The 243,793-nt window shown below is 39.4% G+C and overlaps 1 protein-coding gene across 5 annotated transcripts; it reads right to left on the bottom strand.

Annotated features, from left to right (window-relative positions):
• Positions 1 to 562: 562 nt before the first annotated feature.
• On the bottom strand, positions 563 to 138,040 carry FAR2 (fatty acyl-CoA reductase 2). 5 transcript variants are annotated; one of them, XM_047740139.1, is made up of 13 exons: positions 137,678 to 138,039; positions 92,607 to 92,740; positions 46,742 to 46,970; positions 30,603 to 30,778; positions 26,801 to 26,980; positions 17,849 to 18,026; positions 16,480 to 16,524; positions 13,725 to 13,843; positions 12,793 to 12,860; positions 10,564 to 10,735; positions 6,053 to 6,182; positions 2,951 to 3,078; positions 563 to 2,022 (listed from the first exon to the last, which is right to left on the bottom strand). In XM_047740139.1, exons 3-13 carry the CDS (start codon positions 46,928 to 46,930, stop codon positions 1,860 to 1,862), a joined length of 1,548 nt encoding a protein of 515 aa, XP_047596095.1. In that variant the 5' UTR covers positions 46,931 to 46,970; positions 92,607 to 92,740; positions 137,678 to 138,039; the 3' UTR covers positions 563 to 1,859. The 5 variants fall into 5 exon arrangements, with proteins under 5 accessions (XP_047596095.1, XP_047596093.1, XP_047596094.1 ...); XM_047740137.1 differs by lacking the exon at positions 92,607 to 92,740 and having other exon boundaries at positions 137,678 to 138,038; XM_047740138.1 differs by lacking the exons at positions 92,607 to 92,740; positions 137,678 to 138,039 and adding an exon at positions 79,496 to 79,676.
• Between the last annotated feature and the right edge of the window lie 105,753 nt (positions 138,041 to 243,793).

The raw sequence follows: 243,793 nt of genomic DNA, 5'->3' as shown, positions 1-243,793 counted from the left end.
GTTAAAGATACACTAGACGAGGAAAACATTTTTTTAATTCAAACTTTCATTTAATCAAAAGTCAAAATGAATACTTGATCAGTGGAATTTATGGAATTGGTGAAACAAAAGATAGTAAATTCTTAGAATAGTTGTGTTTTATCTCATCTCATTGACTTATAACTTGATTTCTTTTTATCATATCTATAGTTTACATCTCAGTGTAGTCAGAAGTATCATCTAGACCTCTCAAATTAAAGATCACCAAGTGCTTTGTTTCAGAGCTGGGTTGTGTGCCCTGGAAGGGAGTTCCCAGACCTTTAGATGAGATTCGAAAAGATACTGCCCAGAAGAGTTCCTCCCCAAATGCCCTTTATGGTGTTCAGAAAAATCTCAAGTAATACTGGACTAGAAGCTGCCCTTCAAGCCTTATGCACTACAACTACGTGCACATGCTTTCTGAGTATTACCAATTAATCTGGAAAGTGAGTATACATATAACTGCCTTCCTTGCCAGTTTATGCTCGTGTAATTTTCTAGTGGTTGTGGGTTTTTATTTTAGTTGCTGAGGCCCCAAATACTATATTTGAAGAATATTCCATATTTTTAACATGAAATGCTGCAATCCAACATACATTGATTTCTCAAATGCAAGGAAAGTCAGGATAACAGTTATATTATTAATATAGGGATTTGAGAATAAATAGTTTTTACTAATTCATTGTATTATACATAAAATATTTTTAAATAAAACAACACTTACTCTCTAAAGTGACAGTCTGTTAGTGAAGTCTCTTCTGCTATACGTTGCACAGTTAGCATTGTGTAACTGGAATGATCAAGATACTAGCAAGTCCTGGTGGTCACAGAAGGGTAATCTTCCCCACTTCCCAGAAAAAGACTTAAACTAACATTTTCGTTTATATTTAAAATTTTGCCTTCCTCACTGGCAAAGATCAGGGGACTGAATTTTTGTGGGTTTTTTGTTTTGTTTTGTTTTTTTAAGATTCTAGCCTAGGATGTTCCATCAGTCACTCTCGCTCTGAGGGCTGAGCAAAATAAATATAAGAGGTTTGGTGACTTCGGTGAACAGAAGGGAAACTCCTGAGAGAAGGTTATCAGGAAAATGGGTGACTCAAAAGATTTAGAAATAAAAGTTGTCAGATTCAAATTATGAGAACTAATTTTACTTACAAGCATAATCGGTACCAATGCAACTATGCTTGAGCTCTCCTTCTATACATAATTATTTACACCTAATTTTTTTTTTTGTTTTTTAGATTTCAGAAATAGTTGAGGGAAGTGCTAGATGTGAATCCACTTTTCCAATTCTCCCAGCCTTCAACAGGTCTTCATGGTATAACAGGAAAAGGACACTGAGATTTCAGTAGAGAATTCTCTTTTACAGTATTTCTGAGGTTGCAAAGATCATTCTTCCTCAACTTAATCTTGAATTTAATCCTTTATACTGGGTACCCCAGAATGATTCCAAGGTTAGAACTGCCTTTCTTTAGCCTATTTCAGCTTATATCATGTGTTCTTCCATGTTCATTGAGTCAAAAATTAGTCCTCTGAAGAGAAAAAACCCTAAATACGGACAGATAAATGTACTTTGGTGTTTTATATTCAAGGGCACAGAATGGAGTATTAGGAAGCAATCTGGAGATAATTTTTCCTAAGATACGGATGATTATAGGCTAGGATATGACTTTCCTTCTCTCACAGAAATAAAATATATAGGTAAGAAACAGGTGAAGACAACACTTTGACAGGTAATGAACTTGGGCATATTCTTTGTTACTTCCTAATCTTGAGAACCACAGTTTGCTGTTTTAGAGGTATCCAAAAGGTTCCAGATAAAAGGAGCTTGCCAAATGTTCTTACACCTTAAGCGTGCTGAGTGCCCTAAAGTAGGAGAGGAACTTATAACAGAAGCTCACAATGAAGAACCAGACATTCCGAGCCATCTGAGATCTTGCAATGAGAAGGCGCCATGCGATGAGGAAGAGGGCAGTGTTAAAGAGGTAGTGAATATTTCGGAGCCTGGGGGACAAACATATAGAACCAAAGTTAAAACAGCACCAAAGACCCAAATGTGTTATCTGAAGCCTAAGTGTATTGTTTCTGGTTGTGACCAGCAAATTGTTAGGTGCCCACAGGTATGTGGCATGACCTTATGACCTTTTGATTTTTATAGCTCTTACTCCACAACATGCCTTCTGAATAATCAGATTTCCATAGTATTCCCCTGACTAGTTTTTCCCATACCTCTCCCTACTTGAACCAATCTTACAAACATGACTAACATAATCTTTCTTAAATATACTTTGATCATATCACAAATCTTCACTGGTTCTTGTTCAGTAGAAGGTAAGTTCTAAAGTTCCCAGCCTGCTTCAAGGTTCCTCTGTTTGCAATTTATTTTTCCAAGCTTATAATCTCTGCATTAAAAGCCCTTTACTTCTACGAGAATTAAATCAGACTGTTCTGGTTCTTTGTCCCTTTTGTGGAATAAGGACTGAAAGGAATTTAAGGCAGTTTAAGGACTTCAAGAATGGTTGAGTGATTTGCTCATGTTAAAGAGCACAGTCAAGTTATCTGCTTTTTGGTATTCTTTATATCACATTATGACAGGATGTGGTAGAAGAAACAGAAACTTGGATTCAAATCTGGTTCCTCTACTTCCCATGTCTTACCATGGACAAGTTACTTAACCTTCTTTGAGTCTAAATAGTTGATTAAAAAAAAAGAAAAATGGGATAACAAAATAACATCTCCCTCATACAGGTGTGGTGATAACTAGCTGAAACAGTGTATTACAAGGGGAGAATATACAAGGAAGGACCTGTAATGTAGTAAATGCTTGGGAAATGTTAATTCCTCCTCTCCCCTGCTCAAATTTCATGTCTGGTATAAAACCAGGTATTTGTGGTAAGTGCTTAATAAATATTAACTGACTGATTATGCTTACCTTTTCAAATGTTGTTTTGCTTCTGGGATCCCAGCCATATCCTCTTTCAGTAAGTACTTCTTAACTCCTAAAACATAATTTTCAATGTATTCCAACCAGTTCAACTGGCGCACATCAAAGTTGAATACCTGAAAGGCAAGATGAGATTATGGGTTGCCAGATTTTCACTGCTGGAGACAATCACCTTGTCTTTTTTGATGAAGCTTCTTTTACATAAATGAGTGACGTTTGGTTTGAAAGACTTAGGTTGGACCCCTCCAAAGGAGATTATTAGAGCTGTTACTTCAAAGGCACTGACTATATGGGTTACCATTTACACAAATATTTAAGCATAGATCAAGCACAAATATTTAACTTTTGGGAAGTCTTGTGAGGGAAATTTAAAGGAACTGGCATTAATCTGGTGAAAGCTAATTTCTTTTCAAGTAAATGGAGGTTAATTATTTTTAAAAGTGTTGGAATAACTTTGGTTAGGGAACAAAACAAATAGTGCTTTTCTTTCCCATTCTTGAATTTTGGTGGTGTTCCCTTGGCCTACCATCCTTTCCTACTTCATTTTGCAGATTAAGGTAAACTGTGGATAAGCAAAGCCTTAAGGAAAAGTTTAGCAGAATTTATATTCTGTATTTGTTTTAGAGGTGTTATCCACTATGTGTGCTGTTAAATGAAGCCCTTCAAAAACATTTAGAGCTAAGTGGTATGAGTGAAGTGCTTGCTTCTCTTGGAACACTAGTGCATTTCCTCCTCTTGGACACAGAATGCCATGGAACTATATTTTTCCCTTTCACTTCGCCACCAGAAGGTTCAGAAACAAAGTCCCTGCTTAACTGCACTGACTTGGATAAGATCTCGTAGACTACACATGGATGGACATTCTATTTTTCTTATCCTTGAGTTCATGTTTTAAAATTTTCCCTAGTTTGGCATTTTATTTCTATTTTGTTCTTTAATTATATATGCTTACTGCAAGTTTTCCCAAATCTTTGTGAAATAATATCGAGTATTAACAAATAGATGAGATTAACAAGTTCGAGAGAGCTTCATAGACTTGTCCAACAGCTGAAATGCTTTCCAAAGGTAATTTTTTTATTACTTTGGATATGTTTGTTTTCAATAGTAGCACTAAATATAACTTACTCATCTGTATAAATAGAGGCTTTTATTTTATACTATTTCACATTTCTAAGTTAGATTTCAATGAAGCCCTAAAGTTTAGAATTCTCCTCCCATAGGGTGAGTCAAACTCAATTCTAAACTGGAGTTTGGCAATTATATCCAATTATTCAGGACTATTACCTTTGCTAAGATGTTTTGAAAGCATATGTTAAATCCATAGCAGATTTGGTTTTTTCCACAAAATTTTTGGTTATTTTAGGTTAAAATAGTAATATGTCAAAAAAATGGAACTCTAAGCTTATTACCTTTTGAATTATTTAGATGGATCTATTCCATGGAGAGAATGCAATAAAAATAAGCCTACCTAAAACTTGAAGCTAATTTTACACATAATTTATGGTAGCTTTTTTTTTTTTTAATAAGCTAATTTGATCATTAGCTCTACATTTCAAACACGTGCTTAGAATAATCTTTGTCTATACAAGGTACATAAACATTTCTGAAAATAGCTCTAGTTCATGTCCGGTTTAGAGAGGGTCAGCAATTATCTCAGTTAAAACATCCCTCTAGGGGCGCCTGGGTGGCTCAGTGGGTTAAACCCTCTGCCTTCGGCTCAGGTCATGATCTCGGCTTGGGATCGAGCCCCACGTCGGGCTCTCTGCTCAGCAGGGAGCCTGCTTCCCTCTCTCTCTCTGCCTGCCTCTCTGTCTACCTGTGATCTCTGTCAAATAAATAAATAAAATCTTTAAAAGAAAAAAATCCCTCTAAATGTCACCTGGTGTATTTACTGTAACACAGTGTTTGATTTGCAAGTAACTCTTAGGTTCCACGACCCAAAGTAATTCTAGAGCTTGGATTTGAACATGTTATATGAGTTTGGAATGTAGGAAGTAAATCCCTTAGCTGGCAAGTGAGGCGAGCTATGGCCTTCTAATGTTTCCCTCTCAGTGTGACTTGGTCTCTTCTGCATGCTGCCAAGTACTAGGTAACTCAAGAAACGCTTTTCTGGGGACTCCTGGTGGGCTCAGTCAATTAAGTGACTGCCTTTGGCTCAGGTCATGATCTCAGGGTCCTGGGATTGATCCCATGTTGGGCTCCCTGCTCATTAGGGACTCTGTTTCTCTTTCTCCCTCTGCTATTCCTCCTGCTTGTGCTTTCTCTCTCAAATGAATAAATAAAATCTTTTAAAAGTGCTTTTTTCTTTAAAAAATTAGATAATGTCAAGAGTTAAAACTTTAAAGTTTAATTGAAAACTAAGGCTTTGCTCAGGGAACACATGACTTCTTGAGAAGAAAAATGCTAGGAACATGTACAAAGTATGAAAGATTTCTATGTTTGTGAATTTCAGAATATGGAAAGATCTCAGGACTTAATGTCTGCAACTGCCAAGGAGCTAATGGAAGGAAAGAAATGGCACCGGTGCTAAGCAATTAGAGTGAAGGCATGTCTTGAGAGATACTTGGATTGTTGAAGACAGGTCATTGGAGAGAGAGGCTGTCTGGGTGTCAGTGTGCTAGAGAGGGAGAGAGGTCTTAGTGGGATGCACATGTGAGGAGGGTTTAGCTTTAAAAAGAAGGAAAGAACTGTAGCTTTGGAGATGCAGAACGATTTTAACAAGAAGGATGGATGCATTTATGAGTAGTAAAATTATGATTTTTTTTTTCATCCAAGTCCTATGTTGTGAGATTAGGGAAAATATAGAGGTTTGTTGAAAACCGCCTCCAAAGGCAAACAGGGATTGAAGCAAAGTATGTGAAATGTGACTGCAGGATAGCAGTGAGGATCTAACCAGTCAAGAACCCAGGTCTCTTATCTACATTAACTTATATCCTGTAGTTATATCAATAGCATGGATTGGTTTTCTTAGCCAAAAAAAAAAAAAAAAATTCTGTGTATATAACTAAAACTTGGTCAGATTTCCAGGTCAAATAATTCTAAGTTGCAAATGAGCAAGATTTTCCTGTTGGTTGCCAGCACTCTACTTACTCTCTGGTCTTCAGGACTCAGCTCAGACATCAGCATTTCCGTATTGTATGTGCTCCATTCCCAACTCCGGTTGACAAAATATTCCAGCATGGAAACTGTTCTTAAAAGCCGATTCATGACCTTTGTCATCCTGGGGTAAAGAGATATCAGCAAATACCAGCACACCACTGCTGGCTGATTTCCTGTTACTACTTTATAGGATGAGTGACAAATTACTTTTCAAAAACTATAAAAAATTTCCCTCTTTCCCCCACTTCCTCATTAAAACACGTATTCTTTTTTCTCTGTCCACATTAACTGTTGAATGAAGGAATATTGAATCTAAGGGAGTTTGATTAGTCATTTTACTACCATCGAACTCCTCCTCTTCCTCTCTACTACCTTCTCTTTTTTCTCAAGAGTAGCAAATATTTTGGGGCACCAGGGTGGCTCAGTTGGTTAAGTGACTGCCTTCAGCTCAGGTCATGATCCTGGAATCCTGGGATTGAGTCCTGCATTGGGCTCTCTGTTCAGCAGGGAGTCTGCTTTTCCTTCTGACCCTCTCCCCTCTTGTGCTCACTCTCCCTCTCTCTCAAGTAAATAAAATCTTAAAAAAAAAAAAAAAACCCCAAAATTAGCAAACATTTTAAAAGTGCAGCCTGATACCGGAAAAGAACTTACTAGGTGATAACCCCACTGTCTGGCACCGTGCTGATGCTTCAAAAAATTATTGTCTCACCTAGTTCTCATTGCATCTCTGCTAAGTAGCTTTGTATCTACATTTTATGAATGGGCAAAGTGAGCTTAAGATAGATTAAGTGGCCGTGATAATACAGGCATCAAAAGGAAAATTCCAACCCACTTTTGACCGACCTAAAAAAGCCTCTGCTTTTGTAATCTCACCACTCTTGTGTCCCATTTCTTCTGATGGCTGGCATCTTCCTGCCCTGTGGTCAGGACAGGGACCAGCTCCGCTGTGTGAACTTGCCAGATTTACAATTTATGGAAAACTTTCATATTTGATGCTCTTATTTGATCCTCACAGGTAGTAAAGATCTGTACTCTTCATCTTATAGAAGGATTAACAGGTTCAAGGCCATACAGCAAATGCAGCAACCTAGATCTTCTGGCTACGAATCACTTTAGCCCATAGAACATTTACCTTAGGCCAGGTTAGCAGTAGTGATTACTGTAGTTGACCCAATAATGACTTGTGATGCTATTTTGGGAATTTGGTCTTATTTCTGGTCAAATCCTAATACCCATTTACCTAATGTCTTCTGTGGGACTTTTCATTGTATCATGAGAAATTCCTAGGCAGAAGGTATACTCATTATTCCCTGATACAAGCATCGTAAGAGGGTTCCATTTGGCTATTATCATCTTACTTTTTGCTGTCGACAATGTATCTCCCTTCCTCCTCTCCAAGTTCACATATTTAGACCTATTCTCACCAATGATAGTATATGGAGAAGACTTTGGGAGGTGATTAGTGCCCTTCATAAAAGAAACCCCGGGGGGGGTGCCTGGGTGGCTCAGTGGGTTAAAGCCTCTGCCTTCAGCTCAGGTCATGATCCCAGGGTCCTGAGATCGAGCCCCATATCGGGCTCTCTGCTCAGCAGGGAGCCTGCTTCCCTTCCTCTCTCTCTGCTTGCCTCTCTGCCTACTTGTGATCTCTCTCTGTCAAAAAAAAAAAAAAAAAGAAACCCCAGGGGCGCCTGGGTGGCTCAGTGGGTTAAAGCCTCTGCCTTCGGCTCAGGTCATGATCCCAGCGTCCTGGTATTGAGTCCCTGCATCGGGCTCTCTGCTCAGCAGGGAACCTGCTTCCTCCTCTCTCTGCTTGCCTCTCTGCCTGCTTGTGATCTCCATCTGTCAAATAAATAAAAAGAAACCCCAGAAATCTCTCACCCTTTCCAGTATGTGAGGACACAGACGGCTGTCTAGGAACTGGGAAGCAGGTCTTTAGCAGATGCCGAATCTACCAGCACTGTGATCTTAGACCGCCCAGCTGCAACTATGAGAAATCCGCTTCTGTTGTTTATAACCCACCCAATCTATGATAGTCTGCTATAGCAGCCCAAATGGGTAATGGCAATCTTTTTCCCTTCTACAACTCTGTCGTCATTGATGTGATTTCAATAAATTTATTTTAAATTTTTAAAATAAGCATTGTAGAATGATATCCTATGTACAGGAATATATCAGCATAATAGTATTTTTTCTTAGAATATATTTATGACTTTCAGGCACAGAAGGTATTCTTAACACAAGCCATAAAGGACTTTTTTCCTTTATTCATTTTATCACATAAAAACGTAGAACTACTTTATTTTTTAAGCTTTTTTCTCTTTTTTTTTTATAATGAGAGAGAGGATGTATAAGCAGGGAGAATGGCAGGCAGAGAGAGAAGTAGGCCCTGCTGAGCAAGGAGCCTGACATGGGACTCGATCCCAGGACTCTGGGATCATGGCCTGAGATGAAGACAGATGCTTAACCTATTGTGCCACCCAGTCATCCCTAAAACTTTAGTAATAACAGTGATTACTATATTCTATGCCCTGTTACATAAAACCTCATAAAATAGGTATGATTACTATCCCTTTTTACAGGTGAGGCAGTTCGGTATTACAGACAGTAATTTAGGGCTCACATGGCCCTTGACTTGGTGAAGCCAGGATTTAAATGTGTAAGTCGGACTCTAAACTCCATGCTCTTAAGACCTACATTGTATGTAGTCCTCTTGTATTAGAAAAAGATTCATTCATAAAGCTATGAGATAAGAAATTGAGTTGGAGAAAATACATTATATATTTATGCACATAAATGAGTTTCTATAAATTAATATGGTCAATCCAATGGAAAAATAGGTGAGAAGCAGAGGCAGACAACTCACAGAGGAGAAACCTTGAATGTCCAATGAAAAAATGAAAGCCCAGCCCCTCCAGCAATTGGGAAGGCAAATCAAAGTAACAAAGAGATGCCATTCATTGCCATTAGTCTGACAATTCAAAACACTTTTTTTTTTTTTTTTTTGGTCAGCTACTGATGAGGGTAATTAAAAACACATTTTTACCCTTCTGTGCTGATGTGCAAATTGACAGAGGCTTCCTTTAGGGCAAACTAGGTAGTGACAAAATCCAGATCGCCTCCACCCCAGACCCAGTGGTACATTCTAAAAAAATGTAGGTGCACTGATATTCATTACCCCACCATAACAGGAAAAAACAAAACTAGGCAGAAGGACTTAGATTTTCAAGGAACATTAGTGGAAAAAAGTTGGAAAATATGTAGGCTTGAATTACACGCACACATACACACACCTCAAAGCAAAACTATATATATGTCTATATATGGTTGTAAATGCATAGAAGATTACACCCAAACGTACTTGGGAAGGGAAAGAGTCTAAAAGGATTCTAGCATTTTTTGCATTGATTTCTAGCATTTTTGCCGTAAAAATTTTTGACTCCCTTTCATCTTTTTTCTTTTCTACTTGCAGAACTTTGCTCTTTATCCAGGTCTTCTTCCAACCCTGATAAATTTTAAAGACTTCCCTGTTTCTGCCTATAATGTTTGGTATTCCTTCTTTTCCCACTTTTATTTAATAAGCCCCATACAAATATTTACAGTGTCTCCTTTTCATCTTGTTCAAGAAGAACCTGATGATTACTGAGTTATGAGCTCTAAATAAGGTCTCTGAAAATTTGGATAAATTTAACATTGCCTAAGCTTTAGCCATTTGCACTACTAATAAGGATGGAAATTAAACATACTGAGAGACTGCCTCCATAAAGAGACTAGCATGGAAAGCAATGCTATTCATGCTTCCCACGCTTGCTCGCAGGGATTGCATTTGGTAATTATAATAATGATGGCTCTTCAGACAAATGCAAAATTCAAGGGAGACAGAAAGAAAGGGCTAGGTCCTAAGTCTCACAGCTAGGTGGCGACAGAGCGGCCTCAGCGACAGCACATTTCATTCTACCTTGTTCCCTTTAATTTCTTTACTTGCCTCTAGATGGCAGTAACTCTAGTTCAGGTTTCTCCAGATCGCTCCTCTTTTCCACTTCTACACTACTTTAAATTCTTCCCTTAGCTTCTATTTCCTATTTGTAAAATTGTTGTTAGGAGTACATCCTCTCTGGATTGTTGTGCGAATGAAAACGAGATCATCCCACGTTATCGTGTGCATGCGTGTGTGTGTGTGTGTGTGTGTGTTACCATCATTGCACAATTTTAAGATTACCTAACAGTTTAGAAAACCCCAGATTTACAGTCTCCTTTGCTTTGCTTTTTGGATGACTACTTGCTGAATTGACCAAGTTTCTCAACATTTACCTTCCTTTATTATGATAGAGGATTTTTAAGGTAGGGGTCCCTTTGGGACTTCTCATTACTACTGCTTCAGTTGGCCCTAAATTTATACACGATTCAGTTGTCATCTTCAACCCCCAGATGAAAGGAGGGCTGTACTCTGGGGCCTAAATCTTCCATGCAATAACACTCTTAAAGCCACTGACTTGGCTTCTCACCTGGGCTTCCTTCCTGTGAGCCGCAGAAAGAAGTCATAGATGATGGCAGGGGCCCGGTGGCTGACAGCATTCCAGTACTGGCTTATGATGAGGTTGGTTGTGAAGTCTGCATGTGGCCTCCTAAAAGCTCTCTCAAATGGGGCTTTTTCAAAGGTTGCCAAGACTTGGATTCCTGGAGAAGAAAACAGAGTACTAAGTCTAGAAGCATATAAGCCCACTGTAGTGGAGGGCATTTGCAATGGGTCAAAATGATAAAGACTAGTGATTGCTGTGAAGAGTCTAGAATCAATCTCTGAGAACAATATTAAGATATTTATGTGAGGCAAGAGGTCACCTACAAAATCAAATAATGAGAATGGGTTACAAAGTGGGTCCTTTTCCTGAAACCTTTATCTAAAACAACTTCTTGAGGGAAATAGTTTCAATCAATACAGTGAAGTATTGTTCAGAAAAACATAAATCCATCATTTGATTCCCAGGTTATCTAGTTTATTCCGAAAGCTCCAAGACAGAGCCAGAAGGCCTTATTTCCTAGGTAGGATCATTGGTTGTAGAACCATCAGGAAAGTTTCTTCATATTTTACTTAAACTTTTAAAAGGGTTAAAGTTTCATAAATGTTTAAGTGAAAAAGAGCATATCAAGGCAGGATTCCCTTGTGCTGGTTCATTTATATACCCATCTTTTACTTCTTTATTATTTCTGCTTCTCTGGGGATACCCCAGACTTCACTGTCCATTCACTTTTATCTCCAGATTTTTTTTTTCCACAATTTTTTTTTTAATGATTAAGTAGATAAAACGTAGATAAAAGTTAAAAGACTCTGATGTATATTTGTAAAATAATTCTTTTCAAAAGATATTAATTCCAATTAAATATTGATTTTACCAATGTAAAATTTTCAAAGAATATACCCAAGTTCATTATTCAATTATGATAACGATATCAGTTATCATGGTAATAATATTATTATCCTCCTTAAAGTGTGTTACTTGGAAATCTGTATAAAAAATATATACCTTGTACAGAAGAGATTCTCAAGAAACATCTGATCCAGGAATCTGGACTCTTTTTCCTTCCAGAATGGGTACTGCACAGAGACCTGTCCTCTACTCATATTTGAGGTACCAGACCTCCACATGAATGTGAATAGATCTCTTCCTCTCTTGGGGTCTCATATATAAAATAAAGCAAGGCCACTAGATTATTTCTAAGATTACTTTCAACTATGATACCGTATACTTTGATAAATGGAAAATAAGCGGTTTCAGCACGGAAGAAGACTTGAACTCCATCAGAAATGGAGTTTACATGTAGCATCTTTTTATTGACAAGCTTAACATAACTTGTTTGCTTCTATTAATGCCTCTTTTTATGAGTGATAAAAAATACCTTAATACCTTAATCCTGTTACTGAGGTAGAGGAGATGTATTTTTAATTCCAAATGTTTTCAGAATTACTCAGATATATGATCTAAAGAGCTTTGGTGCCAGTAGATATTTCATTTTTTTCTGAAATAACTTTACAAAAAGAATAGCATAGGAGAGTGCTCTGAAATGAAAATCAGATTCTAACAAATTAAGTACATGTGATTTTTTTCTATATCTAGTATCTAAATAAGACGAGGATCTAAAATTTTCAGATATTTGCAGAAAATCAACTAAATTGACGGAGTACAACATTGATTAGCTAATTTTCTATTAATGCAGGGTTAATTACTTCCATTCAATAAGATACTTTCAAGGTGACACTTATGGCTCGCTGTATAAATCAGTGAAGAGTACTATTGACTCAGTAACCTACATCTACTTGTTATTGATGATCCCACAGTCTCGATGGTGTACAGGGGACAAGGGATGTGGGCGTGGGAGCAGCACCCGCCTCAGCAGGAGGGGCATTTCCTCGCTGATGCTACTTACTTACAAGTGCTGACTTTCACTCGGTTTTATGTATTTTAAAAAATCTTCAGAGCCAATGGACCCCTTATTGCTTGCAATCATGTACATTATTCCCGTTGACCCCTTCTTTGATATTCCACAGCACATTCTAGTTAACTCTTACACATTGATAATTACTAATTCTTTTATCTTGTACTTATTTTTTTATCTTTTTCTCCCATTAGACTCAAAGCTCCAAGACAGATTTTGCCACATTTTTTCCCTGTGGTAGACACTACTACTGTGTGGGCAGATGCTAATAGTTATGTAGTTATATCTCTACAGGCACTTACCCATTTTGCCCCAATTACAAGGATTGAGGTTACCAGATGTACAGTGGTAGATTAATGTTGACTTAGGTCTGGAAAATGAAATAAAAATTAAATAAATACAACAAAATGGAGGACAAATGAAAGAAAGATAAGGAAAAACATGTAGGCAAGGATGTTTCAATAATTCCCATAACCAGGGCAACACTTCCATCTTTTGTTCCTTCTTTGGGTAAAAATGCAAAATGGAAGAAGACGAGGAATGTGTGTATTTGTGCGTGTGCGTGTGAAAGAGATCTCAAATAAGTTGATGTATTTAGGGAGCAGATGGAGGTACCATGACAATGAGAAAGCAGATAATATCAGTAACTTCTGGACATGTTTATTGGGCAAAATATCGGCTATGTTTTCTTCTAAGTCCAGTTAAGGCCTGTTGTATTGGAAAAAATCTAAATGGCTGACTTCAAATAAAAATTTATTTCTGTTTACCATTTACTATAAGAGTTAAATATACAAACAACCTTTTTTTTTTTTTCTTCCCCCTGTACTTGAAAACAGCCCCTCCCATGGTGATCTGAACTTTTGGCATGTAGCAGGAAATGAGCAGTTGTATAAAATATAAAAGATGCCCTTATTTCACCCACTTTTATCTCCTTTGCCTTAAAAAGGGGAGCTGTATTTTAGACTACTGAATAGAAAGAAAAGTCTTTTGGGGTTATAAGAATTTTATGGTTAAGCAGTTTAGAGTTTGCTACTTTATCCAAAATATGAAGCAGTATTTATAAAATATTTCCATGCATATGTGATGGCATATTTGGAACTATGTAAAATATTGAGACTGATCCTTTCTGACATTTGGGGTCTACTACAATCAAACACACATATTTTGAAACTAAGCCTAACATATTCACCCTCCTCCTCATCAAATGTTTGAAAGCCGGCTTCCACATGCGCACCTGTGAACGGCTGTGTACCATCCCACAGCCAAAGTGAGATTGACGACTATATCAACGGGAATTAAATCTGCCACAGCCATCGGAGTAGCTCTTATGGACCGAAGAAACCCTTTCCCAGCCTGCATAGGAAAAAGAACAGTAAGTACTGAACCAAGTTTTAAGTAACAGCTGGGACTAATACAAAATTAATGCTGCTAGTTAACAACAGTTAACACTGACTCAGGGCTTACAGGTTATCATGCTAAGGCTGACTTCTCTCAGCCTATCCAACCCACCCCCACAACCAACCCCTGGCCAAGTCCATCTCAAATGCCAATTTCCATAGAGGTCCTCAGATTCCTTTAGGAGTGGAGTTCCTCCAATTTGTGAGAGGTTAGTATGTTCAGCTGATGAACAAACACCAAGAACAGTTTTTCACATTTAAAAATTAATTCATAAGATATCTTAAGAACTAAGGTTTCCCAGATTTTCCATTAATATTAGTTTACCATTTTATTTATTTATTTAACCTAAAGAGAGAGAGAGAGACAAAGAGAACAAATGGGGAGGAGAGGCAGAGAGAGAATCAGGCTTTCTGCTGAACAGGGAGTCCAGACAAGGCTCAATCTCAGGACCTGAGCCAAAGGCACACACTTAACTGAGTCATCCAGGCACCCTTCAGTTTAGCATTTTTTTTTTTAAGATTTTATTTATTTGACAGAGAGAGATCACAAGTAGGCAGAGAGGCAGGAAGAGAGAGAGGGAGAAGCAGGCTCCCCACCAAGCAGAGAGCCCGATGCGGGGCTCAATCCAGGACCCTGAGATCATGACCTGAGCCAGAGGCAGAGGCTTAACCCACTGAGCCACCCAGGCGCCCCCAGTTTAGCATTTCTTAAGTGATGCCATTTTCTGCTAGTTCTCACTAACTTACAAACAACAGTAGATCCTAAAAGCCTAAGAAACATTTTAAAAAGTTAATAGGCTTCTACCATTCCATAAATACTCTTTATTACTTAAGGAAAGGCCACCATTTTTTGCTCAGTATCTTTGTTCACTTCAAAGATGTTATATAAATGTAAGAATTGGGAATTATTCACATTAATAAATAAGTCATACCAATAAATATATAGGTTAATAGTCCTGTTCACTGACTTTATGAAGTTATTGATACCCTGCATATTTCCAGCATTGATTTGCAGTGGTTAGCACTTTCCTATATTCCTAATCTCTATTTTCTTGTGACTGATTCCCCTTCCTTTTTATGTAAGAAATCAGTCTGAAAGATTTTAGAAAATCTACATCCATGTGCAGCTTTGTAAATAATATAATAAACCTCACTCTAGGATCATGTAAAAATAATTATGTTCTAAGTTACCAAATGTTCACCCCAACTAAGATTTTAAGATGAAAGAGTTGGAACGCCTGGCTGGCTCAGTCAGTTAAGCATCTGCCTTCGGCTCAGGTCATGATCCCAGAGTCCTGGGATCAAGTCCTACAGAGGGCTCTCTGCTCAGCGGGGAGCCTGCTTCTCCTTCTCCCTCTGTCTGCTGCTCCCCTTGCTTGTGCTCTCTCTTCTCCCCACTCCCACCATCAAATAAATAAAATACTTTTTAAAATGAAAAAAATGAAAGAGTTGAAGACAGGTGGAGAAACAAAAAGAGAGGGGCTGCTAGAAAGAAATCAGAAGTCTGCTGCTGTCTTTGACAAATAGTCATAATTCACTCTTCTGTTTGTATATTAGTTCACGTGGGACCTAGCTCGGAAGCACGGCATTTCTAATAAGATTTACACTCAGGGGGGCGCCTGGGTGGCTCAGTGGGTTAAAGCCTCTGCCTTCGGCTTGGGTCATGATCCTGGGGTCCTGGGATCGAGCCCCGCATCGGGCTTTCTGCTCAGCGGGAGGCCTGCTTCTCCCTCTCTCTCTCTCTCTGCCTGCCTCTCTACCTACTTGTGATTTCTGTCTGTCAAATAAATAAATAAAATCTTTAAAAAAAAAAAAGATTTACACTCAGGGAGAGAAGTGAATTCCTATTCATCATCCTAAAGAGCAGAGAGGCGGTTCAGGTCCTATAGTGCTTCCTCCTGAACTGTGAGCTGCGGCACACCTCCCATCACCTAGATCAGCCTTTACTGCAGGGACCTAGAGGCACCACTGATGTTTCTCCTTGTTTGGGAGAGGAGTACTGGTGAAAAGCATTTTCTCTATTCATTCATTTTTATAGGAGAAAAATTTGCTCTAATTGGTGGTTCTCTTTCTTGTATCTGTTGAGGACTATTATTGATGTATTTTTATTATACATAAAATTTCTATCCATACACATTAACTCTCTTTTTTTCATACACATTAACTCTTGAATGCATATTATAATGAAGAATAATCTTTGAGAATGTGATTTTTGTTGCCTCCCCAATTTACTGTATTAATTCAAGCTATTAATAAATAGCGAAAAGGAGGAAACACTCCCCTCTTGTGGTAATTAAAGGGAAATGCAGACATGGTCCTTGATGCTCAGACTTTCCAAAAATAAAACTCCTCAAGAGTAACTGATGATATCACAGTGCTTCTGCTTTCCTGATAATAAAATCTACAAATAATAAAAGTAATTTCATCCTGCCTCTATTTCCCAACCAACAGAATTGAGATTAAGTGGCTTCAATTGTAGTTACTAAAGTAACACTTATGGATTTGGATCAATAAAGCTAAACCAACGCTAGGCATTTTATTACCATTCCTCCACTACCTGCCAAGGAGTTATTTCTACATTATTATACGTACCGCAATAATGAGCCCACTAGGTCCATTTAGGTTATCAACCCAGCCCTAAAAGAAAAAGATCTCTATTAGTTACACATGTCAGAAAATCATTATACGTCTATGCAATGTCTGCAGTCTGATTTTAGTAAGTTTCAAACAAGAGCACTGAGATCCCAGCTGATAGAATGGTCTCATCCAATATATCTAAGATCACAAACAAAGATCGCTAGCAAAGCACTGGATATTTCTGCACTTGTGCAAGAATGAAAATTCTGCCAGCATCTTTTTTTTTATAGGAGGGAGGAGTCATGGGGAGTTTCAGTTTGTTTTATGACATCTTAGAGGTTAAACTAAACATTGACTTAATATCATAACTTGCTAACCAAGTCACTAGCCATCACTTTTCTTCACCTCAGGCCTGATTTTAACTCTCCAGGGGAACACTACATATCAAACATGATTTGTAGGAATGATCCATTTCTGGAAAATCTGAAAAGTCGAGCATCCATACTCTATTTGCATTAGCTTGCTCAGAGATGTTCATGGGAAGACTATGTTATGGAGCTGTTGGAGGAAAAACGTCTTCTTGAGCTTGTCTCCTAAGCCCTAAGCAAGTCAGTTGACCTTATTATGTCTGTTTCTTCATCCATAAAAGTTAAATTTGTGTTTAAATAGGAGAGGAGGGAGAATAGAGAAGAGAAAAGACCTAATATTTATTCAACTAGGGACCAGGCACTACACTAAATACTCCTTGTACATGGTCTCATTTGATTGGCTCTCCACATGTGGGTCCAGTATTGGGCTAAAATAGCATGAGCCCAGGTTTATAGATGAGACTGCTCAAAAGCCTGAATTTTCAGTAAGTCATAGAGCTCAATTTTTTTTGGCCCTAAAGCTTCACAGAATTGCTTCAAAAAAGATAGTATAATTCGGTGTACATTCAAAAGGATACAGCAATACACAGATGCAAAAATTAATTATTCCTAAACTGAGAACCTTCTGCGAACTTTGTGGTTCTTAATTACCCTGACAGTTATAAAACTACCAAAATGGCCACCAAGAACATTCTGGTATATTTAAACTATAGTGGGGAAGCTAAGAACTAAAACTATCTGCTACAACAATTTTCAGACTCCAGTGAATGAGAGGCTAATGTAAGACCTCCATCCAACTCTGGAACAGACAGTAGAACCTCCAGAAGAACCTCATGTTGGATAAATCCCGAACCAAATGTGAAATTTTGTCCTAATATAATGGGTTCAGATTTGATTTGCTGCACTCAGCTCTACGTTCTGAGGAGAGAGAGAGAGAAGGACATCTTCGGAAAGTAACTGGGTGAGAAGGATGATGGTTTGGAAGCAAAGCAAGGAATCCAGACAAGTGGACTTACCGGGAAAGGCTCCTGCCAGGTTGCTCCCACAATGGAGGGCCTTATGATGGCGATGTTTAGGTTCCCGCTCTCCTGCTGCACCACCATCTCACCCAAGGCCTTGGTATACGTGTACGTATTGGGCCGGTCACCGATCAGCTTGGGGGTGATCTCATCAATAATAGCATCATCTAACCACCTGTGGGTAGTCGGAGTCAAAAAGAATTCTAGTAACATATGTTAGACAATAGACAGGAAGAAAGAGAGGGAGGGAAGGAGGGAGGGAGGAACCCCCAAACAAAACACAATCAAACAAGACTTCCCCTTTCTCACTCGAGTTCTGGAATTCAGAACAGTCATAGGATACCAAGGCTGAGTGGGCACCCGTCCAAACCCCGAGTGCTGAATGAGCTCTTGGCTCTGCACCATGAGGCCCGCTCTCACCAGTTGAGTCCAGCTTCCTCCCACCTAGACTGATAAATTCAACAGCCATGCAATCTACTACTTTATTATGCACGATCTCTAATTATCCTCAATTATTTCCTCTTCAACTGGCTCAGGAGTACACCCATGAGGACACTTGTGGGTGCCAGCCGTGCCTGTAGCATGCCATGTGCTGTGTTCGTGGAGCTTAGAGGCTCCCACCCCAGGCTTCCCAGGGTTCTGGGATGAGCCCCTGTTCATCCGGGGTTGTCCTGTTCACACCTAGTGCACCAATCTTGCAACCTTTCGCTTTTTACTTTTAAAATTCCATTCAGTGCCTCAACAAATAAAAGCAATGACATTTGGCAGAGCTACTATCTGTTTTAGCAAATCTATGGAATACATTTTGAAGCTATATTTACAGTCATAGTAATAGCTCGGTAATTTTTTCCAGAGATTTCCCTTGAATTCTGAGATTCTCTAGTAGCTATTAATAGTCTGTCAGGAGGCATGATTATACTACTCTGAAGCAGCTCTAATAGTGACTGGTGAACACCTCTCCTTACAAAAGGACATGTATCATGAGAAACTGAGTTACCATGACAGCCGCCTAATCTCTTTTTTAAAGATGTCAGCACCCTTTTGATAATCCCAAAGTCTATCTGCCCTTCTCAAAGAAAGCAATAAAATCGTCGATTAAATATTTAATGTTTCTTTTAGTTGACAGACCTATTTGGTTAACCATTTGTTACAATATAATTTTTCAAAAACCAGGCTACCTAAATATGTTAGTGTGATTTTTATAATTGATGGGCTTGGTACATTTATTCCTACCTTAGAGGGCTGAGCTCAGTCATACTATTTTGATTATAGAAAAATCTTAGCTGTTATTGCTTTGTCCCCATGATAAATTATTGGACATTTACAATGTGCTTATGCCAATACTTATTCAGAGACACAACCCTCAGTTTTGAGAACACTCATTTGATGTTGGAGTGGGACATGAGCACTGTCTATAACGTTTCGGTTTTCCTTGCTTTGCTGCTATTAGTGCTGAGTGTTTTTCTAGATACTCAAACACCGTTTGATTTAAATTGAATAGGGAAAAAAGGTCAAGAAGGTCCTAGAACAAAATAACTCCACATAGTTAGAAAAATGGAAGATTTTCTAATTATATGGCCCCCTGAGGTTAGGGATAGAGCATGTGGGATAATGTAGGCACCTCTCCATTTCATGATGATGTTCACCATTGCCTCATTTTATCTGATGGTCCACAGTGGATTAACTGACCTAAGACCATTTTCTTTCACAAGCAAACACACACAGATTGCAAAAACCAGGTCAGGAGAAATACAGCCTGATCAGGCTGTGAAGAAACAAATTCTAAGAATACATGAGAACATAAATAACCAGGCACTAAGCTGATACGTCACAGGGCTGGGTCATTGATGTTGGTGTGCATGGAAAGGGAGTTGGCCTATCTTAGAAAATGTTGGTTTCAGGGCACCTGGGTGGCTCAGTTGTTTGAGCATCTGACTTTTGGTGTCAGCTCAGGTCATGATCTCAGGGTCAGAAGATGAGCCCCAGGTTGGGATCCACAGTCAGCAAAGAGTTTGCTTAAGGCTCTCTCTACCCCCAGCTTATGCGCACACTCTCTCTAAAATAAATACATTTTTTTTTTAAAGAAAATCCTGGTTTCATAGATTACTAAGAACACAGCTGTAAAAGAAGTTGTTGTGCTCTGTGAATGGTTTGCCTCTTATATTTGTGGCTCTGTCTGTATCCCACTGAATTAGCTTCTTGATTCCTCAGTTTTTACTGGTGAAAAGTGGCAATTATAGCTGTTCTAATTTTCAAGTTATCATGAGAACAAACAGGAATTTTCACAACTGCACTTAAAGCTCTTTGATAAAGCCAAATGAGCCAATAAACCGAAGGAATTTTTGATGTTTGGTAAAAGAACCAAGGGGCATGTATCTACAAATGTAACAGTTAGTTTTAAATTATCTTTTCTGATGCAGGCAAACAGCCCTTGGCCCATCTCATCCAGCCACTTCCTGGGTTCAAAGAGGACGTTGGTATAAGAAGCACATGCACCCGCTGGTTAAGCGGTGATACCCTTTACAAGACCTATATTCAGTTCATGCTCTTCTTTACAAAAGTCTGATTGGCTATTTGTTCTCATTTTTTTTTGATGAACATTTTTAAAAAATGTATTCATTCGAGGAAGAGAGAGAGAGAGTATACGAGCAGGGGGACAGGCAGAGGGAGAGAAGCAGGCTCTCGGCTGAGCAGGGAGCCCAATGCCAGGTTCAATCCCAGGACCCTGGTATCATGCCCTGAACTGAAGGCTGACACTTACCTGACTGAGCCACCCAGGTGCCCCTTCTCAGCTTGTTTTTAAAACAGTGAAGTTGGCATGGAAAAAGACATTCTATAAATAAAAGTACATTTCTAAAATTAACCAAATGCTCTTCAGGGTACCTGAGATGTTTTGAACCCATAGGTCCCAGATTCTAAACTTCTACTTACATTGCTTCCAAAGAAGCAAAAAGTTAGTGAGGATTTCAGAAAGCAAAGTACACACCGTTTCCTGTAAATATTACTATCTTTTTGGGGGGGGGGGCGGGGCTTGAAACCCACTGCATCAACCTAGTATCATTAATGATTTCATAATTTAGGTACTTCCTAAATGAAATAGTAGGAGGAATATCAATGTTCCCTCCTAGTTTCCTTAGGCAACAGGGAGGGCAAGACCAGTGGTATTTCGGGAGAAGTTTTCCACGGAGCAAGTGCTGGACACACGGTCACGGTCATGTTTGCGCTCTCCGTCTCTTGTCTGAATTAGGTTCTTCCCTGATTCTTGCAGGGATCCTGCCGTAAGTTCACGTGTCCGTTTCCCCATTTTATGGTGAGTCCCAGAGAGCAGGGATTAGGTTTCTTCTCTCTGTGTCCGATCACTTTACCCGCCCAGGCACCTACTCCCTGATTCAGTCCTGAAGGGCTCTCCCACACCACAGTCTTGACTGGCTGGTTTGTGTTCTGAATAACACTTTGGGAAGCTGAGATGGACATTGACAGGAGAGCCTGGAGGAACTGAGGAGCGGGTGGGGCTGGAAGGAATCTGGGGAAGGAAGGAAGGAAGGAAGGAAAGAAGGAAGGAAGGAAGGAAAGAAGGAAGGAAGGAGGAAAGAAGGAGGAAGGGAGGAAGGAGGAAGAAGGAGGAAGGAAGAAAGAAGGAAAGAAGGAGGAAGGGAGGAAGGAGGAAGGAAAGAAGGAAGGAGGAAGGGAAGAAGGAAGGGAAGAAGGAAGAAGGAAGGAGGAAGGGAGGAGGAAGGGAGGAAGGAGGAAGAAGGAGGAAGGAAGAAAGAAGGAAAGAAGGAGGAAGGGAGCAAGGAGGAAGGAAAGAAGGAAGGAGGAAGGAAAGAAGGAAGGAGGAAGGGAGGAAGGAAAGAAGGAAGGAGGAAGGGAAGAAGGAAGAAGGAAGGGAGGGGATGTGTTTTTGGAGAATGAAGCAAAACTGGAAGTTAAAATATCAAGCTGGTAGTGATGTCAAGTGTTGAGAAGCTGAAAGACTACATGTTGACTAATTTCAACATGGCAGAGTTGGCTTCAGAGCAAATTTACACTTTTTACTGGGGTCAAGGGTATTCCTGTGCCTAGTGCTGGCAGTGAGCTGGCCTCTGCATTCCCCCCTTAACTACTACTGAACACCTATTCTGGCCTCCAGTGGCCTGATAAATATGAAAATTATTCAATCTATCTAGGAAGCAGTCTAACCCAGCTCTGATTTGTATTTAAAACCAGATAACACTAAAAGTACACAGAATTTTCTGTTTTTTGTTTTTTGTTTTTTTTTTGTTTTTTTTTGTCTGCTGCTTAGATGCCATCTTAAGCCTATACAATTTTGACAGTAAATGGACAAAATCAAAATGAGTGTTTTCCTTTCCCCTGGAGTAGATACACTGTCTTAGTGTTAACAATGTGTTCTTCAGCACCCAGACAAGACTACTTTCCAACATCTGACTTCCTTTCATATTTCTGTCATAGCTGACTGCTGCCCACGTTTGATCAAAAACACCTTTTTCACATGGCAGATTAACTGTGCTTCTGGAGGCCAGGTAGCTTCAAGAGCATGATTTTTAGTAGGTACAAATCTTTCAGGGAATTTTCATCGAGGAAAGCCTCTAGGAATGGGGTTGGGGGGTGGCAAGCAAGGAGAGTGGGAAGGCTGGGGTGAGTGGGTGACTGGAATATGAATGGACCTCGTGTCAAATGAGAGACATTACATGAAAAAGCACTTTGAGGCAGTTTTCCCCAAACTTGCCTGTTCATCAGTAAGACTTATGTGGGGCCTATGACAAAAGTTCAGCTCCCTGGGCATCATCTTAGAACCTCTAAACCAGTCTTCAGGGGCGACAGCTTGATAACCTTGATTTGTAACCAGTGGAGTGGTGCTTGTTATGGTCAGGCAAACTGAGGAATCACCAATTTCAAAAGACGCCACCCCACAAATGTTAGCCTTGAACAAATTAGGATTAGCTCTGAGAGAGGCATCACTTCTTGGAGTAAACCTTTCAGTAGACTTGAACTTTAAAGGATTTCAATCCTGGACACTAGAGATGGAATCTGAGGGTTGATTAGAAGGTATGTGCAAGCCCACATGCAAAGCAGTGGCCACGTCCCATTCAGTCTCCTGTCCCCGAACACAGAGGTGTTTTTTGGTATCTGTTGTCACTCCCCAGTTCTTAGTCTCACCCCACAACATGGCAGGTCACAGCTGCCCCTGCCTCTGATGACTGCCCAGGCATATCTACCCCCTTCCCTCGTGACCGTACTAACATTCCTAAAGCCTGCTTTCATCCAAGTATTTTTTTGATGAAAACAAAATGGAAGCACCAACCAATCAAAACCACCCCCCCTACACACACATGCGTGACCCTCCTGCCGTGGATCCCTATTGCCTCTAGAATTAAATACAGTCCTCCCCATGGCATTCAAAACTCTCAGGACAGCCCCACCCCACTTCCCTACAAATAACAACTGTGCTGCCCCGGTAGATGGATGGCCATACCCCCAGCATGCCTCCAGCCTTCCTGCTCCCCTGGCTGTGCCTAGTCTGTGCCCCCACCTCACCTGCCACACCGTGCCTCCTCTCCCAAGTCCGTGTGCTGTGCCTGTCTCCACAGGGCCTTTCCACTGCCACCACCAACTCCATCTAACTTTTGCTACCATGCTCCATGTATAATGCTACCCTGGCCTGTTTTGTGTTTTACTGGGAGCTCCTTGAGAACACAGTCTCTATTTTAAGAAAGCACCTTTTAATCTCTCATACAGTCAAGTGTGAGGGAGTACCGAAAAGGGCCACGTGATCGAATCATGGGGCCACGGAGAAAAATGGTATCCCTGTAACTTACTAGGTGGGATAATTCCGAAGGCTTCCTCAGTCTTTTGGAGCTTCTGTTCCTTTATTAGCCCAGTAGCAGCAACACATACCACCAGCCCGACAATATTACGGTATGGAACCGGTGTCTGCGAAAGTGTCTTTACTCACAATAATTGCTCAGTGATGAATCAGAGCTGCCCTTCCCTTCTTAATGCGTACTTACTAGATTGATTTAAGGATGCTAACTAAAGCAGTAAATATTTATGGATCCATTTTTCTAGTTTTGGGCTATAGTTATTTCCAGTTTTTATATAGGTAACAAAAATCTTTTCCTTCTGTCTCTCCTAAGAGGAGTTAACTTGGCCTGAAAAAGAGGGAAAACAGCAATCTTTCCCAGTCGGTTATGTGCACTTTAAAAAATAAACATTCTACTTGAGCCATTATTCCGGAAAACTGGAATTTCATTGGTAGTCCCTCATCCATTTATGCATAGGAGCTCCTAAAGGTAAAACCCCCCCAACTGCAGAAGCCAGAAATAAGAAGACAGGGAGATGGGGAAGAATGGTGACATAATTCCATGATAAAATGCCTGCGATAATTGGGACGAGGACATGCACAGCGGACATGTGCAGGTGTGAGAGCTGGAAAGGTCTGTTTTTTTAATGCTGATTCATGGCCACAATTGTGATACCAATAAGAAGCATTAACTCCTAATTGGGTCTGGCCTCAGTTCAAAGGCTTCCAGAGGAGAGCTCTGATGTCAGAGTAGGAATTAACCAGGGAAGCAGAGGTGGAGATAGTTTCTAGAAACAGAACTGTCATAAGCCAAGGCAGAGCGGCATGAGGGAGAGGAGTAATGACTTCAGTGTGACCATAGCACAAACGTAAGGGGAGGGTTGGCAGAGATAAGGCTGGACAGGTGGTCCTGAATATAAAATTCTGAATTAATAAATTGTGGTTATGACTTTTCCTTGTTTTAAAAAAAGAAGAAAACCTTGGTTTCTTAATTATATGCAAAATGTGTTCTATTGAGACAAAATTTATTTCATTTTTACTTCTGTTTGGCTGTATATTTTTCAGAATAATTATATTCCTTGGGGAGCAGTAAATGAGAGACGTGAATTTTGTACAAATGCCATTTCGGTTTGATCATCAATCATGTAGCTATCCCTGGCTTTCACCAGGGGACATGGAGTGGGCGAGGATGGCAAGCGCTGGGCACCTGAAGAGAAACCAACTCCTCTTCTGGGAGGTGAGTTTATTCTTCTTGGAGACCTGGGGATCCTGAGGGGACACAGTCTGGGAGGAGGAAGTGCTGCGGAGGACTGGGAGAAGCCCCTCGCTGGGGCTGAACTGAAGCTTCAACTCCTGTCTCCTTTCTTTGGCAGTCTCTGCAAGAGACTCTGTCCTGCCTCACATTGTATTGTCATGTACCAGCTGTGAGACGGGTCAACAGTGGAGGAAGGCTCTGGGATCTCAGCAGAGTCTGCACTCAAACAGCTCTGCCCCTTTCCTGGGCACAGCAAATATGTACACACCACATGGACCAAGAGAGAGCACTGTGAGAGGGCAGCTCACCGAAAACAAATCGATTCCACCCAAAAACACTCTGAGGCCTTCCACATCCACTCTCCTGTACCGACTTGGGGCATCAGAGCCTCTTTTCTCCAACTCTCCTGACAAGCTCTGCGCTTGGAAGGTCCCTTTGCACGACTTAAGCAAGTCACCACTTATGAGCAACGTGAGGTAAACTCCAGGTCCTTTGGATGACTTTCATTCTTCTTTGTCCCGGATATTTTTAAATGACAGGTAAAAATATCTATTCTCAGGACTGTAGGAGATAAAAATGTTTGCCCTGAAGGGAGTGAACTCTTGATTTAGCTAAGCTTCATTTTAAAGAGTCTATCTTAAATAGAGATACAGTATTACATGAAATTAAAATCTGACAAATTTCATGGTGAAGTAGTCTATTTTCTCAGCCGGAATACCTTTTTGCAGTTGTTGTTGTTTTTGTTTTGTTTTTTTCTAAACAAGATAAACTTGTTAAATTGAACAGAAGAATGAAGACCCAGAAAACGAAAACACTTGTTCTGAGACCAGGGCCTGTCCTAAGAACAAAGTGGTTCCTGTTAGTAGGAGGGAAGAGAAAGATGCTACAGTTATTTTTTCTCCACAACAAGACAATAAGGAAAGCATATCTCAGCCTCCTAGACCAAGAGACTTGCATTTTCTGCCAGACCTGGGAGGATTTCCGCTTACCTAGGAGTTCTTCTTCTTATTATTATTAATTTTTTAAAGATGTTATTCATTTATTTGACAGAGAGATAGGAGAACTCAAGTAGGCAGAGTGGCAGGCAGAGGGAGAGGGAGAAGCAGACTCTCTGCCAAGCAGGGAGCCCGACCGGGGCTCCATCCCAGGACCCCAGGGATCATGACCTGAGCCGAAGGCAGACGCTCAACCGACTGAGCCACCCAGACGTCCCACATCTGAGTTCTTCTTTATTAACCTTTGGATCAGCTGCCATTAAACACTGCCAAGCACAACAACTGCTTTCTATCACTCATCATCACTACAAGATGAGCACTGTTATCACCCCCATTTCACAAATGAAGGAACTGAGGCACAGAGAGGCCAAGGAACTCACTCAAGGTCACACAGACAGGAAGCTGCAGAAGCCAGGTCGGACTGACACTGAAGGCTTGTTTCTTCGCTTTTACACTGTACACTCTACTTCCTTCAGTGACCACGCTGAGTTCAGTACGGAGTGACAGAAACATTCCCATGTGCCCATTACAATCCTAAACTATTTCACAAAACTCTTCTGTGGCATTTTTTTTGTTGTTATGTTCAGTTAGCCACCATATAGTACACCATCAGTTTCTGATGTCACGTTCATCCAGTGCTCATCACCACTCGTGCCCTCCTTGATACCTACTGCCCTGTGGCATTTATCGATGCCCGTCCTTCCCCATCATCAAGCACTGTACTCCCCATGCTAGGATGAAGGGAACAGCAGGGATCAGACAGCGAAAGCTAAGCACCTTTGCAGAGCACGTTGCTTCACAAGTGTTTTGCTCTGTTACCTCATTAATGGATGACTACAAAGAATCAAAGAGAACCACGGTCTGCCCACCTCCTGACCCCCTGATGTGACCCAACTTACTCCATGGAGTCGATGATTTTTTTTGGCTCCACAGGGCATGGGTAGATGACCTCATCGATGTGCTTCAGGTTACAATTTGAAAAGGCAGTGGAGATATGTATGAAGGCTTCAAGCTTTGGCATCTGACTGGCCATGAGCAAGAGCTGCTGGGTGGCAGTGACATTAAGTTGCACGGCGTGTCTGCGGGAGGTAAAGCAGAAGAAGTACCATGAGGCAACTCGGTGTCCTGCTTTGCTAGAACGTCACCTCCTCCAATAACGGGCACATATGTCTCATTTCTGTGGCTGCACCAAAGGCCCAGGAAGAAGAGCACAGACCATAGCTACACAGTTGTGTGATGCCTGGAATGTGTTATAGTTGATGCCATGTTCTGTGCACATAAATCCTAGTCGCTGAAGCATTGTTCGTATTGCATTTAGAGATAGCTTGGTTCTAAATCAACTGGAAGGAAAAAAAAATCACAATCTTCTGGATGTATAAAGGGGTTTCTTAAGCAGCCACTAAAAATATAAAGACACACAAATTGAGCATCTAACTCAAGAAGCTGTAAAAATTCAAATGAATTGTAGGAGAGTAGCAGCGGATAGAGAATGAGAAATAGAAATTTCTATTGCAGGGGTACCTGGGTGGATCAGTGGGTTAAGCCTCTGCCTTCGGTGCAGGTCCTGATCTCAGGGTCCTGGGATCAAGCCCCACATCGTGCTCTCTGCTCAGCAGGGAGCCTGCTTCCCACCCCCTCCCCCATCTCTGCCTACTTCTCTGCCTACTTGTGATTCCTGTCAAATAAATAAATTTTAAAAATCTTAAAAAACAATAAAAAAGAAAGAAATTTCTATTGCAAAGGTCCAGGTCAGACCTAAAAATCAATGTGAAAATCCCAAATTTTTGCTAATAGAATACCAAGTTATATAAGTATAATACGAGATGACAATGAAATGGTTCATGCTAGAAACACAAGGTTTATACAATATCAGGAACCCTATTAATCTAAAAAAGATAATAAAAAAGAGAAAAACTAAATGATCCTCTATATGTATTTTGAAAACTTTAAAATGATGTTCAGTATCCATTTCCAATTTAATTTTTAAAAAATCATTAAAAGAAGAATAAATGATTAAAATACATCCCTTTCCCTTTGCTAGCCTGTATCATGTTTAATGGTGAAAAGTTAGGAGCACTGCTTTTAAAGTCAGGGCCGAGGGGTTCCTGGGTGGCTCAGTCGATTAAGCATCTGCCTTCAACTCAAGTCATGATCTCGAGGTCCTGGGATCAAGCCCTGCGTTGGACTCCCCGCTAGGCAGAGAGCCTGCTTCTCCCTCTCCCTCTGCCTGCTGATCTGCCTACTTGTGCATTCTATCTCTCTCTGTCAAATAAATAAATAAAATCTTAAAAAAAAAAGTCAGGGCCAAGAAGAATGGCTGCAATTACTACTACTACTTAATATTGCTCTGAACTTCCACCTGGTAATTAGAGAGGAAAACATAAGGAATTAGCAGATGTAACAGTTGTAAAGGCAGTCACAAAAATCCCTATCAGATTACATAATTGTGTATCTGGGAAACAAACAAAAGAGCTAAAAAAAAAAAAACCAAAATGAAAAAACCTATCCTGGGACATGCAATGATTCATTCAGTAAAGTGTCCATTTATAAAAGTTATGTTAAAGGAAAAAACTGGAGAATACGGTGGAAGAAAGGCACATATTCAAAACTGAACATTTAAAAAATATATCCGGTTAAGAAAAAAGGTACAGACTATATACAAAAATAAAACTTCATTAAGGGTTATAGAAAAATTGAATAAACAATATATTGTTCTTAGATAGGAAGAGCCAATGTTTTAAATATGTGGTTTTTCTAAAGTAGTTGACATGTTCATATTCAGTAATCCTAATCAAATTCCCAACTTTTTAAGAAGCTGGAAAAATTATCTTAAGCAGATGAGAATAGTCAGGAAAATTCTATAAAAAGAGAATGATGTGTGTAACTTGCCTAATAAAGTAAAAAATTACTGTAATAAAATACTGTGGTGTTGGGAGAGAAAGCCTAAGTAATGGAACAAAAATAAAGAGTCCAACATTGGAAATTCAGTATATTATAAGAGCTTCATTAAATAAAGAGTAAAAACAAATCATTTAATAAATGCTTCTTAAGAAGTAGCCATCTGTTAGAAATTTTTCAAAAGCTACTCTATATTTACACCCACATTACTTTCCTTTTTATAGAATTTTCCTATTTCTCTTTATAGGCCAAAATAACTCTAAATGGGTCAGAGATGTAAAGGAGAAAATTAAGCAATAAAAATTGTAGAAGAAATTATGAATAATGCATAAATAATAAAAATAGTTGAGGACAAATGATAAAGTATTTTGAGCTTTGTAAAAGACCAAAAATCAATATGTTAACTATTCCAACAAGTCTTAAAATTGACAAGAAAAAAATGTTTCAGTAGAAAAATAGGCAAAGAACACGAATAGGCATTTCACAAAAGAATAAGATGCCAATACTATGCAGCCATCAAAAGAAATGAAATCTTGCCATTTGCGATGACGTGGATGGAACTAGAGGGTATCATGCTTAGCGAAATAAGTCAATCGGAGAAAGACAACTATCATATGATCTCCCTGATATGAGGAAGTTGAGAGGCAACGTAGGGGATTTGGGGGGTAGGAAAAGAATAAATGAAACAAGATGGGATGGGGAGGGAGACAAACCATAAGAGACTCTTAATCTCACAAAACAAACTGAGGGTTGCTGGGGGAGGGGGGTCGGGAGAGGGTGGTGGGGATATGGACATTGGGCAGGATGTGTGCTGTGGTGAGTGCTGTGAAGTGTGTAAACCTGGCGATTCACAGACCTGTACCCCTGGGTATACAGGTATACATATAAATACATTATATGTTTATTTAAAAAAAAAAAAGAATAAGATGCCAATCAGCATTTCCACGCCCTCAACTTTTCTCATTGTCAACAAAACCAAAATCAAAATACGGATTGGCATTTCCATTATATTGCCAACATTAAAAGTAAAGAACGATAACACAGTATGCCTGTGGATGTCAGAAATGAGCATTCATGTGCACTGGGACAGCGGAAATCAATACTGCCCATGTGGAAAGCAACGTAGTATTATATGTCAAAATGTAAACCATTTCTAACCTGGGCACATCTGGTACATCTCTAACAATTTTACTTCTGGACATTTACCCAAAGTAAAGCACACAATGGTATAAAAAAAATTGCAAGCACAGAGATGTTCACTGAAGCATTGTTTATAATACTGAAAAATTCGAACAGTCCAAAAATATCCACCAATATAGAATTGGTGGAGTATACTATAGACACATAAAGTGGAATGTCATACAGTCATTTGAAATTATAAAGAATATCTATTCACAATGAAAGATATCCAAAGATATAACCGAGCAAGTTGCTAAAAAATTATCAGTATGATGCCATTTTTTGGTGAAGTTGAACATAAGTCTATTTTATTATGGATGTGTAAAGAAAAGCTGGAATGGAAGCTCTCTATGATATTAAGTGGTAGTCTCCGGGTGGCGAGATTTTTGGAGTTTGACTCCTTTTAATTTTTTTTTCATAGAGAATATACCTTTAAAAAAATTTTTTTTAATTTAAATTCAATTTAGTTAACATGGAGCATCTTATTAGTTTCAGGGGTAGAATTTAGTGATTCATCGCTTGCGTACATCTTTTTTTGAACAGAAACCGCAAGGAAACTGACATGCATGTGTACATGCACACACGTGCACCTGTGTGCGCCATGAGCAGGAAGTGGGCATGTACCTCAGATGATCATCGAAACGCACGGTGGCCGCACAGTGGAAGATAATGTTTGTACAGGAGAGAAGCTCTTGCATGTCCTCCTTGCTGATAGCAAAGTCATTCTGATTGAGGTCCGCATAGATAGCTCTGATCTTCTCATGCACGTTTGGACAAACTTCTTTGACTTTTTGAAAGAGCTAAAACATAAATAGAAATCAATATGCAGACAGCGTCATCACCATCACATTGCTCTTTTGTTGACGTGTCACATCGCAATTCTCAAAAACTGGTTTTATCTGTAATACCACTCAAAGAAGGCATTTACTCAAGAGCCATTTGTTTCACCTCTTGCAATTTGGTCAGCTTGGTATAATTTCCACTCCTCTTAATTTGATACACATTCAAAAAAGTCAGTTCTAATAACCAGGAAGGAGTGTATTTTGAGCCTTTCCTGCAGGGTTGAAAGTATGACAGTGAGTCGTCCATACCCTGCCCCTCCTCTTTTCCCCATGTTTATACATGGAGATTGTTTCCATTTTTGGCTGGGAAACATGGCTTTCAGTGCAAAATTACCAGCCTTTGCAAATTACCAGCAAAATCACCAGCCTTTACAAGGGAGGTCTCATGGATACAAGTTTGAAACAACCTAGTTAACTGGCCCAGAGGAATAGTAGTAGGTCTTAGCCGCACAAACATAATTAGAAAATAACAAATTCAGTGAATCTGTAATGGGTAAAACAAATACAACTTTTATATAATCTCATTCCAATATCGATGGCAGTTATTGTCTAGTAAGAGAATTACATGAGCTCATGTGCGTTTTATGGGATATTAATTGATTTCTTAATATTCTAATTTCTTTATAAAGGAGAAGGAAAGAGCCCTGGCAGTTTTAGCTTTTATTACACTTGTTCAGATGGAACAGTCTCTACTTTCCCCTCCACACACAAGTGTGTGTGGAGGGGAAAGTAGATTCAACTGGTATCTTCCATTTTCTCAAAGAATGTAATTAAAAAAAAAATGTTCTTGGTTTCAACCTGTTGTGACAAAAGGAAATTCTACTGTAGTATTGGCATGGGCTAATAGCAGTGAGGAAAAATAAGGCTAAATGTTTAGGAAGGCTAGGAGCGGAGAAAATTAGTCTGTGGTTTTAATCATAGTAGAGTAGCCGAGGCTAGTCCCTTCACCCCTTCTGCCCCCGAAGACAGTTTGCATGTCTTCCTTTATCCTGAATAGCAGGCTTCTTCCCTCCACTGGAGATCTACCCTAGGCTCTTTTATTGGCTGATAAGAAATCGATCTAAGGTAGTAAGAGAAATCATGTCTCATCTGAATCGGGCAAGACCATGTTCAGAGGCCCTTGTGGGAATCCAGTGAAGATGATCAGAGAAGGAGGTCAAGTCCACATATTGACCTGGTGAGCTACTACACTTCTGCCTTTGAGCTACCATTTTTTTTTCTCTGCAGGAACAGCCTTGCAGTAGCGTGGAACTAGAGTTCTGAAAAGCGTTTGGAGGTTAGATCAACCCTCAAAGGTTTTGTGACATTTGGGACTGATGCGGTGGATCCAGTGTCTGAGGGACATTCTCAACAAAGGTCATTCTGGCTCTTCCAGAAAGATATTTAGCAGCTTTTGTAATCTGGATGAATCATGAGCAACCTAAATACTGGTTTTCACCATCAAAGCTTTTCCTTCTCATAGTCTATGTTAGTCATGTGACAAATTGGATCTTTTTTGGATAAATTTATCTAAAATTTGCACAATTTCCCCCGTTTTTAATAATTTGATTTGTAGAAGGTTCTGTTTTGAGTCTGCATGACAGATTTTATTCACAAGAAATTTATTTCGGGTTCTGTGGAGTCTTTGACTTTGACCTGTGATGATTTCTGGCTACATTAGAGTAGTAAGTGGAAAATGACTTCAGTGTCCATCCTTCCAGCAATGGAGTTCCTCCCACATGATGTAAGCTACCGTACAGATTTTCTTTTGCCTTTGGTTTTTACAACTTTAAAAGGCAGAGAATCCCATTACACCATATTTTTTTTTTTTTAAGATTTTATTTATTTATTTGACAGAGAGATCACAAGCAGGCAGAGAGGCAGGCAGAGAGAGAGGAGGAAGCAGGCTCCCTGCTGAGCAGAGAGCCCGATGCGGGGCTCGATCCCAGGACTCTGAGATCATGACCTGAGCCGAAGGCAGCGGCTTAACCCACTGAGCCACCCAGGCGCCCCCCCATTACACCATATTATACTTCCAGCCCACCTATGCAAATGTGATCAATGGAGATAATTACCAATTCAGGAAATAGTGTTCTGAGCTATATTCTATTTATTGATTATATTTTCCAATGACAGGGCATAGCCGAGTGCACATGGTATAATTCTTTTTAAAGTTTAAGTTTTCTAATCCAGATGGGATTTATTATGGTCAACTGAAATAAATTGGAGAATTGGTTGCAGCAATTCAAACCACAGGGCTAAGTGAGGGTCACATTTTACTATGCTATCTATGCCCACTAATATGACTTGCCTCATGGGGCATCTCACCGTTTTGCTCCAGCCTCTAACAAAATAATACCTCTTAAATGTTGCCACATCCTAAATAGACCACTGAGATTATAGCCAACCATCATCCAATAGGTCAGTGCTTTTCAAAGTGTTACCCACCAAGTGAATTGGATCGGAATCACTAAGATGCACATTAAAAGTGTGTATTTCCAGCCCTTGGCCCCACCCACTAAAGAAGAAATGACTGGGGAACACCCAGGAGTTTGCATTTCACATGAGGTTCCCTGGTTGTTTTTAACTGGTCCCAAGATAAGAACTTCTCCAGCTGGAGTGTTAAGGTGGATTAATTGTTCATGAACAATAGTGTTTGGCTCATTTCTCTTTACAGGACATCAGTGGTTTTCAAACTGTGTAGGCGTAAGAAAGATCTAGGAACCAATTAAAGATGACTTCCTTACTCTATCCTCCGCGACCTTGACTCAGTAGGTTTGGCAAGTAACCCCGGCACTTGTACGTCTTAACCAGCTCAACGGATAGGTTTGCCAGTCCGGGTACCATACTTGGTGAAAGAAATATAATTTAAAAAAACTTGGTGAAACATTAATTTGGAAAATTAATGTTCATTTTTAAAGTCAGGGCTTAAATGTCCCCCTCTGGTTGGTAAACTCCTTGGTTCTTGTTTACCATTTTATGCTGGACAGCACCCAGTTCATTGAAAAGACTCAAATGTTGCTTGTTACACTGAAATTAATTACTGTAAGAACAGTGATAGAACCAGGAGTTGGGAGCTTGATTCCTGAAATTGTTTCCTGGCTCTTTTGTGTTGGTGGGATAAAAGACAGCAGATAACTACCACAGTTAGAAGAAACAAAGTGTCCCCTTGGGTCTCTGCATGATTGCAAATGGAAGCCAAAAAGGCTCAGAGCAGAACCTTTGCTTTTGTAATAATGACACAACCAAAGGACAGAAGAAATGCTGCAAATGAGTCCTCCGTGGACACCAGCTCTCAGAAAAGTCCCTTTGCTGATGTGAGACATTCATTAAGGGTAAGAAGAAAACAGATGGAACAGACATGAGTGAAGAAAAAATATATAATTTCAAAAATGTCATTGAAGGCCTACCAATAAAGAACTTGATATAGTTATTTTAGATTCTAAGAGTTCATCATATTCCTTTTCATATAGTCTTTATGTAACGGCATCGGACTGAGAAGGTCAAGAGTACAGTAGCTACTGCCATCAATGAAGACCCAAGGAGGGACTGCTGTGTTCCCATTTCCTGAAACCCTGTTCTTGACAGAGGCAGGATGCTTATCTGTGGTCACTGAAAGATCACAGCTAAGAGGCTCTCTAAACATTTCAAACTTGGGGTGCCTGGGTGGCTCAGTCAGTTAAGCGCCCGACTCTTGATTTCAGCTCAGGTCATGATGTTAGGGTGGTGAGATTGAGCCCTTGAGCCCTGTTTAAGGTTCTCTCTCTCCCTCTCCCTATGCCCCTCCTCCTCCTCACTTTCTCTGTCTCTCTCAAGTAAGTAAATAAATTAAAAAAAAAATATTTCAAACTGGTAACAATACTATACATTTCTCTTGCGAAGTCTAGGACTGGTCTATTGATTTGACATTACACAGCAAGGATTTCTCTCTCGTAATTTGTTTTAAACACAAGAGATCACTCCATATATGGTAATAGTTAATGATAGCCCAGACACAGGAGAGAAACTTTACATATCCTAAGTGAGAAAATTCAGCAGAAAGAAGACCAGGAAGAGAAATTTTCTGGATTCAATAAACTCCTTGGGTATGACTTTTGTAGCCAGACACTATGATTGCGGTTTTATTAGAAGCAGGAATTGGGCAAGGGGTTGGGGGTGTGACATTTATATTATGCTTTTGAAACAACGTAGAGGTCCTGAACTTGGATTTCTACAATTAACTTGTTATCCACATGACCTCACTTTGTTTTTTTGTTTTTTTTTTTAAAGATTTTGTTCTTATTTGAGAGAGAGAGCATGCCCACGTGAGCATGAGCAGGGCGAGGGGCAGAGAGAGAGGGAGAAACTGACTCTGCCAAGCAGGGAGCTTGGCACAGGACCCTGGGGTCATAACCTGAGCTGAAGGCAGACACTTAGCAGACCAAGCCACCCACATGACCTCACTTTGGAAATACCCACAGAAGGTTCAGCCCCCACAGACAGACCAGTGAAAGTTGTTGTTTTGTTTTAATTTACTTGGGAGAGAGAGCAAACCCAGGACCCCGGGTTCATGACCTGAGCCAAAGGCAGACACTTAACAGACTGAGCCACCCAGGTGCTCCAAAGTCATTGTATATTTAATAATCTTGAGAGTCTTTGATCTTTAATATATTGAGTTCCTCTCTTTAAATATAACTACATTCTCTAGTTCCAGTAGCCCATCAAAGTTTGCCTCATATTTTTAATTGGGAAACAGAAGGTAAGTTCTCTTAAGCTAAAGGGCGATCTCTGTGGAGTACCAGGTGTCCTACAGCAGAACAGAACCTGTAACATTTGTCGGAGAAATTCGGGAGTGCCGAGTGAAAGCAAATGAACAGATTCTGCAAGGAATTAGCAAGGTAGATGCATAATCTAAGTTGAGAACCATTATATATCAAGTCAGTGCAAGTAAATTAAGGCAGAAACTATCATATCCAATATAAAGATTCATGAAAATTTACAAAATGTTAAGGTTTTCTCATTCCCTAGTAACTCTCATAAGCTAGAAAGGATTAACCTAGTTTTTATTACTTCAGAGAGGACCATTTCTATAGGACCATAAAGCAGTTGGGGTAGAAGTGTGATTATCGAACTTTGGCATGTAGAAGGGTAAACTAGAAAGTTATTAAAAACAAACAAACAAACAAACAAACAAACAAACAAAAACCCAGATGTCCTGACCCTGTGGAAGGTTCTGAGTGGAAGCTTGGGCATCTGTACCTAGAACAAGCTCTCCAGTGAGCCTGATACACACTATGTGAGAGCCACTGAGAAAGATCTCAGGCTCTTTGGAGTCAGGGAGGCCCAGGTTTGAATCCCGATTCTGCTGTTTATTAGCTGTGTGACTGGGGCAAGTTACTCACCTCTAGGGACTTTGGTATTTTCATTTGCATATTTATCTAAAACGCTAATCGCTAAACTATCTTATTCTGTGTTCTCTGAGAACTCATGTTTCAGCACATAATCTGCTATTCCTAAAAACAATTTTGCATTAAAAAGTCTTAGAACACTTTGCATAAAAATCTGTAACAATCACTACACGGTGCTCAGCTCACTGTCTTGCTGTTTTGTGCCCCCAACGTCATTTTCACGGAGTTCTTAGAAACTAAGCTCCTGGGGCCCAAAAGGAGCGAGGGTGGCCAGGAAGATGGAAACCAATCTGGAGATGACTCCCAACTCTCTAGCAGAATTGATGGCATCCCTGCATTATCCACGGGAAAGGATGGGAAAGGCCATGGTCCTAGCCCAGAAGCGGCCATCATCTTCCCTTTCTAAGGAGGTGGTCATTTTCACTGGCAAACATACCACCTGGCGAGCAGGGCACAAGAATCAGAGCTTACAGGACGTGGTTTCTCAGGGGAGGCCATGCAAGGTGGTGGGGACAGCGTGAGCTTTAGAGGTAAGAGAAGTACCTGTAAATTCCTTGTCACTTCCTCGGCATTTCCTTGGAGAGGCAACAACTTTCCTGGATGAGTTTCTCCTCTGTGAGGTAGCAAGCGTGCATAGCACAGAGTTTTGTGAGGGTGAATAGACTAATGAAAGTCAGATGCCTAGCAGAGTGCCTGCTGCTTAGTATGTTGTAGAGCACAGGAAAACTCGGTATACACAGCAGTGCTCAGTTTGCAAAAGCTGCTCAGACAGCTGTGTGTTCGTGTGTGTGTGTGTGTGTGTGTGTGTGCGCGCGCGCGCATTTGTTGGGTCATCGGGGTTTCTGATGATACCACGTGATGCAGCTATCTCTGCAAATTGTCTTTCAGAGTCAGGCTGAATCCTGTGGTGCGGTGACTTTTTGAGTGAAAGGAGTGTAGGCAATTTGAAGCTTTTAAGAAAAAGACTTGATGTGACTGGAAGAAATTGAAAAGGAAGGCAAGAAGCCGGGTGTGTGAAATCATGCCATTGATCGAATTACCTAGTAAATTGTATTGTAAAAGAAAATAAGAGATTGAGAAATAAATTGCTTCTATTTCTGGGATTGTTATTATATCCCCAGGACTAAATCAATTTCTGTCTTTTCCTTTCTTTCTTTCTTTCTCTTTCTTTCTTTCTTTTTTCTTTTAAGAGAAAGAAAATGGCCCACAGTGGGGAGGCTTAACAGGCTTCAACTAATCTGAGTTGAAAACCTGTCAAACTGAAGGCCAGCTACACTCGCTTAAAAGTGTGTTTGTTAATCATGGGGAAATGTAAATTCCGGCAAGATGATATCTTCCTAGTTGTCCTGAGTTCATAGAAGCCTCTTGTTTTTTGTGGCCTAGCTTCTTAGGAAAAATTAAAAAATAGTAATGGAGCAAAACTGGCTTTGGGAATTTAAAATACAAACTTCTGTTTCTAATTGCCTTTGCCTTCTGTACAGACTTAACAGAATCATCAACATCAATCAGAATTTCATTTTGGAAGTTGGTTGGTAATAAGCAGCTCTTTTACACCGTAGCCTTGAACCAAACAGGGAAATGCTTTTCTCCTTATGAAAAACTCTTTGAAAATTAACCAGGAACTTGTACGGAAAATGAAATGAACATTTCTGTTGGATGCTTCTTAGTACTCAACAACGTCAGACTGCTGACCTTCCCTTTGCAGGTGTTATTTGGTTCAAAGTTCATCTAAGTGCCTTAATTTTCTTCTCAGGGATTAATTTATCTAATGTCTTCTAGAAATTACTACACAGAGACAGCCTTGAGAAAGGAGTCAATAAAGTATTTCATAAAATGTTACTATCTTCTGTTGTCTTAAACCTGATTACTTCTGTGAACTGATAGCCCAGTGTGTGACCCGGCATGATTCATTAACCACCGCTCTCCAGGATATTTCAAAGTTGATTTATCTCCTGGACAAATGAGAGTTTGAGTAATTCGCATTTTTCCAGAAAAGTTAACTTGAAGTATCCAGCACAACCTGCCAAGCTCTGTCTTTGTTTATAAATCCATTTCCTGGTGACATCATACAAGATACTCCCACCCTGGAAACCTTGAATTTTGCCTGGTCTTCTCAGATGATTAATTCTAAATCCAGCCTAATCTCACTGTAACGCTTCCCTTATTTGATTACTATAGTTCAGTAGAAGCCACCCAACCTTTTTCAGGATTCTCTCAATAAAACATTTTTTAGATACTGATTTCTCAATTACTCTTATTAACAACCTCACTCTTCATATAATTTCAAGGACCTGGTGTTTTCTTTTTCAAATATGGATACTGTCTCCTTGATGTTTTCTTAAACAGTTGTTAAAAATAGATGACGACCAATTTAACATACTAAATGGGTATAAATGGGACATGGTTGTTGGAAAAAGAAACACAGCTTTAAGACACTAAAGAACCTCTCAACATTTCTTTGAACTTGACAGCTGAATGATTTATTGGCAACTCATTATCTGTTGTCGTGGGGAACAGCCATATCTTGTTAAGCAAGGCCATATGCAATATAGCAAAATAGATAAAGCATCGGTCACTTTCTCTAAAATTTTCTTGCTACAATGAAAAGCTGGTTGATGCATAATGAAATGAACACATTCTTCATAAGTAAGAGATTATGCAGCCAGCTCAGGGGCCCCAGGGACCCACAAGTTGAATAGCATGGACCTGGCATGAGCATGTTGACATTTTGGCACATGAAATCTTATTTTCCTTGAAGTTTCTCAGATTTTAGGAAAGATACTAGAAGATTAAGAATCATGTTGAATACCTGGAATCATATTTCTAATAAAAATAGAGCTAAATTATTTGATTTTGATAATCAGTTTCAAAACTCAAAATCAACTGGACTTATATCTGAGGACATAGTTTTGGAAATTCATGATTGCTTTGCTGCCTTATTTATTTACTTTAGAAAAAGTGGGTTTTTCTTCCCTCACTCTACTCATGAAACGTTCATTGTCACTATATTTTCAAAACTTTGGAAAAGATTAAGATTACTGCTCTTGGGGCGCCTGGGTGGCTCAGTGGGTTAAGCCTCTGCCTTCCGCTCAGGTCATGATCTCAGGGTCCTGGGATCGAGCCCCGCATTGGGCTCTCTGCTCAGCAGGGAGCCTGCTTCCCTTCCCCTCTCTCTTTGCCTGCCTCTCTGCCTACTGGTGATCTCTGTCTGTCAAATAACTAAATAAAATCTTTAAGAAAAAAAAAAAAGAAGAAGATTACTGCTCTTATTTTTTCACTACAAAAGAGGGCACCTTTTTTCTCACCATAAAAATAAACATTATAATTATAATTTGAAAACTTGGAAGTGCCAAAAAAAAAAAAATCAATAAAATTAATTCAAGATCCTAGCAGCATTTAAAGACATTAGTTGAGATTATACTGAATGTGGTTTTGTATTTTTTTTGCACTGAATATAAGTATTTTCTCATGTCATTTAATAGTTTATAAAATATGAGCTTTAATGTCCTTATACTAGTTTAACACATGTATTATCGCTTATTTTAATCTCTCCTATATTATACAATATTCAGATTGGTTCCAGGTTTTGCTACCATAAATACTACTACAATAAGGTATCTGTACAATATTCGTGTGTCTCTGGTTGTTTTCTTACAGTGCTTGCTTAATTATCTTTGTGAGGAAGTCCTCAAGAATCTGTCATTAATTCAGATATCTTTCCCTCTATTGATAAGTTCCTTTAAGGCCCTGAAAATACTTAGGAAACTTACTTATATATGAGAAAACTGATCTGTTCTGATTCTCAAGCCCCAGTTCCCTGTGGCCCAATGATTTAAAAGAACCTTTTTTTCCAAAGCATCTCCCACTTAATTGTCTCCCTCTGAAAGCACGGAAACAGGAAGCCCGGGAGTGAGAGGGGGTAGCTGTCCATACCGTGAAAGGAAAGGAATGAATCAGATGCTTAAATTTTGATAGATACAACAGATGTTCTCTTGACCATATTTCCTGGGCACTTAGTGGGAATCAAGGCAAACTGATAACATTTTACTTTATCATGTTTTAAAGAAATACTTCTAAGCCTCACACACCTGCTATGATTAAGCTACCTTTAAGAACACTGAATTACTTTAAAATGGGTTAGAAGTCACACATTACTATGTGTGACTGAAGAGAAATATTGCTTAAAGGTGACACTGGGCCCTACTTAGGAATAAGGTATGGCTGCATGTCAGTCACTTTGCCTACATCAAAATAAAGTTAAATGACAAAATCTAAACTGGGTCTTGATTCGTTGATATTTAATAAATATCTGCAGAATTAGAGGCTTACTGGAAGTAATACTAACCCAGACAGAAAGTAACACTAATCCAGACAGAAAATAATACTAATCCTGACAGTAACACTAACCCAGACAGGAAACCAGAAGCGAGAGTGGCCAGATAATGGAAGTAAGGCTTGGCCTGGGCCCAGATAAGGTCACTGGAAAACTGGAACTCACTAAACTTCTTCATTCAACAAATTTGGTTCATGACCGGTGGTTTGATTGAGTGGACAGTGGTAACACATGTCCAAATTTGGTGGAGTGGACAGTGGTAACACATGAGAGTAATGACAATGGAAAGGTCTTAGATTTAAAAGTGAAAGGGAAAACACTGGGGTACTAAATGTATTATTGGTTTTGGCCAACCGAATACACTTGAGAAAATGGTGTATTATCTGCCAAACCTAAGACTCTCTTACTCTCACTGGATCTGACATTAGGGGAGCATAAACGCAGACAGAATTACTAGGAAATCAAAGTTTTATGGGTGTATTCTCTGAAGTAGAACCCTGTCTTGGAAAGTCGATTGTGGCAGCCCACATATTTGGAATAATCGACTTGTAACTTTCTCCCCAAATTCTAACTGAATAGAGGAACATTAGAATTCATATGGAATTGTCTCACATTTTAAAAAAAGAGGTTACAGGGGTGCCTGGGTAGCTCAGTGGGTTAAAGCCTCTGCCTTCGGTTTGGGTCATGATCCCAGGGTCCTGAGATTGAGCCCTGTATCGGGCTCTCTGCTCAGCGGGGAGCCTGCTTCCTCCTCTCTCTTTGCCTGCCTGTCTGCCTACTTCTGATTTCTGTCTGTCAAATAAATAAAAAAATAAATCTAAAAAAAAAAAGAGGTTACAAAAATGTTAAACTACATTATTTTGCTTTTAGGTAGAAGCCCAAGATCTGTCCATTCTTTGTGCCTCTATCCAACGACATAAGTCAAACATTTATGAAAGAATAATGAATGCCTTTGCTACAAAATCAGAAATAGCTAGAAATATAAGACATTTCCATATTTTAATCTCTTGAGCATTTCGATGCTGTAGTAATTATTTCCTATTAAAACTGCGAATCTCGGGGTGCCTGGGTGGCTCAGTGGGTTAAAGCCTCTGCCTTCGGCTCAGATCATGATCCCATGGTCCTGGGATCAAGCCCCACATCGGGCTCTCTGCTCAGCGGGGAGCCTGCTTCCTCCTCTCTCTCTCTCTGCCTGCTTCTCTGCCTACTTGTGATCTCTGTCAGATAAATAAATATTTAAAAAAATTAAAAACAAAAAACAAAAAACTGCAAATCTCCAATAGTTTCACTATAAACAGTAAAATCTTCTTTAGGGAGAGGACAGACTTTTAATTAAAGAAAGAAAAATACTTTTATTCTGAAGGTGAATTTAGGAGACTGTGTGAAGAAAGGCTTAGCAGAGGGTGGGTATGTGAGCCTGAGCATTTACAGAAGGCTCCCTGTATGCTGGACCCCAAACTGTTGGGAGTATCTTGAAAGATATAAAGAAAAGGTTTAAAAATGGCACCAGGAAGGTACCTATGGGGAAAGAAATGGAGAGTCCTAAGCATTCAGGGATTTGCCAAAAGGCTGCTGGTTGGTTTTTGTTGGTTTTGAGTTACAATCAAGCTCTATTTTAGTTATCTCTGCATTGGAGATGACCAATCAATGGCTATTTGGGATTAGTCAAAGTAAAACACTGATTACTTTGTGTTTTACATTAACAAAACCCATAAAGAAATACTATTTTGCTTTTTTAACCCAAATGTGAGCTTTGGTCTCTCTGTACCTTAATTGAGTTACGACTGATTATTATACTCCCAATGCAAGATCCTTCCCAAGATCATTCAGAATTCCCCAGTAGCTAATTTTTCAAGGTTGCCTCTGTTGTTTTTTCTCTAGCTCAGTGATGTATTAAGATTATTTTACAAACAGATATTTTGTCCACCATGTTTAGGTATTCAATATCAGGAGACATTTTTCTGATCCTCTATTCCAAGAGTTGGCAGGCAGATTTCTTCCTAACATCTATTCTTTTGTGTCTTGATAAGTCATTCAGATGTTCTCCCTTCTCCATGTAGTCTCTGTGCCGCAGGAGAAGATGGTCTTACCCCAGCCCCAGGGAAAGACTTATTGATCTAAGTGTCTGTTATCCTCTGTCCAACAGTTAGCTTAGATCTGGAGTTTCTGACTAATTCAGTAGATGGCATACCTTATGCCACAGGGGTTGGTCCAGAAATGGACATGTAACCTAACCCAGGCTGATGACATCTAAGGGGAAATTTGTTGAGGGTTTCCAAAAAAGAGGTTTCATCCATTCTCAGAGAGAGCTTCAGGGAGTCAGCCTCTATTTATCCAGTGGCTGCAATAATGTTATCAAAACAAAACAAAACAAAAAGCCAACCATCTTATCGTAACTGGGAGGAAGCCAGAACAAAATGACAGAGCCAAGGATTCATGGACCAGTGCAGCCACCACTCCGGGGCAACAGCTCATCACCACGCTCTTGGAGTTTTCCACTGTGCAATCAGCATGTTATCCTTTGTCTTACAAGTCAGTTTCAATCGAGTTTTGTTTTGTTTTGTTTTGTTTTGTTTTGTTTTTCCCAAAGGAAAGTTACCTAACTAACACAATTGTCTGTAGTCTTCCGGGATCTGGTCTCAGGATCCCTTTCTAGTTCTTAAAAACTCAATTGTTTGGGGCTAAGGAAGTCACCCAGAGGTTCGCAAATACACCAAACCTGTCACCTGTTTGCAAGTGTGGTTTCTTTCTGCTCAGACTGCTCTTTGGTCTCCTCTCCCAGGAGAACTCGTGCTGCACTTCAAGCCTGTTTTATGGGACTATCTCTGTCACTTTTTTTTTTTTTTTAATCTCATTTTTATCTTCGTATCCTCAGTGCCCAGCATACATTTGACACCCAAGTAAGCACTTCAGTAAGTGTGGGATTGGTAGAAATGATGGGCTGAAAGGAAATCTGGAGCACGGTATGCTCTTCCTACACAGCACCCTCGATCATCTAGATGGATGATGTCTGAAACCCTCCGCGATGACAGGAGTGCTCTGTACCTGCCCTGTGCACTGAGGCAGCCAGCAGCATGTGGGGGCCACTGAGCCCGGGAATACGGCTGGTGTGCCTGAAAAACTGCATTTTCAAGTTCATTATTATCTTTCGCTGCATTTAAATAACCACATGCTCTAAGGAAGAAAAGTAAGATAATCTGGAAAGTTTTCTGTTTGTTTTGTTTACCATTCCAAAGTCCTCCGTTCACATGGTTTCAAAACATAATCTGAAGGTCTGTCTGTATTTTGAATATTTAGGTTCACGAGGATTTTGAGCAGTAATACCTTGTGTATCACAGAGAGTCAGAAACTAAGGACTGCGCTACCCTGATCTCCAACCAGCTTCATGGGCAGCGATCAGCACCGTGTCTCCACGGTCCCAGGCCAGCATTCATGATTTGTGTAGTGGAAGATTTTCAGTTTTGGAGGACCCCGAAATAAGGCACATCCTTTTTTTCTTCCCATGGAATATCTTTTTGTAGATATCAAGTTCCATATTGTGCCAAGATAGTGGGTATTTGTCTAACCAAAGACTAGATAGGCTCTAGACAGAATCTGCTTTTTTTTTTTTTAGCAATAAACCTTTCTGTTACAAATGACAACACGGAATGGAGGTTGATGTTGCCTTAAAAAGTCATTAGACATAGTGTGCAACCTTCTCAAAATTCTTCAGGTGTCCAAGGCACTCAAGGAATAAAAGTACTAGAAAAAAGGGCAAAAAAAGAACTCACAAAAGGGCCACGCAGACATGGTGTTTAACCACAGATATTAAGTTTTTCAGCCATATAAGGCACAACAGATTTCCTTCCTCCCATAATTCTTTCAGGGAAAATTTACAGAGAAAAGAAATCTATAGAATAAACTCTGATTAGCCTAACAGTAAAATGTGAGGCTACAGGAGATCACGGTTAAAGCCAGACCACACCTAATGACATCAGATTTGGATGTGAATCCAGAAAGACTTGAGTGGATGGAAAGAGAGAAAGAGAGGTGGATAGACAAGACAGACACTCCTGAGTGAGCAAGGTAGTAGGACCCCATTTTATAAGTAATGAAACTAAGCCTCAGTAAAGTATGTGTCTTGCCCCCGGTCCCACAGCTAATAACGGGTCCGGCTGAGATTCAAACCCAGATCAGTCTGCCTTGAAGCCCACACTCTGTAGGGACCATCCGATAATGACCGTTCCCGGAGGAGACGGATACTGCTGGTCTGGAGACTGCAGATTGAGAACCACTATTTACAAAGGTCAACAGCAAGAGTGGAAACAGGTGTAGAGATTTCCCAAGCCAGCCTTACGGAGAAGTTATAATAGTTAAAACTTCCAAAACAAAAGCAATGTTGCTATGTCATTGAAAAGAACAGTAGGTAAAGCTTGTGCTGACCACAAGACTCCCTGCCACAATTTTATCTAGAAATCTATAAGCTGTCTACAAAGCTAAACACATCTGCTGTGTGATAAAAACAAAATCTGTTAGCGATACGCAACTGAGTGAAGCTGTCCGAAGAGGGATCTGAGAGTTTATTCTAGATTTCGGCTTGGTGCCACTTAGCCTTTTGGTCTTATTAAGAGCTACTAGTTACCATGTGGGGTTACCCTGCTAGCATAGGGTAGAAGCAAGTGTACTGGTTCAGGGGCCAATCTAAAGTCTGCCACTCTCATTTACGAGCCTGGGTGACCTCTAGAAGTTAACACTTCAGGTCTTGCTCTTTCCATCTATAAGATGAAAACTGAAGATACGAATCATTCTTTCTTCACAAGGCTGTTGCAAAAGTCAACGAGGTAAGGCACAAAAAAGCCTCTGAATAGGGTCTGCTTGTCCTGAGCACTCCGCAGCACTCAGCTACTGTTATTTTCCCACTGCGGTGTCAGGCCACGTGACACAGGACAAGCTTTCCCGATTCTCTTGCTTATCGCTTGTACCCAAATTGCATCCAGGTGCCTGCAGGTAGATGTGGTCAGTGGGGCTGCTGGGTGTCCATAGTGTGCTGGGCTAGCGGATACAGCTCTGTTAGATGGGAGCCTTCCTACACACGGGAAAGGAGACTTTGTAAAAAAACAAAATCAAAAACAACCAACCAAAGAAACCTTATTTAAATTTTCCTTTTGTCAACCCTAAATGCCCAAGTATATTCCATACAGAACTCTAAACCAGACATGTGTCTTTTTTTATTCAGCTCCCGTGGCAACCCTGGGAGGTCTCTGTGGTTGTTCCTATGTCAAACACTGCAAACTGGAACATATAAGGTAAAGTGGCAGTGAATTGAGATGCCAGAATTTGAGCTCAGACATGCTTGAGACCAAAGCCAATACTACCTTCAAATTTGTAAAACATGGGAGGATATGCATAATCCTTTTTTAAAGAGTGAGAGGGTTTGATACCCAAATGGTCATTTATACATATATTTCATTTTACATGTCTTCCCCTTAAAGGAACCTATAGCAACAGAAATACCAAGCTCCCCAGATCAAGTGTAGAACACCTAAACCTTGTGGAGTTTGGGCAACAGGAAGTATTATCACACGGCTACTTACTAATTGTATCTTGTATACTAATTGTATCAGATAGAAAAGAACAGAATATCCAAAAATGGGGGGTGGTGCTGGAACTACCATGAATTTGGAAGAAAGGTTGGGGCACCTGTGTGGCTCAGTCAGTCAGGTGTCTGCCTTTGGCTCAAGTCATTGTCCCCGTGTCCTGGGACCAAGCCCTGCACTGTGCTCTTTGCTTAGCGGGGAGTCTGCCTCTCCCTCTCCCTCTGCCCCTGCTTGGGCGAGCATCCTCTCTCAAAGAAAGAAGTAAATCTTTTAAAAGAGAAGAAGAGGAAGAAGAAGGAGAAGGAGAAGAAGGAAGAGGAGGAGGAGAAAGGTTGGAAAGGGTTCCGTTGAACGGTGATGGATCTTGAGCCTGAAGAGTCCACTCTGGGGGTTTTAGCATTTTGATTCTTCCTCAGTAACTTCCAGAACACAGAGTATCTGCTCACCTGCCCTGGACAGGGCCTAGGCACTCCTCCTTCTTTTACAGGACAAAAATCACAGATTGCTATGAGCTGTGGGTTGCCATCTTGTCCTGTCTCCTCTCCTCTACCTGCCCGGGCATCCTGACCCCCACCTGCAGGTCTGTGGCAGTCAGGAAACATTATAGTGAGTCATTCTGTCCCAAGGCTCTTCCCCTATGGCATACCTGACTATTTAGGATCTGGAAAACCCTCTGCTGCGTTGTCTGGCCAGCCTTGGGTCTCACAAGGATGTAAATGACTTTCAGGTCGGGACTGGTGCGAAATAGCTTCTCCATCAACACTTTGCCCATGAAGCCTGTGGCCCCAGTAATGAGAATGGACTTGCCACTATAGAAAGCTGCAATCATGGACATGATTCTTCTCTTGGTCTTTTATAGCTCTGGAAAGAGGTTCCTGAAAAGGAAGAGGAATAACAAAACATTACATTCTCAGAAGTTCTAAAATGCAGTCAATTTTAAAATGTTTCTGGCACTTCCAGGAGTTCTGGATGCAGAAAAAGGTCAGAGTGAGAGCATCATACTTTACTGACAACACGATTCATTTCAATCAATATTTACTGAGCCCGCTTTTCATGCCAGATTTTATGCCAGGAATTGCAGGCGAAAAAAAAAAAAGAAAAAGAAAAAGAAAGAAAAAGAAAAAAAAAAAAAGACATGGTTCCTGCTCTCAAGAGATTGCTCATAGACTAACAGAGGAGATAGACGTCTAAATAGATCACCGAATATAATACGTGAGTGCTAAAACAAAGGGATTGCAGACGCAGGGTGGACAGCAGGATTTAGAAATTTCAGAAAGGGGGGCGCCTGGGTGGCTCAGTGGGTTAAAGCCTCTGCCTTCGGCTCAGGTCATGATCCCAGGGTCCTGGGATGGAGCCCCGCATCGGGCTCTCTCCTCAGCGGGAAGCCTGCTTCTCCCTCTCTCTCTCTGCCTGCCTCTCTGCCTACTTGTGATTTCTGTCTGTCAAATAAATAAATAAAATCTTTAAAAAAAAAAAAAAAATTTCAGAAAGGGCCACCCGTCTGCCCGGATGGGTGAAGGTGAGGTAAACTGTGAAGGGAGGGCAGGGGCGGTGGGGGAAGGTGTTTCCAGCCCAGAGAGCAAGAGCAAAGGTGCAAGGTGTGGCAGGTCATGTTGCCTGGAGGAAACAGAAGGTCGTCAGTGAGATGGGAACATCAGTGATAAGGCTAGGAGTGGCCCCATAACCCGAGAAAACAAAGTTTAGAACAGCCATCACATTCTTTTTCAATTATGATATAATTAGTACTTCAGTTGCAGTTTCCTTTAGAAAAAATATTGGAGCAAATAACTTCTGGTTTCACTTGAATTCACAGGCCCTGGCCTACCCAGCCATTTCCAAGTAAATACATTTTTCTCTTCCTTGGGCTGAAAAGGGGTCTAGGGCCACCCTTTCCCCATGTGTTCCTCTCAGGGCTGAAACACTGCAAAAGACAAAGGAAAGAGAAAGTTGAACAAGCGAGGCCAGGACCGGAGGCTTTGTTAAGCTCCAAAATACCACCAGGTGACTGTAGGGGCTCCATCCATTTAAGGCCGTTGCCAGGAGCAGAGAGAAAGAGCAGATCTGGGAGTGGGAAGCCAGGTGCGGCCTTTAGGTCCTGGGCCTCCCAGAAAAGTCACCACGTGCTATTGACATGTCACGTTAAATATCTGTCTCTAAGCTTGGGTTCAGAAGGGTCCATGGGAAGCAGCGGTGGAGAGCTTTGAATGAAACAGTGCAGTGGGCTGGGTGCAGACTTCCTTTCTGTCATAATAGGTCCCATGAGACTGCTGGATGGCAGTGGGTAGATTGTGCAGAACACAACTCCAGGGACCGGCCCTGACATCAGAGCACACGAAGAAGAAGAAAAAAAACTATGAGAGTTAGCACCCTGCCTGGTCACCTCCAGTGAAGGTTCCCCTGCCAGTAACTCCTTAGAACTCCTTATCTCCTCAACAGTCATAATTTACAGATCGTAATAATAGTCATAATTTAGACTGTAAGGATCTTGAGGCTGGTCTTGGGCAGAACTCTTTGCCTTTGAAGGATTCATTCACCCATGAACTTACTCAACAAATAATTTTGAGACCCTGCCCTGACGGACTGTGCTGAGTTCTGAAGATAAGCAGACAAATGAGGCAAACAGATCTTTGTGCTCCTCTGGCAGAAGAGGCCGGCAATACAAAGGTTGGTAAATACGTAAACGAGATGACAGACTGTACAGATGCAAATAAAATAAGGATCAATGACAGAAATCACATCCAATCATCAACCCTATTCAGTTTAGGAAATCTGGATTTCAAATCATGTTCGTTATATCCACTGAGTTACTATTTAAACCCTTTTATTGGGGCGGTTGTGTGGTTAGGTCGATTTAACATCTGACTCTTGTTTCAGCTCAGGTCATGATCTCAGGGTTGTGAGATGGAGCCCCATGTTGGGCCCCAGGCTCAGTGGAGAGACTGCTCGAAGAGTCTCTCCCTCCACCCCTCCCCCCACTTATGTGCTCTCTCTCTCACTCTAAAGTAAATAAATCTTAAAAAAAAAAAAACCTTTATTGAAGGTTGATGTGAAAAATATTACTTTGAAGAACACTTTTGGATCTTGTGCAAAACAGCAACTAATCATAGTTTTTTTCCACCATGTTACAAAATGTTACTCATATTGCAATCTACCCAATCACTTTCTAAAGATTTTATCCCTTGGGAAAAGTACTGAAGAGTCTTGCCTTGCCTGCCTGGAAGCTCAGAAAAGTGGGGAAGACAGTTCGACATCCTAGTTGAGCACACAGGTTCTAAGCAAGACTATCTGAAATCCAATCCAAGTTCCGCCACTTATTAGCACTGTGACCTCAGGCACATTATTATTCTCTCTGTGCTGTAGCTTGCTCATTAGTAAATGCGGATAACAAAAGTATCCACATAATAATGCTGTGGTAAGAATTATATGACTCCGTATATTACTAAAACTCTTAGTAATCAACACAGCATTTGACTGGCACAAAAAATACACACATAGGTCAAGAGAGTAGATCAGAGAGCCCAGAAATAAACCACGCTTATATGACCAATTAATCTACAATAAAGGAGGCAAGAGCATACAATGAGGAAAAGACACTCTACTGATTAAGTGGTGTTGGGAAAACTGGACAGCTACATGCAAAAGAATGAAACTGGACCACTTTCTTACACCATACACAAAAATAAACTCAACATGGATTAAAGACCTAAATCTGAGACCTGAAACCATTAACTCCTAGAAGAAAACACTGGTGATAATGTCTTTGCCATCAGCCACTGAAACATTTTTCTTGATGTATCTCCTCAGACAAGGGAAACAAATGCAAAAATAAACTACTGAAACCACACCAAAATAAAAAGCTTTTGCACAGCAAAGGAAACCATCAAAACAAAACAACAAAGCAGCCTACTAAATGGGAGAAGATATTTGCAAATGATATATCCAGTAAGAGATTAATATCCAAAATATATATAGAGAACTCATACTAGTAAACACTAAAAAAACGCCAAATAATCTGAATAAAAATGTGCCAAGGATCTGAATAGACATTTTTCCAAAGAGGACATATAAATGTCTAACAGACATATGAAAAGATGCTCAACATCACTCATCATCAGGGAAATGCAAATCAAAACCACAGTGAGTTTTCACCTTAACACTTGTCAGAATGGGTAGAATCAAAAAGACAAAAAATAACAAGAGTCGGTGAGGATATGGAAAATGGAACTCTTGTACACTTCTGGTGGGAATGCAATTTGGTGCCACTCCTGTGGAAAATAGTATAAAGATTTCTCAGAAAATAAAAAATGGAATTACCATATGATCCAGCAATTCCACTACTAGGTATTTACCCAAAGAAAACAAAAACACTCATTTGTAAAGATATATGTACCCCTATGTTTATTGAAACATTATTTATAATAGCCAAGATATGGAAGTAACCTAAGTGTCCATCAATAGGTGGATGGATAAAGAAGATGTGGCATATGGAATATTACTCAGATATAAAAAAAGAATGAAATCTTGCCATTTGCAACAATATGGATGGGTCTAGAAGGTATAATGCTAAGTGAAATATGTCAGACAAAGCCAAATACTATATGATTTCACTCAAAGCAAACAAAGAAAAAAGAGACAATCAAAAAAACCAGACACTTAAATACAGAAAACAAACTGATGGTTGCAGGAGGGCAGGTGGGTGGGGGGATGGGCAAAATAGATAAAGGGGATTGAGGGTACGCTTATCATGATAAGCACTGAGCAACGTAAGAGTTGCATCTGAAACTAACAGAACACTGTATGTTAATCATTTATCAATTAAAAAAGAAAACTCTTAGAAATATTCATTACCCATACTATATACTCAATAAGTATTAGCTGTTAATATAGTCACTGGTTATACATTTTTCCTCTTAATAGTTCCTGGTTTTTCCTTTTGACATTTATTTTAAGTGCTCTGTCTTATGCATTTTATACACCCTCTTTTGGAAATAGGAGGTGATTTACAACTCAGTCATCACGCCAAGTAAACTGCTTTCCCCAAATGCAACTCTACTTGATGATGAACCTTGCCAGTTCCTTTTCCTGTACCATACCATATAAATAAGCATGGTTGGCAGGAAAATACAGAAGAGAAACTGAGTTTGGATAAGGTTATTTCTCAACCTCACTTGTTCTAAAGATGTCAGATGCTTGTTTTGCACTCTTTTTTTATTTTCTTCAAAGATTTTACCCATTTGACATAGAGAGAGACAGTGAGAGAGGGAACACAAGCAGGGGAAGTGGGAGAGGGACAAGCAGGCCTTCCACAGAGCGGGGAGCCGATGCGGGCGATTCTAGGACCCTGGGATCATGACCCAAGCTGAAGGCAGAGGCTTAACTGACTGAGCTGCCCAGGCACCCCTTGTTTTGCACTCTCCTATGCTTTAGTGGAGTCATATTTTCTAGAATGCAAACATAATGTTCAGGTATTTTGATCCCAGATACAGTTTTGTAACCTGTGATAAAAAATTTTAGGAAGCAGGTAATGTATTTCTAATGAGCCCATTTCTCGTGGGATGAAGACTTGATGTGTCCTCAAAGAATTGAATTTGCCTGCTCAGTGGGGAGTCCAGATACTTCTCAAGCAAAACAAAGCCATGGCAGAGTACACGGAGTTCTCGGATAGGAAAACAAAACAAACCAGCATTCTGTGGCCCTCATTATCTGTCAGGAGCAGGTGGCGGAAGAGTGTGGCCAAGGCTCTAAGCAAGGCAAGTGATTCTGAAAAATGTCTAGAATTCCTCATCCTCAGATCAAAGCTGTATCAGAGGGGCGCCTGGGTGGCTCAGTGGGTTAAGCCTCTGCCTTCAGCCCAGGTCATGATCTCAGGGTCCTGGGATCGAGCCCCGCATTGGGCTCTCTGCTCAGCAGGGAGCCTGCTTCCTCCTCTCTCTCTCCGCCTGCTGCTCTGCCTACTTGTGATCTCTCTCCCTCTGTCAAATAAATAAATTTAAAAAAAAAATCTTAAAAAAAAAAAAAAAGCTGTATCAGAGATGTTTCTTCTACTTCTTGCCTCCACTCTCCATAGGTGGCTTAGTTCCTGGCCGCAGAAACTCTTATATAAAATTTGGCTTCCTGGGTGCCTGTGTGACTCAGTTGGTTAAGGGTCTGCCTTCAGCTCAGGTCATGATCCCAGGGTCCTGGGATCGAGTCCCTCATTGGGTTCTCTGTTCAGCAGGCAGTCTCTCTCTCACTCTCTGTCAAATAAATAAATAAAATCTTAAAAATAAATGGCTCTCTGAATTCTGTTCCATATATTAAACTTGCAAGGTCCAGGAATTACTAACCCTGAACACAATTCATTAAAATAATTCAGCTAATTATTTTAAAAATTATAGTAAACTCACATTCAGTAATGGACGATACAAACTCTAGAAGGAGGAATATGTTTAGGACCAGCTGACTGGTCATGGTTTGCCTTTCATATCTTCGGACTGCCAGTGCAGAGAGCAAAGGACAATTTGCTGTTCCTCGTGCTCATGATATGGCTTGTGAGAAGCCTAAGCCACTTTGAAAATTTCCAGAATCATCCTGTATAAAGTAGGATATATGATGCTTGAATGAAAAAGGAGGGGGTCTATGAAAGTCAGCCAGTACATTTTTTTTATGAAGTTTTTTTTTAAATTTTATCTATTTGACAGAGAGAGATCACAAGTAGGCAGAGAGGCAGGCAGAGAGAGAGGAGGAAGCAGGCTCCCTGCCGAGCAGAGAGCCCAAAGCAGGACTCAATCCCAGGACCCTGAGATCATGACCTGAGCCGAAGGCAGAGGCTTAACCCACTTAGCCACCCAGGCACCTCTAGCTAGTGCATTTTTATTGAATGTCTACTATGCACCAGATACTGTCTGGACACTGGGAACAGTAGTGCATAGGCTGTAGGCAGCAACTTAAGATTCTTCCTTTCTTTTCTGAAGCATTTTTTTTCCTTTTAAGATCATTCCTCATGGTCATGAGTAGAAATAGCTGGTTTTTACTCTTCTTTTGGTAGTAAAATGAAGCTGTTCTTGTTTCTAGAGGACAGATGTTAAAATACTGAATCATGATTGTTGTGCCAAATTATACATTTTTTGCAGTTTTCAGCATATGGAAATTTTTCTTTGAGTAGTTCTTCTGAAAAACAAAAAATTGAGATTCAAATACTTAAGGGAGATAGGTTTACGGTATTTTTTGATAGCTTTTCAGAGAAAAACATTTAAAAAAAAAGAAACAAGGGGCTCTGCCCCTCGGGAAACTTACTTAACCAGGGTTTCTTGGTCTTGGTTCTATCAATATTTTGGGAGGGATAAATCTTGGTGGAGAGGCGGCGGGGGTCGGGGTTGGGGCACTGTCCAGTACAATGCAAAGTGTTAAGCTGTATCCCTGGCCTCGACTCACTAGACGGTAGTAATATCCCTCTTCCCCGGTCAGGTGTGACAATCCAAAATGTCTAGAATTTGCTAAATATGTTCTTGGGAAAAATTGCCTCTTCTTCAGAGAAACATTGTTCTTGGACCTTCTTCAGTGCTCATTTTATAATGTTCAGCACACCACATTAAAATGTCAAGATTCAAGGCTTAAATTTCGGCTTGTGAAACTAGGTACTAGATATGATAGATATGATAGGTACTACCTATGCTTAATCCTTCATAGGTACGTACATTTACCAAGCAAATTACATGGGTGGCATATCCTGATTGTGCTCAATGTGGAGATGAAGGGAGACTTCTTCAGAGAAAGATGTCCCACTTTTTATTTAACCAAATTTCTTTTGGTCTCTGTGCTTTAAGTTAGACTATGAACCCCACCTTCCACACAGACTGAGCCTCTCAATTTTATCCATCAAAATCGATTACAGGCAAATTTAGGAAAGAATGGCAATTGGACAAGCATGAGAGATCAGCTGAGGAATAACCAATAGTATTATTGCTGTATATTAATAATTCAATGGATAATTGAGCCAATATCATCTATATGTAATTCTGTGCCTTTTTTCTGAAGATTCAAAGATGCTGTGCGTTAAGAGATAAGTTACATTGGCAAATGGAGTGTTGGTTGGCAATGGACACAGTAATATGGGCTGATCTATTGAAGAAAACTGATGCTATTTTGGAAAATTCAGCAAATGAAAGTTGTTCTGCTTCATCAAAATTGAACAGTTGAAATTCTTTCAATAAGTGTGCTGAATTAATTGCATAAATGCATTTATAAAATATTATTCAATGCATAAAAGGAGACCACAAACTTGTGAAAACATAATGTCCATTAAAAATCCCTATGGGAGGGACGCCTGGGTGGCTCAGTTGGTTGGACGACTGCCTTCGGCTCAGGTCATGGTCCCGGAGTCCCGGGATCGAGTCCCGCATTGGGCTCCCAGCTCCATGGGGAGTCTGCTTCTCCCTCTGACCTTCTCCTCACTCATGCTCTCTCTCACTGTCTCTCTCTCAAATAAATAAAATCTTTAAAAAAAAAAAAATCCCTATGGGAAAGACTGGGGTGGGGGGGTATGAAATAAATGATGGTAGCTGTACGACTGAGTGACAGGATTCAAGGGAAAGAGCCTTATTTCATGTCTATAATTTCTTTCCATGATTTAAAAGGTAATATAGTAATACATTACAAAAGAAGTTCTCAGAAAGTAATGGCTGCCAATATTTTTATAGTCTCTTCTTTTGCTGTGGGTACTGAAAGTACAAAGACATAAAACAAACCTTAGTTTAAAATGTATTTAAATTGTTTATAAAAGTGTGGCTCAACTGACATTACACAATGTTGTGGACTGAATTATGTCCCTTCCAAATGCATATGTTGAAACCCTACCCCCTCAGGTAATGGTATTTGGATATGAGGCCTTTGGGTTACAGGATGTCATCCAGGTAGGGCGCAAATCTGACAGGACTGGTGTCCTAATAAGGAGAGACACCAGAGAAAAGTCTCTCCTCAAACAGGCATGGAGGAGAGGCTATTTGAGTATGGAGAGAGAAGGCAGTTGTCTACTATGCCAAGAAGAGAGCTCCCACCAGAAACTGAATTTGCTGGCACCTTAATCATGGACTTGGAGCCTCCAAAACTGTAAGAAATAAATGGAAGTTAAAGCAACCCAGTCTGCAATATTTTATTATAGCAGCTTGAGTAGACTAATGCACACACAAATACACATGAACAGAGACATGAACATTTCTGGATGAGTAAATAACTTGACAATATTTCTTAATTCGGGAGTAAACCTGTGTCATTTTCCCATCTTTGCAGATAAGGGTAGGATATTGATTCTTGCCATTCACATGTTTGTGAAAATATGGACAGGCCTTTGACAATAAACTACAGAGACCTCATTAATCCAAGCTTTAAAAATCTGTGTATAAGTCACATATCTCTTTGTCAGGCACTTAATGAAAAAAAGTTTTCATCAGAGAGTTCTTTTTTATTTAGCTTTAGTTTCCAAATTATACAATTCAGCAATAAACTTAGATACCTTTCTGTGTGGGTTTGTTACACAAAGTCTTTCTGTGAGAACTTTTAAGTTCTTGATGGGGGAATACTGACCCTCAGGGGTATTGTAGGCAACTCTTGGTGGTGGGGGGGGGGGTGCACAGCTCTCACTAATCAGATTAGCAATGGCCCTAATCAAGAAAAACCAATTTGGAAAGAGTTCTGGGCAGGGGTAAGGACAGCCCAGGGCTTTAGGAACACAAAATTTACTAATTACTTCAACATACCTAATAACAGTCTTCTTAGTTTCCTTTTGCTTAGCTCATTAGTAAGTCTTCAAAAAAAAAAAAAAAAAAAACCCTCCAAATCTAACAAAAATTAAAAAGGAGGGGTCCCTGGGTGGCTCAGTTGGTTGAGCGTCCAACTCTTGCTTTCGGCTCAGGTCAGGATCTCAGGGTAGTAAGATCCAGCCCCCTGTCTGGCTCTGTGCTTAGTGGGGAGTCTGCTTGAGAATCTCTCTCCCTCTGCTCTTCCCCCTACTCGCACACACTCTCTCTCTCAAATAAACAAATCTTTAAAAAAATGAAAAAGGAAAAGATACAAGCTAAATTCATCATTTCACTGTAATTGATTAAATAGATATGCAGTCTGCCTACTATGAGCAACACTTGATGTTAGATGTGGATCATTAATATGTAAATATTTTCACTAAATAGTAAGGCATTATGAAAATACATGATACCATTGTTAGGATTACAGGTTAAGTCAAACAACAGGCAGCATGTGAAGATCCTAAAATGGTATCAAGAGAATTACAATTAAATGAAAATATTGATGTTTCTTATTTTGACTTGATGAATTATAAATTGGGTCATGGCATAAATAAAAGAATGGTTGATTTATTAACACAATGACCAAAGAAACCCAACTGAATGGATAGTCAGCTAACCTACATTTTCCATGCTCCACTTAGAACTAAAGATGATTTTTTTTAAGATGACATGACCTAGAATATCTATCATCTACCATCTATCTATCTACCTACCTATGAGACAGAGGGAGAGAAAGAGAGATAGAAAGGGAGGAGAGAAAAAGAGGGGGAGAGAGGGAAAGGGACAGAGATGGGGCAGAGAGAAGGAGTGGGGGAGAGAGGAAGATGGGGAGAGATTTAAGAAATTGGCTTGTGAGGTCACGGAGGCTTGGTAAATCCAAAATCTGCAGGCTGGAGACTCAAGCAGAGCTGTAGTTTAAGATTAAATGCAGAATTTTTGGTGGGGGGAGGTCAGTGTTAGTTCCCTTAAGGCCTTCAACTAATTGGATAAGGCCCACTCACATTATGGAGGATAATCTGCTTTACCGAAAGTCCACTGATTTACATGTTAATCTCATTCAAATAACACTTTCACAGAAACATCCAGAATAATGTTTGACTGATATCTAGGACTGTAGCCTAGCCTCGTTGACATATAAAAATAAACATCATTAGCCCACTCTTGTCAACTTGGTGCCCATGCACAACTTTTCAAAACCATAATTTCCAAATAAAGATAATAACAAACTCATACTTCTGCCCCACATTATACAACTATCCTGGCATACAAGTAAAACATACTAACCCTTTCCCCAGAAAAGGATGTAAAGTTTTGGGGTAATGTTTACTCTTCTTCTATTACTTAATAGATTACTTAAATATTGTATTTTGTATCCTCTTTGGCCTCCGCAAGCACATCAGCTGACTATGATTCTTTACCTGGTGGGGTAAAGGGTCTGGTCATCAGGAGCCCTCCCTGAACTGGGTAATTTTAGTTTTCCATTGACCTTAATCACTGGACATGGTAATACTCAGAGATGCCCTGAGGGATCTTCTGTATTTCAGACATACTCTTCTTTATCTCCATTGTGAAGTAGCAGTCCAATTTCCCCTTGGTAGTCCGGATCAGTTACCCCAGCCCACACAGAGACACCCCCCTCTTTGCCTGTTGATTCAGAAACATGAGGAGTGCAAAGTGGTCAGGCCGCCATCTTAACTTCCAGTTAGTTAGAATCAGTGCTGTGTTTCCGGGTGGAACCATTCTTCTCTTTGGAACTGAGATCTCTAGGCCAGCAGAACATAGTGTCATGGGGAGAGGGAGCACTTTTTTGCAACTGGGCCACCTGGGTAATAATGAGTGGTGACACTCTCCTTTCTACCCCTGAACTCTTAGACTCATGAATCTGGGGTATGGGAGAAAATAGCACCATCTACTGGATGCTGATCCACAGCATATACAGCCTTCTGGACATGCTTGCCTCAGTCCTTCAAGGTTGTGCCACCCAGCTGGCACTATACACAAGTCTCCTACAAGTAACTGTACCCTTCTATTAAACCAGCTGCTTTGGGATAGTAGAGAACATGGTAAGGCCAGTGAATTCTATGAGCATGAGCCCATTGCCACATTTCATGTGCTTTGAAGTGAGTTCATTGATCAAAAGCAATGCTGTGCAGAATACCATGATGGTGAAGAGGGATTCTAGAAATCCACTCATGGTAGTTTTGGTAAAAGCACTACTTGTAGGGAAGGCAAATCCACATCCTCTACTTCAGTAAGAACAAAACTCTGACCCACGATAGAAGTACTATCTGCCTCTAGGTAGCTGGCTTATACCCTAAGGACTCCGTGTTGGTCTCTGATGCTGGGAAATTGGGCATTCACCAGGGTATTTGTAGACAAGTAGGCCTTGGTGAGCCAAAGTCCATGTTCTGAGCCCAACCTTTATCCCTACCTCTATGACCACTTGGTTTATGAGCTATCAGTGCATAATAGGGGTAGTTGGGTATTCATAGAATAGGTCATCCTCTCCTATCCACTTAATTATTAAAATATTCCTTTGCTGAGGTAACTCTTTGGTAAACATTATGTGGTACACAAGTATCTTCATGTCTTTGCCCATTCCATATACCCCTTCCCTAGACTCACTTGTCATCAATTTTCCAATCATGTTCTTTCAAAATCCCTGACCACCCAGTCAAACCACTGGCCACAGGCCATAAATCAGTATACAGTTGCACATCGGGCCATTTCTCCTTGCAAGCAAAGTGAATAACCAGGTGCATTGCTTGACATTCTGTTCACTGAAAGGTCTTCCCTTCTACCACTGTCCTTCAGAGGATGTCCCAGAGAGAAGCAGTTGTTCATCCCTACATATCATCTCTTCTGTCAACAGATTATAGGGGCTTCCTCATGAGGCCACAGATGCAGGCTAAGGGAGAAAAGGTAGTGTAGTACCAGTGGGGACAATAGGCATTTGGGCCACTTTGTATAAATTACTGGTGTCTTGAGGGCTTTTTTGGGTCTGATCAGATATATACATTATGCCAGCAATGTAATGGGTCAAAATGATATCTTATGGAAGGGCAAGGTGATCAAGATTCCTGCAAATTGAATTCTGGCAGAGACCTGCAGAGCTGCTAGACCCCTGAGGTAGAACGGTGAAGGTGTCTTGCTGGCTCTGCCCCATGAAAGCAAACTGCTTCTCGTAGTCTTTATCAATAAGGATGGAGAAAAAAGCATTTGCCAGATCAACAGCCACATACCAGGCACCATTTTTCTCAAGGAATGAAATCACATCTGTTAGAGCAGCTGCAATCAGAGTCCCCACTACATTAAGCTTATGACAATCCACTGTTATTCTACAAAATCCATTTGTCCTCTGCACAAGCCAAATAGGCAGGTTGAATGAGAATATGGTGAGAATCACCACCTCTGCATCTTTCAAGAGAAACAGAATGTGAGCAGAGTGGAGGGGAGGAGCAGAGGGAGACAGAGAGAATCTAAAGCAGGCTCCACATCCAGCAGAGAGAGCAATGTAGAGCTCCATCTCACCACCCTGAGATCATGATCAAAACTAAAATCAAGAGTCAGACACTTACCTGACTGAGCCACCCAGGTGCCCCTCAATTATGCCTTTTTGAACTGAGGAAATGACAACAGAATGGGTTCAGACACCTACTGAGCCCACTGTGAGATGGTTCTAACCTAAAACTCCACTGATCACCTAACCTCCATAAACTCCTGTTTTGACCAATGGACCACAGAGACATTTTGGGTTTCCTAGAATTAGTGTCAGTTAAGAGCCAGTGTTTAGTAATCCCTGAAAGCTCTCATTATTTTCTTTTTCCCCAAGGTACAGTTACCCTGGTTAAAGATTGCAGGTCCCTTTGGGGATGGCTGGGAAAAAGATTAATGGAGTAAATTTTTAGCAATGTTCAGGAGTTTCAAGGGGACTTGGCTTCCCCTTTATTCGGTCTATAAACTGGCTCATATCTGGGGATTGATGAAGGGGGTCATAACTCTGTTTTTATGATTCAAGTTAAATTTTGTTCAGTTGACCTAGAACTTTTCTGCTTATACAAATTAAGCAAAAATTTGGTGGGCTTCCCAAATATTTCACTTTGAGGAACACCATCATCAACCAGTCAATGACCTAGCTCTCTACAAGTCAGAATATTCTGATTTCTACTTTATCCTGCTGTCCATTATGGAACCATGACCACCTTGACTTTGGCATTCGAGGGTCATCATTTAGCTCCTGCCACACCAGGATCCTCACTGCATTCAGGTTTCCCAATTTAATGACAGCAGTTCCCACTGTAAGTTCTGGCATACAGAGAAGAATGATCACTGAGCTCCTCAGGGATGCTGGGGCTCCCCTCACAAATTTATTTCTGTGGCCCAGCCAAATTAACACATAAAATGAACCATCACAACCATTACATTTTCTCCTAACACATTCACCATATGCAGGACTTCTGTCGCAAATTTTAATGAACAGAATCCTTGCTTGATGGCTTGGTGGTTGAACATAAAATACATATTGACAGGAAGGAAGTTTTAGTTATTTGGAATTATTTCTTTTCTCTGTTTTTCAACCAAATTATTCATTATTGGTAAATTTTTTTTTACCTCTAAACAGACTCAGCTTAAGTAACAACAATGAAAAATTATGCGAGGTATGATACAGGCACAGTGAGAAGAACACTGGTTTAGGAATTAGCATCAGAGCGGATTTTCTTTCTAGATTTTCTAATTGGTCATGTGACTCGGAATCTTGAATCTTGGCAGTTCTAGGACTCAACTTTCTCTTCTGTCAAATAATATTCTATCTATTTCAGAGCCATCTTAATAATCAAATAAAGTAATAAACAAATGAGATTATTACTCCAAGTGTCTCCTGACCAGAACAGAATGATGTTGCTCTTGCTCTGTATGTTACATGCTATACTCTTAATGCTACCCTGACCCTGAGTCCAAATACCTCATGCTTCTTTATTAATAGATGTTAGGATACATCTTGTCACCTTAATTAGATAGTAAAACACTTGACACAGATGTATGTATACATAGTACTGTGCCATGAAAAATCAATGAATGAATGACTCAGAACTGAAGGGGTGATTCATTTAATCAATGAATAAAAAATCAGGGGGTGGTTCACAAAGCCTCGTGGGTATTTGAATCATCTGGAAAGCTTACTAAAATGGCCCTTTTACCAGACCCCAGGTTCTGAGATTCTGATGGAGGAAGTCAGAGGTAGGGCCCAAGTAGAAGGATTTTAATGACTAGTCCACAGTTTCAGATGTCAGGAGGAAGAGAGATGCGGGTGTAGGGAATTTAACTAAGTGTGTTCTGGGATTCCAGATCATATTTTGTACCTTAGCCTTTATCTTTAATGTAAGCCTATGTTGTCCCTCTGAATCATTTTTTCCCTTAAAACAGTACATAAAATAACTTGCTAACTTGAGAATTCTTATTTCTAATGAGAGTGGGAGGGGGCGAACACAGAATGCTGCGGAGCGTGGCTACTGTCTAGCCAGGGCCTTTGTCTGAACTTAGTCTGCGCTCCTGCTTGAGCTAAGGTAATTTTGATGAGAGACTTTCTATACATTTACTACCAGATCTGAGTTCACAGGTGTAACCCATAATGACACATATATCGTAAGAGGTGGGATGGGGACACATCTTTTCAAATAAATAACCAAACCTTTATTTATTTATTTGACAGAGAGAGAGAGAAAGAAGCAGGCTCCCTGCTGAGCAGAGAGCCCAATGCAGGGCTCGATCCCAGGACCCTGAGATCACGACCTGAGCTGAAAGCAGAGGTTTAACCCACTGAGCCACCCAGGTGCCCCATTAACCAAACCTTTAAAACATTATTTTTTCCTCTGTGTTCTGGCTTCAATTAAAAGTTGAAACAAATAACTATTTAAAGGAATTTTAAAATTATAGTTCAATTATACGCACAGATAGTAGAATAGCATACCAATGATAAATTAACATATTGCATTACCCCAGCGGGAGAAGGTTATATATCAAGGGGTCCTAATTTCCTAATAAGACACAGTCTGCCACTTATATGGGTTGAAAGACTTATTCAGACTCATTCAAATAGAGTTTTGAAATGAGGCTGGAGATTCCTATCTCTCAGTCCAGACAACCATATCTCAACCTGTGTATTGAACCAAGGAAACAACATGGAAACAAAATGGTTGGAATATATAAAAACCTTTGACAGCAAGACCTGATTAAATGGAGATCAACTGAACGTCATGAGCTCAATCCATCAAAAAGACAACTGATTCATAGAATAACATGAGAAATGGCTGCAAAACCATAACACAAATTATTGTTTGCTCCCAAATATCATAATAGTATACGTGACCGTTTTACAAACATGTAAGTTAGCAATATTTGCTACTGTCAATGGTTAGATGTGGTACTTATTAACTGTATCCATCCAAAGAAAAGACACAGCACTAGTCACTTCATATAGTGAGATTCCAGGAGTTTAGTCATTGCCACATACCAACTAATTATTCTTGAACCACATGGGAAATTATATTTTTTAAAAAGGTTAATATGAAGGTCAGTTAATTATATATGAATCCATATGATGAACTGGAAATCCTTATTTTCTGATGGAATTTACGGATCATAACCTATGCCAATAAATTGACAGTCTCTCAGGGAATATCTGAATAAATATAAATATACTATTTGGAAATATGCAGTTAGGCCTTTATAGGAGATTAATTCTGAATTAAGGCTGATGCTTTCCCTTTCCCGTTCTCTCCATAGGCTCTTACTCTGCATCAGAAGTGCAGCAAGGCACAAACAGCACCCACTCTTCTCTGATAATGTACAATGTCTACTACTAAACTCATCAAAAATTTCAGACATTAGTCTGCAAAATGAAGGTTCTTAGAGGTCTGAAAAAATTACTTCATGTCCATATGAAACTGTGGGTAGTGGCTACACAAGTCTAGAAGAAAAAGAACAGGTTTGGTACACCAAAGTGCAAGCCATCAGAAAGTCGCTGTCCATCAGAGCGGCATGGAGGACAAGGTCCTTGGCCTAATTGTTTAATATCACTTTCACAGGTGAGAGAAGCACTCCGTTCTCTCCTCCAGTTACTATGCTATTTAAATGGATACAGACTCCATTGTACACTCTCTTTGACAATGTTCATGACTGCGTGCTCGCCAATCCAATCACCTACGTTTCACATCCTTTTTACAGTCTTACTGGAATATTAAACCCACTCTCTGTTCATTTTACTGTGGGCAGGGCTAGAATATCTTTCATGTTATTAAAGCTGCAATTTCACAATTTGAATTCTGCTAACTAGTTCTAAATCTGAGCCATTATTTCAAAACTTATAAGCCAATGCAATTTATTGCTTCATATCTACAGCGAACACCTATGTCTCTTGCTCAGTCAAAAACAAATTTCGATTCCCTGGTTTCTGTTTCTACGTACCCCACCCCAAGTTCTACAAAGGATGTGGGGTGAATGAGAGGGAAGGTCTGAGAATCCCCGAGTCTGAATTCCTGCCTACCTTCTAAGGGCCTGCCTCTATGTAATGTTCTATCTTGAATATCCGTGTACACGAGTTCTCTGCTGTACAAGAGTTGAAGTCCTTTAAGGACAGAGACCTTAATCATCATTTTGTGCCTCACACATTATCACTGAACGCAAAAGTTCTGCTGGACCCCATCTCCAGCTGCACGCGTGTTCATCACTGAGCTCACCTCCTAACCCTGAGCTCTTCCAGGGCAGGAATGGTAGGCTCACTTGTTATCCCTGCAGCTGAGAAACTCTACAAGGCCAATCAATGTTACATAAGGGACTGAATGGATGAACGGATGTGTGAGGATGAAGGGCACACGAGATGCTAAGCCATGTCTCAGGTCTCTGAACTCCTTGTCCCCGGGGACTCGACCGTACAAAAGGCAAGAAGCTCTGCCTGTCAGGTTGACTTGTATGGTCTCTAAAAACCTGTGTGAACCAACTGGCTTGGGATTAGTTCTGTGAAGTCATTTGCATAACTGTAACATTTTTAAAGTTCAAATTTGGTACCACTTCACATGGGTGCTAATAAGAAGTTACTTTGAATCATCTTTCCTGTTCATTGAACAGTGCTTTAAAATTCCATTTAATGTGTTCATTTCCAGAATTCAGCATTGGGGGGGGGGTGTGGCCAAAATACTCACTCTTGACTCTATCATTATAAATTCTGTGAGTGATCATTCGATTATATTTAGTTCAATCCTATTTTAGGAGTTCTGGTGAAAAAAAAGAATATACAGAAATATCTAAATTACGTAGAAAGTAGCAGACAAGGTGATACCTCTTATTTTCACAGTAGCTACTTGATGTAAGTTGGGAAATTCACCCATTCATTCACTTATTCATTCACTTATTCATTCAACTGCTGGTTGAAAGTACGTACTATGTTGCAGGCATTATACTAGGTGTTAAAGACCTTCTAACACCTGCAATGGTTTTAAGCTCATTTGTATCCCCAGAATATGTCCTAAAACTCAGATGAATTTAGAGACCCATTAGGAACCTGGAGTTTCTTTAGGGCTTGGACAGTTCCCAGAAGTGAAATAAATGGGATGGACAATTTCAGATTCTGCTAATGAATTCACAGGCAATTCGCCTTCAACTGATACACCATTTCAACCCTGACATAGTTCCCCAGGGAAGGGCCTACTTACACCAGCACATGCTGGCTTCCCCCACATCCACCCAGTTCTGATCCAAACTCCGGCACGGATACCATGAAAAATGCACTGAAGGGTAGTGGTTCCAAATGTCTGTGGAGACTATACTTCTATTTATTGGGCGAGTGTTGTGTGGTCATGCTGTGATGATGCTTTTCATGGGTGCAGCTGTAAGACCGACTAAACCAATGGGCAACGGCCAGAGCTTGTATCAGAATAGAGCTTTGACCTACAACCTGCCGCACCCGCCAATGAACCCAAACCCTTATCTACAATAAATGCCCTAGAAAGCCAACCTGCTATACATCAGATTTGCAGGAAGTCAGATTGCTATCTCTAGTAACCATCCACCCAGCTAAACTCTAACCTCTGGGATGGCTGGTCCAAAACAGCCAGGACATGATGAATAACTGGCCACTTCTCTAATGTTTGTCCCTGTTTCCAACTTAGCATCAACCAGCAAAAGCCAAATACGTGTCACTAGCCAATCCCACAGGATGCCCTGCTTCTTAGGAGCCCACCTACAGCTTCTCTGTGCCAACAGCTCCCAATCAGGGGGCACCTAAAGCCTTCCCTCCTTCCACCAGGAAGCTTTCCAGCTCCTTCACCTGCTTCTGAGTCTTGCCAAAATGCAAGGGCTGGTGCCTTTCAGACTCCTTTGCTCCAACAAGCTCAGAATAAATAGCCTGTGAGTGTTCTCATTTGGTTAGTCTTCCTTTATTTCCACACAACCATTATACTCATTTTGCAGATAAGGGAAGTTAGAGATTCCCTTTGGAATGGAGCTGTCCAAGTGGCAGAGCAAAGTACTGAACCTGATCTCACTAATTCCAAAGTGATTCTATTCGCTGTTACTCAAATGTCGAAAAGATGAGAAAAGCTTCTCCTCCACTGTCCTCTGCTAAACTTAATTTGTACTTTTGGAGTCCTTTTATTTTTTCTTCAAAGAAAGTGATCCAAGTTTAATGAGTATCAGTCTACTGGCCTGGTAGTTAAACACGTAAGTTCAATTCAGATGCAGAGTTTAAGGAGATATCCGGGGTTGAAATGGTGTCCCTAAGTCCAAATTTCATTACCATGATTTGAATATATGAACAGGTCTAGAGCCCAGTGGGTGGAGAGAGAGAAGTTGTTTGTGGGGGGAAAGGTCCTCTGACTGTGCTGTCACCCATCCTTGGGACCACAGAGCGGCCACCTCGGTGCATCTGACTGACTGAGGGCAATTACCGAATATGAACCACTGTGTAACTTTAAAAGCGTTTAAAAATAAGAGGCTAGCTCTCGAATGCATCATTTTAGCACGTGTGTAATTATCAGTTTAGAGTACTGGGCAAACATCCTAGTAAAATGGTGTTTGAGAGCAAGAGAAACAGTTGATTAATGATAATACAGTTCTAAGGAGAGGAAGTTTCCCTTTTAGTCACTACCTTTTGTCATTTTAAGCCACCTAGTTCTAACGGAGTAAAGGTTCCAAGGTTAAGTAAGGTCTCAAACTCACACAGACTTTCCTCTCCAGTGCACAGAAATCCCTCAAGTTCTGTGTCTGAATCTGTGTGAATCCTTTTGTGCAACATGAAATGTTCTGTATTGCCACCGAGGCACAAAGATATCCCGAGGCAAGTCCATGCTGGGCCTTCCGACCCAGAAGGCCAAGAACAGAAGCAGACCCCCCCCCCACTCCCACCGCATTCGCCATGCTTCTCTGTCACTGAGTACACTGACTTCAGAGATTTCTCTGTGGGCTGGAGAGGGAGGGGAGTTTTCTCCGGACTCTGAGCAAGAGCACACGTCCTAGGGCAGTCGGCCACACCCAACGACTTTGCCCTCAGGGAAATCAACCCACTCCCTGGGGCTAAAGTAATCCTCAGGGATGAAAGGCAGGAAGGCACGACAGCTGCCACTGGCCTGCTGCTGGAATTTGCAATAAGAAAGAGGAGACACTTGCCTTTTATTTCAAATGGTAACCCAGGGAAGGAAAGAAATGATTTTACAAATCATACTTTTTTTTTCTTTGAGAAGTAATTCGGAATATAACATTAGAGCAAACCTTGGGAATATTATCAGGTTGTGATGAAGTCTGCAGAAACCTGAAATGTGAAAATAAAAAAAAATAAATAAAAGGATTGAGCTGGAGAGACAAGGGGGTGGGGAACAACAATCTTTTTTTCCCTGAAGAGGACAGAAACTGAGGAGTATATAAACACAAATAAGAACCACAGTTTTGCAGATTATCTAGGTAAGACAAATCTAAAATTTGCAGAAATTTCTCCTTCATGTCCTTGAGAATGTATTTTTGGATTTCTGTCAAATATACAGTAAAAAAAAAAATCACAGTACTACTAGAGGAAGAAAAAAGAAATGGGGAGATGCATTTTAGCATGTTTACATACGTACATAAACATCACATAGTATATCTGTACACATGTACATAAGCTTTATAAATGTAATACATACATAACTTGATCTTTCTTCAGTACAAATTCAAAATGGCATTTTCAAAACTAGCCTTTAAAAATTCAATGAGATTCCTAGCACTTCAGAGAAAGTACACGCTTGTCTGTGAATAATGACATAGTTCAGTTACCCTTTCCAATGACATAGGATCTCCCTCCTGTCATCAAAAAACCATGTCTGGAATTGGTGTTGGCCTAGATGTTCTTAGAAGCTTTTTTTTTTTTTTTTTAAGATTTTATTTATTTATTTCAGAGAGAGGGAGAGCGAGAGCACAAGCAGGGGGAAGGGCAGAAGAAGCAGGCTTCTCAATGAGCAAGGAGCCCAATGCAGGGCTCCACCCCAGGACCTGAGATCATGACCTGAGATCATGAGCTGAGCCAAAGGCAGATGCTTACCCGACTGAGTCACCCAGGCAACCCTCTCAGAAACATTTTTAAAAGATAATAGTCTTTTCTCAATAAAAGCTTATAAAGAAAAGGAAAAATAATGCTAATAAATTACACATAGAGAATTCTAATTCAGAGGAAAGAGAAAGGCAGGAAACTTCTAGGGAGATCAATTTTTTTCCAGAAAAGTATAGGCAAGTTTAGTCATGAGAACCATCACCTCTCACCCACTCTATGAAAGAGAGAGAGAGAGAAGAGGAGGAGGGAGGGCGGGGGAGGGGGAGAAGGGAGCAAGAGCAAGACGAATTCCAGAGGGGAGAGAAGAGGCCTGAGTATGATGGTGGGAGAAGGAAAGAGAACTGAACAAAATCTGTCCTTCTGTCCTGTACACAATGAGGCATGAACAGTTAAATGAAAAAAAAAACAAAAAAACAAAAAAACCCCAAACCATTTTGTGCTATAATCTCTCTCTGTTACCCTATAACCTTAGAAGAGTCTGCTATTCATTTAGTGGAACCCTCTGGGGAAAGTGTCTGGAAGGAGCATCGAGCACTTGTGGTGAGGAAGTAGCAGAGACGTGAAGCAGCCTGTGGGGCAGGAAGTCAGAATGAGAAGCGAGCAGGAGAATGTCAGCCGGTCTGCCAGCATTCCTCGGGAATTTGGGTGCAAATTCTGATTTCACAGAACATGGAAAGGGGCTCTAATCTACGTTATTTGCATACTAAAGGAAAGGTGAACTCCAACCAGACACCTGGAATAAAAATACCTGAAAAGGTACTTTGTGTAAGCAATGGTAAATCCAGTGATTCCCTGTTGGAGGATGGAGTTAGAAGAATATGAACATTTGTCTTCTTGATCTTGGAAGGACAATTTTGGAAGTTCTTCGAATAATGGAAAAGATAAGGCTAGAAAACTAGGGCAGGAGACACCATCTCAAATATAGGATAAAAGTAACACTGGGATTAATACCAAGATGACTGAATAATCATTGAGAAGAACTAACATACTGAATAAATAATTCTTAAATTATCTTTTTGTTTAACACAAAAAGCTAACTGTCCCTCTTTCATAGAAATAATAAATGAAATATTCAAAATGCAACAGCAAAACTTTATGTCATCCAAAAGCAAGTCAAGGGAGATATATTATAATTATCTATTTGAAAGAATTTCATGACCTCAGCTCACAAGTATAAAAGATTTGAAAATCTTACATTATAAGTATATATTGTTGAAGGATAATATTTCTGACTTTGCTTTTTGAAAAGTTATGATATTTTTGGTGATGATGATGACTTTGGTAGACAACTTTGTATTAGCCTGCCAGCATCTCTTTCTGCTTCAACTAGTCAAAACCTCCTTTTGGGGTAGCACCTCTCTCCCCACCGTGAGCAGTCCTTATGAGGTTGTTACTCAAGATATTCTGTCCCACTTAGCCAAAGTGTAGGTTTTTAACTTTGCATAAAGGAACACAACATTAAAAAAAATACATACGTATTAATATCCAAAAATTGATACCTAGAATAAATATAAAATATATAAACATAAAAACATAAAAATATATGGAGTTGATTCATCTAGTGGTGGCATGTTGACTAGTGAATTAGTAGTTGTCTTCTTAATACCAAAGGTAAGTCTCTGATAGCTCTTAGGAAATGGAAAAGGGCTTCTTGCCCATTCTAAGGCTGGGTTTTCAGCCATTCCTTTCATTGTGTGACTACTTCATTTACTTTCAGTAACTTATTTGTTTACATCGCTCTGGTAGGCAGAATTCTAAAATGACACCACTCCCCCTCCCCCTATGACCACGCCCTATATACTGTATAATCCCCTCCCCTTGGGAACAGGCAGGACTTGTAATTTGCTTCTAACCAACAGAATATGGCAAAGGTGATTTGCTCTCTCACTCCCATGATTATGTTACCTCATATGGCAAAAGTGAAGGGACTTTAGACATGTAATTGAGGTCCTTAACCAACTGATCTACTCATATGAGTGACTGTCTTCATAAGAGAGAGATCTTTCTCCTGGGTTTGAAGAAAAAGCTTTCCTGAATTCTAAAACTGCATGGAAACTGTGAGATATGAATTACGTGTTGTTTTAAACTGGTAAATTATGGGTAATTTGTTACATAATGGAAGACTAATCCAGTTGCCCTTGCTCGTTTCTATTTTTTTTTCTTTCAAGATTTTACCTGTTTATTTGAGAGCAAGCATGCAAGAGCAGGATGAGGGGCAGAGGGAGAAGTTGACTGCCCACTGAACAGGGAGCCCGAGGAGGGGCTCCATCTTGGGACTCCAGGATCATGATCCAAGCCGAAGGCAGAAACCTACCAACTTGTTGCTTTCAACCAAAGAATTCAGACTGATAAAGTGCTGGTTCACTTTAAAAATTCCTTGGTTGAAATCTGTGAAGCATATTTTAATCAAAAAACAACAAAACTGCTTCTATTTCTCTTAGGATTAAATGTCACAAAATATGCTGTCTTCTATGTACCTGCAGTTTTAGCATGAGTAAAGCAGTCCTTCTCTCATTATGACCAGCTAAACCAGCTTTATCAAACTTTTTTTTTTTTGTCTCCAGATCTCCTTATACTCCTAAACATTCCTGAGTATCCCAAAGAGCTTCTATGTTGTTATATTCACCAATATTCAGCATATTTGAAAATAAAACTAAGACATTTAAAAAATATTTACTTATCATATAAAACAATGGCAACAACCTATTAAATGCTAACAGAAATAATGTATTTTTTTGAAAATGACTATATTTTCCATAATGAAAAAAATCTACATTGAGAGGATTGGCACCGTTTTTACATTTTTGTAAAACTCTTTAATATATGCCTTAGCAACTAGCTTTTCATATGTTTCTGTATCCAATCTGTTGCTATTGTTTTGGTTGGATATATGAAGAAAATCTGGCCTCACACAGATATATAATTGGAAAAGGGAAGAGTACTTTAAAATCCTTTCCAAATAATTGTGGATTTTTTTTTATATTATACTAGAAACTTGGCAAATTGTCGTTTCTTAAAGTTTAGTACAATGGGGAGTCTAAAACCCTGTGAATGTTTCATATTGTTACTTTAAGATCTATTAGTCTACCTCAATATTTAGATGGATCTTTTACTCATATGCATAATTTTACAACATTATGCATTGGTCACTTGGAAAATAATTCAGAGTTATGCAGATGTTCCAAATGTTGACACATTTCATTATATAATACCAAAAAATCATATTGGTTAATATCATCACCAATCACATCAGAGAAGTTTTTAAGTATTGGGAAGTTATCAAATTCATAGTGACTGACACAAATCTTCCAAAACTCTAATCTTTATTTGAAGGCTCAAAGTTTGTCATTGTGAAAAATACAGCCAATTATTTACCCAAGTGACAGGTTTACTTAGTTTATTTTGATGAAATGTCTGCCAAATACCCAAATCTGAATAACCATAGTTTGCCCGTGAGTCATTCTTGCAGTTAAATGGTGTTCTGTGAAACGGTCAGTTGGTTCAGTTCTCAACCCCGTCACACAGATGCTTTTCTTTCTTTTTTTTTTTTTTAAGGTTATTATTTATTTGACAGACGGAAATCACAAGTAGGCAGAGAGGCAGGCAGAGAGAGAGGAAGGGAAGCAGGCTCCCCGCTGAGCGGAGAGCCCAACATGGGGCTCAATCCCAGGACCCTGAGATCATGACCTGAGCCAAAGGCAGAGACTTTAACCCACTGAGCCACCCAGGCACCCCCAAGTGCTTTTCTTTGAGACAACCAGCCTTTGGGATGAAGCAGAAGTTCTTTATATGTACTTTTCATGTCATCACATGAAATATTAAAGACACGTAAGCAAGGGTTGAAATACAACTATTTTAACTGCTTCTTCAAGGACATTCTTAAATGAAACTGGTGATTTTTTAAGCTGTGAGAGCCTGATAATCAAGGATACAATGACTATTAGTATAAGTTGGGTCACTGCCTTGATCCGTGCTTGTTTTACCCCTCATCACTTTTGCAACATTAGTGCAAAATGTCAACACAGTAAAAAGGGCAGATAACATCTTAATATTTTTATGAAAGTAGGTTTGATCCTGTGGATTCCTGAAAGTATCCTAGAGACACAGAGATCTGCAGACCACATTTTTTTTTTTTTTTTAAAGTAGGCTCTATGGTCAGCATAAAGCCCAGTGTGGGGATTGAACTCTTGACCCTGAGACCACGACCTGAGCCAAGATCAAGGGTCAGATATTTAACTGACTGAGCCACCCAGGTGTCCCACTGTAGACTACACTTTGAGAACAACTGATCTAAACTATTATGTGAGGCCCTACTCCAACCATTTTTGCACTTAGCTCAAGGTGGATTTAATAATACTTTTCAGTTTGGGTTTTCTTAGAAGTCTTTGGGTATTTTCAAGTGGAAAAGAATTACTGGTAATATTCATGAGCACAGAAGTCCTTAACTTTAACTTATTACACAAATGTATTAAAACAAGGCAGGAAGAAGAACTTCTTTATATTTCAGATTGGGTTAGTAATTAGCAAGGGTCAGAAATACATTCTGATCATGATCAACCTAACTAGCTTTAACTAAAATGTATCAGCAGTTTAACATGGTTGATATTCTGTTGCTCTGGTTCTCCTATTTCAGAGGTGTGGACATTTTGAATTTGTTGTTCCCCAAACCAGAAAGGAAGGCACAAAGTTACCAAAGGATCCAGCAGTTCCTTTTTTCTTAGCTGTGTCCTGAGTCCCTCTCTGGTTCAGAGTATAATTCAGCATGTCAAAAGGTTACAGAAAATTCTTTCTGAATGTTAAAGTTTTAGTAAAAAAGCACCTCTGGTCTACCAGCCATGTGTCCCAATAGACTGACTGAATCCAAAAAAGAAGATTTCCTGTTTTGAAGTTCAACCTAGAATTCACTGGAATTATTGGATAAGCAACATAGTATTGACTAGCAGCCCTTTATTTCTTGACAAAAATATAACTCTTGTCTCATTTGCTCCCATCACATACCACATTTTTCCCGCCCTAGAGCGGGGTATAGTACCTTCTATCGATGATGCTTTGTGCATTGTCAATGCCCAGGAACACCTGGTACATGGGCCAGGGTGCATTCAGAAAAGGTAACGTGTGGTGACAGATTCTGGTATGGCTTCCAGGTTTATTCTAAGAGAAGAAAAGCCCAACCACTAGTAAATGTATATTGACTACAGATTTACCAGACCCAGACTCCACAGTTTACCTCTTATTTGACCACACGCTTCAAGACCTCTTACAGGAAGTGGCTCAGCATAGTCAATTTTCCGATGAATGACTTGTGGAAAAGTACTGAGAGATGCACAAAGGTACATTTCCACAACACACAAAGCTCCTAAACTTGCATTCCCAGCATGTACTACAGGGAAAATATGATGAGATTTTTGAACTTGCACTGAAAAAATTCCAACCACTGCTTATTCTGTCATCCTGACTCAGAATCTTTATTTTCATCCTAGTCTATTAATCTTACCCAGCTTCTTTATGATCATCTTTCCTACTGCCTAAATACTATAAAGCGTGGATGGAGAGAGGCCCCCAAAAGAGAAGAGAGAAATGCAAATGCAGTGCAAACCGAGTTCACAAGTTAACTTTTGACAAGAGAAGAGACATTGATTAATTTGGTGCAAATAGTGATAAACACATGCAGGTACATGGCGGGCAAGGGGCGAAAAGAAGGAAGATGATGAACTGTGCAGTTTCTCCTTGAGAGGATAAACTGACAAGTTCCTATCTCGAGGCTTCTATTTTCTTTGGAAAGGGGAAAAGAAGTCAGGTGCTGAGAACAGCATGGGAGATTACAGGGTGGAGGGCTTGAGGGGGACAGTGAAGGAGCGAAGGAGCTATTGTGAACGCTATAAGAGGAAGATGAGGGCAGGCAGAAGGATTGCTGAGCAAGACTGAGGGCCTAGTCAAAATTGGAGACACTAAAATCAGTCCACACACATGTGCAATTTTTTGCAGCTGAGCTTGGTGGTACATGAATTGGTACAATGAGGCTGGATGTGGGAGTCTTTCCAGGATTTGGATTCTGGAGGAGAAGTATGGAAGGTAGCTAGAAAACTGAGTGTATGATTAAGAAAATAGTTTAGGAGAATGATTAAAAATTATATAGTCTAGGTCAGTTAGGAGTGAAAATAAAGCTATGGTGGGGCTAGGACTGATCAACTGGGAGAAAATGGAGGGGGGATGGTCAAGGATAGGTATAGTGAAGATAGCACTGAAGGCTACAACTTTTCAGGGACAGATTGTTTTTGGAGAGAGTTGCCAGAATTCAGGATTCCAGAGTTGAAGCAGCTGTGGATGACAAGGTTCATGCTGTGGCCATGGGAATAAATGTCCCTGAGGAGTTAACCTGAAGAACATTGGAAATGAATAGGCCAAGGACATTGGAGGGGGATGGGTATAATTTTGGGGTCATCCACATTGATGTATCAGAATCTGGAGTGAGGAGGGAGATGGGGAGATGCCAAAGCTATGAAAGAGTATGAAGGAATAACTGTGATGTTGACAGATGGCAGAGGTACTAGGTAGAACACTAATCAGATGGTATGGCCTACAGAAAAGATGTCTGAAGAGACAGTGCTTAGGCCATAAGAGGATGCTGAACATTCTCCTGATCTTAGGAAGGAGAGAATGAACTACTTGAGATTGTCCCTAAAGGATATTCAAATTACACTTAAAGTAAGCAAGTAAAAGATGTAGAGATGATGGAAAGAGTACGAAGAAAGGATGTAGTAGGGAGAAAAAAAAAAAAAAACAGGAGAAGGGAAGAAAGCACAAAGGAATATGGCTATGAGAATGTGGAGGAGGACAGATGACTAGGGAGGTTTGAAATTTGGATATTGGCCAGGGTGGAAGGATGAGACCAGCCTGAAACTGGTTTAGGGTCAGTGCAGAAGTCTGGAGTGCTGGAAACTTGAGGACATGCACAGGCTGAGTCCTTTGCTCTAGTTTTGGAGGAGAAAGTTCAGGAAAGGCTGTCTTTAAAGAAGTCTTAGCCTAGAACTGCAAACTATTAGTTCATTCCTGGGGTTCTCCCTTTGTACTGGAAACAAAAACACTCTTTAAGGAGTTTCACACTAAGTGGTTACAGATGCCAATCAGGATATCTACACTTCAGGGAAGATTTGGATTTTTTATGAGAATATGAGGGGAAAAAATTGGACTAATCACTCCAAAAATAATCAATTGTATAGCAAGTTTCTCAAATAGGGTTTTTGGGAGTACCTGAATTAAAAATAATAACTTGTTCAACATTTAAACCTTTAAAGTAAATGAAGCCCTAAAAGAGGAGGTACCATTTTTCAGAAGAGAAAACGGAGACAACGCTTGAATATTTTATAATAAAAAACCTGGTGATTTTTTTGTTTCTTTGGAAACAAAACAATCTATATCAAAGGTCGGACTATTAGGATATTTTGCTGAGGAAAAGGTAGATTATGTTAGTAAAGGTAGTAAGGCTTAAAAAACCCACTCTTTAGCTTTACTAACCTAATCTACCTTATGACCCTGCAATTGCACTGCTGGGTATTTACCCCAAAGATACAGATGTAGTGAAAAGAAGGGCCATCTGTACCCCAATGTTCATAGCAGCAATGGCCACAGTCGCCAAACTGTAGAAAGATCCAAGATGCCCTTCAACAGACAAATGGATAAAGAAGATATGGTCCATATATACAATGGAGAATTATGCCTCCATCAGAAAGGATGAATACCCAACTTTTGAATCAACGTGGATGGGACTAGAGGAGATTATCCTGAATGAACTAAGTCAAGCAGAGAGAGTCAATTATCATATGGTTTCACTTACTTGTGGAGCATGAGAAAACACGGAGGACGTGGGGAGATGGAGAAAAGTGAGTTGGGGGAAATCGGAGGGGGAGACAAACCATGAGAGACTGTGGACTCTGAGAAACACACTGAGGGTTTTGGAGGGGAAGGGAGTAGGGGTATGGGTGAGCCTGGTGGTGGGTACTAAGGAGGGCACATATTGCATGGAGCACTGGGTGTGATGCATAAACAATGAATCTTGGAACACTGAAAAAAAAATAATTTAAATTAAAAAAAAAACCCCACTCTTTAAGAGAAAACAACATGAAGTAAATTATATTGGTCTTAGCAAAGTACCAGTGCAATATATACAGTTTGTGGCCATTATTCTGTCCTGCTGTTAAGTCTGGAATGGGGCAGGTATTAATTGTCCTGGAAAACAAAATGCAACGTAAAAATTCTTAGGAAAAACATGCTTTTACCCTGCAGTCAAAATAATGTTGCTTTTTAGATATTTCCTTGGCTGACACTATAGTTTCTTATTTCATAGCATTCTTGAAAAATTGATGGCTTAAAAAAGTAATCTGCCCGGATGTAATCACTTAGAGACGGTTAATCGTAATATCCCCCAGATAAAAGGCAAATGGCAAGAAGGAAGATGTGGAAAGCTTTGGGTCAAATTCTGTAAACACACAGAGTATCTGCTCAATAGAGAGGCAAACTGTGAAAGAAAAGGAACCTGCTTCTTATGTGTAATTTAAAATTGCCCATTCATTGTTCATTAACCCTAAGAAAGATAAAAGGGGAAAATTCATGTCAGCTGTCAGGAGTTACATAGATAATAGGAAACCACTTTATCAGGGATAATGGATGAGCCATATCTGATTGTATTGACAGTTGTTTTATATAGCTTCATTGTGATGTTTCTATTTTCTTTAAATTCCCTTCTCAAAGTTTCCTAACAGGTTCTTTTAAATATTGCCAGTCAAAATGCCTTGAACAACAGGTTTCCATGGCTCTTAGCCACCAACGAGCCAAATCTGTTGACAAACACCAGAAGTCAGAAATCTAACAATTACAGCACTAGGGTACCCTGCAGAGATCAGGGCACCTCTGTACTCTAAGGGAATCTCCCATTCTTTACCAGGACAGAAAAAATTACCTCTTTTTAAAGAAGAATAGTGACATCTGCTTTGAATTTTATGTTTGAACATATTTTTTCAAGCTCTAAGTAAGACAAAAACATTAATTGTGTTCTATGTTCTTTCAAATATACTGCCTCACCAGGCTTTCGTATGGTGCTTCCCCAGGGTATTTCCACCATTGCCCCAATTTAGTTCTAAAAGAATGTAGTAGTCTCCAACATCATTACTCAAAATATCTGGTCAGTGGGATTCAGAGGCTCCACACTAACTCCAGGCCAGGATGAGACTAGAACTAAAACGATTTCAAAGTGGAATGAAAAACAGTGTGAAAACTGGATATATATCCAAACCCTTTGAGGAGAGGGGTAGAAGATACAGGCCTACTCTACAATCATCAAAATGATTTGAGATGTAATCGAATTTTATTTTAAAAGAAACTCACCATCATAAATAGGTTTGTGTTTCCAAAATAGTTTGGAAAAAGGACTTAAGGGTTCAAGCTTCTCCAGAGGAGAATTTACATATGAACTTTTCCTAATTAACTCCTTACAGTTACTTTAGCGACAAAGATCTTGCTCCGGTATTTCGTGAGCCTTTACTATTAGAAGTGAAAAGAGCAAGTGTTTAAAACTCAAGGCAATTTTCAGATCGTGTGCTATTAAATTGGTAGAAGGAGCAAGTATAGAGGCTTGACTATGGGTTTGGGGAACAAGATCTCTAATTTTCCTTTCTCTCAATTTCTTTGCTCTGAGTCAACTTAATTCATGGAGGAAACGCAGTAAAACCAGAACGATATCTGACTTCTGTTAAAATAATTAAAAACAAGAGGCCATTAGACTGAGGTGGCTTTAATGCCTTCCTATCCTACACAAGCACACAAAACCTAAGCCTATAATGCCTCAAAGTTAAGAAATTGAAACCTAAGGACAACTAATCACAAAAGACCAACTCGGCTTTTCCATATAATGCAACCATATAAGCTAGAGCTAATTAATTTCCTGGCTTTGGTTCTGGTTTAGCACTGCCCAGTTCTAAGTGATTTTTGCTCAGATAAACTCTTATTTAATATGCTTCCGTTCATCTCTTAACACTTCAAAGGGCAAATAGCGTCCAACAAAATAAATAAAATGATCACTAATATTTATGCAGCACTTACCATGGTACGGACAAATATCCCATGGGTAATACATTTATTTTCTCATATAATCCTTGCAATAAGTCCAGGAGGTAACAAATGGCAACTCTCAGCCCAGAAGCTTAAGGAACTTGTGCAAGTTGACACAGTTGTGTCTGACTGTTGAAGGAGGAGGAGTGGGAATCTGAACCCGGGAACCCTGTCTCCAAAGCCTGTTTCCTTCTACAGGAAGCCGGTAACATGACCTTGGCTCAGTCTTATCTAGGGTAGAGAGCATGCACATTCTCCTCCATGTGGTATTAGTTTGGAAATCAGGCAAGTTGCAATCATTTTGGGCACCGATATAAGGGGAGGCCTGAGGTGCTCAAAGGTGTACTAACTGACAATGTTGAGCAAAACTGGTCCAGGCAGAGTATCATTCCCGTCATTGGCTGCTTAATTCCAAATTTCCACATCAACATTTGTCCAATATTCCACATCAACAATAGTCTTATTGGGCTTTAACCCACTGAGCCACCCAAGAGCCCCAACAATGGTCTTACTGGGTAGCCAGAAAGGCCTGTGACCTACATGAGTTCTGATCCTTCCGTGAGACATCCTCCCCTCCCCCACTAACATTATTATTCTACAGCATTCCAAAAGCCCCTTCATCTAATTTTCCCACCAGGAAAATTAGATGCTAATTGTTTAGACCACGATGTATCTAGAGGTATCCTGTAACTGTAAACTTTGATCCATAATAATAATAACATCAGTAGCTAAGACACTTCATATCAAGCCTTCTACTAAGGGCCTTACAAGTAGTATCTCATTTAACCCCATGATAATTCTGTGAGGCAGACATGATTATTACGGATGAGAGAGCTGAGGCTCAAAAAAGGTAAGTAACTTGCCTGAGAGATTTTACTTATAAAGTTAACTAATTACTTGTTATTTCACATTATTTTTATATCCCTTTGCTCAAAAAAGAATACAAAGCAATTCACTCACTTGCTGACCCTTCTGTTAATTTATATAACCACACGTCTTTCATACAAGGACATTAATTCCACTTTGCAATTTCAATATACTATTAATAACTTTTAAAAACACCATTTTGGTCTAATAAATCACTACTTTGGGATGTATATGATTTGACTATGTTCTATGGAGAAGCCAGCTGAAGCAAAAAAGGAGGTGAAGTGTTTATAGAATGAAGGCCCCATTCCAATTCAATCCAATTCCAATTTCATACCAATGAGAATAGAACAGGCAGCCTTCTGCACTTTGGGGTTGATTATTTAAGCCCCCCACCAATACCCCACATCAATTGTTAGGCATGAGCTGGAATGAATAACCTCTGCTCTGAGTATGAAAATTAAATTCTGTTTTTTAATTGACTTTTCCAGGCAAATTTAATAAAATGATCAAATACAATTGAAATATCGAATTCTTCCCCAGAGCTCTCAAGTTTCTTTCTGCTATAATCCATGTTTGAGTCCCACATGAAAACCCTTAGCCTCTAAATCTGCACCATATGTGCCAAAGTAACACTCGGTCATGCACATACTCAGGGTAGAACTGAGTTTTAGAGACTGGGAACAACTGTCTCCATCCCTTCCCCATATACCCATCCCCACCCCCAGCCCCACAGAAAGGTCAGCCATTCATGTCATGGAGTTGCAGTAAAAAACCACTTTTTTTTCTTCATCCAAACATCTAAGTAACTTGCAACAATCATTTGGCTTGTACCTCACGGCCCAAAGTAAACCAAGAAATCATTTTTAACCAACATAGAACATTGCAGACTCATTGATTCTACTTCACAGGAAATTAGTCATTGATTTCTTAGGATAAATGAGTTCTGGTGAGCTACAGGGGAAACCAAGCCAAAGTGAAAATGAGGTCTCTCACTCCAACACTCATTTAGCTTGTCACTCCTACTATTAGCTTTAGCAACATCTGGGACTTCATTCATTGCTTATTTTTCTCTTACCTTCTTGTCCTATTTCTCTCACTTCTGATTTCCCCAGGACCAGATGAAGATATGAATAAGAGCCAAGCAGGAAATATGGCCGAAAAATTTAAACCAGGTCTGAAGAGCTATGGAAGGGGCTCCCAGAATATCTCACAACCAGCAGCCTTTCGTGCAAGGAGCTTTAGGAGCTCAGGAAGAAAGGCTCACTGCACTATTATATCCTTGTGCCTGAGGCCCAGCTCACCGCAAGCTGGTATTGGAAGGTTCTGTGGGCTGGGCTTCCACGCACACCTGCAACCGCCTGTGTGTTGTGAAATGCAGACGATGCCTTCTGTCCTAAAAGGTTGCCACTGCAGGCCTTGTAAGCCAGAGTTTGAGAAACCTAACCTTTGACAATCAGATCTCTTTGTAATCTCTTTGACAATCAGAAACTGAACATCATCTTGTAATTCATTTAATCACTATTCATCTGGAAAAAGAAAAAAAGGCTATTAATGACTTCTTATGTATTAAGCACTGTGATAGTAGTAGAAGCAGAGGGCATTGATATGAAGAAGGCTACAAAAGCTATGGACTTCTATAAATACATGTCCGTTCACTTCCCCCTCACCCATCTCCCAGTTTTACGAGTTTGCTTGGGGATATGGAGAGAAAGGGGTTTTATAGAGGCAGGAATGCACAGTGGTTCAGAGTAGCATCTCAAGGTCATGAAGTTTAAGTTCCAATCACAACCCTCATATATTTCAATTCAGTAACTTTGGACCAGTTTTGTAACTGCTATGTGCTTCAGTTTCCCTGTCTGTAATCCTGGGATGATAAGAATAACAGTACTTCCCTCAGAAGGTTATAGCAAGGTTTAAAAGAATTAATTTACAGAGATTTCAGGAGAGAGCCTGGCAAATAGCACAATGTAATTATTACAAATACTCCCATCATCCTCTCTGGCTGATCAGATTTCCTACATTTCATTTGGAACAAATTGTCAGTGTGTGTACAGTTCTTTTTCTTTCTTCTTCTTCTTCTTTTTTAAGACTTTGAGAGAGGGGAAGGAGAAGTAGATTTCCCACTGAGCAGGGGACCCCATGCAGGACTCAATCCCAGGAACCTGAGACTATGACCTGAGCTGAAGGCAGACGCTTAACGGACTGAGCCACCCAGGAACCCCACAGTGTGTACAGTTCTACTAAAAGATTTTGTTCTGATGAGGACAGTTGGTGTCACTCTAAACTAGCATTATGAATGTGTGTGTATAGTTCTTTTTCTTTTTTTAAGACTTTATTTACTTGAGAGCAGGAGAAGGAGAAGCAGACTTCCCACTGAGCAGCATGATGAATGACGATGGCACTTATTTTCAAGAGCGACTACGGTACCTCTAGCATTCTAAATTAGGCCTTATTAGTGGGTGAATCTAAACTCAGATGTGTTATGGTGACAAAGAATCCCTACTTAACCAAACTTTAGTCAGACTCCTCTGAGCCTTCTTCTCGACCAGGTCTTGATCTTGACGTGCTGAACCCAGTTTTAGCAGAAAATCCTGCCGGGCCAGTTTATGAAGAATCCTCCCCGCTCTCGGTCCAATCAAACTCTTCTTCCTCCACCTTTGATTTCCAACCAAGTTTGATTTCTAATCCACCCCCACTTACTATCTAAATAAGTTCCTCATTAAGTTGCCATCCTCTCCCTCCTGCTGTCTACAGGCTAGAAATCCCCACTCACTCCAATTTATGTGCGGAGTTGAGTTCAATATCCCTTTCCAACAGCAACGGTCTTGGGTCCTATCCCAATGGTCTTGCATACAGTCTTCCTTACCATTTTCCAGAAGTGCTAGGATAATTTATCTTTAACAATGGAAATAAGAAAATATGACTATTATTGAAATATGATTCAATCTCTACTCAACATACACCAATGGGAAAAATATTAAATAGACTGGAAGAGTTTGTGATGCTTAGAGACAGACTGCCTTATGATAGTAGCATGATGAAGGTGAAGAGGGGCAGATTATGAAAACAAGTATAGAAACTTAGATTACTTCCCAGGAATCAACTGTAGATGTTTTTCCCATCTAAAATAAAAGATAATTACTTGTGTTAACCCTCAAACTGATTTTCTGATACTGCTGGTAGTAAGTTATAACATTTTAAGGCACACAGCAGCATGCCTGATGGCAGGATTAAACTGGGGGAAAAACTGGCTGCAAGTTAGATCATTTACCAAGAAATAAAATGTCAAAAATAATTTGATACTTTAGAAAGAAAAAATAAATTTAACAGATGGGATTTAAAATGATTAAATTTGAGCTCAAGTTGAATATACTCTGAAGAGAGGAAGGAATTGAAAAGTAGTTATGATAGTTGTATTTTTCTATGTGAACACAGTTTTCAAAATATATTAGTCTTCAGAAATCTTAAATTGGAGATGAGGGGACGCCTGGGTGGCTCAGTTGGTTGGGCGGCTGCCTTCGGCTCGGGTCGTGGTGCCAGCGTCCTGGGATCGAGTCCCGCGTCGGGCTCCTTGCTTGGCGGGGAGCCTGCTTCTCCCTCTGCCTCTGCCTGCCATTCTGTCCGCCTGTGCTCGCTCTCTCTCCCTCTCTCTCTGACAGGTGAATAAAATTTAAAAAAAAAAAAAAAAAAAAAAAAGAGCCCCAAAGCTTGCTGCACTTGACCCTGTAGCAGTAAGGTGACCATAAGGACCAGTGTTAGGTGGTTTGAGTTCACCTGAATGCTTACAAAGAAAAAAAACACAGGCTCAAGTCCATTAACTGTGGGCTAAAAAAATTAAAAAAATTGGAGATGAGAAAGAGGTGAGAAGAAATATTGATGAGCAGAGAAAATAATGCATACTTACAGTAGTCATCATAAATGATATTTTACGTTCCTAGAGGTAAATCACAATTTTCCTGAAGTACTTATAAATAGTAAAAAGTTTGATTTTAAGTCCAAATTTTAGATTTCTCCATCTTTCAAAGCCATCTATTAGATCAGCCACTCATTTATGAGACTAAATTCTACCTCCCTTTAGAATTACTGCAAATTAAAAATCTTTCCCTAATACTCAAAAAAATTTACCCCTAGGATTCCTATCACTGTCGCTTCATGGGAAGAAACCAGTCGAAACCTCCCCCTGTATTCCCAGAAAAAGGTTTGATACTGTAATTTATCTATCTTTCATTAGCAAGAAAAAACTAATAGAGAAGGGGCTGCATGATGAAAGTGAGTGAGGCCTTTAAGGAAAAACTGCCAAGGCCAGAGTCCATTAAGAATTCACCTTGATGTGGTCCATAAATGCAATGGAAAATTCCTCAGCTGTCACAAAGGAGGAGTACCCACCATTTGCATCAACATGGATGGAACTGGAGGGAATTAGGCTAAGTGAAATAAGTTAACCAGAGGGGGCACCTGGGTGGCTCAGTGGGTTAAGCCTCTGCCTTCAGCTCAGGTCATGATCTCAGGGGCCTGGGATCGAGCCCCGCATCGGGCTCTCTGCTCGGCAGTGAGCCTGCTTCCTCCTCTCTCTGCCTGCCTCTCTGCCTACTTGTGATATCTCTCTCTGCCAAAAAAAAAAAAAAAATCTTTAAAAAAAAAAAAAAGTTAACCAGAGAAAGACGATCATCTTACAGTTTCACTCATATGTGGACCATAAGGAATAGCGTGTAGGATCATAGGGGAAAGAAGGGAAAGCTGAATGGGGAGAAATCAGAGACAGAGATGAACCATCAGAGACTATGGACTCCAGAATACAAACTGAGGGTTTCAGAGGGGAGGGATGGGGGGGGGGGTGCGGTACCCAGGTGATGGGTATTGAGGAGGGCACATGCTGTGATGAGCACTGGGTGTTACATGCAACTAATGAATCACTGAACACTACACCAAAAACTAATAATGTATCATACAGTGGCTAACTGAACATAATAATAATAAAAACAAAGAATTCACCTTGAAGGTCAATGAAAAGCTCAGGTTCTAGCCCTGCTCTGTTCCTAATTAGCACTATAACTTACTGAGCTCAGTTTGCTCACGTGTAATGTGTACGGATGGTGATTTCTAAGTACCCCACTAGCTCTAAAACTCTTGATTTATAATGAGTAAGCACCATAGTAAGAGATTTGGTCCCAAACATTTCAGACTTCTAGGTTTCTAAATCTAGCTTGAATGCTTCTTTTATTCATTCAATTTTTCAATCCCCCCAAAAGAAGAAAAAAGTTGTCTGCATCTAAATTATAAAAAAACGCTAAGGCTTTTCGAGAAAGGGAAACAAATGATGCCATTATTCATCCCCAAAGTACTTTGAAAATGAGATGATATATGCACTATAAATATAATCATTTGCAAAATTGCTTATATTATGCAAATCATTTTTAAGGACTTAAATTGATCTAAATTTTAATTGTTCTTCCTTTTTTTTTTCTTTCTACCTAGTTGCAATGTAATATTGTAAATTATTTTCAAGAAAAGATTTTCTCATACCCATGGTGTGAGGTAATTTATTGAACATGTAGGTATTGTTCTAGGTGCTGAAGCATGCAGCGAACTACAAAGACCCTGTTCTCATGAAGCATACCTTCCATCAGAATTGTCCTGTTTAATAGTATTCATGATTGGAGAAAAGTATGAAGAAGAAAATAAATACCACCTATGTTAGAATGTTTGAGGTCCCATTTTTTTCAAGCATTTTTTTTTTCCAAGAAAGATTGCAGCAATTTGCAGTCCCAATTACCATGTAGTTTTTATGTCACAAACACTTATTTAGAGTTTATTACGGGCCAGGTCCTGTTCCAAGTGATTTTATAATATTAAGCCATGTAATTCTCATAGAAGCCCTAGGTAATAATAGTCCCTACCTCAGATACAGGATTTTAAGTTGGTAGATTTTTATTTTCAACATTTTAAAGATATCATTCCATTATCTTCTGACTTCTATTGTTGCAGAAAAGTCAGTCCTTGTTCTTACTGTAGTTTTCCTGAACGTAACTCCCCGCCCCCCTTCCAGCTACTTTTAAGATTTTTCTCTTTATCTTTGTTTTATAGCATTTTCTAGGTGTCTAATTTTTTTTAAATTGAGTTCCTTCTTGGTGATCTGGCAACAAGTGAGGGCTGGACACAAATTTGGGGTCATGCGCATATGGAACAGAGTATAAATAGATAACTTTATCGAGTGACAGCAAAAGACGAAACAAGAGAAGATATAGCATCCTGAGTAACCCTAAGTATAAAGATGAAAAATGGGCCAGAGAAAGAGCAGCGACAGGAGTAAAATAGAAACCAAGAGTAGAGGTCACAATCATGAAGAGGACCTATCAAGGATAGTAGTGAGCAGTGGTAAATGGAATAGGCAAGAATAAAGACTGGAAATGGGTCACCGGATGTAGCAATTTTTTTTTTTTTTCTCTAGAGAACACATTTGTTTTGTTTTTAGGGCAGAGGTAGAAGTAGAAGCCAGATTTTTATGTATTTGCCTTACACTGTTTCAGATTCAGACTCATATATATATATATATATATTTTTTTTTTTCTTTTAGAAAGAGAGATCACAAGTAGGCAGAGAGGCAGGCAGAGAGATAGGGGGAAGCAGGCTCTCTGCTGAGCAGAGAGCCCGATGTGGGGCTTGATCCCAGGACCCTAAGATCATGACCTGAGCTGAAGGCAGAGGCTTAACCCACTGAGCCACCCAGGTGCCCCTTCAGACTCATATATTTTTATTTTATCTTGAATGTATATTTAAGAGAGAATAAAATTTTTCTGAATATACCTTGGGAATTTCTAGCTACCATTTTTAAAAAGTGGTTAGCCAAATATTACTACTACAAACAAAGGACATGTCAACCACAGATATGGATATATTTTCTATTCAGGTCAAGTGAAGTCTTGTTGATAGGTCCTCAGAGTTCTGGTAGAGCCAGGGCACCCTCCCAACAAATAGAAGGATGATTTGGGAAGGACTGTATTGGCCAGTAAATTATATCCTTGACATTTTCTCTCCCTTCCTGGTGTCCACTTGTTTTCATTATCATACCTCCAAGGCTTCCCCCAATATCACTTAGGTTTTTTGTCCTTTACTATTTCCCAAGACCTGACAAGGCTGGTCCCATGCTCTCTAATTTTCTATTTCCTCTAATAGACTTTTGTCCTCATTCATCATTGCATTGCTTCTAGTAGGGGGAAATACTGAAAATAAATACCTGGCAATAGGAAAATCAAGAAGTTAGCTTAGCCATGTAATGAAATACTATGAGGTTATTTTTAGACATACTTAATAATATGGAAAAAAGTCAATATACTAAGTGAAAAATATGTCTGATCTGCATTCTGGTTCATAAAATAAGGATATACTTGCAGAAATAATATTTGCAGCTGGATTTACCTGAAAATAACAAATGACCATGAGCAAAATGTTAAGTAGTTTGGGCTAGGGAGTCCCACATTATTCCAAAATAGACAACGATTTAAACAATATGCTGTAGTACTGGGCTACCAAAGAGCTGTATATGAGTCACTCTTAATTTCTATGTTAAGTGATTTATAGAGAATGTCATATCCCACTGCAAAGTTTGACTTCTCCATTAGATTAAAAAAAAAAAAATCACACTGGCATCTTTCCTTAGTTTAGTAGCTCTTCCGACAAAGACAAAATGGGAGCCTATTGAGTCGGTGTTCATTACCATTTATGGGCTGTACTCTTAGTTAATTAATGTGGTTTCATTTTATGCCACTAAAATAAAACCTCTGGAACATCTGTTTTAATGTTGTTTTAGAATTTCTGATTTAGATGGAAAACTGAAGATATATTCACGTTTCATTTAAAAAAGAAAAAGATAACACAAAACATTTCCTTATTAAGAGGACTATAATTAAATTAATTTGATAACAAGGCGACTAAGACAGCCAAAGCATTTCAAGTAGAGAATTCAAGCTATTCACAATATTACTTGTGAAAAATTACTTATTTAAAAAAAGAACCTGAAACATTGATTTTTCCTGTATATAGAAGGTTTGTGTCTCTATCAAGACACTGTCAGACTTCGTTTTCCTCTAATTCATATAGTGTTTTATGAATATATCCCATCGGCCCTTTAATATCCCTGAGGGTCAAGGAGAAGAATTTTCTTCATTTAACACATAGAAAATCTAGCACAAGAGATCGACTCAATTATTTTAGAAGATTGAATAATTCATTGGGAAAATGGAAATAGAATGTAACTCACACTCTTTTCTCCTTTACATAAAAGTTATAGTTTTGGCTTGTTATATACATATAGGCACAAAACTGATCTCATAAGTCACCACATTATAATTATAACTACTAACAAAGTACTCAACACAGCCTTTTTTTTATTAGTGTCAAAATCCTGATATGTAGTCATCTACAAATATGCATATACATACGCATACATAATCTACTAAATTCATACACATACACTCTGTATTATATTAGCATCATTTTATAGATGGAGAGAACAGAGGGCTTAAATACCATTCCGGGATATAAAGCAAGTCTTAGCTGAAAAACAAATACAAGTCAAGTATTTGAATGGCTATCTTTCTCAATGCTATTGTGTGTGTGCAGTGTGCAGAAGAAACAATTTGTAAACAGAAGGAAGATCTTTGCTGTCTGGATGATATGTGATGAATGGTAGGATTCTTGATTGGCTAGACAGTATTTATTCTCTGCCTGAATTTAACAAAACAAAGTACAATCAGTAAGTTTCTCTCCTTTGAATTAAGAAAAAAACACTGGGCAAGTTCAGGGGAATGTATGGTTTTGTATTAGTCCATCTGTGTGTCTATCATTCATTCATTCATTCATTCATTCATTTGATGACGTGTCAACTCCTATTTTCTGCCAGGCCACTTATGGTACTTGATGATCAGATCAGAGCTTATCATTATGCAGCTTATGTAGTGGGAAAGATGATTAAGGAATTTTAGTTAATTTCAGTGCAATATTACTGAACACAGAGATGATCCAACCCCAATGAATGTGATCTTAGGTTGCATTTAAGAACAGTACCTAGGGGGCGTCTGGGTGGCTCAGTCAGTTACAAATTGGAGTATTGACTTCCACTCAGGTCATGATCTCAGAATTGTGAGATGGAGTCCCGCAACAGGCTCTGGGCTAGGCATGCTTGCCTCAGATTCTTCCTCCCTCTCTCCCTCTGTCCCACCCCCCTCTCTAAAATGAAAAACAACAACAACAACAAAAAACCCAGCATCTAGAATAATAGTGTATTTAATTCTAATCTGCACTATTTAGATTATAACCAGAGTTTGGATGTTCCATTCTAAAAACCATATGACAAACTGGAACACATTTCATGAAGCTGAACATAAAGGTTAAAACACTAAAAACTGTGTCATATGTGCAATAGTTGAAAGAACTCAAGGGCAAGTTTAGGGAACAAATTACTTATAGAGGACATGATAGCTGTCAAACATCGAAAGGACTGATGCATAAAAAGAATTACATCTGTTCTTTCTTGTTTTAAGAAACTAAATGATAATAAATGGCTGAAAGCTGTGGATAGGTATAGTTCAGTTTTTATAAAAGAAATCATATTTTAATCATCAGACATGCTAAAGATAGAGTGGTTTGCCTCAGGAGTTAGATGTATCCAAGCAGAGGCTGAAAAACTACTTTGCTGGTATGCTGCTGAAGAGCCATAATTACCCGATGGATGGCTGACCCAGGTGACCTTATTATTCCTTCCAAACGTGAAAGTCTATTAATCCAAGAAGCAAATTAGGGTGTATCAGGACAACAATTTCTTTAGTGTTTCAAAGTGTTTGATTCTATCCAAAGACTTACTTTCTGAATGATCTCAATCAATGTTGCCATTCAGAGAAAGAGCTTAAATTTATTCTATGCTCTGGTTTATACTATCTTGTTGCGTTCCTTGTGACTCACTGAATTAGTTACCTAGGGCTGTTATTAACCAAGTACTGTGGACTGGTTGGCTTAGCACAACAGAAATTGATTGTCTCATAGTCCTGGAGGCCACAAGTCCAAAATCAAGGTATCGGCAAGGCCATGCTCCCCCTCAAGATGCTGGGCTAGGGTCTGTTCCAGGCCTCTCTCCTAGCTTCTGGTAGAGACTTGGCTGGTGACAGCATAGTTCCAATCTTCATGTGGTTTTTCTCCTTGTATGTTTGTCTCTGTTTCCAAATTTCCCGCTTTTTTTTTTATAAGATTTTATTTATTTATTTGAGAGAGCCTGAGTGTGGGGGGGGAGAGGGAGGAGGGAGAGAGAAGAGGAGGGAGAGAATCTCAAGCAGACTCCACACGGAGCATGAGCCCCATGTAGGGCTCAGTCCCATGACCCTGAGACCAGGACCAGAGGCAAGACCGAGAGTCAGACACTTTAACCAACTGAGCCACCCAGCTGCCCCCAGATTTCCCTCTCTTTTTAAGGACAGCAGTCATGTTGGATTATGTTGGGTTATGGGCCCACCCCTTTTCAGTATGACCTCCTCTTAACTAATTACATCTGCAATAACCTTATTTCCAAATATAGTCATATTCCAAGGCACTGGGTTAGGACTTCAACATGTGAATTTTGGAGGGACAAAATTCAGCTCACAATGCTTACACAGCACCATCTTTCACAAACTAACTTCCTAAAGCTATGATTAAGGAAGCTCCAAAGGAGTTGACCATCAGGTAAGTCACCATTACAGCTAGGAGTCCCTTGATTGTGATGGCCCAGCCAGTGCAATCGCCATGGAACCAGGGCCAGCCACATATTAGACACGTCACTTACCTCCTCTGTATACAGTTTTCTCTACAAGTTGCTATTATACACTTACATGACAGAATTTTTGTCAGTGAAACACAATGATGTGCATGAACTTTGTAAATGTAAAGCACTTTGTAGAAGTCTGAGAAAGAGGCTAGGAGGAGCTTATCTAACTTTGCCTGGGTTGTTTAAAAATATCAGTAAGAAGAATGTGACTCAACAGAACCCAGATGAAAGATTAGCCCCATGTGTGCAGTCTGGTAAATGAAAACTTATATATGTGCATATATATATATATATGTGTGTGTGTGTGTGTGTGTGTGTGTGTGTGTGTGTGTGTGTATGTATATGTATATATATGTGTATATATATATTTACTACTTTCAAGTATATATATATACACACACACATACATATATATACACACACACACATATATATATATATACTTGAAAGTAGTAAATCACTTTCCCTCCCCATATAAATGACACCACTTTTATAAGAGTAAAATTCAAAAAAATCTGGGCTAGCCAGCACACTCCTCTGACAATTTAGGATCAAAACAAACATTTAGTAAAAAATCCAAGAAGCTGTGGAAGACTTAACCATTCCTATTGCCATCACTAAAGCATCCAGACTTGAACATTTTTTATTTGTATAACTAATAAAGTCAAACTACTGCCAACTGGAGAGCTGGCCAATCATGACCGTAAGCTCTACCTGACCACAAGCGCCCCTGGCATGAGGTAGCACAGGAGTCTAGGCTCGGAAATCAGTCCTGGGCTCCACTTATAAGTACCCGACTTTGGACAACTTTTTGAGGTTCTGTCTCCTTGTCTGTCTTATAGAAACACTTATCAGCTGTCTCACCCACAATAACAACTGCTATGATACTGGTGAGCTGAAGCAAGGGAAATATGTAAGAAATAAGAAGAAATTCAGTGGCTTATCAAGGTCACACAATGAGTGTCTATGAGTGAGTGTGGAGGGGACAGGGCTGAGTTTGAAATCAGCTCATTTGATTTTGAGCCCATTGTACTTTTGCTTACGTGTGTGTTTGTGTGTGTCCTTTCTTAGAGCTGAAAAGTCTTAATACAGTTTTTAACTGAGGGCAGGGAGGCTATTTCAATGCAAGACTGAATCCACTATTCACTTCCACCCAACCTGTCTAGGGCCTAACTTCCGGTTTTCTACCCGTAGGACTGACTGGAATTCAGCAGCAGGGAGGACTTCTTTCCAGAGTCTGAAGTGGCGAAATCACCGCTCCCACAGCGGATCCAAATGGCCTTCAGGAACCATGAAGACATACTTGTTCTAAAGGAAGGCCTCACTGTCTGAGCTGCACACGTTCAGCTCTACATGACCCGGAGCCCCGCAAGCTCATCTGACCGTAAAATCAATACACTGATGACTGACCTAACCCACCCCATCCATCAAACAAATGAACAAACAAACAAAAAGAAAAAGGTAGTGAGAGAAGACTTTAGAGGCACACACGTGTAAAGACAAAAGCAGTTCTAAAGGCAAAAATCTTTGCAGAAAGCACCGATTCCAGAGGAAAACATCTTTTCATTAAACTCTTAAACGTTCTCCAATGTTTCCAATGTTCCTTTTTAATTAGAAACATGATCTTTGGGGGATGCCTGGGTGGCTCAGTGGGTTAAGCTGCTGCCTTCGGCTCAGGTCATGATCCCAGGTCCTGGGTTCGAGCCCCGCATCGGGCTTTCTGCTCAGCAGGGAGCCTGCTTCCTCCCCTCTCTCTCTCTGCCTGCCTCTCTGCCTACTTGTGATTTCTCTCTGTCAAATAAATAAATAAAAATCTTAAAAAAAAAAAAGAAACATGATCTTTGGACTCTTCCAGTGGAATTGCTCTTTGATTGTCTCCTTTTTTGCCTGTGCAGGGCTCTGACCTTAGCTCAGGCCCAAATTACCTGCTGGCTGGATTTTTACAACAGTCACCTAACTGGTCTGCCTGTTCACCCTGCTTTCCCTTGCAGAGTACTCTGTTCATCTTCTCTAGATTAATCCACCTAGTGCTCCTAGTGCAGATTGCTTTTCCCACATTAGGTCCTATTATTTTCTTGCATTTGCCACTGGAACATCCTCCCGTGATTTCGTTCCTGTTCCTCCCACTACTTGGAAATTAAATTCCCCTCATTAGTCCAATCTCATGTTTAAGATAAACACGCCAGTGCACACGATCATTTCCTTTTCAAAATGTGGACTGCAGCTGTTGTAAGTATCTCTCATTTTGGTAGTATTTATTCTCTAATTGGCTCATGTTTTATAATTTTGTTTCCAGAGTGATACCCGCCAAAAAAACCCCCTTTTGTTTTTCTTCTCTTGTGCAATCAGCTCCAGACCCGAGTTCTCAATAACGACCTCCTAAGAGCTGAAGATCAGACAACTGCATTTCTTCCTAGGCAAGTAACCATAATAAACCTTTTGGTAAAATCTGATTGTAGAAGTGTAAATGAAGAAGAAAACGAGTGTGAAACTTGTCTAGCCACATGTCACATCCTGTCAAGAAAGGCTATGCAGAAAAATTAAAAGAACATGCTTTGACTCTTGGCCTCTGATAAGGCCTATTTGTCCTGTTTCAGTGGACCGAGTGGCAGGCTCAAGTCCCTGTGTTACTGACATTTGGGCCCAAAACTGCTCTGTCTGGTCTGTAGCTGCTCAGTAATGAGTTGATGAGTGTGAACAGATGGCAGAAAGCAAAGCGTTCCGTGGAGTTCACCAGAAGTGTCCAGAGTCTTCAAACCCAATTTAGAGGAAGAAGCACAGGAAGAGGACTTCAGTTGCTTTCAAACTGTGGTGGGTTGTTTGTCCCCACCACTCCCTGCCCCGGCCCCCCAGGTTGGGTTACTGCTTAACGCTCTTGCTCAGCCAGGAAATGCTAAGGTTCTAGCTCAGTAGGGAGGAAATACATCTGATGCTAAAACACAGACTTACTTGAAAAAGTCTTTGTAAGTTATTATATGAATAAGCAGAGTCTGATGGGTAATGTGCTGCGTTCCAGTTTTAAATTCAATGCAGTGGTGTGGAATCTACCTCCTTTGAGATCTGACAGACTTTTATCTGCAAAGGATCTTAAGAAAGGCCCGCTGCAAGCTCCATTTCCTTCTAGTCGGGTGGACGTCAGAAAAATTACCCATCTGTCCATCCTTCCCTCCATCTATCCAACCTCTCTCAGCCCAGTATCTGCAGTAACAGGATAGGAATTTTACTCAGGCCTACCCTTCAAACAAGGAAAAAGAGAAAGAGACAGAGAGACAGCAAAATCAAGGGAGCAAGCAGATCGAAGCCATGGTGCAAGCATCCGTGAGATTCAGGAAGTACCAGCGCCGAGTCCCCTCATCCTAGGCAAAGGGAGGAGAGCTTTATCTGTGATACTTACCCTACAGGAGATACCAGCTTTGCTGTCTCAGTGGTCCCCCCTTCTGGCTATCACTCAAGGGAGTTCTTCTACACAAGTGGTTGTACTTTGGCATGAATCTCCACACACCCCCAGTAACAGTGGGAATCCTGTATCTGAGAAAATGAGGTAAAGTATTAACATGTGTCTACACTTAATTTCTGTCAGACATAGGCTTTCAAGCAGGGGGTGGAAGTGGGAAGTGAGGAGTTATGAGCTAGAGAGGAATTCTGATATCCTTCTCCAGCTGTAAAAATCAGGTGTTATGGCTAAATATACCCCATGATTCCGACCCAAATATGTTTCCAAAATTCCTTGGCCTGGCACACGAGGTTATTCAAAAATCAGATGAAATCTGACTTTTCTGCCTTCTTGCTTTTTCTCCTCCTACACTCACTTTTTACTGTGCCCAAACAAGCTTTATTTCTTTAAACTTCTTTTCCTTCTCATGGCACCCCCACTCCTCTTTTCTGCCTGTGCAAGCATTTTTGGCATTCCTTAAGCCTCCCCAGATGGCCCTCCTGTCCAGGGAGGGTTGAGAACTGCTGGCCTATCCAAGGCCCAAATCAGATCCTGCTTTATCCATGATACCTGCCTGGGTTCTTCTGGGATCCAGGCCTGTCTGCCAATCCCACCTCAGCCACACTTTAGGTCAGTCCTCTGGCCTATGATAAGGGATTTCCTGTCATTTCACGTCATGGGTTATTAGCACTTTCACTGTTCTTTCCCTTCCTTAAATGTCTGTGTATCTTCATCCCCCAATTAGAGGTGGAAACAGAGTTGAATCCCGCTGTGACTTCCATTTAGTGAGGAGTCAATAAGTATTTTTGATTGCCTGAAAGGGGTCAAAGGGACTGAAGCAGAGTCAAACACGATTTTATCCATGACATCCTGAGCTTAGTGGGAAAGACGCACACCCCACAGGGTTGTGGGTATAGCTGTCAGGGTCTGCGTCCTTGTGTCAAGTTGAATACAAGCCAAGGTCTAGGAAATTTGGCAGTTTCTCAATCAGTCTCAAATTGGACGAGGCAAGAATCTGTGTTAGGTAAACCTGGGTGTCACTTCTAGTATGTACCTTAGTTATTCTGAGTCCTGAACTCTGTAGGAACATTGCAACAATCTGAGAGAGTTCAAGTGAAGTATGAATGTCACTGTCATCCGAGACTCAAAACCTGATGAAAGATAAGTGCTAGGTCCCACTGTAAACAAAGGTGAGAATTGCCAGATCTTTTGGCGATTTGCACCCCATTCTCCAGAAAAAAAGGCAGACAAACCAGTGGTGCAAGACCATTCTAATTGGATGAGCATGTGTTCTCGTGCAAACCACTTGGAGCGGAGCCAAGTATTAGAGAGTATATCTGAGGGAAGTACCGTTTAAGAAAGGGCATCTTTGTTATACTTCTACTTCTGGGAAATGTAATCATTAAAGACACAGTCTCTAGGCTCTCATCAGGGCAGAAGAAATTGATTAAAAAAAAAAATCTTTTCATAATGGACAGCTGGTAGCCACAAGTCAGAAAAAATAAAATACAGTCTTCTTTAAAGACAAATGAAAGTAAAAATCAATAATCTCTAGACCACGAACTCCCTGCTTGTACCTTCCTTCGACGCTCAGCTACAGGACATAGTAGCTATATCCTAGAGAATGAGACTTCTGAGAATGCCACTGGTCTCTGAGAACCTTTCAAGCTCTAAGGCTGCCTTTGTTCTTCCCTTTGTGTGAAATTCTTTGAGTTTGGCCAGTACCATGATTTCATTCATATTTAAAAGATCATCTGTAGCTTTTTCTCCATTTCACTGGTCTCTGTTTCTTCACAGCCTGCCCTGCACTGACTGTTCTTTTGCTACATACTTACCAAAACAGCAAGAGCTCAAATATCACATAGGTTCTTTCTCTCTTTTCTCCTTCCTTCCTTCCTCCCTCCCTTTCTTTCTTCTTTCTCCTTCCTTTCTTCCTCCCTCCCTCTCCCTCCCTCCCTTTCTCTTTCTTTCTTTCCCTTTCCCCCTTCCTCCCTTCCCTCCTTCCTTCCTTTCCTCCCTCCCTTTTCCCATTTAATCACTCAACAAACACTGTGAAATGGAAATTTTGTGCTTTCAGATTAGCAGAACAGAGTCGGAGAGCAAAGGTTTGTATAACATATTGGTACACTGAAAATTTCCAGGCCTGTTCTTTGCTGAGACCAGAGAAAATAAACATTTTATTCCTGTTTGACAGATCTTTCTCTCTACAACCCCCGAAAATCTCTGTAATGATTCAGGTGTGGTAGGGACCTGATGAACAATATTTTCTGAACACAGTAAAATGCATGAACTTCTGCTACATGCCCACTCACAGGTACATGGGGTGATGTTTATAGACTGAAAGGAATGAATGAATACTTCCAAATGAGAGGTTTCACTATATAACAATAATTCGCTGGAAAGCCTCAAAGGTGTCCATGAAAGCAACAATGTAATACTTAACAATATTACAAAGAATCATCAGGTGATTCTGTCAAGAAAAATAGACTTTGTCCAAGCCTGTGGCAGCTGTGTAGGTACATGTCAGGGCCTTTGTATAGGCTGCCCCTCTGTGGGGAACACATTTCACAAAGTTAGTTTCTGCTCTATCTATCAGGCTTCAGATTAAATGCCACAAACCCAGAGAAGCCCTCCTGAACTCCCTATGTATAGTAAATGAGTCTTTGTCCTTGCTTCTCTCAGATTCATATTAATTTCCTTCATAAAAGGAATGTATGGCATTTTAAATTGTGTTATCTTGTATGTACTTTTGGCAGCCATTCCATGAGAACATCGGGTCAACAAAGAAAGGGTCCATGTCTCCATAGTCTTTCCAGTGCCAGCCTAGTGCTGACTTAGCGCAGACCCTTAAGAAAAAAGCTAATGATTTGTACTTATATGAAGAACAAATTTAGTTCTTCTTAAGACACAGATCTGTTTCTCATTTGCTGCTATGCCCAAGACACAAGTTGCTGTAAGTTGACTGTGGTATTTGTCCAGTTACGGATTATGAAATCAGGTTGGGTCTTAGCCATCTGGATCCTACTGAAAGATTACATTTTACCTCTGACCTATGGTCTGTCTAACTCAAAGTCTTCTTCTGGTTGTAAGGTGTTGGTGGTGATCAAGGCCCCACCCGTTTACAGCCTTCATTCCTGCACTAACACACACATACACACATAGTTTTCATGTAGACCAAACAAGATTGTGGGAAATAGTCTTTAGTAACCTCAGAGATGGATGGCCATACAACTGCCATGACTTTCAAGATTTCCTTGACGCCCAAGTAAAAGTATGTAGACCCCTCCCACTAATTTATACTGGGAGCTTCACTCTTGAGGGTTCTCCAGTGGGAACCTAAGGACCAAGGAAACCTCTCTATTAATTCTCTGCAAAGAAGGGTAGATGTGCAGCATGAATTGCTTTCCTGCAAAAATGATAACGGAAAAATAATTACATGATGGTGGGAGAGTTACTATATTATCATTTATTTTTCTGTGGCTTAAGGAGAAGAGTCCTTGCTTGTTAGAATGTCACACAAAACAAAGACCACAGGTTTAAGTCAAAACTTTAGCAAAATTAAAGTTTAGAAAGTGCTTCTCTTCTCTGTAGAATATGATACATCAAGTATCTGTTCTTTCTTCAGAAGTCATCTGTAAAATGAATTACAAAATCACTTGTATTACCTTGTCTCCATGAATTTTCAGGTTTGAATGGACAATTTAACCAGAAGAGCTTCATCTTCTGGAAAAATATTACTGCGATTTCTTTCTTGTTTCTCAGACTTTTCATGAAGATATAGGTAGAATGGATTTGGGACTATTGTTTTACTAGAATGTTACTTGAATGCCAGAATCTGTTTTTTGTTGGTAAGGAAATGAATGAATCTCTCAGTGAGTTCTTAAAAGAGTGTGAGTACCTGACTACCAACATGTTCATCATTTAAATAAATATTCATTTGATAATATGAATAGTTCCTTGAAAGGTCTAGAAGGTTCTGCCATTATCTTTTGAGTATACCCCAAGACACATCTGTATTTTACTTGGAGAAATAAAAATGTAATCATTGTATGGGGATTTCCGCGAGCCACTAAACAGTAGACTTTGGACCAGATAGGTGTGACTTTGCATTTTGATTCTACCACTTGTCCTCTCTTAACCTTATTTTCCTCATTTGTAAAATGGCAATGATAACATAGGATTAGTGGAGATTAGTTAAGATAATGAGCACAAAATATTTAGAATACTTATAGATGCTGATTGGAAATATGTTATTATTAGATCACATAAAAAACAAGCAAAAAGGAGCATCTAGGTGGCTCAGTCAGTTAAGCATCTGCCTTCGGATCAGATCATGATCCTGGAGTCCTAGGATTGAACCCCACATTGGGCTCCTTGCTCGGCTGGGCGCCTGCTTCTCCTTCTCCCTGCTTGTGCTCTCTAATAAATAACATCTTTAAAAAGAGCAAAAAAAACCCCACAATTCTATGTAGAATAACATAATTTGTGAATTCTTGCTGACAGACTAACTTATTTCCTCAAACTAATCATCAGCAATGGAGAACCAACAGGAATAATCAACACTATTTTGGAGTCATGCTGTCCCAACAGAACTTTCTATGATAGGGAAATGTTCTATAACTGTGCTGTCCAATATGGTAGCCACTATAGCTATATGTGGCTACTGTACCCCTGAAATGTGGCTGTTATAGCTCAAGAATGGAGTTTTAGTGTAATTTAAAATAATTAAATTTCAATTTTACATATCTGGATGTGGCTACTGTACTGGACAGTGCTGTTCCAGTGAACTAAGGAGCTCAGGTTAGACCTATATATATCAAAGTCAGCATTCACAATTAAGAAGATGAATGACAGCATTATACATGTAACTTATGACTCACCAATTTATCTTATCACAAATCTCACTGTAATACATATTAGAAAGTAAAGTTCTTTTCTTGATGAGTCTACTTCTTGACCTCTCTTTACACCCTTCACTCCTACGTTAGATGAAGAAGGCAGAAATCTCATTTGAGTTAAGAGGGGCCAGCTGATTTGATAGGACTGTCTAAAATGGGGCTGATAAAATTTTCCTTATCCAAAAAGATGAGAGTGAATATTAGGAAGACCCCACTCTCCCTTTTATCCCTTGTTCAGAAGGTATCTGTATTCAAATATAAATGTATGCTCACACGCACATCTGAAGGGCCATTGATGTCTCTAAGAATTGTGACTGAACTGATACGTTTTTTAAAGCCCTATCAGGAAACCGGGTGTGCTGGGTCAGTGGGTGATATATATAACCAAAGGAATGAGGGGACAGCAAAATGTATCAAGATGCAAAATAGGAGAGAAAGCTCTTAAAGCAAAAGTAAGATGGAAAGATAATGGGTAGAGAGTCAAATGGTAATAAGGGCGGAAGCGGAACTGCCACTGGGGTCAAAGCACCTGCCAGCGGCAGGAGAAGGAGAACATCCCAACTTCGGGCAGGGAGGAACCCCGAGCTGAGCTCCAGTCTGAGACCGCTTCCCCTAAGACCAACTGGCAATTTGTGGACAACTTTCAGACCCCATTTCTCTGACTCTGTGGATGGGGTGGTGTTGACCTTTCTTCTGCCTTGAGGAACTCTGTTCCTATAGTTTCTAGTACCACTGATGTCTTCTTATATGCTTGGTGGTGGCTTCATGATCCTCACAACTGACATTTTACTGCTCGGCTCCACAGGGCACCATACACAATGTAGACCTCATAAATGTGTCAACAGATGACAACAACTCTGGATGAAGGCGGTAAAACTGTTCTCTAATTCACACAAAGGCATCCTGTGGCCTAGACGTTCCCTAATTTGGCCCCAAGGAAGGCAATAATACTTCCCTTAGGTGCCACCCTGGGCCCTTTGTTGTTTTGTTTTGTTTTCTTTCTTTCTTAGATTTTATTTATTTAAGAGAGAGCAAGAGTGAGAGCACTAGCTGGGGGATAGGCAGAGTGAGAGCAGACTCCCCACTGAGCAGGGAGCCCAGTGGGGGACTCAATCCCAGGACCCTGGGATCATGACCTGAGCTGAAAGCAGGTGCTTAACCAACTGAGCCACCCAGGCGCCCATCTTTGTTGTTTTCATTTTTAATTAGCTACTGATAACCTCCTTCATACACATTGTTTCAACCACCACTTACATGCCATCTATATGGCTCTTGCATCACTCTATTACCCAAAGCCCAGATTTCTCTCCTGAGCCCTAGATTCATATCTAATTGGGTCTTAAACAGTTCTATTCCGATGTTTCAGTGTCATCAAAAACACAACATATTAAAAGAATTGATCCCCAATCCCAATTAACACCACCACCATCCACCTAGTAACTCAAGCCAGCATGTGAGAAGTATCTCTATCTCACTCACTCCCCACATAACTTCAATTTATGAATCCTGGAGATTCTGCCACTATTAACCCCTTCTGTGTACATGCCTGTTACCTCCTTACTGCAGCTGCTTGGGACCTCTCCACACTCCCCTCTAGTAGCCGCCATCTTTCCTTCAATGTGGTCCATTCCACCCCCCACATAGCTTCCAGTGGGATCTTTCTAAATTGCATATATTATTATGTCATCTCTTGCTAAAGCTACTTCAGTTTTCATGCCTTGTTAATATGAGTCACAATAAAGTCTGAATTTCCAATGGTGGCATACAACAAGGCATACATGAGCTGGTCCCTGCGTGTTTTTCCATTTTCAACCTCTACCTCTTTAAATATATGCCTGAGCTTGAGCCACGTGCACTACATTTGGCTTTTTTATTAGACATAGGGTAATCCCTCAGACTGGTCAGTGACTCTTCCTAGAACTCTAGTGGTATTTACCAGGGCACATTGCAAGAGTTTCCAAATCTGCCTTTCTCTTTAGACTTTAAGTACCTTGAGAACAGGAATATGGTTTTATCTTTACATCTCTAGCACCTGCCTACCATCTTCTACTTTAGGATAAATGTTTGGCAAGTAGATGGATGAATGCATAGGTCAAAGAGAAAGAAAGGAGAGGAAATTAATGAACTTGAAACACTTCTGGAATTTCAGGAAAAGTAAGGAGTGTGAAGAGCTGGGGTAGGAAAGAAAATAGTGACTGTGATGCAGAAAGTATCTTTAGATTAAAAAATCACGCTGCTTTTTCTACCTTCATAGATGGAAGTGCAGTATTGAGAGCATCACTGTTTCATGGAGACACCTAACGTTTTTATGCTTCAGTTTTTTAAAATTTTAATTTACAAAAGGGAAAGCATTCAAAGGATTAATACTCTAAAGTCTTTGTCCTTTATGACAAAGTTGTGGATATTAATGATAAACCTTAAAAGCCTCAAAATATTTCAATGTAAAAGAATAATGGGAGAGGATATAAATTGCCTTTATATAAAATTATTTCAAAATGGTAAGAACAAAAAGAAACTCTCCAGGAATATGTTCCCTTTCCCTTCTATTCTTTTGTTGTTGTTAAAAAAAAAAAGTTTGTTATTTTGAAAGTACACAGCTGTTCACAGCTATAAATGAGTTGGCAATGTCACATCTATTTGAAGTACATTTAATGTCACCATTAAGCTATATTAGCAATTATTTCGTGTATGTACAGACAAGGGAGATGAATTTTGGTTCATAAAAATTGTCTTGCATTAAGTCTGAGATTTTGTTTTGTTTTGAATTGAAATATCTGGGGTATGTCTGTTTGGTGGGCTGCCACTATTAACAGAGCCTGTGACAGAGGACAACAATTCCCAAATGAACACCTGTAGAGTTTTCCAAGACAACAACTCTCCATTTCATTAGTTTGGGTATCATTAAACTACAAGGCTGGAAGCTGCATTTCATAGTTTCAAAATAGGCATTTTGAAAATACAGTTATTAAAAAAAACCAACTCAGCTCTTTATGCCAGAGGGGGGGTGGGTGGGGGATGGGTGAAACAGGTAAAGAGCATCAAGAGTGCACTTGTTGTGATGAGCACCAGGTGACGTATAGAACTGCTGAATCACTGCATTGCACACCTGAAACCAACAACACTATAGGTGAAACTAGAATTTTAAAAATTAAAAAGAGGGGCACCCAGATGGCTCAGGTGGTTAAGTGGCTGCCTTCCGCTCGGGTCATGAGTCCAGGGTCCTGGGATCGAGCCCCGCACTGGGCTCCCTGCTCAGCGGAGAGCCTGCTTCTCTCTCTCCCCCTCTCCCTGCCGCTCTGCTTACTTGTGCTCCCTCTCTAGCTCTCTGTCAAATTAATTAATTAAAAAGAAGCTTTTTGTTTTAAAAGCTTACAGAGTCCATGTTTTCTTTCATTTGCATCTTCCTCTACAGCGTCAGACATTCGGGAGGTGCTCAGTGAATACTTCAGCAAATCATTGACTCCTGGCCTCAGTTCACTCATCAGTGAATGAGACTAAGAACCGCATCATAGCGTTGTTGGAGAATTGAGTAAGATAGTGCTTTGCGCTCTGGCTGGTACACGGTAACCATTCAATCCAAGACTGTTAGTACTGCTTGTGTATCTGATCCTTGTAAGCCCGGTTACAGGGTCTTTGGATCTTCAACATGTTCACAGAAATGCAAAACTACACATTTTATATTCAGTTTCAAAAATGGGTTAAGAGTTCAGGAACAAAATACAAAGACAGGTTTAGAGACACACGGGAAACTGTAAATGAATATAGCCAGGCTACTAAGAGAAACGGCTCCAGCAAGGGACAAATGGCTTATGAAATAAGTTCTTGCTCTTTGGAATGATTTTTATTTGTCACAAAGCATGAAGTTATTACTGAATAACATGATGTACATTATAGGTCAAATGCAGATGTTGCTTCATCTGAATTTTCTCTCCACCAAGGACTTTCAGAAATTCTTCCTGAGGCCTAAGACTCCAAACAGATCAAGAACCATTGCTTTAAAAATAACAAGACAGGAAACAATGAATGCTGGCGAGGATGCAGAGAAAGGGGAACTCTCTTACACTGTTGATGGGAATGAGAGTTTGTGCAGCCACTCTGGAAATAGTGTGGGGGATCCTCAAAGAGTTAAAAATAGAGCTACCCTACAACCCAAAAATTGCACTACTAAGTATGTGTCCCAAAGACACAGATGTAGCAAAACAAATGCACCCCAATGTTCATAGCAGCAATGTCCACAAGTTAAAATATGGAAAGAGCTCAGATGTCCATCAACAGAGGAGTGGATAAAGAAGATGTGACTCATATGTACGATGGAATATTACTCAGCTATCAGAAAGGATGAATAGCTACTGCTTACATCAGCATGGATAGAACTGGGGGAGATTACGCTGAGTGAAAATAGTCAATCGGAGAAAGACAATTATTATATGGTTTCACTCATATGTGGAATATAAGAAATAGGGCAGAGAATCATTAGGAAAGGGAAGAAAAACTGAATGGGAAGAAATCAGAAAGGGAGACAAACCATGAGAGACTCTTAAATCTAGGAAACAAACTGAGGGTTCCTGAAGGGGAGGGGGCGGGGGGGATGGGTGTAACTGGGTGATAGGTATTATGGAGGGCACATGATGTGATGAGTACTGGTGTTATATGCAACCAATAAATTATTGAACACTACATCTGAAACTAATGATGTACTCTATATTGGCTAGTTGAATTTAAATTTTAAAAAGATTTAAAAAAAGGACCACTGCTCTAGACTATTATAGTCACATGACCTATTTCATTTCTTACACACAGATTTTAAAATACATTTTTAAAAGAAAACCCTTTAGAAGAGGGGTTTCTCTGATTCTGCCTTGTTTCTGCAGATATAAGTGTACACTGCATCTTTTCTAGTTTTGAGTATATGCTTTTGTTCTCTTCTCAGTGGAGGTACAGAACAGTTGGTGACTATCATTTAGAATTGATCTCAATGTTGTTGCTTTACTCTGCGTGCATTAAATAGTTGTAGGAATTTTCTCTGCTGTCACCAAGATTCCACAATATACATCTTCTTTTCATTTCAAATGATGATACGGGAGAATAAGGTCAGCATTCCTGAAGTAACGTGCAAGGTGAGCCTTCAGAAACAATAGAAGGAAAATTCACTATCACCCAGTTTAGGAAAAAAAAAAAAAGTGGTTGGAGGTGGTGACAGTACAATTTCTCAGAATATTGTGAATTATAATAATGCAATTATGCCCACAACACATGAGCTTTGCCAATCTGAAGAAATCACCAAAAAGGATACGTTAATTCACTGGCTAAAAAGCAGGAAAGACTGGGTCAGAGAATCTCCTGAATTCTTTAATAACAAAGAATGTGTTCACCAAAATCTCATGAATAGAAGTAAGGAACAAGAATTTAGATTTTTCTCCCCCAACAGTGGTAAAAAGATAGAGACATAAAAACCTGATGTACTGGAAGCCCAGGGGGCTTCAGCTTAGGCTTCTCTGTATGAAGCATTTAAAGCATATTCACTGCATGTTGCACTAATTATGGTGTTGTTGTTGTTGTTGTTGTTGGTTTTAGATTCTATTTATTTATTTAAGAGAGAGAGAGAGTACAGAGGGAAAGTGAGAGGGAGAAGCAGACACCCCGCTGGGCAGGGAGCCCAACGTGGGGCTCGATCCCAGGACCCCAAGATCATGATCTGAGCTGAAGGCAGCCACTTAATCCACTGAGCCACCCAGGTGCCCTGCACTAATTCTAGGTTAACTAAATAATCTTTTTCTTAAAGTCTGAGGACACAATGTAATAAAGAATCTCTCTCCATTATTTGATGTTTGATTATGGGTACTTTTCAAAACTTACCCCGCCCTCTACCCATTCTGCCTCAGATCTGGGCAAGCTGGTAAGAAAGCTCAAGTGCTTTGCCACCAGCAGTAAGTTCAAACCATGCACTAAAACCCTCACTCCAGCTCCAGCCCCTAACTACCATGAAAACTCAGAGCCGGTCTCTCTCCTTTAACAGTTCTTTCAAGCTATTTTCAGACCAACTTGAGAGGCCTGTCCTGTTCTCCCCAGAAAGCTTCATTCTGGGAATAAAAGACCTTTTCATAGGTGGGGGGTGTGTGGGTGGGAGGGAGGGTGTGTGTGTGTGTGTGTGTGTGTGTGTGTGTAGCATCATGGGTTTGGAAATCCAAACCACATTTTGGGTCGTGGTCCATCCCCACTCTCTGGAATGGCCACAACACCCAGTCACCATGATACCGGATAGAGGGTCCCTTTCAATGAGGACATAATCATCTTAGTACTAATCTGAGGAAGAAATCTGCCTCCAAGAAAAACCTAAAAACATCAATTTCTTATGAGTTCGTATACTGGGAATCCGTTCCATTAAACCTAATCAGTGCTAACATGATGCCCAGACTAAATGTCAAAAACTGAGAAGTTGCAGACTCGTCTTGGGAATGGTAACACCTCCAATGGACCATTCATACATCTTCTCTTTTTGCTTTCATCTATCATATGGAAGCACAACTGTAAGAAGCATGATGTGTAAGAACTAATACACACTCCTTGTGAAGGAACAGTTCTACTTTATGGGAGGGAGACTAGAATGCCTGCAGTGGGCAGTAGTTAACTTAACCGGAGCAGGCAAGAGAAAATAGATGTGCTAAGCTTTTGTATTACAACCCAGGAGAGCCTGGCTCTGTAACACTGTCCATTAAAAAATCCTTTACTGTGCTTTAAAAGGTAACACATGGTGAGCTTCTGAGCTGCTGCTGTAAATACTAAGGTTCAAATGCAGCAGTATTTTATGCCCATTGTTATCAAATTAAAAAAAATTCTTGATATCTGCAAAGTAGATACTAATTTACAGGTTTACACATACAAATGAGAAGAGAGTGCCACTGAAGGAACCAAGGACTTCTTTCAACTCTCCCTTGTTTTATATTCCATTTTCATTTTTATTTCATGTTGACCAGACTCTTATGTGGCATTGTTATAAAAGCTGATGTTCAATAAGTGAGCCTCTCTCTTTAGATTTAGATATATTAGTTGACTTTGGTATTTCATGCACAAGGGCCATATTTTATGGAACCTTTGAGCTATCTGAAAAATGCGTAACAAATATTTTTTGCTGAACTAGAAATTTGCAAAAACAAGGGTTTGTTTGTTTTTTTTTTTTTTAAAGATTTTATTTATTTGACAGAATACAAGTAGGCAGAGAGGCAGGCAGAGAAAGAGAGGAGGAAGCAGGCTCCCCACCGAGCAGAGAGCCCAATGAGGGGCTTGATCCCAGGACCCTGGACCTGAGCCGAAGGCAGAAGCTTTAACCCACTGAGCCACCCAGGTGCCCCACAAGGGTGGTTTTTAAAGAACTCTAGGACTTAGGAGTTATCCAGAATTCCCAAGTTTCAAACATTGGCTCCACCACTGTGTGACTGTGGAAAGTTCGTTCACCTCAGCTATCTACGAAGAATGTTGTAAGGGTTAAATGAGATTTCATAGGTAAGTATCCATCCCAGTACCGGGCACATGGGAAGTGCTTAATAAATGCTAACTGCTTTTATCTCTGAGTTAGTCTGGTCCTTTGGGTTTTGGTACTTCTGAAATGCTATAGGTCTCCGGGAGCCTTATCATTCATAGTTACTCAGAACATTCAAATTGGCATACCCAGAAAGGACAGTTTCTTTGGTTTAATTTGTGGAAATACACTAGCAAAACAACCAGGAAGAATTACTACCTGGTAGTTGGTGTGTTGACTCACCCATTTTTTAATTTGATGTAAAGAACAAGCAGAAAGAATTATTGATTGTTATATATTTCTCATTCATGGATCCTTATGGGGGCCTCAGCTTTTCTGCTCATGCTTTCTGACAAGCCACAGGAAATCTACATGCTTACAGGACAGAAGCAATGTTCTCATCAAACAACACAAAGGACCAGGCAACTGCCTTTCTGATAGAGTCCACTATTTACTTTGAAGGAGTTGTCTCTCTAGGGGAATTCATTACCTAGCCTCAGAAAGCACTGTCGCAAACTGATTTTACAGAAGGAAACTCTGATGCTAGCAGAGGGTAAGATTCTGAAAAAAAAAAAAAAAATAAATAAAATAAATAAAAATCGAGCTTTCTGCTTTATTCCTCCCAATAATTTTTTTCTAGTTAATTTCTGTGAGCCTGAAACAAAGTCACTTATAAACACAAGGAAATGCAAGAGCCTGTTGGTACAATGTTATGGTTGAACATGTAAATGTATCAAAGGTCAAGTTTCAGTTACAGTTCCTATAGTAATGGTAACTTGGCCACTCACCACTTCAACAGTAACAACCTGAGTATCCATAGCTGGAGAAAACATTTCTGCTGCAGCTCTGAGACTTTCCAGTCACTGAAAAGTTTGCGTTATTATGTTGCATTTGTTTTTGCTGGGTTTACTCATATCCATATTTCATAAGCATCACATTTAGGTTCTACTACTGAAAACTCTTCCTTTTCTTTTAAAAATTATGTTAATGACCATACAGTACATCATTAGTTTTTGATGTAGTGGTCCATGGTTGATTGTTTGTGTATAACACCCTGTGCTCCAAGCAATCCATGCCTTCCTTAATACCCATCAGCGGGCTCACCTATCCTCCCAACACCCTCCCTCCATAACTCTCAGCTTGTTTCCTGGAGTCCATAGTCTCTCGTGGTTCGTCTCCAGCTCTGATCTCCCCCCTGCCCCTTCACATTTTCCTTTTCCTTCTCCTACTGTCCTCCATGCTATTCCTTATGTTCCACAAATAAGTGAAACCATATGATTATTGACTTTCTGAAAGCTCTTCAAATTGGTCCTGCTCTTTAAGTGGCGATGGGTTCAGCCATATGTATCTTGCAATTGCCCCTTTTAGCCAATAGCATTTTAATGTGTCCTTAACTTTAATGGAGAAACACTTATGATAAATCCTCTTTGGTAAACTGGAAGCCTTTTGTACACTGAGATGTAAGTCAGAAAATTTAGGAATATTCACCATGCAGCAAATGGACTCAAAGTGGAAAATATATAAAAATTAAGGACCGAAAGACAGGAAGTGATGTATACAAAGCTGAGCGTGGTTTTATGGGAGCTATGGGAAAAAACCCAATAATATAAACATTGGATAGAGTTCACTTTAAAAGCAGAGGTACAAATGATTTTTAAATGCGTGTAGCAGGAAAACTAGAAAGACAATAAATATATTTTCATATTCAGACAAGAATTAGTGACCTCTGAACTTTGTATTCAAAGTTCAGTAAACAACTCAGCATGATGCCAGAATCATAATAGGGGACCAAATAGCCAGTCTATACAGTCAAAGCGAAGTGGATGATTCTAGAACTAGAACAAGGGTCAAGAGACCATAGTCCATGGGCCAAATATAGTATGAAGTCTGTTTTTGTAAGTAAATAAAACCCCAATACCTTTAAATATTGTCTAGGGTTGCTTTCATGCTAGAGTGACAGGCAGATGGAATAGTTATGACAGAAACCACTGGGTTGGCAAAACCTAAAATATTTACGATCTGAACCTTTATAGAAAATTCAGCCAAAAAGCTTAAATAAAAGCAGACATAGATCCATTGCCTGGAATATAAACTCTCTATGTTCACTGAGAAATGGACAATTAAAAAAAATATACACACAAAAAACTTGGACTAGAAATGATCACTTATTTTTGTTTGCTTTTAGGCCACAGAGTTTCCAAATTCCAACTATAATGTGGATAAGTTATTCCCTTAAAAATTTTCAGAAAAAAAATTTTCAAAAAAGTTGATATGATTTTCCTCTATCTAGTAATCTAAGCCACAGATGTATAGGTTCAATGCATTTTAAAATCTATATCTTACTGGATTTAAAGTTCAAATGTCCTATACTTGAAATCCAAATATTAGAAAGCATATTTGTGTTTTTTACTTTAGGAATATTCTTACTTAAAGTCAAGTAGAGATAAAACATTCACAAAAAATAATTATATGCCACCCAAGCAAAATGTTTATCATTTAATAATCAAGCTTTAGAGAAATGAGGAAGAAGGGACAAAATGGCTATATCCAATATAGCATGAAAGAATGCCAGAAGGAACTTAGTGATACATTAAATTCATTTTGTTGAAAAAAATGAGTAAGAAATAGTTGCACTAGCTGAAGGAAACGTGGTAATACTTTTGGAAGTTTCAGCAAGAGAAATTCAGGCAAAATACTATAAAAAACAAAGCCACAAGGACAACTAAGCTGTGTAAAATTATGACAAGAAATCTGGAAACTTGTGTTCAGGTAATATCCTGAATAATGAAAGCAATTATGGCAAATGGCAAAGGACTGCATATTTTTCAGAAAAAAAGTCAAGCCTGGAATTATAAAATGGTCAATTTAGCTTCATACCTTAAAACAAACAAACAAACAAAAAAACCCAAGTGACTCATCAAGAAATCAATTTTCAACTGCTTACAAGATTCAGAAGATACAAATACAGAATAATAACCAACACACTTGTGGCTTTCTGAAAAACACTTTAGTCAGACCAATCTCATTTCTTTCTATGTTACAGTGACAGGGATAGTTGACGGGAGTCAACTGAGGTCTTCCACTCAGCTGCTTATGATATGCATCTTGTACGAAAGACAAAGATGGTGTAGAAAAAGACACAGACTCTCCTAGAACTGCAAGGTGGGAGCTACCAGATACAGATGAGCTCAAATTGAGAGGTGCTTTTTTTTTTTTTTTGAAGATTTAGGCAAAAAACAAAACAAAAAAACACAAGGAAAAAAAATCCATATATATATAGTTATGATTTTATAGTGTGATTTTATAAAACTCCCTTTTTTGTCTTAGTTTTATAAAAATTACTTTTTTAATATATGAATCCAGTGTCTAATGACAGGGCTGCAGTATAAAACCATTTTTAGTGTTTATCCCATATAATTTTCTAAAATAATTATGTCTATTCATCTAGTGTTCTAGCACTTAGCACTTGCTGTGTTTTATTTCTTCATTTGTATACATGTCCAGGGCTTCAAGCAGGATCATAAGCTAGGGCAGGAACTATTTCTTATACAAACTTTCTCTCCCATAACATATGAATAATAGATAGCAGTGAAGTAAAGGGATCCAGCAGTCAGGATAACTTTCTAGATTGAGTTAGAATCTGGTGTTATTCAATATTTTCAGCAGTGACAATGGTAGTAGAATAAATCATCCATTTGAAACTTAACCATATGGTACTTTGTGCAGTAAAAAAATTTCATAGAGTTAAACTTGATTATCCAATGTAAGCAGAATTATTTGAGGACAGAGAATTTTGTCTTAATGTGGTAATAATAATATTCAGATAGCATTTGAAAATAACTTTTGATACCACATACACTTTATAATTTAAGACCTGAAGGATCCTACAAAGGAGATATTATCATCTGAGCTTAAGGAGATTGACAACGTGATGAGAGAAGTGTCAGAATTTGAATCTAGAACTTGAATTCAGGTCATCTGACACTGGACTGATGGTTTCTGTGTCACTTTATAGCACTGTAATGTCCCCTCCTTTGTATCTGTCCCACTTTGGGTTCCCACAGAAATTGACCCCAACAGAAGGATTTGGGTGGAAACTTGGGGAGGTGCAGAGAACATCTGAAGGGGAATAGAGATGTGATATAGGGACGGGAAAGCATCCACTAAGGGATGACAGCAAGCCAGTTACCACTACATGCAAATAGGCCTCAATTTCTCAAGAGAACACTGGAAATGGCATAAAACCCAACTGTTATGTGCTGATGTGTATCTTCTCAAAATTCCTATGTTGAAACTTTAACCCCCAGTACCTCAGAATATGATTATATTTGGAGATAGGGTCTTGAAAGAGGTGATGAAGCTAAAATGAGGGCATTAGGCTCTAACCCAATGTGACTCAGGTCTCTATAAGAAGAGAAAATGTGGACAAAGATACACCAGCAATGTGCACACACAGAGGAAAGACCACATGAGTAGCAATGAGAAGATGACCATCTTCAAGCCAAGGAGGGAGGCCTCATAGAAATCAGACCTGCCAAAACCTTGATCTTCAACTTTTAGCCCCCAGAACTGTAAGAAAATAGATGTCTGTTGTTTAGGCTAAGGCTACACAAGCTGTGGTGTTTTGTTAATGACAACAATAGCAAACCAACATACCATGCCTCAGAATTTTCCCTCTCAAGCAGTGAAGAAGCTGGTGTAGCTGTATTTGAGTTTACCCTCTATATTCGTGGCTCTTCTGGACACATGGTCTCCTTGTCAAGCTTAAGCCTCTGGTTGGGACCCTGACCTGGATCGTCCTCACCCGTCTTCCTGTCCGCCGCCCCCCCCCCCCCCCCGCCACCCACCCTTGTTCTGTTCTGTTCCAGTACTGCTCCCAGCTATGCACAGTCAGCAACACATCTACATCCAACTGAATAAGACATTTAAGGATAGCCCTTCCCAGCAAGGACTCAGGTGGACGGATGTTTTGGTAACCGCATCAGCATTCAAAAGAGTCAGCAGAGCTGGCTGGAACGAAGGGAATAGAATGGATTTTAATAGCAAACACACAGGGAATTAAAACCATTTCAGAGAGATAAGAGCCATCAGTTACAGCCAAAGATTTAGAATTCAGACTGAATCCCAAAGCAGAGTATAACACAATAATGTAACACTAGTGTCATTATTGCAAGTAAAGAGCACATGGCTGACACAGAACAAATGAGGGATGGGTGCGAATACACATTTTAATTCATTGCGCCAATAGTGCTTGATGATATGAAGTTATTATCCATCTAGAGAACAAGAGGACAGCATGCTGGAAGAAATTAATTTTTCCATTAGGCATCTGGGTAACAATTATATCTAGTTTGGAATCCTATGAAATGATGTGTGAAATGGAAGTACTGAAAAGAGGCAAGAAATGAATAATCAAGATGGTTTAAAAAAACCTTTGAGGTGGGATGCCTGGGTGGCTCAGCTGGTTGGACGACTGCCTTCGGCTCAGGTCATGGTCCCGGAGTCCCGGGATTGAGTCCTGCATCGGGCTCCCGGCTCCATGGGGAGTCTGCTTCTCCCTCTGACCTTCTCCTCGCTCATGCTCTCTCTCACTGTCTCTCTCTCAAATAAATAAATAAAATCTTAAAAAAAAAAAAAAAAAAAAAAAACCTTTGAGGAAAAGCTTATGAACGTTGGAGAATGAAGACCAGCAACACTCCTGGGAGTTTTTGAAGTGGTGCCTGCTGCATTCACGTCAGCTGTTATCTATCCCTACTGAGAATTTAAAAGAAAAGAAATGAATTTTAAAAGTTGAGGGAGAGATTTAACTGAGCCTCACAAACTTTGAGGGTCAGAGCAAAATTCTAGAAAATGCCACAAAAGTTTAAAAAAAAACAAAACACCTCTCTCTAGGGGCCTTTAAGAACAAAGGTGAAGATCAAGCTTTACAATGGCTCTTGGGAACAAATAATTCCAAAGAAGAACAGTTCTTGGACTCTTGAGTAGTATTTAAGAATTCAGTGACAATTTAACTTGCCTACAACTTCTTTATTTAAAGCCTGACCTAATCTCTCCCAGAACTGCAGATTCAAATTTATTTCTGTGGCCTGGATAGACATTATCCTGGTAGAGTTATGTAAGGTCCTTTTATGGAGGAGGGAGATAAACCTCTCAGAGATTTTCTACCTTTGTGTCAAAAAGTTTTTTTTTTTTTAATTGGGGTACAATTCATATAAGATAAAGTAAGCCATTTTAATGTGTACAATTCAGTAGCATTCAATACATCACAATGGAACAAAACCATCACCTTTACCAAGTTCCAAATCTGTGTTGATATTTGCAATTAGGACAATCTCTAGTACACTTTCCTGTCAGGTTTCCTAGTAAAATAATGATGTAGTACAGAGACTGGAAATCTGAAGGGTTCCATTAAATTTTCATTTGGCATTAAAACAGCCACTTAGTACATGAGTGATACATGTTTATGCTTGCTAAATGATAATAAGTTAGGGTGCTATTCACCACCAATGTAAAATTCCAACTAGAGAGTGCCCTAGGGAACAAATCCTCTCTCTTCAATTTAGCTTCTAAAAAAGCATAAACATGTTATATTCCAAAAGGTACCTTTCAAATAAATTTTGATTACTGTTAGAGAAAATTCAATCTTTAATGGGTAATTTTGTACATAAGCTTCAAGAAAACTAATCTAAAAGTTTATCCTTCAATGTTTACCAGTTATTATAGGATATATTTGAAAAATGGTAAGCATAATGACAAGATAAACATTAGTCATTAAGTCAATAAAAAAATGCAATTATATATTTTATGGAGAAGTACATAAGAATTAATGAACATGTAATGGTAATGAAACTAAATATAACGGGCCTTGACTATGCAAAAATATATATGTTTGCAAAAGATAGTGAAAGGAGCGGTCTTCTGACCTCCCACCAAAAACGTAGGAAGAGGATATATCACAAGCTGCTATTCTTCCCGCACGTATAAGGATTAATGAATGAGAAAGCCAATGGTCTCTCAGTAAATCCTAGATTTTCTAGTCTTTCATATTTTGTGTGATTTTTATAGGCAGATGATAGCTAACTAGCTAACTTGTAATAAACCCATTGAATAATATATATGACCTTAAGAAAAGACACATGATTTAAAGAGAGGAAATATTCCACAAATCAAGTATTTCTCCCCGGGAAGTCATCCGTGGAGTCTGAAAATACTATTTGAAGATAATGAAGTCTCTGGTTAAACTGTATATATGCACTCTGGTTACAACAATTTTGCAATTAGTTTAATAAGAGTCCATTTAGTAGGGTCATGAGTGAATGGATAAATTTAAACGGAGGAACTCCCTGAAGGGCAAGAATGTAGAGTGAAGGACTTCCTGGAGATAGAATAATTTGGGGGGCTGGGTCCTTTGCAGTATGAGGGCACTGGAAAGCCATCTTGAAAGAAGCAAAGAAGAGCTCAGAGGTACTCTGAACCCCCTCGAATGTCTTTATGAGCTAGGGTACAATTGGTGGTACTAGGCTCTCACAGAGAAGCCTACTTAACCTTTATTTAGCCCTTATTACTAGGTAAAACATTTAGGATATTATGAATAACATTTCCTATATTCCTTTTTTTGGATCAAGAAAACTGATATCTATAGTGTCACATAAGGATTCTCTCACTAGTTCAGCAACAGTGAATTTGCCTTTAGGTGAGCTATACCCATCACACCTTCTGCTGCTAATACTGAATCTTTGAAGGAAGTTTTCTTGTTTGGTTCTTCTGAAGCTGGATGATTTCACTTTTTCTTGACTGATCTTGTAAACTACTTAACTATTTCAAAGCACCTCTTAAAGAGAATTTTCCATTGCAAATATGAGATAATCTCTTTAATATTTAATATTACTAAATAATATTAATAATATTTACTATTATTACTCTTAAGGGGGTGCCTGGGTGACTCAGTCTGTTAAGTACCAACTCTTGATTTTGGCTCTGGTCATAATCTTAGGGTCCTGGGATTGAGCCCCATGTAGGGCTCCACACTCAGTGAAGAGTCTGCTTCAGGATTCTCTCCTTCTGCGCCTCCCCACTTCAAATAAATAAATAATCCTTTAAAAAAATATTATTACTCCTCAGCCCACCTACTTCGAAAAGCATATTTTCCATTAGCCCTTTTTCTCTTCTCGGCAGTAGACATAGCAGAGTTTTAAATTTTATGTGGACAATGGCCTATTTCATTCCCATCAACAAGCTCCCACTGCAAACCTTCATAATTGACCGATATAACTACAGTCTATAACTGATTAATGGACTCAGATGACAGATCACCCAAATAGAGGAGACAGAAGGGCCAGGCTGGGTTTGGTTCTCTCTGAGTCTCAGTTTTCCTCTTGTAACAGGCGAATATATGGCTGAACTGTAGCCTTACCCCAAAATCAAATGTTGAATTCCTAATCCCCAGTACCTCAGAATGTGGCCACACTTGGAAACACGGTCTTTACAAAGGTAACTAAGTTAAAATAAGGTCATTAGGGTAGGCTCTAATATGACTGGTGTCCTTAAAAAAGAGGGAGTTTAGATACAAATGCATTCAGAGTGAAGACAGGGAGAGAAGGCAATCTATGAGACTGTCTGTCTCATAGACCGGTCTGTGCTACTTTCTATGACAGCCCTGGCAAATTCATAGAGTTGAAGTGATGTCTGAAAATTCAGTAAGCATATAAAGCAAGGGATACCTTGCCTATAAGGAAAGATAAGATTTCAGAAGTCCAATGTGCTATCCATCTGCAACAGAGCCAAGACAATCTTTCAATAAGTTGTCCAGCATAGGATTTCTCTAGCTTTTTTATCTTATATTCCAAGAAGCAATATGAAAGAACCTGGGCCTCACCATGCTGGGAAAACAAAGCTGTCCTCCCTTTTTATTCTAAGAGAAATATTTATTTTTCCTTTATGTAAGTTTTAAGAACACGAGAGAGTGGCAGTATTAGGAATCCATTTTATTGAGAATTTTTTTCCATAGTTGTTTTTACTGTTGTCATTTTTTATACTAGACCTGCATCTACTTAGACCACTAGTTCTGAGGGCCATTAATTTTACGCTGACCACCAGATGAAAATTACTGGTTTAGTCTCCATGTAGCAGACCACGAGCAACTGTCTTATTGGAGATGTTACTGATTGTATTTTGAGACTTTGGAAGCAAGGTGTAGATTATCCACTGTTTTTATGTCACCACTGTTTTTACGTCATAGTACCAGCATAGATAAATTCAATTTTTCTTCCTTCTTTTTTCATGCTTCTTGTTCAAAAAGGCAATCCATCTTCTGGACAGAAATATAACTACTGAATATTTCAGGCTTACATTACAATTGTTATTTAGTTGTAAGGTTGATGATTACCTGTCCTCTTGGGGAAATCTTGGGACTTATCGGTAAAATGAAGATAGTGATATCTTCTAGATCCCAAAGCCAATGCCCAGTTGAGGTTCTGTCTGGCTGTGAGGTCTATGAATGTGTGAAGTTGATGACAGTTCAGCTGCTGTGTCATAGTAATGCCATTTCCATGCTTTTTCAACCCAATGCATTTTAATTATTTGTAAATACCTCCTTACTCATCCAATTATAGGAGAAAAACCCAAGGATAGCCCTTTCTATGCTAGCCAGAGAAAATGTGGTCATATCGCAATTCTTGTCTGGAGAAATGTCCCTGTGATGGTGAACAGAGTTTCTGGCATCGTTCTCAATGGCCTCTTTATTCTATCCACATTTTTCCATTGAAACATTTGTATAATGATATGTTCTAGTAAAAGCATAATTAGAAGAAAAAATCTCTAATCAAGACTGCCGCCAAGAGTTGTCTGCTTTGCCAATGAGGGGAAATTTATGCCACAGATTCTCCACCAATATTGCTACCCTGGATTCAGTGCAGCCAGAAAAGACTGGAATAAGACTGATGAAGTTTGCTCTAATGTCTGAATGTCCGGATGCCCTCTGAGGGCACAGCAATGTCATCTCTAAGTGATTTAGCTCTGGTCATTGTTGCATCACCATAAACATCTTCAGGCTCTCACCCAGGATTATTTAAAGTTAAATGCACTTCAGAAAGGTCTAGATAAGGTTGGCCATTGCTTCATGTTATGATGTAAGCACTGTGTGAAGGTCTGTTTTGCTTAACTATGATCACAAAGGGTGGGATATCAACACAGCTACAGGAAATTCACCGGTAGTTGGTTAAAGAATAATTTCACCGACTGTTTCTGTCTTCCCTACCACCAAATCTACCACTTTTTCTCCGAAAAGGGATTTAGGTGATTAATGTACCATTCCCTTTTTATCATTGGCTATGACACCATTGTGGGGAAAAGTCCATGTGAACACAGAGGCTATGAGAGAATCAAAACAGCCTAGATGATTCCACGCTGGATTAGAGATCTAGGGTAAAGATGACAAACCCACATTTGGTGCATATCATATCTGGAGTACCGTTTCTTCAGTCTTCGTCATACACAATTACACAGTTCGGAGTTTCTGTTCAGTTATCATAATTGCTACTACAAGAGTGACATTTTGAGCCATACTTATTATTTAGTTCTTCTCTAGGTTTTCAACTGCTTCATCTAAACTTCATTCCCTTCAAACAGAAATGAGGTTTTTTTTTTTTCCTTTAAAGAGCTCATTCTCTTCTAGATTGAAGAAAATAATGCAAACCAAATAAAAATGTTCATAATATTGTCTCTGCCACTAGCAAATCACTTGTCTGCTTTTGCTGTTTTCATCTAAACTCAGCTGGCATTGCGAGGACTCTATGTCACAGAGCTTGGTGGCAGGCCAGTGGCCATGATGACACGATGCACACCCCAGTGGTAAAATGACTGAGAAAAACAAACACCACCTTGCTTTAGTAGCAAGGATTACCTTTGGCAATTACTGAAGAACAAAGAGCTTTTATCTATTAGGAATTAAATTTTCTCTCTCAACAAAGTTGCTTAACATTTCCCTAAAATTTTTCATTAGAGGCAAGGGCAGTTTAGGGAGTTTGAAATTAAAATTTGACAATGGTCATACAAAGTGGCCTCCTATGTTTAATGCTTTTGAAAACTTATTAGGCACACAGTCTTCTAAAAGTGAAGGGGCGCAATATTTAAACGTTTGGTTCTTTTAAGGTTCATAAACTAAGGTCACCTAGTTTTTGCCCTTGATATTCAATTCTAGTATTTTGTTTTATATTTCAATTTTTACTCTAACATTTTTATGAGATGAATTCTAAATTATTATTACTTATAGTTTGCATTACATTCTCTTCATTTCTTTCTGAGACTGTTCTTCAGAAATGAGCTCAGGCAGCATGTGGACATGCCCCAGAGGGCCTACTCCATCAGCAAATATGCCACCCTCTACCCTCCACAATGAAGTGACTAGGAATACTTTCAGGGTAACCTGACATTTGCTAACAGTAAAAGATCCCACCATCCCCTCCTAGAATCATAAATCTCACTAATTTCTGTCAATCGAAGTGAGGGTTCATCCCATTGCATGCTCTCCTTTCATGGAACAAGAACCAAAGTTCAACAACTCCCAGTTGGCTTCTGGTTTCAATCCAGGATAAACTGTAAAGAAAGGCTTCCTCTGACATCTGTGTTTAATCCTCCCTGACACATCAAGAACTCACCTTCAGGTACTGTCTGGTCTCCTGAGTATAAACACTACTTGTGTTTCATCTATGAGGATATAGGTATTTCTTTTGACTCTATTTTTTTTATTTTTGATGTACCATTTCTCCAAGAATTTCACATCAGCAACTGATAATCAGATTTTTTTTTTCATGGTCCCCAGTACTATCCTTACAGTTCTCATTTTCAACACGAGGCTTCACAGTGCTCTAATACCATCTCCAGTCATTAGTCAAGTTCACATACTCATCCAAAGCAAGCATTCTTCTTAAGTAAGGTGAACTATCAACATGGAAGAAGAAAGTGACAAAATAAAACACCCAGTTGTCAGAATAATTCATGAACTCTTTTTTGAGTCCAGTACTTATAAGACAACGATGGACAGATTACTTGGTTAGAACAGCAAGAGTAAATTACCTCCGTGAAAAGTTTGACCATAGAAGGAAAAGTGATACAGGGTGGCAGGGGAGCGAAAGGAGAACAGAAGGACAAAAAATAAAGTTATGTGTGGAAACTTCATTTGTTGGTGAAATAGGATGTTTGAGCAACATCTGAGTCTCAGAGGAATTAGGCAGGAATTAGGAGAGAATGAGAATAAGTGGAACTGAGGCTTCAGAAAAGTTAAGAGGGAACACAATTGGCTGGCTCAGTTGGAGGAACGTGCAATTTTTGATCTCCTGGTCATGAGTTCGAGCCCCATGCTCGGGTGTAGAGATTGCCTTAAAAATTTGTGTTTAAATAAATAAATAAGAAGAAAAGAGGTAAGAATGGGTGGGGAGGTACATGAATTTGGAGGTTGGAGCAGAACTTGAGATAGATCTTTGGTAACTTCTCTTTTCTCTAATGACCATGAGCCAAGGTCATCTTTTGTCCATTCAAAGTACTGCAAATAAAGGAAGGTACTCCTGGAAAGGAGTAACTGTTTGTAACCACTGCTTTAGATAGGAAAGAAAATAGAACAGAAAGCAGTAAAGAAGCTAAAAGCAGCAGTTAAGTTCTGCTGAGTTAAAGATGAATTTGCCCTATCCCTATTTCACACAAATACCTGCTTTTCTCCAGCAACAGCTGACTGCCTGTGGTTGGAGCAGGGAAAATGGTCTGTTGGCAAGATCCAAATTTGTGGGCATGAACAATGAATTGAGGAGGAAACAAATGGAAAAAGTAGGTGGTAGAGGAAGCTGAAAACGGAGTAAAGTCATGGACCTAGGCTGCGCAGGGAAAAAAGGAAGCCAGGAGAAAGCTAAGGTACTATGAGTGAGTGAGTGAGAGAGAGAGAGAGAGAGAGAGAGCGTGCGCGCGCGTGTGTGTGTGTGTGTGTGTGTGTGTGTAGCAGGGAGGAGGCAAAAAATGACCGAGGTCTTCCTGTATTAGAATCAGAGCTTTGGTGGAAAAAGGAAAGTAAGAGAGCTGGAAGGAAAGAATGTTGCTCTCCATATGTGCCCATGTGTGAACCATTAGATTTAGATATAGCAGTCTGGAACAATACCGAAGTCCCAAAGATGAGTCTTGGAAGTAGGTTTCTAAAAATATGGGGTTTGGGGCGCCTGGGTGGCTCAGTGGGTTAAAGCCTCTGCCTTCAGCTCAGGTCATGATCCCAGGGTCCTGGGATCGAGCCCCGCATCGGGCTCTCTGCTCGGCGGGGAGCCTGCTTCCTCCTCTCTCTCTGTCTGCATCTCTGCCTACTTGTGATCTCTGTGTGTCAAATAAATAAATAAAATCTTAAAAAAAAAAAAAAGAAGTTGGAAAGGAATAGACACACGTGAGTTACAGATTTGACAAATACCAGATAAGGATTTGGAGGTGAAAGGTACAAGATCAGGGGCTGACAAAAGTTGCAAAAGAGGAGAGGCTTTCCTTTGGTGAGAATGTAGAGTTCTGTATGAGCAACATGGAAATGTGGGACAATACTTGGGCCACCTCGCAGAGGTTCTGAGGGTCACCTGAAGTAATTGATGTAGAAGCCTTCCAAGGAGTGTAAAATAGAACTCAAATGGAAAGAGTTACTATTGTTATTATTTACTGTCATTATTTGTGTACAAAATTATACATACAGACATCAGAACCTGCACACACACAGCACTACAAAATTGCTAGTCTTATATGCTATCAATCCTACTTTACTATTAACAGTTGCAACTCGCGTCAGATCTTACACTTTATCTTAACAGTTTTTGAAGCATTTCATGTGCACATTTTAATATTTTTTCACAACCATCTGGGAGGTAAATAGTGTAGGTGTTATTACCCAGAGAGGTAGGAACTGAGGAACTGAGATATGGAGTGATTTGGCTAAGGCCAATTCCAGTGCCAGAGCCAAGACTTAAATTTTGATCAAATAAACAGTAGTCTCTTAACTCCTATTGTGAGTGGGAAAAAAAAAACAAACACAAAACTTTTCACCAGGTGTTCATTTGGTTCCTGCTTTTCCTATATAACAACATCTAGAACACAGAAACACCTGATAACTCTCAGTTCTATTTTTTTTCCTCAACCACTCTATATTAGAATATTAGAACTTTAGGAACTCAAAGATACTGAATTTGCAAGGAGACGATCCTCAACAGCCAATTTCCTCTCCAAGGCTTCAAATATTTACCTACTAGCACAATTATTCTATAAATGGTCTCTTGGGGATAAAGACAAATCCATAATTCTGTTCTGAGAAACTGCCAATCAAAAATGAATACAGAATCATTTCTCGTTGATTTTCAGGAAAATCTGATGATACGCAATACAAGCATGTCCACTACATCCAACCAATGGAAGTGTTTCAACACCAAAAGCATTCCTCAGACTCGCTCTCAAAATAATTTTTTCATTTTTAAGTAAGCTCGATGGCCAATGTGGGACCTGAACTCATGACCCTGAGATGAAGAGCTGTGTGTTCTCCCGACTGAACCAGCCAAGCACCCTTCAAAATAGATTTTTAGTAGGAAGTGTCTCTCTTGACTAGAGTTATGCTTCAGTGATGACTGTATTTTTACGTTAATGCTTGCCTAATGACTATATTTTTTTAAAGATTTTATTTACTTATTTGACAGAGAGAGAAAGAGATCACAAGTAGGCAGAGGGGCAGGCAGAGAGAAAGAGAGGGAAGCAGGCCCCCCGCTGAGCAGAGAGCCCAATGTGGGGCTCAACCCCAGGACCCTGAGATCATGACCTGAGTCAAAGGCAGAGACTTAGGCCACTGAGCCACCCAGGTGCCCCAACCCTAATGACTATATTTTAAACAGGGCGGGCCTTATTTGCTTCATCTGTAAACTGCAATCCCCAGGACTGATACGAAATAGTGTTATAAAGTGGCTACCTAGCACAGTAGCTTGACTCGTCAAAGATTCAGTAAACAGTAGAAGTGATTTTAATCAGCCATTATTTCTTAACCTGCATTTCGTCATTTGAGTATTTCCATCCTTTGTGTGAATACACCATTCATCATGCTGACACCAACAAAAGGGAATAGATCATGACAACCCTGAGTCCGAGAGCACAGTCTAATTGAGGAGGTGTTCACAAGCTAATTGCTTCACAAATGAAGTGGGTAGGGAAGGATCTACTTAAAGACACAAAAATCTCAACACAAAGAGAAGACATTTGGTAAATTCCCCAACATTAATAGTAAGAACATCTGTCCTTCAAAAAACACCAAAAAGAATGTAAAAAGATAAGTCATAAACCAGGACATAGATCAACCCAATAATGTGAATCATGCTTAATATATGGGTGACACTGGACAATAGCCAGTAAACGATTTTGTAAGATTCTGTACTAGTACCACTTTTACTCAGGAAAGGCATGTTCTAGTTTTCTTTTTGCTACTTATCTAACATCTCTCTGCATCTCCATTCACGTTCTGTTGGATCCTCTTTATAGAGACCCACTAATACCCGGCAAAAGTCATGCAGTCAGAGCGTGGCTCCCCGGCAGTCTCTGCCTCATGCCCGCTCCCCAGTTCATGGCTTATGGTTGGCTGGGCTCCTTTTACCCCCCTCTCAGGTCTTTCCTCTTCTGGCTCTCCTACCCAGATTGCTCCTGGGTGTCCCCCCGCTTCTCACCCTCCGTGCAGGACCAGCATGATGTCTGGAATGCAGAGGGCCCTCAGATGGTGCAGGGCTGGAACCTACGCTACAAGAGGGAGATGGACCCTAGGCCCATGGATGCCAAGGACTGGGCTGGGGAGGGTTGGTGGGGTTTGGAGGAGAAAAGAAGAGGGAGAGGAAGGTAGCCTCAACCTGGGAACTTTGGTGTTAAATTTCCTTATGGAGTAGAAACCAAGGAAAGTGCTGGAAACAAGCAAAATGGCAGTGGGTTCCCTCAAGGAAGGTGCACACAATCGTATCTTATGGATGAGTGGCCTAACCAAGGCCTCATGACTGCCTAAACATATACTCGGGAAAGAGACATACACAGCCATACCACACACACTGCCTAATTGTCCCGGCCCAATGAAACTTGGCGTGGGAGATTATGGACCAGACAAAGAGCACTAATAATAAAGAAAATACTTCTGTTACCTTATTCTGTTCAGCACGGTCTCTTGCAGGTGACACACACAAACTCATTTATGTCTCAGTACAGCCCCTTAGGAAGTATCTATTATAGGTTGAACCACATGGAATTGCCAAAACTCAACCATTTTGACCTACAAATGGCAACAGTGCTTGGTGCAGCCTGCATTTTGTCTGCATTTTATAGATGAAGGAACTTAGATGTAGAGCACTTAAGTAACATGCTAGAAAGTGTCAAACTTTCAGGCCAGGCAACCAGGCTCCTGTTTCTGTGGTTGTTATTAACTCCTGAAATACACTGCCTCTCCACCACACTGAATTAAAATTTCTCCTAAAAATTCTCTCCACGAATTGGTGCCCAATCATTCCCAGTCTCTACACACCAATCTGTTCATGACATGCCTACTTCTTTTGAAATGCTATCACTGCTCACCCAGTCTGGAAAACTCAGAATCAAAATTTTATTTATTTTTTTCATTTCTAGTCCACAAGAATAAAGAATATGTATTGAGTCTCTGTCAGCAGGAGCTGCAAAATCATAGGCCACGAGAGCTGAAAGGGACCATACAGATAATCTAGTCATGTTCTAAGGCAGACATAGTCACTGAGTGCTCAGACCAGGATCAGATGAGAGTCTATATTCCACAGTTCTGGTCTTTTCTTTCTCTGTCTCAGCTTTCACATTGGATTCATGCTATAGATAATACCTCTTTGTTTCTCCAGAGATTCACAACCCATTTTAACTTTCTAACTGTTGCACAGGACAATAACTGGGCTCACCAAACACTCCCTCTGTATCAACAGTCTTCCAGATGGTTCACATGCATTAATTCAGGCATCAGTGCAAGAACTCAATGGTATGTTCTATTATAAACCCTGTTTTACAAATTGGAGACTAAAGCACAGATCAAGCCATTTGTCTCAGATCACTAAGCTTGTGGACTAGCGCCAGAGGTCATGCCATACACATTTGTAGACAAGACGCTGTGGCCATAAAGCTTCATCCTGCCCTACCCTTCACTGGGCAAGGCTTAGTCTTAAATCCTTTGGGAAGCATTCCCAATTCTCCCCCGACTCTGGGCTGAGTTGAACGTCTCATCTGCCCAAACCTCAGATCCCCTGTTCATAACACATCGTATATAATTGATGACTTATTGGTCTTTCTCCACTGGATTGCAAACATCCTGAGGACAGTGACTGTGTTTTACTGTTCGTAATATTCACAGGACTTGACAGAATACATAATAGTAATCACCACATAAATATTTGTTGAATGAACACATAGAAGAATGGATGGCCACCTAATTAATCTTCTTTCCTTCAATTTTTCATTATTCTAGGTCTCTTGTATCTTGACGTGAGTTTGGGTAACCAGTAAGACATTTAATGTGTAAGTTCAATGAAGACAGGTGAGCCCTTTGTTATCTGCCTTAATAACTAAAGATAAGCCTTTTGACTTTTTGTTCCTTAAACTCTTGGGTTATAAACTTGTCATTCTACTAATATAGTAGTTTTTCCCATCCATATCTCAGATATAAATTTGTTTTAAATCTTATACTTTGACTTTTGAGTGTGAAATAAACAAATTTATGTTATTTTACCTAGCCCGTTACACCAGAAATTAGGTCCAAATAAGCAGGTCAAATACTTTGACCTTAACACAGGTTAAATAAATATTTATTTTTAAATAAATACTTATTTATTACCTTAACACAGGTTAAATAAATACTTTGACCTTAACAGGTTCTCAAATATTCATAGTCATATGGGCTTCAGATGTCATCACAGCGAGACTTTTTTTTAAATATTTTTATTTATTTATTTGACAGACAGAGATCACAAGTAGGCAGAGAGACAGGCAGAGAGAGAGGAGGAAGCAAGCTCCCTGCTGAGCAGAGAGCCCAGAGCTCAATCCCAGGACCCTGGGATTTTGACCTGAGCCAAAGGCAGAGGCTTTAACCCACTGAGCCACCCAGGTGCCTGAGGGAGATGTGTTTTAAATGATTTTATACTTAAATGTGTTCATTCTAACTGAGGTGTCCAAACTGCTACTGTGTCCTCTGATTTGCAACGGTACTCCGAATTCTAACAAATAGTGCTGAGTCAATTGGACATCCAATTGGAAAATGCATTATTTCTCTATGTCATATAAAAATTAATCCCAGATGGATACCAGAGCTTAGTACAAAAGGTAAAACAATAAAGCCTTTAGAAGAGAGCATCTTTCTGATCTGTGGGTGGACAAAAAGCACTAACTATATAAGAATAATACTAGTATATTGGACTCTATTAAGAAGCAGGGTTCATCAAAAGTAAAAAAATTAAGAGACTAAGAAAGGAAACCTCAGTCAGAAGACATTCGTAATACGTGTATCCAACAAAGGAATTATATATCTAAAATATATAAAGTATATGCACACCTAATTAAGAAAAAGACAGAAAAATGAGTGGGCAAGGACTTAGGTACTTCTCAAGAGAAGAAATCCAAATGGCCAATAAGTATACAAAAAAGATTTGCAGTCTTGTCAGTCACCAAAGAAAGACAAACAAATCCACAATGCCAGACAATTACTCTCCCACAAAAATGGCTAAAATGAAAAGGACAAAAAACAAGCAGTGTTGAGGGCACCTGGATGATGTGGTCAGTTAAGTGTCTGACTCTTGGTTTTAGCTCAGATCATGATTCAGGGATGATCTCAGAGTCCTGAGATGAAGCCCCACTTTGGGCTCCACACTCAGCATGTAATCTTTTTTTTTTTCAAGATTTCATTTGTTTATTTGACAGAGAGAGAGAGAGAGAGAGAGATCACAAGTAGGCACAGAGAGGCAGGCAGAGAGAGAGGGAGAAGCAGACTCCCTGCTGAGCAGAGAACCTGACGTGGGGCTCAATCCCAGAACCCTGGGATCATGACCCAAGCCGAAGACAGAGGTTTAACCCACTGATCCACCCAGGTGCCCCCAGCATGGAATCTTCTTGAGATTCTCTCCCTCTCCTTCTGCCACTCCTTCTCATGCTCTCTCTCTCAATAAATAAATCTTAAAAAAAAAAAAAAAGAAGTGTTGATAAGGATCTGGAACAATGGGGTCTCTGACTATTGCCCCTGGGAGTATAAAGTGCACAGTCACTTGGGAGAATTCTTTGGCGTATTTCATTAACATGCTCTACGTAAAGCAGTTCCATGCCTAGGTATACCTTCTGGAAATGCATATACACATTCAACAAAAGACATTCGTGAGAGTGTTTCCACTCTGTAGTGGAAACTACATGTGTGTTCATCAATTGTGGAGCAAAAAAATTAAATGTGTATAGCCACGGTATGGAGCGCCACACAAAAATGAGAATGAAAAATCTACAAATTCACATAATTTGGGTGAATCTCAGAGATACAATGTTGAGTGAAGAAGCCAGACACAGAAGAATGAGTACTATAGGACTTCTTTTATGTAACTCCAAAAACTGGCAAAGCTAATCTATAACTTAGAAGTCAGGAGTCTAGTGGTTAGTTTGGGGAGGTGGAGTAAAAGGACTGCATGGGAGCATCAAGAGGGTGTATGGATGCCCGTGATGTTTTGTTCTTCTGATCTGGAAGCTGGAATCTGAGAGATGCTTGAGAGTCTTAACCTTATATTGATGACATATTTACTTTTCCACATGTAAGGTATAAAAATAATAAAAATTACATGGAGAAGAAAGTCTTGGTGAAGGGCAATAACCATTACTTATGTTCATTATCACTTCATACATAAAAATGCATATTGGTTTGTTTTTTTTTTTAGTAACATAGAATGGATTTGTAAATTGTTTCATTACCATATTCCATTGTGTAAGTAAGAGTCCAGTGTCAGTTTCCTGAGTATTAGGGATTGAACTGGGTACTCTCCAGACTCATAAATTGAAGTCCTAAATCACTAATATCTCGAATGTGATTTTACTTGGAAATAGGGTTGTTGTAGATGTAACTAAGTCAAAGTGAAGTGTTACTGGAGTAGGGTGGGTCCCTACTCCAGTATGCTTGGTGTCCTTGTAAAAGAGGAAATTTGGACACAGTTATGCATGTACAGAGGGGAGATGAGGACCCAGGGAGAAGACAGCTATACAAGCCAACAGAAGAGGCCTGGAACAGCTCCCTCCCTCACAGCCTTCAGAGGGAACCAACTCTGCTGACATCTTGATCTTGGATCTTGAATTTCTAGACTCCAGATTTGTGAGACAATACACTTCTTTTATTTAAACCATTCAGTTTGTGGTAATTAGTTACAGCAACCCAAGCGAACTAATACGCTGGGAAAACCAAAAGGGGAAGCAACGTGCCTCTGGATACCCAGCCAGATAACAGGAAGGGACGGTGGGGTTAAAGGCTCTTCTGCAATAGGGACACCTGCTGCCCACTCCACCACTACTTCAACTAGCAGCTCACCCACTTGGTAAGGCTGCTCTAGGGAAGGAAGAATAATGGAAGGCGTTATGCAAGGGAATGATCCTTTTCCTATTTTGAAGCAATGTAATGCTTGGAGTCATGGGATGCACTGAAGATGGAACGTGAGCACCTAAGCCTCCCAAACAGTTCTGGAGACCCTGGCAAGAATCCTCAGAGAGGATTTTTCTGACCTGGCAGTGGCCTGGGTCTGGAGTACTTTCAAGAGGTAAAATGGTCCCCCGGATTATTCCTAAAGCAGTGGTTCCAATCACGCTTTAGTCAGGACCTCTTAGAGAATCTGTTGAAAGCCAAAAGTCCCTTCATCAGATAAATGCCCATATTCATCCAGATTTAAGAGTATACGTAAAGATTTTTAAGGCAGGGGATTTTTTTTATCTCTCTTCTAGAAATAAAGATGGATGGCTACAGATAATGGCTAAAGACAATTTCACCTGTCATCTCAGAGGAAGTTAGCAACTACTTGTCCTCTGCCAAGACTCAAAGGTATCATTCTGGAAACTTTGTAACTTTCCCCCATGGGTTGGTTTTTCTCTTCCCCTATCTTTTCTTCTGCAGTGACTAGCAGTTAATTACTTAAAATGCAAAGAGAACGTATGTCTCTCTTCAGGGGCACAAAGGAAAGGGGAGGCCTGAGGATGGAACTCAGTCCACAGCCTGGTTTGGGGAAAGAGGGAATAACAGTGAGGAGAGAAGCACAGACTGATCAGTGCTCACCTGTGGTGAACAATGAAGAACATCATTTCCTTGGAGAAAATTCTCATTCTCTTCCCTGTGGAATTTCTAGTGTTTCATTTCAACTCCATTTGCCAGCATAATTAAGTTGACATTACCTGTGCAGGACTATGAGAAGCTAAGTTATTGACTGGGGCTGGTTTGGAGGGTGAAGAGGGGGAAATAAAAACATGCAAGTATTTTATATTTTACACTGAAGATCTTTACTGCGAAGATCACAAACCCCAAAGCTACAACTGGTTAAACATTGCTCAAAGAGTAGGAGGCACTCAAGTGTAAAGGCGGATCCTACAATTTGCTCATCATCATATTTGCAGAGCTAGGCATCTGCCTGGCACATGGCAGACACTCCAAAAATCATGTGAATAAATGAATGAATGAATGAATGAAGGCATAAATGAGTGAAATGGTCATGGGATTTGCAGTTCATAAGATTTGGATACTAGTGTACATTCATTCATCCATTAAGTAGATGTGTGACAGGTCACTCTGTCTTTGGGACTGGCTTTCCATTTCTACAAAATGCGGGTCCTGGACTCCATATAGAGAAGGTGCTCAGACAATCTACACTTAGAATATGAGTATTAGTTAATTATTAGTAGTAATTATTAATTAGCTAATAAGTTAACTAATGAGTATTCGTTAACAGTTAAGGCAAAGCTATCTGAAGTGCCCACTCTGTATGGTAGATAAGATGGGGTGGTATGTGCTGGACATATAGTCTAAGAGTTTGCAGAAATCTAATTTGGGAAAGCTTTGCTCTGTCCTTCGGAAAGTGAGACCTACATTTACCTAATGTGAGGTCCTGTGATCTGTAATGCACTCAGTGGCACTTGCGTAGCTATTGCTGCAGGCAGGACTGGACCAAAATAGTAGGAGGAAAAATGAGAGGCAATGTCAGAATTCTGCTAGGGAGAGGGTTTTGACAAGTACAACTGCTCATTTGGATGAGAGAAGTTAACCCTTTCAGACCATCAGAGATTCCCACCACCTCGAGAACAGTCTCAGGAGTGGACCTCAAGGTTCTCCAAGTCTTTCGGTAAGGGAACGAGTCCCATCGTTTAGCTCATCTGCTCATCTTCAGGGCACATACGTCCTGAAGGTCTTGCATAAACACAATACAACTGAAACACGATTCAATTCGGAATGAAACAACAGCTATGCTGTAAAAGAAATAAAAAATATACAGACTGACCGGAAATTGATTTCATTAATACTTATTTGGTTTACATTTGGGTTTTGTGTGAAATTAAGGGGATAATTTCTCTTACATTTTCGATAAATGGCTCTAGTTTTATTCAATGACTATTGTCCATCTTAAAGATGATTTTCTTATTGGGGAAAAAAACCTATGCTGTTACTATCCACACATCTTTTAATATTAAATGTCCTTTCTTGAAAATAATTAGCAAAACCTCCAATACATACACACATACTGAATTGTTATACACAGCTTCTTTTGGTTAGTTTATCAAATTCTCCCAGCAGATTCCTCCAGGTTCTGGGCAGTGTTGTGCTTTGGCAGATCTAACTCCACTAGAAGGACTTAAATAGTTTCAAAGGTATTGGGACCAGACACAGAATTTAACGGGCTTCCTAATTTCCATCTATCCTGACCTCACGGATACCAGGGTTTGTGTGATCTTTATGAGATATATCCTCTCACTGACCTGTGATAAATAAAGCATTGTTTTCTTTTTTCTTTTTTAATGATCTAAAATGTACAGTGTTTTCACAATGACTTTTTCTCATTTCTTGGTTCAGGAAATATGAATCTTGCCTCCTGCAGTCATCCTGTTATTCACCAACAAATATTACTGACCCAACAACTCCTCAGCTGAGGTAGAAGAACACAGAGAGGGTGGGAGAGGCCACGGTCTTGTTTTCTCCACACAGATTCATAGGGAAGTCTTTGCTTTCCCTTCCTTGCCTCAAATGGGTGCCTCAGTGGTTTGAGGCCATGTCTGGAGGAGCCTAGGATGTTAAAATACCTCAAAAACAACAACAAAAAATAGTATGTCCAAAAGCCACAGGGACCACATGTTGTGAATGACAGCTTGGAAATGCTTTTGCTGGACTACAGACGTTAAGGATACAAACTTATCTAGGACTTTTAAAATAAACCATGATGAAAACAATACACATGTGCTATTCTTAGTGTTTGATAATTATACTGAGAACAATTTTTTCACTGTCTATTTAATCACATTGTTGACTACACAAAGAAATATATAATATTCTTTGCATTGGTATAGGTGTTAAAGTTAAAAAAATAAAGCCTACGGAATTGAGATGTTATCTGAAATCAATTTTTTTTTTTTAAAGGTAAGCCTCTGAGTTAGCCATTAAAAAAAATTTCTTGCTCAGTGTGCCTGGGAGGAGCCCATATTTCATACTGTTTGATGCCCACTGAATACACTGACCTGGAAGGATTTCATGATAACGGTAATAAACCCAAGCACCAGCCTTCAAGTATCCTATCTTCTGGTTCTTTTTTTTTTTAAGATTTATTTATTTATTTATTTGACAGACAGAGATCACAAGTAGGCAGAGAGGCAGGCAGAGAGAGAGGAAGGGAAGCAGGCTCCTTGCTAAGCAGAGAGCCCAATGCAGGGCTCGATCCCATAACCCTGAGATCATGACCTGAGCCCAAGGCAGAGGCTTTTAACCCCCTGAGCCACCCAGGAACCCCCAATCTTCTGGTTCTAAGTCCCATGGAAAATACCTGGATCAATTGTTCCCACATTTTGTATCTGAACTGTGCGGGTTATGTATGAAGCCCCAGGGGATTGTCGTGCCAAAAATCCTGATTCAGTAAGTATAGGGTGGGGACAATAAAATGTATATTTCTGTTACCCCTAAACTAAGACTATCATCCTGAAACCATCAATATCCATAAAACCAGCACATAAATAATAGATTTGCCTCATTGTTGAAATAAAAATTGAAGGTGATACTCTATAGTAAATTTGTGCTCAGAGGTAGTAGAGTTCAACAGAGGTAATTACCCTCCCTACTTCTTGGGGCTGTCACTATGTGTATCTGAGTGCCCATCCTGTATACAGGAGTTCAAATGTTTGAGTAACTCTCAAAAGTGACTACCTTCCACACTATCTTCTGCTTCTCATACTGGCATGTAACGTTAGTTACCATAGTCAGACAACAAATAGCATTGCCAATAATAATGGAGCTTCTAGGAAGTCAATTTACAATTTATAGACTGAATGTATGAGTCTCCCCAAAAGTTATATGTTGAAATCTACTCCCCAGTGTGATGGTTTGGAGATAGGACCTCTAGGAGATAATGATGTTGTGAGGGTGGAACGCTTATGAATCGATTAGTACCCATATATAAGGGACTCCAGAGAACTCCCTTGTTTGGAATATGGAGTATGGAGATTTCTTATAAAATTAAAAATGGAAATACCATACGATGCAGTAATTCCACTCCTGAGTACATACCCAAAGAAAATGAAAACACTGATTAAAAAAGATACATATACCTCCTATGTTTATTGCAGCATTATTTACAATAACCAAGATACAGAAGCAACCCAAGCACCCATTGATACATGAATGGCTAAATAAGGGGTGTGTGTGTGTGTGTGTGTGTGTGTGTGTGTGTGTCTACAATGGAATATTACTCAACCATGAAAAAGAATGAAATCTTGCCATTTGCAACAACATGCATAGATCTAGAGGACATCATGCCAAGTGAAATAAGTCAGGCAAAGAAAAACAAATACCATATGATTTCACTTATATGTGGAATCTAAGAAGCAAAAACAACAATCAGAAATAGGTTCATAAATACAGAGAACAAACTGGTGGTTGTCAAAGGGGAGGAAGTTGGGGGATGGGCAAAGTAGAGGAAAGGGATTCAGAGGTACAAACTTCCAGTTATACAATACATAAGTCACAGGCCTGAAAAGTATAGCACAGGGAATATAGTCATTACTGTAATAATGTATGGTGACAGATGGTAACTACATTAATTATGGTGAACACTGTGTAATGTATAGAACTGTAGAATCACTAAGTCATACACCTGAAACTAATATAACATTGCATGTCAACTATACTTCAATAATAACATTTTTTTTTTTAAAGAGAGAGACTCCAGAGAACTCCCTCGCCCCTTCCACCATGTGAGGTTACAATGAAAAGATGGACACTTGCAAACAATGGAATAGGATAGGGAGCCCCGAAATAAACCCGTGTTTGTATGGTTAATTGATCTATGACAAGAGAGGCAAGAACATACAATGGGGAAAAGATTTGATAAATGATATTGGGAAGACTGACCAGCTACATGCATAAGAATGGAACTGAAGCACTTTCTTACACCATACCCAAAAATAATCTCAAAATGGATTAAACATCTCTTATCCTGAAACCATAAAACTCCTAGAAGAAAAATAGGCCTCAGCCTCAGCAACATCTATGAGCCCAGGAAGTGGGCTCTCCCAGCCACCCTAACTGTTAGAAATAAATTTCTGTTTTTATAAACCACCCAGTCTATGGTACTTTGTTATGGTAGCCTGAATGAACTAAGACTACCCCTTAATATGGAAAACAAATGAAAAACAAATCTATTAAAATTATGGCCAGTGAATTTAATGTCTAGAGCAAGGGTAGGCATTTTCTGTAAAGGGCCAGATGCATTAGGCTTTGCCGGTTACAACTACTCACTGGGTAGAACACACAAGTTCATATATAATGTGATGAATAGATAGAATAATGATCCTGGCTGTTTTCCAAAAAAGCTTTTTTTTTTTTTTTTAAAAGATTCATTTAATTTATTGACAGAAGGATCACGAGCAGGCAGAGAGGCAGGCAGCAGAGAGAGAGGAGGAAGTAGGCTCCCTGCTGAGCAGAGAGCCCAATGTGGGGCTGGATCCCAGGACCCTGGGTCCATGACCTGAGCTGAAGGCAGAGGCTTTAACCCACTGAGCCACCCAGGTGCCCCTCCAATAAAGCTTTATTTATGGACACTGAAATTTGTTTTTCATATAATTGGCTTGTGCTACAGAACATTATTCTTCTCTTGATTTTTTTTTTCAACCATTGAAAGATATAAAAACCATTCTTAGTTCAAGGGATATATAAAAAACAGGCAGGGGCCAGATTGGCCCTTAGGCCATAGTTTGCCCACCCCTGGGCTAGAGCACAAGATCAGAGTCCATAGCTATATGAACTTTCTTCTTCTCTACTGTTCTTTTGGTTGCATTGTTCTTTGGTCATAGATTGCATTCCTGCCTCCAACCCACCCCCATGCAAATACACTAGGGTCCTGGAAAGAAGATATATGAAATTCATTGCAAAATCATTGCTCCTACAGACACCCTGTGCATTCACATTGTGTTGCCCTGTAAGAGATACATTACGAACATCAAATAAGGCCCAGACCTACCATGGAACAAGATAGTCTTGTGAAGTCTTCCCCACTGACTATGCTTATGGCTCCTCATGTGTAAATCTAGACTTGACAGAATGGACCTCAGGGAGGGCCTGCCTGTAGCCTTGCCATGAACATAGAAATCAAACAACAACAGCAAAACACAAATAAAAACTTATTATTCATCAGACTGTGGGTCTTGCTTATGAATATCTCTTTATCTCTTATCCATATAGCAAAATAGGTTCATCATGAATTTAAAGCCTATTAACAGAGTCAGTTCTGATCTCCTGTTTCCTTCCAGCTAAGTAGCATGAAAGGGATGAGAGAAGCTGATGGATAATAGAGAGCTGTCAACGTTAAAAGGTTTACTCTATTAATATAGGGCAACATTTCCCAAAGCGTGGTATGCTGAATGCTGACTGTTAGATGTTCTGCCAAAAAAAGCATTTCAAGGTCAAATAAGTTTAGGAAGTGTGTCATAAAATATCCCTTCTTTCTTGATTCTTAGCATGCATTTGTAAATTAAAGGCTCTGAGGATTTTTGCAATAAAACTGCTTACCTAGGTTAAGTCAAGTGTTTCTCAAACTTTCTTAGGAAACCTTTTTTTTTTTTTCCTTTCCTTCACTTAACTGTTATTCGTATGCCAAAACACTAATGATCCAGATGACATTTTGGGAAACACTGATATAAACAAGAGGAAAAAATGGAAAGGTTTTAAGTAGGGAAGTGAATTATGTTTTAGAACCAACCACTTTGGTAAGGAGCAGACCTTTCTTTCCTAATTTTTGTCATTTTTAGGAAATGACCCTATATTATAGTCATGTGCTCAAGCCAGCAAATACAGCCACATTTGTTAACTTTTTAAGAAGTGATAAAATACGTGATGGTTTAAAAATAACCCTAACAGTACACATGATGGTGTGAAAAGCAAATGATGGTGTGTTGCCACTCTCTCACCTCTACACCAATAGTCTGGTATATTCTCCAGACATACTAGGCAGGGTTACCAGCTTCCATTTCATTTTTTGTTTTTTGTAGCAACTTTAAATCATAGGCATGAGTCTACTGCTTTGGATTATAAACTTTCAGCAGTATCTACCAAAACAATTCATTCTTACACTTCTTTTGGCCTCATATACCTCTTATATCAAATCTATCAACAAGTTCTAGCAATTCTACTTTCAAAATACATGTCAAGTCTGTCCACCTCTCTCCACCCTCCCTGTCCGAACAGTCACTGGCACTCTGCCCTAACTGGTCTTCCTTCTTGTAACCCTTTATCCTTCTTGTCTTTTGCTCTTATTGCATCCATAAAGAGTTCCTCAAAACATAAATTAATGGTCCTTGGCTTCAAAGTCCTCAATGGCTTCCCATCAAAATAAAATTCAGAATCTTTTTCAAGATCTGTGAGGTTTTGCATGATCAGGGTCCTGCCTACTTTCCCACACTCATGTCCAGCCTCTCAGCCATCTCCTCACCAAACTCTAGCCGCATGTGCTTCCTCTCTGACCCCTGAATATTTCCAGCCTTCTCCTCTCCTTACAGCTTTCCCATCTGCTACTTCCTCTACCCAGATTGCTTTTTCTTACTTTTTTCCCAAGCTAAGCCCTATTCTTATTTCAAATATCAATTTAAATCTTTCATTGTCCGAGAGACCTTCCCAAAACACCAAATCTGAACCAGTTCCCATTGTTTTGTTTTGAAGATTTATTTGAGAGAAATAGAGCATGCACATGAGCAGGGAGGAGGTGCAGAGGGAGAGAGAGAGAGAGAGAGTCTCAAGCAGACCCCCTGCTGAGCTGGGAGCCTGATGAGGGACTCAATCCCACAACCCTGCAATCATGACCTGAACGGAAATCAAGAGTTGGATGATAACCAACGGAGCCACACAGGCACCTCTCCTGCTTTGCCCTTTTTTTTTTTTTTAATTGCACCCTGTTCTTCATTCTACTTCCAACAATTTGTTATTACATGTTTATTTTTTAAATGTCCATAAGTTCCACAAGATGGGGAACGTATCTGCTTTATTCAGCACTAACTGTGGAAAAATTGGCACTGTGTCTGGTCACAGAAGAGACTTAATTATTATTTTTACATGAATGAAGCTCACCATTGGAAAGTTCTCTGATAGTTTTATCTGCTGCCTTTTCCTTACATGAAAACTTAGCACCACCCAGATTTTTGTTTTTTGCACACTGATCACCCAGAAGATGCATGCGTTCACCTCTGTGGGGAGCAGGGCTCTAAGGGACGTCTCCTGTAGCTGTCCTCTTAAGCTTCACTAGCCATCTCAATTTATTCTCTTCTTGGGAACTCACTGTACTTATATTCTGTACCATTCATTTGGTGTGTACTCTTATATTGCCTTGTAACAACTCATCTACTATTGTTAATGAACACCTTATCTTTACAGCTTGTCTGACCAATGATGTCATAAGTCTGTCGAGTACAGGACCTGGTACTTCACAACCAAAAGTACACAGCATGCCTCCACAGAGTTGTACATAGTTGTACGAAAGGAGTCTCTGTCCGGCACCTGTAGTGCCCCCATTTTAACACTTAAGTCTGGGGATTTGACTCATTTTCTTTCACTGCTTTCTTCCCCAACATTTTGGAGTGTGTTGCCGTCATACTGGAAATGAAAGCTGGGATAAAGAGTAGTTAAGGGAGGAGAGTGGGGGACAGAGAACTTGCCTGAAGTTTCTCATCTCCTCCTCTAGTGTTGAAAGAGGTAAAGACAACTTGGTAAAGGACTGGGCATCCTTTATACTGCTAGGGATCTCCTAGAATATTTAGAAGAAAGACTTGCTCAAGACTTGGAAATATGGATTTTTAGAACTTACGTGAAACAAGAAAATTTCAGTCATTAACTCAGTCTCTTATCACTTGATTTTTGGATGAATTAGACCCAAACACCCATCTAATTAAGGAAGTATCTCTGGGACCCAAGAAGTTAGTCTGTCTTTTACTTGCCAATTCCAATGTTGTCCAAATAACGGTTGTTAAGGAATATTTAAAATGCTGAATACCTTAGCTACTTTTTGCTTTATTTTCTTCCTCACCAAAATACAAGGGTTATTATGAAAGTTCTGCCACCAACCTTCCTCAAGCTACTTCTGAAACATGGAACAGGAAAGTTAAGCCTATAACAGTATTATATTTGTTAGCATAGAACTGTTCAAGGAATGTAGACGTTTTCACAATGATCTGTCTACCTAGTGTATCTTCACAACAACCTTTTAAGGTGAACAGAGTAGTAGACATTGTTATCTTGAATCAGTCAATAAGGAAACTGAGCATGAGAAAGAGGGCCTTAATGATATAGGCACCAAGTGGCTAACTTCCAGGTTTGTGTTGGAGAAGTCACCTAAAATGTAGGATCACTATTATCACAACCCCGTTATTCAGTAAGTTCTAGAACAGGATTGTTAACCTGGGGTCAGGCCTGGCTACAGAATTTGCGGCATCTAGTATAAAATGAACACTTGGAGCTCCTTCTTTGCAAATTATTGAGAGCTGACAATGACAGCAGAACTTTAAACCAAGTGCGGGGGCCTTCAAAGTTCAGAGTCCCGTGTGACTGCACAGTTTGCGTTTCTGTGAGGCTGGCCCTGCCCAGGGCCTCCACACATCTAACATTTGGTTTGGTATCAGGGAGGCTGTGAACTCTGAAAATGTAGGCAGAATTTTTTCTTAATGTGCATGTGTTTGTGTTTCATATCCCATAGCTTTTTTTTTTTTTTTCAGATTCTTAATGTGGTCTGTTAACAAAATAAAGCATGAAGAATGCCTCTTCAAGAGTAAAAAATGTTCTCACGGAGCCCACAATGCCAGGAACGAGCATGCTGGCTCCCGTGCATGATCTTTCTGGAGACTGAGCTTGTGAACGAGTGGGTTTTCATGACTGCATGCGAGTAAATGCAAAAACCAAAGAATTCTTAAGACTGCCCAGATGTTGCCAGAAATACACTCAAAATGCATCTTCAGATGACAGGGAAGCAAATGGTGAGATGTTCACGATGACCATATATTCCTTATAAACCCCAACGGGATACCCAAATATGAGCTCTTTTGTTGAATTTTACCCCCTTAAAGAAAGCTTCTCCCTCTTCTGTAATTAGATATCACATTCCCTCCTTCAGACAAAGGAGAAATACCTCACTGCAAGATTTACCAACTTGTAGTGTAGGAGTCAGGTAGGAATTTGTTTAAAAAGCAGGTGCAGAAAATGCCCTCAGAAATGGAAAGGGTCCGGGGTGCCTGGGTGGCTCAGTGGGTTAAAGCCTCTGCCTTCGGCTCAGGTCATGATCCCAGGGTCCTGGGATCGAGCCCCGCATCGGGCTCTCTGCTCACCAGGGAGCCTGCTTCCCTTCCTCTCTCTCTCTGCCTTTCTCTCTGCCTGCCTCTCTGCCTATTTGTGATCTCTGTCTGTCAAATAAATAAATAAAATCTTAAAAAAAAAAAGAAAGAAAGAAAGAAATGGAAAGGGTCCTCTGAAGACCAGCATTCCGAGAAACACTACAGGTGAAATACTTCAACACCCGAGTCGGCTGGTAAAACCTCATAGCCATCTCCTGGAAGTCTCACACACAACTATCCCTAAATGTGCGCGGTGCCAAAAGCCTGGTCTTGCCAATTAGAGTGGTTGCCTTAAAATTTTACTTAGTCTCTTTGCCCTTTCAGACTAAATAGGCTTGCTTCTCAGCCAGATCTCCAGCTCATATAAATGGGGGTAGGGAGATGAGTAACTGAAACCAGAGGGTAATTCTCAAATCTCCTTTCTCCCAGTGTCAAACTTCTCATGATGCACTTCGAACAAGTAGAAAAGTACGATTAACCCGAGCTTCTTGTTCACCCTGCTGTCCCTGCTCTGTCCTTGCTCATGGTACACTGGGGGCACTCCACATGATTCAACCAGCCGCCAAAGCTCCTGCAGACCCATCCCTCCAGGACCTGGTTGCTCGCACTAGGTACCTAATCCATCCAAGAGTAAGCGTTCATTAATTCTACCCATCCCGCAAGATGAAACAGGAGGCTGGCAGGTGAGTAGTAGTTGAGAGTAGCTTTCCTCTGGTTTCTAAGATTAAGTTGGCTATTAATCCTTTTAATTGAATGGAATTGCCCCCTCGGGCAATCTTCCTCTCCCCGGGTGTACGCAGCCTTCCTACAAGCCATCTACTCGAATTGGAGTCTGTTGGTACCTGCTCCCCGGCTCTTCCCAGCACGCCCAGGCCACAGGGAGAGGTGGCAAACTTCCGACAGCCGCAGACCCCACCCGGGCCGGCCCTGCGCCCTTCAGCGGGGGATGGGGCCTGCGCGAGGCCGGGCTGGGAGAGGGAGTGGGAGGGTCCCGGCGCGCGGCCGGGCGCGGGGCTCGGGGCGAGCGAGCACGCGCCGCGGGGCCGGAAAGCGCGCCGGCTCTCTCCCGCGCAGGGAGGGCCGCGGACCCGGCGCCGCTCCACACGTGGCCCGGAATCGCCGCGCTCACTTCAGGAATAGCCCCAGGGCCTCAGGTAGCGGCCGCCAGACCCGGCCCGGCGCCTACCTCCCTCCATCCTGGCTGCCCCGAGCGACTCGCGCGTTAACCCTCTCGCGCCCGGCGCGGCCCGCCGCCTCTGCCACCCCCAGCGCGCACCACCTCGGCGAGCAGTGCAGGCGCCCAGAGCGCGGGCCGACGGCTGGGGGTGGGGGGCGACCGCAGGAGGACTGAGCCTTCCAAACCGCTTCCCTCCCGCCTCCTGGCCGAGCCCACCCTCCCTCGGGGTCCGCGGGGACCCGCCCCTCCCGCGCACCCGCCGAGCCTGCCTGCCTCCCCGGCCGCCCCCGCCCCGCGTGGCCTCCGAGGCGTGGGCTCGGTGAGCTCTGGGCTGCGGCCCCCGGAATACCTGCTCCTCCGGCGCGGGTGGGGTTCAACTGGTGGTCCCGTGAACCCCACTCCTTCCCCGAGGCTCCGGCAAGTACTCCAGCCGCAGGGAAAAGCGCTCGCGGCTTTAGGCTCCCAAACGTGACACTCTATATATCCGGCTCCGAGACTGGGTGTGGGGAGGGAGGAAACCACCCTCCCTCCGACCTTCCCCGTCGCCGCCGCGGCCTCGGCGTGGGGCGCAGTGGCGGCGGCAGCCTCAGCCCGCGGCGGGAGGAGGGTGCGGGGCTGGCGAGGGCCCTTAACAGGCCGCGGGGCGACCGCACGGTGCGCGCAGGCCCGCCCGGCGGCTTCCATTCATTGAGCACCCAGCACAGATGCTCGCTATTACTCCCGGGCTTTTTTTTTTTTTTTTTTTTTTTTTCCTTCCCATTTCTTTTTCCTTTCTGTCTTTTTTTTTTTTTTTTTTTTTTTTTTTGTTAAGCTGGGCAAGGGGAAAGGGAACTAGAAAGGCGCCCCTCTCTGGTCTGAGAAAGAAAAGCTCCCACACCTTGAGAGAGAAAGGAGGAAAGTGGGGGGTTGGTGCGGGAAGAGAGAGGCAGAAAGTCTAAGGTTCTGGTCTGAATGCTTGGAGGACACACTTTCCCCCCACCCACCCTAACAGAAAATAAAGCCTCAAAATCCGAGTTCGCTAAGCTTGTAGGTACCACACACCCTGTGGGAGGGATGCTCTTGTATCTGCTCCACTCTGCGGAGGCGCCCTGCAATGACCGGCCAGCGCAACGTCCTTTTTAAAATCCGGGGGGGTGGGGGCACGCTCTACTTAGACCCAGGGTTTGGAGGGCAGACCTGAGGCGTTGTCTGGCCGCGGGGTGGAAGTGGGCAGCTGGTGAGAAGACTAGAAAGGACCAGAGGTGCGCGCTGCAGAAACAGCAGCGCTTGGACAGATTAAAAAGAAAAGGAAAAAATAATAATAAGACGTTTTGCTTCTTAGCCTGGTAGCTCTTTTGCAGATTTGGTTTGGTCATTGTTAATATTTAAACGGAAAAACTGGATCCGTCGTGAGGGAAGACTTGTAGAGGGCGGACAGGCGGGGGGTGCAGCCGTCCTAGTCCTCAGCTCGGGAAGTGCTGAATGAGGGCCAACGCCCAACCTATTTCCTAGAACAAGGTGGAAGATAAATTCCCAAAAAATACGGTGTGTTAAGATAAAACAAAATGAACATTGCCCTAGAAGCTGTCTTCACGGTCCTCATTACAACAATTGACATACAGATAAATAAAATTTAATTCATGAAGGATGGAGATAATGAAATGAGCTTTTTTTTTTTTTTTTTTTTTTTTTTTTTTTTTTCTTTGCATTAAGAAGAATTCATGCCCATCTTGAATTCTCTCCTATGGGGCTCTCTTTGGTTAAATGTAGCAAGCAAAGTGTAGCCTAAAGGCACTGTGGCTAATTTCCTCTGGTGACTGTCCAAAAGCAAGAGAAGGAGAGGAAAAGTTAGGACCAAGTAAATATACTTTTTTTTGTTACCCCTTCCCCCACTGAAGAATAAATCGGAATGTATTCTCAAAACGTGTATGACAGTACTTGAAATGATACTGTCAAATGTTGGTGAGACTATGTTGTAATTCCTCATCACACTGGATAGAAGGTAAATTTTTACAGCTCTTCGGAAAGCAATTTATTAACACATTTCCAAGGCATAAAATGTTCACTCAAAAATGCTTACTGTTCTGAACCTTTTGATGAAGAATTCCCATTTTTTAGAATATATCCAAAGGAAATCACCCAAAAAAGGGAAATGCCTTATGGACGAAGTTACAGGTTTATTATAACATTATTTATAAGGTAGAAAATAAACATGCTTTCAGTGGAATGTTGGCAACTAAAATGCAACATTATTGTAGATTACAAAATTGTAATTGGATTATCACCTTTTAAAATGACATTTACATATAGATAATGTATTGGTCTGCTAGTGCTGTCATATTGAATGAAGTACACAGACCGAGTGGCTGAAACAACAGAAATTTATTGTCTTATAGTTCTGGAGGCTAGAAGTCTGAGAACAAGTGTCTGCAGGATTCTTCCTTCTGCGGGCTGTGAGAAGAATGTTTCAGGCCTCCTACCTAGCTTCTGGCGGTATGCTGGTAATTTTTGGCTTCTCTTGGCTTATAGAAATATAATCTTTGCCTTCATGTTCACACAGTGTTCTCCCGGATGCCCAAATTTCCCCTTTTCATAAGGACAACAGTCATTCTGGATTAGGGCTCATCCTAATGACCTCTTTTTTTTTTTTTAAAGATTTTATTTATTTATTTATTTGACAGAGAGAGATCACAAGTAGATGGAGAGGCAGGCAGAGAGAGAGAGAGGGAAGCAGGCTTCTCGCTGAGCAGAGAGCCCGATGCGGGACTCGATCCCAGGACCCTGAGATCATGACCTGAGCCGAAGGCAGCAGCTTAACCCACTGAGCCACCCAGGCGCCCCCTAATGACCTCTTCTGAGCTTAATTTATTACGCCTGCAACAACCTATTCCCAAATAAGGTCACTCTGAGGTAACGAGGGTCAGGACTTCAACATATAATAGGGGAGGTGGGTGGAGAAGGGCAGGGTTCAACCCAAAACAGGTAAAAATAAAAACAGGCAGTGTAATAGGTTGAATGGTGACTTCAAAAATGTATGTATGTCCCTGGAGCCCATGAGTGTTACCTTATTTGGAAGAAAGGGTCTCTGCATATGTAATAAAGATCTTGAGAGTAATTCATCATGATTATCCAGGTGGGCCCTAAACCCAATGTTAAGTGCCTTTATAAAAGAAAGAAAGGAGGATTTCAGACCCCTACATACTGGAAAAGAGATGTGGAGACAAGGCAGAGATTGGAGTGATGAGACAAACACCAATAGCAATAGCAACAACAACAACAACAACAAAACAAAGAAATGAAGGAATGCTGACAGCCACCAGAAGATAAAAGATAGATGGAAGGATTCCTCTCTAGGACCTCCACAGGGAGCATGGTCCGCACCTTGATTTTGGATTTCTAGCTCCAGACCTGTGAGATAGTTAATTCTTTAACAGTTTAAGCCACCCAGTAATTTATTACAGCAGCACAAGGAAATGAGTAGGAGAAATTTGTCTGTGGTGGAATTTCACATACTTTTTTGTTTTTTCTTGAAAAAGAGATAATACAGACCACGACCTTTCTGAGACAATATTTTAATAAAGTTATCTTAAAATTCTCATTCACTTTTGAAGGGGTAGGCAGGGGACATGCTAAAGATTTCACTGTCTTGCCAAATCAACTCTCCAAGACGCTCAAGTGCAGTGAAAACAACAAAGTGTTCTGATTATGTAAAATGTGTCCTGTTGTTCTGGATCCCCACACACGTACATGGTCAGCTCCTGCTAATACAGAGTCAGCTCTATGTTGGTCTGATTAGAGGGCAGGCTTCAGGGTTTTATCTCAAAACCATCGTTGTTCATGGTCAATGTTGAGAAATAGGCTATTACGACTGACCTCTCCTTTCAAAAAGTCTTTTCTCCCTCACTATTGCTCAGGAACTTACCATTTTGTTCAAACCCCATAAAGTTTCTTTATAAATCTGCCTGGAAGTCTTTATGTAATATGCAAAATACTTCCAGCCTGTGCCAGACCCAAAGTAATATGTCAGATCATTCTAATGACACCGTAAAGTGGGAAGTTGTGAGTAAAGCCAGTCTTACAAAAGAATGCTCTTTCTTTAAACACAAACGGTTTCTGTTGACTGATAGCATTAAGGAAACAGAGGTTTGATTTTCATCTTCAGTAGAATCATAGAAATATAGTATTCTGGAACTAGAAAGCTAGTCCTTGAGTCCCACTATCTTACTTTAGCATGGTAAAGCCTGGATTTCATGTTTTGTCTTTGGACACTGCATTAGTTTTCTGTTGCTGTATAGCCATTTATCATAAACTCAGTGCTTTAAAACAATACCCATTAACTATGCGGAAGTTTTGTAGGTCAGTCATCCAGACCTGAAGTCACTGGGTTCTTTGCTTAAGGTTTCACAATGCTGAGAGCCCCATGTCAGCCTGGGCTTTGATCTCTCCTCTGTGGCTTGGGGTCTTCTTCCAAACTTCTCATTGTTTGCTGGCAGGATTTAGTTCCTTGTAGCTACAGGTCTGGATGTCCCATGTTTTTACTGGCTGTTGGCCAGGGTTTGCTTCCAGCTCTTAGAGGCCATCTTCTAGTCCTAACCATGTACACTCTCATAGTACTTTTGTTTGCTTCTTTAAGGCCAGAAGAAGAAAATATTTCTCTCTTCACATCTCTGACCCTTTTAAAAGCTGCAATTATGTGAGGCCCACCTGGGATAGCCTCTCTTTGGATTAACTCAAAGTCAGCTGACTTGGGGCCTTCACTTTGCAGTCCCAAGAGTGAAACCCATCATAAACACAGTCCCACCTGTTTAAGGGGGTGGGGCTATACAGAGCATGTAAGCTAGACTGTGTGATTCTGGAGGTCTTTCAAAATCCTGCTACTCTCAGGGTGCCTGGGTGGCTCAGTGGGTTAAGGCTGCCTTCAGCTCAGGTCATGATCTCGGGGTTCTGGGATCGAGCCCCACATTGGGCTCTTTGCTCAGCAGGGAGCCTGTTTCCCACCCCTGCCTGCTTCTCTGCCTACTTGTGATCTCTGTCAAATAAATAAAATCTTAAAAAAAATAAATCCTGCTACTCTCACTCACTCACTTAGGTGGTAGGTGGCAGTGTCAGCACTAACAGAGTATTGTTTCCTACTCTACTGAGGAGTTTCTCTGGCATAAAGAAAATGGTTTTTTATTATCTGTACCTTTTATGAAGCAGCTAGATATGGATCTTACCAATTTTTCTTATCTTCTCTTTCCTATATAGATATATAGGTCTTTAAAAACTATATAATACCTTTATCGATAACTAAAAGCATAACAGGTGTGGGCTAGTATTTCCTGATTCCAAGTATAGTATACTCTGAGCTGATGGTTTCTTAAATCTTGGGTCATAAACATCAAGAATCTTTCAAGAATGTTCTTGGGGTGCCTGGGTGGTTCAGTGGGTTAAGCCTCTGCCTTTGGCTCAGGTCATGATCCCAGGGTCCTGGGATCGAGCCCCACATCGGGCTCTCTGCTCAGCAGGGAGCCTGCTTCCCCCTCTCTCTGTCTGTTGCTCTGCCTACTTGTGGTCTCTGTCAAATGAATTAAATAAAATATTAAAAAAAAAGAATGCTCTTGAGAATCCTATTATGAGAACGCAAAAGGATTATAGCTGAAAAATTAAAGCCATGTTATCTCTAATGACTATTACACAGACATTAAAAAGAATAAATTAAAGCTAGGTCAGTTGAATCGTACTAATTTCCAAGACGTTTGGTTTGTGAAGAAAGTAACATGCTGAAAAACATGTGTGATATGATCACATTCCTGTTAAACCAATATCAAATAACTTTGACTATGTACTTGTGTACATAGACATATAGGTCTCTGAAAGCAATGAGAAAAACATAGAAGGATACATGTGAGGTTGTTAACATGTTACTGTGGCTTTTAAAAGGCACTAATGCTTGTGGAGAAAGTTAGAAAGGAGCATAAGACAGATGGACAAAGAAAAAGACTAAAATGTAAATTAAGGTATCATATGATCCCACTCATGCATTTATTTAAATACATTTTTCAAATTTTTTAGTTCAAGAAGAATCCCCTGAGTTGTCATTCCATCCTAACAAGTCAAAAAGCTGAACAAACTGAAAAGTAAACAACCCTTCTTAGATTTGTCAGAGAAATGAAATCACAGGGCAGACAGCTACCACTGAAATTGGAGAAACAGACAAGAGGATATAAAAAGTAACTGACAGGAGTAGAAACGAATGAGAGGAAACCTCCAAGTCACCAGTGTCCAGTAAGAAAATCTGAACCATAACTGATGAATTGCTGGAGACTTAGTGTGGACAACTCTAAATTAAAAACTCCAGGGGGCCCACTAATGGAATGGAAGGGTGGCACACTTTTTTGTGTTTTACTTCCTCTACCAGATCTTCACAGTGACTACTGGACAAAAATTTCCTGGCACTTCCAGCAGGAGGAGGGGAAAAGGAATCACCTGAAATACACCAGAACATTCTGTTCTTAACAAGGCTTACCCTCACCAGAAACTATTATTTCACAGCCTCACCTGTTGGGGTTTTATTGAGCCTAACTTAACTGTTGGAATTACCCAACTCCAGCCCCTCCAGCTCTCTTATCCCATTTAAGCGGGGAGGGGAAGGGACTGAGAAGCACTTGTGAAGTTCACAGCCTAGGGGCACAGTTTCACCTAAAGACTGAGATATAACCATAGAAATATAGAAGGCTTCCCTTCTCCACACTTTTATCATTACATTACTAAATGTCTATTTACTGCTGTTCCTCTTACCCAGTGCTCATGCCCAACTTTCAACAAAAAGTTACACGGCATACTAAAGGCAAAAAAACACAGTTTGAAGACACTGAAAAAGCATCAGAACCAGAGTCAAATACAGCAAGAATGTTGGGATTATCAGACCAGGAATTTAAAAACAAAAATAAAAACAAAACTTATGATTAAAATAAAGCCAAGGGCTTTATTAATTTTTTCTAAGTGTTCATTTTATTTCAAGAAATCTCTACACCCAACATGGGGCTTAAACTCCACGAACCTGAGATCAAGAGTTGCATGTTCTTCCAAATGAGCCAGCCAGGTGCCCCCAAATGCTAAGGGCTTTAACGGAAAAAGCAGACAACTTGCAAGAAAAGATGGATAATATAAACAAAGAGGTAGACAATTTAAGAAAGAAACAAAAACAAGTGGACTCTGAGAAACAAACTGATTGTTTTGGAGGGGAGGGGGGTGAGGGGTTGGGTGAGCCCGGTGGTGGGCATTATGGAGGACACATATTGCATGGAGCCCTGGGTGTGGTGCATAAACAATGAATTCTGGAACACTGAAAAGAAATAAAATTAAAAAAAAAAAAAAAGAAACAAAAACAAATGCTAGAGAGCAAAAACATTGAAACAGAAATGAAGTCCTTTGATGGGCTCATAAACAGATGAGACATGGCTGAGGAAAGAATCTCTGAGGATTTGACAATAGAAACTTCCAAAGCTGAAGAGCAAGGAAAAAAAAAAAAAAAAAGACAGGAAAAAAGAACAGAGTATCAAAGGACTGTGGGACAACTACTTAAAGGTGTAACATATGTATAATGGAAATACCAGAAGGAGAAGAGAAAAAGGAACAAAACAATCTTTGAAGCATTCATGATAGAGAATTTCCCCCAAATTAGTGTTAGAACCCAAACCACAGATCCAGAAGGCTCAGAAAACACTAAGTAGGATAAAGGTTTGATAATAAACAAACACCAACCAAACAACAACAACAACAACAACAAAACACACAACTACAATTGGGCATTTCATATTTAAATTTCAGAAAATCACAGGTAAAGAAAGAAATCTTGAAAGAAGTCAGAGGAAAAAACGCCTTAGCTGTAGAGGAATAGCAATAAGAATTACATCCTACTTCTAAGAAAACATGCGAGCAAGAAGAAAGTAGAGTGAAATAATTAAAGTGTTGAGAAAAAAACAAAACAAAACAAAAAACCCCACCAATCTAGAATTCTATGCCGTGTAAAATTATCCTTCAAAAGCAAAAGAGAAATACAGACTTCCCCAGACAAAGAAAATTGAGGCAACTTTCCACCAGTAGAACTGCCTTGGAAGAAATGTTAAAAGAAGTACTTTAGAGAGAAGGAAAAAGATTTAGGTCAGAAATTCAGATCTATATAGAGAAAGGAAGAGTGTTGGTAAATGAATACATGAGAATAAAATAAAATCTTTTATTTTTCTTATTCATCATTGATCCAACAGCTAATGGTTTTTCAAAATAATAATAGCAACACTGTATTTGATTATATGTGTTTATTCATATATATATATATGTTTGTGGATATGTGAAATGAATGATAGCAATGACAGAGCAAAGAGATAGGAAGGAGGAACTGGGACTGCTATGTTATTATAGGGTACTCACACTACCCATAAAGCTAGACAGTGTTATTTGAAAGTGAACTTGATTAGTTATAAATGTTTATTGCAAACTCTTGGGCAATTGCTTAAAAAAAAGTAAAAAAGAAAGTCTAATTATTATGCTAAGAAGTCAGAGAAAATTAAATCATTTTCCAATAAATACTCAATTAAAACCACAAAAGGTGAAACAAATGCTGAAGATAGAAAGAGGAACAAAGAACAAGAGCAGTGAATAGAAAACAGGCACAAGTATGGGAGATACTAGCCCAACTATACTAATAATCACCTTGAAAATCAATGCTCTAAATACCCAATTAAAAATTGTCAGAACAGATCAAAACACCAGCCCCAATTATATGTTAGTCTACAGGAAATCCACTTTAAATATAAAGATACATAGAGATTTAAAGTAAAGGGATGAAGAAAGATAGTCCATGCTAACTCTAAATAAAAGAAAGCAGGAGTAGCTATATTTATTTCAAAACAACAGACTTCAGAGCAATGAAAGTTACTAGAGATAGAGAGGAGTATTAGTTAATGATAATGTTGTGAATCCTCCAAGAAGACATAATAATCTAAAAATATAGTATTAAAATACATGAGCTTAAACCTGATAGTACTGGTAGGAGAAATTGATCAATGCTCTTACAGTTGGAGACCTTCACACTCCTTTATCAGAAATGGGCAGAATCAGCAGTCAGAAAATCAGTAAAGACATAGTGTAATTCAATAACACCATCAATCAATTGGATACAGTCGACATCTATAGACTACTTTATCCAACAGCCACAGAATTTACATTCTTCTCAAGCTCACATGGAACATTCTCCACAAGAGGCTACATTCTGAGCCGCAAAACACAATTTAACAGATTTAAAAGAATAGAAACCATACAATGTCTGCTCTCATACCGCATTATAGTTAAACTAGAAATCAATAACAAAAAGATAGCTGGGAAATTCTAAAATACTTGGAAATTGAAAAACACATTTCTAAATAACACACAGGTCAAAGAAGAAATCTCAAGACATATTAAAACTCATTTTGAACTAAATGAAAATGAAAATGAAGCTTATCAAAATTTGTGGGATATGGTGAAAACAGTGCTTAGAGGGAAATTTATAGCGTTGAATTTGTAGTTTTAGGATATAAGAAAGATCTAACATCAACAATGTAAGCTTACACTTTAGGAAAATTTTTTTAAAAAGCAAATTATACCTAAATTAAACAGAAGAAAAGAAATGATAAAAAAATTAGGGCACAAATCAATAAAATTGCAAACAAGAAATCAATAGAGAACATCAAAAATTCTTTTTCTACTAAGAAAATTTTTCTACTAAGTAAGAAAAGAAGAGAGAAGACATGAATTACTAACATTGGAAATGAAAGAAGGTAAATCACTGTAGATCCCATGGGTATATAAAGGATAATAAAGGAGTATTATGAACAACTCTATGCCCACAAATTTGATAACCTAGCTGAAATGGATGAATTCCTTGAAAGACACAATCACTCAAAGCTTACATAAGAAGACATAGACAACTGAATAGGCCTATATCTATTAAACAAACTGAATCAATAATTAATGACCTTCCAAAACAGAAATCACCAGGTCCAGATGGGTTCACAGGTGAATTATACCGAATATTAAGGAAGAAATTATATCAGTTCTCTAGAATCTCTTCCAGAAGTGGAGGGAATTCATCTTTAGTCATTCTCTGAAACCAGGATTACCCTAATACCAAAATCAGATAACAACATTACAAAAACAGAACAAGGGGCGCCTGGGTGGCTCAGTGGGTTGAGCCTCTGCCTTTGGCTCCGGTCATGATCTCAGGGTCCTAGGATCGAGCCCCACGTCGGGCTCTCTGCTTGGCAGGGATCCTGTTTCCTCCTCTCTCTCTTGCCTGCCTCTCTGCCTACTTGTGATCTCTGTCTGTCCAATAATAAATAAAATCTTTAAAAAAAAAAAACAGGGACACCTGGGTGGCTCAGTTGGTTAAGCAGCTGCCTTCGGCTCAGGTCATGATCCCAGCGTCCTGGGATCGAGTCCCACATCGGGCTCCTTGCTCGTCAGGGACCCTGCTTCTCCCTCTGCCTCTGCCTGCCATTCTGTCTGCCTGCGCTCGCTCTCTCTCCCTCTCTCTCTCTGACAAATAAATAAAATCTTAAAAAAAAAAAACCTTTTAAAAACAAAACAAAACAAAACAAACAAACACAAACAAAAACAAAAACAGAACAAAACAACTCCCAAAACTACTACCAACTGATTATCTCTCTTGAAACATAAGTGGAAAAACCGTCAACAAAATCTTAACAAATTGAATCCACAATGTACAAAAAGAATTACACCCCACAACCAAGTGGGATTTATCTAGGTATGAAAGGCTGGTTCAACATATGAAAATCAATTATTATGGTTCATCTCACCATCAGGCTAAGGAAGAAAACTCACATGATCATATCAATAGATGCAGAAAAAAATCATTTGACAAAATGCAATACCTATTCATGACCAAAAAACCAAAAAACCAAACAAAAACCAAAAAACACCTTTCAGCAAACCATGAATTTAAGGGAATTTTCTCACCTTGAGAAAAGAACATCTACAATCAATAATTGCCGTCATACTTAATGATGAGAAATTTGAAGCTTTCCCTTTAAGGTCAGGAACAAGGCAAGGATATTCCCTCTCACTACTGCTTTTTAACACAGTACTGGAAGTCCTAGCTAATTCAGTAAGACAAGGGAAAAAATGGGGCGCCTGGGTGGCTCAGTGGGTTAAGCCACTGCCTTCGGCTCAGGTCATGATCTCGGGGTCCTGGGATTGAGTCCCACATCGGGCTCTCTGCTCAGCAGGGAGCCTGCTTCCCTCTCTGTCTCTGTCTCTCTCTCTGCCTGCCTCTCTGTCTACTTGTGATCTCTCTGTGTCAAATAAATAAATAAAATCTTTAAAAAAAAAAAAGACAAGGGAAAAAAGGTGCACAGATCGGAAAGGAAGGGGTAAAACTGTTTTGTAGATGAACTTTAGGCGAAATTCATGTGTCAATGTAAATTTATCGATTATAACAAATTTTTCCCTCTGGTGTGTGGTAGTGTACATGTGGGAGCTGTGCGTGGTGGGAAGGGGCAGAGGGTATACGAGAACTCTCTATTCTTCACAGTCAGTTTTCTGTGAACCTAAAAACACTCTAAAAATGGTTTATTAATTAAAGTGCATTAATTAATTGAACATGAGTATGTTTATTTGTCATGTGTGAAATGAAATGGAAGGTAGTTGTGGAAAGACATGGGCTTTAAGGAAGAACAAAAAGGCTAACTGCAGAATCCTGAAGCAAGATCTGTGGTTCTTCACTTATTTTATCATCCCCCAAATAAAGGAATTCTAAAGATAAAGGATTCTAAAAGAAGGACTTTGTGATAGTAGCTAGTCTCAAATGGTTATGGGCCACAGAAGGAATCTCCCTTATGTGTCATGGGACAGAGGAGTGTGAGACTTAGTGCACTCCAAGGAATGAGTACTTACGGTACTGATGCTTTGTGTCTCTGTGCAAGCTTAAATCAACAGTATTTTCCTGGGGCCACATTGTACATGGGTATAGCTCGTACCAGTAGGGCAAGTCTCTCTAAACAATGAATCATGATTCTGTGCATTTTTTACTTTGCTCCCAGGGTTTGTTTAGATTTGCTAGTAATGCTTATGGCTAGTGCTGCAATTAAGATTCAGCCAGTAGCACAGGAAAGAAGGTAGTAAGAAGAGAGGGGCTGTCGGGGCACCTGGGTGGCTCAGGGGTTGAGTGTTTAATTCTTGATTTTGGCTCAGATCATGATCTTGGGGTCATGAGACAATGCTCCTGGTGGGGGAATCTGCTTGAGATTCTTACCCTCTGCCCCTCCCCACCTCAAATAAATAAATCTTAAAGAGAGAGAGAGAGAAAAGAGAAGGGCTCTAAAAAGGAAACGGTAAGGCCACATCTACCTCTAATATTAAGAGGTCTGTTGCAAAAGTCAAATGGAGTTTAAGTAAATATTGACTAACTTCAATAATCCAGATATTTGAAACCTAACTCAAGCTAACAAACTGTTAAATAAGTTCTATTCTTCCATCCTGACAAATATATTTTCAAATGACAAAGCAATAATATAATGTGTAAAGCTAGGACTTTTCTATGACTTCATGTTGCCAAAGTGTCGAGATAACTAGTTATAATTATTGGGCCTATCTGGATGTCCATTTGATGGGTTGACAGCATTAGGGTGAATAATAAAATAAAGATGTACATAATTCACAAGTTATTTCTTATTTATTCTCACAAATGGATTTTTCTTGCCCGCATTTAAAGAAATCACTAATTATATTAAGATCAAGACAATAGCATTGTCTGTATACTAATTTAGATTAGGACTAAAAGGAAAAAAATTAAGTGAAATTATATTTAAAAGAGATGAAGTTTGCATTTTTCAAAAATGTAGATTAAATTAAATGGAAAATTTGAAAAAATAAAAGTATTTTTAATGTCTTTTTAGCCAAAACATTTAAGTTGTCTATTAAAATAAAGTCAAACTATGGGGCACTTGGGTGGGTCAGTCTGTTAAGTGTCTGAGGTTGGCTCAGGTCATGACATCAGTGTCCTGGGATGGAGTCCTGCTTCAGACTTTGCACTCAGCTGGGGGTCTTTTTCTCCCTCTCCCTCTGCTTCTGCCCCTCCCTCTACTCGTACGTTCTCTCTGAAATAAATAAAATCTTTAAACTTCAGATTACATTATTGAATATCAAAGTTTTAAATGAAAATTATTTAAATAAGGTAGATTGTTTTGAAAAAGCTAATATATATTATTAAGAATTTTTATACCAATGGGATTATTATCAATTCTAGCATTCAATGTTTCTGCAGTTGTCAATGTGAGAAAGAAAAGATCAAGCCAGTAACATGCTTCATGCTATTACTTTCAGATCTCCATGTATAGAACTTGGTTTTTCGACTTTATATTTTTTTTTTTTTAGTTTTAGTTTTTTATTTTTTCAGCATAACAGTATTCATTATTTTTGCACCACACCCAGTGCTCCATGCAATCCGTGCCCTCTACAATACCCACCACCTGGTGCCCCCAACCTCCCACCCCCCACCCCTTCAAAATTCTCAGATCGTTTTTCAGAGTCCATAGTCTCTCATGGTTCACCTCCCCTTCCAATTTCCCTCAACTCCCTTCTCCTCTCCATCTCCCCTTGTCCTCCATGCTATTTGTTATGCTCCACAAATAAGTGAAACCATATGATAATTGACTCTCTCTGCTTGACTTATTTCACTCAGCATAATCTCTTCCAGTCCCGTCCATGTTGCTACAAAACTTGGGGATTCATCCTTTCTTTTTTCTTTTTTCTTTTTTTTTTACAGCTTTATAAACATATATTTTTATCCCCAGGGGTACAGGTCTGCGAATCGCCAGGTTTACACACTTCACAGCACTCACCATAGCACATACCCTCCCCAATATCCATAACCCCACCCCCCTCTCCCAACCCCCTCCCCCCATCAACCCTCAGTTTGTTTTGTGAGATTAAGAGTCACTTATGGTTTGTCTCCCTCCCAATCCCATCTTGTTTCATTTACTCTTCTCCTACCCCCTCAACCCCCCATGTTGCATCTCCTCTCCCTCATATCAGGGAGATCATATGATAGTTGTCTTTCTCTGATTGACTTATTTCGCTAAGCATGATACCCTCTAGTTCCATCCACGTCGTCGCAAATGGCAAGATTTCATTTCTTTTGATGGCTGCATAGTATTCCATTGTGTATATATACCACATCTTCTTTATCCATTCGTCTGTAGATGGACATCTAGGTTCTTTCCATAGTTTGGCTATTGTAGACATTGCTGCTATAAACATTCGGGTGCACGTGCCCCTTTGGATCACTACGTTTGTATCTTTAGGGTAAATACCCAGCAGTGCAATTGCAGGGTCATAGGGTAGTTCTATTTTCAACATTTTGAGGAACCTCGATGCTGTTTTCCAGAGTGGTTGCACCAGCTTGCATTCCCACCAACAGTGTAGGAGGGTTCCCCTTTCTCCGCATCCTCGCCAGCATCTGTCATTTCCTGACTTGTTCATTTTAGCCATTCTGACTGGTGTGAGGTGATATCTCATGGTGGTTTTGATTTGTATTTCCCTGATGCCGAGTGATATGGAGCACTTTTTCATGTGTCTGTTGGCCATCTGGATGTCGTCTTTGCAGAAATGTCTGTTCATGTCCTCTGCCCATTTCTTGATTGGATTATTTGTTCTTTGGGTGTTGAGTTTGCTAAGTTCTTTATAGATTTTGGACACTAGCCCTTTATCTGATATGTCATTTGCAAATATCTTCTCCCATTCTGTCAGTTGTCTTTTGGTTTTGTTCACTGTTTCCTTTGCTGTGCAAAAGCTTTTGATCTTGATAAAATCCCAATAGTTCATTTTTGCCCTTGCTTCCCTTGCCTTTGGTGATGTTCCTAGGAAGATGTTGCTGCGGCTGAGGTCGAAGAGGTTGCTGCCTGTGTTCTCCTCGAGGATTTTGATGGATTCCTTTCTCACATTGAGGTCCTTCATCCATTTTGAGTCTATTTTCGTGTGTGGTGTAAGGAAATGATCCAATTTCATTTTTCTGCATGTGGCTGTCCAATTTTCCCAACACCAGTTATTGAAGAGGCTGTCTTTTTTCCATTGGACATTCTTTCCTGCTTTGTCGAAGATGAGTTGACCATAGAGTTGAGGGTCCATTTCTGGGCTCTCTATTCTGTTCCATTGATCTATGTGTCTGTTTTTGTGCCAGTACCATGCTGTCTTGATGATGACAGCTTTGTAATAGAGCTTGAAGTCCGGAATTGTGATGCCACCAACTTTGGCTTTCTTTTTCAATATTCCTTTAGCTATTCGAGGTCTTTTCTGGTTCCATATAAATTTTAGGATTATTTGTTCCATTTCTTTGAAAAAAATGGATGGTACTTTGATAGGAATTGCATTAAATGTGTAGATTGCTTTAGGTAGCATAGACATTTTCACAATATTTATTCTTCCAATCCAGGAGCATGGAACATTTTTCCATTTCTTTGTGTCTTCCTCAATTTCTTTTATGAGTACTTTATAGTTTTCTGAGTATAGATTCTTAGTCTCTTTGGTTAGGTTTATTCCTAGGTATCTTATAGTTTTGGGTGCAATTGTAAATGGGATGGACTCCTTCATTTCTCTTTCTTCTGTCTTGTTGTTGGTGTAGAGAAATGCAACTGATTTCTGTACATTGATTTTATATCCTGACACTTGACTGAATTCCTGTACAAGTTCTAGCAGTTTTGGAGTGGAGTCTTTTGGGTTTTCCACATATAGTATCATATCATCTGCAAAGAGTGATAGTTTGACTTCTTCTTTGCCGATTTGGATGCCTTTAATTTCCTTTTGTTGTCTGATTGCTGAGGCTAGGACTTGTAGTACTATGTTGAATAGCAGTGGTGATAACGGACATCCCTGCCGTGTTCCTGACCTTAGCGGAAAAGCTTTCAGTTTTTCTCCATTGAGAATGATATTTGCGGTGGGTTTTTCATAGATGGCTTTGATAATATTGAGGTATGTGCCGTCTATCCCTACACTTTGAAGAGTTTTGATCAGGAAGGGATGCTGTACTTTGTCAAATGCTTTTTCAGCATCTATGGAGAGTATCATATGGTTCTTGTTCTTTCTTTTATTAATGTGTTGTATCACATTGATTGATTTGCAGATGTTGAACCAACCTTGCAGCCCTGGAATAAATCCCACTTGGTCGTGGTGAATAATCCTTTTAATGTACTGTTGAATCCTATTGGCTAGTATTTTGGCGAGAATTTTTGCATCTGTGTTCATCAAGGATATTGGTCTGTAGTTCTCTTTTTTGTTGGGTTCCTTGTCTGGTTTTGGGATCAAGGTGATGCTGGCCTCATAAAATGAGTTTGGAAGTTTTCCTTCTATTGCTATTTTTTGGAACAGTTTCAGGAGAATAGGAATTAGTTCTTCTTTAAATGTTTGGTAGAATTCCCCCGGGAAGCCGTCTGGCCCTGGGCTTTTGTTTGTTTGGAGATTTTTGATGACTGTTTCAATCTCCTTACTGGTTATGGGTCTGTTCAGGCTTTCTTTTTCTTCCTGGTTCAGTTGTGATAGTTTATATGTCTCTAGGAATGCATCCATTTCTTCCAGATTGTCCAATTTGTTGGCGTAGAGTTGCTCATAGTATGTTCTTATAATTGTCTGTATTTCTTTGGTGTTCGTTGTGATCTCTCCTCTTTCATTCATGAGTTTATTTATTTGGGTCCTTTCTCTTTTCTTTTTGAGAAGTCTGGCCAGGGGTTTATCAATCTTATTAATTCTTTCAAAGAACCAGCTCCTAGTTTCGTTGATTTGTTCTATTGTTTTTTTGGTTTCTATTTCATTGATTTCTGCTCTGATCTTTATGATTTCTCTTCTCCTGCTGGGTTTAGGGTTTCTTTCTTGTTCTTTCTCCAGCTCCTTTAGGTGTAGGGTTAGATTGTGTACCTGAGACCTTTCTTGTTTCTTGAGAAGCGCTTGTACCGCTATATATTTTCCTCTCAGGACTGCCTTTGTTGTGTCCCACAGATTCCGAACCATTGTGTTTTCATTATCATTTGTTTCCATAAATTTTTTCAATTCTTCTTTAATTTCCTGGTTGACCCATTCATTCTTTAGAAGGATGCTGTTTAGTCTCCATGTATTTGGGTTCTTTCCAAATTTCCTCTTGTTATTGAGTTCTAGCTTTAGAGCATTGTGGTCTGAAAATATGCAGGGAATGATCCCAATCTTTTGATACTGGTTGAGACTTGATTTAGGACCAAGAATGTGATCTATTCTGGAGAATGTTCCATGTGCACTAGAGAAGAATGTGGATTCTGTTGCTTTGGGATGAAATGCTCTGAATATATCTGTGATGTCCATCTGGTCCAGTGTGTCATTTAAGGCCTTGATTTCCTTGTTGATCTTTTGCTTGGATGATCTATCCATTTCAGTGAGGGGAGTGTTATAATCCCCTACTATTATTGTATTCTTGTCGATGTGTTTCTTTGATTTTGTTAATAATTGGTTTATATTATGGCTGCTCCCACGTTAGGGGCATAGATATTTAAAATTGTTAGATCTTCTTGTTGGACAGTTCCTTTGAGTATGATATAGTGTCCCTCCTCATCTCTTATTATAGTCTTTGGCTTAAAATCTAATTGATCTGATATAAGGATTGCCACTCCTGCATTCTTCTGATGTCCATTAGCATGGTAAATTCTTTTCCACCCCCTCACTTTAAACCTGGAGGTGTCTTCGGGTTTAAGATGAGTTTCTTGTAGGCAACATATAGATGGGTTTTGTTTTTTTATCCATTCTGATACCCTGTGTCTTTTGATTGGGGCATTTAGCCCATTAACATTCAGGGTAAGTATTGAGAGATATGAATTTAGTGCCATTGTATTGCCTGTAAGGTGACTGTTATTGTATATTGTCTCTGTTTCTTTCTGATCTACTACTTTTAGGGTCTCTCTTTGCTTAGAGGACCCCTTTCAATATTTCCTGTAGAGCTGGTTTGGTATTTGCAAATTCTTTCAGTTTTTGTTTGTCCTGGAAGCTTTTAATCTCTCCTTCGATTTTCAATGATAGCCTAGCTGGATATAGTATTCTTGGCTGCATGTTTTTCTCATTTAGTACTCTGAATATATCATGCCAGCTCTTTCTGGCCTGCCAGGTCTCTGTGGATAAGTCTGCTGCCAATCTAATATTTTTACCATTGTACGTTACAGACTTCTTTTCCCGGGCTGCTTTCAGGATCTTTTCTTTGTCACTAAGACTTGTCAATTTGACTATTAGGTGATGGGGTGTGGACCTATTCTTATTGATTTTGAGGGGGGTTCTCTGAACCTCCTGGATTTTGATGCTTGTTCCCTTTGCCATATTGGGGAAATTCTCTCCAATAATTCTCTCCAACATACCTTCTGCTCCCCTCTCTGTTTCCTCTTCTTCTGGAATCCCAATTATTCTAATGTTGTTTCGTCTTATGGTGTCACTTATCTCTCGTATTCTCCCCTCGTGGTCCAGTAGCTGTTTGTCCCTCTTTTGCTCAGCTTCTTTATTCTCTGTCATTTGGTCTTCTATATCGCTAATTCTTTCTTCTGCCTCATTTATCCTAGCAGTGAGAGCCTCCATTTTTGATTGCACCTCATTAATAGCTTTTTTGATTTCAACTTGGTTAGATTTTAGTCTTTTATTTCTCCAGAAAGGGCTTTTATATCTCCCGAGAGGGTTGCTTTAATATCTTCCATGCCTTTTTCAAGCCTGGCTAGAACCTTGAGAATCGTCATTCTGAACTCTATATCTGACATATTACCAATGTCTGTATTGATCAGGTCCCTAGCCTTTGGTACTGCCTCTTGTTCTTTTTTTTGTTGTGAATTTTTCTGCCTTGTCATTTTGTCCAGATAAGAGTTTATGAAGGAGCAAGTAAAATACTAATAGGGTGGCAACAACCCCAGGAAAATATGCTTTAGCCAAATCAGAAGAGATCCCGAATTGTGAGGGGGGAGAAAGGGGATAAAAAGGGGTTCAGAAAGAAAGAAAGAAAAAAAAGAAAAAAGAAAAGAAACTATTAAAAAAAAGAAAGCTGATAAAGAAAAAATATAAAAAGAGGAAAAAAAAATATATATATTAGATAAACTATTTAAAAAAACGTTAAAAAAGAAAACGGTAAAAGTTAAAAAAATTTAGCAGAAGAAGAGAAAAAGAAAAAAAAAATTGAAAAAGAAAAAAAAATTAAATTAACTGCAAGGCTAAAAAATCATGGGGAGAAAGCCATGAGTTCCGTGCTTTGCTTTCTTCTCCTCGGAATTCCGCCGCTCTCCTTGGTATTGAAACTGCACTCCTTGGTAGGTGAACTTGGTCCTGGCTGGGTTTCCAGTTGATCTTCTGGGGGAGGGGCCTGTTGTAGTGATTCTCAAGCGTCTTTGCCCCAGGCGGAGTTGCACCGCCCTTACCCGGGGCCGCGCTGAGTAATCCGCTCGGGTTTGCTTTCCGGAGCTTTTGTTCCCTGAGCACTTTCCGTAGAGTTCCGGAGGACGGGAATGAAGATGGCGGCCTCCCGGTCTCCGGCTCGGAGGAGCCAAGAGCCCAGGGCCCCACTCCTCAGTGCGCCCTCAGAGAACAGCGCCCAATGACTCCCGTCACCCTGGCCTCCGGCCGCGCTCCGAGCTGACCGAGCCTGCAACCGGTTCGAGGTAACCCTGAGCTGAGAGTCACTCCTCGGCTCTGTCTCTGTAGCCGGCTTCCCCGTTCTAATACCGGTAAGCTCTGCGACACTCAGACACCCCCGATCCTTCTGCGACCCTGCGGGACCTGAGGCCACGCTGACCCCGCGTGGGCTTCACCCCGGTTAAGTCTCTGGAGCGATGTCCCTCAGCGGAACAGACTTTTAAAAGTCCTGATTTTACTCCGTTGCTCCGCCGCTCGCCGGGAGCCGGCCCCTCCCCCCGCGGTCTATCTTCCCGTCGCTTTAGATTCACTTCTCTGCCAGTCCTACCTTTCAGATAGTGGTTGATTTTCTGTTTCTAGAATTGCTGTTCTTCTTCTCTTCAATCTCCCGTTGGATTTGTAGGTGTTTGCAATCTTTAGATAAGCTATTTAGCTGATCTCCCGCTACCCGAAGTAGTCTCAGCCTGCTACTTCTCCGCCATCTTGACTCCTCCCCCTCGACTTTATATTTACTTCATCGCAATAAAAGAGCCTTTTCCTCCATCTGGAGGAAACCACCCTTTTGGGGGGGAGGTGGAGGTTGCCAACATTTTCCTGGACTGCCCCAGTCAGTTCAGTCCTTCAAAGCTCCTGCTGCACAGGGGTGGACCCCTGAGATGATATATAGGGACCTCAAAACATCACTCAGGTAGGAGTGGGGACCCCCAGAGCTGGCCCCCTCAAGCCCCAGGAGACCATGCACCCCACTGAGCCCCTACATGCTTAAGAGTAATAGGAATTCCTTACTACAAGGCAGAATGTTCCTCAGCAGTGAAAAGCACTGTTGCCAAATTAGAACACAAAGAGAAACAGGGCATGTCACTTTCAGCGCTACTAGGAAAAGACACTTCATTATGCAGGAGTTTATTATACTCCTGGGATCTGAGAAGCAGGATTTGGTGTGAATTATTTTGTCTTTTCTGTTATCTAAGTACTTCTGTCATTCAAATCTTCCTCACGTTACAAAGCAGTATTCTTCACTGATACCAGCAATGGCACAACCCCAAACCTTCATGACATTCAGAAGCAGGCACATTGTGTTTTGAGGATAAATAGCAGGAGAGCTGGCATTTTCTGAGCCCTGAATGACATTATTCATGAGAGTTGATGTTTGGGATTGTGCCTCATCCTGTGCCACCAATAATGACTGCTGGGTCCCCAATGACGGAAACACTCATGCATTTAATACGTTGGTGTGTGTGTGTGTGTGTGTGTGATATGTGGAACTCTCTGGAAGGCAGATCCTGGGGAAGGAGACCCTCTTGCTTGGCTGCAAAACCACTTTTAGATGGCACGAGTAAAAGAGCCATGGTGAGGGGAGTTACTAAACATTAAGACACAAATTTTAAATCATTATCCTGGGATAATGGGAACCTGAGAAGTGGTAAATGGGACAAGGAGAGGTAAAGATGAGTGGTGTTTACCAGGCTTTGAATCCTGCTCAAAGAAAACCCTTAGTCAGATAGAATATAGGCAAAAATTTGGACCCAGCTTATTGTACAGTAGCTGATAACATCAAAAGAATAGGTTCAATATTAATACAAGTTTTGCTTTGCTTGTTGCTGTGGTCACAGGCAGTGTAGTTTTCTTCCATGATGGTTTAATGTAGGTTTGGGTGGAAGAAGACCGCTGGGCTCATTCTTGTACATATTGGATGGTACATATTGTGGTTCCTTCCATAGCACCAACTCTGCTTACGCCCACTCCTGATACCCTCCTAGAATATGTCAGCCTTTGAAAATAGGCATGAGGAGGAAGGATAAATGGGCTGGTCCCCCACCAATGTGTCCTATTAAAGGTTGGGACAGGCTATGGAGAATATATTCTGATCTGGGTCTGAATTTCTCAGGTCTAGAATTCCAGTTGATAAGTAGACATCAATATAAATCATCACCTTTTGTCCTCCTATCTTTGGACCAGATGGGCTATTAAGTGTGTAGCCACACAATTTTCTACTCTCTCCCCTTTACTATCTTTTCTGAGCAGGAAAATGGAAGCCAAGTTTTCAGTTGTTTGCTGAATGATTACTGTTTCATGCTTTTATGAATTTCAAATACTTAAAGACACATTTTATTTTGAGAATTCTCTTCACCTTCACACTTCTTTTGCATTATTCCAGCCACCTAACTGTAGTGTTTGGCACGTCTAAGTCAAAAGGAATCTTGTCTCTATCTACATCCTCCCATATAAGTATTGCCAAATATTGCTTTTCTTTAGAAAAAAATTGGCTCTACAAAGTAAAAAAAATTACTTGGATTTCATAAAATATTACGTATGAGTCATTTTTGGGTAATATTCTGCCCTGATTCACCTTCAAAGTTCCAGTTAATCAGTCAGTTGTCTTTACGTTCAGGTGCTAGATAGTGTGCAAGGCAATGCCCAGGTTCTCTTTTTGAAAACTGCCCCTGAAACAAAAGGTGATCCTTTGTCAACATTCGTTCATTCACAACTACTCATGGATCATTTTCTAGGGATCAGATACTGTCTTAGTTTCAAAACTGGGACAAAAGAATTAAAATCTCTGCCCCCTTGTAAATTAGAGACGGTAGAAGACAAATTTAACAAACTCCGAAGTAAATCTCCATTTACAAATTTTGTTAAGTACTATGAAAGAATAGAGGAGAACTCTATGAGAGAGAATAACAGAGGAGACCTGGTTTAAATATGGAGGTTCAAACAACTCTGTCAAGTGACATTTAGGTTGATACTTAAGGAAAGAGAAAGAATAATAGGGAAAGTTCTAGGCAAGAGAACACATAAAGATTTCAGGGGGGAAGTGTATTCAGCCTGTGGGTCTGTGGTTTGAGATGAATCTGGAGAATGGATAGGCATCAGAAGACAGAAGGCCCTGGAGGTCCTGGTAGGATATTTACACTTGATGGGAAGTACAATAGTGCCATGTAAGGGTTTTAAGCAGGATTTTAAGACCCTGACTTTGTGGTTGGAACTGACTTATCCAAGGGTGATCCCCTGACCTTAGCTAGACCAATCAGATTTTTCTTTCCAGGAATTTGGAATCTTTGACCCAAAAGACATAGATTTTTCAAGTTTCTGGAAGCTTACTAATTCCAGACAGCATTCGAGAAATTCCACGAATTTCTGCTATTTGGTCCCAGAGTTTCCTAAGTTCCTGTACTTCTTAAGGACTTTTTATTCTTTCCTGGATTGCAGGAAATGTCACAGTACTCCCATAAAGTTATTTATTATTATTATTTTGCTCAAGTTAGTTACTTTAATTAAGTTACTTTAATTAAAAAAACCCTTAACTAATATAATTTATCAGATGATAACTTTCTGCAGTAGATATGTTTTGTTGTTTCTAGAAGGCTTAACCAAAGAACAAATATCAAAGAAGTTAAGAGGATCATAATTTTGATATTTCCAGTCACCATTTTTACTTTGTTGAACAAAGAAGTTTGAATCTGTTTTATTGAGTATACTAAGTAAAGGCCAAGTTTTTCCAATAAATATTAGATCCTTAAAAAGCGAGGATACCTCTCAACTAAATCTGCAAAGTTAAATAAAAAGGTTAAAAATTAGGTAACTCTTCCTTTTCCTCCTTTTGTTGCTTCAGTTAAGTATTTGGTTATAATGGAACAGTGGCATTAATAAAGCCCTGAGTGTTTTTAAACAAGAAGGCACATGTCCCCATGATTCTCTGTTAAACCTTAAATCAGCAGACTCCAAATTGGTTCGAATTGAATCACGTTCAAAAGCAACATTAAATCCTTGTTCTGGAGCAATTCTGTGCCCTCATTCTTGGAAGACTCTAAGAGTCCAGCAGGAAGAAAAAAATGTCACAAATCGAGCATTTACCAGGGTTAAGCAGAGCAAATACTTCCAACTTGTCTCTATCTCTTTCTCTCTTGCTTGTTTTTTTTTTTTTAAATTTTATTTATTTATTTGACAGGGAGAGCAAAAGGGCACAAGCAGGGGGAGGCAGTAGAGGGAGAAGGAGAAGCAGGCTCCCCCCACAAACAGGGAGTCCTGGCTCAGTCCTAGGACCCTGGGATCATGACCTGAGCCAAATACACTCAGATACCATCTGAGCCACCCAGCCCCCTCATTGCTCGCTTGCTTTTGTTTTCATCCTTGCTCTCACTTTCTTTTCTCACTTGTAAAAATGGGGATGACAATATTAACTCAATAAGCTCCCCATGAAAATTAAATAGGGAAAATATGTATGTAATAACAAACAGCATAGTACATAAACTCTAGTAGCTTCTCAATGGAAATTGCCTTTTTTTTCCTCTGGCCAAGTAAAAACTGTATCAAATTAGGGGTACCTGCGGGACACAGTTGGTTAAATGTACAACTCTTGGTTGCAGCTCAGGTCCTGATCTCATGGTGGTGAGATGGAGCCCTACATCAGATGCCAAGCTCAGCACGGAGTCTGTTTCAGACTCCCTCTCCTTCTCCCTTTACCCCTCCCCCATTCCAAGCACTCACTCTCTCTCTCTCTCTCTCTCCCTCCCTAAAATAAATAAATAAATCTTTAAAAAAAATGTACCAGATGAATTGCATATATATGAATTCGAAGAATAAATTTAGAACCAAATTGCATAACATATAGAAAAATATCAAATCAGATGCTTATTATCAAATATAAAACTAGACTATGGAACTAAAAGACATGACAAATACATAGCAATTAATATTATTAATAGTTGTTTCTTTGCTTCGGAATATATTCTTTCATTGCTGATCGGTGTCTTTTTTAGGGACAATGCCAGACCAGAACGATAGTTTTCTCCCAACGCGAAACCTTGAGAACAAAATGTCTAGTGTCGGCACAACTTGCTATTTTCTCAGATTCTCCAAACCAAGAATGTGCCTGAGTACCGTTGTTAAATAAACCAAATTGAGAAAGCTTAACCACAAGTTCCATAGAGAAATGTCCTAATCTTGGTGTGCATTTGGCAATTGGTTAACCCGCTAGATGTGTGTCAGAAACAACACAGAGTCTAAAACCCCTCTGGAGGGAGAAATGGGCTGATTTAAGTCATTTTCTTTGTTTGTTTGGTTTTTTTCTTTTTAAAAAATTTTATTTATTTATTTGACAGAGAGAGATAGAGTGAGAGAGAGAACACAAGCAGGGGCAGAGGGAGAAGCAGGCTTCCCTAGTGAGCAGGGAGCCTGATGCAGGGCTTGATTCCAGGACCCTGGGATCATGACCTGAGCTGAAAGCAGACGCTTAATGACTGAGCCATCCAGGTGCCCCAAAGTCATTTTCTTTTAAAGTGAACAGTTAATTTTTTAACAGCCAGTTACATAATGTTTACTGTGTTACTAGCTCTAAGGACATCACACATTTAACATATTTAGTCCTCATAACAACCTATGCAGGGCGCCTGGCTGGCTCAGTGGGTTGGGGCCTCTGCCTTTGACTCAGGTCATGATCCCAGGATCCTGGAATCGAGTCCCACATCAGGCTCTCTGCTTGGCAGGGAGCCTGCTTCCCTTCCTCTCTCTCTGCCTGCCTCTCTGCCTACTTATGGTCTCTGTCTGTCAAATAAATAAATAAAATCTTAAAAAAAACCCTATGCAGATGGTACTACGATTGTCCCCATTTTCCAGATTAGAAAAATGAGGCACAGAGAAGCAACTTGCCCAAGTCACTGTTAAGTGAATTTTGTTGGTGCTTCTTCTTATGTTCCCCATTATCAGTCTTCATGGTCTGATTCGTTGTGACTCATGACTCAGGTTTTTCCCTATCATTTGGCTGTGTGCTAACATTCCTGGCTGTGGGCTTCTGGTTTCTGACACAAGCTTTCCCTCAGACTTTGGTCCCCTGGCTTCCCCAGTGCATTCATCCTTAGGTTACCTACAGTAACATAAGGTTGCATGGAATGAACTGCCCATGTTCTATAAAATGCTGGGGGCGTCTGAGGTTCACCAAAAGTGAGAAGCATCAACTTTAAGCTGCTATGGATTTCGTCTGAATCCTAGGACTTCTGGGGCCAAACGGCGCATATAGCAGATAGCAAGGAGAACACAAGCAACAGCTCATTGCTGAACAAGATACAACAGCTCCCCAACTACTCCAGTCCTTTTACTGTTCCCTCAGAACAGGCACCTTTTAACCTTGCTGCTTTTTCTGAATACAGTTTACTTCTAGTAATGGGACTGAGGACATTTTGTCATGTTCTTCTAGAAAAGGACCTCAAGAGTGGAATTTGGTACCAAAACCCCTCTCTGGTTGTTGACCCCCTGTACCAGTGTCCGCTGCTGCTTTTGGCTGGGGCACCAACTCCTGGTGACCTTCACTATGGTTATGACTAAGGCTGCAGTGTCACATTAGCGAAGGCTTTGCGACAGCCCCAACAAAAGATTCACCTACTGCAACTTTTCTCCCAAGGGAGCTCTGGGCATGGAAGTCAGTCAGAGGGAAACAGCCTCCCCTACAATGTAGATTTCCAGAGCTTCATGTTGATCTCATTGCCTGCCTGGCACTTTAGGCAAAGGTCTAAGTTTGGTGCTGGCCATATGGTCTCTACTGTTCTAATGGATTTTTGGATTCTCTCCATAGGATTGTGACAATCCTCTGATGATACTCCTAGCCACACTTCTTGTTTGAGGTATTAAAGTATTTTCTGTTCACACCAAACTCACTATGATCTTTCCCCAGACCCGATTTTTCTTCTATATGACCTATCATGGTCAACAGGGTCATCATCCTTCTAGTAGAGAAGGGAGAGACGTTTTTAGATGAATTATTTTCAATCCAGCTTTCCCCCATCTTATAAATGACATCAATTCAGCCCCTACTTCTCTATTTCCATTGCATTCTCCTTAATCTGCCCTGAGCACACGGCTGAGCTCTGTTTCTTCCAGCTTCCATTAAATAAGATCCAATAATGGTACTGATGCACAATTACATTTTATTCTTATGTGTGAATATTGTGGTACAAAATAGGTACTAGTAAGAGAATCTAACATGTTAAAGTTTCAAACAGGTCAGGCAATTTCACCATGTTGGGAAGCAGTCCATGCTCCTATTGTGGGGGCCATGATTACTCAGATATTTTTATTTAAACCATCCCTCCTGCTCTCCGCTTTCTTTTGCTTCTAAGGTAGGACCTGCTGTCATCCTGTTCTTAGCTTGTGTGAGTTCAGATCCCCATTTCCCACTTTCCATGTCTTTGTTCTACCTGCTGTCCACATGTTCTGTCCTCTCTCCTACCCTCAGTTTTCTGTTTCCTACCTCTTTTTCCCCTGTTTAGTAATTTGCTTTTCCTCTCCTATGGCTCCTTCTCTATACATCTCTGCCCAGCTAGCTGGGTCCAGTTCCTTTTTCTCTCTCTCTCCTCATCCCTTCTCCCCCTTTTTAAAAAAATTCTGTACTTCATCTGTTCTTTGTCTATTCCCCAACCTCCAATTTCTTTGTAGGCCTCCAATTGGCCTAATTGAATCTAAATCACTTAGGGCTTTGGAATACCTTCTTCATAGTATATATCTTTATTTTCAGAGTAGCACAAATGGGTTTTTGTCACTTTCAAAAATAATGAAGACTGTTCCTCACACATTTAAGATTCAACCTAGACATACATCCCTAGCTTCCTTGTATAATCATCTTTTTATGAAAATGAGCTTTTTAGTTGCATATAAACTCCTATTTGTTATTGACAGGGTTGGTTTGGTTTCCTACAGTCCATGCTTTTATGCCATTTGAGTTGTGGACATAAATCTAGGGGAAATGTTCAGCTTCAAAAAATAGTAAAGCGGGGCGCCTGGGTGGCTCAGTGGGTTAAGCCACTGCCTTTGGCTCAGGTCATGATCTCGGGGTCCTGGGATCGAGCCCCGCATCGGGCTCTCTGCTCAGCAGGCAGCCTGCTTCCTCCTCTCTCTCTACCTGCCTCTCTGCCTGCTTGTGATCTCTCTCTGTCAAATAAATAAATAAAATCTTTAAAAAAAATAGTAAAGCTCCTGGATCAAAAATAATTGCTAACCCTTAAATAACACCTAGTGTGTGGTGCATTATCGTACGTGCTTTTCATGTATTTGTTCATTTAATTCATGCAACAACCCCAGGAAGTAAGTCCTATCATTATCACCACTTTACAGTTGAAATAACTGAAAAAATTAATTGGGGTAAATTATAGTTAGGATAGAAAACCCAAAACTGATGGTAGTGGAGGATGGTAGTAGTGTCTTCAATGTTGTGTGTGTGTGTGTGTGTGTGTGAGTTTGTGTAAATGTGAGAAAAACTGCATTTCTACATCCATGGTTTTGTCACAGTTATCGTCTTTGAAAATGACCTAACAACAACTCTTATTTCACAAACAAGAGAAGAGAGGGATGTGTAATCTAACGGAGGGATTAATTAAAAAATCTGTTGAAAAGTTGGGCTCTTAAATACCTTTTCCACTGGTGTTTGAACATGACATTTCTCATTTGAGACTTTATTGTGAAAAAAAAAAAAAATAACGAAAATGCTGACTCAGCAGCCCGGCCTTCTGTTCCTGTGGGGTCGTCGCTATGAGGTCAGGGAGTACCTGGGTTCCAGACTATATCTTGAGGGCAGCGGAGTTACTGTGGTCTTTATTTCTCCTTCTAGCTGTATTGTTTCCATTCTGTGACTTATTTTCCCGTCTCTAGAGGGTTGATTTTTTCCCTCCTGACTGACAAAAAGGAAGAGTAAACATTCCAGTTCTACAAATTCTCTTTATTCAGTACAAATCAGGAGCTATTCATGCCTTCAAGTTGAGATTATTTTGCAAGTTCCTTGACAACAAGCCTTTCAATCTGTTTTAGAGCAATATTATAAACGTAGGGACTCAATTTTTCTGATTGAAGGAATGAATTGAAATTAAAGTCATCTGGGTTAATATCAATACCATGATGTGACATCAATAGCTCCAAAGAACTTAAAATAGCAGGATTTTGCCTTGAAAGATTGTTTTCTTGGCCTTTATTTTTAAGTTATCAAGACAGTTCTATTATGGGCTGTTCTTCTCTTCGGGAAAATTGACACACTGAAGCAAGTGACTTATTAAGACCAAGAAGTAAATGAGCAGTGTTAGGTTTGCACAAAAGGAGAAAGCGTCATTAGATCACACTTCATTCTAAAAAGAACTGAAGAGAAAAGTAACTCCGTAGCTCACAAAATGTAGCTGGCTTTTGTGTGTGTTGTTGTTGTTGTTGTTTTTTAACCTGACAGCTTTGGACTGAAACAGGAAGCCCGTTGCCTTAAGATTAAAGACTTGGCAGTTATGTGCAAGGCCGGATGTAAAATAAAACATGGGTATTTTCAGTTAAAAATTTTCTGAAGAAGACATGGTACAATTGAGGAGTTTCATTAACGTTGACTCCATGCCAGAGTCTGCGTGTTTCCCAGCCCTTGTCCTATCTTGAACCCAGAACGCTCCGCCTTAATACACATCAAGCGCCTCTTTTTAAGGATCGGTCCTCCCTACAGCAAACAGCTCCGGACCCGGAAACACAAAGGAGGCTCGGTGAGATCCTAGGAGGTTGCAGACCTCAGTCTCGGCTCAGGGCAGTTGTGGTGCTCCCAACCTTCCCTCTTAAAGCAATGACTCAGGTTGAATGCCCCAGAACCTGGTTCAAGGACCAGGCAGATCACTGGGTCACTTTCCCACCTGCCAGCTTCAGTCTCATTCCCTCACTATCCAAGGTTTCGATGGGATTCAAAGTGAATGCGACCTAGCCTGCCCTCAAGGAACCTGTAGGCTGACCCCTGTAGGAAGGCTATACCACGGTGACATCAACATAATTCTAGGGGACAGTCTGCTACAGAAGAGGGTGCATCGCCCAGTAGAGTGTGGAGTTCAGAGGAATGTGTGGTAGGGAAAGAGTTCTTGGTGATGATGAAATTTGGAACTTTTGGGGTGTGTCAGCGAATGACTAAGAGAATTCTTGAGACTTTTTGGTGGTTTTCTTAGAGCTTGAGGACAGGACCTGTAGGCAGAAAGAGCTGTACTGGGGGTTGTGACGAGTGGCTGATTATACTTCTTCATTCGTGGGGGTTGGGGATGGCATTTAAGTCTCTAAGGGATTTGGAAGCAAGGCTTTCAGGACCTTGAGGGGTTAGCTGATGTTAAGATAAGGTTACTTTTAGTCTTTAATAAAGTCACTAAGGTGGCCACAGATTCCTTGAGGAAGGTCACGCTCTGCATGTCTCAGACATCTATCACTGGGCTGCCGGCTATGAGGAGATTTAATTTAAGCTGCATCTCTCTTTGCTTTTGTTTCCCTCATGAGCCAGAAGCAGGCAGTGTATCTCTGATGGAAGGAGGCTTCGCATGGGAGAACTCCCCATGCAGGAAAAATAGCTTGTGTGTCTCAGAAACGGTATAAGAGACTAGGGAACATGTGTGTGAGAAACAAAGCATTCCATGCAGTCGTGTGTCACTGTGGGAAGGGAACGCTGAGGGATAGGAAGCCTGGATCAGCTCACATGGAGGCTCTCGGCCGCTGGGACATTAGATCTCATTCTATGGGGGATGCCGAAGCTTTGAAGGGTTTATGGGATAGATCTGAGAGGAGCGAGCCTGAAAGCAAGAGACCAGTTAGAGATCTGGAGTCATCTGGAGGTACTGGAAAGAATCCCTCAGTTTTAGTTTTGTGCCACTCAGGAGGAGATATTGCACTGAGGTGGTAGAGAGCACCGGCTCTGGAACCAGAGGGTCTGCAAGTGAATTCTGGGCCACCACTGTGGGACCCCGGGGAAGTTATTAATCTCCAACCTTCATTTCTTCATGTGTAACATGGGCATGAAAATAAAGATTTTTTAGCAGGTCCTATGAAAATTAAGCAAGAAAATCAGTGCACGTGGCATAGCACAATGCCTGGTAAAATACAGTCGTCTATAAATCTTAGCAAGGATCATCACATAGTGAGGAGAAAAATGAAAAACAGGTGACATAGAGAGGAATAGTAATGATGTTTGCAGATAATCTAACCACTCTTCCAACTAAAACCATAAACATTGGCTTTATTCCAGCAAAGATACAGAAAGCAAAGCAAAGCAAAGCAAAATAAAACAAAACAAAACAGCAAACCCTCCATCAGAATGGAAAAAGTAGAGGGAAGTTAGGTGTTTTCTACAAAGGACACAATTCTGGCCTTATTGCCATGCATTCTAGTTTTCAAGAGGCAAAGCTGTAGAGTTGGCATGAGCTTGTGTTAAGTTAGATATAGAAAAAGTCAAAGAACTGCATCAGTATTTCTGCCATGTGTTCACTGATGACGAGAAACTTTTGATATCTTTAGTAACCTCTGATTCTATCAACATTTGAAAGGCTTCTCTGCCCAGAGATGTTGAATAAAATCTCCGTTATTTCTGGCTGGCTTCGTCACATCCCACGGTATCCTTCCTTGTCTGTCTGATGACAATGAAGAGAAGTACAGATGCGAGTAGTTCATTTTACTCCACCTATTTTTTACATATTTAATATTTCTGTTTTTTAGTCTTTTCATGTATTTATATTTTATAATTTTATTTATTTTTCTGCATTTAAAAATAGAACTACTTCCAAATGTTCAAAATATAAAAAGCATTATTGAGAGTTTAAAATAACATCAAAAGAAAATAATGACACATCTTTCCACAAAGCCTAACTTCACACTCTTCTATGTCTGTCCTGGGTACAGCACTATCAAATGATCCTGTCCTCAGAAACCTCCTCGCGGTGGGTCTCCCTCCACTCGCTCTGCTTTCATGTGCTTTTGTCCCAACCCGGTCTGTCCTAGCCTTGAAAATGGTACCTGGACAAACACAGACTCCTTGGTAGAGTCAATCGTTCAGTTGTGCTAAAGATGACTAGAGTATAGGTCAAGTTTTCCCAGGAAGCATATCATCATTATTATAAAGATAATAGTTCTCTCTAATTCTGCTGCTCCTCTGCACTCTATTTTTAACTCACACAATTAATAGAAGGGAACTAGAAAACCATTGCAAGGAAAAATACTCATTTTTCACAGATTCATAGACTGAAACAATCTAAATCCATAAAAGAAAGTAGAAAATAATTAGCCGGAAAAGCCAGGCCAGAACACTCCCCCCCACCCCCCGCCCTGGGAGTTTTCAGCTATTAGGACAAATGTAGTAGGAAAGAGTACTTTAAAAACGGAAGTGTTAAACGTAAACCTATAAAACTCTTAGAAGGTAATATAGAAAGTCTAGGTGACTTTTGGTTTGGTCATGATTTTCTAGATTCAACACTGAAAACACAATTTCTGAAAGAAAAAAGTTGATAAACTGGACTTCATTAAAATGAAGAGATTCTGCTCTGCAAAAGGCACTATTGAAAGAATGAAAAGACACGCCACAGTCTTGGGAAAACACTTCTGCAAAAGACCTAATAATGGACCATTATGCAAATATATATTAAGAACTCTTAAAAGGCAACAATACAGAAATAAACAACCTAATCAAAAAGTGAGCCAAAGAACTGCACCTCACCAAAGACGAAATACAGATGTCAAATACCATGTGAAAAGATGCTCAACGCCCCATGTCATCAGGGAATTTCAGAGTAAAATAATGAGACACCACTCCACACCTATTGGAATGGCCAAAATCCAAAACACTGATAACAAATGCTGGTGAGGATGTTCCTGAGTTGATGACAGTGAGTCAGAAGCACAGGACTTTCTCTTCTATCACTTCTGTCTCTGGATAAAAGATTTGTGAGTATATATATACTCTACTTCTCCACCAGAAAGGATAAATTAAGGGGAGGAAAGCAGGATACAAGAGAATTCAGGCAACAGATTGAACTAATGCTGGGCAAGCAAAGGAAAATATAAAGCTAAGAACTAGAGGAAACCACACATCGCTCATTTGTTCATTATTATGTCTTTTAATTTTAAAACAAAAATATACGTAGAAGGAGTTATACCACGTTGTGACATGGACCACAACGGATATATTTGCAAATCATGTAATGATTCATAGTATGAGCTTTGAAGTAAGATCCTGATTCATTTCTTCACTCTGCTGTTTACTACCTACTAATCCCAAGCAAATTGCTTAACATCCTTTAAGCTCCAATTTCTTTGCCTGGAAAAAGTCCACAGTGATATTTTGTAAGAGGATTATTGTAAGGAGCAAATGTGCTATTTCTTTTTTCCTCCAGCTTTATTAAGATATAATCCACAGATAAAATTGTTATATATTTAAAGCATACAATGTGGTGATTTAATACACATGCACTGTGAAAGGATTTCCACCGAGTTAACATACATCATCACCTCACAAATTTACCCTTTTTTGAGAATATTTAAGTTCTATTTGTTCAGTAAATTTCAATTACACAATACAGTACTTTAAACTCTAGTCGCCATGTTATACATTAGATCCTCACACCATTTTCATCTGTAACTGGACATCTGTACCCTTTACCAGCCTCTCTGTTTCCCCATGCCCACAAACCCCTGACAATCACCATTATCCTCTGCTTCTTTAGTTTGCCTATTTTTTAGATTCCACATAAATGTGATAACATACAATACTTGTCTTTCTGTGTGACTTATTTCACTTAGCAAAATGCCCTCCAGGTTTCTCTATGTTGTTCTCAAAAGCAGGATTTCCTTCTGTTTTAAGGCTAAGTAATATTTCATTACGTACCTACACCACATTTTCTTTATCCTTTTCTCTGTCAACGGACATAGGTTGTTTCCAGATTCAGCTACTGTAAATAATGCTGTGATGAACATGGGAGTGCAAATATATCTTTGAGATAATGACTTTGTGTCCTTCAGATAGATAGCCAGAAGTGAAATTGTCATATGGAAGTTCTATTTTTAACTTCTTTGCATGTGGATTTTACTTTTCCTAGCACTATTGAGGAGGTTATTATTTTCCCCATTATATATTCTTGGTTTTTATGCAGAAAATTTAGTGTCCATGTATGCATGGGTTTATTTCTGGGCTCTCAATTCTATTCCATTGATCTATGTGTCATTATACTAATACCATATTGTTTTGATTACTATGGCTTTATGATATAGTTAATCAGGATGTGTGATACCTTTGTTCTTCTTAAGATTGTTTTGGTTATCCAGTTTCTTTGTGGCTTCAACCAAATTTGTTTCTTTTTTCAGTTCTTCTTTGACCCCTTGGTTGTTGAGGAGCATTTCACTTAATCTCCACATATTTGTGATTTTCCAGTTTTCTTCTTGTAATTTATGTTGAGTTTCATACCACTGTGCCCAGAAAACAATGCTTGGTATAATGTCAAACTTCTTCAATTTATTAAGATTTGTTTTGTGTCTTAACATATGATCTATTGTGGTAAATGTTCCATGTGTACTTGAGAATATGCGTGCTGCTTCTGTTGGATGGAAGCATTTTTTTTTGAGCCAAAGATACAGCAAAGTTTCTATACCATTTTACTAATGATTTAACACCTTAGAAATTCAAGATAATGGGGGCTAGCTAATACATTTGAATGTTCCAATAAGCTGTACTGTTTGAGGATGTATGAATATTTTTTTCATGTGTCAGAACAAATGGAAAAGTTCTAGTTTGAAGAAAATTGGATCACAGATATTGTCTATAATTTACCATAATTTTATCCCTACTCTTACAAATATTACTGTGGATTCAATTCTCCCGAGACCAACTTGTAGTCTGTCATACAGGATGTTCTATTGAATTTTCCAGTTTTAATGGGAAGCATATCAGGAAAGTTATGGGTTGTCCGGTGACAGAAAACATTTCACATTGAATTTTAGGCCTTTGAACAAAAAGACTGAGAAAAAGAGAAAGTCCAATTATTTGTCAAATCGTATGCCAGATCCAACCACAATCCTTGGGCACGAGGATTATTCAAATAATTGTTCAACTTAGTCATACTTATCGTCACTGGAAACACAGTGACACTGGAAACAAAGATAAGTTTTTCCTCTTTTTGCTTTTCTTACTGTGATAAAATGAACATATAACTTCACATTTTAACAGTTTTTAGGTGAATAACTCAGTGGTATTAAGTGCTTTCACACTGTTGTGCAATTATCCCCACTATCCTGTTGAACTGTTTACTGTTGAACAGTAAAATGACCAAGCCGTAAACTGAAGCGATAGGAATGAAAACATAATTTAAGACACTACACAATACTTTGGAAAACACTGTCTTACAAGTAAGCATGATAAGGCTCATGGATGTAGGTGTTTAAAAATTCTTATATAAGCATTCTTGATTTTTATAGAATATTTATGTTTAAAAGGTGTTATTTTTGACACTAAAAAGTGAAGAATGAAATTTACCTCTTTTTTGTGAACCTTTGATTTTTGTTGCACAGAAAGTCATTTCTATGTTAAACTTGAGATAAGCACATACATATCCTTTTTAACTGAAATGAGATTTCTGTTCTTGCTCTTAATGCTTGTTTAAACAAGATAGACCTGATTACACATGTTAAGATGTTAAAACCTACAGCAGAGTGTTCACTATTTTCCCACGACTTGCACGATCGTCTTCTTACCCTGAAATCCAGGACTTATCTAGGGCAGATTAGTAAGTCTTTTCTTTTGTCAAAGTCATGTTCTCAGGCTGAACAGAAGGTTCAGAGAGAAGAGATTGAAAATATCATTCAATTCCAATCCTTCGTTCTCTAGACTGGTTCTGATACTTCAAACTTGACCATATCTTCTCTTACTCTCAAGTCCAAGCAATGGTGGGACATTTTAAAGATTCTATTTTGCAACATGATTTTCCCAAAGATGGAGTATTCTTTAAAGTTCACGAATCAGGTCATGTGAAGTGAAAACATTTTCTCCAGGCTTTGTAGAGACTTGTTCAGCTGGGTTCTTTTTAAGTTGTCATTTAAATTCCAGATAGTTAACCCAGAGTATAATATTAGAAACTAGCCTTCCCAGCAGCCATTTTCATCGCATGTATCAGCTGAAAAAGTAAGGAGGCTACTTTCTGCAGCCATTCTTTATCTTCAAAGCATGCAGCATCTAGTCTACCAGCTTCTTGAATAGCTTTTGGACTTTATCTTCTAATGCAAATGACTCGTTAAGAACTCTTCATCAATGAAGCCATCAGGTTTCTGTATGGAGCAGGAAATTTATGTCTAAATTTTCACAGTGGTCTGTTCTTGAGCAAACTGGTGTTTGCTCAGTAGAGCTAAGCATGTAACATCATCCAGGTGGTTTTTTGTTCTCCCTCCAAAAAGTATTGGACCCCAGAATCCCTCTGTGAAGAAAGAAATGTGTTGTGATGAAGTTGAAATTTTCATATTTTTTACAAGACAGATGAAACCAGCACAGACTTTTTGTTTGATATGTGCATTTGATGACAAAACATTCACTATATCCTGGGCTTTGCTTGTTTGGGGACCGCTCTTGCAGCAATCATCATTTCCTGAATTTCGCCAACCTATCCAAGTTTTACAAAGTTTTATTTTGCGAATTTTCCTTCCTGTGGCAACAATTTCTGCGATGCAATAACTGGATCCCTGAGCTTTTTGTTGGTTTGACTTTGCCGTTCAGCTTGACTGAAGCTTGCTTGACAGATACAAATTGCATATATTTAAGGGACACAAGGTGATACTTTCATATGTTTCTACACCGTGAAATAATCAAATTGTGAAAATCATTACCGTAATCAAGCCCATTAGCATATTCATCACCTCACACGATCAACTTTTATTTTTTTTTTTTTATTTATTTATTTGACAGAGAGAGATCACAAGCAGGCAGAGAGGCAGGCAGAGAGACAGGAGGAAGCAGGCTCCCTGCTGAGCAGAGAGCCCGATGCGGGACTCGATCCCAGGACTCCGAGATCATGACCTGAGCCGAAGGCAGCGGCTTAACCCACTGAGCCACCCAGGCGCCCTCAACTTTTATTTTGTGGTGAGAAATTTTGAGATCTCTTCTCTTAGCAAATTTTGAGTGTGTAATACATTATTTATTAACAATAGTCACCATGATGTACCTTAGGTCTTAGGACCTATTCATCTTATAACTGAAAGTTTGAATCCTTTGATTAATACCTTGCCTATGCCTCCACTTCCCAGCTTCTGGTGACCACCATTTTATTCTGTGTTACTGCTCTAAGTTTCACTATTTTTTTTTTTTTTTTTTTTTTTAGATTCCACATATAAGTGGGATCATGGGATATTTTTCTGCATCTGGCTTATTTCACTTAGCATAACGTCCTCCAGGTTCATCTGTGTTGTTGCAAATGACAGGATAGTCCCTTTTTAAAAATGTGAATAATACTCCATTTGAATATATGTTTATATGTGTATGTATCAGTCACATTTTCTTTATCCATTCATCTGTTGACAGACACTTAGGCTGTTTCTATATTTGACTATTGTGAATAATGCTGCAATGAACATGGGAGTGGAGATACCTCCTTGAGATATTAATTTTATTTCCTTTAGGTAAATACCCAGAAGTGGGATTGCTGGATCATATAGTATTTCTATTTTTAATTTTTGAGCAACCGCCATACTATGTTCCATAATGACCATACCAATTTGCATTCCTACCAACAGTGCACAGGGTTCCCTGTTCTCCATATCCTCACCAACCCCTGTTATCTTTGACTTTTTGATACTAGCCCTCCCTAATAGGTGGGAAGGAATATCTCACTGTGGTTTGGACTTACATTTCCCTGGAGATTAGTGATGTTGAATACCCATTTATATACCTTTTGGCCATTTGTGTGATTTTTCTTTAACAAAAAAATTTTTTTTTGTTCATTTGGAGATTTTAACAGCCATTTAAAATATTCACCATCTTTACATGTCTAATGGGTATGATATGTAGATAAGAGTCTTTTCAATTTTTTTTGAGTCTTTTCAATTTTTAAAATGAATCTTATTAAAGATAATTTACATTAAAAATCCTGTGGTTTTTAATATAAAATTCTATGAGTCTTAACAAAAACATAGAGCTATGTGTTAACAACTGTAACTAATCATGACATATAGAACATTTCTATTACCACCCAAAAGTTTTCTCATGCTTTGTAGTGAGTCCTCATTTCTCATTCTAGAGCCTGGCCATCACTGTTTTCTGTCACTCTAACTTGCCTTTGCAATATTTTACATAAATGAAATTACACAGTGTATAGTCTTTTATGTCTGGCTTCTTTGATGTGACATAATGCTTTTAAGATTCCTCCATGTTGTTTGTATATTGTTGTACATTCTTTTTCTTTTTTTAAAGATTTTGTGTATTTATTTAGAGAGCATGAGAGTAGGGAGGAGGGGCTGAAGGAGAGAGAGAAAATCTTAAGCAGGTTCCTTGCTGAGTGGGGAGCCTGACATGGGGCTCGTTCTCAGGACCTGGAGGTCATGACCTGAGCCGAAATCAAGAGTCAGACACTTAATCGACCACGCCACCCAGGCACCCCTGTACATTTCCGTTTTATTGTGGAGTGGTGTTTCATTTTATGACCATACCACATTTTTCTTATGTATTTACTCGTTGATTGACATTTGGGTTGCTTCCAGTTTTTATCCTTCACATTTCTATATAAATTTTGTGGGCAGGGCATTTTTTTCCCTCCTGGGAAATACTCGGGTGTGAATTTCTGTGCTTTATTGGCATTGCATGTGTATAGTTTCAGGAGCTTTCTAACTGTTTCCCAAAGTGTCTATCATTTTTCATTTCTATTGATGTTGTATAAGTAGATTCAGTTGCTCCACATCCTTGCCGATGCTCGGTGTTATCAATCTGTTTAATTTTTGAGATTTTAGTGAACATAGTGTAATATCTCATTGTGGTTTTACTTTGAATTTCCCTGAAAAAGTTAGGTTGTTTGTTTCTCTATGGTTGAGTTGTAAACATTTTTTTGGCGGAGGGGGAGGTTTGGATTCTAGTCCATTTTCAGATAAATGCTTTGCAATATTTTTTTCCCCCTAATCTGGGGCTGTCTCTTCATTTCTGTAACATTGTTTTTTGAAGGATACACATTTTAATTCAAATGAAGTGTAATTTATTAACCTTTTCCATTACGATTTATTTTGTATATGTGCACATGGTTTAAGATATTTATACGTGGGGTGCCTGGGTGGCTCAGTTGGCTAAGTGACTGACTCTTGATTTCAGCTCAGGTCATGATCCCCCCTGTCATGGAGGGGGAGGGGGAGATCAACCCTCCATATTAGGTTCTGCACTGGGCGTGGAGCCTGCTTAAGGTTCTCTCCCTTTGCCCCTCCCCTTTGCTCATGTGCTCTTTCTCTCAAAAAGAAAAATTTGTGCCAAGATTGGTGATCCTGACTATACCAGGTTCACAAAGAATTTTTCCCTGTGTTTTCTTTTAGAAGTTTTATAGTCCTAGCTCTTACATATAGTTAGGCAATCTAATTTATCTTCATTTTTGTATGTGGTGTAAGGTTAGAGTTGAGATTCATTTGATTGTATTTGTATATGTAATTATTCGTTTTTTTAAAAAAGATTTTATTTATTTATTTGACAGGTAGAGATCACAAGTAGACAGAGAGGCAGGCAGAGAGAGAGAGGAGGAAGCAGGCTCCCTGCTGAACAGAGAGCTGATGTGGGGCTGGATCCCAGGACCCTGGGATTATGACATGAGCCAAAGGCAGAGGCTTTAACACACTGAGCCACCCAGGCATCCCATGTAATTATTCTTTTTTTTTTTTTTTAAGATTTTCTTTATTTATTTGAGATAGAGAGAGAGTATGAGAGGGGAGAATGTCAGAGGGAGAAGCAGACTCCCCATGGAGCTGGGAGTCTGACCCTGGACTCAATTCTAGGACTCTGGGATCATGACCTGAGCCAAAGGTTGTCGCTTAACCAACTAAGCCACCCATGCACCCTATATGTAATTATTCTTAATTATTTGCTATAAAGATTGTCATTTTATTCATTGAATTTCTTGGTACTTTTGTTGAAAATCAATTCATTATACATTTGTGGTTTTATTTCTGTACTCTATTTTGTTGCATGATTTATATCTACATGTCAAGACCTCATTGTGTTATTTATTGTAGTGTTATAGTAAGTATTGAAGTTAGTTAATATTAGTCTCCCAATTTTTTTGAACAATTTCTGTACAAAAGCCTTTGGGAATTTTTATTGGAATTCTGTTAAATATACACATTAATTTAGGGAGAACTGATTTCTTTACACTATTGAATCTTCTTATCCGTGAACATAGCATTTCTCTATATTTATTCAAGACCTTAATTTCTCTCAGCAATGTTTTATAGTCTTGAATATACAAGTTTTACACATATTTTATTTAATTTATCTCTATTTTATATTGTTTGATGCTGTTGCAAATGGTATTGCCTTTCAGATTTCAATCTCCAAATGCTGATTGTTAGTATATAGAAATACAATTGATATCAACCTTGTATCCATCGACTTTAGTAAACTTACTTAATAATTCTAATGATTTTCTCACAGATTTTATAGCATTTTGTACACGGGCAATCATGACATCTGTGAATGAAGATGAGATGAAAATCCAGAACAGGAAGATAAACAGAAAACATTGCAGAACAGCCAAAATTTCAATAAACCCAATAAACAACACCAAGATACTTTAAAGAATCTTAAAGAGGTCTCACAAAATTAACTGGAAAAGAACAAGGATATGAACATTTTTGTAGAAAAGATGATACGTTTGGAAGATGATTAGGAGATCTAACTTTCATGTAAGTATTCAAGAAGCAAACCAAAAGCAGATGAAATAGAAAAAAGACATATTGTTTACAATGTTCCATTTTAGGTATATCTACTTAATTTCGTAAGCTGTCTAAATGATCTTTTGCTTCTGTGTTGGTATGTCTTTGGAGTTAGATTCACTTGGTTCAAATTATTGCTCAATTTGTTACTAGCTTGGTGACTATAGAAACATTATTTATCTTATCCGGTCACTTAGTTTTCTCATTTATGAAGTGGAGGTAATAATAGTACCTACTATAGAGGCTGGCCTTGATGTTTACATCAAGTGCTTACTGCGATGCCTGGCAGCAAGCATTCAATGAATATTATCTATTACTACTAAATTTCTTTTGTTGATCTCTGTGTTTCAATAAATGTAAGCCACTCAAATGAATTAAATAATAAAAGAAACGTGATTGGATCTTGAAGAGAGCAGGGAATGAATTTATCCAGCGTTAAAACTACTGTTCACATTTATCCTCTTTCTTTCTCTTTCTCCCCCCTCAAATTAGCTCCTTTTATGGTGGCTCAATTCTTAGACAAGAGCTCCCCTTGTGGTAGTAAAATGGCTAGCAGCAGCTTCTAGAACTTCATTTTTCATTCATACGGAAATAAAAGAATGAAAGGTTTTTCTAACCCAAATGTTGCACAGAAATAATGGCTTCGTTATATGACCAATTTAGATCACAGGTCCATTCCTGTACCAGCCACTTTGGCTGAAAAATTACCCCTAGCCAGGAGGGTGGGGTCATTTCCTTTCAAACACTTTGGTTGCATGAGGGCAGGGTTGGTACTGTTACTAAGAGAAGAGGAAGTGGCTGCCAGGCAACAGACCAGCAAATATTTATGACAAATCCTAGTTCATTCATGTCTCTTCTAAACAGAGATCACAACATTTTTATATCATACGGAGAGTTACTCTTTATCTACTTTTTTGGGTAATTCCTCTATTTCCTTGGGTAATATCTGCCTTTTGCATATGTGTGTGTTCTCTCTCTCTCTCTTTCTCTCTCTCTGGCAAAGCTTTTATGTATTGGCCCATGCTGGTTTCTACTTAATTATTACTCATTTTCCAATGGTAGCCAGGCACCAGCTAAAAATACATACATACATACATACATACATACATACTGTGGTTAAGAGTGGTTGAGGATAACAGCAAAGTCTTTTAAGTCACAAGCTCTGTTGTAGTCTGGCTATAAGTGCTTTTCCTCCTTCACCCCACTTCACCTCCAGAGGTCATCCTTGGCTAGAATAGTATATTGTGAATCTTTTCCCTTCCCCTCCCTTCCTTTTCCTTCCCTTCCCTTCTCTTCTCTGCCCTTCCCTTTTATGCTTTCCCCTTCTCTCTCTCTCTCTCTCACACACACACACACACACACAGAGACAGAAACACAGCTACATTTCCCCCTCCCTTCATGGCATATACACGCTTGGTCAACATTTGTTCTTCTACTGCACCTTCCCTGCCTTCTGAGATGTCATCCTGGTCTCTGTAAAGACATTCCTCCTTTTTGTGGACTCCTTATACACACAGAGCTCAATACACTAATCAAAGGAATTTTTATGGTGATGACATGAACTTTGGGGAAGTTAGTTATCTTGGTCTAAATCCTAGGAGGCAAAGGTTGGCTCTCCAGGCTCTCTTTGCTCATCTTAGTCTAGACTTCAGGTACTTGGCAAATATGTTTCCTAGTTTGTGGCCTGTGGTTATGTCCTTTTCCAGGTTTCATTGAAGATAGACTATTTTCACTCTTTTTTGTTTGTTTGTTTTTGGCGGAGTTTAAGGGAGTGGAGAAGAGTAAAAATTTTGCTACACCCTTTTCTTTAACCAAAAACCTTTTTTGGAATGATTTCAGTCTATCTGATATTTTTGCTTGGATGTCCCCTAGACACATCAAAATCAACACATTAAAAAGTGAAAACATAGTCCTTCTTTTCTTGTACCGCAGTTTTTTTTCCTTCTTTAGTTTTTCCTACCTCAGGAAGAGGCACCATTATTTCCAGTTGTCTTGACTCTGGAACTCTGAAGATTTTATAGACATCTCATTCCCTTTCACCCCAAACACCTAATGGAGGCCAGATCTTGTGGATTTTTTCTCTTGGATACCTCTCAAATATATTTCCTTTTCTCAGTGATTGCTGCCACTGCCTGCATTCTAGATAACATTGGTTTTTATCTATTCTACCTCAACAGCCTTTGATCTCCTTCTTTTCATTTTTATTCTCTTCTTAAATAGGAATATTGAAGTCAGTAGGAAATGGGGTGGCTTAGCCAAGAGCCCTGTAAGATGATTTTCAACCAATTCCAATGCCTTCCTCCAAGCAAATATATAAAGTCAAGAGGTATGACTTCAACGACTCCTTTCCAAGATGCACCCACTCTGTAATTGCTTCTTCTTTCAAGGCTAATCTTGTTGGAACCATTTTCTTGTTGCATTATGGTGCTAGAAAAAAAAAAGGCAGGAGATGAAGAAGCTGTACAGTATAAATTGTCTCTTCCAAATTTGTTCTTCAGCAACTCTAAGATAAATCACCAACCAGTCTCCTGTACTGGCTTAATCTTTATAATGTAATAAAGGCCATACTTTTATTCCTGAGAAGAATGAGCTATTCAACAATGTTTCTAAAAATAAAGAACAAACAGTTTCTATTTTTCTAATGATTTTGTCCGTGTTTTAGCAGTGATAGCAAAAGGGTAATGTTCTTGTAAAATTTTATTTTATTTTTTATTCTTTTAAAAGATTTTATTTATTTATTTGACAGAGAGAGAGAGAGAGAGAGGAAATACAAACAGGGGAAGTGGGAGAGGGAGAAACAGGCTTCTCTCTGAGCAGGGAGCCCAATGCAGGGGTTTGATCCCAGTACCTTGGGATCATAACCTGAGCCAAAGGTATATGTTTAATGACTGAGCCACCTGAGTGCTCCTTGGTCCAACTTTTAACAAACTCAGCCAACACAGCTAAAGGAATGCATGAATAGGGAAAAATCGTTTCAGTCTATCCTTCATCAGCTCAGTGAAAATTATTAGTAGAGGACACCTAGTGGTGTTTCCTAGAAATTCATTTATGCTGAGAAATAGTATACTTAAATATTAATAGCACTCAGTATACTAGAATCTTATAGTCAAATATAAGACAGCAAAGTATAAACCAAATGTGGTTCATTAAGTCTAACTGTATTGGTCAGCATAGGTTAACTGCTATAACAAACACCTCCAAATTCTTAGTGGCTTAACATAATAGAAGTTTATTTTGCACTCTCAAAACAAATGCTCAGTTAGTGACCTTCCATATGATGACACAAAATCAAATTTGAGCATATGCAAAAACATACTTTATGTTTGGATAGGAAGATTCAACAACATAAAGATACCACTTCTGAAAACAAAATAAAAGAAACAAATCAAAACACAACTTTGTATGTTGAAATTAGTATGACTGTATACATTTTTCAAGATCATCAAACTTATATTTAAGATCTATGCATTTCACTATATATGAAATATATCTCAATTTTAAAAATAATTTACAAAAGAATACCCTGTAGAAAGTTGATAAAAAAGTGGAGGGGGGGAAGCCTTATATTAAAATTCATAAAATCTCAATAATTAAAAAAGAGTGGCACTACAATTAAAAAAATAAACAGTTTTTATAAAGAGAGTGGTATGGACATATGAGTGAATAAACTCATGAAATGGAACAGAAAACCCAGAAATAGACCTACATGCATACAGAGATTTAATAAAAGATAAAATGGTCACCAGAAATCCAATCCACTATTCAGTGACTATTTTGGGGTAACTGTAAATACCTTATTCTTTGGTGGAAGGAAAGGAGGGAAGGAGGGAAGGAGAAAGTTAACTCATGCTTGAGAAAAATACCCTTGGGCATTGCATTAGTCAGGGTTCAAAGAGAATCAGAATCAATAGGAGGTATATATATGTCTATGTGTTTGTTTATGTATGTATGTATTTATGTATTCACTTATTCACTTATTTATTATAAGGGCAGTGACCACGATTATGGTGGTTAGTGAGGCTCAGGATCTGCAGGATAATCTATTGGTTGGATGATCTATTGGTTGGAAGTGTGGAGATCTCCGGGAGCGCACTGTATGGCTCTAGTCCTTGTTCAAAGGCCCAAGAAACCGGAGACTCATGGAGTAGTTCCAGTCTGAAGACCAGCAAGCTTGAGACCCAGGAGAACGGATATTCCAGTTCAAGTCAGAAGGGAGGGAAAGGTCGACATGCCAGTTCAAAGACAGCAGGGAGGAGCAATTCTCTTTTACTCAGAGAAGGGTCAGCCTTTTTGTTCTATTCAGATGTTCAACTGATTGAACAAGGCCCACTCACATTTGGAAGAGGAATCTGCTTTACTAAGTCGACCAATTTAAATGTTAATCTCACCCAAAAACACTTTCACATGCACATCCAGAATGGTGTTTGACCAAGTATTTGGGCCCCCTTTGATCCACTTAAGTTGATGTAAAAAATCAACCACCATGGGTGTCATGGAAGAGTTACATTCCCTGACTGTTTATTCTCTTTCCTCAAATCTTGATGTCACAAAGGATCATCGTATCTTGTCTGAAATGGACAACAGAAATGATACTTGTTGAAGAATTCTTCATCTGTGTTTCTAGTGTGTGCACAGTATTTCTCCTTCATGGCAGTCCTACTTCTTACTGAATATGGGTAGGCCTCAAATCTACAAGTCATTTGTTTAATCAACATAGAGGAACTTGTGCTTTTTTTATATAGTGGAAGGGTATCAGATGATGTCATCTCTGATTGCCCACTAAATTAAAATTGTCATTTGCCATTGATATTTACGTTTAAGGGCTATTACTGTCTCTTGAGGCATTAGAATGCCCTGACAAATAGGGGTACACATTCCTCCTGATTCTCTTTTTTAAACATTGTCTTATAAGTAGGTTCCATACCCAGCATAGAGCCCAGTGAGGGGCTTGAACTCATGACCCTGAGTTCAAGACCTGGGCTGAGATCATGAGCTGGAGGCTTAACCTCTGGGCCACCTAGGCGCCCTTCTCTTTTTTTCTATACTAGGTTTGAATTTGATCTGTGTTTTGTGTAATCATTGGGATTACATTACTCTGATATTTAACTTGCATGGATTTTGCGAGAGCAACTTAAATCATTCGAAGGCAGCAGAAGGAGTGAAATGGCAAAAATATTGTTGAGTGTAACATAGCACACATGTTTGGATTCTGCATGGTCCAGAATCACCCAAGTTATGTCAGAATTTGGGAGGCTCTTAATGAGGCAGAATCTGGAGAAGCCTTTCTAATGGTCCCAACCATTGTCACATTTAATCACAAGGGCACCTTTCTGTAGTGCATTTCAGTCCTGGAGAAATGAAGGACTGAATGGCCAACAGAGCTCACCTTTGCACGGTCTAGCTAACTGGTGTCAGGATCTTACATGGTTTTCTTATTTTGCATCTGATTTTTCCTTTGGAGCAATTCAAAATTGTGTTTTTTGGTGTCTCAATTGAATCAAACTAAGAGAAATTCTTTCTGGCTTTGGAGGAAAAAGTCAGTAACCAACCTTCAATGCTCTGCAGCATTCTATTCTCTGTAAGTCATAAAATGATCAAGAATGAACCTTTCAAGTGTCAAAAGGTCTTGTAATGTTAAGTTTCAATGACCATGACTGGGATATGTGTCTATTATACCAGAAACATTCTTTTGTTTTTCTCTTCCCTCAGTGCAAACATGTGTATTTATATGAAACACTGGAAGAAATCACCACTGGCTTTCTTCACTTACAACTGCTTTCTCTGTTTCCTCCCCTATGCCTCCTCCCCATGGAAGATGGAAGAAGAAAAAATAATCTATGTCCATATTAGAACTGCAAAACTGAAGTCCTTTTTGGGTTTACCAAGGTAGCAGCTGTTGAGAGATAATGTGGTTCCTCTGTTTTTCTCACAGGCCCTCGGGTGGAAGAGAACAGAATTGAACACTGGTCCTCACGATAATGGTAATGGATCTCGATGTTTCCAGGGAAGAGGACATTAAACAGTTATTAGGCAATAAAGGAAAACATTTCCTTCCTTGTATAGGTTTACACGGTTCTGTCACTGGAAATTCGTATCTCTGCTGGATAAGAGTGCGCGTGTTTGGTTTAACAGGTTCTGTAGTTAAAGAAGTAGGGCCTGTGTGCATTTCATACTTCTTTCTCTGTATCACATACTGCTGTAATTGAAGCCTCCAAAATAGAAGAGTGCTCAGCCCATGTAGGTGTTTCAACATTTTTCATAAGGGAATGATCACCTGATTTTGTAGACTGGTTCCTCCCTGATACAAATTGCAATTATTCTGTGTATATACATTCAGGCTTGAATGCTCCCATGTAGGTGTTTCAGTAAGGGAAACAAAGTTAACTTCCCACTGTGAATTTTGTCCTCCTGGCCTTTTTGTCTTTTCTGGAGCTTTAGTTTGCTTTTAGTAAAGTGAATTGGAGTCTGCCCCTGCTTCCCTTCCCTCTCCCCCTCCTCTCTCCATGAGGTGCAGTGATTCATGGGTGGGAGACAGATGCTCTGATTGAATAGAATTTCCCATCTGCTGGTGTTGAGGTTGACATAGGATGCTGATGTTATACTGTATTTACAGATAGTCTAAAAGCCTCTGTCCTAGGAGTGGTCAGAGAGATGGGTTGTAGAATTAAAATTTTTTTTTTTTTTTTTGGTGGGCAAAGCTATTCTATCATTGACTTTGTTTAGAATTACCAGCATATGGCAATAATAAAAAGCAGTCCAACATTTAATCCGTTATATGACCATTTTAAAATGAACTACAGACTGTGTGCACGTGTTTCTTGCCAGCACCTCGGTGAGACCACCTCTGCTCTGCGAGCTCCTATTTCTAGGCTTTCCAATGGGTGCCTGTGATTCAACCACTCAGAGGAGCTCTGGTCTATCCTGAACTCCCTCTCCACCCAAGATGGCGTTCTCATCTAGAGTCTTCAAGGAACATAGAATAGGACCACCGAAATAGAGGCAGAGATAATATGGCAGGAATAAAGATTAGAATGGAATTAGACCTCATCAGCTCTTTCAACCATGTTTCTCTGACCACTCTGCTCTCAGATCTCTTGAGATGTTTTCAGAAAAACATCCTGTGGATCTCTGTATTTCTTGCATGTCCATTGGAAATCCAAGTCAACTTCGGGTATGGCTTGTATCTAATGCTGTATTAAATAAAGTAAGAAGGACGTGGGCAGTGTACCAGGTAGTCAAAGATTATTCTGATGGTTCTGTGAGGGTGTTTTGGGATGAGATTAACATTTGTTTTATTTCTAATGTTAATTTTAATTTTTTTTTCTGAGTGATAACATTTTAATGGATTTTTAGGCAGAAATGTTTCTATTCGAAGCAACTTTAAAAAGCAGAAGGAATGCTATAAATAACTATTTCAGGACAATTTTTAGAAGGTTCTGGTATTGATTTATATTTCAAAGATGTGGTAAAGTGTATTGAGTTGTTTAATTTTTCTCTTCACGTTTGCAACACAACCGCGGACAGGAAACACGCAGGCACCTTCTTGGAGAAGTGTGTCACTGAGTCAATAATGATCATTGTGAGCAGCTTCTTTAATTCCTCCTTTTCAGACAATAGCACCAGCCTCCAGGTAATGTAAACAAACACAGGAGTATTCTGTCATACAGAATTTATCTTACTTTAGTAGGAAAAAATGTTTATCTGATCAGGAAGTAATTTCCTACACTTGTAAAGGTCACTTTTCTCTCATATTATTTACTGTTATGCCCCTTTCTGAGTTTACTGAGCTTTATTTTATTTTATTTATTTATTTTTAAAGATTTTATTTATTTGACAGAGGCAGATCACAAGTAGGCAGAGAAGCAGGCAGAGAGAGAGAGAGGAGGAAGCAGGCTCCCCACTGAGCAGAGATTCCCGATGCGGGGCTCGAACCCAGGACCCTGGGATCATGACCTGAGCCGAAAGCGAAGGCTTTAATCCACTGAGTCCCCCAGGCGCCCCTACTAAGCTTTATTTTTAATAAAGAGGCCCATACATAAACAGTGAATCTTGGGACACTGAAAAAATAAAATTAAATTTAAAAAAATAAAATAAATAAAGAGGTCCCGTCTGTTCATTTCAAACACTATGTTGTTTATTTCAACACTTGGCAAATGGTCAGAATACAGATCTGAAAATTCCTATCATTCTAAGAGGAAGAATGGGATGATTCAATTTGAGGATAGGGCCTCTTTATTTAAAATGAAGTTTGGGGGGCGCCTGGGTGGCTCAGTGGATTAAGCCGCTGCCTTCGGCTCAGGTCATGATCTCAGGGTCCTGGGATCGAGTCCCGCATCGGGCTCTCTGCTCAGCAGGGTGCCTGCTTCCCTCTCTCTCTCTCTCTCTCTCTGCCTGCCTCTCTGTCTACTTGTGATCTCTCTCTGTCAAATAAATAAATAAAATCTTTAAAAAAAAAAATAAAAAAATAAAATGAAGTTTGGTAAACTTAGATACCACATTATGTTAAATACCATAATCATATGTGCTTTAGCATTTGGGGTGAAAGATGGCACATTAATGTCTGGTTATTTCCCTCTCTCTATGACATGTCACGAAATAAGCATCTTTAAATTATTTATAAATCGATCTCTCAATCTTGTCCTAAGAGCTGTTGTGCTCTCGTGTCCTACCGTGTATGTGAATTATGTGGCCTGGGGGTGCGGGATCTGAATGTAAAGGGAGGGAAAGTGCTTTACGGCCACCAGCTGTCAGGACAGATGGTGTAAGAAGAGAGCCCTACAGGGATTTACGTGAGAGAGAGGGAGCTAAGGGGAAAGAATTGTATGTAGGAGTGATTGCTTTTCAGTCTATTCGAATTTTCCAGGGGCTTATTGTCCTTACTTGCAATACTTTCTACTTTCAATCACATTATGACCACCATGCAATCTTTATTCCCTCTCCAAAGGATGCCCAGAGAAGAGAAAGAGGTGACAATTCAAAATGATATGCTTGAAATCACTATAAAAATGTTGTCAATGGAGCAGACAACGCAACTGAAAATGCTTAGCGGTTTTTACTTAAATAAATTGTCCCAGTGCCCCATTATCTTCTCCTCTTTTATTCTCCTCAAATATTTGATTACCAGTCTTCATAGATGAGTCATTTACATGGAAATGAAAATATTCTGTGTCTTGGCATCTGTGTGTGTATGCGCACGAGCTTGTGTGTGGAAGCAAGTGTGTGTTCATCAGCCAGGGACCTGGCAAAAGACCAGAATTCATTCAGATGGTTCAAATGAGAGAGTTCAATAGGCAAGGGTTGGCACACTTAAGAAGACAAACAAAGCATGGTTTGGCATTCAGACTAGCAACAGCAAGAAACTATTATTCTTTCGAGACATGAAGAGGACATAGTGTGACCAGGGCCTGGGGGGAAGCTGTGCTTGAGAGGGAAGCAGCAGCCACTAGAAATAATGTGCCAGGCAGGGAGAAAGCGGGAAGAAATCCCACATTTCTCTTCTTCTGTCTTCCAGTCATTTGCCCATTCCTCCTGTTGGCCAAAACCTACTAGAAACCAGTCATTGGGGGATACAATTCATAGATACAATCCATAGAGGTCAGCCTTCTTGGCACAGAAAAGTCAAGAAAGGGAAGAGAATGCTTCTGAGTAAGAAAATGGACAAGCAGTGATGTGTTCACTAGTTTTGCCACATAGCATCCATTTTTGCCCTTTATTTAGAGAAGAAATCATCATCCCTGACATTGAGAAGACACAAAGTTCCATCCGCTACCATATAGTGATGGCATGATGTCATTCAGTCATGATTTCAATGAGAACTTTAATCATAATATTTACCATCATCACAATCTTTCATTTAAGGTAGCAGGGAAAGGGGAGAAAAATAATCAATCAACATGAAATATACAAAATTGGTACAGTCCATGGCTTTGTATCTGGTTGCTAGACCAAAGATTACTATCACAAATTTTTATTCCACTGTTGGGTTCATATTTCCTTTACCCTCCACTAGATTTTAGCTGAACAGGTGCAGTGTCACAAACCTTCATTCCTGCAATGTCTGAGACCATAGTCCAGTCTTTATTGAGTTGCTGCAATTTTCTATTGTGAAAATGGCTTGCATGTAGGTAGTTATATTGGGAAGTGAACACAGGAAGCAACAGTGGGAAATAAAGGGAGTAAAACAGGGAAGGGATGAGGGTAGTACAAGGTGGGTGTTGCATTATCAAGTTGACTGTGCAATGCGTAACTGTGCGCAATCCTGCAGGCCTGTCTGAAGAGCCTGTAGAAATTCATCTGATGGACATTAAGGAGGGCACATGATGTAATGAGCACTGAGCATTAGATAAGACTGATGAGTCACTGAAAAATTATATTTTATAAAATTTAAAAAAAAGTAGTTGTTAAAAAATCAAAGTTAAAAAAATGCATCTAAGAATTGGCTTCCCATTGCATGAAGTGGTGAGAATGTATTCTTTGGTGCTTATCTCCAAGTGGTCAAAGAATAATCACATACAGGTTAACTTCCATGAGTTGATGTGTGTGAGTACTGAGTGGATACCCACAGATGACCCATGCATTGCCTCAAAGAAACCCCAGGACAAAAAGTGACAGGTATGTAGCAAAGGCATGAAGTGAGGCACTACCAGTTTGCACTTGCACAAAGCTAGTCCATGACTTGTGGCAGTGATCCCAACAGCAGTGGCTGGAGTAAGAGAGGGACTCCATGGAAAAGAAGTGACAAGAGATATCTGATGAATCATATGATATAATGCAAATACCAAGTATAGAAATAATCAAGTAATGGCTAAATGTGTTGGGGGTGGGGTCCAGGAAAATATCAGAAAATATCAATTCATTTAACCTGAATAGGGTTTTTGGAAGATGATTACCAGACTTGGAACGTTTTTCAGAGGGATCAAGATATGCAGTGGCCCACTGAAATGAAGCCACATAGTATATGAAAACATAAATTGAAGTGCTAATTTTCTCAACACACCATACCTACCTGCTCTTTGCCTTAAATGATCTTTTAGCTGTATTTTAAGATATTTGAAAAATAATCATATCTTCAAGCTATATGACATTGGGCAAACCTCTAACTATCATTTAGCTTCCATTTCCTCATCTATGCAACAAACACATTGGACCACGTAATCTCTATGATCTTTTCTGGCTCTCAGTTGTGTGCTTCTATACACCATTTTGGATATATTGACAGGATTATTTATCAGCAGGTAAAATGAGTAACTGTTATAAATCAGTTCATGTACATGTGTAAACAACTTGTTTACACAATAGCAGTGACATGTATGTTGTCTAGAAACGGATTCTGGGAGAATAAATGTGGAAAACAATGTGGGGGCTAACTTATTTCTTTTGCTTACCCACCTATCACTGACTGTAGAAAACTCCCCATTTGTAATGTGTAAATACTATTGATTGATCATACAACATTATAAATAAAACATGTATTACAATTTTTAAAAAGATTTTATTTATTTATTTGTCAAAGAGAGAGAGCACAAGCAGGGGGAGCAGCAGGCAGAGGCAGAGGGAGAAGCAGGCTCCCCATCAAGCAAAGAGCCCAATATGGGGCTGGATACCAGAACCCTGGGATCATGACCTGAGCTAAAGGCAGATGCTTAGCCAACTGAGCCACCCAGGCATCCCTACAATTTTTTTGTTTTAAATTTCCTCACTTTAAAATTCTGTTTGCTTGGTCAGGCAGAGGGTAGATTGGTAGGAATCATTTTAATCTGGAATGTTGGATAGTTTTTTCAAGATTCTATGATTCTCTGCTGTAATCTCTTGCCATGGAGAGAGCAGTAGGAGGAATAACCTGGCTGGCTTATGGGGAGTGAATATTCTGTACATAGAAGAATTGAACGTTTATGTTTAGAAGCTTTTAAAATTGTTTTGGATAAGTGTGAAGATTATTAAAAGGCGTTTCTATATATAAACTAACATATATATGATATACAGGTACAATAGGTTAAGATCCCACTTGCCCTAAATTCTATAAACTTTGTGGTCTCCTTCAGTCTTTCTCAGGTCCACTATGTTTATAGTAAACATGAATTGTAATTTCATTGTAACTTCTTAATCATTTCCAAAATTGTTAATCAGTAATCAATACAACTCTTTCACTCATGGTGATCTGAACATTAACTGGTGTCATAATTCATGTTAAAATATCTGAAAAATTCATCTATTGAGCTCTGAAAGCTCAGTCTCTGAAGAATAAGTATAGAATAGACAATATGGGGCACCTGGGTGGCTCAGTGGGTTAAGCCGCTGCCTTCGGCTCAGGTCATGATCTCAGGGTCCTGGGATTGAGTCCCGCATCGGGCTCTCTCCTCAGCAGGGAGCCTGTTTCCCTCTCTCTCTCTCTGCCTGCCTCTCTGCCTACTTGTGATCTCTCTCTGTCAAATAAATAAATAAAAATCTTTAAAAAAAAAAAAGAATAGACAATATGCATGGAACATAATTGCACCTGAAGTGAAAGCAGGTGTGCTTTTTTGCTGCTATAAAGTCTAAATATCAGTAGCTTTGTTAAATGGCATTGACAAAATATTTAAAAATATTCTTGTGCCAGCAATCCAGAAGTAGAATTTGAAATTAAAAGCACATTAGCATGTACATTGGCACCCAGAAAAGGGAAAGAAATATTTAGGCACAAATTTAGCAAAATATATAAGATGTATAGGAGGAAGACTATAAAACTCTGATGAAAGGCATTGAGGAAGAACTAAAAAAATGGAGAGATGTTTCAAGTTCATGATTAGGAATTTTCAATATTATAAGGATTTCAATTCTTCACAATTTATTTGATCTGTAGATACAATGCACTTTCAATAAAAATCTCAGCAAGGTTTTTTTGTTTGTTTGTTTTTGTTTTTTTGTATATTGACAAACTGATTCCAAAGAGTATATGGAGAAGCAGAAAACCCAGATGAGCAACTCAATATTGGAGAAGAACAAAGTTGGAGGGCTGACACTACCAACTTCAAGGCTTACTGCAGTAGTGAAGACAGTGTGATATTGCTAAAAGAATAGACAAATAGATCAATGGAACAGAATAGTGAGCCCAGAAATGCTCATAAAATGCTGCATAAATACCATCAATGGATTTTTGACAAAGGAGCAAAGGCAATATGATGGAGTAAATAAGTCACTTCAATAAATGGGTACTGGACATGTTAAAAACAAATTTATTCTTGGGGTGCCTGGGTGGCTCAGTGGGTTAAGCCTCTGCCTTCGGCTCAGGTCATGATCCCAGTGTCCTGGGATCGAGCCCCGCATCGGGCTCTCTGCTCAGCGGGGAGCTTGCTTCCTCCTCTCTCTCTCTGCCTGCTTCTCTGCCTACTTGTGATCTCTGTCTGTCAAATAAATAAATAAAATCTTTAAACAAACAAACAAACAAACAAAACAAATCTATTCTAGGCACACAAAGCTTATCACCACTAGACTTGCCTTATGAAAAATGCTGAAGGGAGATCTTTGAGTTAAAATGAAAGGATTCTAAGTAACAATATGAAAACTTATAAAAGTATAAAATTCCCAACTAAAAGTAAATATATAGACAAAATTGTAATATTCTAGTCTATAAGGATGGTTTAGAAATCACTTATCTCTAGTATAAAAGTTGTAAGACAAAACTATTAAAAATAACTAATTTGTTCATGAATACACAATATAAAAAGATGTAAAGTGTGACATTTGTAGCATTACATGTGAGAGAGGGGAAGAAGTAGAAGTGCAGTTGAAGTTGCTATGAGCTGAAAATAGACTTTCAATTATAAGACGTTTCAGGTAAACTTAATAACTGTAAAGAGAACTCTTTAGTAGATATATAAAAGATAAAGGAAAAGGAATCAAAATACACCACTGCAAAAAATCAACAAATTACACGGGAAGGCAGCAGGAGGGAAAGATAAGAACAAAGCGACTACAGAACAGCCAGAAGACAATGAAAAAGATGGTAACAGTAACTCTTTACCTATCCGTAATTACTTTAAATGTAATGAATTCATTTTTCTACTCAAGAACACAGAGTGGCTGAATGGATAAAGAAAAAAGATCCAACTATCTTTTGCCTACAAGTGACTTAGTTTTGTTTTAAGGACTCATATAGGCTGAAAATGAAGCGATGGGGAAAGATATTTCATGTAAATCATGATCAAAAGAGAGCAGGGTTGACTATACTTCTATCAGACAAATAGACTTTCGGTCAAAATCCATCACAAGAGACAAAGAAGGTCACTATATAATGATACAGGGGTCAACATAGTAAGAGGATATAACAGTTGCAAATATATATATATATATATATATATATATATATATATATATATCCAACATTGGAGCAACAAAATAAAGAAAATGTTAACAGAAATGAGGCAAGAAACAGACAGCAATACCACAACAGGATAAAATATCCAGGCAGAAAATCAATAAGGAAAGAGCAGACTTGAATAATGCTATAGACCTGATTGACCTAACAGATATATACAGAACATTCCATTCAACAGAGCAGAATACACATTACTCTCAAGTCTACATGCAATTTCTCTAGAGTATATTATATGTTGGGTCACAGAGCTTGTGTTAACAAATTTAAGTAGGTTAAAGTCATATCAAGTATCTTTTCTGGGCAAAATGATACGTGGAACTAGAAATCAATTGTAAGAGGGAAATGGGACTATTAACAAATATGTGAAATTAAACAATACACTTCTAAACAACCAATGGGTCAAAGAGGAAATCAAAAGAAAAATCAAGAGTCTTGAGACAAATGAATATGGAAACACAACATACCAAAACTTATACAGTGTAGCAAAAATTGTTTTAAGAGTTTTAGAGTGGTAAATGTCTACATTAAGAAAAAAGTTTCAAGCGAACAACCTAACTTTATGCCATTTTAACCTAACTTTATTCTTTTTCCTAGAAAAAGAGCAAACTAAGCCCAAAGTTAGCAGAAGGAAAGAAAAATAAAGATTAGAACAAAAATAAATGAAATAGAGACTAGAAAGACAATAGACAAGATCAACTAAAAGTTGACTTTTTTTTTAAAGATTTTATTTACTCATTTGACAGACAGAGATCACAGTAGGCAGAGGGGGCAGGGAGCAGGCTCCCCTCTGCGCAGTGAACCCAATGTGGGGCTCGATCCCAGGACCCTTGGATCATGACCTGAGCGGAAGGCAGAGGCTTTAACCCACTGAGCCACCCAGGCACCCCTAAAAGTTGACTTTTTGAAAAGATAAACAAAATTAACAAACTTTTTGGTAGGCTAACCAAGGGAAATACAATAGGACACGAATATATAAAATTATAAATAGAGGAAACATATAATAAAAGGGGAGACATCTGATACCACAGAAATATGAAATATGAACAATGATACGACAACACACTGGACAGCCTAAAGGAAATGGATACATTCTTGGAAGCATAAAGCCAACCAAGACTTATGATGAGATAGAAACAGACCAATAGCAAATATGGAGATTAAAGCAGTAAGCAAATCCTTTCAACAAAGAAAAGTTCAAGACCACATGGCTTCACAAGTTAATTCTGTTAAACACTTAAAAAGTTAACACCAGGGGCGCCTGGGTAGCTCAGTGGGTTAAAGCCTCTGCCTTCAACTCAGGTCCTGATCTCAGGGTCCTGGGATCGAGCCCCATATCTGGCTCTCTGCTCAGCGGGAAGCCTGCTTCCCCCTCTCTCTCTGCCTGACTCTTTGCCTACTAGTGATCTCTGTCTGTCAAATAAATAAATAAAATCTTAAAAAAAAATAAGTTAACACCAATCCTTTTCAAACTCTTCCAAAAAACTGAAGAGGAAGGAACACTTCCAAAATCATTTTATGTGGTCAGCATGACCTTCATACCAAAGACAGATAAAGACACCACAAAGATAGAAAATTACAAGTCAATATCCCTGATGAACATAGACACAAAAGTCCTCAAGAAAATATTAGCAAACTTAATTTGAGAGCACATTAATATGATCATACACAAGTGGGATTTATTCCTGGCATACAAGGATGTTTCAACACAGGCAAGTAAAACAATGTGATACACCACATTAACAGAATAAAGGATAAAAATGAGATTACATTTGTTCTTGTGAGAATTTTAAGGAGGGCTGTGTTAGTTGAAATTGTCTGGGTTGAATAATTGAGCTGGTAAATGATAAAAAGTCAGGATTAAGATGGCCACATTTGGGTTAAGTGAAAGTAAAGCAGAAAAAGCTCATGGGCAGAGAAAGAGGAGAATAAATCAGTCATAGGAGGAGAGGATGAGACAAGAGATCACGCAGGGACAAAGAAAGGGAGAAAAAGCAGACTGTTTTGGCTCCTGCAGGTCTTTGGCTTAATGGTTTCTGTTTGGAATGAAAATGCTGTCTTATATCGGAGTTCTGTGATATATCCATATATCCTTCCAAAAAACTCCTCCTGTTGCAAATCTTGAATAAGATCTACTTCTTGCAGCAAAATGATCTACAAGCCAAGAATAAATGTCTGAGCAACTACGTTCCCCGCCCGCCGCCCCCAATACAGAGTACACGGAGAGAAAGGGGACAAGAGGGAATAGACAGGGGATAAATAAAAGATTCAGAGAATGAGGTGGCATGAGATACCGTAGGAATAGAGAGCTGATATAACTTACCATCCAGCCTGGAACACCCCTGGAAGTGAAACAGAGTGCTTTTAGTAGTTATGTCAGGACACCAGCCAAACCAGGACTGTCCTCTGTCACCCAGGATGTATGGTCATTTAAGTCATGAGGGAATCTTGGATAGCTTCAGCTACAATGATAAGCAACATGACAAGAGGGAGACTAATGTCTGGATGGAGGAAGAGCACTGGAGCAAGGGAGGTCCATTGTCATGGGGAATCATTAAAGACAGGTAATCAAAAAACAAACAAAAACACCTCATTGTCAATTAGGTGTTAACTTCTAAATTTTGTTAAACTTATTTTTATGCTTAAGATCTCATGCTCTTGGTTTCCTGCTAAAAGAATACAACAAATAGGATTGATTGGTTACCATATAAAAATCCATTGAAGAATACTGGAGTATTTCAGTACAACAGAAGCTTCTAAAATTAGATATATTAGAACTGCAGTTGATTATTAGGTAAAGTGGATTAAACTGAAATATTCACACCTAATATGCATTTTACATAAACTTAAAACATATAAATGGCTCTCCATATATAGTTTTTTCTTTTTGTAAATCTAAAATCTTTTCTTTGAGTATGGGTCCACTGTTTGAAGTTCAGTGTTGTCTCCTGTCCATTAACAACATCCATTGTGTATCACTTTCAATATTCAGGTTTTGTTTCTTTGTTGTGAAGCAAGGATTTTAAAAAGGGAAAAATATTCTAAGTGTAGAATCCTAGATTTTTATTACATTTCTCCTTAATCTGTTTATATTTGTCTACCTCCACCTGAGTTTTTTATTGTCATTTATATTTATTGGATCTTCCCAAAGCATTCTATTTAACTTTCATAGAAACATCAACTTTATTTTTTTTCACTCATGGTTCATAAACTTTTGTAATATTTAAGTTGTGAAATAATAATAAATTTAACTGGCACAAACAAGTTTGGGATCACACAAATGTGTGTTGGTACATATATAGTATGTAAGTGCAGGAATGAGCAGAGTTATTAAGCAGGCATTTGGTAAGACTCAGTTATCAGGCACCATGTGTTTATATTGGGAATACAGAGCTCTGATTAATCTCGTGAGCAGGTTAAGGGGAAGTCCAAGTCTGAGTTTTTACCACATTATGTCAGAAAACATATCTTTGTGTGAAGAAGATAGAAGGTTTTGGAAACCTATAATCCTGTATTTCTGATTTTAAATTTCATGAATGTTTATCACAGGTTTAAAAATATTACATCAGTGAGAAAAAGGAAGAAATAAAGCTAGCTGTCTTTGGTGGTGTAATAAACAACACTATGCAGATGTCAATAACATTGCATCATTCTCAAGTCTTCTGCAAAGATTATGAAAAGATAATATTATGAAGAATTTCCTTTCACCAGCATTATTTTCACAGGCTTTTTTTTTTTCTTCTTCCCAAAAGTGAAAGACATATCTAAATTTTATGTAAAACACATCATCCAGTCATTGGGCAAGGTGTTTGTGCTTCATTGTCTAGTAGAGTGAATATTGTATTTCAAGTGGTGAGATGAGGTGTCAATATATCAGCCCTTTTCCCATTGGCTGAGGGCTGAGGGATCATCTGTAGAGGTAGACCTAGGTGCATCTGTAACCCTCAAAATAGATCCTTGAGTAAGTTACTAATTCAGAGACTTAAGCATTGATGATCATCAACCTCAGAAAATAGTTTCCCAGGAATGCTTGCCTGTGTGGGTTCTCTGCAGCTGCTTTATACACTTGATATCCCCCAATCTTCCCAACACACATATGGCATAAGCACTTGGATCTCTACTGTGGGTTGAACAAAAAAATGGAGGCTCAGAAAAGTTGGGTCAGTTGCCAAAGATCAAACAGCTAGGGAGAGCCTGATGCCATGCCCAAGCTTTTTCTTTCCTCTACAACCTGCTCCCTTCCAGGCTTGAAGTGTTCACGTAAGTTCAGTGGGTTAAGCCTCTGCCTTCGGCTCAGGTCATGATCTCAGGGTCCTGGAATGGACCCCCACATCGGGCTCTCTGCTCAGCAGGGAGCCTGCTTCCCCCCCACCCCCTCTGCCTGCCTCTCTGCCTACTTGCAGTCTCTCTCTCTGTCAAATAAATAAATAAAATCTTAAAAAAAAAAAAAAAGGAAAAAAAAAGAAGTGTTGATTGATTGGATAATCTCTGGGGATCATCTTGAGGCTTCAGTTAAGCATAATGTTTTTCTCTTTATTAAAGAAATAAAACAGAGGGTTGGTAACTTCAGAGGGAATATATAGAACATATTTAATTTCAGCAAAAAGAAGGAAAACAAAACAAAGCAAAAGAGGCTTTCAAAGGACTGCTTTGCCTCAAGTGTATTCGCTATTTTAAAATATAACGTGGCATATATAAATTAGACCTTGGCTCCCAATAAATTTTGAGTCTCATATGAAAAGTAATAGAAATAAGAACAATACAGGGACATTTAGCCCGTGATAGTGTTGCCAATTCAGAGAATATAGAAAATAGTCTGTAGCAGTTTCCTTGATCTGTAAAGGCTGGTGTGAGTCGACACCCTTGGATGAACACTCACCTAAGAATTAGTGATGCTCATTCTTCAGATCTGCCTTTCTTCCATACCTTTGCTTACTCTCCCCATGCAGACTGTCTTCCTTATTCTCAGTTGCATGATTTGAACCCTTCAGGGATAACTCATTATGAACCTCTTCCCTGAAGCCCTCTGTGAACACCTTACTTAGAAGTTCTCTCTCCATTCCTTGAATTTCTAGAGAATACATGATATTTAATAATCACATAATCTATATCAGGCATCAATCAAATATTTATTTATGTACTGAACTCCTCTATTTGTAGACTCCTGGAGGGAAGGAAGTTTGATTTCTAGTTCACTGTATTTCTCATCCTAACTTACAAAAAGCTGTTCAAAGAGGGGATGTTAATACCTAGCTTATGAATAAATGACTATGTATTGAATGCTTTTTGCCTCTAATATTTTTCCAACTTGTCACTGATGCCCACAATCTAATCATTAGTGATACATTTTACTGTCTTAAGCACTGTAGACTTTTCCACAAAGACAAATAGTCCAACATTAGTCAGTTAGCTGTCACTTAGTGTGAAAATATATACATATATTATATAATATATATTTTCTGTGCCTTTAGAGAAGATGAGGCTTTTGGGTAATGGAAAGGGGAGGGCTACTGAGAGACAGGAAGAGGTAGGAAAAGGGAGGCAGAAGCCTTCCAGACAAGCCAGGGGCGGGTCTATGGCTATGCTCTCTCTAAGCTCTGCTAGATACAGATTTTCTCATTAAGGAACTCTTCTAAGAAAACACTTTTTAAAAAAAAAAATAGTTTTTTTTTGTTCTCAAGCCTAATTCTAACATGGAATTACACTAATCTAAGGCCTTCCTGGAACTTGGTAAGTATTGGCAAGTTTGATTCCTTCAAACCTTTTCAAACTGACCGGATTGTTTATTCAGAAGCAGCTAGACCCAGGATTTGTCTTTACCACATTAAAACATTTGTCATCCTTCCGTCAATCTGTGGCAGGACACAGTTGTTATGGCTGTCTTGCCAATTAAATGCATTTAGGGCTTTCTAATTGAAGCTTCAAATAGTAGCATCTGTTCTTCATCATTTTAATCTGTGGTCATTTTCTGGAAAGGCCAAAGATGGCCAATTCATCCTTAGACTGGAAATCAATATGCCTCTAACCTCATGTGGCCCAGATTTTATGAATAACAGCCATGGTTTCATTCAGAAATGTTCCACCTTGCTTTGATGCTTGGAAAAATAGAGATCATTCTACACTCTGCTTTCCAGATGGTTCTGTCTTTAGCTGGCATTTAGCAATGAGCCAGAAGCCTGCTTATTAGAAAAGAATAGTCCTGGGTGGTATACTAGTGCTAGGTCTGGGATCATATCTTGCTCGTTAGATGCCACCGGGAATGACTCTGTGCTTAAATGGAGATTCTGACAGGTTGAGCAATGACAGGCATCTCTGGGTTGTGAAGCCTGAAAAGATGTGCCGCTAAAAGAGAGGTTTCAGTGACAAGTTAAACAAAGCTTTCTGATGCTGGCTTATATCCAGGTTAGACACATGAGATGCTGTTGCCCATCATCTAGATTCTATCATCAGCCTCTTAGCCCTTATTGCCTATTCATCTGTCTATCCATTCTACTCTTCATCCATCAGTTCATCTGGTTTGGGGATGCATTTCCAGGTAAAAAATCTACATCAGTATACTTCTCCTAAGTACTTCTGCACGCTCTCTTTAGAGTTCAAAATCTGTTTAACAGTTTTTTTCCTTCCATGACATCCTTTATAATCAAACAAATTTGCAAATATTAAGGGAACATTTAAGGTTGGACCAAGGAATATATCCATGTAACTCAAACATCTGTCACGACTCAGAATATTACCCTCCTTCCAGAAACTTCTCTCACGTTTCCTACCAGCTAATTCTTACCTCTGTTCCATGTTCAACCTCTGCTTTGATTTTGTTCTATAATAGCTTCATTTTGGCTATTTTAGATTTCATAAGGATGGGATTATACAATATGTATTCTTGTGTTTATTCAGAATGATGTCTTTGAGATTCATCTTGTATCAATAGTTTATTCCTTTTTTTTAATCATTTTTAAAATTTATTTTCAACATAATGGTATTCATTGTTTTTGTACCACACCCAGTGCTCCATGCAATCCGTGCCCTCTCTAATACCCACCACCTGGTTCCCCCAACCTCCCACCCCCCCCACCTCTTCAAACCCTTCAGATTGTTTTTTAGAGTCCACAGTCTCTCATTGTTCACCTCCCCTTCCAATTTCCCCCAACTCCCTTCTCCTAACTCTCCATTTCTTTTTAAAATTTTTGAGTAGCATTCCATTGTTTAAATAAATCACATTTTGTTGATTTAATCTTCTGTTGATGTACACCCAAACTATTCCTAATTTCTGGCCACTGTGAGTAGAGTTGTTGAGAACAGTCTTATCCAAGTCTTTCTACAGATTTGTCTTTGATATCTCTGGTAAACCCCAAGGGTAGAATCACAGGGTCACAGCTGTGTCTTTAATTCTGTTAAAGCTGTGTCTTTAGTTCTGTAATAAACTTCCAGACCTCCTTTTCCCTCTATAGGAATTGTGTAACAATGAAAGAATGTGAGAAAATTCTAGTTTCATTATGGCTTCACCAACACTTGGTATCCTTTTTTATTTTTATTTTTTAATGTTGTCTTTGCTGGTGGATCTACTTCATTGTGACTTTAATTTACATTTCTTTCCTGGCTAATAATGTCAAGTGTGTTTAAAATTTACTTATTGGTTATTCGTATATATTACTTTTTTAAGTATTCAAACTTTTTGTTGATTAAAAAATTTTTGTTTGTCCTTTCATTATAAAGTTGTGCAGTTTCTTTATATACTCTAAATATCAGCCTTGTGAATAGTTTTTCTAGACTAGCCTACTCATTTTTGTAATGGCATCTTTTGTTATGCATACATTCTTGGTAAAATCTAAATTGTCTTGCACTGTTGGGTCACTGCTTTTGTGTTTTTCCTGAGAAACTGTTGCTTACACCAAACTAATAACTAATATGTTCTCTTATGTTTTCCTTTAAACTCTAATTAATCTGTGAGTGTAGTGTAAAAAAGCAGTCAAGATTCTTTTTCCATATGAATGTTCAGTTGTTCCAGAACTATGTTTTAAAAAGCCATTCTTGGGGCGCCTGGGTGGCTCAGTGGGTTGAGCCTCTGCCTTCAGCTCAGGTCATGATCTCAGGGTCCTGGGATCGAGCCCCGCATCGGGCTCTCTGCTCAGCAGGGAGCCTGCTTCCTCCTCTCTCTCTGCCTGCCTTTCTGCCTGCCTGTGATCTCTCTCTGTCAACTAAATAAATAAAATCTTAAAAAAATAAATAAATAAATAAAAAGCCATTCTTTCCCCCCTTGGATTGTTTTGGCACCTTTGTGGAAAATCAAATGTCTATGTAAGTGGGATTTATTTTGGAGCATTCTATTTTATCCCATTGATCTATTTCTCTCTGGTTTGGCCAATACCATGCTCTTTTTATTACTGCACATTTGCAGTAAGTCTTGAAATCAAATAATGTAAATCCTACAAATGTGTTCTTTTTCACACTTTGAGTAGTCTAGTTTCTTTGCAGTTCTGTGCATGTTTTATAACCAGTGTTTGAGTTTCTACCAAAAAATCCTGCTAGATTTGTGACCTGGATTGTGTTGAATTTATAATTTGAAGAGAATTATTATCCTTATAATAATGAGTGTTCTGATCTATGAACATGGTATGTATCTTCATCTATTTGGGTCTTCTTTGTATTTTCTCAGAGATATTGTGTTCTTTTCAGTGGCAACATTCTACATATCTTTTGTTTAATTTATTCCTAAATGCTTTATGTTACTTGATACTATTGTAAATGGAATATTAATTTAATCTTCAATCATTTCTCTTGGTATCTAAAAATGAAATTGATTTTTTATCTTTTAACCTTGTATCCTATGACCTTTTAAATTTAGTTATTAGTTCTATATGTAGTTTCATAGGTTCCTTAGGATTTTCTATATACCCAATGACATTAATCTGAAAATAGCATCAATTTTGCCTCTTCTTTTCCAATCTATATGCCTGCCTTCTTTTCCTTCTGTTATTACAATCTTGGAATCACATTATAATACTCAATGAATAGTGATGAGATTGGAATCCTGATCTTAGGGAGAAAATTAATCTTACCATTATGTATAATATTGTACATATATATGCTATATATACCTATGCACACACATATACATATATAAATGGGATAGTTCTTTAAGCTTGATTTAGATTGTTAAGGATACATTCCTGAGAGTGGGGCTATTACTAAAGCTACGTGGAAGAAATTGAAATCAAAGGTTTATTTTGGAGAGAGAAAAGGAAGAGCTCTCACAATATATACCACAAAAAATATTATTACTATCATCCCCTTTGAGAGAAGGGGAAAAAGGAAGTTTAAGAGGTTAAGTAGCTTGCCAAAAGTACACAGACAAGTAGAAGATCCAGAATTATGACACAATAAAAATAGTATTAATCTAGATGTCGAGAAACTTGTTATAAATTAGTTATATCATGAAATATCTCTGGGCCCTATAACTATTCACTGAAACTCTCTGGAGCTCAGTTTCCCTCTTTCAAAATTAACGTCTAGGATGAGCTCTATGAGTCACAAATTTTACAGTCAAAGACAGATTGCCATATCATGTTCCCCCCATTTTTATTGAATTGATTAATGAGCCATTTGTGACCTGAAATATCAGAAAGCAAATGGCATTATCAATTGTATTGAAACATAAAGCTACTAGAATATTGATCTTAAGAAACTTGGAGCAACAACATCACTCGGCATCAGGGAAATACAAATCTAAACCACAGTGACGTACCACCTCACACCAGTCAGAATGGCTAAAATTAACAAGTCAGGAAATGACAGATGTTGGCGAGGATGCGGAGAAAGGGAACCCTCCTACACTGTTGGTGGGGATGCAGGCTAGTGCAGCCACTGTGGAAAACAGCATGGAGTTTCCTCAAAAAGTTGAAAATAGAGTTACCCTATGACCCTGCAATCACACTACTGGGTATTTATCTTAAAGATACAAAGGTAGTGATCCGAAGGGGCACGTGTACCCGAATGTTTATAGCAGCAATATCCACAATGGCCAAACCATGGAAAGAACCTAGATGTCCATCAACAGATGAATGGATAAAGAAGATGTGGTATATTTATACAATGGAATACTATGCAGCCATCAAAAGAAACGAAATCTTGTCATTTGCAATGACGTGATTGGATCTAGAGGATATCATGCTGAGTGATATAAGTCAGAGAAAGACAATTATTATATGCTTTCTCTGATATGAGGAATTTGAGAGGTAGGGTGGAAGGTTGTGAGGGGTAGGGAAGGAAAAAATGAAACAAGATGGGATCGGGAGGGAGACAAACCATAAGACTCTTTTTTTTTTTTTTTAAAGATTTTATTCATTTGTCAGAGAGAGAGAGAAAGAGAGAGAGAGAGATCACAAGTAGGCCAAGAGGCAGGCAGAAGCAGAGGGAGAAGCAGGTTCCCTGCTGAGCAAGGAGCCCGATGTGGGACTCGATCCCAGGATGCTGGGATCATGACCTGAGCCGAAGGCAGCCACTTAACCAACTGAGCCACCCAGGCATCCCAAACCATAAGACTCTTAAGCTCACAAAACAAACTGAGGGTTGCTGGGGGTTGGGGGAGTAAGGATAGGGTGGCTGGGTTATGGACATTGGGGAGGGTATGTGGTATGGTGAGTGCTGTGAAATGTGTAAGCCTGATGATTCACAGACCTGTACCCCTGGGGCAAATAATACATTATATGTTAATTAAAAAAAAAAACTCAAAAAAAAAAAAAAAGAAAGAAAGAAACTTGGAGCAAAAAGAGCTAGTTTGGAAGCTGAGTTTATCTAGTATTCTGTTTTCATTTTCTTTTTAAACGATTTTATGATTTGCAAATTTTTATATTTTCTACTATTTTATAACTCAAAGGCTATAAAGAATTAAAGCATCAAGATTTAAAATTATGGAGGAGTGGGGTGACTGGAGGAGTGGGGTGCTCATTCAGTTAAGCCTCCAAATCTTGGTTTCGGCTCTGGTCACAGTCTCAAGGTCCTGACATAGAACCCCATGGTTCTATATGCTCTGTGGGCTCTGTGTTCAGCATGGTGTCTGCTTGAGATTCTCTCCCTTTCCCTCTGCTCCACCTCCTGCTTGCTTTCTCTCTCTCTCTCAAATAAACAAATAAATAAAATCTTAAAATTATGGAGGAGACATTATGGTAAGGGAAAGATTATAAGCACATCTGAATTCTGCCTCTGACCAGAGAAATAAGGACAAATCATTTAACCTCTTGGCTCTCAGAATCTTCATCAGGAGAGGAGCAGAAGAGCGTGGTGAAGATAAAGACTTATCTCACAAAGCTCTATGAAACCTATGGGATAATACAAGTAAAACTAATAGCAAAATATCTGTACCTAGGAGGTATTCAATAATTATTTGTCTCTCTCCCAATTGTGCTTACGAATGATGTTTATAAATGTGCTTCATAATACAGTGGGATATTTCTAAGCTGGTCTGGACAACTTAGAATGGGAACCTTTGGTTACTAAAGATTTTGGTAAAAACTGGACACTCCTCTCTGTGCCAAAAATTAATCTATAGATAGAACGATTAAGTGAGGGGCTGTATAAGTTGGAATTGTATGTTCATGCTTTTGTGTAATATGCCTCACTCCTAATGCCTTCTGATCCCAACCCTGAGATAAATATATTTAAAGACAAATTCTCAGTAAAAGGTTCACAGTGGATTTTGCTGTTGGCCTTTCATTGTTAGGAGTACTTCCAGCTGTGAGTAACAAAAATCCAGCTAGCAGTGGTTCGAATAAAAAGAGTATGTTTTTGGGGTGCCTGGGTGGCTCAGCGGGTTAAAGCCTCTGCCTTTGGCTCAGATCATGATCCCAGGGTCCTGGGGTCGAGCCCTGCAGCAGGCTCTCTGCCCGGCAGGAAGCCTGCTTCCTCCTCTCTCTCTGCCTGCCTCTCTGCCTACTTGTGATCTCTGTCTGTCAAATAAATAAATAAAATTAAAAAAAAATAAAAAGAGTATGTTTTTCTCACATAACAAGACATATGTGGCAACTGGTGTTAGTTCAGCAATTCAAAGCTCTCTTGACTTTTTTCTTCATTTTTAACAAGACTACTGCCACTGCTCTAGGCATTGGGCTCATGCTTTAGTCTTGGAGAGGCTTGCTGCCTATCCCTGTCCCCTTTATCAATGAGGCCCAAGTTTCTCACTTGTTCCCCAGCAGACTTCCTCTTCAGTCTCTTTGGCCAGAAGGATGGACACAGTCATCTGTAGCTATAAGGGAGGCTAGATAAATCAGTTTATGAGCTTTAGCTTCTGTGGAAGGGACAAAGTTAGTTCATAATGGATATGAGCTAACCAAACAGCAGTAAATGCTCCAGTCTCCCCTACCGCGTACTTAAGAATTTCTTCCTTAATTGGATTTTTCGTCTTCTGCACAGTCTGAAATTTCCTCCCAGGAGGATTTACATAGCTGTGGGAGAAAAATGAATTCTACCTGAAAGGCTAAGATCCCAGGTGATAGAGCAGATTTCAACCTTACGTGTACTAATTGATTTTAAGAATCTGGGAGGATTAATGAATATCTTCCCAAATTCTTCTTCGTCCACTAATTTATGCTCTAATTTCCTGTTTCATCCTTAATAGCCTTTTAGTCTAGTTAACATATACAGAGCATCTCTGAGGTAAGAGTGGAAGATAACCAGCGTTTTGCAATTACCTATGAAGTTCAGAGCTGCAGGTAGATCTTTAAGAGGATTAAGGAAAGCATTAGGGCCTGAAGGTGGAAGAGTGTGGGAACCAAAGACGAATTTCATCCCCTTGATAGTTTGGTCCAGAGCTAAACTTTTTATGTAACTCATCATCATGTTTCACATATTATCTATTCATCCAGTAGTCAATAGTTGAATTCGGTTCTTTGCTTTTTTGGTTTTGTTTTTTTTTTTTTCCAAAAGGGTAAATACCAACCGATACACATTCCATCTTATCTCCTATTACTTCCCTATGGAAACCCATGTGACGTTCTTGGCTAGTCTTACAATGGACTGTGCACTTTCCCGCTTCTACAGTGTTGCCCATAGTTTGCCCCTCTCCACAATGCCCTCACTGAAATTTTGCTCATCGGTCATTGCCATTGAAAATTACTCCCTTCTTTGTTCGTCCCTCTTAGCACAAATCGTTTAGAGTTTCTCTTTGTGGCACTAACCATATGCTAGCTTGTATGGTGCATGGTAGATACATTGTTCCAGCCATATTAAATCCTAAAATCCTTTTTCTCAGAGACTGACAGCTAGTCATTCTGCAGTACCTCCCAGGACAACTCTCACATTATAGGCACTTCTTTTTTAATGTGTTTCATTTTTACTCTTTTTCACTCTCCTTGTGGATAAATGCAGAATAAATTGTGGAATAAATGAACACATGGAGTAATGCTGTGCCTTGAGGAATCACTGACCTGAACAATTGGAAAATTTCCCAAATCCCCTGAAGCACCATCACCAAGTGATATGTGATGAACAGCTTACTTCTGACATTTTATGTTTGAGTCGTTGCTGCTGTTACATTTTAGAGATATCACTGAAAATAATAAATGAAGGACCGTATTCTCTGGAATAGAGCATAAACAAGAATTCTGAGCATTTGGCACTAAAATATGACAGCCACTCATTTCTTTAGTTCTCAGGGAACTAAACTGTGAATTTGATAACTTGTTATGACTGGTGCTTTTTGGTTCCACTGTAGCAGTTCTTCCATTTGGTGATGGCTGGTGGTTAAACTGGATTCTTCATTCTTCACCAAGAAAGTAGATGACTTCATAAGACTATAGTGTTTCTATATAATATTAATAACATGTCACTTTTTCCCCCTTGTAGCTCATTTGCTCTGAGCGAGAAGACTCATAATGTTGCCTGTCCTTCCCTGAAAATTAACTCAAAACAGAGTCATACTGAATGAAAGAGCCACTCTGTCAAAAGATGAGAGCTAGCCATTGACCAGTGAACTACTGGTGGATCAGTGGTTCTAAGGACAGCTCAAAAACATATCACTCCCGAGTCCTGCTGTCTAAAGATGTTGCTCATACAAAAATTGAGGCGGTCTTTTCAAATCATTATGAACATGAACAAAACATTAATATTTTAATTTAATATTAATTTTTTAAAAATATAATACAAATACATGGTCATTTCAATTTTCCTTCACTTAGAACATGTTTATCCTGACACTTCAACGATTTCAAGAGACAGACTTTGTATTTTAAAAAATAGATTTCTTTTTATTGTCTCGGATGCAGTTTTTTTTTTTTTTTTTTTCTTTCACCCACAGAACCTAGAAATTCCATGATTCTAGGCCAGGAATAATATAATTGTTAAACATTCTACCAAAGCCTCAAATTTTTCTTGAATTAAAGGGATGCCAGATCTAACTAAAGGAGAATTTCCATCAGAGGCCTGAGGCCTGCTGTTTGCCCCTCTGGTACTATCAGTACTCCTGAGACTGTGTGTGAAACCCCAAGGAGGATGCTGGAAAAAGTCAAATTAAGAGGGAGACAGTTTAGATCACTCCAAGAATTCAAGATGAAACTGAATCCTGCCTGGCCCCTTCCCCCCAAACAAATGAGGATCTTCTGATTACAAAATTTCCATCCAGTCATTTTTCCAAAATCCTAACCTACAGATTTTGTCTTCCCTTTCTCCTTGCTTAGGCTTAGATTCCCTTCAGATCTGACGCTGTCTTTATTTCCAGAAATCGAGATTCCTTACCTTCCGAAGACCGCTTTACTGACTTGAGAATGATCCTTCTTTTGCCAGGGTGTCAACAAATTGTCCAAGACTGTGTCTTGAAATAGCTGAAATCATTTTCAGGCCAAACTCCATAGACGTTACATTTTATTATCCTAGAAAGAACCACAAGACATTCGTCACTGCTAGCTGCATTCCTATGCTATGAAAGACTTATAACTTCTGTTACTATATTTACAAAAGTGTCCCAGTTTTCTCAGCATTATTTAGGACAACAAGTCATCATGCTCCTGTACGATCATCCATTCTGTGCCACAAGTCTGATAAGCTTAGTGGACATTTCTGAAGTGCCTTGTTCTGAGTCATCTGTGGCTTGGTGCCTTCTTTACCTCCCTCTGGTTTGTGGTCAGTGGCCGGGACAAAATGTTTCAGTTCTTCAATCTCAGAGATGTATGAGTCCAGGAATCCACCAGTAAGGTCCCTTGGCTCCACCTTCTTTAGGTGATCGTTCCTGTAAACAATCTCCTTCTGCTTCATCATGGTGTTCTTGGAAGGCCCTCAGTAAGAAGCCTATCATAAAAAGAGACTACACCACCTTCTTCACCGAAAATGAAGTCACTATACTCGTATATACACTTTCATACTCTCCCTTTTCACACTTGAGTTTATACTGAGCATCTGTAATATCCTTGTTTTTAAAAATATGAGTTGGATAGTGTGTAAGATTTTAAAACATGACCGATGACACAACAATGTGTATGCCAATTTATTTAAATTTTGACATTTAGGTTTGTTACAGTTTTTTTTTTCAGTTTTAAACATAAAGTTATACTAAGTATCTTATTCTTAATGAATTTTGGGTTTGTTTATTTTTGGCCTTATCTTGGGTTTGTATGTCAAAGTGGGTTCTTATTGGTTCCAGAAGAGAGGCTGCAAGGTGTTGACTCTCAGGGCTGCCTCATTTGGGAAAGGCAAGCAGCCCTCTGGGCAGTAGGACAGGTCTCAGCATCTCTGGTTTCATGCAGACAGTTGAGAAGAAAATAGGCACTCCTCATTGTGAACCCTGAGGTAGAAACTGCCCTGAATCTGGTCTGTTTTGAAGTAGCATGGGAGGCTGGGGTGGTTCAGTCAGTTAAGCATCTGCCTTTGGCTCAGGTCATGAGCCTGGGGTCCTGGGATCGAGCCCCGCATTGGACTCCCTGCTCAGTGCGGAGCCTGCTTCTCCCTCTGCCTGCTGCTCCCCTTGCTTGTGCTTGCTCTCTCTCTCTCCGTCTCTGACAAATAAATAGAATCTTAAAAAAAAAAAAAAAGAGGCTTAAGACCGTGGGTCAGACCACTGGGCGTTATTGTGCTCTGGGAGGTGAAAGCCAGTTTAGACAGTTGGTCTGAGCTTTGGCTGCTGCCCTGGGGGATGTGGCTTTTCCATCCCTTCCATGGGCGATGCTACCCTTCTTCTTTACCCAGGACTTCAGTCCTCTGAAGCTTCTGTGTCCTTAGATGGTTTTTGCTTAGTACTACAAATGAATTCTCCTTTATGGGCCATATCACTACTTTATATAGCTGGCAACCTGGGTCACTGGCCTGGCCTGCCTCTGATTTCAGGCCTCATTGTGGTGGAAGTTCAGCACAGCCTTCAAGTCCCCTTGCACTGACAGCATCCTATTTCCAAGTACACCACATGTCCCTTCACTTTCTGTTCCAGGGCTTTCTCCCACTCTGCAGGGGCCTGTAAGATCCTGCTTGGCTTGGGCACAAGCTCAGTCCAGAAATTCAGGGTAGTTAGTATTTGTCAGTACAGGTGGGTGGAGAGCTAGTATATAAGGACCACACCCAACTATTCTTCATACCAGTGAGTGACAATTCTAGGAAATACCTTGCAGGCTTCTCTTGATGCCCTCATTACCCACTGCAGAGACTTTGGTAATGATCCTCCTTCCTTGTCTCATCCTCCTCCTACCTCACTCCTATGTCTTAGGTTCGTATCCCAAAAAACTATCTTTATCCAAGTCCCTGTCTCAGCCAATGCTTTGAGGAAGCCCAAACTAAGACAACTGGCACAGACTTGGTCCTTAAAAGCCAATGATCAGAATTGGATGATAGAGCTGGCTCCCTCACCAGTCAGAAACAGTAAAGATGGCATTGTCAGTGATAAGTGCATTGGGGATCTCTAGGATGGCCATAACTGCTGGCCAACGAGAGCATTACAGTTCCTAAGATGCTCGCCTGTGTTAAATTCAGAGAAGGTGATGGTGTAAGGCAGGGCTTGGCTGACTGTCAACTGTGGACTAAATCTGATCCATTGCCTAGTTTGGTACATAAAGTTTTATTGAAACACAGCCATGCACACTCATTTATGCATTGTTTATGGCTGTTTTTATGCTACGACAGCTGCGTTTAGTAGTTGCAACAGAGAACATATGGCCCACACATCCTAAAATATTCACTGTCTTGTCCCTTACAGAGGAAGCTGGTCGGCTCCTAGTATATAGCACAGGGTAATCTCAGCCAGACTGCATACTTATTCCCAGAGTTGCCTGGAGAATGGTACTGTGTCCCTTGACTAAAGCTTCAGAGTTTACTAACTGAGATGAATTATATTTTATAACCATGAATCTGTAAGTTGTTTGGGGATGGAATGCAATTACTCGTTAACATTGTTTAGTAATAGTAATTGGATTTACCAATTATGACTTTGCAGCTGGTTTCAGTAGAACCTGGGGGGTTTCAGTGTTTGAAGCTGGTGACGTGGCTGGAACATGTTTACATAAATAATTCGCTGAAAAAGGTGCCATGAACATAAATTAGTGCTGTTGGTGTCAGAAGCAGAATGCCTAAAAAGATTCCTGACTCACTTTATATGGAGAAGTAGCTAAGACTGTTTTGGGGGAAAAAGAATGAAGATGATGTCATGGATTGAATGCTTGTGTCCCTCAAAATTCGTATATTGAAACCTTGACTCCTAAACCTTGACTCATTGTATTTGGAGGTGAGACCTTTAGGGGGTAATTAGGTTTAAAGGAGGTCTTGAGAGTAGGGCCCTCATGATGGGATTAGTGTCTTTATAAGACGAGGAGAGACCAGAGCTTGCTCATACACACTCTCTCTCTCCATGTGCACACACTGAGGAAAGGCTAGGTGAACACACAGGAAGAAGGTGGCCACCTACAAACCAGGAGAGCATGCTTTCAGAGGACCCTAGCTCTGCTGCACCTTGCTCTTGGAATTTCCTGTCTTCTAAACTGTGAGAAATAAACTTCTGTTGTTTAAGCTGCCCAGCGTGCTGTTTTGTTCTAGCACCATGAGCAGACTGATACAGACGAGAAGAGATGAAAATGAGCTTTTTGTGCCTGAAATGGTTACTAAGTCGTCCTTGATTTGAAATGGGAGAAACTTTGTGCTTTGTGTTGGGGAAAACTTAATGGGACTTAGAGATAATACATTTGGAGCCTAGGGAAATAGAAAAAATGAACTAAGAAGGATATGTAGATTGATGGCCAAGTGCGAATTTTGTTAGTCACTGCATTGCTGCCAGATGAGAGACTACCTAGATTAACTTTTTTCGTGCTTGGCCAGCAAATGAAGCTCCAGTCAAGGGAATTTGAGCAGATAAAATTTTAGAGATGAAGCTACTCTTGTTTGACCTGTAATTATCAAAGACAGGATAAATATGGGAATGCTGTAGAACAAGAGAACATAGAAACTAGAGAATATACAGTTAAGCAATTGAACTACTTCATTGATGGGTATAAGCAGTTCCCTGGGGAGCCATTGTTAAGACTGTTACTTAGAATTAGTTATCCATGTATGGATCCCTGGCTCTGGATATAGCTGAACATGCTGAAAGAAAAATATATTTGGGTTAATACAGGAACTATAATTAATAGCCATTTTTGAAGAGATGAAAACCTCACAGTAGGGATCAACAGCCAATCCGTTGTGTTGTATTAAAAGAGGAGCACATATCATATCCACAAGGAAGAGTGGAGCTACCCACCCCTTCTGGCTAAATTTAGCCACATTGTAGCAAATGTCTTACTACATGATTTACTCCATAGTGGATGAGAGAGCCCTGGGTCTTTACCTTTCAATTCCCATTCCATGTAAATGAGAATGGGTGAGGGAGAAGGCACTAAGACTATATTGGTTCCAGCAATATGGGTATGCTATGGACTTACTGGGAGGTAGGGACATTTGATTTAAAATAAATGGTAGTTGGAGGATAAAATAATTGCAGCCACGAAATTTTGGAGTATTTAGTAATGTAGCAATATGGGGCAAGTAGATAACTAATACATTATCCCATGGTGGATTACAGTGTGGGGTCTTTAGCAAGTTCTGGTAAGAAACTCGGAGTTTATACCCTTAGGCATGAGAAGGAAGGCAATCTTTTCTCTGGTAGGGAATTCCCATCATTTGAAAAGCAGGTCCTTGTGTCATACCAGACCCTAGGAAATAATGAATGTCAGGTCATGGGGCACCAATATGCTTATCATGAGCTAGATACCCATGAAGTAACAAAATCAGATGGGCATAGAAACATGCATTGTGCATATCTAAGATTGGACCTAGGCAGATCCAGAATTCACAAATAAGTTCCTTGAATTGGTATCCCAGATTCCCATACACCTACATCTATGGAATTAATGTTTCTTCCTCAACTCACAGTATGCCTCATGGAAGGCTTCCTAATGCCAATTAATGAAAGAGAGAGAAATTAGGGACTAGTTCCCAGATAGGTTTATGGAAGTGTTCCAGTTGCAATTTGAATGCTGTATAACTGAAGCCCCATTCAGTAATGTCCTAAGACAGTGGTGGGGACATCCATCATGTGGGTAAATCTTTGAGAGGTGCACTTGGCATTTCTTTTGTGTGGTTATAGAAGCAGCTCATGGTAAAGATGGAAGAAGAATGCTGGCCAGTGGAAAGTAGATTAGAAGGAGCAAGATACAAGACCATGAAATCTGGGAAAGCAGCATGAAGGTAGATTTTTTTTTTTCCGGTGAATGGGCACAAAGTCTGAGAAATTTGTATTAACATTAATGCCCATAGAGAGCATCTACCACTGAGAAAACAATTAAATGTCAGGTAGACTAATATAGTGCATGTCAGCCAGTATCTATCCTCAGGCATCCCATCTTTTGCACAGAGGACCCATGAAGGTAGTTATGGTGGCAGTAATGGAGGTTATGCATGGTTCTGAAGCATAAGATCCCACTAATCAAGATGGATTTAGCTATTGCCATGGCTGCATTTCCAATCTGCCAGCAAAGAGGCCAATACTAGGCTTTTAATATGGTACAATCAACTTTCTATTTGAAATGAGTTGATTATATCAGATCCCTTCTACCCTAGAAAAGGGCAGTGATTCATCTTCAACAAAATGATCTATTCTGGATTTGGGTTTTCCTTCTCTATTTGTAGTGGCTTGGCCAGCACCACCATACTAGAGCTTATAGAATAAGTATCCGTCGAGATGATATCCCACACATGTTTTTTAGACCCAGTGGCCTCTTTTATGGTAAGAGAGGTACAACACTGAGTTGGCAATGGACCACTTATCTAGCCATATATCTCATCATCCTGAACCAAACGGCATATCAGAATTGCGGAATGTCCAATTCAAAGTTCAACTTTGGTGCCAGCTTGGTGCTAACACTGGCCAGGTGTTGGGTATTGGGTTGGGGTGCTGCCTTCTAGGATACAGTATGTGTGTTGAATCAACAGTAAGTGTATGGGGGCTATATCTTCAGTAGGTTGACTAGACAGGTCGAGTAACCAAGAAGTGGGAGAAGATTGTTCCCTCTCACTTTGGATACCACTTGTGGAACTTGTATTACCTTAACTTCTGCTTGATCAGAAGCCCTAGTTCCCAAGGGATAGAGGCTTTTACCAGACGACAGAATGAGAATTCCATTGGTTCTACATGCCATCAGACCAGCAGGCAAAGAACAAAATGACTAAAAAGATGGCAGTGGTGAGCCTGATTTCTTGAGAGAGTTAGGGTTAGTTGTTTCTACAAAACGTAGACAGAGAAGAGGATGTCTGGAACTCACTCATCAGGTGCCCCTTGTGCTCTTTCTCTGCCCAGCATTAGAAATGAAGGAGCGATGATAGCATTCACTTACTAACAAGAGAAAGACAAGGGTTTCGGTGTCTCAAGGATGCTAATCTAGATCACTTCTCCAGGAAATATACATAAGCTGGGGGAGATGACAAAGGCAAGAAAAATATAAAACAAATAGTGGAAGAGGGAGATAGCGAATTGCCTTGGGGCCTGTTGCAATAACTAGGACTTCAGTTTTTCCCCACCTAATTCCCTTGTATTAAGTCTTTGCAGCGATTGTGGCTGGTGGCATCCCCTTGAAGCAGACCTTGGGACACACTGGATTAAATGAAGAGCTTGAGCAGATTGGAGGGATGCAAGAGGTGGATTGTATCAGACAACCCTTGTGCACAGTTTCATACATTCTAAGCCTCACATTGTACAACAGCCATTGTAGTGGCAAGCAGATTTGCATAGATTTTGGCAAGCTCCATGGAGTTGAAATTTGACAGTGACTCATTTTGGACTTCATGATATGTACTTCATGATATGCATTTGGCTCCATGGTTCCTCTGATGCAAGAGTATGGGATGTCCGTGGATATTTGCTTCACACCCGCAGGGTACAATTAGAAACTTCAGGACACTCAGGTTGCTGGGGATACTCTTGACCAATGTAATATAGGAGCTAATGGACAAAAATGCATCTTCCTTTAGATTCCTGAGCAGATAGCTCTAAGACATTATTTCACAAAATTTTTTGGACCATCGCAAAAATCAAGCAAGATTTGCATGAAGCAATGGCCAACTTTCTAATACACGCTTCATTTTTTTTTTTCTCTTCCCCTGTTCAGTCCCCCTGTCCTTCACCCTACTTCCTGGTTCATATTCACAAACCACTTGCATGCAAGGCTTTATCACAAAGTCAGTTTTAAGAGGGAAATACATGTTAGAATTATTTATTGATACGTTTTGCTCCTGGTTGGACTATTAATTTCTTTAGGGAAGGGACCATCAGGTGCCCAATTGTTGTTTACTGAATGAACTGAATCAAGAAAAATTCAGCATGCATAAATATTTTCCAAGTATGGCCTTGGCATGATCTATTCTCATAACAGAGTAAAGCGAAAATGTCTAAGGAAATTGAATTTGTTTTAAAAAGGAAGATTACTTATTAAAACAAAGTCGACTGACTTTACTATTGTCAATTGTCTAAAGTCTATAAGGCAGGGGTAGTTATATGGATAGGTCAATAGAAGGCGGACTATCTGAGGACTGGCTGCCATTGTGTGGCTTTACTTGGGAAATAATTAAAATATGACAAAAATAATTAAAATTAAAAGAAAACTTCCAGTTACTAGAGTTATGTGGCTTTGTCACATATGAGGGTAATAGCTACTTAAATATAAATACAACATTTACAATATTAACTGCCATTTATTGAGAATCAAGTATATGACAGGCACTTACCCTACCCATATATTCTATCGGTTAATCCTTACAATCTCACACAGCAGAGACTTACAATTTTTATACATGTGGAAACTTAAGTGTGGAAATATTAAGTCACTTGTCCAAGTTCACAGAGGAAAAATGAGTCAGGACATGAACTCAAGACTCTCTTCTCTAGGACTTCTCTATCACTGCAGCGTAGCTCGAAGATACGTGTGAGTGGTCCCTCCATTCGTCACATGAATTCAAGTTCATATCTAAAAAGTTGAATATCATTCTAAAATCTCTGACCCCAATTCCTTGATCTATATCCCAGATCAAGAAAAAAGCAATATTTAAGACAAATCAAAAGGTAATAAGACTGAACTTAGATACAGAATATAGAAAATCACCAGGGTTTTAATTTTTAAAAATTTTTTCTATGCTTTATTTTTTACTAGGATATTGAATATTAAAGGTACAAATAAATCAGTACGCAAAAAGGACTGTACCTAGATCTGCTCATGTTCTGAGCCTGTGCTTTTGTTGACTCTACCCCATGAATATAATTTAGTAGAAAAAATACAGTCCGGAAGTTCACAAACTTGGCTTTTAATTCCAGTATAGCTATCAATACTTAAAACGATTTACTGAGATGTCTGTGCTTTAGTTTTCTCCAGTTGTCACATGGCTACCTGCTCTCTATTTAGCCACAGGGTTCTTACAAGGTTAAAAGGAATGTGGTTTGAGGAAGCTGAAAGTCTTATTTAAGTGTTTAGCACTATTAATCATGACTTTCCATCATTGAATTTATTATGCATCTGCTATATGACCCCACACTGTTCACTATATAAGGTCATCTTTCCATAATCAAAATAGTCCTCAAACCAAAAAATGTTATTATGACCCTTGGGTTAATGCAATATTTTCAGAGATGGCACAGTGAAAAAAAAAAGCTTAAACCTTTGAGAATGCATAAATGTTTTCTTTTCCTCTATTTTAATATTAAAGAAGCCATTTAGTGTTCCAGACAAAATGCTCCTTTTGGGTGAGGTTCATATCCTCATTGGTTTAGTTTCTCTTCCCTTGGAAACTTTCTGATGGTCTGTGTAACTAGAATCCTTAGAACACTCATTCATGATGTAGGAACAATGTCAAGTGTAGCTGCTGGTCAAATTCCCATTTGTCTTCCAACCCAATTTATCTGCCACAAGAATGGTCAGGCTCCTCACAGACTGAAATGTGGGCAATTTCCATATACATGCTACACAAGGAAACTGCGCCTTTGTGTTCTGTTCCACCAGGAAAGAATGGGGAAAGGAAGAAATTTCCTCAAGGAGGAGAGAAATAGAGGCTTATGGGGCATCAAATTAAAGCTAAAACATAAAAGGATCATGAACTCTGAAGGGACTGGATCTTCTTTATTTCTTTATTCCCAGGATATAGAAAAACGTATTGTAAGCATTTTAGCAAATGACTTTAAAGGAAAGAATAAACAGACATTTAGTTGAAGAAAAGCCATTCCTTTCACTTACTAAGGAAATCATAGTGAAGTTGAAGTTAGAAAATTGGGATTCAAGTCTGACTTCTTCCCCTTAAAATCTATATATTTATTGAAATTCTCTTTTTTAAGATTTTATTTATTTATTTAAGAGAGAGAGCGAGTGAGCGAGCATAAGAGCAGAGTAAATGGCAGGAAGAGGGGGAGGGACAGCCTGCCTGACGTGGGGCTCAATCCCAGGACCCTGGGATCATGACCAGAGTCAAAGAAAGGTGCTTAACTGACTGAGCCACCCAGGGGCCCCTATTTATTGAACTTTTGAACATAAAACTTCTCATCTGTAAAATGGAGAAAAACTAGCCTCCATTTGAGTGACAGAGAAATCTATCTAAAATGTAAATCTAACCAAGGCACTCTTACTTTAACCTGATAGTCTCCAGGATCAAGTCCAAGTTCTTTAGCGAATCACAAACCTCTCCATGCTCTGGCCTTTCCTTTATCTTAGACAAACTCTTAAAGCGGCAAAGTGAAGTGACTGGGGAATCTATAAGCCATAAGAGCCCGTTGAAAGAACAGTCATGAATATGTAAGACAGGATAGTTCTTAGAATGTCGGGTCAGTTGATGGAGCTCTAGACATCCAGATATGATTTGCATCATTACAGATAATAGAAACCCTACTGAAATAGATGGGAAGTGATACGAAGTAGAAAAGCCCCAAGAAAGGAAGGAGGTTGGCATGTTCTAGGAAGGAAAAGCAACCAGAGAGGGATGCAAAACAATGCTAGAGAATAAGACAAAGATCAGACCGAGTCACCTACAGTTCTGAATGCTCATATTGATCAGTTTGAATTTTATGATACACAGCATGGGTTGAAAGTTTTTAAGCAGGTCAGACTAAATATGAGGCAAGAGAGGTGAAGGGATCAAGGTTTTGGCTTCACAACCGTTTGAAAGGTAGGGACATTGACAACGTGGAGATGGTAGAGAGAAATGGATTTTGCTGATTGTGGGGGCAAAGGGAAGGAAATCAAGAGTTTTATTTAGACATGTTAGAGATGGCTATTAAACATTGCTGGCCACAGCTTTAGTCAATACTAAATCTTGGAGTTTGAATTTCAAGAGTGACATGTAAGCTGAAGAAAGCCCTTCCTTCCCTATCAATTAGGCCACCTTTCTAATGTTTACCACAGAGGACCTCAAACCCTTCTCCTGAAGAATTCCCAGGAAACACCACTGGGGCAACTCAATAAATTGAAGGAAAATACAAGGGCATGGTGCTTCTTTAACAAAGAACCTCTTGTTTCTTCTCTTTGAATTTGTTCTCTACATATGGAGTCTGTGTAAGATTTCATTTTAAGCAGTGTCTGAAAGTTACATCATAATCATAGGTAGCTTACGTAGTGCTTACTATCTGTCATAGTGCTTACTATCTGTCAAGCACTGTTCTAGTATATATATACATACCTATATATGCATATATATACATACACATATTTCATAATGGTTTTTCAAGGATTAAACAAGACATGTGTATATCTATCTGTATATAGATATACACATGCACAAATTATATATGTATTAGATACATACACTAATTTAAATATCACAACAACCTTGTGTGCTGGACACCATCGTCAACCTTATTTTATGATGAGGAACCTGATACCTAAAGTATCATATCTAGGAAGTGGTGGAGTCAGAGTTCGGTCAGACTCCTCACCACTACCACCATAAAATAATATTGAAACTTTCTAACAGGGCACGTAAAACTTTAACCTACTTTGCCGCCCCACAGCTTATAAAAATATCCCAAGCCGCCCATGCTCCAACTACCCTGATTATGACCATTTCTCCATTTCTCATTCATACTCTTACATGTAAGTCACCTCAGTGGGGAGAGAAATAGAGGCTTATGAGGCATCAAAGCCCAGCTAAATAGACATGTTTTCGTAAAGGCTTGTTTGGTTCTTCACCCCTTAAGGGCAGAGAAATCACAAGCTCCTTTGAACTTTGAGAATGCTCTGTTCACAGTCCAATTACATCAATCGTGATTTTTTTGTGTGTGTGCCCGTCTGCCCTCTACCTTTCCCACACAGAGAATGTCTCACCCACACAGAGATTGTGAAAGCTTTAAGGACAACCTCACTTGTTTAACTGAGCTTCATAAGGTATCCTCACTTCTGAAACTAATGGTCTAGAAAGAAATCTAGACACAGAAGCAAATCTAACCCAGTAAAAACTGGCATTTCACAGATTCTTAAATCAGGGTACTTAGGTTCAAATTTTGGCCGTGCCACTTGCTTCCCAAAAGTAGAGAAGTTATTTAGCCTCCATTTGTCTCAGTTCATGCGTTGGTAACATGCAGGTAGTATTACTTATTTCATAATGCTGTTTCGAGGATTAAACAAGACGTATTACTCACTTGGAACAATGACTGGCACGTAGTATATATTTGATAAAGGTTTCTTATTATTTTTACATTACCTTTATTATAGAAACATGTATCCCAATGTATCCCAGACTGTTATATTTTGTATTTCTAGCACTAACCAGGGATGTCATTTGCATATTTTTTGAATGAATGACTCGGTTGATGGATAGACCATATCCATTGAATTATTGATTAACACAACACATAGTGATTGTGTATCTACAATGTTTAATCGCTATGCTAGTTTCTGGGGTTGAACCACATAGGTAAAGTTTCTGCGATCTCAGGAATTCTAGTCTGACTAGGATGGGGCATGGGTGGCACAAATAAATAAAGAGGCAATTATAAGATGAGCTCAGGGATCGATCTCTCCAGAATGATGACATCATTCAAAATGATGGCAGACCTTGGGATGGAGAGAAAGACTTTAAAATGGCAATGAAAGGGGCACCTGGGTGGCTCAGTGGGTTAAGCCGCTGCCTTCGGCTCAGGTCATGATCTCAGGGTCCTGGGATCGAGTCCCGCATCGGGCTCTCTGCTCGGCAGGGAGCCTGCTTCCCTCTCTCTCTCTCTCTCTCTCTCTGCCTGCCTCTCTGTCTACTTGTGATCTCTCTCTGTCAAATAAATAAATAAAATCTTAAAAAAAAATAAAATGGCAATGAAAGTCCTTGGTTGATATGATAAAGCACATGGAATATTAGTAGAGGACACCAACAGAGGAGTATTGAAAGCAGATATAATACACAGTTCTCTGGGCTTTAGACATTTGGGGAGTCTATGCAGGATCCCAGACACAACCAAAATTTTAAGTATCCCTTTCAGAAGGAATGTGAGCGGGGTAGATAATGAAGCTGCACAATCCAATTCACCAGTGGGCCATATTCCCAGAAATGGGTCCAAGCACACTCTTCATTCTCAGTACCCACAGGCTGGGTCCACCAGGGAGCCTCAGACATCTCCTGCAGTTCATTCCTTCCCTGGCTTTGAAAAATTGGCACCTAAGGTAAGGAACACTGAGTGTTAGATAACAGGAAACTACTAATGAGAATTTATTCTTTCTGAAAAGCATTTTTAAGACTAGGATTTTTTGTTTTTTAGGAAGAAAATGATTCAAACTCATGCGCACTGCTCTGCCCTCCTTCCCTCCACTTTCAGAATCAAGGTGGAAGGAAGTGCAAAAACAAATCAGTAAAAAGAGCTGAAAACTCTCCAGTCCCTTGTGTTCCAACACAAACATCATGGGGGCTGTGGAAAACTCCACAAGGAAACATTTCATAGGACCATAGCATTTTTGAGCTGGAAGGGACCCAGATCAAATGGACTAGTTCTTTGTTTTAAATAGGGCTGCTCTGAAGAGGCCAACAGAATGGAAGGTAGTCGGGCTGGAATGTTGTGGATTAGGAAAGTAAATGCTTATTTCTCATCAAATGACTTTTTCCAACTTCATTTTTAAAAGCGATAATTCTAATAGTTTAAAAAAAAAAGGCTAAATTTCAGTATGGAAATGTAACCCTACTCAGAATTTTAACAACAATTCTATTGCTAATAAAATCTTGTTCACTTAGTTCATATACATTTGTGATATAATCTTGACTCGGAAACTTCGAAACAGAGTTATAACTTTACGGGATGATGGATACTTTCAAATGCAAAGCCATTTCCCTGTTAATGCAACTGGTAAGTCAGAAATAATATTAAATGGGAAGCCCAAATTGACTTCATTCATGTTATAATATTTTTCTATAACGTATTTCTATATTTAAAGTATAACTATTTTTCTCACAGTAATTGCACAATGGTTTAGATTTTCCTTCTTTCACGTAAATGCTTCATCCACATATACCTAAAATGTATCTAACACAATAACTTACAAAGAAGGGGAAACTCCCTTGTCAGTGACAAGGATTTCAGGAAGGTCTAATACCCTCTTCTACTCACCATCTGATACTAAAACATACATAATTTGTTTAATTATATCTACAATCTTATCTCGCTTTGGCTTTGTTCCGGTATCCTAAGACATTTTCGTGTTTTTTTAAATTAGCAGGACTGTTTATTCAAATGAAATCTTACGAACTATGTAAATAGATAAGAGCTGAAATTCCAATTAAAACGGTGATGGCACATGGCCCACATCTCTGTCCACACACATTTTCACTCCCCACATCTTCTTCCATATAGCTCTGAAGGAATTTGTGGAGCTGGAGTTGAAAACTAGTGCAGTAACAGGATCTATAAAAAACTGAGGCAAATAAATATTCATAGACTAGTATATTTATTCACACGCACGCGTGCACACACAAACACATCCCACATGTATTCACACACATATGCATATAGCTATATATATGTATGTAAAACTTTATGCATAAAGTGAGACCTGACTATTTAGAAAAAGTTAGCAACATAGAAACCAAATAGAAAATATTATCCTAATACAGTTGGAAACGTCAATGGAGAATGGATTTCAATAGTTTACAAGGGTTTATGGTCCATCGAACGGTCTGGTTTACACCAATTGACACTGGCTTCTTTTGACCAAACCTGGATTTTATTTATATTCTGGTTGGAACCTTTGACTCATATATTATACACCCACACAACCCACTTAGCTTAAAACCAAAAAAAAAAAAAAAAAAAAAAAAAACCACCAGAGTGAAGAAGGTAGCTTGTTACAGACTCCTTTGTGGGTTGTGGTTAGCGTAACAGGATCATGAACAAAAGGGTCACAAAACCACACGGTTTGGACAGAGAACACTTCAGAGCAGCAGCTGCCTTCAAACCAAAAGGGTTTATACAGGCAAATTGAGCATATGGTTAGTTAGTGTCCTAAGATGACTTGAGTGAAGACTGGACCCACAGTGAAGGGCGTTAAAAGAAAGCCATCATCTTTGGCCAGACATGTACCGTGTGTCAGAGGCTTTCTACGTGTAGTCCCCTTTATCTGTAGGACGAAGTAGGTTATCTCCTGTTCATAGAAGAGGACACTACAGGCAGGGGAGGTTGATTAATTTGTCCAAGAGTATACAAACTGTGTTTGTTTTGTCCTATCACACTATCCTTCCTCTTCCACCAACTAGCTGAGCCGGCCTCTAGCCCAAGGCCTTTGCTATTTGCTCCTCTGCCCACAATTCCCTTCTCATGGATATCCTCATGTCTCACTCTCTTATTTCACAGAGGTTGCTGCTCAACTGCACCTTCTTGGTGGGGCCTTCTCTATCTTTCATAAGATAACACTTCTTGTCACTCCCTATCCACTTCCTTTTCCTTATTTTTTTCACAGCATTTATTGCTCCCTGACGTGATATTAGACATGCACTTATTTATTGGTTTGTCATTTGTCTTTCATAGTAGAATGGAAATCCCCTTAGGATAGGGGCCCTGTTTGTATAGCTTCCTACCCTAGCTTCAATACCTGATATAGCACGTGTCTGTCTGGTAAATGGTAAAATGATCAATAAATACTTGCCGCTGAATGAATGAATGGTGTACCAAGAAATTAAATAAAATAATTAAATTAAATAATAAATAGCAGGCAGAAAAGTTAGGGAATTTGTTCAAATTTTAGCCCTTTGGGAGTTCAGTGTTAGAATGTTCTTAGTAAATTGATTTGAGTGGATTTTTTCTTCCCTCAGCAATGTGGATGGCTTTTTCTTGGTTTAAGTCAATCAGTGAAGACCCTGATTCTGGCTGATGTAGCCAGCTCAGAAGTGGTCCCACATCCTGATTCAGGCCAATGAGATCAAAGGAATTTTTTCTTTTTAAGTGATTTCTTGGAAGAGAGCAATCTTATACTTCTGAGAGAATTATTAACTCTCAAAGAAAAGAGGTGATCTTTTCTTCTCTTTGGGTATGAACAGGTGGATGGGAAGAGGATAAATAGGAAAATCTTGAAGTGTGGCTAGGGTTTAACTAATACTGAGTCTCTAACCAGTGTCATATATCACTGTAGACACTGAGAATACAGTGGTTAATGAGAGTCACAAAGTCTTTGTTCCTTGGAGATTAATTTTATAAAGGAGACAAAATAAGTAATCAAATAAGCAGATAACTTCAGTTAGTGATACATTGTATGAAGAAAATTAAACAGTATTACATAATAGAGAATATCTTTTATCTTGAGGTAATAGTTAGTAAATCCTCTCCGCAAAGGGTTTTCAGTTGTCTACGCAAATGCCCTATTTGTCTAAAGTAAATAAGTATGACATTTTTGTAATGAATCAGTTATATTACTTTGACTTTTAGACACAATCAAGCAAAATTTAATGTAAAATCATCAAACAAAAACACTAGTATGTATTATAGTCAATAACATTGCCATACTACCATTTTATATCTTCCAAAATTTGGCAACTTTTATCATGTACGTCAGAAAATATCTTCTCTCATCTCATTGACTTGTACTGAGTGAATGTAACCATCTCTAAGCCAATCACCTTGTTCAGGGTTATGGACTTCATTAATTGATTTAAGCCTACTTATGGACTCGAGGGTAGAGTAAATCCTACCAAAATGTCTATCCAATTGACTGCAGTCAGAGAGGTTAAATGGTGTTATAGAGAAGGCCTCGTGAGAACAGCCAGAAAAATGGGGATTGAAATAAAATAGACCATGGAGCCTGCAACATCTTCTCCTCATCACACTCTATTAATACAGAATAAGCATAAGTCTAAGAAAAAAGTGAGATATTCTTAGATGTCAGAACTCAGAGGAAATTCAAGGTGGAGGCACAATCAGGAGCTGATAACACAGCATTATAAAAGAACACAAGTCCCAGATATGAGAAATGCGACAGAAGATAATATGGTCTTCAGTCCTCACAAGGAGGAATTTGAAACCAAGCTTCTGCATAGAGTTGAAAGCCTTTCAGACTCACACATTGATGGGAAAGAAGACTAGAACAATTCCACCTACAGACCCAGGAACAGGAAACTGCAGAATGCTTGTTATCCACCTGGAAATGTGCACAGGAAAAAAAAGTTACCTCTAGTCATCAGCAATCCAGTTTAGAAGATTACTCAGAAGAAGTTAAAATCTTAGGGTCTTTTGAAGAATAAAACTCAAAACCACACCGAAGGGAATAGTTTCACAACCTAGGGCATATAGGAGTTCCATAGGAGGAGAAGAAACAGTGACGATGAGTTAACAATCCAAGTTTAAATAACACACAAGGAAATGTACCACTTTGAAGGAGCATCACTAAAGTCAGTAATCACTTAAAAAAAAAGTAGCAAAGACAAACCTGGATTTTCTAGGGAACAGGACGATACTTATGGCCATGAGCTGAGGTGGGAATGCTTGGAAGCCAGACCAGTGTGGAACAAAGTCAACGTTCCAGAGGGCTAGAACAATTGCTGGAGCAGCTGAAGGAGAACTGCCAATGCATAGTGGCAGAGACTTTATCGGGGCCAGTAGGCAGTGAGAATTTCCTTAAAGCTGGGAATTGAGAGGTTATCAGTTTTCAAAAAAGCAAAGAAAGGAGAGGGAAGCTGAGTCTGGGACACCTGCTCTTAGCCAAAATAATTGAAAATTGTGAGATTGTCCCTGCATGGGGGTGTCATATGTTTGACAATAATTTGGAGAGTTTCTTGGAATTGGCTCAGAATAGGGCTCTCACAGATGGAAGTAAGCATAGCTCAGAAACAAGATGGCAAAAAAAAAAAAAAAAAAGAGATGTCAAGCCATCATAACAAATTCTTGTCAACAAAAACAGGATTCAAAACATGTAAGTACTAAAGATTGACATTAGAATTGGCAGATACAGGATGCAGAAAAACAATGTAAGAAAATATTTCCCATACTACAGTAAATTATGCACTTAAAACGATGAGTATCAAAAATACCAAGAATGAACAGAGAGACTTTTCAAAATCAAGTAAGAACTCTAGGAGTAAAATTTATTATGTATGGGTGTCAAGTGATTGTATACGAAGTTTAGGAAAAAAAAAAAAACCCAAACCTACAGAATACACTGTATATGGTTAAACCCATTAGAGAAACATACTTTTTCCAGGGGAGGAGAAAGTGGGAGGAAAGCTTGGGAAAGCCTAGGTTCTCCAACTGCTCTGTCTGCAGTAAATCACTTTGGAAAGGATGTGTATTTTTGTCCTTTACTCTTCATGTTCTCCACTCCAGTTTTACCAGTAATAAGGCTGATTTTTTAATGTGATTCTTGGGTCTGTTTTTTAGATTTACTTTTTTGATATCCTTTGAATTTATTTTTTAATATTTTATTTTGAAAAATGTTAACCTACAAAAAGTGGCAAGAAAAAGGCAATAAAGGTACGCGCAACTGGTAGCGCCCCAGCTCCGGGGGACAGGGTGGGTTGGGTTAGTTTTCTCTGCTCTCCTGGGCCGGGAAGGCCCGTAGGGTCCCAGCTTGCTGCACTCGCCAAGTGAGAGGATTTAAAGATGTTGGGGCGTGTACATTTCCCCAGCTAATAAAAAAAAAAAAAAAGAAAAGAAAAAAATCAATAAACACCTATAATACTTTTTATCTAGATTCAGCAATTGTTAACATTTTTCACATATACTTTATCTCTCTGTATAAATATGTTTATATTAATATAATTACTCCTTTTAGAACCATTAGCATGTTGATGATATCACAAACTATTATTCTTAAATAGTTCAGTATATGTATGCTGAGAACAAAGACATTATCCTTCATAATTGCAATACTATTATTGGGTTCAATTATTATTATTTTTTAAATTATGCTATGTTAGTCACCATACAGTACTTCATTAGTTTTTGATATAGTGTTCCATGATTCATTGTTTGCATATAAAACCCAGTACTCATTGCAATACATGCCTTCCTTAATATCCATCACCAGGCTAACCCTCGCCCCCTCTGCTCTGAAACTCTCAGTGTGTTTCCCATAGCCCATGGTCTCTCATGTTTTGTCTTCCCCTCTGATGTCCCCCCTTTCATTTTTCCCTTCCTTCTCCTAATGTCCTCCACACATAAGTGAAACCATATGATAATGATAATTGTCTTTCTCTGCTTGACTTATTTCAGTTAGCATAATCCCCTCCAGTTCCATCTATGTTGATGCAAATGGTGGGTATTCATCCTTTCTGATGGAGACATAATATTCCATTGTATATATGGACCACATCTTCTTTATCCATTCATCTGTTGAAGGGCATCTCATCTCTTTTGAGTTTGGCTGTTGTGGACGTTGCTGCTTTGAACTTTGGGTTGCATGTAGCCATTCTTTTCACTACATATCTATCTTTGGGGTAAATACCCAGTAGTGCAATTGCTGGGTCATAGGGTAGCTCTATTTTTATCTTTTTGAGGAATCACCATACTCTTTTCCAAAGTGGCTCTACCAACTTGCGTTCCCACCAATAGTGTAAGAGAGTTCCTTTTCTCCACATCCTCTCCAACATTTGTTATTTCGTGCCTTGTTAATTTTTGCCATTCTAACTGTGTAAGATGGTATCTCATTGTGGTTTTGATTTGAATTTCCCTAATGGCTAGTGATGTTGAACATTTTTTCATGCGTCTGTTAGCTATTTGTAGGTCTTCTTTGGAGATGTGTCTGTTCATGTCTTCTCCCCATTTTTTGACTTGATTATTTGTCTTTTGGGTGTTGAGTTTGAGAAGTTCTTTATAGATCTTGGATACCAGCCCTTTATCTTTAGTGTCATTTGCAAATATCTTTTCCCATTCGTGTATTGCCTCTTTATTTTGTTGACCATTTCCTTTGCTATGCAGAAGATTTTAATCTTGATGAAGTCCCAAATTTTTCACTTTTGTTTCCTCTGGAAACAAAAGTGTCTTGGAGACGTGTCTTGAAAGAAGTTGCTGTGGCCTATGTCAAAGAGATTACTGCCTATGTTCTCCTCTGGGATTTTGATGGATTCCTGTCTCACATTGAGGTCTTTCATTCATTTTGAGTTTTTTTGCATATGGTGTAAGAGAATGGCTGAGTTTCATTTTTCTTTATGTAGTTGTCCAATTTCCCCAGCACCATTTATTAAAGAGACTGTCTTTTTTTCCATTGGATATTTTCCCCTGCTTTGTCAAAGGGTAGCTGACCACAGAGTTGAGGGTCCATTTCTGGGCTCTCTATTCTATTCCATTGATCTATGTGTCTGTTTTTGTGCTAGCACCTTGCTGTCTTGGTAATCACAGCTTTGTAATATAACTTGAAATCAGGCAACATGATGCCCCTAGCTTTGTTTTTCTTTTTCAACATTTTCAAGTTCAATTATTGATGCAACACTGTTACCTAATAGACAGCCGCTCTTCAAATTTTACCAATTACTCCAGAAATGTCTTTACCGCAACTTTCCCCCCGCTGATATGTGTTCCAATACAGGATTGACATTGCATTTGTGTCTTTACTACCCTTTAATCTGGAAGAATTCCTCAGCCTTTATTTGTCTTTCACAATGCTGATATTGTTGAAAAATGGAACTCAGTTTTTTAATGAATGCCCCCTTAATTTGTTATCTGTTGTTTTCTCATGATTAGATTTAGATTTTGTATTTTTTTTTTCAGGGATTTTGTATTTCATTTTCAGGATATAGGTGATCAGTCTTTCTCAGTGGACCGCATTTGTCCCATTCAAGATGTTAACTTTGATCATTTGATTGTATGATGTTGCCACAATAAAGGAATCATTTTTCTTTGGCAATTAATATGCAATTTTTGCCTGGATCGTTTGATCCCATTCAGCAACAAACTGTGATGTACTGGTGTAGCTTCTACTGATGATTCTTTTTTTTTTTAATTTTATTTATTTGACAGAGATCACAGTAGGCAGAGAGGCAGGCAGAGAGAGATAGAGGAGGAAGCAGGCTCCCTGCTGAGCATAGAGCCCAATGTGGGGCTCGATCCCAGGACTCTGGGATCATGACCGGAGTTGAAGGCAGAGGCTTCAACCCACCGAGCCACCCAGGCACCCCTCTACTGATGATTCTTGATTAAATCGATTATTGCCATATTGGTGGCTAAATGTTTTGTGTTCTTTCATCTTCACTGGGTCAGAATCTGGAAGCACAAGTCATCTCATTTCCTGAAACTGGGTGCATGGTACATTAGCCCGAGAGATCAACATAATGTGTAAAACAGCAAGAAAATGTGTCTTGGAGTGGCATGGTGGGGAGGGGGTTGGTTTTGAACATAGGCCTTGCCAGTCTTGGAATCTGTGGACTCTAGCCATTTATGGCTGGTGTTTGCAGGCATGTGATTGATTTTTAAAAGCATGGCCAGATTTGGAGGATTAACAATTTTTGGTCTGATCTCTTCAAGGATGGATCACTGTCTAGATTTAGCAAATAAAGGGATTCAGTTTAGGGATTAAAGTAATTAGGGCCTTCAATTGGTTGAGAAGATTCTGAACTCAGGAAGAGAGGGCGATTTCTTCTCATGAGTCAGAAAAGATTCTCTTGATTCTGGAGAACGAGCTTATTTTTTGACGATTTTGAAATCGCTTGGGGAGAAGAAACAGACACCTTTGCAGAGCTAGAACCTTCTCACTTCAAAAGAGGTGGTGGTTTCTGTACAGCATTTCTGTCAGGCCTACAAGGGCACCGAGCTACAGCAGGCACTCTCTGACTTAACCTCTTCATTTCTTTTGGAGTACTGAGCATGAAGATGTGAAAATGAAATTGATTGTTCTCTTTTAATCCCCCACCTGATTTATTTTGTTTCTAAGCTTGTGCTAAGAGACAGACCATAAAGCTTTGGTTCTGCTGCAAAGGGTCATAGGTGGGAGAAAGGGTGTTTTAGATAGCCACGGGGAATGTTTATTTGTTGTCTAAGGACTAAATGCTGAAAAAGCAAGATTTGGGGATAAGTATATGGCCTGAGTTTCTGCTTCTCACTGGAATTCTTAGGTAATTCCAGGAGCAGCACTAGGAGGAGCATATGTGAGCTCTGCAGAACTGGAACATGTTGATTGGTGGCCACGGCTGAAAATGGTGACATAACTCCACTGTCATATTGTTTGTCTATGTCCCTTCTCCAATGCATTACAAAGTTATGAGTTACTTCTCATAATCCTCTCCTATTCTCCCAGAGTTACTGACAGAGTTTACCACAATGAAAATAGTCCAAAGAGGAATTCTAGAAGAATCAACATAGCAAGTTGTGTTCCCTTTAGCTTAGACACACACACACACACACACACACACACACACACACACAGAGCTGGAGACAGTGGAGTTGCTATTGTCTTCTTAAGAAGGGCAGAGTTCAGGAAATAATAACTATCCTGTGGGGTAGAGTGCCAAGGACCCCCCAAGAACCTTCCTTGTGAAATTCACAGGTGTCTGTAGGAAACAAAGACTGTCTTTATGTTTCCTAGCAGGATGACTGCTGAGCAGAAGGACATGGTGACCTGTGCAAGTACCACAGCAAAAGAGAAGAATCATAGGAGAGAGGATGGAGGCCCCTTTTATCCTGCCCAAACCTCCACAGGAAAGTAGCTCCATCCTGTATCCATAGGCCCCAATTTAGGGTTGTAGAGGATAGGGATTAACACTCTGCAGGCTTGACAGGAACTGCCACAGTATAGGGGGAAAGGCACACCAAACAGAGGAATAGAGACATGATACTTCCATCTGCTGGCCAGATAGAACTTCTAACTACACCTGTCAAGAGGATTACTCACAACAAGAAACCTTTGAGGGATTGGATCCCTCAGCCACCTGTACATATAGAATCCACAGGAGGTAGATGAGCGGGGATCCATTCACTCAGCAAAATCTGTACTGAGTACCTACTACTTGTAAAGAACTGTTCTTTCCAAAGGGACAGAGTAGTCAACCAGACAGAGATTGCTTTTCATTCATTAAGAGAGATGGATAGTAGGTAAATGTATAAATAAGTATGTAATATGAGACAAAAAGTAATTTTTAAAAAAATCAAAGGAGAGTAAACTTAACTCAACAGGCAGTTATATACAACAATGGCCACCCCCTAGATGACCCATCCTTCACAAGAGTAAGAAAAGAGGAGAAGAAAGACAAAGAGGATGAAAGAGAAAATTATACTCCAAAACAAAAGTTCTGTGGCTCGGGACTGTCTGGAATGGAGGGTGAGGGAAAGCTTTATAGGTAGAGAAGAAGGAGATTTTGACCCAAAATGAGACTGAGATCTTAATAACAAGATTTTCAAAAAAGTCATTGGATTACAGTTTTATTTGCCAATATACTGCCATAAAGCTGGAAAAAAAAAGGTTATTGGATTGGATTGATGTGAAACATAAGAAACAATTGCAAAGTTTAAGCGGCCTCATTACTCATTAGGGTAAGATCTGGACAAAGCAAAGATGGTAATGATCATTGAAAATATGCAGAACTACTTCATGTTGATAGGCTGATGAATTGAGACAGATTGATCAGGGCTGTATCCTCAAGAGTCCAACAAGTAGCTGCTCCAGTGTTTGACTGGCATTCCTCATGTGATTAAAGGTTGTACTATGTGTGGTTTGGAAAATACTGTTTTGTTACAATAAGCATTTATTAAGCTTTTTAGATTTTCTTAGCATAAGGCTGTCCTCTGATACTCTCATCTATCAGATATATTCTTTAAATTTTTAAAAAAGAGTTGAAGATTTGATTAATTCAACTTTAAGATTCTTATTTATTTATTTGAGAGAGAGACAGAGAGAGAGAGAGTGAGTGCGAACATGCTCGCGCAAGGTGGGGAGGGGCAGAAGGAGAGGGAGAAACAGACTCCCTTCTGAGCAGGGAGCCCAAAGTGAGGCTCAATCCCAGGACTCTGGGATCATGACCTGAGCCAAAGGCAGACATTTAACCGAGTGAGCCACCCAGGTGCCCCTAGATTGATTCAACTTTAGAGATGGTGAACAAATCACCCCTTCTAGTGAAATACCCCAGTTGTCAGTTATGTGAAGAACCCCAATTCTACCCAGACATTTAAATGAAATCATTCTGGCTGGGACTGAATAAAATAAGAAATGGGGAAATGAGGAAACAAAGTTTTGTTTTGTTTGTTTGTTTTTATTTTTAAAGTTTTTGTGCTTTAACATATAAGAGGAGGAAGGATATCAAATTTTTGGTTTTCATTTCTTTCGAAGAATTTATTACTAGAAGGGTGCTTGTATTCAAATTTTAGGACATTTTAATATTGCTGGCACTATATTATTGTAATTTATAATAGTAAATGGGGGCAATTTATGTAGTCATTCAGGCTCATGACATAACTTCTCCTGAGATACTGGAGTATGTTGCTGGCTATTATTTGCAACAGGAGAAAGATAGGGGTTTTTGGCCTCTGATACAGAGTGGCTTTGTGGATGCCTTAATGTATGCCCTGGTCTGATTCTTTTCAGAGCAGAGTCAATACGTATGTCTCAGGTCTCAGGACAGTCCACAGAGTAGCAGTTTTTGGAACTGGAAGAAGGCCATATTGGAAGAAGGATAGAAGCAGTCCTTCTTGACAGACTGTGGGAACTCTCCCCTACAGAATCAGCCATAAACAGCAGGCTTGAATGCTTAAGCATATTAGGTTACAGAACAAAAATGATAGGAGCCCTGGGAGAAACATAGGAATTATAATAGGAATTTCTGCCCTCATGGAAATTGTGGGAGGGAAGCTGTTATGTTGTTCTCTGCCACACTGACTCTTCCTGAAGATCTCCGTAGCTCCCTCTTCAGACCCACAGGCAGTCTGCATCCTCCTCTTTTCCACATGGGAAGCCCTCTGGGGCAGGCATGGGGAGGAGAAGCTGAGGTTGGCACTCGCTCTGTCTGAGAAGGGCTAGGTTAATCCAATTCAGGCCAGAGAAGTGAGAAGCCCATTGCAGTCTTGGGTGCAAGCTTTGTCCTGCAATTTAGCTGATACCAATAATTTGAATCCCTTTGGATTCAGAATCTAGAGAGGAAAAGGAATAAGGATCCTTTGCAAACTACACCAATGACCTCTGAGAGAGAGAGCACACAGGATGGAGGCACAGGGCATAGGGGCTGGAGCCCTGAGTAGGCATTCAGAAAGACAGGAGGCTCTCCACACAATGATACACACCAATGCCTGATGGATTACAGATGGCAGGTACTGTGTTGGGGTTTTACCCGTACTGTCATATTTAAACCTCTCAGAAATCTAGTGCAATGGGTATTATTATCCCCAAGGAGAATAGTCAGGTTTTCGTAAGGGTGAGTTGTATGGAAGAAACCCTTTGAAGCTAGTGGTGCTGAAAAGTTTTGACTATTCCCATAATACGGCATATATTAGATACTAAAGTATCTAATATATAGTATATAAAAAACAGTCGTTGCCATTACTATCTGCAATGGAATCTAATCTTCTCTTTTTTGTTTTATTTTAAAACATCTGGTTGGGGCACCTGGGTGGCTCAGTAGGTCAAGCCTTTACCTTCAGCTCGGGTCATGATCCTAGGGTCCTGGGATCAAGCCCCGGATCCGGCTCTCTGCTCAGTGGGGAGCCTGCTTCTCTCTCTCTCTGCCTGCCACTCTGCCTACTTGTGATCTCTCTCTCTTTCTGTCAAACAAATAAATAAAATCTTAAAAAAAAAACAAAAAAAATCTGGTTGAAACAATTAAAATATTTTTAAGAGCCACTAATTATTCATGACATGTAATTTGAAGACCAACAAAAAACTGTTCTGAGTAAAGAAAGGCATGGCCTATAGATCTGGGTTAAAATCCTGATTTTTAAAAAATTTTTATTTATTTTTATTTTATTAACATATAATGTATTATTTGCTTCAGGGGTTTAGGTCTGTGAATCATCAATCTTACACAATTCACAGCACTCACCATAGCACAAATGTCCATCCCAAATGTCCATCACCCAGCCTCCCTATTCTTCCCTCCCATTCCCCAACAGCCTTCCATTTGTTTCTTAAGAGTCTCTTATAGTTTGTCTCCCTCCCCAGTCCCATATTGTTTCATTTTTTCCCTCTCTTCCCCCATGGCCCCCTGCTCTGCCTCTCAAACTCTCAAATTCCTCTTTTCAGAAAAATCATATGATAATTGTCTTTCTCTGACTTATTTTGCTCAGCATAATACCCTCTAGTTCCATCCACATCATTGCAAATGGCAACATTGCATTTTTTGATGGCTGCATAGTATCCCATTGCATATGTATTATATATATATAATCTATATGTAATCTATCTCTATATCTATCTCTATCTCTATATCTATATCTATATCTATATCTATATCACATCTTCTTTATCCATTCATCTGTTGATGGGCATCTAGGTTCTTTCCATAGTTTGGCTATTGTGGACATTGCTGTTATAAACATTTGGGTGCAAATGCTCCTTTGGATCACTACATTTATATCTTTAGTGTAAATACCCAGTAGTGCAATTGATGGGTTGTAGGGTAGCTCTATTTTCAACTTTTTGAGGAATGTCCATACTGTTTTTCTAGAGAGGCTGCCCCAGCTTGCATTCCCACCAACAGTGTAAGAGGGTTCCTCTTTCTCTGCATCCTCACCAACACCTGTCATTTCCTGATGTGCTAATTTTAGCCATTCTGATTGGTGAGAGGTGGTGTCTTACTGTGGTTTTGATTTGTATCTCCTTGATGCTGAGTGATGTGTCTGTTGGCCATTTGGATGTCTTCTTTGCAGAAATGTCTGTTCACGTCTTCTGCTCATTTCTAGATTGGATTATTTGTTCTTAGGGTGTTGAGTTTGATAAGTTCCTTATGGATTCTCGATAGTAGCCTTTTATCTGATATGCCATTTGCAAATATCTTCTCCCATTCTCTTGGTTGTCTTTTGGTTGTGTTGACTATTTCCTTTGCTGTGCAAAAGCTTTTTATCTTGAAGTCCCAATAGTTCATTTTGCCCTTGCTTCCCTTGCCTTTGGTGATGTTCCTAGGAAGAAGTTGCTGCAGTTGAGGTCGAAGAGGTTGCTGTCTGGGTCCTCCTCAAAGATGTTGGTGGATTCCTGTCTCACATTGAGGTCTTCCATCCATTTTGAGTCTATTTTTGTGTGTGGTGTAAGGAAATGGTCCAGTTTCATTCTTTGGCATGTGGCTGTCCAATTTTCCCAGCACGATTTGTTGAAGAGACTGTCTTTTTTCCTTTGGAGATTCTTTCCTGCTTTGTCAAAGATGAGTTGACCATAGAGTTGAGGGTCCATTCCTGGGCTCTCTATACTGTTCCATTGACTTATGTGCCTGTTTTTGTGCCAGTCCATAGTATCTTGATGATTACAGCTTTTGTAACAGAGCTTGAAGTCTGGAATTGTGATGCCGCCAACTTTGGTTTTCTTTTTCAACATTCCTCTGGCTATTTGGGGTCATTCCATATAAATTTTAGGATTATTTGTTCCACTTCTTTGAAAAAAAATTGATGGTATTTTGATAGGGATTTCATTAAATGTGCAGATGCTTCAGGTAGCATAGACATTTTCACAATATTTGTTCTTCTAATCCATGATCATGGAAAGTTTTTTCCATTTCTTTGTGTCTTCTTCCATTTCTTTCATGAGTACTTTATAGTTTTCTGATTATAGACTCTTTGCCTCTTTGGTTAGATTTATTCCTAGGTATCTTATGGTTCCATTTTTTATTGTACCTCATTAATAGCAGTTTTTATTTTAAGTTGGTTAGATTTTTAGTTTTTATTTCTGCAGAAAGGGATTTTATTTCTCCAGGAAGGGATTCTCTAGTATCTTCTATGGTTTTTTTCAAGCCCAGCTAGCACTTTGATAATCATCATTCTGAACTCTAGTTCTGAATATTACTAATGTCCATATTGATTAGGTCCCTACCCATCGGTACTGCTCTTGTTCTTTTTTTTTGAGGTGAGTATTACTGTCTTATCATTTTATCCAGAGAAGAATAGATGAATGAGAGAACAAAATACTAAAAGGATAGCAATGACCCCAGAAAAAATGTACACTAACCAAATCAGAAGAGACCTGAAACCAGGGAGAGGAAAAAAAATAGACATATACATATATATTAATATTGTATATATTAATATATATTATAATATGTATGTATAATATGTATGTATAATATGTTGGTTAATACATATTATAATATATATATATTAGAGTGGTGAATAGAACAAAGCCACACACTTGATTTTGGGTTTATTTTGGCCTATTAGAAGAAACTGCCTCCCAAAATTTTAAATAAAGAAAAACTTATATATATATGTGTGTGTGTGTATATATGGATAAACATGATGAAGTGATGGAATATGATTATAAAGATGACAATTAAAAAGGATTCTGAAAAAGGAATTGATAAGAAGTTGGTTGGAAAAAAAAAGGAAAGAATGTGATCAGACTGAGACTAGAAAAAAGCCATGAGATTTAGTGTATATTTTGTGTATATAGTGTATATAGATTTAGTGTATATTTTGATCTGTTTGAAGAAACTGTGTCTCAAAATTTTAAAGAAACAAAAACCTATATGTATACAAAAAATAAGGTAAATACAATGAAGGGATAGAATATGACTATAATAAAATAAAAAAAAGAATATGACTATAATAATGAAAATTTAAAAAGATTTTCTAAAAAGGTTTTGATGGATAAAATAGTTAAAGAAGGTTAAGATAGGAAAGAGGAAAAATTTAAAAAATAGAATAAGAAAAAAATAAAATTTTAAAAATTTAACTTTTAAAGACTAAAGGATCATGGGGAAAAAAACCCATGAGTTCTGTGTTGTTTTTGCCTAGCTCTTGAGTTCTGCAGTTCTTATTGATCAGTGAACTTGGTCTTGGCTGAATATTTTTGCTGATCTTCTGGAGGAGGTTACTCTTGCAGTGATTCTCAAATGACTTTGTGCAAGGCGGAATTGCACCGCCTTTGCCCACGGCCAGGCTAAGCAATCTGCTTGGATTTGCCCTCTGGAGCTTTTGTTCCCTGAACGCTTTCTGTAGAGCTTTGGAGGATGGGAATGAAGATGGCGGCCCCCCAATCTCCAACCCCGAGAAGCCGAGAGCTCAGGGCCCCACTCCTCAGTGCGCCCTCAGAGAAAAACAGTCAATCCTTCCTGTCTCCCTGGTATCCGGCTGCATTCAGTGCTCACCCAGCCTGTGACCGAGCATTTCTATCTCTGGCACACGACTCCGTTTGGAGTCTCCAAACCCAGCAGATTCCTGCTGTGTGCCCCCGAGCTGTTCCTCCCGGAGGAGGAAGGTGAGTCTCCCTGGAAATGCCTTTTGTGGGGTCCCTGCTCGAAGAGCAGTGTCCTGACTGTGCATTGGATCACAGTTTAAGGTAACCCTGAGCTTAGAGTCCCTTCCTTGGCTCCATCTCTGTAGCCAGCTTCCCTGTTCCTATACCTGGCAGCTCTGCCACACTCAGACACCCTTGGTCTTTTTGTGTCCTTATGGGTCCTGAGACCATACTGTCTCTGCGAGGATTCCACCCCCAACTTAGCCTCTGGAGCAACATCCGTCAGTGGAGCAGACTTCTAAAAGTTCTGATTTTCTGCTCCACTGCTCTACCACTTGCTTGGAGCCGGCCCCTCCCACCAGGGTCTCTTTTCCCATATATCGCCTCAGATTCACTTCTCCCCATGTCCTACCTTCCAGAAAATGGTCGCTTTTCTATTCCTAGAATTGCTGCTCTTCTTCTCTTCGATCTCCTGTCAAGTTTGTAGGTGTTCAGAATGCTTTGATAACTATCTAGCTGAACTCCTGGGACCTGACACAATTTAGGTCTCCTGCTCCCCCACCATTTTGCTCCTCTCTCCCCTCAAATCCTGCTTTGATCACTATTAGCTGAATGACCTTGAGCAACTAACCTCTCAGAGCTTCTAATTCTTTTTTTTTTTTTTTTTTTAGATTCTTTTTATTTGTCAGAGGGAGAGCACAAGCAGGGGGAGCAGCAGGCAGAGGGAGAGGAAGGAAAAGACTTCCTGCTAAGCAGGGAGCCCCCCACGGGACTCCATCCCAGGACCCTGGGACCATGCCCTGAGCTGAAGACAGAGGCTTAAACAGACTGAGCCACCCAGGTGCCCCAGAACTTCCAATTCTCATCTCTAAAATGGGATCCATCCCTCTGAGTTTGGTCAGTTAAAAAGTAATGTGCCAGGAGTTCAGCTGAGCTCTAGGAAGCTAAGGGAGACATCAGCTGTCAGAGAAGCTGAATAAAAACAAACCAAAGTGAAAGTCATGGTCAAGCCTTTAATTACTTACTGCAATGGTGTAAGCAAGTGTCTAAAACAGGAAAAAGCATCGACCACTCCCTCTTCCATTTCCCTCCATGGAACAGTGCACCAGTCCAAGGTAAGTTGAATCTGCACAAATGTAGGGGTGTGTCACTGAGGAGGGATCTGACCAGAAAGCTCTTGCAGTTTTTTGGACCCAGGGCCAAGGGTTGAGGAGGATGACTAGGGGAAAACTGGGAGAGGAAAATTTGTTTTTGGGGTGATAGCCATTTTCACAGGTATGAGGTAATATTTTGTTGTGAATTTGGTTTACATTTCCCTGATGCTTAGTGACACCAGCCTATTTTTAACATCAGATTTTTTGTTTGTTTGTTTCTTACTGGATTGCATGAATTCTTTCTATATTTTGGATATTAATATTAACACTTTATTGGATATATGCTTGGCCAATATTTTCTCCCATCCCTGAAATTGCCTTTTCAGTTTTTGATTGTTTCTTTTGCTATGCAGCAGCTTTTTAGTTATATGGAGATGCATTTGTGGATGTTTGCTCCATGTGTTTTTGGGGTCACAGATAAAGAAACCATTGCCAAGACCAATGTCAAGTAATTCCTTTTCCATGTTTCTTCTAGGAGTTTTATGATATCAGGTCTTATGCTTAAGTCTTCAATCTGTTTTGAGTTAATTTTTATGAGTGGTGTAAGATAAGGATTCAGTGGGGGTCTATTTTTGGGCCCTCTGTTCTGTTCCACTGGTCTGTTTTTTTTTTTAAATGACAATACCATACTGTTATAATTACTATACTTTGTAGTACAACTTGAGATCAGGAAGTGTAATGTTTGTGGCTTTGCTCATTCTCATCATTGCTTTGGCTATTTGAAGTCTTTTGTGGTTCTATAAAATTTTAGGATTTTTTTTATTTCAGCAAAAACATCATTGAAATTTTTATAGTAATTCTGTTTAGTCTATAGATGGCTTGGATAGTATGGACATTTTAACAATATGAATACTTTCAACCCATGAACATGAGATATCTCTCCATTTGTTTATGTGTTCTTCAATATAGTTCATCAAAGTTTTATAGTTTTTAGTATACAGATATTTCATTTCCTTGGTTAAATTTATTCCAAAGTATTTTATTATTCTTTGATGCCATTGTGAATTAAATAATTTTCTTTATTTTTCAAGTAAAAAATTTTTTATTGTTAGTGTATAGAAATGCAAATTATTTCTGTATGTTGATTTTATATTCTGCAACTTTTCTGAAATTTTTTATGGTTCCAACAGTTTTTTGGTGAGTCTTTAGGGTTTTATATATAAGATTATATCATCTGCAAATAATGACAACGTTACTTCTTTTTCCAATTTGGATGACTTTTATTTCTTTGTCTTGCTTAATTGCTGTAGCTAAGACTTCTAGCTGTTGGAAGCTGGAATGTTGAATAAAAGTGGTGGGAGTAGGCACCCTTGTCTTATTCCTGATCTTAGAGGAAATGCTTTCAATTTTTCACCTTGAGTGTAGGGTTAGCTGTAGGTTTGTAGCATATGGTATTTATTATGTCAAGTTATGTTCCTTCTATACCAAATCTGTTGAGGGTTTTTATCATGAAAGGATATTATATTTTGTCAATGCTTTTTCTGCATCCATTGAGATGATATGATTTTTATCTTTTATTCTATTAGTATGATGTATCACATTGATTGATTTGCATATGTTGAACCATACTTTCATCCCGTGGATAAATCCCAATTGGCCATAGTGTATAATCCTTAGTGTGTCCTTGAATTTGGTTTGTTAACATTTGTTGAGAATTTTTTGCATCAAAAGTCATTAGAGGGGCCCCTGGGTGGTTCAGTCGTTAAGCGGCTGCCTTCAGCTCAGGTCATGATCCCAGGGTCCTGGGATCAAGCCCCATATCAGGCTCCGGGCTAGACCAAGAGTCTTCTTCTCCCTCTCCCTCTCCTTCTGCCTGCTGCTCTGCCTACTTGTGCACGCTCTCTCTCTATCTCTCTGTCAAACAAATAAATAAAATCTTTAAAAAAATTTTTTTTAAAAGTCATTAGAGATAGTTATTCTACACTTTTCCTGTAATGTCTTTATTTGGCTTTGGTATCAGGGTAAAAATGGCCTGATAAAATGAGTTTGAAAGTGTTCCTTGTGCCTCAGTTTTTTGGAGGAGTTTGAGAAGGACTGGCTTTAGCTCTTCCTTAAATGTTTGGTAGAATTTGCTAGGACAGCCATCTGTTCTTGGACTTCTGTGTGTTGGGAATTTTTGAAGTTGTTTCAATCTCCTCCCTTGTTATCCATGTGTTTAGATTTTCTATTTCCTCCTCATTCAGTCTTCACAGTTTGTGTATTTCTAGGAATTTATTTCCTTTCTTTTAGGTTTTCCAATGTTGACATATAATTTTTTTATAGTAGGCCTTTATGATCCTTTGTATTTTTTTAGTATCAATTATAATGTTTCCTCATTTGTTTCTAATTTTGTATCTTCTCTGTTATATTCCTAGTCTAATTAAAATTTGGTCAATTTTGTTTTATTTTTTATTTTTTTTAAAGATTTTATTTATTTATTTGAGATAGAGAGACAGAGTGAGAGTGAGAGAACAGGAGTACAGCAGCAGAGGGAAAGGGAGAAGCAGGATCTCTGCTGAGCAAGGAGCCCGATGTGGGACTTGATCCCAGGACCCTGGGATCATGACCTGAGCTGAAGGCAGATACTTAACCTACTGGGCCATCCAGGTGGCCATTTTATTTTTTTTAAACAGCACTTAGTTTTGTTAATTAAAAAAAAAAATGTAAAGAAGAAGATTAAAGTAATCTTTACACCCAATGTGGGGCTCAAACTCACAACCCCAAGATCAAGAGTTGCATGCTCCACTGACTAAGCCAGGGAGGCACCCTAGTTTTGCTGATTTATAAAATTCCTTTTCTGCTTTCTATTTCATTTATTACTTCCCTGATCTTGTTATTTCCTTTCTTCTGCTAATTTTGGGCTTAGATTCCTCTTCTTTTTCTGTTTCTTTTAGGTATAAAGTTAGGTTGTTTATTTGAGATCTTTCTATGTTATTCTTAAGGTATACATTTATCACTATAAACTTCCTTCACTGAACTGCTTTTGGAACATCCCATTGATATTAGTACGCTGTGTTTCCATTTTCATTTGTTTCAAGATATTTTAAAAAATTTATTTATTTTAGGGGCGCCAGGGTGGCTCAGTGGGTTAAGCCACTGCCTTCAGCTCAGGTCATGATCCCAGGGTCCTGGAATCGAGCCCCACGTCAGGCTCTCTGCTCACCAGGGAGCCTGCTTCCTCCTCTCTCTCTGCCTGCCTCTCTGCCTACTTGTGATCTCTCTGTCAAATAAATAAATAAAAAAAAAAAATCTAAAAAAAAAATTATTTATTTTAGAGAGCGAGAAAGAGCATGAGAGTGGCAAGGGCAGAGGGAGAGAGAGAGAGAATCTCAAGCAGACTCTGCACTAAATGCATGCAGAGCCCAGCACTGGGCTCAATCACATGACCTGAGCCTAAATCGAAAACAAGCTTAACCGTGGTGCTTAATTGACTCTGCCACCTAGGGGCCTCATTGTTTTGAGATATTTTTTGAACTCCCTTTTGCTTTCTTCTATAACTCATTGGTTTTTCAGAAGTGTGTTGTTCTATTCCCACATATGTATATATTTTTTAGCTTTTCTTTCATTGATTTTTAGTTTCAAACCACTGTGGTGAGTAAAGATAATTGGTATGATTTCAATCTTCTTAAATTTGCTAGGACTCATTTTGTGTCCCATCATATGGTCTGTCCTAGAGAATATTCTCTATGCACTTGTGAAGAATGTGTATTTTACTACTGTTGGATAGAATGTTCCATATATGTCTGTTAGGTCCATTTGGTCTAATGTATGGTTCAAGTCCAAAGTTTCCTTATTGATTTTCTGTCTAGATAATCAATTCATTATTGAAAGTGGGGTATTGACATCTCTTACTATTATTGTATATTGTCTTATTGTTCCCATTAGATTTGTTAGTATTTGCTTAATATATTTAGGTGCTCCAATGTCGGGTGCCTTATATATTTATGGCAGTTACATCTTCTTGATGAATTGACACTTTTATTATCATATAATGGATTTCTTTGTCCCTTGTTATCATTTTTGGCTTACAGTTTATTTTGCCTATCTATATAGAAGTATAGCTACCCCTGCTTTTGTTTGATTTCTACCTGCATAAATTTCTTTTTCCACTCTTTCACTTTGAGTCTATGTATGTCCTTAAAGCTGTAGTGAGTCTCTTGTAGACTCTATATACCTGGGCTTGTTTTTTTTAATTATCCAGTCACTTCATTCCTGCTCCATGCCCAGCCTGGACCTCAATGTGTGACTTGAACTCTTGATCTTGAGATCAAGACCTAAGCTGAGATCGAGAGTCAGACATTTAACTGACTGAAACATGCAGGCATCCCCCCTCTAGGTCTTCTGATTGGTGAACTCAATCTATTTACATTTAGAGTTGTTATTGATATGTAATGACTTACTATGCCACCTTATTAATTGTTTTCTGTTTTTTTAATATTTCTATTGCTTTCACCTAACTTCATAAGTTGGTGATTTTCCTTGATGGTATGCTCTGTTTCTCTTCTTTAGTTTTGTGCATCTACTCTAGCTTTTTACTTTAGGGTTACCATGAGGCTTACAAAAGATATTTTATAAATAAAATGGTCCATTTTAAACTGATAGCAACTTCAATTGCCTACAAAAGCTTCACACTTTCGCTCCCCCATTTTGAAAATAATTTTGATGTCATTCTTCATCTCTTTTTATATTGCATTCATTAACCAATTATAGAAATTACTTTAATAATTATCTTTAATACTCCTTTCCTATGACCTCTGTACTACTTAAATGGTTAATATACCATCCCACTACAAATCAGAGCTTTCGAAGTTTAATTATATATTTACCTTTACCAATGTGCTGTATACTTTCTTATGTTTTCATGTCATTGACTAGTATCTTTTTATTTCAGCTTACAGAATTCCTTTCAGCATTTCTTGAAAGGCCTAGTGGTGAAACTCTCTAAGTCTTTGTTTGTCTGGGAAATTTATTTCTTTTCAATAGCTGAAGGGAAACTTTGCTGGGTTAAGTATTCTTGATTGGCATTTTTTTTCCCTTTCTAAACTTTGAATATATCATTCCACTCCCCTTTGGCTTAGAATTTCTGCTGAGAAATCTGCTGTTAGCCTTTTTTTTTTTTTTAGGTTATAATCTTTTTTCCCCTGACTGCTTTTAGAATTCTCTCATTATCTTTGATTTTTGACATTTTCATTGTAATGTGTCTTTGAGAAGGTCTTTTTGCATTGAAAGATAGGGTTATCTACTAAGTCATAAGCTGGGGTGTTCAATTCTCTCCCCAGGTTTGGGATGTTCTCAGCTATTATTTCTTAAAATGGATTTTTTGTGCCCTTCTTCCTCTATTCTGAAATCCTTGTTATTCTACACTGTTGGTGGGAATGCGAGCTGGTGCAACCACTCTGGAAAACAGCATGGAGGTTCCTCAAAATGTTGAAAATAGAACTACCCTATGACCTAGCAATTGCACTGCTGGGTATTTACCCTAAAGATACAAACATAGTGATCCGAAGGGGCACGTGCACCTGAATGTTTATAGCAGCAACATCTACAATAGCCAAACTATGGAAAGAACCTAGATGTCCATCAACAGACGAATGGATAAAGAAGATGTGGTATATATACACAATGGAATACTATGCAGCCATCAAAAGAAATGAAATCTTGCCATTTGTGACGACGTGGATGGAACTAGAGGGTATCATGCTTCACGAAATAAGTCAATCGGAGAAAGACAACTATCATATGATCTCCCTGATATGAGGGAAAGGAGATGCAACATGGGGGGGTTAAGGGGGTAGGAGAAGAGTAAATGAAACAAGATGGAATTGGGAGGGAGACAAACCATAAGTGACTCTTAATCTCACAAAACAACTGAGGGTTGATGGGGGTAGGGGGGTTGGGAGGGGGGGTGGGATTATGGACATTGGGGAGGGTATGTGCTTTGGTGAGTGCTGTGAAGTGTGTAAACCTGGCGATTCACAGACCTGTACCCCTGGGGATAAAAATATATTATATGTTTATAAAAAATAAAATAAAAAAAAAAAAAGAACCTTGCAGATGTTGGATGATACTTAGCTAAAGAAATGAAGTAGAACCTCTGCCGGTTTCCAGAGCTTCCCATCAGTTAGGCTTCTCCTCTCTGGTACCTGCCTTACAAACTTTAGTCTCTACAGCCTTCCTGGACCCCCAGCTCTATCTCTTCTACTCAGGGAGACTACTAGGCTCTTCTTACATTCTCTTTTCCTTGTGCAGTAGCCTGGAAACTCTTGATGGGGCAATCCTAGAGATCAGCTTATTTATTTTCCCTCTCTCAGTGGCCTGCTGGATATCCAGTATCTGAAAACTACTCTTTGTTATACTTTATCTATTTTTCAAAAGTAATTTTAGGTTGGAGGGTACATATGACCCTGTTTTTTCCATCTTTGCACAAGTAAAAATCCTGTCAATATTTAATGGGGAAAATGTTTTTCAACTTTGTTAAGAATTATTTGGGGAACTTTAAAAAAATACTTATAGAGATCTCCTTAACGTGACTGGCAAAATTTGGGTATTTGCATTTTTACATACTTTCTTGATTCTGCAGCAAATTGTCAGAGTATTAAAACTGAAGAAACACCTGGATAAGAAATTTGGAAGGAAATCAGTAAGAAAAGTCAGAATTCCCTTGTGGAAGATTTTATATCAATAATGAACAGTCATTTTAGGCTTTTGTAGTATTTAAGAGAAGCTTTATAAGACTATTCTGACAGCTTTCCAAATTAAGGCCAATATTACCCAAATGTATCATCTTTAACTATGATGACAAGAAATCCACACATTAAAAGTTCAGATGAAACCACTCAAGTAAATTAAGAAGTTTCTTAGTGGCATTTTAAAATTACATATATTACTCAATTAAGATAAGATATCATTTTTGTGGTGTTTTATTTTTAAAAATAGCAGGATAGATGCCTTTAATTAAACCCTCCTTTTGATGGATTTTATGTATTCAATTTTTCTTCTCTGTTACCAGTGCTTCTAAGAAGAAAAAATAATAAAACTTTCTTTCTGATAAATATATCAAAGATCAAATATTTTTGGTATTAATTAGTAATTGTAAGAATTATTAACATAAGCCCAAACACTTATGATGTAATTAAAATGCACAGATCATACTTTTTTTCATGGCTTATACCATTGAATGAAACTCACTCTAGGTGAATATACTGCACAAACAGGGATGGGATATTAAGAAACTCTAACAGAGACTCTGATGATACTTATTTACCAAATTGAAAGTCTCTGCTTCAGTTTGATTGCTTAACATTTTCCTCTCCTCTGTCAGTGTGTTTGCTTCAAAATAACTTTTAAAAAGTTTCACAGATTCTGACAAAACTCAGAACATTTCAAAATTTACCCATATTTTAAGTATGATTTCTGTTTCAGTCTGCCACCTTGAAAGAAAATAGCTTTATACTTAATTT

The sequence above is a fragment of the Lutra lutra genome, chromosome 8, assembly GCF_902655055.1.
Source record: "Lutra lutra chromosome 8, mLutLut1.2, whole genome shotgun sequence".
Classification (NCBI taxonomy): Eukaryota; Metazoa; Chordata; class Mammalia; order Carnivora; family Mustelidae; genus Lutra; species Lutra lutra.
Note: the sequence above shows the minus strand (reverse complement) of the source record. Positions and strands in the feature narration are given on the sequence as shown.

Excerpts from the sequence above, each read along its gene's own strand:
- FAR2 (XM_047740139.1), bottom strand. The coding sequence starts at position 46,930 with ATGTCCATGATTGCAGCTTTCTATAGTGGCAAGTCCATTCTCATTACT. Across the intron at positions 16,525-17,848 it reads CCTGGCAGGAGCCTTTCCCG|GGCTGGGTTGATAACCTAAA; the intron begins GTAAGTCCACTT and ends TTTTTCTTTTAG. Across the intron at positions 3,079-6,052 it reads TGAGTCCTGAAGACCAGAGA|GTATTCAACTTTGATGTGCG; the intron begins GTAAGTAGAGTG and ends CTTGCCTTTCAG.